The sequence below is a fragment of the Uloborus diversus genome, chromosome 6, assembly GCF_026930045.1.
Source record: "Uloborus diversus isolate 005 chromosome 6, Udiv.v.3.1, whole genome shotgun sequence".
NCBI lineage: Eukaryota > Metazoa > Arthropoda > Arachnida > Araneae > Uloboridae > Uloborus > Uloborus diversus.
Window position 1 is genome coordinate 141,594,215 of NC_072736.1, and position 288,358 is coordinate 141,882,572.

A 288,358-nucleotide genomic window follows, 5' to 3' on the forward strand; every position below is an offset into this window, starting at 1 on the left:
CGCTATCTCCCCTACTATATTGCTTCCAACTGCGGCAAAAGATAAAAATTTACGTTTAGTTTTAAAATAACATAAAAGATAAACATGTTCATGATTTTTGGATAAATACCTGGATGTGATCGGGGAAAGTAGACATCTAATTCCAGAAATAATAGCAAGATACCCAACTGTTGCTTTGAGCACTGCAAAAAATAATTGTTGATTTTACAGTAGCGTATTGTGTTTCTTCCTACAATTCAATACTGATACGTTAAATACCAGAAAAGAACTGCTTTAGGTTGCGCAAAACGATGCTCAAAAGATGTCTTTTTCTAGACGTGACGTTTTGATGATAAACTGACAATTTCAAGATGGTCGAGTGCCATGTTTTTATTTTTGTCATATTCGCGTGAGGACATCTAAGCAGCAACTGAAATTAAGGGTAAGTACATGATACATTATTCATTTTCTTTTCTTTGCAATTTAGCTTTATTTTTCATCGGCAATGAGTGTAAAACAACGATGGTTATTTTAACATCACAATTTGCTTCCCATTATTCATTGCAAGATGTTGCCTTTGCAATTTATTTTAGATACAAAGTAGCAGCGGTTGTTTTGAAACAAATTTCTATGATATGATTTTGTGAATGTGTTGCGAGTTTGAACATTTTATTGGGCATATGATTGTTTTTTTTAAATTTAAAAGGTAGTTAATTCCCTTTTAAATTTTATTTAAAGCTATTACATTATTGGAATTTTCTTACAGGTTGCATTCTGCACTTAGAGAGTCAATACTTAATTTGTAAATACTTAAGTGAATCCGTAAGTCGTCTGGAAATAGATTTTTAACGCATTTCTGTTGATTTCTTTCTTTATTTTTTGAAATTCGGTTCAGTATCAATTCATTGAAAAATTTTATCTGGTCATTTTAATGATTTATTTTACAGCAAGATTACGCGTCCGATAGCATCAACAATTTTTATATACGAAAAATGATTCGATAAATCAAAAAAGTTCATGTTGCTTTACTGATATTGCTTTCATCTCCCTCAGAGTGTTGAATAAGTTGACTTCTCCGATTGGTGGATATACAGGGAAATGGAATTCACTGAACTGTTGAGCCTTGATATTTATCTATATAAAAAAAAACAATAATACATTCCAAAATTAATAAGCTTCTAAACACATAAACGCGAAGCGTCCGTCTTTTAAAAGTTTTCCATTTGCGTAAGCAGGAAACCGAAGTTTTACTTTAGGTACAATATGCCCCAGTGCCAGTACTATTAAAATTTCTGAACAAAGAAATAATTTTAGAAGTTTCAGAGGGTTGGAATTAAAGCTTTTCGTCTGTGATCTGGCAGTGATACGTTCTTGTTAAAGTTACAGCTTTTTAATTTAGCTGAAGTAGAATTTTCATATTTATTGCGCATTGTTTGGCATATTTCATTCGCTTTAAAGGGCTTGCTCATTAAACGTAGATGCTGCATTTTTTTGTATTTCAGTAGAACTTCAATTATTCGAAACTCTGTTAACCTAACCTTGAGTTTTAATTTTTTAAACTACTGACGCGAAGAGAGTGCTAATAATTTGAATGTGTGCAGGTGTGTATCTCCCAACCACTATAGCTTCGAACCCACGGCCCTTTGCTCATATGGTGCCCGTTGTTATTGTTTGAAAATTAATTTGAACGATATTGTTTTTAGCTACTGGTACCTACCTACGGTCCACGGGTCATATGAGGCCCGCGAAGCAGATGTATGTGGCTTGTTTTCAAGTTCAATGTGGCGAATCGAAAACAAAGGGGGGAGGGAAGGGTCTTGAAATTTGTTTGATTGAAGAGGGACTTAATAGAGAATAAGGTACAGATGTGATATACCCCCCCCCCTTGGCGAGGATAGAATTTTTAGCTCATTTCGAAAATCGCCAACGTTGGCGATAAAACTTTTTCCGGTAGCTCTAGTAACCCTGCAGAATATACCTGGGAAGTACAGATGTGAAGTAATTCTTTTCGCACGTGTGTCCGTGGAGGTAGGTGCACATATGTTCCGCTCTTAGGGGGATTTTAATTTGAAGTATTTTTAAGTTGAATACTCTAAAATAAAGTTTCAATTTAAACTTTATTTTAGAGTATTCTTCTTATTGTTACTTTTTTCTGTTAATTTAGCTGTGCTTTATAATTTAAAATGAGTTCTCTTTGCAGTGTTATTGAAAAATATCAATTGAAATTTATGAATGAGTCATCTTTTAATTTTTCGTCAGGTCGTCCAACCTTTGGACGTACCGGGGGGCTAAACAGATTTTTATTTACAAATTAATTGAAAATAAGGATGTTTTTTTTAGAATTTTTGAGGGAAATTGGGTTAATTCAAAATGAAATGTTATGTTCTAGATGTAATTCCGTAATGAAAATTAAAGCAACAAAAAGATGTTCAGACACTTAAAACTGTGTCATTATTGTACACTGAACGGAAGGAGCCACCCTTGGGTGTCTCCATGAAAATATACATAACTGTGACCATACTCCGACTGTAATGTATATTAACAGTCGGAGGGATAACGGACCGAGCGGAGCGAGGTCCTGGCGAGCCAGAGGTCTCATAGTACTTTCGTAATGAGACTGAGGCAGGGCCGGCGAGCCGAAGTCTCATTACGAAAGTACTATGAGACCGAAGGCTCGTATCCCGGAGAAATGATGAAAAAAAAATTAATGCATTAATTTCGACTTGTAATTAATACAATAATTTATTTCATTGTATTTTAATATGTTTACAAAAAACCCCGGCCCTGTACATTTTTGAAGCATATATTCGTGATGTTTTTTGTTGTGCTCTTATGTTGTTTTTATATATATTGTGTTCTGAAGTGCTTTGATCATGTTTTTTTATCTGATTTTTTTCCTGTTGGCGCTAAAAAAGCATCGCTAAGAACGATGTATGACATATGTCGTCATACATCGTTTTCTTGGCGACGCTTTCTTGGCGCCAACAGGAAAAAGTCGCCAAGGGTGGGGTATATCACATCAGTTCCGAGAATAATGTTAGCCGGTTTTACATGATCTATGACCAGTGGGACATATTGTGGACTTGAAGCTGATCCATGATGCCAATTGTTATTAACTAGTGACGTAGGCGAGATTGTTTTTCGCGATTGATGTCCATCGCACAGCCCGCGAGTAATATGGGACTTGCAAAGCTGTGCCTTGTGGCCCGCTTTTACCATTACGTATTATCAAATTTTACGATTTGAAAACTATTTATCAATGATCTTGATAACTCTTTTGGTTGAAGAATGACTCGATCGAGAGCGTTGGCTGGATTTTCTTTATAAAAATTATTAACTACTGTTAAATTTATGGTTTACTGCTGTTAATTTTACTGTATAAATTGTTTATAAGGCAGTTTTTATGGTCAAATACAGTTGATTTCACAGTACATTACTGCTAAATTTTAGTTTATTATTGCTAATTTCACAGTACAATTCCTTTAAAAGCCAGTATATTACTGCTAATTTTGTAGTTTATCATTGTTAATTTTACAGGAATATTCCTTTTAAAGCCAGTATATTACTGTGATTGAAGTGAAAAAACCAACGTAAATAAAGCACAAAATTTGAAGAAAATTTGTGCTTTATTTACGTTTTTTCTTCAAAATTTGTGCTTTATTTATGTTATTTTTTTTCACTTCTATCATATTGTAGCACAAAGCTTATATGATAATTTTTCATTTTTCAGTATACTACTTCTAATCTTACAGTTTATCATTGTTAATTTTACAGGTGAATTCTATCATAATACAATATATTACTTCTAATTTTACAGTTTTAACTAGGAACATCAGCTGTCAGTAATATGCCATAAAATCAACAGAATTTTTTTTTTTTTTTTTTGGAGTGAATCTACGATATGTTAAAACAATTTGAATACATATAATACTAAAGCATCAGCTAACTTTTGCTTCCAACTACTGCAAAAGATTTGAATTTTCGCCTAGTTTTTAAAATAACACAAATTAATAATGCACATGAGTTTTGGATAGATACCTGGATTTAATTGAAGAAAGCAGCTATGAGAAAATTAGATATGAATTAGATATGGGGTGTGAAACAAGTCATGTGTGACTTTAAACTCCGCGGATTGAAGGAACGACTAAAACAAAGTCTTAATGATAGAAAAATAGTAAATAAAAAATTTTAAAAATGTATCATTATTTTATTTCAACATAACTTTACTAAGCAACTTCAAAATTATTGCATTATTGCTAATTTATTTCACTTGATTTCTAGATGGGTTTTTCTTTACAATCATAATCTTTGATTCATTTTCATTTTTTAAGTCCAGTAGTTTCCTCAACCTTGTTTAACAAAGGTTTTCGTCTCATTGTTTGTAAAAATTATAAGTATGCTTTTTTAGGTTTAAAATGTATTTTTTTGCAAAGGTTTACACCCAGTTTCGTTTACATTCAAAATTTCCTCCCTCGTTAAATGCATCAAAAGGTATGATTGAAAACGAAAAACAGGAGGGAAGGAAATACCGGTTCGGCTAAACTGCGGAGACATCGTTGCACATGGCGTTAGGAAAAACAATTTGAGGTTTATTTCAATAAAAATAACAGTATAATTTATTGATTACACTTAGTTGTTTAAAAATACTTTATTAACATTTCTATACAAGTCAGATTGAAAAGTTACGTGATAATACATATCACGTAATACATATGTATTACTAATAACACATGTGAACTGCATTCATTATATGGCATCTTGGAATTCACTTTAAAATGTAGCTATTTACAAAGTATACAATGATATTCAAATTGATAAATAAGTTCCAAACTTTTCAAGAAATATATTCTCTTTACAAAACACTTTCTGTAAAGACTCGAACATTCAATTCTACTAACCTCATTTACAATGCACTGTTATTATGTTTATAAATTGTGATCACAATATATATATATATATATATATATATATATATATATATATATATATATATATATATGCTGTAATTTTTTTAAAAATATCTAAAATAAATAGTGTTAACAATAAAAATACTTACAGTAATCTATAAGTAAGCAGTCATTTCGAAAAGGGATCATTTGAGTTTTCAGCTGTTCCTTTTCGAGAGGGAAATGTTTTTATCAGGGGAGTTCTATCGCATTCCTGGTGTTATTTTCACTTTTAAGGGGGTCTATGACACAAGAATCGTCAAATTTTGCTATTTAAAAAAAAAAAAAATTAAAACACTTCTCCATTTCTTTCTGCTCAAAAGGACGTTTGAGTCTTGTTTCTATCTTAATTAGAACGAAAGATATATAATTATTTTTGTTGCATGCATTTAACTAATATTATTCTTAACTTTAAAACTTCAAACGGTTTTTCTCCATGATGAAATTTTTCCCGAATTTTTGCATTCAAACTCTTATAAGTCAAGAACTGATAGGATTTGGAGCACATCTTTTTCAAACAGTTTACAGTAGTTTTTATTCGGCAAATTTAAAAAACCGTTTTCTGCAAAAAATGTGATTTTTTTAAAAAAAGTATCTCTAAATTTTTTCGAAATTTTTCCTCAACTATTTTCTATTTTTGTTGAATTAATATTTCTTAAGTCGCCGAATAAAAATTAAAACTTAGATATTTGTGCATACTTTAAAAAAAAAAGTTGAAAATTGACTAAGAATATTTTAAGTTTTAGTGATTTAATGCAACCGCACTTTTTTTTCACAAAACAAATTGAATTTAAATTAAAAAATATATTTATGCTATGATTTTGCTTATTAAATAGATTGTGAATCAGTGCAAAAAAATTCAAAGCTCTAAACTGTTTAATTTTTTTTTTTCGAAATGTGTCCCGGGTCCCCTTAAGACAATCTGAAAATCAGAAATCCAGGTGTGAGACTTTTTTTCTCTCCATTCCACAATATAACTACATTATCAAAAACAATCTCTCCTCCCTCCTTACAAAAAAAAAAAGGAATGACTGAAAATTTGAGATGAGTTCAAAAGGAGCTCTTTTCAAACTGACCAATTTAGATGATATTTTGAAAGTTAAAAAAAAAGGCAAAGGTAAGGACAAATAACGTGAGATTAACCGAATATTGATTTCTAAATTGAATGATGAGATGCACGTCGTTGTCACGAACTGTATAAGGCTACTTGTGGTTATGAACTGAAGCACCATAATGAATTTAACCACAATGTCAAATAGTAAATGCAATTAACACCCCAGTAGTACTTACAAAGACCATTTCTGCTGGCTTTTCTGGTATTGCTTTCCAAAACACAGTATGCATTCATCCTGGTTCTGGGTGACGCGAACAAGTTTATTAATACTTAACAGGTCAGTGAAGTCACTATCGACAACCAACATTCTAAGCCTGTTTCTGCTTTAAGAGATCAGTGAAGTCACTACCGACAACTAATACTCTTGGTCTGCTTCTGGTTTAACAGATTAGCGAAGTCACTATCGGCAACCAACATTATTGGCGCTTTTCTGGTTTAACAGATCAATTAATTCACTATCGACAGCTAATATTCTTGGCGCCTTTCTGGTTTAACCTATCAATAATTTCGCTATCGACAACTAACATTCTTGGCCTGTTTCTGGTTTAAAACATCAGTGAATCATCAGTCGTTCTTGGCATGATTCTAGTTTTAACAGATCAGTGATGAAGCCGCTATCGACAACCAGTATTCTTGGCCTGTTTCCGGTTTAATGATTTCCTACAGAGCTTGTAGATCGTCGGAAGGCGTATTCCTCCAAAATGACGAGTAATATTGAAGTTATTCAATGCTTGGCTACACATTCATCATGGTGATGTCGATGATTATATCGACGACCCAACTACAGACCATGAAAGCCTTTTTCGGAATTCATCGATATACTGCAGACGTGCATATTATCGGTAACGAAACACTTTTTAAAGAGTTAAATAAATACCTTTGTGCATAAAAAGTAAAATAAGAAATAACAACGTCAAAAATCACAAATTGCAGATTAGCATTTTGTGTCTTTTGACGTTTTTGGATATTTCAAAGATTTAATTAGGGTAAAGTTGCCCTATTTCGTCCCCCCTAAGTGTTTTGGCCTCTGATTAGCATACGTTACGACCAATTAATCAAAAAAAAAAAAAAAAAACATAGCACCACCAACTAAGCATGAACATGGCATTTAAGCTTAAATACAAAAAACGCGATTTGTTTTCTGTTGAAAAAAAAAGTTTTAAGAATTGCACTTTAACCAGATTAAAAAGTTATTGTGCTAATTTAGTCCCCCTCCCCTCCAATACAGATACTATACGAGGTAATAATAAGTAGAAACCTGGTAATAGTAATAAATACGGATTAAGAATTGTATTAAAGAAAAACATTACAAAATGAGTGGATTTTTTTTAAAACAAAATACTTAATTAACAAATGTGATATTGATTTTTAAAGCCTCCAAGCAAAGCGTCAAAGCCGATTTTCTGCCACGAGATGCATTGAAAGAAATAAGCCAATATTTATCCATGCCTGTCTTCATAATAACGTTTTTGACACATAGGATGCTCACTGCTCAGCATCTACATTTTTACTCCAATTTTGGTAGAGGACGAACATAGGGACATAATATTCGCCAATATGGCGACTTCCTGCTCTACCGAAACGAAGAAATGCGCTTCAATCGTTCAGTTTACAGCTTCCCCTAATGTTCCAAATTTAACTGAATAAACACATTTTAATAAAGCTAAAAGATCATTTACAAATAGTGTTACGTTAAATCAAGTTTTTGGTAAATCTGAAAAAGTGCTCTCAAACGATGATGCAGCGGACTAGATTCATGAAACTTTCACCAATAAGTCGTGTTCTTGACTGCAACCAGACAAAATATCACTGGCGGCGACACCTAGTGTGAGATCAGAGAAACATAAGGTGATGAAATTGGGAATGAGGACGAAATGTGGCTACTTTACACTACTCAAACCGTCAAAACGTCATTATATACGTTCGTTTCGATGATTGCTTAAAGGGACAGAAACATTTCTTTTATTATTTTTATGCCTTGCACACCGCATTCACAAGGAAAATTTCTACACAATATACCTGTCTTTCTGCCATGGGCGAATTAGCTGCAGTGTCTAAAAAAAAAAGAGTTTTTGAAATACTTGAAGAAACGTGTTTTTGAATCCCGAGAAACACTAATAAAATGCTAGAATTAGACGATCTTTTCATGCTTTATTTTCAGCGAAAAACAAATAAACAAGTTTGAAAAATAAAGCTGAAGAAAAATAGATAACAAAAAGCAGAAAAAGGAAAAGCGATTTTTTAAAACTACTGCTGTTTACTTGCCCAGGGCAGTAAGTACTCACTTATATATATTTTATTTTGCAAGTTCTTTGATTGAAATTTAAACAGTTTAGAATTTATGTATATATGGCATAACTATCGAAATATTGCATATATTTCTTCTCGCAGGCTCAAACATTTATAAATACAAACTTTTCGCAATTATGCTTAAATCCTTTTCCTGAAAATTTCTCATTCTCTCATCATCTTTTACTCTACATCACTCATTATTTTTTTTAAATTCCATTGATTTCATTAACATATTTTTCTCACACCAACTATAAATTACTTCAATGAAATTTGACCAGTTTTTCAAAGGAACATGTAAGTTTGATTTTGCAAAGTTCAGTCAAGTAAGCTGATTGACTTTGAGAGTTCGGATGGGAAATGACTATGTCTGACGTAGTTTCGAATTTCCACAAAATTCTATGTCTTCTGAGCCTGTTAGTAGATGCTGAAGTGGACTTTTGTCTATGATAACAGAATCAATACATCCAACGAATCCTTGGTAATAGTGAAATGGAAGACCTGTCGGCAAGTTGGGTGATCCTCCTAAAAAATAAAGCACGAACATTTTTAGAAAAACTTTTTTTTGGCAACAAGCTGCACAAAATCTTTAAATTTTAAATGTGAACTGGAATAGTTGAACATTATAAAGTTTGTTTTCCAAAAACACAGGTTAGTAACTATTAAAGCAATCTTAAATGTTTATAAAAATTTTCGTTTAGACGAAAAAACTTTTTTTAAGTACTATTTACATTACATACACTGTTCGGTACTGCAAATGCAACACCAAGAAGGAGTGTTCAGAGATTTATGCAAATTTTAGAGTAGACGTACATCACTGAGTTATGTAAATGATGTGAAATGCACAGCTCTCCGACGCACGTGAAGTAAGATATAAGGGAAGGAACTTGCAGAATGGGCAATATTCGTGTCGTTATTTCTGACAGGAGAATTATCGAAGAAATTTTGTTTCTGTCTTGGAGGATACGTGTAACAAGAGAGAATGCCAGACCGCCGTCAACGAAGGCACTTCCAGCAGATAGACGATTTTACGAGGGGTATGGTGATCGGACTGAGAAGGAGATGTTAGTCCGTACGTCAAATCGCAGCTGATATCCACATGGATGCGAGCACGGTGCATCAGCTGTGCCGAAGATGGTTGGAACAACGAAATGTGGCAAGATTGTTGTGCAGGGGCAGCCAGAGTGACGTCAGAACGCGTGGATCGACGCATCAAGCTGTACCGACAAGCTGTAGCAGACCCACAAGTCACTTGTTCATCGATTCTGCAGCAGGTGCAAGACACCCTGAATGTTCCCGTGTCAACCAGAACCATTTCCCGTCTTTTGGTCGCACGTGATCTGCAATCACGGCGTCCGCTAAGAAGATTGCCATTGACCCCACAACATAGACCGCAACGTTTACTTTGGTGCCGGAATAGAGCGGCGTGGATGACAGAATGGCGAAACGTCGTGTTCTCAGATGAATCTCGCTTCTGTTTATCCAGTGATAGTCGCCGCATACGTGTGTGGCGTCGACGTGGAGTCAGATCTAATCCGGCAGTGATTGTGGAACGTCCCACCGCACGACAACGTGGCACAAAGGTTTGGGACGCAATTGCGTACAATTCCATATCACCTCTAGTTCGTATTCAGGGCACTATAACGGCCCAACGATACTTGGATAATGTGCTGCGGCCGGTGGCAGTTCCTTACCTTCAAGGGCTACATAATGCAATTTTTCAGCAGGATAACGCCCGACCACACAGTGCTGGTATCTGCCAACATGCTCTCCAAGGTACACAGATGCTTCCCTGGCCACCATAGTCTCCTGACCTGTCCCCAGTTGAACATGTTTATGATGTGATTAGAAGCCGTTTGCAGACTCTGTCCCTGCCTCGTTCAGAAGACGAACTGTGGCAAATGGTTGAAAGGGAATGGAGAGCCATCCGCACCCTTATTGACTCTATGCCTAGACGTGTTTCTTCGTGTATCGCTGTCCGCTGTGGTCCCTACATCCTACTGAGCCGACGCCGTTCTCGCTCTGTATTCAGCCTATCATTTTGAAACTAAGATCATTTATTATTCTATGCTGTCTCTGTCTTTTTCTCAAATTTCATCACTTTCTGACCACTCCTTTTTGGTGTTGCATTTTCAATGTCGAGCAGTGTACATTAGAAATCAATGTTTTTTCAGCGCACACCGGAACTGTGGGGTGTTTTATTTTATGTATCATATTTGGTCACTGCACCATGATATTAAGTTGGTTTTCAAAAAAAATAATATCATACATATTTTTTCTTTCTTTTCTAATGTGTTTATTTATTTTTCAACTGAAAGTTTTATAAAGCTTTCTAAGATCAAAAGAAAAATTTAGCGACATTTGCTTCTTGTAACTGAAGAGATGTAAGGGTAGCTATGTACGCGCGTCATGTATAAATACATCATCATATTATGTAGATCATCTAAAAACATCATTTGTAACAACGGTTTGCTTTCGCTGATATTTCACTTAAAACGGAAAATGCAGAATACGGATTACGTAATGTGACACTAATTATCGTTTGAGGTTCAATTTTGATGAAAGAAAAAATGACTGTAGCTATCTTTTATTAGTTTATAATTCGAAAAAATCTACCGTTAACTAAAACACTGTAATTAAAAAAAAGCATAAATTACATAAACTCTGGCTTTTTTCATGAGAGATAAATATTTTAAACATAATGTCACCTGTAAGTACACTGCAATTACTGTAAAGTGTTTTAAATATTTCAACAAACTGCCTCAACAACTTTTTGCTAAAGAATTTTCTTTTTACTTACCTATCCATAACATCCCATCTGTGTTTAAATCTGTAGCTCCAGGTTCCGAAATGTTTGATGTGAGGAAAGATTTATCCAATCGTATTTCTCCCAGTCTTTTTTTCCTTTGAGGAAAAAGAAAACATTACAACAATTTACTTTACGTTAAAGTGATAAACTATTCCTGTAAAATATTAAAACAAGATTTTTTAGCGGCAGTTTGCATTTCAGAAAAGAGCAATAGAATGCAGGGTACAACAGAACTTCTCAGTCGTCACTCACCCACTGCAATTTCTTTAACAATATTTATTGGTACCCAGATCTTTTCCAATTGAAGTGTATTAAAAAAAAACGTATATTGATATACATTTTTCCAAATAATTATTGATGAAATTTAACTTTTATTGATTATTCATATTACCAATAAAAGTTTATAATTAAACAAAACTGATTTTCAATGATAATGAATTAAATTCTTCTATTTTTATATTTTAAAAAGATATTATGATTGAAGGGCATAACCTAAAAAAATCTATACAGAAGATAAGTAGACTTTGATCCGCTTTCTATTAACCAAATATGCTTATTTTCCCCTCAAGTGTAATAGATACGGGGAGCATGGCCGCCTAAATTTTCTATTTCGATGCATACTATTGTTTGCGACTTTTTAGATTAATATATTTTTTATACACATATAAGTGTGATGGCTCCCAGTTTTTCCAGAAACGGATTTTTCAGCTCTTCCAAATGTTCTCAAAAGAAAATGGCAACCGGAATCTTTGCCATCACTTTTGGAACTCTTATTGCTCTGATTGAAGATTTGCTTTAGAGGTCTTGCTTACGCGGCGTTTTTCTGTGCCATCGACTCCGTGCCTCTGCAGTACCTGATCCTTTTATGATTTATGTTTCCGACACTGCAGCGAATTCTGAACTATACCTCACTGCAAAAATCTCCTTTGCTGTACCATGATCCTCGAAAGCTATAATAAATAGTAAAAAAAATCAGTCCATGTCGAGTAGTTGTCAATGTCAATTACTAACTGCGTAGTTGTACATTAAGCAAATGTGCTGCTTAAAGCAATTTTATACTCTTTTGTTTTGTAATAATTGCTTCCTCTATTGTACTTCTTATTTGTCTAGTACGGATCATAATTCCACTCTTATTTTACTGTTAGCTGAAATTAAGAATATATATATATATATATATATATATATATATATATATATATATATATATATACGTAAAAATGTTCAATAATTTAAAAAAGAATAGTTTACATGATGGCAGTTTTTGTGCAGCAAAATGCAAAAAAAAAAAAAAAAAAAAAAAAAAATCTATGAATTTTACAAATTATCTTGCAATGTTTCTACTATTTCTCTCTTTTTTAAATAGAAACCGCCTAGATTTTTTTGCTTATAAGCATTTTAAAGACAAATAAATAAGGATCATTTGATACTACGTTGTAAATTTGGAGCAGTTGCTTTTAAATACTTTCGATAAAGTTGCCAAAATTCAGATGAGAAGAAAGAAGACTAGAATAAAAATGATACGAAGCAGTAGGAAAGAAAAAGGAAACTTTCCTTTTTAAGCGTTAACTACAGACATATGGATGGTTCTAGTTACTAGAAAACTTCGAATTTTTACTACAAATGTTGTTGTATTAAGCATAATGCACGTTGTAAAAGTCGTTGCGTGAAACAAGTGTACATTTATAATATTAAAAATTTAAAGATATAAGTAAGAAAAGCCTTTGGTTTTTAAAGTTGAAACTTTTCAATGTTCACTATCGTTGCAGATAAAGTTGCACATTCTTATCGTTACGAATTTGAAAGTAAAATCAAAATTTTCACTTGATTTCTGAACATAAAATTAAAATTTTACTACAATGAATACTATCTTTGTAGTAAAAGACCGTGTCCAATCATAGTACTCTTAATTGAAAGGCAAAGCAACGAATCGCCGACGGCTGCTTTTAAATTGCGATCAGAAGAACTTATGTGCTTTTGTTTAACATTTCAAGTAAGCATCTTATCTCCCATAGATCCATTTTCGTACGCAGAAGCAGAAATATTCAATCCATTTTGCAAATTAATGCTTTATTTAATTTACTAAGTAACAGCTATACTTGATTTAATTAAGTGTAGAGTAACGGCACCAGTAACAGACATGCTTAAGAAATCGCTCTTAGTGAAACTCAACTTTCTGAGCCTTTTAATATTTTATACTTTTAAAACTATTTTTCTCTCATGCAACTACATCTCATCTAACGTTTAGCTGCTTTTAGATCCTCTGAATTAGTTAAATCTATTTTTACTTGCTCGATTTCGAAAAAAAGGTCCAACCCCCCAGTAACAGATACCGGAAAGTCTGATAATACCCAGTAACAGTTAGGATGAGGAAAGAATGGGAAACGGACAAAAATTCCTTTTTTGTCTTCAAAATGGGCAAAAGTCCTTTATTTTTTTGAACTAAACCCTTATAAAATTTAAATGAACATGAAATACCAGCTGACCTCGTGGTAGCTGTTCATAACCTTCCACTACAACATTGTAAATACAAATTCACTCTCATAGCACTAGATGGTTGCACCGTATTCACGGGCCCCAACATCAGTTTTACCCGTCCAAAAGACTTATTGTTTAAATCCAAACTTATGACTATCCGTTACTGGACGCTTGTATGATACTGGTGCCGTTACCCTATGTGTTTAATGTAAAGTTGGTGCAAAATGAACAATTTTCAACAATGATTGTAAATCTCAGCAGCTGATCAACAAAAGTATATAATTTTGATGCACGAAATACAGAGTGTTTCAAAATGAATAGCGGGGTTTTAACAAGTTATAATATTTATTACACCAAACTTACAGCCACAAGTGATATATCAAATAAAAGAGAAACTCAAACAGTTTTACATAATAGCCTACAAATGTTCAATGTGAGCACCATTCGTCACTCGGCACACGCCAAGAGATATGCGAGTTCTTCCCAAACTTTGATGAGTGTCTCATTAGTAATTGCTATAACAGCTGTTTCAATCCTGTTCCTTAATTCGGGAAGGTCGGCTGGCAGTGGAGGCACATACACACGGTCCTTAATAAACCCCCAAAGATAGAAATCACACGGCGTTAGGTCGGGTGACCGTGGAGGCCATGGGAAACAAGTCCTGTCATTAGGCCCCTTACGGCCAATTCAGCGGTCGGGTACAGTTAGATTAAGCCAATCGCGTACCTCTATTCCAGTCAGGCGGTGCACCATCTTGATGAAAGATGAAGTTTTTTGTGAAACAGAAAACGCTTTCTGTTCTTTAGTCGCCATCTTCGCTACAAGCGCTTTCTAGCGGATTGCAGCAGAAACATTCCACGTGCATGCGCACTGATGCCAACAAACAAAACTGTTTGAGTTTCTCTTTCATTTGGTATATCACTTGTGGCTGTAAGTTTGATGTAATAAATGTTATAACATGTTAAACCCCCGCTATTCATTTTGAAACACCCTGTAGTTTAAAATTTGTGTTCTTTAAAATTTCTAACTCTTTATCTGTTTATCAATCGCAATTTTCCAAACATATTTCATGATTGAGCAAGGTTAAATATATTCTAATTAATGCACGTGAAATTCAACGGAACAAAAATTTAATCAAGATTCAAAGAATTATTACTCCTTACCTGTGAATGGTCATAGAGTGCCATAAGCCGTCATCGACTCTTTTGTTGCCCTTAATAACCCAGAAATCTTTCTGCTTGCCTAAGTTGTAGCTGAGTTCAGGATATCCATTCACTATAGCAACAGCAAGGTAATCGCCTTTAAGACTAGAGCCTTTATTCGTCCAGAACAATAGCCCCGTAGAATGAGTGGTACGAAATCGAACTTGGAACCTATTTGATTTCCTGCTGCGGGAGCTGAGCGGAATGAAATGGATGAAATTAGTTTCTGTATTGGAGCTGGACATGATACAACTAACTTTTACAGCCGCATTGCGTCTGAGGAATTGAAAAGTGTATTATATCAGTGAATACTCGAGACGAAAAAATAGGAAGTAATGGTAAAAATAAAAAATATTGTAATGAGCGTATTTAATGTTAGATAATTTGTTTACTTTTATCATAATATAGGGGTTTTTGGTAAAAGGGATAAAGTAAGTTTTTATATGGTCTAGAGGTAATTCAATTACTTTTTAAAGTCACTTAGCGTCTGAATTATCACCAATTTCATTATTTAGAGTCCATATGAGGCAGTGAGAAGCAAAGGGTTGCAAGTGGACTATTTTAAGTTTCGAGTAAAACACGTTTATAAATCAGATCCTAGGAAGGCTTTCATTGAATTTTTTTTTTAAGTCATACTATACAGCAGCAACTACCAGGGCTACTAGTACCATTTCGTGCCCCAAGACAGAAGAGAGGTTCACCTGCCATATGTTCTGGTTATCTCCAAATTTTTAATTTTGCCACTTGCATCCCTTTGCGTCTCACTACCTCATATGTAAATTTGGAAAAATTGAGAGCAATGAAAAAAAAACAAAAAAAACATGAAATTGTGTCACATTAGTTACTCACTCTAATCATTTTTTAAGCTTTTTATTTGTTTTGAAACTAATAAAATTAGTTTTGTTGTTATCTGGAATAAAAAAAAAGCTGCATTGCGTCTGAGGACTTGCAAATTATATCACATCAAGGCAATGTTTAAGTAGAAAACTAAGACTTCAAAACAAAAAATTTAGTGTTCGTGTTTCCAACTACATAGCGTATTAAGGCTTACAAATTACATTATTTTGATTCCTATTCTCAATTGAAAAATCAGAAAATGAACTGTTTAGTTTTTTAGCTATTTATTTCTTTTAAAATGGATAAAGTTAGTTTCGCTATTGTCTTGACTTCATATAAGTAACTTTAAAATCTGCATTGCATCTGAGGACTTGCAAAGTATATTATATGAAGCCAATGTTTGAGTGAAGAAACTAGAAAGTAATTGTAAAACTGAACATTCATTGTTTATGATCGTATTTAGTGTTTAACATAATTTTCCTATAATTTTCCTATTTTTGTTTTCTGTAATAATAATAGTTTTTATATTGTCTAGACATAAAAAATCCTATAACTGTACAATTTATATCATAACGTCTGAAGGCTCAAGTTCTACTATTTAAAGTCAGTGTTTGATTGAAAATAAAAGTAAAGAAGAGGGGGGAGGGGAAACAACTAATTTGCTGTTCATAATCGTATTTAATGTTATATAATTTCTTTGAAACTACCTTTTTTTTTCCTTTTTTTCCTTTTCTAATTGGATAAAATTAATTTTAATACAGGGTGTTCCGTTTTCACCTGCAAGTCCTTTATTTTCGCAACCGTTAGTCCTGGCTGTATACTTTCAATTGCTAAAATGTTCAAAATCTGTTGCAGAATTAAGATATTAAAAGTTTGAAGCAAAAATAAAAATGAGTCAAAAATTCAAAATTTAACTTTTTATACGTGCCCTAGGTCCTCTAACTAATATTTACAGAAATAATTTCTATTAAAAACTATTACTGACACAAAATAATTGACATTTGTGCAACCAAATCTCAAGGAGATATTCCAGTTCATTTTAAGGGACCATACAGATGATGAGATTGGAACTAATCGCCCTTTCAGAAGAATGACAGGTCGTCAAAGTAAGAAAAACAAGGTATTTTTATTTTTCATTGCTATTCAAAAATAAGTGCAAATGTTATGCCGTGATACGTTAAAACGCACCACAAAACCTCGAACAATGAAAAAACCACGCTGTATGCACACATATACATTTAAACACTTGTTAACCGCTATATTTTCCCCCAAAAGGTGTTATTGACGGCGAGTGAAAAGCGGTGTAAGTCACACAACGCTGCGTTTCATGTTTTGGCGAATATTGGTCGTACTAATTTCAAACGTTTTGTGTTGGAATTATTTTTCAATGGAGATTATTTCCCTAAACATAATTTAGGGGACCTGGGGCCCGTATAAAAATTTAAATTTAATATTTTTGGCTTATTTTTATTTTCACTTCAAATTTTTATATCTTAACTCTGCATTTGATTTTGAACATTTTTGCACCTGGAAGTATACATCTAGGACTAACGGCTGTGAAAATAAAGGTCTTGCAGGTTAAAGCGGAACACCCTGTATACTTTACATTCTAGAACGTAATTCAAATAACTTTTGCACTCGGATAACGTCTGGAAACTCAACTTAAATTTTTAGGGTTCATACTTGACTGAACGAACTGCTAAGTAGTAGTGAAGAAAAAAGCTAAAAAAATTATATTGTTCATGACTATTTATATAGTGTTACATTAGTTATATTTTAATTTTTTTACCTAATATCTTTTGAAAGATATTAAGTTAGTCTGTATTGTCTAAACTTAAAACAAGTAAATTTTTACACCTGCATTACTTGTCACCATCTGAGGAAAATTTGTTTTATCAGGTCGATATTTGATTGGAAAAATGTGAAAGTAATGAAAAATCTAAACATTTATTGTTTATGGTCGTATTTAGTGTTACATAATTATTCCGCGTTACAGCGTTTTTAAGCAATTTTGCTTCATTTGAAAGAGATGAAAATATCTTCTACATTGGCTAGACATAATACACGTAAATTTTACAGTTAAATTGTTACATAAGCGTCTGAAGACTCTTTATTGTATAAAGAAAGCCTAATTGAAAAAATTAAAAAGTTGATGAACGGAAATTATTTGTTGGTATGGAATAGCTAAAACCTTGGTGTTCCTGACTGAATTTATTGTTGCATATCATTTATTTACAATTAAAATTATTTAGCTATTTATTTTTTAAATGTATTTATTGAATCGGATGAAACTAGTTTTTGTATTGTCTAGACTAGACCAAGTAGTTTTGATCGGTGAAGAGTGTCTGAAAGCTCACTAAAATATTATACCAATCCCATTTTTAATTGAAAAAAAATTCTTTCTCATGACCGAGTTACAAAATGTATTTTTTCTGTACTTTCTAGACATAATGTAACTTTCACTGAAGATTAGCGTCTGAAGACACACAAAATATGTTATGCCTCAGAAAGTAATGATAACGCTAAAAACGTGAACGTTACTGTATTTAGTGTTACATATTTGCTACTTTGAGTATTTTACTAGCTATTTATTTTGAAATGGATAAAATTAGTTTCTGTATTGGCTGTGAAACATACAAGCAACTTTTGCAGTCGGGTAGCGTTAGAAGACGCACAATTTGTGTTATATGAAGCGAATGCTGAGTTTTAAAAAATTAAAAAGTAATGAGAAAACTAAATACTTTAAGAGTTAATGTCAGATTCTTTGATAGTTCTAGTACTTCAGAAGTCTGAAACAATTGAAATTCATACCTTCCTTTATACATTTGGACGAATAATTAAAATTTCCACAAGTTTTAAAATGAATAGCAAAGATTGTGATTTCTAACATGCAATTCAAGAGAGAATAGCTTACAGAATATCCTATACATATCGAAAACAAACTAAATGTATATTTAAAATGTAAGGTTATCTGAAAAAATTACTTTTACATTTTGTGGATTTCAAAATTCTGAATTTGGATAAGACATTGGGAATAGAAATATTGAACCGAAAAGTTTAAGTTAAACATTTATAACGTGTTTCCTTTAATAATACTTCGTATAAAGATATAAAAGTTTTGCTCTAACTGTAAAACTTCCAGCTTTAATAAATATTAGTAAAAACAAGTACTTTTAATATTTTCATAATTTACATACAGTTTAATCCCTTATAGCTTTATGATTTAATCTGATTTTTTACAAAAAAAAAAAGATTATTTTTTAGAAACTAATCTAAAGTGCTGACTTCAAGCAAGGGCAGAACACTATTCAGTAAGTTTTTCCGAAATTTAAACGAAACTGAAAAAATAGTATAGTTCTGATGCGTTATTAAAATTTTCATACTTACCCTTTTACATTCTTGTACGGAAAATTCAGATATGTTGTTCCATTGAAAGAAATAGCACGCTGAAAATCCTTTTTGCGAATTCCTGAAAAAATGAAAACTATGATGTTTATTGTTATTACATAAAATAATTTAAAATAGCACAGCAAAAATTTCAGCTCTTACCTTTTCATACACATTCTAACTGAATATTTAATTCTACACAAAGAAGAAAAAAGTCCGCTTTTGAGTTCGTTGCATTATTAAAAGTAGAAAAAATAATTAGGCTTTGAACAAAATGTCGTATATAAATGGCGCAGTCAAACTGAACTGCAAGTTTGTTTTTAAGAAAAAAGAAGAAAAAAGCTTATCATTTTCCCTGAAATTAAATTACATTTTTTGCCGTGTTTCAATTTTTTCCTAGCATAAATCAAGATTGCGTATTTGAGAGAGACTTATTAGTAAAATTAACGGTCATAAGATTTGAAGGGTTTTTTTTAAACATCACTTCGAAATTAAATTTGAAGAATTCCGATATTAAAAACACTAGCTTAATTAAACGAAATAGAATATTTCCTGTTGAAACGTAATTTGTTCATATATAAAAATAATGAATCCAATAGATGTTCTTACTAGGAATAGTCCGAAAGTTTTAGAAAAAAAGAAAACATTTTAATTATGATTCTTTTTATAATAATATTATCTTTATGACTTCCTTGAAACAAAGTTGCACAGTGTATTATTTGCATGTGCTATTATTATACATTTTTTGTGGGACTAAATTCTGTTTTCTTTTTAAAATATTTACGACAAGTATGCAGTAATACTTTTGTTTTCAATTTACCCTTGCTACATTATTTTTCACAAAACCAGTAAAAGAAGAAATAATAATTTTCGTTGTTTTATTATTTTTATTTTCAATAAAATCAATCTATTTGCTGAAACTGGTACAAAAAGGGCAAAAGAAACAAATATATTTTTGCTGAAAGGTAAAAGATAATTAAACATCGTGTAAAATGCACCAATTTGAAAGCTATTTAAGGCACGTTTTTCGGAGTTAAAAGAAACTCTTTTAAAATTTATTGTTGCATTGAAGGCGCTGGAAGCATTCTAGAAATACGTCACGCAGTTTCTCCTACAAAACGTTCGCAATTCTGTCACTCTGACTTGTGACTCGCTGTGACCTCACCCTATCTTTGCCGGGACATGACGTACTATGAGAGTATTAGATAAATTTGTGTCCACCTTATTGATGATTATACTATAAATAAAGTCCTTTTAAGGCTGTCGGTACCCTGTATATGCGTAATGTTAAATTTCTTAATTTTATGTGCCTTTTTCAACCAAAGTTTTAATCATATAAAATTACTATTTTCACAGTATTTTTTAAAAGTTATCTAAGAGTGTACTAAAGTGAAATTTTAAGACAATTATGTTTCTAATTTATTAAATTTTAACCAATAATTCCTTTTTGAGTTAAAAAAATAATCCGTGTTTGATCATAAAAACAGCTGTTTAGGAAGGAGTTGTATCCATCCAATTGATAATGCTACTATAAACAAAGTCTCATATTTAAGGGAGTTGGTACCCTGTTTACGCGTAATGTCAAATTGCTATAAACTTTAAAACTTATGTAGAAAAAGGCATATAAAGATATAAACTTACTATTTTCACACTTTTTTTAATTTTATTTATTTTTTATTTTTTTATTTATTATTTTTTTAAAGATATCTAAGAGTGTACTGAAGTGAAATTTTAAGACAATTCTGTTTCTTTCATAATTTATTAAATTTTATCCAATAATCACTTTTTAAATAAAAAAAATCCGCCTTTGATCATAAAAACAGCTGTTTAGGGCAAAATGTGAGACCTAAAGCAAAAATTTCTCTTCAGTATAATTATGAACACATTAAAATGAGATAAAGATTTCGAAGTAATGCGTAAAATACTTTTAAAAAAAAAGTTACACGAGTTTTTAAAATTGACTTTTTGGGAAAATTAATTTTGAAAGTAAATAAGAAAGTGTACGTAAATTTTAATACATACCTGCCAAATTAATATTTAACTCGAGTTACTTTTATCTGCATATAAACATGAATTTAGTGTCGCTTGAAAGCTCGAGATTTATATAGATTATAAAGCTCGAATATATATAAAAACTGAAAAATGATTTGTGTTTAATGTTTTAGAGTACCAACTCTCCTTTATAAAGGAAAGGCGATTGTCCCCCTCCCAAAATGCCCTTGACGAAATTCATTTTTCTCACTTATTACACTTTCTGTAATGTACCATTTACTGAATTGAAATTAAAGACATTCCATACAAAACTTGCAATAACTTATGATATAGACAATAACTTACTTTTCTCGCACCTTTTCCCACTATACTTCGACAAACATCTACAAGTAAAAGAGTTCAATTCAGAAATACAAATGCCTCCATGAAGACACGTTCCATTTAGACAGGGAGTTCCGTCATATTTCCTAACACGATGCGCCCGGATCGCTTTGGCAGTAAGAGGATCCCACTGCTCCCCATTCATGATTATCTTCTGTATAGCTCCATTCAATCCTTTCCTTATTCCGGAGCTTTGGTGCACACTTTTTAGGTCCGGAATCCCACCGATATATAGCGGAAGTGATAAATTGAGTTCTGTCAAAGGGGGCTGAAATATACGTCAGAAAAGATCGTTTAATCTCCGAAATTCTTACAGTTAAATGTCTTAAATATGTTTATAAATAGGAATACCTATAATGACTCCGTGTTTTATTTTCAATGTAAACTCTCGTGAAACTATACTTTAACATAAACTTGAAGGTGAAAAATGTATCAGTACTCGTAGAAGGTAAAACTATTTGTTATGAAAGATAAAATAAATCGAAAAGTACTTTTAAAGGCCTCAATTATGTTCCGATTCCCTAGAAGTGAAATCTGATATAATTATTCATCATGTAGATTTTTTTTCTTAAAAAAGCTTGGCATAATAAAAATACTCCAACTGTACTTCATATAATTAGTTTTTCAAATTTAATTACCTTTGTAATTGTTAAAATTGCCTTAATTTTCATTCGTTAGTTTTTTTTCCTCTAAAAACGTTTGCAATAATCACAATACTCTAAACGTGTTTTATCTAAAAAATTTTTGAAAATTAATTTCCCTTATAATTGCTAAAGTTTTTTTTCATCTCTAAAAACGTCTAGAAAACCACAAAAGTAAAAATATATTTTATCTAATTACTTTTTAAATATAATTACCCTTATAATACTTAAACGTTATCCTTTTTTTTCACTAACCTCCCAGGCGAACTTCTGCAGATCTCTACGTCGTTATTATAACGCGTATCTAGATATATATAGATCGCAACTGCTATGAATTTTTCTTGAAAACCAATGTGTAAACACATCTTCGTGCAATAAACTAGAACTGTTTGTGGCCTGTGGATCATCTTTCAGCATTGCATGACCATAAGTAAATATTTGATTCTTTCTTGATATCAGGTGCATGATCTACGTGTAGATTTTCGAATAATAGTTTTAACTTTTCCCTGCATAAATTAATATAGTTGGATGCACAAAATTTATGCGTCATATAAATCTTTGTTATTTGTATACTGTATGTTGAACTGAAAACCGATTCAATGAAAGAGGGACGAATTGTTTTTCTGTGAAGTGGGTGATAATTGTTTTACATCCAAAATATGATAAGAAAAAAAAAACATTAATTCATTTTTATAAATGACAAAACATGAAGAAGTTGATCTGCGTTAGAAAAGAAAAAAAAAACACACACACATTTAATTATCAATAGATTTTGACATCAAATACAAATTTTTAAAATTATGAACCGTGATGATTAAATTTCTTACCTTTGATTTTCCAATGGAAGCCGTCTCATTGTCTACTTTAAGAGTTCCTTGTCTTCTTAGACGACTGATTTTGACTGAATGCCATTTGTTTGAAGATACTTCATTTCGTGAGCTAAAATAAGAGATAAACGCACTTTAATTTTTATTTCAAAACTTAAAAAAAAGAAAAAAAAAAAAACTATCATAAACGCAGTAATTCGCGTGTGTAAAGGAACTTTTTTTTTCGTAATACGTTCATGAAATAAACTATATGCGTTATAAACACAAGACCCATGCGTGCAAAAAAAAAAAATCGTTGTTTGATCTTAGAGCAGTAAAAAAATCAACAAAATTTCAAAAAATTTCAAAGTTTGATTAATATTTGTTTAAAGTATTTATTACACTTCAAAATGCTTAATCGTATTTTTAATCGTATTTCGGTGACTCCAGTGACATTCGCCAAGTGGCTGGGTACGTCTTGGCAATTAAGAATGGAATTCCACATAAATCGCCAATATTTATAGTTCACCCGGAAAAGAGCCCATAAAAGGTTCAATTTTAAAGAATCAAAAAAACGATTTAATATTTTTACTAAATTAATCAACGACTCTGACTGGAAGGGAGGATACCTGTCAGAATCTTTCTCTCTGAATGTCTTGAAACCAACAGTGCCCCTCTAGAATCTTTGCTCCTGTGATTTTCCAAGAGTGATTTTTCCCGTGATTTTTGTTATAGCGTGGTACAGGTTTGTGTATACCTATTCGTAAAAAGTTGCCACCTGTGTAGTCAGTCAACCATGAGGACTCTTACAGGATGTTTTTGAACATCCCCCGGACTGCCGAGACCTCACTTGCAGCAATTTTTATTTGTTTCGGCATCTAAAATCGATGGTAGAACATCAATGATGAGCTCAGAGAATATGTTAACCCATGGTTATTTACACAAGCAGCAATTTATTACGAAAATTAATACACAAACATGTATCACGCTATGACAAATGCTTGAAAAATCACGTGAGCAATAACGAAAAATAGCGTAAGTGTGGTAGATTTTTGTGCATTAACTTCCTTTGCTTTATCTATACTTGTTAATTTTTTTTTATTTCAACACGGTAGTTACTTTAAACCCAACCCTCGTATATAAACAAACGTACAGGGTTATGTAAATATCTTTTGCACAAAAAGTAAAATAATAAATAACATCAAACAGCACAAATTGCAGATTATTGCAGATACGTTGTTTGGCGTTACTATGATCTCATTTTTTAATCGAAAAGAAATAAATTTGGCTTTTTTCGAATGTCTTTTCATCTATAAGCTCATTTCTTTTGCATTGAAAAATGAGTTCCTTGTAACGCCAAAACACGTTTTTTGCAGTAATCTGCAATTTGTGCTATTTGACGTTATTTCTTATTTTCCTAAACAAACGCAGGTTTTGAAAATATCGACACTACCAATGCATCATCATGTCCCAATAATGCAAATAATTTTCTCAATCATTGAGGAAAATTCTTGTTTTTAGAATATATTATTTTTAAATGCATATAAGGTTTACCTTCTATTGAGTCTAATTTTAAACATACTTATTTCACATCTCCAATAAAAAGAAATTAAATGCGAAAGAAATGGTTAATATACCCGTACAAATAAAGCATAATTTTAGCGCAATACGCTTCCGTACTTCCAACTAGAAATCATAAAACCGTTTAGCTTTGAAGTTTTTCGATTGCATTACGCCTACATGTCTGTACTTTGAAGCCAGACTAACGAAGGTCACATTATTACTACTTTTTAAGAGAGCGTAAAAAAGTTTGTCTGGTGCATACAAAGGTTGGGATTCGCGCTCTTATAAAAATGGTAAATAATTGCAGATCAATTCTTTATATCAAAGTACGTGGCTATGTCTCAATGCGGAATAAGATTCTACATGCAGTCAAGTAATAAGCTAAAAATTGTATTTTTTACTTATGTATCAATCTATTCCTGAGGAACTGTTTGAAGCTCAATAAAAACAATAAATGAAGTTGTTAAGACAAGGAATGAATAAAATGTAATTTCATTAGCGTTGTTCAAATTTTGATTTAATAATTGTTTAATAAAATGAAAATAAAACATAAATTAATATTAAAAATATTTTTAAAACATTCTACTTTAATAATTCTGATTTTCAATGGAAATGAATTCATGCATAGTCTCGAAGCATGTCACAAGTGTTACATGTAAACAAATGATATACATATTAAACTATCACTATCAAGCAACATGAACGCAAACGTCAACAAATCGAATTAGTGGTTAAATTTATTTGACATGGGAGGAATGAAACGTGATCTTATTGCCGACGATTTATGACAACTGTGAAACTGTAGACTTTTTAAGGGGTCTACGGAAATTAACATTAAAAATTTTCGACTTTCTGGAAAAAAAAAGATGTTATGCATAATTTAATACTGAACAATTTGATACCGTAATTATTAACATACGCAAAAAACTTTTTAAGTTATCGTAAAAATGCGTAAAATTTCCCTATAGGGCTTTATGTTAACAGCAGCTGTCTCTGCCTATTTTTCTCAAGTGCGGGTTTCTCGTTTTGCGTGCATAATATCTCAGAAAGTTTCATGTATATTTCCGTAACACTTTTCATGCATTTTTGTCTGGTTTATTTTTATGATATGAACCTAAATTTTAACTAAGAATGAAAGTTAATATTTAAAAAATATTTTTTTCCGCCCAAAATTTTGGAAAATTTTGAGATTAACTTATAAAATTTCAAAAAATAAATAATTTTAAAAAAATAAATAAATTTAGGTTCAGATCATTAAAAAAAACCAGACAAACATGCATTAAAAGTTTTACGGAAACATATAAGAAACTTCTTGAGATATCATGCACGCAAAACGAGAAACCTGCTAAGCCGGCACCTGAGAAAAATAGGCTTAAACTGCCGCTGTTAACATAAATCTCTACGGGGAAAGGTTACATTTTACAAAGGTTTATACATTTTTATGATAATATGAAAAGTTTTTTGCGTATGGTAATAAATAAGGTATCAAATTATTCAGATTTAATTTATGCATCACATATATTTTTTTCCAGAAAGTAGCAAATTTTGAAGGTTAAAGGCCCTTAGACCTATTAATGCATAATTTGTTAGATTTTGTAAAAAAATTTTTAGCGCTGAAAATATTTCCCTTTATTTACGGAATAAATAAATGTTTATTTACAAACTGATCATACTCACGTTATATTAGCAACCCCGCTTCCCAAGTTGTAAATGAAATTCAAATGTCCATTCTGTAGGTTTAGAGCCATGAAATCTCCTTTGCCGTTCATCATTTGGCCGTTGTACAAAATTACCCCGTTGGGAGACCGCGTCAAAAACCAAACTTCAATTGAAAAGGCATGCTTGGCATTCTGGAGAGTCGGAAGTTCTAAATACGAATTGTTGAGGAAGTCTGGTATGTATTGCAGTTTGTACTCGGTTTTTGCTGCAAAAAATATTGTCATTGTTGAGTAAACATTACAAAGATGAAAACTAGAGATAAATTGCAAGGTATACAAGAAACATTTTTTCAATAAAAATAGTATGTAATAGATTGATACAGTGAAAACCCGTTTCAACGAATACCATTAGAACGAAATATTTGTTCCAACGTAAAACTGTCTGTCCCGATTTTATCTCCATTACATTACTTGAATTTCGTTATAATAAAATTCTTGTTAAAACAAACAAAAGTTTCGATTCCTTGAAGTTCGTTGCAACGGAAAAACACTGTATAATATTAATTTAAAGAAGATTTTGAAGCAACAATTATATAAATATACAAAAATGATGAACGCATTAAATCTCAATGCATTTAAAATTATGCCATAGTTTATAGAATTGAAAACGACTTGACATATTTTATGCACATGAAAAATTTTGTTATTTCTAACATAAAAACAGTTTGGAGTTACCAAAGGAAATATTTTTAAGTCGCCAACAATAACATTTACAAACCAGATACGAAACGTTTTTATGCCATAAGTTTGAGCCCTAGGGTCAGCAGCTACCAGCTTTTTCGTCTCTTACGTTTTCGTTCTAGTTGTTTGAGAGCTATTGGTCTTCTCCCTAAACTATGTAGAAACTTCAAGGATTGTTGTTCTATTTTGTTATATTATTGATGCAAAGTTTTATGTTCACTTTAAAATATTCTGATATTCTTTAAAAATGTATATATTTCTTATTTCTGTAATAGCAATGTGTTCAATGCGATTTGTTTTAAATTCAAGATGAAATGATAGATGCATTCAAAACTATAATTTCTTAGAAGATCTAGATTCGTTACTCATGCCAAATAAGAAATGGAGTATATTTTTACTGGCTATTATATTAAGGATTTCCAATTAGAAATATGTGCAACTGTAATAGGCAAACGATGGGACACATTTGATGTACATACAAACAATATTAATGAACTAATGAAGCATGTACCAAACAACAAACTTATCACCTAACTAACTTAATCCCTGATATGGTGAAATAAAAATTTTCCAGTGCAATCGCGGGTTTGACTGGTTATCCTCTGCAGACAAAACCAATTTTATTGATAATCCCTGCGTACATTCTCTTTTGCAAAAATTTAAACAATGATAATGATTACAAAGATTATGGAACAATATCACAGTCGAGCCTTCTTTTTGTAATATATGTTAAAAGAATATCCCGCTTAGTATAATAAAATTCCAATGTACGTAACCATTGTAATTTGTCACTTTGATCCCTGATAATGGAATGTTTCGCATATTACACTTTTTCTTCGTGTCAAGCTCGCTATTACATTAAGTGGACTGAACTGTATATTGCTTGAACTTCAATCTTACCTATGTTCTTTCTTAAAATTGCCAATCATTTTATCACATGCAAAGCCACTATGGTGGTTTCTTTTAGCCACCTGCAACGAATGAACTCTCATAAAGTTTCAGCAAATGCTTTCAAAACGTCTAATACTGTAAATCGACTTCAAATCACTCCGCGATAGTGTATTTCGATTGTGGTATATAATTTTTAGGGTCAATTGGGGAAATAATGAACAAATTTTCTAAGTTTCAGATTAAACAGCCACCAGAAGTCTTTCATACATGCAGAAATTCTGGAAAGCCACCAAAAACGAATGTTTCATTGCTCTACTTCATTCTATGAGGGTTTTTTTTGTATTGCTTTGTTTGTAAGTTGCATTCAGTGATCTTAAAATGCCTTTTCATAAACCCCATATGTTCATACTTACCCCAGTGTGTATGGGGTAATTGTGAATAATGATTCGAGTCATCATCCACAGAATGATTTTTCTAAACTTCTTTACAGTACCATAAAAATGGTAACCACGAAGGGATCTCTTGCTTTTTTCCTTTTTTTTCCGCAGGAGTTCTGTTTTTTTCCTCCCCAGTGAAATGCTGAAGAGACGCTTCATAAAGTCAATATACCGATGTATACCAATCCTCTTCTGGGTTACCATTTTTCAACGATCGTAGAATCCATTAGCTACAACATACTGCTGGAAGAGGGTTTTCAATTCTTCTTTGTCACAGGGAAACCCCATTTGAGCGCTGGCAGTAAGGCATTTCACTTGAGTTTTCTCCACATCAATACGAATGTCTGTTGAGCGACATGCTCCTATTTTATCAGTCTCAGTTTTGCCTGTGACTCTGTTGTGCAACACTCCCAAATTAATACCACAGGTAGTCACTGCATCTCTGTAGGTTTTATAACTGTTCAAAATATCCTGCACTGCATTCATCAAGTGTTCTCTGTAGTAGCTAGGGGACTTTTTTTTTTTTTTTTTTTGACGTGGGTGCAAGGCAATTTGTCATTTGAACCTATAAAGGAACTCATTAGGTAATGCTTGTTCCCTCATTTTCATGATTAAAATAATCATTAAAATTTTGACCGTAAAAAAATTCATCAGAAATGCCAGAAAATTCTATGAAACAAATGTTCATAACTACCCCATATCAAGAAAAATATAGGGTAAATATGAACACTCTTCTGTGAATCAGTAAGAACATGATTTAGCAAAAATTAATCGAAATACTGATGGGGCGTTAATTACTGAAAGTGAAATGTTTGAGAACAACATCTTACCTGGATTTCTTGTGATGAGGCAGTCACAAAATTGAACACACCACAAAATGATTTTCACTTTTCGAAGATATGAACTCTTATAATTACTGGAATGGCGTAATCGGTGTTGTCAAACTGGCGGGAAACAGCTGTTAGTTATCAATAGAGTAATGAACCATCACATTTTAATACTATTTGGTTCCTGCACTGCTCAATAGGAGCGCTAACGGCGCTTGTTCGGAATTACCCCCATGTTCATATTTGCCCCAGCTGACCCTACTCTTTGGAAATGCGTTGATAATTTAAGAAACTTAGCATTCGAAGTATCTTCCATCATGTTCTACCGTCTTATGCCAATTTTCACTCTGTTTTTCAATGCCACGACGAAAGTAATACTTTATTATTGTTATTATGAGAATACTCATGCAATCTTAATTAATAATATTAATGTCATAATAGCCTTTTTGTTGCAGTCGTGTGGTTCCGAAAGTCTTTAACTTCAGCACAGTATATGATTCGACATGACTCGAATGTGTTATGGCCTTATTCGAACCTATAAAGCAAAAGCGGAATAATTTGCTTGGCTTTGCGGCTAATTGTTAACACGTCTGCTTCACTTACCTAGCATTAGAACTCAATGGAATTGTGTGATAAGCAAGCCTAAACACCGTTTTTTATATTGCAAAATTTATCACTAATCGTAGTAAAATAAATGCTGAAAAATCGAACATCAAATTCCAAACTTGAAATGCTAAGAAGGCGTATCGTATTAAATAACGCAATTTCATGAAACTTGGCGAGTATTAGATACTTTGCAATTTTTGTTGAATGGAAAATTATGTGCTTAGATAGAACGAAACAAAATATCGTTTAGTACATCCGTTTGAAGAAAAGCAAATTATTTTTCACTTAACTCGATGAAAAAAAGTTAAGGCTTTCATGTCTGACAGCATTAAAAACATAAAATGTTTTAAGGAATCATTAAAAAAAGGAAATGTGTTACTTACATTTGTCACAAAACTTTCCAGCCTTTCCTGGAGCACATTTGCAACTAAAACTTCCTTGAGGCAAAACAACGCAAGTTGAACCTTGTTTGCAGGGATTGCTTGAACATGGATTTGAGTTTAGTTCGCACTTTTCACCTGTAACAGCAATAATTGTAAACATAAATATTAGTAAGGGTTAATTAAAGCGCTTTTGTTTGAAGAAATTGCTTAGTTTCGTATGTGCAATAAATTTTATAAAGATGAAATGATAATTTGAAGCAGTATTTCTAATCCAATAATATGTTTTATAAATTGTATATATTTTCAGAGCAGAAAATAATTTGCAATTTAAATCTAGCTGAGCAAACATTGTCATTTGGCAAGTATTTCGGAATCACTTAAATTTCTATTACTATTCATTGATCTCTTCACAAGGCAATTTTAAAGGTTTAGGCTACAAGAAACTCTAATGTCAGTGCACTAAATACATCTTCTGCCTTCTAAGAGTCAAAATCTTTAACAATAAAATGTGCCAAACTTCATCATTGTTCATATATAAGAAGTAAATAGTATTTAAAATCATATAGTTAAAAAGTCCTGACGTACTTCGGAAAAATATTTTTTGTAACAAAACAGCAAGAATTTTAAGTTGTACTAAATTTTCCTTTTAAGTTTCTGCACCTTTGGGAAAGACTAAACTAAATACTGGAGAAACAAACCGATTCATGTTGAATATTTTCGGTTTTCATAAATGCAAGGTTTTCTGGAATAACTTGATGAAACGAAAAATAAATAAATAAAAAAACAAAATAATATTAGAAGAATCTAAGGAATGAAATGAAGTAGATTATTTTTATGAAATCGTACTAGTAATGCATTCATAAATATTTTCAATTTCTTTTTATAAGGACCTTTATCGGTTTGTTTTATAAAGCATGTTATTAAAATAAAAATATACCAAACAAACAGATTCTACCTGAAAAACCATCTGGGCAGATACACTGGAACGTTTTTATATGAACAGAGACACATGTTCCCCCGTTTTTACAAGGCAGTCCACTGCATGTGTTTTGGCTACATTCACCTTTAAAACATTAACAAAATACACTCTTATTATCTTTTCCTTATAAAATATTGAAAAACAGATAATATTCTCGCTAAACTTATTTTGTGGTACAATATCAAATACTATCGGGATATACTGGGAAAAAAAAACGCAATAAATTTTTGAAACCGCTGATGAATTATTTGATAATGTTTTGGTAGTTAATTTCATTGCAGAGCTCTTGCAAAAATCTCATTGCTAACTCATTACTACGTTAAAAAAAATTCTCAAGTCGACTGTGCTATTGGCTGCTTGTGCGCTAGGAAATTTCAAGCATTACAGCCTAAGGCCCCTATATATACGAGCCGACGCATCAGCTTAAGATTAGCCATTTTGGATCGGAGGGCGTGTTTGAGTGGTTGTCTTTTCTGACGAATTATTGCATTTGGAGTTTGTTCACTGTGAGCAATTATTAGCTGCACGTGAATTGTTTGTTAAATAAAATATTATTTTCGGCAAATTTGGCGAAATCCAAAATTTTGTTATGATAACCCTGGCAGTGCAACAATGAAAAATCCGATCCGAAATGGCTGAAATTAAGCTGATGCGTCGGCCTATCTATATAGCGGCTCTACAGCTTAAGGCCATTATGTATACGAGCCGGCGCATCAGCTTAAGATCAGCCATTTTGGATTTGAGCGCGTGTTTGCGTGGTTGTCTTTTCTGGCGAGTTATCGAGTTTGGTGATTATTCACTGCGAGCGATTAGAAGCTGCACGTGAATTGCTTGTTAAAAAAAATATTATTTAAGGCAAATTTGGCGAAACACGAAACTTTGCTGTGGTAACCATTGCTCCGCAACAATGAAAAATGCGATCCAAAATGGCTAAACTTAAGTTGATGCGTCGGCCTATCTATACAGCGGCTCTATTACAGCCCGGTCCCAGTTTACGTCAGCTTATAATGGCAACTGTTCTAAAGGTTGTCTGAAGTTATATTTTGCTTTGCAAAACCTTAATGACCTTAAGCCTTATTGAAATTTCTGACACTTTCCCACGAAGGTCTTATTTTCGAAGGTATGTAAATAATAAATATACTCCATCCTTATTCTTTGAGTTCATTCCATACATTTGTTCACATACCAGATTACATTATCTATTGTACTTCAAGCTATTGATTACTTTCTGTTTCCGAATTAGCATCACTGTATTGCTTTATTATATTTATCATATAACATCAATTAAAATAAATCATTCGTCAATACAAAATATTTATTTTCATATTATTTTTTGTTATACATATGAGGCAGTGAGAAGAAAAGGGATGTAAGTGGAAATTTTCAAGTTTTGAGTGAAACGCGTTTAAAGATAAGCTCCTAGTTAGGCTTTCACTGTTTTTTTTTTTTTTTCTATATCTTGCCACAAGACAAAGGAGAGGTTCACCTACCATTTGTACAAGTTATCTCCAAATGTTTAATTTTGCCTTTGATTCTCATTGCCTCATATAAGCATAGTAATGTCTAACATTATTGAGCTTCTTTTTAAAAATATATTTGGAACAAGTACTGAATTTAAAAATGTTATATTACTATTTTATATGAATTGATTTATGTGAACATGTTTTTAGGATGTGTTTAATCTTACATTCAGCATAAGTTGTGTGAACGGACGGGTTGTTTGAAGGTCATGTCATTGCTCATTGGTGTCTGTACGTTTGATATAGCTCGCATTGTTGCATTGTTAACATCTTATATTGTTTGTCTCTGATTTTGTTTTGCAATATTTTTTTTTCAAAATTTTATATTTCTGTTATCATTTTGCACTGAACATGTTCTATAGAGGTAATTGGTGTGTCTGTCTACAGGACCTGAATAGATTGATGAACCTTTAAGTGTACATGGAATCCTTGGGTAACGTTATAGCTAGGGCCGGGTCTGCATAACCGCAGACCTCGCAGTGCAGGAGGCCCCATGTCCTTAAAGGTCCCCACGGCCCAAGAAATTGAAAAAAAAATTAGTTTGAATTATAAAATTTTGAATTCAAATTATGTTTTTTGCAATCACGAGTTGCGACAGGATCCTACTCATCGGAGATATTGTATTTAGAAATGGCTCCTGTCCCACCGAGCCTGCCCCTCCCCTAAGGCGGTTACGTGCGTATAGTTGTGTATGTGTAGGCTTGTGTGTGTGCGTAAACCTGTGTGTATGCACGTTGGTGTGTGTGTAAAGGCGCGTGTAAATGTGTATGACTATGAGCGTGCGTGTGTCCAGGACACAGACGCCACCGACCCGGAGCAGCGGCTACCGGGAGGAGTCGCGTCTGCAGAGGACGATGGAGGTTGAAAAAGGCACGGGCATCAAAGACGGTCAAATGAAAACAATTAGCAATCGTGAGTGCTCGAAAGAAAACTAGCACTTAGACTTACAACGTTTTAAATATACACTGCTGGTCTCTGGGGAGGGCTCAACAGATTTTGTTTCAGAAAGGCCCAAAATTTATAGATCCTTGAATAATTGCAACTTTGACTGAAATAAATTAAATCGAAAGCATAAAAGCAATCTTACCTCAATCCACAATTAGCGCGATTAATAATAGCTTTTTATTTACTATGATTATCATTTTATTATTTATTTTGTTTAAAGTACTAATTTGTTGAAGTTGCAGCACAAAAGTAAGTTAGCATAAGAAAGAAAAATTAATTATCCAAGACTTACTTAATCCTGAACTCTTCAGTACTTCTTTAGATGTTGGGTATCTAAGGTTTACATCTCTTCTATCTATCTTTAGACGGCGAATGCATCCAATTAAACCGTTTTCAACACCAGTGTTTGCTGCCACTCTGAAAACGATTATTTGTTAAAACAATTCATATGCTGTTAAAGTCGGTGAAGCAATACAATGGTATTCAAGAGTTGAATTTCATTTATTTATTCATTTGTGTACTCGATTAAAAAGCTAATATTTCTTGGTACCCAACTTCTCTGAAGCATAAAAATCATTGTCCAAAATAATTTTTTTCGTGCAAGATATTTAAGAAGTTTGGGTAAATGAGAGATTGCATATTTTTTTTGCGCGACTGAAAGAAATTATATTTATTGTATAAATGAATCTAACATTAAAAAAAAAGTTTCTGATTGACACATGATAAAAAGGGGGGGGGGAGGAGTGGTCAAATAATAAATCGGAAGATATTTAAATATGTTTTATTTGTACTGAACCTTTTACAACTCAATATAAACTGCAATATTTTTGAAACTGAATTTTAAAATAGAGAAAAAAAAGTCTCGAATTGAAATTGTATGATTCCTAATTGTTAAAGAAATTGTTTATAGCAAACTTCTAGAGAATTATACTGATGCTAATTGATTTTCTAAATAGCCGCTGTTCGACTTATTCACACTTTTATAGTCCATTTATGATTTCTCGAAAAATGATTTCATTACCGAAACAACACAATGAATAGCTACAAAGTTTGGTAAAGCTTGATTACGGCCTTAAAATACACATATAGATTGATCTATAAACATAAAGAGTTAAATTTATTTAAAATGAGAAAAAAGGCAGCGAGACAAGAGTTGCTTTTCTATTTTTGCAAAGGTAAAAATTTTACGCGTTGTCAAGCCAAGTGACTTGCCCATGTGTGAACCATAACAGAAAAGTACCCGTACTTTTAACAAGTTCCATTTTTATACATTAAGCTATAGCAGAGCACTTATTTACTCGCAAGTTGGCTAATTTTGGCACATAATCGACTCACAGATTGTTTACAAAATCAAAAAAACTAAGCACGCCTAAACCTTTCCTATGTACATTTTCCTTACTGTCTACAACAAGCAATCCATCTTTATGATGTCTCATGCAAAGATTCGTAGGTATTGTTCAATAAAATCTTTATTCCTGCTGTTTGACTTTATGGATAGTTTCTATTTGATTCATCCAGGCCCCCTTGTTATAATTTCTTGAATTTTTTTTTAATAATAAAGCAATATATTGATTATCTCCAATCTTTTGCAAGAAATTCCTGTTTTCAAACATTTTTACTTCAGCAGGATACTTCTTTACTTACATTTTGGATAATCCTGGCAACCGACATAGAGATTGTTTACCAAATCTAAAGAACTGAGAGCACCTAAACTTATTCCTGCTATTTGACTTTTTGGATAGTTTTTATTTGATTCACCCATGCCCCTTCATTATGATTTCTTGTTTTTTTGCATTAATAAAGCAAAACAATGACTAGTCTCAGCTTTTTACTGAGACATTCCAGTCTTATGCGTTTTAACAATAGCAGGGTACATTTTTACTTACATTTTGGATAATCCTGGCACGTAACCGACATAAAGATTGTTTACCAAATCTAAAGAACTGAGCGTTCCTAAACTTTTCCCATGCACGTTTTCTTGACCATCCACAGCAAGCATGCCATCTTTAAGATATCTCTTTGCAATGACTCGTTGGTATTTTCCAAGTTGTATTCGTTCGGATGATGTAAGTACTACAGCTCCACTGCCCAAATTATACCTGAAAAATGACTCGTTATTTTTTTCAAAATGTACTAGTTGAGCATAAAAAATAAAAATGTTAAGTGTAGAAAACAAACCGTTTGAATTGGGCGAATTTGTGACAACATTGTTGAGGTTGTGCGACAACATATGAAGCAATACTATTACAAATAGGTTAGATTAAGTTACCCGAAGCAAAGTGCAGAACATTTCAAAATTTCTATTTGTTACAAAACAGCATCTCACCACTGACAGCACAAACTCACGTCATTCGGTTGTAATATAACACAGTACAAAATGAAAACATTCCCTTCGATGAGACTGCTTTCCTTGCTTTTTTTTGACTGAAAAAAACAAATCTAGATTGTTTCTTTACCATGCACTAATTTTCTAAAGGATGCGCATTTTACGGGAAGAGGGGGGGGGGGTGATGAATTTGAAGCACAGTGGCTTTAGGCCTCCAGAAAATATTTAGTTCGTAGCAGTATTCCACCTCTTACAGTTACATAGATACACCACTAGCTATTTGGCAGAAACACACCCGTGCTGTCACAAGCTTACCCCATTCGGCTGTAATAGTCAATGACACTACACAACATGAAAAATTTCTTTTTGATGCGAATCTGCTTTTCTTACTTATTTTTGGCTGAAAATATCAAATATGGATATTTTGTTTGTTTACTATGCACCATTTTTTCAAAAATGCGCGTTTTACGTTTTTTTTTTTATTTATTTATTTTTTTTTTTAAATATATTTGGAGGAAACTCCAATGACCTCAAACTTTAAGAAAAATCTTAATTCCTGACCTCAAAAACATATCACATGAAACACACGTATATCCGAATTGTGCCTTTCTTCCATTTTTGCACATTCAACATGATGAAAATATTTGCAAGAGCTCTGGACAGAAAAGGAGTAGCTTTCTTGCATTTCGGAAAAAGTCCAAATATTATAGCGATTAAAAGGTAGAAGACGCGGTTGTGTTATTGTCCCACAAGTTAAAAGTCTTAGATAATGATTAGTGTAAAAATAAAATGTTAGAAGCAGAAAAGAAGGCCTGTCTGGTCTCCAAGTCACAGTACACATCTTTCAAATGAGAAGTGATTCTATTACAAAAACGGTACGTGATTGACCGTTTTATGATTGGTATAGAAATCAAACTCTTGTTGTTTATATAGATAAGTTGAATTTCATTGTACAATGTTCTCAAAGAATGCACTTGTAATTTTTACAATTTTACGAGCAAAACATATTTTACTAAGTTGCCCAAAACAGTATTTGCAATTTATAAATGAAAAGTGATAACAATTTTTAAGTGGCAAGGACAAAATAGGAGACTTGTGCAAAAATCACTTTTTCGTTCTAAAAATAAAGAAAATGTACAATCTAGCCAAAACAAAGTTTTTAAAAGTCAAAACTACTCCTATTTTAGTGTATTGAAGGGAGAAAAGGAAAAACTAAAAAAAATAAAATTTAATAATAATAATAATAATTCGTTTTATTATTTTATGTATGCACTACAAAACAAAATTTTAAAGACGTGATCTTCTTTTACCTGAACTCGATAAAACCATCTTTTAGACTAAGTGAAACAAAATCTGCAGATTTTGACTCTGTTGGTCCATTATAAAGAAGGATTCCATCTCTGGCAAAAGATTTAAATTCCATTTCCAGAGAAAGACGAGAATATGCTTCTAGTTTATAAAGTTCCATGTAGGATGCACCAGAGAACGATGGTATTTCAATCGGAATATCTGGATCTGTAAAATAAACAATTTTTATCTTTTAATGGACTATACTAAAGCAAAAATAGTTTTATTTCATTTAACCACGTGTGTTTCCTGAAACTTTTGCTTTGAAAACCAGGAATTTAAAAAAGTTGGTTTTTGTACTAGGTCTTATACCGTGTAACAATTAATTTATAAACGATTGATACTTGAAATGATTTTATTTAAGTTTCAGAATATTAAGCGTAAAAAACGTTAATGAAAAAAGATAATAAGATGCGAAACGAAATTATATGCTAAAGAAAGGGGCAGCTGTTGACGAAATGAGGTAAATACCATTTTGTAACGCTTTAAAAGGAAAAAAAATTGATTTAGACTGATAAAAAAATGTTACTAACTCCTTTTTAAATTCACTTAGTATCATCGAGCTTAGAAACGAACAGAAGGTTTTATAAAAGTCCGACGTTAAAAAAAGTCAAAATCTGCGAAAATACGATTATGTTCGTTTATGGCGAAGTCGAAGTCACCAAAGAAAAATTTCGTTATATCCGTGATTTCGGTCGTAACTGTAATAGGATTAAGAAAAAAAAAAAAGAAAGAAAACGTTAGGAGTCTTATTTTTTTTTATTGTCACCAAGTATAAAACGATTGTAGTACCTATAAAAAATAAGTTTCTATTAAATGCATAAAATGTTCTGAGAGTAACACGTAATGTTCGTAAAATTGCAGCAAAGTATAATTTTATTTTAGATCAGTTAAGTTTTTTTTAAACTAATTTTTTGTTGTACTTGGGCAAAAAATGTTCCGTTCCTAAGAAAGGCTATGACATCATGAAAGCATGTTCTTTTTTGTATACTATTGCAAAAAAAAAAAAAATAATAATAATGCATTCACAATAACTTTCTTCAGAATATCAATATATTTTTGATAAATATTGAAAAGTATTTCTACTCTAAAGCTTCTAAATTCTTTTGAAACTACTTTCGAAGCTCCTATTTTTTTTCGATAGTAGATTATCAGCAGTTAACGTTTGAAAAGCTGAAACATTAGTTTTACAGATGTATTTATTGTTAGTTTGAGACAGAAAATGCAACTGAAACCAATAACAAAGTAATTTTAATATTGTAGAATAATGACTGTGATCCCTTTCAGAATGAAAAACAGTTTCACGCTGTGATGGTGTTAAGTTAGGGGGTAAAAAGAAGACCAGGTTCTTATACACCGTGTCATTTATTATCATGGAATCTTCATAAAGCACATCAACATGTAAATCCAATTTGCTATTTTAGAAACATAATCAAAAAGAGCTCACCCGTATGGCCATCATAGTAATCCGATGAAGCGAGAAACACCAGCAACCGCGCACTCACCTCTCACATCCCCAACTGCCGCTCGAGCTCCGGATTCAAAGTCAATAGAAAAGTACGGTAGAACTAGTTGCCCCGCTGATTTAACCACGAGATGGTTGATGCATTTGAGTGAATATAGATACAAGTTTACCCATTTGAAAGGTGTTTCAAATATTTTTGCTGACTACCTCAGCCGCATCAAAGTTAATAACAATATTACTGATCTCAACTCCGATCAGGCGGTTCTACATGACAGCGCAGCGGTACCTATCCTCGACTTATCCACTTTTAACGTGCAAAGTGATCCTGAAATTATCCCTACACAAAATTTGTTTGGTGACTCTTCGGTTCGGGGTAAAAATTCCACTCTTAATGAAGTGATTGTTGGAACTGATATAAGCGAAAATAGCGAATCCATGAGTGTCGCCTCAGAAAACGGAAGTCATATCCGCTCCGCGAACTTTCAAGAACCTTCCAGAAAGATCGCGAAGGGACACCAAGAGCCCGGAACCGGAACCGACGAGAGGGAGCGCAACAAACGCACCCCTAGCCGAACAAGGTCAAGGGGAGGACCACGGAATGCGGTTAACGGCACCCCCATGCGAGATAGGAATATGTGGCATTACCACACACGCCATTAAAAACGCCTTTTTACACAACATGACAAACGTTCATTATCATTTTTTCCACTAGTGCGCAAAATTGTGTTTGCACACATTTATGCATTTGCGTTTTTCATTGCAAAAACGCAGTGTGCAAGCTCATGTGGTGTTTAAGAGCAATCCTTTTGTGAATTCAAAAATAATATTGCACACTACGCGTAAAATATATATGCAAGATACATTCACTGTTATAACCAGAGGTTCCAGACGAGTGAATATATTCCAACTAAGGTGAAAGCATGAGGCCCAAGGGTGCAATACTAGCCAGGAAGTAGAGCAGGGGTGCGAAAACAGCAGACAATCGTAGACAGGGGTGCCAAAACAGCAAGCAATCGCAAAATGACTTGCTAGCGCATGCGCTTCCGGCATACATTCACCATTCAAGCACTTCAATATGGCGGACGAATGATAGGTTGCATCTAAGCGTGGCTTCTATGTCTTTCATTCACATTGAATGAAGTACACTATTGGATTAAATCTCAACTTTTCTAGGATAATTCTTTAAAATAACAAGTAAGTACAGCTTTTGATCACTTTGTAGCTTTTAGGGCTTTCAAACATAGTTAAAAGTACGTTTAATGCTTTTCAGTTACCGTTAGTCCGTTACGATACCGTAGTACCGTTAGTTGTTGATTTTCAGTTGACCGTTACTGTCGTGAAATTTCCATCCTTCAAAACGCTACTAAATATATCTATCATTATTTTCTTGAGTACTCGATAAGCAACATTTAATCACCAAAATAATAACCGCAATTTATGACTAATCAACAAGTGAGAACCTAAATAAAAATGATTCTTGTGCTTCGTAGATTACTACACAAGAGCGAGCGCAAAAAATAAAAAGGAAATCTCTCTCCGTCTAGCTTTTTTTTTCTTTTTCGTTCAAGTGTTTGAATCATTTCCTGTTAGCGTTTAATGTTTCGTTAGCGTTAGGAATTTCTTATTTCTTTAGGTTTTTCAACTGTCGAAAAATTTCATATGCATTTTATTTTATTGTTACTCTTGATTGAAATTTTTAACGTTCGAGAAAGGATTTTGTTTTTCCGTAACTTTAATATCCCAGAATATTTTTGGCTCTTCATGTAAATAATTCATAAGTACACCTACACTTTACTTTCGGTGCGGTTATTTCTCACAAATAATCATTAACTTAACTATGATTATTGAACTAATTACTCGTCTTTAACTTTAAATATATTTGAGACAACTCTTTGATACCAAATAAAGTCTGTAGATATTTATTGTTTTATTCATTTTTAATATTACTTTGCAAAAAAAAAAAAAAAACTTATCAGTACGCAGAGTTTTTTCACAAGTTTTTTTACCGCCCCGAGAGCTATTATAATTATTATTATTTATTTTTAAGAAAAGGATAAAAATTTCATAGGTCCGCAATGTTTTTCATTTGCTTTTACCGACCCGTTGGGTCAAAAGAGGTTGAGAAACACTGATGTAGAGAACGATCAGATGAATTAAAGCAATGAGCACTCCTTAACTATGTTGAAAACTCTGAAATATGATCAAATGCTGTAATTACAAATTTTAATTATTCCCAGTACTGAATTCATGCAATGTGAAAAGTGTGCAAAACGTAGACTATCATGAATCAAAACAAAACTATTTAAAAAAAAATAACACAATTATATTCAAAAAAAAGCACACAATACGGGGGAGGGGGGAGGAGGATCTACAGTAAGGGTGCCATTTCTCTCTCCGTAGGTTCATTCTTTTCACCCCGGCTGCCTACTTTTTGAAAGGTGCCTGTTTTTCACCCTAGTTAGAGGTGCAATTTCGGCTCCGTATTGGGTGCCGCTGGTGAACAAGCGTTTCACCCCTGAAAGGTGCCGAATGCAACCTGTAGTTTTAACAGTGTTGGTACATTAACATGCAATGTATATTACTTTTCAGTACAAAAATTAATTTAAAATCAAATAAAGTGATAAAAATATAAGAATATTGTAAAATAACTAGAAACTGACGCTTTAAACGGAAACATTTTTGAGCATTTGTCATAAGTTGTTTTTTGATTTCTACTCGTTCGAATTTCATCCACACGTAAAAAGTACACAATGCATTTTGTATAAAATCTTTCATAATTTCGCTTAAAAATGTTAATTTTAGAAGCTCATGCAGTATAAAATATTCGGAAAGGTTTAGTTCGCCCTCTAAAAAACTTTTCTGGATGAATAGATTCTCTTACCTGGAGCAAAAGCTAATATTGGCAATGCTGTTGTTGTAATATTCATGAATTGTGCTTTTGTAGTCATGTAAAGGTTTTCCGGTAGGTTCATTGTAACTTCCCTAGTCGATTTGCTGTCTGACTTTTTCACGTAACTTCTCCTCTTTGGTAATCTTGGAGACGTCGATGTAGATTTTTCTGTTTCATCTGCAAGACAATAAATAATATGTAAACAAAATCGTTTCAAGATACATGTATGCTTTTATGTACAGTAGAACCACGTTTATCCGTCCCCCGTTTATCCGAATCTTTGGTTTATCTGCGTTGAGTTCGTCGAGTTAAAAAACCATATATTCACTTAATAATAATTTTGAAGCATGATTGTAAGAACGGAGCAATACATACAGCAAATATTTGCGTTTTATTTTGATTAAATGAGGCAGTGAGAAGCAAAGGGATGTCAGTTGCAGAATTAAAGGTTTAGAGATAACCAGTACAAATAGTAGGGAACCTCTCCTCTGTCTTGGGACAAGACATAGTACTAGTAGCTTTGGTAGTGCTAGGTGCTGCTGTACAGCATGATTTGGAAATAAAATCAATGAAAGCTGACCTAGGACGTTATCTTTAAAAGTGTTTTACTCAAAACTTGGAAATGTCCATTTACATCCCTTTGCTTCTCACTCACTCAAATGTAGAGCTCATGCACAGGTAGTACAGTACACTGACTACCAATAAGTATTTGGACACCTGTGATAGAAAAGAAAAACCAACTTTATTCAAAATCAATAGTTGGTAGACCTTCCACGAGTGGCAATTACAGAGTGAACCCTCAGGGGAATACTTTCCACAAGTCTTTGTATGACAGCTAGTGGTATTTTCTTCCACTCAGCTTGGAGAAGACATAGAAGTTCCTTCACCGACTTTGCACGGGGAGTGTACCCCTGAATTCGGCGATGCAACTCGTCTCAGAGGTTCTCGATAGGGTTCAGGACTGGGTTCTGGGCAGGCCAGTCCATTCGATGAACTCCATTGGCACCATACCAAGCTTTGGTTAACGTCGAAACATGACAACTGGCATTGTCGTCCTGAAAGTAACAGGGGTCCAAACCGTAAAACTGCCACAACGTAGGAAGCACAATGTCATCAAAAATAGTGCAGTAGGCATCGGAGTTGAGCTTACCATGAATGGGGACAAAGGGTCCCAGCCCATACCAAGAGAAACACCCCCAGACCATAATTCCACCTCCGCCAAACTTGACTGTTGGCACAATGCATTCTGGCAGGAGATGTTCTCCAGGTAGACGACAGACCCAGACCCTGCCATCCGAACGGTAAAGGGCGAACCTTGATTCGTTACTCCAAAGAACCTGTTTCCACTGATCTACGGTCCAATTTCGATGTGCTTTGCACCACATTAACCGAGCAGTGAGGTTAGACTTTGTGATCAAAGGCTTATGGGCAGCAGCACGACCATGAAAACCAAGCAGATGTACTTCCTTACGGATGGTATTATATGAAACAATACTCCCGGATGCCTGTTGAAACTTCTCGCAGATGAGGGCCATCGTTTGGGTGCGGTTCTTCCGAATTTCTCAGGACAGCACTCGTCGGTCTCTATCTCCCAGTTTCGTTGGTCTGCCGACTCGGGGCACATTCCGACAATAACAGCTCACCCTCCAATTCTTAATCACTTAGGCCACTGTTGATTTAGGGTACTTCAGATCGCAAGTAATGTCCCTTAAGGATCGGCCACATTTGTGATACCCAATAGTTATATCTTTCTCGAAATCAGAGAGCTCCGAACTGCGAGGCATCTTGCATGTGACTAAAGCCGATGCTGTTTCCTACACGATATATACCGGCGGAGGCCGTGACGTACCTTAGGACCGCAGATATCGACATTTGCATAGGTGTCCAAATACTTATTGGTAGTTAGTGTATGTAACAATATGGCGAGTAACATTTTGCTCCTTAGCTCCGTGCTTAAATTAAGTTTAGTGTAGAGTTTTTGCAAAAATAGAAACATGTACGTCTCATGTTCTAATGCGAAAATTGAAAAAAAAAATCATATTGTGCGGAAAAAAATAATTCTTTTGATTGACTTAAAATGATAAGGCATGTGGAAAATCACTTTCGCCCCTAATTTTAATTAACGTGAAGTTTTAGCTAAAAAAATAACTATAAGAAAACTAACTTTATCAAGTTAATTCGAAAACTAATTTTTAATAAATCGAAGAGAGGGATAAATCCTTGGGGGTCCGAAGAAATTTCGTAACAAATTTTAAGACTGGATGCTTAGGGACACCTACTCGTGGAACTTCCACAAACAAAAATTCACACTTTCTGTAGTAAAACTTAGTTTCAATTTTTTTTAATACACTTTAAAAAAATGACGTCCCAAGAGGGAGTAATCAAAATGAAGCGATATTTTACACATTTGATGGCAATATTTATATTAGTGAGTGATTATACAATGAAAACAAAATCATCATTTATTACGGGAAAAAACCCGAAGGAATGGAGGTTAAAGTACCCTGGGGAACCACCTCTTGCACAAAACAGGGGTGCCCATCCAGGGGAGGGTTCATGGCGTAGACTGCGCCATTGAAAGTTTAGGAAGGAGGGGGGTTGCTTTGAGGGTTTTTTCTCTTTCTTAGAGGAAGCTCTTGCTCTGGGGGGGAGGTATTCGCGATTTTTAGGGAGAGTAGCGCCCTTGTTCGAGGGGGACACCCCTGCATAAATATACAGTCAAACATTGAGGCATAGCAGTTTTGTACGGTGTCCTGCGTCATCTCGTGCCAAAGTTACTGTAAACGAGTCGTTAATTCGATCTAGAGTGCCTATTTGACTGTCTCAAGTGATCCCAACTCGATTTGTGACAAATCGGAGCATCGCGCAGATCAGATAAGTTGATAATGTGGAAGAGGAAGTCTCCTGACACCCTTGCTGGGTTTGACCGAGCACTGTCCTGTTAAAAAGTGTTCCTGAGAGCCCTTGTAAGTGCCAACACATGTTACTTAAGCATGACACTAATGTACTGCTATGCTGTCATAGTGCTGCAGATCAATATTAGAGGTGCCCATGTGTTGTATACGACAGCACCACATAATTTCAATAAAGTTGTAGGTCACGTGCTCAAATAAAGCCTTTGCTTTTCAGCAACGAACAGTATAAAACCGTCATAACTTACTTAGAACCTAAATAAAATCATCCGAGACTTAGCCATCTGAGAGTAAAGCACGTAATAAAGAAAGCAGCTTTACTCTAAGCCATTGTTGATAATATGAATACGAAAAAAACAATTTATAAAGAAAATATTCTAAAAATGTAAAAAATTAAAAAAAAAAAAAAGATGAGGAATTTAATTTTCAACGAGACAACGGATTATCAGACAATACGCAATTTTCACACATTATCGACTTTACTACACAAAAATCATTGAGTTTCTTTTTACTTTTACTTTGTGCAAAATGTTCCAGGTATTTATTGGTTAACTATAGTTGTATGACAGGAGTAGCATATCCCACACAAGTGCGGCATCTAACCCTGAACATAAGGGTGACGCGCCAGAGTAAAAGGTTTTTTTTTTTTATCTTTAAAAATATTATACATTTGCTTACGTAGTTGTTTCTCGCAGTTCACATGTCGTATGATAACAATAAAATAACACAACAGGCTTCATTCTATTTCTTAAGCATCATAGGATTTTTTTTATGCTGCTTTAAAAAAAAAGCACGTGGTTTAATTATCGAATTTACAATATGTTTTCAATTTCAATATACGAGGGGTACTCTTTATTTTTATTTTGTCTTTTCAATACTCATCGCATCCCATAGCCTTTCACGAATTTATCACCCCCTTGGGGAGCTACATCATCCCTTTGAAAGAAACATTTCCATGGTTGGAAACCACTGTGCGAAACAGTCTTAACTGCAATTAGGACCTAAAAAGGCAACAATATTTGTTTAGCACAAAATCGGCTGAACCAATTTTCACAAAACTTACATATTATTTGCGACACCATGTAATAGTTTTATGTATACACTAGTGGTACCCGCACGGCTTTGCCCGTAGTAGAAATTTAAAAGATCTTTTGGTTCGCCTGTATGTACAAAAAATGTATGGTGAATTTTTCGCCAATTGACTTGTCCATGTTACGATTCCACGTTATGATAACTTGGTAATTTACTAGTCCATCTTATGATAATTTTGCTCGGGAATATGTTCTTAAAATTGGAATAGAAAAAGAACAAAATCGAATTTTCGAAAAACCGCTTCGAGGTGCACACCCCCATGCTGCAAACTAGTTTTGTGCCAAGTTTCATGAAAATCGGCCGCACGGTCTAGGCGCTATGCGCGTCACAGAGATCCAGACATCCTCCAGACAGAAAGATTTTCAGCTTTATTATTAGTAAAGAAAAATCATTTCTTTAACACCATACAGAATATGATTGTTAGAAGTTTTTAAAAATAAATAAATAAAATAGAAAAGTAAATAAAACCAAGAATATAAAGTTTTGTGAACTCACTGTTTCTTCCACAAACTCCGTAGTATCTTATGGTAATGGGCTTCTGGTTTCTGCAGCTAAAGAGTCTCATCTGGCACTCGGATCCATAGGTGTTGCCGTCATTGCCACACACAGGGTCTCTACTGTCCGCTGGGGAACATTTGAAATCGCAGCTGCACTGCGGGACGAAATCAATTTCCACGCAACGAGCTCCATGGAAGCACCGTAAATCGTCACAGGAGACGGCTGTCGCATTAGCTTGAGATTCTGGAGTTTGAGAATGAGAGAAACATATGAGAGAAAGTACGCAGTTTTACTTAACACAGCGAAAAGAAAAATAACTATTTTTTAGTTCAGTTCAATAGACTATCAACTAACATTGAATTTTCATCTCTCATGTATCTAGTTTTCATATATAATAGAATAAGATGTTTTTGTCTATGGCACGCGTCCCGAGAAGCCATATAAGCATGAAATTTGCTTTGCTGGTGTATTTTTTGCAGCCAGTGCCGCGACTGAGAGCTTAACTTTTTATAAATTAATTTATAATATTTTTTTTTTAAACTTTAAATGTGATGTACGTGATAGTTGGCACTTTTTGTCCAAATTATTCTAAACTAATTGTTCTAGTACAACATTAACAAAACTCATTTTTAGATGCTAAGTCTCGGTATCAAGTAAATCGCCCAATGAACTTAGCTTGCCCTACATTTCGCCGACAGTTAAAGTCTCCTTCTCTCCTTAAATATATCAAAAGGTAAGTTTGAAACTAAGAAACAGGAGTGAAGGAAATTTCGTGTCGGACAAAAGTAGACTCCAAGAATTCAGTTTATGTTTAAATAAAAATAAATTGTTGTGAGGTACTCTATAAAAATAGATCAATAGGTATAAATATATTGACCTGTGTTTGTAAGTGGGCGCAAAAAAAAAAAAAAAAAAAAAAAAAAAAAAAAAAAAAAAAATAAGAATGAATCGGCATAAAAATAAGCACTAATAACAAATGAGGAATTATTTTGTTTGTACTGATTATTTTTTAAATTTTCAATATTTGATTTTCATTTAACAGTTTGTTATTTATACTTTCAGTTCAACATCCCCCCCCCCCCTTATTTTCTATTTTTAAGCCGCTATTGAAGTGTGGTTATTCTAATAACCATTGTTAGATGAAAGATTTTTACTCTGATGAAAATCAATTAATAAGTTTTTTTATTTGCTACCTATAACAATTCAAATTACACGGTACTTGCCGACTTTTCGGATTAATATTGAATGATAATTAACCTCTTTTTAATTTCCCATTTTACTACATCTTCCTCTCTTTTTTGTCAATAGTAATTTTTACGTTATACATTATTTAATATATAACACTCATGAAATATCCTTAAAATATGTGTAAGTCAAGGAAAATTTCTTACCATCTAAACAACCTTCAGGACCCAACACCATACCACTAGGACATGCATCGCATTTCATGCCTTGAATTCCGTGTTTACATACGCAGCGTCCTGTTGTTTGCTCACAGTCATCACGTATGGAGCCATAGGGGTTGCAGTTACAATCTGTAGCAAACAAGAATTGTTATATTGGTATTTTCCAACGTCTAATGCACAAAAAAAATAGGAATCACTGACGGTGTAATAGCTTGCATGTTCAAGTTCAGATGTGTTTCAGTCTCTAACAGCTGAGTGGCTACAATATGACACTTATGAGTGACGTGTCACATACGTAAGTTCTCGCGTCGCGTAAGACAGTCACAAAACGTCACTGTAAAGTCATCAACAGGTTGCAGCTTCTTACGAACGTCAGTCCGGGGCGACGCACAGTGGGGCGAAAACGACAAAAACCGCTTAAAAGGGTAATTTTTTTTCTATATTCAACCAATTGCGGATTAATATATTTGCACAGGCCTATATCTTAGGCAATCAGAACTAGAATTTTAGAGCCCTTCGTCCACTACAAAGCTAAAGATAGCCTTTAGAAGGTGAAGAACCATGAATGAAGGGGATTTAAACAAATTGCTTTGAAGCAATCTATATATTTTTTTTCTTATTAATGGCGGGTATATTTAACTTCTCCCGTGTCCGACGATAGTAAAAGAACAAAAATAAAGAATAATCGAATATTCAAATAGATAGTTGGTTTTGATCAAAACCGAAAACTGGGGATTTCAAAGTTATTTTTTTTAAAACGCTCTACAAAAAAATGTCCTCTTATGTCCTCTTAGAAATTAATATTAATTAGTCACCAATGGTCTGTAGAAATACCCTGAAAAGGAATTAGCTGCGTAAACCTGCGAACTTTGGACTTTGAGCCCAAAGAAATCGAGAAAAATCCATTATAACATGCCTGAGTAAACAAATAAGCGAGAGAGGTTTAAAAACACTTTTAAGCGCTTTTTGGCGTTTTCGCCCCACTGTGCGACGTCACAAAGTAATGTTGTGGTGAAGTATTTATTTAGTCACAAAGTGACTGGTCGCCTATTAAAGGTTGTAGCGTCATTGCAGTGAAGTCACACGAAACATGTCCCAACTATGACATTTCTGTAACTTAACTGTTACAACAGGCTCTAGTTATAACCGAACTTTTGTCCATGGTCATGTCCCAAAGTAGCGTGATGGGGACATATTTATAATGTCACAAAGTTACAATTAGAAATTAAATGTTTCGGCGACGTTGCAGGGAAGTCACATGAAACATGTCCCAGTTGTGCCACATCGGGACTTCCTGTGACGTTATAGTTCCATTCTTTTGAGACTGTGACCATCAAGACTCCTCTGTAACTTTACCGTGGCATGTTGACTGTCAGGGATGTTTTAAGCGAAATAGATACTCTCCTGCCATGCAAAGCGCAAAAGTCGTATCTGCATCTGAGTTCAAAATACGAAATATTCGTTTAAAGTTGTGTGCCTCCATGTATTTGATACATGTGGCCACTTTTTTCGATTTTTTAGAAAAATATTTTCCACTCACAAATTTCCATAAAACATTGTATTTATGCAAAATATGTGACAAAGAATCACTTGGGGACCATAGCTCAATTTTGATAAAAAGTGCAGATACGACTTTTGTGCTTAGCACGGAAGTCTAACTCAGACTAATTGAACAAAATTAGCCTTTAAATGCTCCTTAACTGCAGTGTAACTATAACTACACATTTTAAAATCTTCTTTAAATTATTTCCTCCACGGTTATAAAGTACTTCGTTGTGTACATCTCGTAATTTCTAATCACGGTTTAATATAGTGCCATATTTTAGGCTTATTAATAAAAAGGGAATATAAAGAAATTTAGAATGTAGTAATCAAAATGAACTACATAAAGCAATACTACTTCAATAAACTAATATTAACTGACTTAACATACTAAAATTTAGGAAATTTATTTAGGATTCAAATGCAATCGTAAGCACTTTTTTTTTTGATAAGAGCTGTCCATGGATAAAACTTTGAACTGTTCAAAAGCTTACAAAAAATCAGTAACAAATAAAATGTTTGAGTTAATTATCTCTGTCTTCGTTTAAAACGTCTTTAGGACTACAAAGTTATAAAACTCTTTGATTCGGAATCATCAGGATGCCAGTCGAATATGTTTCTACTAAATAGCGAACGGGGCTCTTATAAGTGGCAAAATGAAAAATTTGGAGATAACCAATCCAAATAGTAAGTGAACCTCTGTCTTGGGAAAAGAGATAGTACAAGAAGCCCTGGTAGGTGTAGTTAAACAGCATGATTTAGAAAAAAAAATCATTGAAAGCCTACCTAGCAACTTAATTTTAAACTAGTTTTACTCAAAGCTTGAGAATGTCCGCTTACATCCCTTTGCTTCTCACTGCCGCAGATGTGCATTTTCAAAAAGTTTGTGTTTCAAATATGAATTATTTCAACTTTTGAAAAATTTGAGTAATATTCTTAGGTCTTTAAGTACTAAAGTTAGGCTGTCGAAAAACTTAAACACATTACTTACGAGTACATGCACTATTGCCATCCGAAATTTTATGAAGACCCCAATAACCGGGCTCGCATCTGTCACAACGTAAACCACCAACTCCAGGTTTGCAAGGACACTGTTTCGATACGGGATCACACGTAAAACTGTATGATCCAAGTTTGTTGCAGTTGCACACATCTAAGGAATAATAATAATAAAAGTTATAGTAAGAGGTGGCGTGAAAAAAGAATAACAATGGGAATTTGTATGGCAGTAGTTAAAGCTTAAGCTTAGGAATGTAGCCAAGTAATTTATTTTTACATTTGATTACATCAATTTATTTTTCAACCTTTAATATTAAGTGAACTGCATTTTTTGAAAGCAAAATTATTTATCCTTTATAATAACTGCTGCACACCAAAATTCCCTTAAATATCCGTTTTTGTCGATTTTCATGGAGAGTAATAAAACAAATATATAAACAATTTTTAAAAAACCTAACGCTTTTGAAATTTCAGAGTAATAATAAGTAGCGGACATGTTCAAAAACAAACATAATAGAGAAAAATTTGCATTAAAAATTAATGTTTTCTATAACTTATCCAACTTATATGTTCCCGATTGCGAACATCGGCATCGACGGAATTCAGTATACAAAATCATGCAGTTTTTTAAGCACTTTTATTATACTTGGCCTGATTGTCACGGATAAATCTGAGGCCTGGTTTTGCTTATATCTCTGCAACTAGACCACTTAGAGACTTCGGGATTTCACTAAATGATTTGCTTAATCTTAAGGTACAACTTAGCGTTGAAAAATTAAAACTCTAGAACAAAATTATTATTTCAGTCAGGATGGAAAACATCAAATTTCATGTAATTTCCCTATTAAATGTTTAAATATAAAGCCCATTGTTACAAATTTTGTTGCCTTGCAACAGTAAAGTTAAAAGCAATCATAATGAAAATTTTGAATCAAGGCTTCTCTGAAGCAGGCATGAAATTAGCAACCGTAAATCCTAGAGAGGAACAAGAATTAAATTTTAGTGGCAACTGCTTAAAGTTTTAGACACGTATAATAGGTTTTTTCCCTTTCAGTACCGAGCATTTATGTGAAAAAAAAGGGGACGTTTCGTGAGGGTAAAATTATTCTATTTCTGAAATACATTTACACTAAAAAGGATAAAATAACAGTTTTAAAAAAAAAATCCTATGCACTTTTCATAATGCACTCAAAAGAACCAAATAACTTTTATGGGTCAGAAAGGACAATTTAAGAATTCCTGTAGTTTTCGAAAATTCCAAGAAAAAGACCACAAACGAAGAAAAGTGCGTTTCTAGTCATTTTAAACCAAATTTTCCCAATAAGAAAAATATGCATGTTTCAACACTCAAAGTTATGATTGAAAGCTAGACAATGATAGTAAATTTTCTTCATGACTTGAGCCGCACTTTTCTTGGTTTGTGGTGTCACTTTCTTGGATTTTTCGAAAACTACAGGAATTCTTAAATTATCCTTTCTGACCTAGAAAAGTTATTTAGTTCTTTTGAGTGCATTATGAAAAATGCTTAATATTTTTTAAAAAAATTCTGTTATTTGCTACTTTCTCAGTTCAGTAATATGTGAAGTAAGAACCTCATAATTTCTATGCTGCTGTGGGCAGGTAAAGGCATTATCTGCCAATTTTTTCGTTTCTTTTCATTTTTGTCTTCTATTGTACGTTAGCTTTATTGCACACGTTTGCTTATTTGGTTTCCGATGAAAACAGGCGCGAAAAAGACGTCAAATTACAAAATTTCTCTATTGTTAGTATTGAATCCAGAAAGAGTTTCCTCAAATATCTCGAAAACTCCTTTCCGCAGATACTGCCATTTACCTGCTCACGGCAGTATAAACCACTATTGACGCATGTAAGCACAAGTCTACGACACTTTAATCTTCAACATTTTCAACTCGACCCTTTTTCTCCATTTCTACTCAAAACATACACATGGCTACAGCTAGATACAGGAAAAAAAATACCTTTCAAAAAAAAAAAGACTTCTTAAAAGGGCAGACGACTTTTTAGTTCTTATAGGAAACTGCAATACAAACATTATTCTTAACTATATTTTAACCGCAATTTTTTATCGTCAAGATCGTCTGCAATAGGGTACCAATATAATATTGGTTTCGTTTATTTTTTTTTTTTTCTGAAAGAGCATGGTCAATAACATGGGGTAAGGTTTTTTTTTTTTTTATATTTCTTTTTTTTTTATTTTTTTTATTTTGACTTATTTTCTCTCTTAGAAAAACATTCTTAAACGACATTCAGCCGTTGTTCGCTGCAGACGTCAAAAGTGAGCAAATCGCTAGGATTTCCAGAATAAAGTTTCGGGACATTGCCAAACTTCGATAAAAGAATGTTTTATTTAATTAACAATCCTCCTTCCGCTAATAAATTGCTCGCGATAAAAAAAAAAGCATTAAAAGGCGAAGTCTTGCCAGAAAAGACAATCACGCACTCCGATTCAAGATAGTTTTCATCACTTGTGACGTTACGCGAAAAAATTTTCACCAAAAAATCGGCCTTAATTTCCATTTTGCTCACCCCCAAATGAATGTTGAGTTCTTTTTTCAACCCGACCACACGTGGATATGTGCCTAGGAACTTACAGACACCCGAAATATCCATTTTGACCATCCGCGAGTTAATTACGAGTTTTCTCGTGACGTCTGTATGTACGTATGTATGTGCGTATGTATGTCGCATAACTGAAGAACGGTACGGAATTCGGTACGTAGACTCCTAGTGGGGTCTAGTTGTGCACCTTCCTTTTTGGTTGCATTCGTATGCTCCAAAGGGGGTCTTTTTCCCCTTTTGGGGGGGGGGAAATCATTGTTAATTTCGATGTAAACTCAAGTGGTGTTATAATTTGGCGGACACTTGGAGGTATATCGCCAGTCTTTTGGTCGCCAAGTTTTGTCGCCAACTTGGCGACAAATCTGGCGCTTTTTTTTTAAAATCTGGTTTCAATTTGGCTACTATTGGTGATATTTAGAGAGTAAACTATTGAATCATATTAAAACTGCCAATAATGAGAAAAATACATTAAATTGGAGTAAAAGGAAGTCATGTGATGCACACATCCGCTCTTTACTTTTTTTTATTATTTAAACTGACATTACATGTTGAAAAAAAAATGGAAAGTTCTATACTTACTAGGGCATCCACCATTATTAGGACCCAGTACAGGACTCCTGTCATCAGGGCAGCAACCAAAAGGCGTATCGGCACAATTTTTTATAAATGGTGCTGTGTGCAAAGTACATGTAAATTATTATTGTATTAAATTTACAAAAATAGGAATTCTAACGAAATGTCAACATTTCTAGCAGGATGAAGTAAGTTTTCTTACCTTCCTTGCAACATTTTGCAAAATATTTTGTAACATGGCAGACTGTATTTATTGGACATAATTTGGAGCCACGACCTTTACCACAAAAATAATCTTTCCCTGTGACAGGATCAACCACTGGTGGCTCGCCATCGCACGCAATCTCGATGTGACCTAGACATGAATAAGTTATTTAGTTGCGAATAAAAGGATTTTAATAAAAACTGAATATTTTTTCTTATGTGTATTTAAAATACTCTATAAAGTGGCACTAATTAAATAGCAAAACGTTTACCGATGTGCCAGTTTATAGGTGAAAAACGTCAACGTAACTAAAGCTGAAAGCGGAAATCTATTATGGACATGTACTTTAGAGTTACAACGAACCTTAAATATGCAATCAATGCATAATATTGAGAGTTTTGGAGGGTAGTTAACTAGTTTAAAGTATTACTTGTGATGCTTACGCCTAGAATTTCGCAATATTTTATTGATAAGGGGACTGCTAGTGATCTTGAAACATTCTGCAATTTTCTTGCGCTCTTAAAACTTACACAATAAAACTTTTACAATTAATGCTTTGCATGAAGTATAAGATATTTTCTATAAAAAAATTACTACCATAGAAGTATCAGTTTTAAATTATAATTCCCAAAGCTTGAATGATGATTTTCATAATGAGTGATAAAGATAATGGTCAAGTTTGTGGGTGTCTTGAATACTTAATGGAATCGTTTTTGCATAAATTATACAAAGTCTTATTAGATGAATATAAAATTCGCGTTGTAAGAAACAAAATTTAGTAATCTATCTTTACCATAAACTGGAAAAGGTGAATTATCATAGAGAATAGTTTAAATGCATGGTTTCAAGAAGTAACCTGATATAAAACTTTTAATAAGTAATAACTTTTCTTTTTGTAATAAATACGTAACTAAATTAAATTTTGGCACAGTAATTGAAAAACCTCTTATACATTTACTAGCTGCACTGCCCGGCTTTGCCTTGATAATAAAAATTGTGTCAAGTGACATATATTCAGCAATCAGGCATAAATAAATGAAAAAAAAAAAAAAAAAACAATGGATTCAAAAAGCGAACCGGGGAAACGAAAAAATAACAGGTTTAACAACTTGAATGATATGAGATTTTTCGAACTTGATTTTAAGCGACTTGTAACTTTTTTTCCTTTGGGGAAAGATTACTTGTAACTTTTTTTCCTTTGGGGGAAGGTCGAGATAGATCTGGAGAAAAAAATGTCATTTTTTCCAATGGTGTCAAAAAGAAAACTGTTTGACAATTCCTTCACTTTTTGTTGCTAGATTTAATGAAGAAAATAGTGCCTAAATTTCAGCTAAGCCTGAAAAAAATCGAGCTAAAAACGCGAATAACTTCCGCCATAAATAAGTTAGAGAATTGAAACAAATCGCATAGAACGCGAAAAATTCTACTCTTTCTAACGATATATAATATTAATATATGCAAGTAATTTTTCACCCACATATTCATGAATTTATGTGAAAATTGGGCCTAAATTGGAACAAAAAAGAACTATTTGACGATTTTTTCGAACTGGTCTGCAAACCTTTCCGGTGCTAAAAGAAAAATACTCTGAAAATATCAGCGAAATCGACCGGGTAGTTCTCGAGTTTTGTGCGATCACACAAACAGACCCTTTTTGAGATATCATTTTATATTATATATATGTGAATAAATTCCAATCCCATATTATATTGTTGTATTTTTTTCTGCAACTGTCGTACATTTTTCTTGTCAAGGGTGAATAAGTGCACTATGTGGGAAAGGAATTCCGCACACTTCAAACTTCCTTTTATTTTGGCTTATCGTTGCCTAATAGTTTAAGAGTGAAAAATATCAAGTATTGTTTTAAATTTTATTTAAACTAAACTAAAGAATATTCTTTCTATGAACTCAAGAGAGTAAATTAAAATGCTAGGTAACAAATTAAATTGATTTTATAAGTTTAGATAAATATCGAGAAATTATTTCGCTGTATAAAAGCGAACTTGCTTGCACTTATTCAAGTTTTATTAAATTAATAATTCTCTAATGTTAAACTAATAACACCTTATTTTTTTCTCACAGTTTTACGTTTCTCAATGATTCGACACCCTTTGCAATTTGTCTTGGTTTCAAATGACCAACAGCATTATGAAAAATATGAATTTTTCAACATGTGGAACCATTACGAAAGCATGCACACTTGTGCCCTTTTATGAATTGAAATTTGAGGGAGAACATTAAATATAGCATGCTTAGAGCATTAGATAGTTAACTAGTATTATAAAAATTAAAAAAAATTCGAGAGGCATTTTTATTCAGAAAAAATGATTAATCATGTAAATTTGTGAAATGCTGAGTTCGTTTTCATAACTTTATATGCAGTATACATTTCTTTCAAATTAGATCCGCAAATATTCCTTAATAACTAACATTAATGTATTATATGCTTTAACATTTGTCTTTAAAACTCTGCAAGAAATAGTTCTTACTAAATGTATAGAGGTATAAGTTTTAAGAAACATCGTCAATCATAAATTGCAGTTTCTAAAAGCTCTAATTATTATCTTTTATGACAAATTTTTTTCTCTTAATGACTAGCGAGACTCATGCTACATAGTATCTACTAAAATTACCCCGCATTCAAGCAATGGATCTCCATCCACGAAAATCCATATTCAGCGAATAATAAAACGCAAAAATGGTAATGGAAAATGTTTTCTTTATTCAAGTCTCTCTCCGTCAAAATAACATTTCAGAACATTTATCATTTTGATACCGTTTTATATCAAAGGGTTTCTTTTGAACGTTGAAATTAATGTTTGCTTTAATGCCGACAACGAGCTCTCGGTATCAAAACATCTTTTCTTACCAACGCAAGCTTCCCTCGGAGAAGATTCAATCCGCTTTTGTAGAAGACAGGACTCTTCACGCATCTGGCACTCATTGTCGTACATTTTTCCGTCTGAACCGCACGCGGGTTCTTTGAATGTGGGGCAATGAAACGTGCAAACACAAAAGGGTGTACCCTCCGAGTTGAAGTCGCAAATGCCGCCGTATCTGCATTGTTTGTCTTGACAACTACTGATTTTTCTTTGTCTCAAGGCGGGCTGGTCTGGAAAAGGAAGAGCATCAAAAAGAGTGGCTTCAATTCAAAGAGACATATATGTTCAATTTTTTTGTAGTTATTTGTTCTCTTTATATTTGTGTTAGTAAATTAGCTCGGTAATGAAATTAATTGTTCTTTGTTACGTTTGAGATATCCGATGCTGTTTTGTTTTAAATGTTTGGTTCACACACACACACACACATATATATATATACATAACGAATGTGTGTGTGTGTGTTTACATAATACATGTAATGAAAATTATGAAGTTATTATTGAGATTTTAGCACAGCTTTCTGTGACGTAATTTTTAACGGAACTTTTTTAATTGATAATTTAATTTATACTTTTCTCTAGACGATTCACTTTGATGCATTTCACAATCAATTGAAATCTGGATACATTTATAAACATATTAGTTACATATTTAAACGAGTTCATCCAGTTTTCAATAATTTTTGAACGGTATTTTTCTGTTACAGAGCATTTTGCAAGCATATTATTTAAAATTTTCTGTATCTTAACGTGTCCGTTTTTACTTCCTTTTACAAAAAAGGAAGTATTGTATTCGCGAAAAAATTTTCATTCAAAAATCGACCTTAATTTCTCACCCCCGAATGAATGATGAGTTTTTTTTTTTTTTCGACTCGACCACACGTGGATAAGTGCCTAAGAACGTATAGACACGCGAAATATCCATTTTGACGTTTCCCGAGTTAGTTACAACGCGTTTTCTCGTGATGTCCGTATGTACTTATGTGCGTATGTACAGGTATGACGCATAACTCAAGAACGGTATGTCCTAGAAAGTTGAAATTTGGTACGTAAACTCCTAGTGGGGTCTAGTTGTGCACCTCCCCTTTTGGTTGCATTCGAGTGTTTCTAAAGGGGTCTTTTGCACCTTTTTGGGGGGAAATCATTTTTAATTTCGATGTAAACTCAAGTGGTTTTATAATTTAGCGGACACTTGGCGATATATCGCCAGTCTTTTGGTCGCCAAGTTTTGTCACCAACTTGGCGACAAATTTGCCGATTTTTTTTTAAAAATCTGATTTCAATTTGGCCATTGTTGGTGATATTTAGAGAGTAAACTATTTAATCACATTAAAATTGCCAGTAATGGGGAAATTACATTAAATTGGGGTAAAAGGAAGTCAAATGATGCACACATCAGCTTGTTAACTTTACGAAACCGATCTTGAATGTTTGGATTTCACAGTGTTTTCCTCTATGTCAAGTTCTGCCAATAAGAAGATACTGTAAACTGTTCAGAGTTAACTGGTATATTAGCTGCGTCTGTGTACGGTACACTCTCAGTGATTCACTTAGGAAATGTTTTGCTTCGTGAGTTTTTCGAACTTTTATGCTTGGATTTCGCAATATTTTGCTCTGTCAAGTTCTGCCAATGGGAAAATATTGTAAACTGTTCTGAGTTGATTGGTTTATTGGCTGTGTCTGGATACGGTGCACTCCCAGTGATTCAGTTAAGAAATGATCTGCTTCTTGAGTTTTTCTTACCTTTTTTTTTCTTTTCATGATTCATAAGTAAACGGAAATTTTTTTAATATAAATAAGAATTTTTGTATATTTTACGTTCCTAAAAAAAAAACAAATGTCTGGAAAAAAATGATCTTGAATATTCAGGGCCATTCCACGGAAAACGGTCATTTTGTCCCGCACGTGACTCTTCATATATTTCATTAAAAACAATACTTTAAAATATCTATGAACAGTTTTTTTCTGCTTAACAAATCACAAACTTATATGTGATTTCTTTCGCACAAAATTTCAATACTAAGCTTTAAAATTATTACTTTTCAATTTAATATATAAACCGTTACGTGCGGTACAAAGGGCTGACTTTTTCGTGGAATGACCCTTCAACTTAATCAGGTTTTAAAACTGGTTAGGAAGTTAAACAACTTGTCTAAGAAAACATGAGACATAAAACAGCATTTTAAAAATTATTATCTTTTGAATTTCAAAAACGAGCAATACCATCATCAGGTTCCAAGTCTTCCGAAATCATTTCACACGTTCCATAAAATTGCACAGAAATGTCCCTTTTCTTCTGGCAGGCGATTCGTTTCATCTCACACTCATTCTTATACGTTTTCCCATCACTTGCACAAACAAATTCGCTCATCTCAGGACAGTGTGACGGACAGACGCATTTCCCGCTATCACATCTGGCGCCATATTTGCAATGCACATGTTCACATTGGTCTGTGGAAATATGATAAGAAACCTATAAGTTTTGCTACTTAAAGGAACCGTGTACAATAAAAAAATACATCTTAAATTTTTCCCACTCGTAAAGTAAGAAATATAAAACATCATATCTTTTACGATTTAAGAGGCAGTCCTCCACCCACTATTCGTCAATGGGCGAAGAAAACAAAAAGCGGTGACAAATTTCTTTTAAAATGTCATTCTTACTGAGGCAAGTCACGTAAGAAGAGAAGTGAAAAGTAATGTGATTTTTATTAGGTGTTATAAATCAGGGGGTGCCTTTTCTACTTATGCTTTTCGGTGCCCACATGTTCGATGCCACACAAACATATATAAATTCTTAGAATAAGGCTGCGGTTTCGTAAAGTTTTAAATAAAGCAGAAGTTCGGATGGTTGGAAAAGTTTTTCGTCACCTTTTGTAGTTGTCTGGCATTAATGATGATTTTACTGGAGAGATAATAGAGGTAAAGACTCCCACAAAACAGAAGCTTTTTTTTTAAATTTCAATAAGGTGAAAATACATTTTTAGCCGCCTTTTGTAAAAGTTCTCAAAAAAGCACTAAGAAAGTTTTAAAATTATTTAAACATATGACTAGTAACAAATATTACTCAACAACAAATTAAATGCTTCCACATAAATATATAATACACATACAATAAACTTCCAATTTTCGGCGGCCCGATTATCTGCAGGTATTTTCACAATTATTTATTCTTCACGGTTATTATTTTTTTTTAATTTAATGATTGTGTTATTGTTCGCTTTAAGCTTTTGTCTATATATTTTGCATTCAATGTTAGTATATGCAATGCAGCAATGTTTTTAGCTTTAATTTGAATAATGTATGAGCATTATTCAAATTTTTTAGCTATTGTATACCCTAGAGTCGTTTTTTGCCTTTTACTATTTGGATTATCTATGGTTTTCGCTTATACGCGGTTACCGTACCACCCTATTCCGCGGATAATCGAGACTTTACTGTACATACATCGAAAACGAAAAAAAAATTATAGGTAAGGTTACCTTTCCCTGCCTAATAACTTTTACGGTAAAACTCCTATGAGAATCAAATTGTTTATGTATTTCAACTTTTGACCAACACACCTCAGTATCATGTTTGTTTTTTGATGAGAAAAACTTTTCCTTAAATTTGAGCAAAAAAAAAAAAAAAAAAAACACGTCTGAGCTTCTAAGGGAATTTAAATTATATGTATAGCCTTGTTAAATAGGTGGATTTGCTTTGAACAAGCGTTGACGGATGTATCTTTTGCTGTATAAAATCTACAAAAATGAATTTTTGATTTTTTTTTTTTTTTTTGTTTTTTAATCCAAATGTTTCTTTGAAACAATAGACTGCATAAAAGAAATCCAAACCCATCCCTTCAAAAAATACGCTTAAACAGGCTGATGTCTTTTTGCTACGACACTTGATTATAACAAAAAATGAATTTTCGCATAACAAGAATATAAATTTCAAAATACTGAAATGCTATATCTTAAACAACGTGTTGTATTTACCACAATGTCCTTTCGTTGCTACTGCTACATATTGTTGCTTTTTACAGGCTTCAACTCGAAGTTCGCATTCATTAGGGTATGATACTCCATCCGATCCACAGACAGGAGCGTCAACCTGCGTGAAATATCTATTGATTTAGTCTTTCTTCCAAAAAAAAACTAAGTGATTAAGAAAATAATTATATTTATTGAAGTCTTCAAATTTTAAAATTACTTAAGATTATGGAAAATATATAGAGACATTGTCATTCACATATATTTTCATTAATTTATCCTTTTTTTTTCACAATGCTAATCTTTATCATCAGGTAATATATGGCATGATAAGGTTTACCCACTTTTTACATCATGATACAAATGTTGACAATTCATAGTTTGAATATCATGAAAACAAAGATATAATGTGCTTTGTTAAGGCACAATCATTATTCTGTTTTCGCCACATAAGACAACATACAGATAATCTAGGGATTTTACATTGCAAGCCTATGCACAATAGACCTAAGGGGATGAATAGGTGATTTATTCATGAACCTGCAAATCATGAATTTTACTAATTAATAGAAAAAGAAAAACAAAGGTTAAAACCATCCCGTTCTGCATTGCTACGTAAGAAGAATCATAAAATAATATACAGCAGAAGAAGATTGAATCGCTTTATGCATCGTGCCACAAACTTGAAAGTGAAAGATGCATAATAAAGGAAAATAATAATAATGTCATTGAAAACTGGCAGAAGTAGAGTCACTGCAACTTCGGTTCAAAAGAAAGAAAGTTTATTTCTAATGTGAGCGATCAGTGGCGAATCCGGGGGGGGGGGGGGGGGGCTGTGAGGCTGCAGCCGCACCAAGACCAGAACTAAATTCCTATTTTCTTTAGTCTTTTTAAAAATGTCTATCAATTCTTAATTTAATTTTCTCTTTTCTAGCTGTTATTATCCATTAATTTACGATTTTTCAGCTTTTCTTTTTTCCATTTCGCTTACACCAACTGAAACTGCCATGCGCATTTCACTTTTTTTTTTTTGCATCCTTATTAAAAAATGAAAATTTTGCCTTTAAATTGTTTAGCAATGGCACAATATATGTACGATTTTTTTTCTGATATACATTGATAGATAAGTTTTAAAATTTTACCTTTTTGATTACTAAATTTTGGATTATTTCAAGGGTGACCCAGAAAATTTCATTAGATAAACAAACCCCTTAGATAAACAAACGATGAAAATATAGTTTTTAAAAAACGCGTTAGTTTATATTAATGAATTTTGGTTATATCTAGGATTTTACAATTTTAACGACCTCAGCCGCCCCAGAACAAATTCCTGGATTCACCACTGTAAGCGATACATGTTTTTGTCACATATTTCGTCAAATAACTCGTATTAAAATTACACAGTTGGAGATCAGTGCCACTTGACGGGGTTTTCATCCAGAAATTTTAACTTTTAAATGCTCCTACGCAGTAGAGCTTAGTTTATTTAACAGCTTCACCAGTTGATTTTATAGACTCTATATTTGTGCAAGTAATAGATATATTTCCCGAGGAAAAGTGAACGTTGTCGGTTTGGTGAAGCTTGCACTTATTGTAGTATTAAATTTTTATTTCAAATGGGATGTTAATGTTTTGCCGTTAAAAAATGAAAATGGGTAACTAAACTGCAGTACCATTTAATTAACGAGAAGCAATTTATAGAACGAATGAACCATTGAAAATATTTGAATTTTATGAAAAACATACCATTATCTGACACATTTTAAGTGAACTGTGAATACGGACATGTGTTGAGCATTATGAAAATATAGTGAACAGCGTATTTTTCTTATCATGATACAAAAGAAACTAAAAATCACCACGCTGAACCATGAAGCAGAAAAATTACAAAGCAGTTCAGTCAGAGCAGCAAAGAAGTTCATCTTCTTCTTCATTATTTCAAAAGATAATGAAGAAGAAAGTAAGCATGTGCAATGCTGCCAAAAGTTTTCAACATTTTTATGTTTCCCTTTTTCGATGCAATTTTGGGGAAGAATAATATTATAAAAAAATTCCTTCAGACAAAGACAAAGAAAATTCAGATTTATCACTACCTTTAAAACTTATCAGTTACTGATAGATTTTGAACGTCAAAATAGTGTTCTCTATGTATAAGATGTTACTACGAATAAAAAGTAGTATTAATAGAAAAGAAAACTTGGCGTCAATGAACGTGTTACATTCCGACGCAAGGCTTCATTGCGAATAAAACAAATTGTTTCCCCAGAATCCAGGCCATAAGAACACTGCGCTAAAAGAAAAACGTCCCCTAAACCCAACAGATGCAAACGGGAGAGCGACATAAGTGCAATTAATGTTTTATGGCCCCTGCTTCAACTCACCTTAATGCACACTTCAGGGCAGACGCACCGTGTTTCTCCGCCACCGAAGCTTTCACAGACGGCATAAAAATCGCACTGCTGGGCGTGACAGGTGTCTGCAAATGCAAAAAGAAAGATTCAATAAATTTAGCTCAGGTGCGTAAACGTCGCAGAGTGCTTTAAGAGGGAGATGAAAGCCCTTGTTATCAGGGTTGATAAATGGATAAATGCAGGTTCATTTGCTGAAAAAGCAAAATAGACTGTTCCAGATTATTATTCATTGCCGTAGGTGGTTTCTTCACATTCTATATCATTTAATTTTTATCTCTCTGATGTGTGGTAATTGATTTATACATAGTTTTTTTCCCACTTATATTTTCCAGTTTGAACTCATTTATTTTACATGCTTTTCCGCTAGTACAGTGGAACTCCGATCATCCGAATTTGAGTTATCCGAAATGCCAATTATCCAAATCGCTTTCATAGTTGCGATTCGCAAAATTATGGTTCTTTCTACGCGCTACAGTTTACTTTGACAAAGATATTTAGCAATAAATGACTTTCGTTTTAAGGGCCGTGTGTACATACTGTATACAGTGCTTGTAAGTGCGCATAAGAAGTTAAACTGTTACAACTTCATTTGATCAACAAAAGGCTCTATTTCTTTAAAAACAGTGTTCGCTCCCATTTTCAACTTGCATTCAATAATTAATTAAAATAGGCGTTATTTACGGATAAAATCCAATTGTCCGAATTTTCAATTATCCGAATGGATGCAGTCCCAAGTGATTCGGATAATTGGTGTTCTGCTGTATATATGCTGATTTTTCATCTTTATAACTGTATTTGTAAAATATGCCTTCGTAATAGAACTATGCTACGGCGGATCTCGTTTTTATGTGCTGCTGGCAAGATACATCGAAATGTTTCTTCTTTTTCGAAGTGTTCTGAACGTTGGAAAAAAGTGTTGGGCGTATTTGCACAATAGTGTGAAAAGCACATAAGCAATAAAATATGCAGACTCGTGTTTTGGGACTACGAAGAACGCAGTGTTGAAAGCAAAACAATTTGCTTACACATAATTTAAAAAATGCTTTGATTTGATATCTTTTTAGACATACGATCTTTTCCCAGCATTTAAAAGGGGTTTGGTTATTCATTAATAAACCAAAACGTGATGGTAAATCTTCTTGCTAGTTGAGCTACTGTAACATTTTTCATCAGTAGAGATTTTAGAAAGCACAAAAACTTAGCGGGTGTTTCCAACTATGGGTTGCGACAAAAATGGCAGCTTTTTGTGCAAAAAATTAAGGAAATTGCTAGTTTTTTCTTCCATATTTGCTATTATAATGCTTCTAAAATAAGCAACTGATTTCACCGCAGTTTTATTCTCCTATCACGATGTTGAAGAGAATTGTTTTTCGCTAAATTAAGTAAAACTTTTCAATAAGTTACAGAAAGATTTAAATGTTCCGCCTTTTTCCTTCCCTAATTTATCGGATCTTCCGTATTATCTCGATTCCACTACTTTTAAAGTTACTACAAAACAAACGTTTGTTTTTTGTGGCGAAGCCATAGCTCCCTCAATATTTAATTAAATTAAATAAAGGACAATCATTTTGATGGTTTTTTTTCTCCTCTTTTGGCGAAAAATAAACAGTGTGACTGTTTATTTTTCGCCAAACTCATTGTGACGGTTTTTTTTAAATTAAAATAAGCATTTCTTTAATGTACAGCACCCCACGAGTGAGTTCGTACCCTCCCTGCGTTTTGTCGTTTTTTAATACCTTCCTTTCCTCGGGTTTATCTTGATTAACATTTTTGAAAATATATAATCCATTGCAGGATTCTGAACCACAGTTGCACTGTTGCACTAAAATTAGAAACGAAAATGTTTATTTTAGTATGGTAAATCACAGTATTATGAATAATAATTCGTAACATTATCATCTTGTGTTTCCTTCAAGATGCACGAAACAGCAAAATAAGGCATCATTTCATTCTATTCTTCTTCAACATCGGCGAAAAATAAACAAACAATTCACATTGTGACTGTTGTTCGAAACATTATAAAACGAATCGGACTTTTTAATGACTGCTGTTAAGTGCGAATGTTTTGCACGGATCAGCTAGTTTTTATGTAATTTGTAAAAAAAAATAACAAGTTTTTATTCACTAAAGAGTTTTTAAAGGCATAAAAGAATAAACTTTTTCTACGTACTGCAGAGCCCTTCATGCGCGACAATAACCTCAGATTTCTGCTCACAAGCTTCTCGCTTTAGTTTGCAAGGATTTGTGTATGAAATGCCATCCGTTCCACACACTGGTTCAAATTCTTCAGCACATGTTGGACAGTCACACACTGGTTGGCCATTTTTCACTACACACATTGCCCCATAAGAGCAATGATGAGTATGACAAGGACCATGGTCTCCTAAAATAAGATAAATAAAATTTTAGAACATTTGTTGAATCTCAAAACTTTCGATAAAAATATACTTTTTTTTTTTTTTCTTAAAAAAATCTAGTTATTGCACATGCGATGTAAGAAATTTGAAATTAGATCTCATTAACAGCGTTTTGTGAGTAGTAAATAAATCGTGTTATCTATTCAAGCATAAAGTCCAAGCAGACTAAAATTTTGGAAAGCCGTGGTGGCCTGTTTGGTAAAGCATCGGACTTGTGACCGGAAGCTCCCTGGTTCGATCCTAGCCGGTCGAAGATCCACCGTCTTCATTAAGGTTGATTGGGGGACGTTAAATATGCTCGTATTCACAAAGTCCTCTAAGTGAAACTATACCTCTGGGGGTGCTAGGCCAGAAGTTATTCGGTTTATGGTTTGGTTCTAAATTCTCGAACTGTCCAATTTATCTTTGGTGCTGCCATCTATTGTATTTTCTGCGCCAAATCGAACTTCCACCTAAAATTAGTCCCTCGATTAAACAAAGGCATTACGAATGCCTTAAAAACGAGTAGCATTACTACTCAGGATCTGGTTCCCGATGGGCATAAGTAACAACAACACATTTTGGTATATTAAATGATGTCCATTTTGGGACTCTTATGTAAGCTAGTGTACTGCAACTTCTTTTTTCGTAAGTGGAACAAAAAATCCAATTATATCATACAGTCTTTAGCATGAAAATTATGCAGCTAAATGTGCATCCACTTCACAATGCCATGGAGTTTATCTTAGAAACGGTCATTTTAAAGAATAACCCAAGTAGCAAAAGCTGCAGAGAAGAGCTGAGGAGAAGGGAGGTAGACTTAAGGCTGAACTGGTAAACAATTAACATGATCAAGCATTTTCATTTTCATTTTGACGGTTTTACGAATCAACCCTTCCCTCTTACGGTCAGAGTTTGAGTATTAGGTTATTAATTTCATATCTGCTTACGTGCAAGAAGAATACAAAAATATAGTTATACTCACTTTTTCATTTTCTATAAAGGAGAGGGAGAACAATCTATATTTGGGGAGAACCTAACCTGTCAGCGTCGTAATATTGTGGTTAGATTCTGCGAAGTTTTCATATTGCTGCCAGGTTAGTTTTGCCGCCACTATAGAATAATTCGTGGTATTGGAAAAATAAAGATTTTTTTCGAACTTTTGTTGTATGAATATGATTTTTGCATTTTGAATGCCATATCTCCTAGTTGAAATATTTATATTTGTCAAATAATGTTGTATGCAATGTTGTAACTTGAAATCGATTCAGGAACATAAATTACCGTGAAATTACGGCGATTTGATTAATTCAGTTTGAAAAATCTATTTTTGTCTTCGGCAGTTCATCTGGAAGAAGTAATCTTTTTTGTAAGTGTTTCAAAAAAAAAAAAAAAAAAAAAACTCACGCAAAACTAAATGTGATTATATTCCACTAACTTCTCTTCGCAATGATTTAGTGCCAGGAAAAATTTGTGCGGAAAGTAACATTTACAAAATATTATATTAGTAAATCAAATAATATATGATCGGGAGAAACAATCTTGATCTGAAAGACATTACTCGTTTAAATACATTTTTTTTAGGTGTTCCAAAAATTTAGAAGAAAAAATTGCCAAGAAAAGTGCTAAAAATGTGAAAAAATGTAGGCTAGCATATTCTCACTACTATGCGAATATTGTTAACGATGTATGAAATTTACAAATCAAACTTCTCATAATTACGGTATTTTTTTTTTTTTAACCTGAAAAATTTCCAAGTCAAAAAATAATGCTGATGTAATGCACAAATAGTACATTTGCATGTAACATCTATTGATCGCGTTAGAAATAAATTATATTTGCTGAAAAGTTCACCCGTCGTTCATTGAGTGCCCAGGTTTTTCAAAAAAAAAAAAAAAAAAGTATAGTAAATCATGAAATATTTTGGTCTTGCTTAACTTTTAAATTAAGATTCATCCAAACTCTTAATTGCGGTAAAAAGTTGGCAATGTTTCGAGAATCCTAAACTCACTAAGAGATTTAATAAAAGTATTTTATTAATGTTGCATTTAATAGTTTAAAATTCCCCTAAGTAATTATTTCCGATCCTAAATACAATTAGTTCACTATTTACTTCAAATTGGATATTTTATTAATGATAAAACTTTGTGAAGAAAGAGCATGAGGTAAGCAAGTTTTGTACCACATTCTCCTTGATGTACTGCCGTTAGCTCCGTTCTTAACAGGCAAGACTGTCTTTTCAGTTCACACTCGTTATCAAATGTGCGTCCATTGGAACCACATATCGGCTGCATTTTGGGCTCACATGAAGATGGGCATTGGCAAGAAGCTGTCCCAAAGCGGTCAATGTCGCACTCTTGTCCAGGTCCACATTTGATTAAATCGCAAGGATTCGTGCCTAAAAGTTTAAAATAAAATAAGACACAAATGTTGCTTAGCTTCTCTTTTCATGACAATATTGAAAGCATCATTTCAAACGGTTTTTTTTTTTCGTTTTTTTTTTTTTTTTGGTATTTTATTTTATTTATTATTTTTTTCTTAAATTATCCCCAATAATTTAAGGAATTGCTGAAACTTAAAATAATAATTCAAATAAAAGGTAAAGCTTACCCTATGAACAAACTGTTAGTTTTTTTGCAGTGATATGCAAAGTAATTTATAACTCCAAATTCAAATTTCATCAATGAATTATGTCATTGAAGACGCCGATTTCTGCAATGCAGTTAGTTAAGCACATGAAAATGATCAATGAATTTGACTTTTAGAATTTCGAAGTAACACGTTAAAATTTAAGAAGAAAGTCTGTTTTACTAGGAGCTCAACAATATTTTATCTTGATTTTTTTTAGTTTCATTCACATTTTCTGACATATAGTTCTCTTAGTTTCTTTTGAGCATGAATACATTAATCTTTGGCAATTATTTATTTTAATTATCGGTTTGTTGCCACTCTCAGCTTCAAGGAGAGCATCTGCCTGCTGCTCGGTTATTCACTAATCCAGACTGAAGTGTTCTAATATGAACGAAACTGAATACCGGGCAATCAGGTATATTTCATTCTGCCTTAGCCAAATGCAATGTATCAGACAGGCAATATACCGGACCCTAGCCTAGGGGCGGTAACTTACGGCAAAACCCTTTCCTTGTTTAATTAATATGTAAATATGTTTCAAATGATGTGTTAAAAGCTTAGTAGTTATTAGCTTAAAAAACCATTAGATAAATAAAGGTAGTGTAAATACATGAACGTTTTTCGTTTACTTTGAGCTAAGTAACTGATAATAAAAAATAATTTAAAAAAAAGAGCTGCTGTATGGGTTACATGACTTTCTTTTACACCAATTTAATGTTATTTCTCCATTATTAGCAATTTTGATGTGATTCAAAATATCACCAACAGTGGCCACATTAAAACCAAATTTTTAAACAAATCTCCTAATTGGCAACAAAACTTGGCGACCAAAAGACTAGTGATATATCTCCAAGTGTCTGCCAAACTATAACACCAGTGGAGTTTGTATCGAAATTAACAATGATTTCCCCCAAAAAAGGTGCAAAAACCCCTTTAGAAACACCCGAATGCAGCCAAAAGGGAAGGTGCACAACTAGACTCCACTAGGAGTCTACATACCAAATTTCAATGGACACACCGTTCTTGAGTTATGCGACATACATACGCACATAACATACGTACATACAGACGTACATACAGAAGAACAGAAGTCACGAGAAAACTCGTCGTAATTAACTCGTTAAGTGTCAAATGGATATTTCGGGCGTCTATACGTTCTTAGGTATATATGCACGTGTGGTCGGGTCGAAGAAAAACTCAACATTCATTCGGGGGTGAGAAAAATGGAAATTAAGATCGATTTTTGAGTGAAAATGTTTTCACGAATACAATACATCCTTCTTTGTAAAAGGAAGTAAAAAAAAACCACCATATACATGACAGCGAGGAAGAGGCAAATAAAAAAACAATAAAATTTTATAGAATGTTTAAAAAAAAAACGAAACAAGGAAAAGAAAATTAGTCTGAAACTGTAATGAGTTTGTTCCTACAATGAATTAAATCGGTAAAACATTTCCTCTAAGCATGTGCTAATCAGTACTGCCTCTGATTGACGTATTTGAAATAAAATCCTACCAGTTTTTCTGAGCAAGTAAAGGCTTTTAGAAGTGATTTTCAACATTCATTTTAATAAATAATCAAAAGAGATTCCCAATTTGATTAAATATATGAATTAAAAAATAAAACTTCGCTTCTAACAGCGAGAAATAAGCTTCTGCAATAAAACTCATATTTTATTCATTCGTTATACTTGTATTTACATTTGCAATTTACCTAAACCTGTTTTTTCTTCTTTAATGTAGGATTGCCATATGACACTTTTTACACATGTGTGTAGTTACGCTTATTTAAATTTACACTTAAGTAATTGAAATGCATTTTTTCCACTTGATAAACTTATTAATGTCACATTTATTATTTGACGTTCAAGCATAGCTAATCATAACAAAAATTAGGAGAAGTAAATTATGTTGGAGAAAAAAAAAGAGAAGTATTTAGATTAAATGCCTTCATTTTTAATGAATTTGTAAGAAATGTCATTTTCAATATCGTTAAAAAATATTCTTTCTTTAATTCTCAAGTGTTTAGCTTCACTTAAATGTGCAGTAAACCAACATTATATTTTATTATCTCGTAAGTGTGAAATACCGCAAAAGATAATTATAAACCATTCAAAATCTTATTTAAATCAAGTGAATACACCAAAGGAATTAATTGAAGATGTATTTAATTTGAATAGGATGTTTTCAGTATATGGTTCACTTCTTTGTTTAATAAGCGTGTCACAATCAAATAAAGAATAAAAATTTCCAAACTACAAACTAGTTTGACGGTGATGTTTGCATTTGGACAGCCAGAAATAATTATTGGAATGCACTGACTTTAAAAAAAAATGAATTTCTGGAAGAGCAAAAAAAAAAAAAAATGTAAGTATACTAATTAAAAAGTTTAAATTCCATAGACAAGGAAAAATTACCATGGTAGAAGTTTACGCATATGTTACCGTAAAAGTATGAAATCCGTTATTTTATAGAATACCTAGTTATTTCATGGAATAACTGATCGTGTCCGTTGAAGTTTAAAATTCTCTTGCATTTCATGGTTTAACTAGTTATTTCATGGAATAACTATCTGCAGCCAGTTAAAGTGTAAAATAATCTACATAATATATCTTGCACGGCAAATACATTTACCTTCTACCCTTACTGCGTTTATGAACTATTCCAGGCCATAGGTGTCAACCCAGTGTGTCAACAAAAAATGTTTTTGTTTTAGAAAAAATGTTCTTTGTGATTCCAAGTGTCGTTTTGGTAATCCTTGTTGTAACAAATGATTTTATGGTACGTTTCCATAAATACAATTTATACGCTGCATAAATTACATAAATTGCTTCTTTTTCATTTTAATTGTCTATGATTATTTTATTTATAGAATACCTAGTTATTTCATTTTAGATAAATTGTTTATTTTACACTTTAACTGTCTCTCATTAGTTAATTTATAGAATACCTAGATATTTCAAAGAATAACTAGTTAAAGTGTCAAATTAATAACATATTACACACTTTAACGGACACGATCAGTTATTTCATGGAATAACTAGGTATTCTATAAAATATCTGCATTATATACCTTAACGGTAACATATACACATTTTTGACCTCCTTCACCTTCTGCAGAAAAAATAAATGACACGCCACCATTGTTTTTGAAATACACTAGGGTGAATCATAAGTCCTGCAATAATTAATTACTTGATTCCAAAATAATACATTGTTAACTTCAGAAACCTAGCATTTGATATAGAGATTTTTTTCCTAAACTGTTATAGATAGCCATCTTGCAGAAGTGATGTTATCCACCGAGCCTCCAAATTTAGCACAGAATACATTTCAAATCGCATCGGCTGCGGTATGTTCTAACACGAACCTATAAATGAAAAGTTCTTTAACTCGATACTCATTTTAAATACATCCACTTCATGAACCTCGTATAACTACGGCATGAAATTTCAGTAATATGCAATCCTAAAGAATGCCGATTTTTTTTTTTTTTTTTTTGAGCAATCACGATTGCTTATTGCTTTCATTTGACTGTTTTGATGTGCTATCATTTTATATTCCCGCCAACACCTTCTGCGACATCACCGTTTACCGGTTCCTCACGATGCTGCTTCTATAGCGAAAACCGCTTCCAGGTTGCATACATATCCTATAACACGCGCATACATACACAACTACACACATGCACACACACAAACACATGCACACACATACACCTACACACATACACAACTACCCACACATTCATGCCTGCACAGTGCACACAGACACAAACACATATGCCTACACACACATACACATACCCCGTCCCCACGCGCACAAACACTCATACACACAACTACCAACACTCATGCCTGCACACAGACACAAACACACATGCCCCCCCTCCCTCACACAGAAACACACACGCCTACATACACACACGCTCGTGATTGCGAAAAACATAATTTGAATTCAAGATGACAAAATTCAATTTTTTTTTTTTTAATATCACCTTCAACACGCACAGGTGCTTAGGGGCCATTCATTAATTACGTAAGGATGATTTTGGCAATTTTTGACCCCGCCTCCCACCATAAAAGGAAACGTAAGATTTTTCACCCCCCCCCCCCCATTCTTACGTAAGATTCCATTTCGTTTTTCAAAATAATAAAATAATGAATCTTACATCTTTGGAATCGTTGTTGAAAAAAAAATTTTTAAACCTTTTTGTGTAACGAAATATTTACTAAAAAGTTGAAATCTAGGTTAAATGTTTTTTCGACATTTTTTTATGTTTATGATGTGATATAATCAAAAATAAAACATACCAAACTTAGTGCGATTCTTTCATTATATTTTACACCATTCTTTGTAGAACAAATAAAAACAGCTCATCCTAATACGTTTTTACCTTCCAACGCAAATAAAATATGATCCCTGCTAAACCACGTAAACGCGCGATTTCTAATATAGGATATCGACTTCGAAAATCTTATGTAAGAATTTGTTTCACCCCCCCTCAAGTAAGGATATTTAGAGATTTTTCCAACCCCCCTCTCCGTCGGGAGCCTTACGTAATTAATAAATAGCCCCTTATATGAAAATTAAGTTGTAAGAATTCACATCCTATGTCAAGTATTACAAAATGTATGACTCTGCCTAATACTCTGTGCAACTCCAGTACGCTTTGAAACTTTTATATTTCGTGAACTTTTGATTGGTACATGCTTCTTCTGTGAATTTTTATGCTAGAAAATATTTCATTTTGTACTTCAAGAATTAACTGCAATCTGCTTGCTATCGATGTGTGTTTACCTGAACTGCAATCCCCAGAATAGATGACTCGAATATTTTTCTGTAGTTTGCAAGCTTCCACTCTGAGAACGCATTCATTGTCGTACGTTTTGCCGTCTGATCCGCATACAGGCCGGTATTCTGCGGAACATACGTCATTGCATCGGCATACGGCATTGCGGTTTTCGTCAAGTTGACATACTTGGAAGGTTGGGCAAGTGACGCTTTCACAGGGATCTATGGATTAGACAAATACTTAGTAAACTTTTAAATGCTAAACTAATGCTTATGAAAAATATCATAAAGTAGTTTTCATTGTAACTAATTTAATGTTTTCTAAAATAGTACGATGAAAAATTACATTGTAGTAATTATTTGTTTTGTATATATTAAGTTAAATTTTAATTTCTTCTGAAAGTTTAACAGCCACAATATAAAATCATTAATACTATGAAACGTATCCTGCATTAAATTAATTTTCTATTTTTGTTGAAAAAAAAGAACAGTTGGTAATTGGAAAAAACTGCTTGAAATGATTAAATAACCCTAATAGCACACTGACTGAAATGAGATTTTTTAATGAAGGATCACGGAACGTCACTAAAACATCATCAACATCCTGCAGCAACTTTCTAATGGCTGTCAGCAGTCACTTCACAAAGTGTCGTGGTAGTGACGTGTCACGTGTCACATATCATACGGTTTATTTTTTTTTCGTTTGCTACAGCGACACCGTAGTAAAGTTATGAGACACGTCTCAAATGTGTCACAGCATGTCTCTTGTAAGACACCACAAATTTGTATTCTTGCAACTGACCATTTTAACTCGAAGTGGCGTCATTTAATGTATTATCAGAGAAGGTTAATGGATAAATAATATTGTCAATATTTTTAATTGTCTCTTGCAAGAAGTCGGTGTTGCCGTAGAAAAGACTTCTGCACTACTTAAGAAGAACCTATCAAAACTGCTAGGGTCAAAATTATTGTTTCCAAAATGTCTTTATTGACATGATCTCTTGTCATGTAAACAAGAAAAAGTAATGGTAATCCATATACGTACCACATTGGCCTTTGTATCGCACTTCTATCTCTCTCATTTCGAGGCATGACGTCCTCCGCATTTCACAAACATTAGCATAATCTTTCCCGTCCGTTCCACAAACTTGCCTCGATCTGCTGTCGCCAAACGTAGCACACTTTTCTGGACAAATGCATTCAGCTGACCTACCATCCAACGATGGTTCGCATTGAGCACCAAAATGGCACTCTTTTTCTTCACATGGATCTTTTATATCTGCGGGGGAAATCATAATGTTCAATTTTACAATTATTATGCTTTTAATTCGGCGACTCTCAACCTGAGGGACGCAGCCTCCTAGGAGGTAGCGAGCACACTCATAGGGGGTGCGAAAATAACCAAGAGAAAATATTATTTAAAAGAATTGATCAACTGACGGAAAGGAAAAACAGACATGCAAATAGAAAAGAAAATAAATTTCAACATATTTAATAATTATCTCATTGAAGTAAACAAATTCGGACTCAAAATTTCCGGACTTACTTAGTAAAAACATACCAAAATAAAAATAAATTTCGTATTTATTAGTGACTTCCTTGGACCTGTCTTGAAGAACAACGTTTTTCGAAGGAAGGTTTAGTATTAGAAATAGCCGCTCTCAGTTATGTTATGAGATCTATATTTTGTCTTCAAAGAAGCCACAGCAGAAAATCCAGTTTTAAAAAGGTAGAATGTTGAAAATGGTAGTAGCAAAATGGTAGTAAATGCAAAAATGCCATAGTTTTTAGCGCGGAAAAAGAATCATCTACACCTGACCAAAATTCATATAGTGATGTATTATTAAAGTGTGTTTTGGTTCCGCCACTTGTCGTAAAGTCTATAAATTTTTCTTCCTCTTCAATTTAGAGTTCTTCGGAAATCTTATGAAATGTATCTTTAAACAATTCTTAACTTGCTATCAGTTTGTCGTCAGCAAGAAAAGACTTTTTAAAATTATTTGCCAGCGTCGCTAAATAATTTTCAATGGTTACAAAAACAACTTTTACATGTTCTTCAGCTTTGAAAATTTTAGTACTGTTAAATGTTAATAATCAACCTTATGTAGATCCTAGATTGCTTCCAATGTATTTGTAATCTGTTCTTTAATTTTCTATATTCTAATATGCTGTGCTCAAAACAAAGTAATGCGTAGAAACTTCAAATTTGTTTAAGAAATTATCAATATTTTTATTTAATAACCTGCTTCAGCTATCCCAGTTAGTTTCATTTTCAAATTTGGAATCGTATTGACGGGGAAGGGGAGGTGTGCGTGAGTTCCCATCAGCGTTCAAAGGGGAGAGACTTAAAAGGTTGAGAACCCCTGTTTTAACTGCTTATTTTCCTATATTCATAAAACCTGTTCTCTATGAAAAATGTACGACGGTATTAAAGCTCTAAATTAGCAGTCTCAAGTCGGTAACGGGCGACCATTTCATTGAAAATGGCTTCCAAAGAATTTAGTTCCAATCGCCAAAAATTGACGATCCTGTGCTTCTTTTTGTTTAAAATAATCCCGACGTTCTTACATTTACTCGTATTTAAAAACGGTCCGTTTTTTAAGATCGCGATATATTTCTTTTTGTAAAGGACGTTTATGATTTTTTGTGTTTATGATAACTTTTTACTATTCCTAATCCCCTGAAAAATAATCGTGTCTGGCAACAGAAATTTTCTAACTAATAAATAAACCAAAGCCAGTATGAGTTCTCACATTCGCGTTCATTTAGTTACAAGTACCTACATTCGTATTATTTTAAAAAAAAATAGTGAAATATTTATTTTTGTTGTATGCTGATATTTTTATGTTAAAAAAATATATCCAGTAGTTTGTAATTTGTTGTTAAGAATACTAATAGCGAAAGGGTTTTCCACTAATTGCACTGCGTGCATTCTTTTAAAAGCAGGCTATCCAAAATGGTTTTGTTAGCCAGTGGCTACCATTCAGAATTCCTAATCTAGTGCTTTACAAAGTATCATGTTTCATATCCCGACAAATAGCTAAGCAACGATATTAATAGCTTCTGCGAATGTCAGGAATAAGTTTGGATCAAGTCGGCTAAAAGAGCTACAAAATTAGCTATTTTCCGACACATCTGTATTGCATGCACACTCGATTACTACGAGGATGTAGTCCACTTAGCTATAGCGTAGCGAGTACGGGAATTGTAAACCAAAGCGAGCGACAGGAGGAGTTTTCTTGTAATATAACTTGTGAAAGAATCAGCAGAAAAAAGGGAGGAGCAGATCTATTGTCCACGTCATGCAGATTGATAATCGACACGTACAATTTATGTAAATTTTGCATTTGTAATGTTTAAATACTTTGAAACAACACTGATCTCCATTCAACAATCCAAATGCTTCGATTGGTTTCGTCTCTTTACCAGGAAAGTTAATTGAAAACCATGTTTAAAATAAGAAAAAAAAATATATATCATGAAAAATAGCTTTTTGTGTATTTGTCCATACTTCGAACAAATTTTTGTATCAGATTGCAGAAAATTCGGTGGAATGAAATTTCCCCAATACGAAATGCAGAGAGACAGGCATTAACATAGATATTATTTTGGTTTTCTGTTAGTAAAAAAAAAAAAAAAAAAAAAAAACAAGATTCTGCAACGAGATTTCGTCACAAATGTATACAACATATTCAAGATTTTTGTCATTTACTGTTTTTTTTTTAGAAACTGTTTACTCAAACGTATAAATTACCATTGTATCGCAAAAAGAGTTCTTTCATTCAGGATCTGCTGTGTACAAAATGTTATTGTTAAAATGCAAATTTTGTTTTGTGACCGTATTCGTTTAAGCCTTTTCAAGTCATTATCGCCTGTTCGTGTGTTCCGGGACATTTCAAAAGGTTATTTCGTCCAAGAACGCCGTAGCTTTTTTGCTTTTGTATTGAGATGGTTTTCAGTTACTCTGATCGATAAGTTGATTTGATTCCATGCATGCTGTACCGTTACATCCGTTACCTGAACTCCTTGGTTCCCATTATGCCCTCAAAAATACTGGATTCTGTAGTTTCAAGGTCCCGTATAGCTGCTTACATTGAAATTCAAAGATAGTTTGTTAAAATTTATATTTCAAAAATGAGCTTACTTACCTTCCTTTCACATTGAAATATTTTTTTAAAAAAATATCTGCCTTTTTGAATGATTAGCAATCAGACGTTATTGATTGTGTCAGAGATTAATGAAAAAAACTTGAAAAACTTTTAAATCAGAGTTAGCCATCTTCAAAAATCTAGAAAGCCAACTAGCATTTATTGTGCACTAAAAGCAGAGCATGGTACCTTTTTACTTTCTTCTATATCCAATATATAGAAAAAAGTATTGAATTCGTACGAATTTTCGAATTTCGAATTTTGGTGGATTCGAACGTTTTGAGGTGTGCTGAGACCATTTCGATCATTTTTGGAAAATGTCTGTGTGTGTGTGTGTGTCCGTATCTGTGTGACCACTTTTCTTTTTTTGGCCGCTCTACAGCAAAAACTACCGCATGAAATCGAACGAAATTTGGTACACATATGTGCCCCGATGTGAACTTGGGCCCATTGGTTTTTGGCGCGAATTCCTCCAAGGGGTGGAGCAATGGGACGTTTTTTAATAATGCGTGCCTGCTATTCCCCAAGAAAAACTAGCGGAATCAAACAAAATTTGGTCCATATGTTGCCCCTAACAGGTACAGGTGCTGATTCAATTTTGGTGTCAATAGCTGAAATGGGGGTTGAGCTATAGAACGTTTTTTGTAGTCAATTTTGACTGCTGTATCTCAAGAAATAATGAACGGAATCAAACAAAAATTTATCGACAAGTAGCCCTTAGAGGGTGTAAGAAATGATTGTATTTCGGCGTAAACAGCTGAAAGGGGGGTGGCGCAATCGAACGATCTTTTTTTTTTTCCATTGTGAGTGCCATACCTCAAGAAGTAATGCTACGTTCTGGATGAAATTTGGATTAAATGTGATTCCATATGTAAACAGGCGTTGATTCAATTTTGGTGCCAGTCGCTCTATGGGGGGGGGGGGGGGGCTGTTTTTTTTTTTTGTCTAAATAAAAATAGCTTTATAATTGCAATAATAAGAAAGATAAATCGTAATAGACTGTCGTCTACGTATTTCGCGTGATTTTAATTGTTGAAAAATGACCAGAATATCGCGATGATTTAAACTTTTTAACTGTTGTCATCTCGTGTTTGTTAACAAATAAATGTACAGGGTTGTCCAAATTACAGTTCCCCAACTCAGAGGCCTGTGCAGGATGTTCTATGGGTCATAATGTGATGAAATTTTGGAAACAGACACTTCAGATCATGCGCTCGTGATTTATTAAAAAAAATAGTACTAAAAGTTGCCGTTAGATGGCGCTGTAACACAAGTAATTGGGAAATTTGCATATTTCAACAACGTGATTTGCAGAAATAAAGCTTCTGCGCAACGTATGCAAAAGATGAGCCCTACAAAAGTGGAAGGTGGAAGACAGGCGCTGCACATGCAGTTGTTTTCAACCTCGCTGGTACACAATGGTGACTTTGAAAGACAAAGCTCTATTGGTCAAACTTTTTTACCAGAATGACGAGAACTCATGTGCTGCTTTAAGAGCATTCCGTCGGCTGAAGAACATGCGCCGAGGACCGGTGTCACCACGCGCTTTAAGAGAGATGATGAGGAAGTTCGAAAGATCTGGACAACTGGGAATTTTGCCAGGTAGAGGACGTCATGCTGTGAATTCTGCACGCGTAGAAGACGTTGCTTTGGCGGTCGTGGATACCACTAGACAATCGCCACATGGTGTTGTCAGTGTGCCACGTGTTTCTCGTGCTGTGGATATGCCCTATACGACCGTCTGGCGTGTGATGCGTCGAATCCTACGCTATTTTCCTTACAAAATCCATAGTCTTCATCAGCTGTCGGACGGGGACCCTGTGGTTCGGGAAACATTTGCGCTGCAGTTCCTTGCCAGAATGGAAGTCGATGCTGCTTGGCCGTGGAATATCCTTTGGACGTATGAGGCTCATTTTCACCTGAATGGTCAAGTGAATGCGCACAACTGCCGCATTTGGGCAAGTGAAAACCCGCGAGCAATTCATCAAGTGCCCTTGCACCCTGCAAAGGTTACGGTATGGTGCGGTTTCATCGCAACATTCATCATTAGGCCTTATTTTTTTGAAGAGGTGACTCCAAGAGGATTCGAAAACCTGCTCTGTCACAGGAAGACGATATCAGGACATGTTGACAACGTTTGTGATTCCTGAAGTGCAACAACGTGGCCACCTCCAGGACACGATATTTATGCAGGATGGTGCACCTCCCCATATTCTTCTGGGCGTTCAACAGGTGTTACGGACAACTTTCACTGATGCACGTGTGATCAGCCGCTGTTTCCCAACAGCTTGGCCTCCTCGCCCGCCTGATCTCACTCCATGCGACTTTTGGTTATGGTGATTTTTAAAAGATCAAGTCTACCGTGAAAATTCAGCAACCTTGGCAGACCTGAAAGACTCAATTATTCAGAATGTGCGTGGTATTAATGTGCACTTATTGCGTTCCGCTGTGGAACACACTGCTTTACGGATGGAAAAAGGTGTGGAGAACCACGGCAGACATATAGAACATCTAAAGAATGTCTTGTTGATCTGAAACGCCACCTATCGGCAACTTCAGGTACTATTTTTTTTAAATAAATCACGAGCGCATGATCTGAATTGTCTGTTTCCAAAATTTCATCACATTATGACCCATAGAACATCCTGAACAGACCTCTGAGTTGGGGAACTTTAATTTGGACAACCCTGTATAGTATTATTTTAAGCAAGGCTTTTAAAATAATTTTCAATTTTCGTTCTTTGATTTAATTTGGAGATGAATCGGGAATTGTGATGGTCGTCAAGTTATGGCATGTGTAATTTTGTTTTTGTTGGGAATATTCCTGCCTCGTCAAGCATGGCGTGGGATCAGAATTATAAGAAAGATATAGAAGAAAGTTTCGTGATGGCCACAACATACTAGTTTTTCTGAAGTTAATTTTAAAACGGTAAAGACTGACAACATAATTTGAATATGAGATAAAGATAAATTTTAAGTTCATGTTTTGAAAATGTTAGTTAATTACATAATGAAAAAAAATCTGAAATTTCTGCAAACTCATTTGACACGTTGCAAAGAAAACACACACAAAAAAAAAATAATAAATAAATAAATAAATAAATAAATGAAATAAAATAAATAAATCTCACCACACGGTCCTTGATGCTTCGTAAATATTCTTCTTTGTTTCGTGCAAGAAGCCATCCTTAGTTGACAATCACTTGAGTATGTAACACCGTCACTGCCACAAACTGGGGCAAATACATCTGAACATATTTCTTGACATCTACAGTGCGCTTGCTGTGTTCTTTTATCTACTACACAAAGAGCTCCGTACGCGCAATACATTTGTTCACACTCACCTAGAGCGTTCAAGAAATATTATTACAATTTATAAAATTAAAATAAATTATTTATGAAAGCATGATAACAAAAAATCGTAATTATTTTCATTTTATTGCAATTTCAAAAGTATATTTTCTCAAAAAGAAAGAAAATCGAAAGACAAATCGCAGTTTCTTTTTTACAGTACATTGTCCTTTAATTAGAAAATTTTGCAGTTATTTTGCTGATGCCATTTACTGACACGCATGCTTCACAGAAATGAAAACTGAAAATAATGTGTAATGTGCAACGCGCAAAGTAGGCGCTTCGCATAAATATTGTTTTTAAATGAAATGCAGACTTAATACTGCTAAATTTTCACGTCACCGAAAAAAGAGAGAAATATTAGTATTATATAATCATTATAAAAGTAATAAAAAGAAAAATAATTACATCATAAATAATTGATAGCAATGATAACAGCAATAATAACTAATAATACTAGATAGTATAATAATAGTAATAATACTAATAAAATATATAGTAATAATAATAATAAAACTATATAGTAATAATAATAATACAACTGTATAGTAATAATAATAATACAACTGTATAGTAATAATAATAATAATAATAATAAAACTCTATAGTAACAATAATAATAATAATTATTATTATTAATGCACTTTTTTGAGCACAATATTTTTGGAATTTCCCTCGCAATGGCTGCAATGTAAACAATTGAAGTGAAAAACCAACGTAAATAAAGCAAATGCTGAAGAAAAGACAGCATATAACTACAGTGGCTCCCAAAAGTGTTCGTACACTTTGAATTTTTTTAGTAAAACCAAAATAACTCGAAACTGAATTCGAACATGAAGTCCAATATTTTTTCACATCATTCCTATGTCATTTTAAATACAACCCATTGGTTTTTTCAAAATATTGACGGATCTTCTTTTTGAAATGGGTCAGAAAGCGAAGAGACAGAGAAATGACACGCCACAAAAGTCATCGTACACTCAAATATTTTCGAATAAATCCATGATTAAAATTATCATATGCCGTTTTATTAATATTTTTGCATTGTGTTAACCCTTATAAGTCATTTGGCTGTAATTTTTTGTTTATTTATTCCTTAATATTGTGCTTATTACTGTAAAATGGCTGGTATTCGTAAAAAAACCGCAAACACCATTCAAAATCTGAAATTTTTTCCCACAGTAGTGGTAAATTAGTTTGAAATGCCTCTAAATTAGTAAATTTATTTGTTTGTATAGTAAAGTGCTTGATAAAATGCTTTAAAGAAAGGAATCGGACCGAAAACAAGGTAAGAAAAGGTCAACCGGCAAAGTTGACAAAACGTGATCGGAGATTTAAAGCTAAAAAAATTATGAAAAATACACATTTGAGGGCTGTGAAAGTTTCTGCAGAGTTAAATGAAACATTTTACATTTAATTTTCACCTAAAATTGTTCGCCAAGTTCTCTGATTAGCTGGATTAAATGTGACCTCTTCACGCAGAAATTTTCTTGGTCGTGCGAAAAACAGAAAGCTTACGCTTTTCGTCGCAAAATCAATGATAAATAAGCTAAAAACGTTTTAGAATCACGTCTTAATTATAGATAAAAATTAATTCAACATTTTTGGTTAAATTGTTGTATAACTGTATCAAGATAACGATAAGAAGCACACGGTTTTCACGGTTTGCGTCTAGTGCCTCGAAAATTGTTCTAAAAATTAGAAAATACCACCTCAATCTCCAGATTTTAACTTAATGTAACGTATTTAGAGATATCTGGAGGCTAGATTACGAAAATAGGGCTTTAAAACGAAAATAGGGCTAGAAACAGTAAGACTCGAAGTGTGGTTGAAAACTTACTCACAGAAATTATGCAAAAAAAAAAAAAAGAAAGAAAAAGAATGAAATTTATTCCCAGACGTTTAAAAGGTGTTATGAATACTGTATGATATTCTACTAATTAATAACTTGATCAAAAGTTTGATTACTCAATAATATATAGACATTTTATAAAGTGTACGAAAACTTTTGTGAGATAAAATTTCAGGCACTTTTTGGTTTTTGATTTATAAAAAAATAAGTTTGAATATTTTTTAAAAACTTTTCATGTAGTTTTGTTAAAAATTGATCATAGCTCTTATAATTAAATACCTATTCCGAAATATTAATTCTAACCAATGGATTAGGGCCTATTTCGTTGAAAGTCGTAGGTGTACGAAGACTTTTGGGAGCCACTGTATTTAAAGGCTACAATGGAGCCACGCGGACACTGATATTTATTCCAAATGGGTCAACCGATATGAATTCACGACAAGATGCGACAACCACGTTACTCTTCTTGTTTTCTGCTCTCTTATGACTTTCTTGTTTTGGCGTGAGATTTTTGCGTTAATGAAGAGTCTCCGTTGTAACTTTAGCTGTATGCTGTATTTTCTTGAGAATTAGTGCTTTATTTATGTTGGTTTTTCACTTTCATCAGGTCGAAGCAAAACATTTATTTGAATCATTTTCCATTTACAAAGTAAATGATTTATTTGACTCTTCATTTTGTGCAAGAGAACCGAGCGGTGTAAACTTTAATGAGAAAGAAAAAAATACGGAAATAGGGATAATGCACCTTATTCAGTAATCAGTACAAAGGTTATCAGCACCCTTAGTCAGTAAAGTTAATATGCAAATAGTTCTGAAAATAGTAGTTTTTAATGCTGCCAGTAAATTGTTACTTTAAACTAATACAAGTAATATGTTAAATACATGAATTTAAGCTTACAAAGTAAAATAAGAAACAACAACGTCAAACGGCACAAATTGGAGATTACTGCAGACTCGTGTTCCAGCGTTACAAGGAACGTCTTTTTCAATGCAAACCGGCTGATGTGGTTATCACATGACTTCCTTTTACTCCAGTTTAATGTCATTTCTCCATTGTTAGCAATTTTAATGTTACTCAATAGTTTACTCTCTAAGCATCACCAACAGTGCCCAAATTGAAACCAGATTTAAAAAAAAAAATGATTAAAAAAAATCGCCAAATTTGTCACCAAGTAGACAAAAACTTGGCGACTAAAAGACTGGCGATATATCGCCAAGTGTCCGTCAAATTATAAAACCACTTGAGTTTACATCGAAATTAACAATGATTCCCCCCCCTTAAAAAGGGGGCAAAAGACCCCTTTAGAAACTCCCGAATGCAATCAAACGGGGAGGTGTACAACTAGACCCCACTAGGAGTCTATGTACCAAATTTCAATTTTCTAGGACATACCGTTCTTAAGTTATGCGACATTCATTCGCACATACGTACATAAAGAGGTCACGAGAAAACTCATTGTAATTAAGTCGGGAATTGTCAAAATGGATATATCGCGTGTCTATACGTTCTTAGGCACTTATCCACGTGTGGTCGAGTCGAAAAAAAACTCAACATTCATTCGGGGATGAGCAAAATGGAAATTAAGGCCGATTTTTGAGTGAAATTTTTTTCGCGAATACAATACTTTCTTTTTGTAAAAGGAAGTTATAAATGAGGTTATGAATTAAAAGACATCCAACAGAAGTCGACTTCGGCTGTCTTTTCATCCACATGCTCACTTATTTTGCACTGAAAAAGAATTTCCTTGTAACGCCGAAACACGTTTCTGCAGTAATCTGCAAATCGTGCTATTTGACGTTGTCATTTCTTATTTTACAAGCTATATACTTTAACAAATAGTTAAATCGAAGTTACAAAATAGATATAAAATTGCCACATTGTCTTTAATTAAAGAACATATGTAATGTGGCAGACCTACTTTTACACTTCTTTTTTTTTTCTCATTTACGTGAGAAATACTTTTTAGCATTTAAACTATGTTGGCTGCATGCAATAAAGAAAAAGTGAAAAAAAAAAATCGTCAATAAAACATTTTATTTCTTGGTAACTTTCTTATGGCAATTTAGTCTTGCATATTTCATTCTTTCTTTTAGAGACTTTCTCTTTAGAGATGCAATTAAATTGAAAAAAAAAGTTATAAAACCTATAATTTGTATCGATTAGAACACGACATAGAAATTAATTAGCAAATAAGCAATTTGTATGTGGAAAATTAAATGCGAATACCCAAATAATATTACTCGTCAAAATGAACATTAATGATTAACACACAATGAATAAAGCAATGTTGAAATCAGGAAAAAATATATTCGAAAAAAAAAAGTTTTTTGCTTGGAACATTCGATTTTGCTGACTTTATTAAAAATGTACCCAGAAGCTTCTGCCTCTGGGCTCGTTCTGCACATATCGCACTACTCTCTCGCAACTTTATTTGCAGACGACATTAAAAAAACACGATTAATTTCTTTGTTAAACATTGGAACAGGAATGAGAAGAGCATCGCATGTGGACGAAAAAAGTTAAGAAGCGAACACACTGTAGAAATATGAACACAATTTTAGAAAGAAATGCAAAAACTCCGACAAGCAAAAAAAGTTTGAAAAAATGAATTCATGAATATTAATATTCTCTTACTTTCAACAGCTAACTTCCGTGTCTTCTGAGGTAACCCTAAAAAACAATAATGAAAAAAAATATTAGATGAAATCACTATTAACTAAAGTCAAAAAGAAGGAGAGGGAACAAAAAAACAACTTCAACTATTATTCTTGGGAAAATGGGAAGATAGGAAGCTGAAAAGCTGAACATTTTGCATAATTTAATAACATTTCCTTCATTACTTATTCGTTAGCTTGATCATAAGACAGTTTGGAAGCTATATTCGGTTGAGGGGGAACTTAGAAATCTAATAAACGATGAATATTGTCTTTTGAGAAAGAACTTTTAATAAAATGAATAATTCATTATTGGTATGAATAAAATAAGACCTATCGCAAAATGTCTGGTGGCAATATCCAAATCTATCTTGCATCTTCTATGGCAATGAAAATTAAGTCAGAAATTCATTAAAAAAATGTAAGAAAAGTTTTAATCTTGATCAAGATTCATCGAAATCTGAATATTTATCTGGTAAATTTTACCGTTGAAAAATTATGCCTAAGTGTTAATAATGAAAATAATTCACTACTAAGCACAATAGAAATAGAACACGTAATGCTAAGCATACAATACCTAAATTCCTTTCTGTTGAGCAGCACTGCTGCTCATTATGTTGACAGCAGCCTATTGCTATCAGCTATTTCTTTAATAGTAATTTCCACCTACTACTTGAATGAAAAAAAGTCTAGCATTGGATGATTCCACCACCACCAGTTGAAAGAAATTAAATATTTTCTCGCATTATTTCATGTATACAAATTCTTTCGAGCAAATAGTTCAAAATTTTTGCTGAAAGTATTTTAACTACGTGATTTGCTAAGATTTTGTAAAAAACATTTTGAAATATTTACTGTCATTGACATTTTTTAAATCAAGATTGCAGACAGAAAAATAAGAAGTTCGTCAAAAACCAAGCAAGGTCAATTTTCTCATGTACCAGCAACGAATTTGTACTAACAGTTGTATATCTGTTCAACCAATTACATAGTTGTACCTTTGAAAGGTTAAAACATCTTCTTTATACTAATAATAAAGCTGAAAGTCTCTCTGTCTGGATCTATTTGACGCGCATAGCGCCTAGACCGTTCGGCCTATTTTCAAGAAATTTGGCACAAAGTTAGTTTGTAGCATGAGGGTGTGCACCTCGAAGCGATTTTTCGAAAAATCGATTTTGTTCTTTTTCTATTCCAATTTTAAGAACATTTTCCCGAGCAAAATTATCAGATGTACGAGAAAATTACCAAGTTATCACAACGTGAAACTGTAACATAGACAAACCAATTGGCGAGAAATTCACTATACATTATTTGTAAATATACAGGCGAACCAAAACACCTTTTAATTTTCTACTACGAACAAAGCCGTGCATGTACCACACTAGTATATGAATAGAACCAGTAGCGTATCAGAGCATACGTACAATTATTAATGAATAAAAAATAGTGGAGCGAAATCGATATCGATCTTTTCGAAGTATCGATAATTTTGGTAAAATATCCATGTTTGTTGGTACAGTGGCGGATTTACTAGGGAGGCGATGGGGGCGATCACCCCTTCCGTGACCGTCATTTTCTAAAACCAATAATTAGAGTTGAAGGAATTACTAGCAATCGCTACTAATTTCAATCAAGTGCGTTCCACAAATTAGCTTTAAAGTAAGTTTAGACAGTTAGTGTAGTCGAAGATGGACAGCGTTACCTACGTTTTAATTTGAACCTAAGCTTGACCTTTCCCCCTTTTTTGAACTTTAATAATTTTTATATTTCTATATAGGTTTTCCAACCTTTTTCTTCCATGGACTACACTATACTGGAATAATAATACATTGCTATGACTTAGAACAGTGGTTTCCAACCCTGGGGGGCGATAACCCCTAAAGGGGGGATTTGGCACTTCAAAGGGCATATAAGTTAGTGAGGGGCGATTAGTATTTAAAAGACAGGATAAAGGGGGCAATTGACTCCCTGTCCCCCTACATAACGAGTTAGGGGGAAGGAATGGCTTTTACGGTTTTCAACCGCCACCCCCTTAAACAGAGTGTAAATTCGCCCCTGTGTGGGTAGATGTTTTTTCTAACATCGATGTTTTGCATTCGATGTTTTTTCGATGTCAATGTTTTATATTTGATCAAAATATATCCTTGTGTGGATAATTTTTATAGTTTACAATTAAGATGAAAGGTTTATAAGTAATAAAGTTTTCCGAGGTCTATGTCACTTCGGAAAAAGGGTTTTCTATTGTTAGTTATCTACACTGTTAAAACTACAGGTTGCGTTTGGCACTTTTCAGGGGTGAAACGCTTGTTCACCAGCGGCACCCAATACGGAGCCGAAATTGCACCCTTAGCGAGGGTGAAAAACTGGCTCCCTTCACCCAACGTGCACTGTAGGTGAAAGATGGTAGCCTGGGTGAGAAAAATAGCACCTTTATTGCTTCCTATAGAGATTCCCCCCCCCCCCGTGTTGTGGGCGTTTTTGAATACAATTGTGTTTTATTTATTTTGATTTATATATACGAAGGCATTTGATCACATTTCAACTTTCGAACATAGTTTAGAATGACTTTAATTGTCATTCATCATCAGTCAATGTTCATGACTTTAATTTGTCTGTTCGTGCACTAACTTTCTTATATTCACACTTGGATTGCTCAGTAATTAATATGTTATTGACAACTTTTACTGCATGATCCGTATTGAAAATGAACAGGGAAGGTATTTATCAATCATTTGCCGGAACAACCAGAAATATTAGGTAACATTAGATTAGAATCATGGGAAAATAAAAGCGTTTAATAAACGTTTAAAATTTTAATCGACCGTAACATATCAATACTTATTATAAGATTCGATATTTGAGTATCCTTATGCGTACAAGATAAATACTAATTTAAAAGCCCTTCTTTCCAATGTCAAGTTTTCCATCAGATTAAAAATTAAAACGAGTAGATAACTACATTCACTTCATGCAATAACGCCTTAAGAAAGATACGTTAACCAAAACACGATGTGATATAAAACTCATGAGTCACAAGTGAGAGAAATTTCTTTTCACGAGTGTTTTTTTCCCCCCGCCTTTGCTGCTCTGTTCGTTTCCTCAACGTAGTTATTTCATTGAGAAGAAATAGACATTGGTATATAGGCTGCTTACGTCGATGCATTTTTATTCCGGAATTAGCTATTCAATTATCAGCTGATTTAAACGTTTTTATTTTTAATGTTGTTGTTGTTCAAGATAGTAACTGATAGATAGTTTTAGGTAACAGTTTTGCAGGATATAAATAGCAAGATATTAAATATTTAATAAGGTAAACGGAACAATAAGCAGTTGTCAACATACTTTAAACACTTTAAATATGTTCGAAAGCTCTAAGTGCTACAATATGATCAAATGCCTTTACCTACGCGAGATTTCGAAGATTAATCCACGAAATTTTCAGTTTTGTACTTCATTCAATGTGAAAGTAAATTTCGTTGCTAGCACTTCCTTCGTTCGCCATTCAAACTGAAGTAGTCGTTGGACGATAAGTCAGAGCGCATGCGCTACGAGTCGGTCTCCTATTGAATGGTCTTTTAGCACTTTTGTTAACGTCGTTCACCCACTGACGAACCAAAAGCACCTTGACGACACTTCCTAGCCTCTGTTGCACCCTGAGGCACTGTTTCTTCACCCCAGGGTGAAACTCTTTACCCCGTAACACTTCTGGTTTTAACAGTGTAGGGAAGTAGACTCATATTATAAAAAAGTTAACTGTCATTTTATCCAGATCACTGTTTATATGAATGTTAATCGTTTCAACAGTTTTCCCCAAATATAAACATTATTATTTTTTTGTTATAGTTTTCCTTTAAGATATATGTGAACCTTTATTGTTGTTTCCAGCTCTCAAAAAGCCATTATTTTAAAAAACTAATTTTTCTTTGAACATGTATGCTTAATATGCAGGGGAATGTGAGGCAAAGTGAAATGGTTAAGATGACTGATTTTTTTCAAAATGAACAAATCGGAAATTTGTTTTGAAAATTACAGTACATAAAGAAATAACATTGTATTTTATGATAAAACTTGCGTTGAAACAGTATTTGAGCATTTAAAAAAAGAAGTGGAAAATTTTCACTTTTTTTTTTTCATGGAGCAAAGTGAAAAGTAAAATATTTTTCTAATGAAATATTTTCTATTCGATTATAAAACATACTTTTGATCAAAGAATCAGTAAATAAAAGATTGGATGAATAAATGAAAAGATAATGAAACAATAAACGAATAATTAAATGATTAAATCAATTAATATATGAAGAAAAATTAATGAGCGAGTAAAAGAACGAATAAATAAGAAAATAAGTGAATAAATGAATAAATATAAGTGAATTACTAGCTGGAGAAATACAAATGAATTCATTAATAAATGAAAACGTAAATGATTTATAGTAAATGATTCAGTGAGTAAATGAAGTAAACTATTTGACTTTGCCCCATCCATTTTGCCCCGTACAGTGGCTCCCAAAAGTGTTCGTACACCTTGAAATTTTGTAGTAAAACCAAAATAACGCAAAACTGAATTCGAATATGAAGTCCAATTTTTTTCCACACCATTCCTATGCCATTCCGAAAAAAACCTAGTAGATTTTTTCAAAATATTGCCACATTTTATTTTTGAAATTCGTCAAAAATCGAAGAGACAGACAAACGATACGCCACAAAACTCATCGTACACTGAAATATTTTCGAATAAATTCATAATTAACATTATCATATGCGGTTTTTTTATTATTTTTGCATTGTAATAATACTATAAAGTCATTTGTCTTTAATTTTTTTGTGTATTTATTCCCTAATATTCTGCTTATTATTTTAAAATGGCAGGTATGCGTAGAAAACAACAAACACGATTCGAAATTTCATTTTTTCCCTCACTGTAGCCGTAAATTGGTTTGAAATATCTCTAAATTGGTTAATTTATACTGTTCTATAGTGAAGTGCTTGATAAAATGCTTTAAAGACAAGAATCGGATCGAAGACAAGGTAAGAAAAGGTCAACTGGCAAAGTTAACAAAGCGTGAGCGGAGGTTTACAGTTAAAAAAAACATTAAAAATACACATTTCAGGACTGAAAAAGTTTCTGCAGAATTTAATGAAACATTTTATGGTTAATTTTTACCAAAAATTGTTCGCCAAGGTTTCTGAATAGCTGTATTACATGGGACCTGTTCCCGCAGAAATTTTCTTGTTCGTGCGAAAAACAGTAAGCTTGCGCTTTCCGTCGTAAAATCAATGATAAATAAGTTCAAAATGTTTTGGAACAACGTCTTACTTATAGATGAAAATAAATTCAACATTTTGGGTTAAATTTTTGTATAATTTTAAATGGAAGAAAAAAATGAGGAATTTAATCTTGAGAACTTAGTTGGATCAGTTAATCGGGACGGTGAAGGTGTTCTTGTGTGAGGGTGCATCTCAGCATGAGGACTTGGAAATTTGGAATTTTTTGGTGAAAAAATGAATTATGCTGTTCATTTAAATATTTTAAAAACTAATTTTAAACTATTATCCCAAAATTTGGTAATCGGAGACAACTTTGTTTTTTATCAAGATAACGATAAGAAGCACACGTTCGCGTTTGGTGCCTCAAAATTTGTCCTTAAGCTGAGAAATATCTCCTAAATCGCCAGATTTAAACTTAATGGAACATATTTGGAGATATCTGGTGGGTAGATTTCGAAAATACACCATTGAAACGAAAAGTGAACTAGAAACAGTAAGACTCGTAGTGGGGCTGAACACTTACTCAGAAATTGCACAAAAAATAGAAAAGAAAAAACAATGAAATCTATTCCCAGACGTTTAAAAGCTGTTGTTGTTGCTGCATGATATTCTACTAAATAATGAATTAGTAAAAAGTTTAATTATTTAGTAATTTTTTGACATTTTTTCAAAGTGTACGAAGACTTTTGTGAGATAAAATTTCCGGCACTTTTTTTTTTGATTTTTAAAAAATTAAGTTTTAATGTTTTATTAAAAAATTTCATGTAGTTTTGTTAAAAATAGATCATAGATCTTATAATAAAATGCCTATTCCGAAATATTAATTCTAACCAATGGATAGAGCCCTATTTCATTGAAAGTCGTAGGTGTACGAACACTTTTGGGAGCCACTGTATGTACTTGACTAATTGTACAATTTATTTAATAATACAAATAAACTTACTATTAACCAAATTAATACTGCATTGAATATTAGGAGACCTCAATTAATATTTAAAATGTTAATAACAAGAATTTAATCATTCTATTGTAACAAAAATAATTTTTGACTTGCAACAAAATATTACAATATGAATATCAATTTTTTAATATTGCCTGTATTACCGAAAGCTTTAATATTCGGCGGTATTTTTTTCCTTACTGGAATAGACTACATATGGTACTACATAGTTAAAATAATAGCAGATAGGTGGCGCTAAAAGCCGAGTAAATATTTCACCTTTTCACTTTGCCCCGCTATTTCACTTTGCCCCATGTTACCCTAGTTCATGTTTCTATTAGCATTTCCAATTTTAACATAATTTGAGTTTTAAACATAATTTCTACATATCTTCCATGAGATTCCGTAGGAAGCAAGTATACTTGAACAATAATTTATTATGTAAAGTAGGCCCGCATTTTACCCGGATTTGATCATACGCGTCTACGACAACACGATTTAAGATTGGAGGTATTTATCTTGTTTTACATGGGATCAGTTTTGATTTTATGTGAATGTGGCATTGCAGCATGGGAAACATATCAATTAAGTGTCCTCGTCGATATCTTTGGAACAAAAAATAAATAAATAAATAAAAAAAAAAAATAATTAATTTGAATTTTGACATCTGCAATTCAAATTATGTTTTTCGCAATCACGTGTGTGTGTATGTAGGCGTGTGTGTTCGTAGGCGTGTGTGTTTGTGCTGTGTGCAGACATGAGTGTGTGTATGTATGTATATGTGTATGTGTATTTGTGTGCGCGTTTGTGTGTGTGTGCGTGTTTGTGTCTGTGTGCAGGCATGAGTGTGTGTAGGAGTAGTGTGTGTAGGTGTGTGTGTGTGTGTAGGTGTGTGAGTTTGTAGGTGTGCGTATGTATGCGCGTGTGTGTAGGATATAGACGCAACCTGGAGACTGATTTCGCTAGAAGAGCAGCGTCGTGAGGCCGGTCGACGGTGGTGCTGCAGAGGGAGGGGAGGGGGGAATAAAATCATAGGAATTCAAAACAGTCAAATGAGAACAATAAGCAATGTGATTGATCAAAAAGAAATTGTTCGAATGTCGCATTGATCTGTTTACTCAAACGTTATTCGGGAGGAAGAGGGCAGACATACACACCAATGCACATTTTTCGCACCTCAAAACCCTAAATTCCAACCCTTTATTTTTCAATATTTCTTCCATTATTTTCTTTATTTTAAGATTTTATTATTATTATATATTATTTTTTTTAAAACTTTTGCTTTAAGATAAACTTTTTAAAGATGCATTAGGCCCCCTTTTATGCTTTCTCCTTCTTGGGCATGAGGCTAAAAAGAAATTAAATCAATATTATCTTGTCTGAATGCTTTCTGCGTATGTAATCAACATCTGTCATGAGAAAACACCTTAATTTACCCTCTTATTTAAGATCATATAAAATATTTTTTTTATCAACTGTATGTTTTGCAAAACAGCATTTCATACTGATAAAGAGTTTTCTTTATGTTGTCACGATTATGATAAAATGTTTTTGAGGTTCAAATTTGCTTCTAACAAACTAAGAAATACTGTCATAAATTTTAATCCTCTTTAATTATCCTTAAATTGAGTTAATTACAAGTTGACTCATTTTACCCATCTCACTCTACTTTTAAATCCCAAATATTTTTGCTTATTTTTCTTACTTAATACGATGCAACATTTTAATTTAAAGCAAAAAAAAAAAAAACCGTGAAAATTTGCTAGATTTTTATTGCGTATTTCCGATTTGCAATACGTGAAACACGTTTATCGAGACGTAAAGAATAAAAATAAAAATAAGATGAAGACTTTTACTAAATTAATACAATAGCGTAGTTTTTGATTGAAACTAAGTAATGAAATAATTACATTCGAAAGAAATGAGATAAATATTTTTCACTTAAAAAACCTTCAATTATAAATACCTATTTTCCTTAAAATTATTTTATTTTTCATTTTACTTCTTTCAACTCCATTTATTTGGTCCAAAAAGAAATCCTCTTAAACATGATGTAATTATTACTTGCATAAGTACATAAATTATAAACTGGAATAACTAAATGAGAAATTCGCCCTGCCGGTAGAAAAAAAAGAGATAAAAGTTGATGGAAGTTTCAATTTGACACGGGACCACCTCTTCCGAATTAAGGAAGTTAATTACTGACAGCCCCCTTCGTTAGCATCCCAATTAAGATGCTGTTGTTAGAAAAAAAATAAAGAATTAAAAATATTTCTTCGGGCAGGCGGTTAGAAGGAAGAGGCCTTGTTAAAGTAAAGTAAGAAGTAAATTCAGTTTTGGATTTTCGCCTCTTACTTGAATTTCAGTTTGAGGTTTTTTTTTCTTTTCTTTGAAAACATTCAATCGAAAACATTATTCAAAGCGAAAATCGGTAATAATCTGTCAAATCGGGGCTCTGAAAGTTCAAAAGGACTCTCAAAGCATGTGAGCAAGAAAATAAGGTATACATGCTTTTAGGTTGCTATTCATACTGGGAAAGGGAACCTAAAAACATCACCTAATTTGTCTTAAAGTATTAATTGGATGTCTCACTTGCCAAATCGATTAACTCCATAAAACAAAGAGTCGAGAAAAGTTATGAAGAAGATTGTGTTATCCATAGGAGTGAATAGGCCTTCGTGTTACATTTTCTGCCATCACGTGCTCAGAAATGAACTGAACCAAAGGTTTAATATAAATTCACATGCTAATCATTGAAAAAGCACTATCAAAGCAGAAATGAGGATTTTTTTTTTTAAAGCGGAGTTAATCGAATTGACAATTGAGGCATCCAATGGAATCGAATCGACAATTGAGGCATCCAATGGGGTCATCTCCAAAATTTTAAAAGTACTTTTTTTTTCTGAAAGAGCATGCTTAAAAACATAGGATCTGATCATTTTTTAAATAATTTATTTAAGTTTAATATTAAAAAAAATACTTAAATCGGTGCGCTTTCATTATTTACGCTTCTGTCGTGTGACATCACAAATGATGAAATGCCATTCAGTGTTGCCATTCACAGAGCAAAATATTTAATTTGCATCTTTACTCACGTGTATTGGCAACGATATGGTTGATAGCAAGCGTAGAATGCAATATTTAATTCGCTTCTTGATTATCATAACGTGGAAACGTGGTAGAAAGATGCGCCAAATTGCATTATTTGTGACGTCATCAAGACCACGCCTTGTTGTCAAAACCGGACATAAAAAATTAATTAAAAAACAACTGTTGGGAAAATGAAAGTATTTTCTGGGTCCATGTTATTATTTTACTCATTCTATCAATTTCAGTGACTAAAAGTAGTTCTTTTGACTGAAGGAAACAACCCCATTGTAGCTCTTTGAATATAATATTAACTGTAGTAGAACTACATTCACCGATCCTCGTAATAACGCAAAATCAGATGTGCCGCGCAAACCACGATATTTTAAGTGGATTTTCTTACCATTATGTTTTTGTCTTCTTTCAAAAGTTAAATTTAGCGCTTAACTTAACTGGCTAAGTGGCATAGAGGTTAGGCGTTCACATCCTCCGTCTACGACGAGAGTTCAAACCCGGCTGTTGTCTGCGAAAATTCTGGATGCAGAAAGTCTTGAGCGTTCATTTTGCATCATTATGCGTCCAGTTAAATATCTCAAAAGTGTCTATTTGACTTGCATACTCTTGTCCAAATTGAATTCCTAATATAATTTTTCATCGTGAGAACACAGGTACCTTCTTCTGATGGAAAACTGATATTAAAAATTCTCAATTGGTAAAGGCAATCCATAGATAATAGTGTCATACGATATAATGAGAGCACCGAATGAGATCATGAGAACGCACTAGGTTTGTAAGTGACCGGTGATGCTAAGATTGTTTATGACTTTTACATAGATCGAAGTAAAATATTCTTTGAGCGAAATTATTAAGATTATATTTAAATATAAAACTTTCACCTAAAGCTGAAAATTTTCGTACCAATACTCAGTGCAAAGTTCATTTACTTGTAGTGTGCTAACTATCAGCAACAATGCAATATTGCTTATTATTCAATAAAGGCTAATTAGGGAGTTAAAGGCCCATTAAATAAAGTTTAAAATCTACATATTTTTTAAGTAATTAATTTTTGCTTCTGCAGTTTTTCCATCTTAGTGTATTATAATTACAATTTTTTCTTACAAAACCGCTGCTTTAATCAATTTATTCGATCGAAAATGAAATTTCGATAATGATCTAAGTCTAACAAATTATAAAAAGTCGTACCTTTTACTCTACTTTCAGAAAAGAAGTTTATTGTGGTCGATAAACATCAAGAAACGCAGAAAAGGTTTTTACGGAAAAGATTCTTTTTGGCAGATAACACTAAGTAACTTGTTAGTCGACAAAAGGTAGTGCCGATCAGCATGTTTAAAATGCTAGGCTACTGTTTCTGCCGTCTTTGGTCACGATGAATCGAAGTTTCTAATAAAATGCCTAGTATATTTTAAGAAGATGAATTGACGCAAATGTCATTACAAAAATGGTAAATCATCCCAAATTGGCTGGTGTTGGGTTAAAGGAATTCTAAAATTAATCTTTATCAAAAGCTGACCCACAAAGACTATAATATAGTTTTGAAACAATGCCACTTGAAAAACCTATCACACTGAATTCATTCTTAAAATTAAAACAAATTAAAAACAAATCCCGTCAGGAACGAATACACCTTTTTTATTCATACTGCAGGTGTTTTCCTTTCTTGACGTAACTTAAATCGTTAAGTTCTGAATTTTACGAGAGGTTTTTCATTGCATTCAAAAAAAAAAAAAAATGTTTAGATAGAGGTGGAGTGAGGTTTAAGAAAGAGAAATATAGCGATCTGCAACATTTAATTTTGATTTTAAAGGGTGAATCCTGCTTGCTTTAAATAGAAATGTTTAGAAAAGGTGGATATAAGGTTAAGAAAGAAAGAGAAGTATATATACAATCCTTCATAAAATTTTGAGTTTTAATAGCAAGTGTTACTTGCTTTAAAAAAATGTATATAAAGAGGTGGATCAATTTTAGATCAATGTGACATACTTAAAACTTTTTTCTCTTTTCATGTTACAAAAACGCCAGTAGAATGCCATTAGGAGCTTAAAAATAATTAATTAAATAAACTATATTTAAGGAAGAGAAGAGTAAGTAAAGAAAATAGTTAAAATAAGTAAATCAAAATTAAGAAATAAAATGCCAAGATAAAAATAAGTATCAGATAGAAATGCATTTTAATGCCTTGCATTTTAAATAAACTGGGGGGTAGGGGTGATCAGTTGCATTTATACTAGACAGATGAAAGTGCTACATTTAAACCGGATTTTTTAAAAATTTATTATTATTATTATTATTTTAAACTCAAAATGCCAAACTTTGAAATTGTTTAAAATTCCTTCCCTTTTTTCTCCTGCCAAACTCCATTTCGTCCATACACATCTATATTATTATGAAATTGAACACTGTTCTATTTCATATATTTCACTCCTTCACACACACACACACACACACACACACACACACACACACAAAACGGATTTCATTCCTCTAAAATATATCAGAACGAGTACGAGAGCTGCAAAGAAAAAAAAAAAAACCTATATGCTATACAAAAAACCATGCATACATTAACAAAACCACCTTTTTAACTTCGGAACGGCAACTGCTTTTTAAACGGCGTCTGCGATTCTGAATAAACTACTGAAAAAAAGCGTCACCTGGGGAGAAACTGCGGAGTTTAAATTTCGTTCTCAAAAATGAAACGATTAAGAGAGATAAATTATTTACAAAGTAGTAGGTATGAAGGGGGTGTAGTACAAAGTAAGCGAAAAGTTCTTCATTGATTAATTACGAAAAGACGTATTGTAGACATTATTCCAAGCGCATTTTTTTGTGGTTGGGGGGGGGGGGGTGACGGCAGGAAACTCCACAAGTTAGAAAGTATTATCTTTCCGACAAAACATGGCCCTGTAATGTCAAACATAGGTATATTGTTATTACTAGATGTCTTTTTCATTTCACTGTTTTCTCACGTCACAGTGAAGGAATCATGGAAAAACAATTATGCATTTCAATCGTTTCATTCTTTACATTAATGTCCACAGTATGTCTTTTCCTTCAAACCCGATAATGCTCTACAACTTTGTAGATCACTTTTTTTTTTCCATATCACTCCACCAATTGGAGCCGTAGGTGATTTTATTCAGTAGTTCTATTTTACTATAGATACCTCTTTTTTGAACATAGCAGCGCACACTATATATACGTACTATTATACGTGCTATTACATGTTACCCACAAATTTAAAGCCAACCCCATTTCATTTAAAAAAAAAAGAAAATAAATAAATAAAATACTTTCTTTCAGATCTGCAAAAGGAGCACAAATTTCCGATTTACACAACAAAACACTTCCAATTATCCACGAAAGGAGTATCTGCGAGTCCATCAACAATAAGAAACATTTACTTCCGCTGCAAAAAACAAATACCAATGGCTGTTTTTTTTTTTTTTTTTTTTTTTCACCCGAGAAATCGTAAATTTAAATTTAGTTGTTTTTGTTTATTTGCTTATTTATTTATTTATTTACTGATCTTTCTTCATCGTACATACATTTGTTCCTTATTGATGATGTTCCATAGTGCAAAAATACAAAACCATTTTACTATACTTTATACAGTTTCACTGTTTGCAGCACTGTTATTATGCATCAATATTACCAAATTTTTGAGGAAGAACGATTGATTTTCACCTTCTTGTTCCCTCATTTTAGCCTGTTTGCGGTTTATCCGCTATTTTTTATTTTCAAGCCCAATTTCGCAGATAATCGAAAGTTAACTACACGTTAAAAAGCGCTAAATGACCAAACATGTCCGACAGGAGTATAGTTAACTTGTTTATACTTTTGAACAGTAGGCTTAACTTGTCTTGTTTCTCTTTTCCCTGTCGGACTTCTCCCCCTCGACTTATGCCCTTTCTTTCTTCTTGTAGAATGGGTACCGCCCCGCCCTTTTGGCCTGGCGTGGACACCTTTGGAGACCTCCGGGGCCACAAAAGAAACACGAACGAGGAGCGCGCAATAAGGGGTGGGGGAACCTTTCTCGTTCCCTTGAAAAGTGGGGTGAGAGTGGAGAATGTGGCAGATGTACGATGTGTTTGGGACTTGATTCTCAACCTGGTGCTCTTACAAGTGATTAACGCTCACTATTGAAAGAGAACGAAAATAAATCCGCTTCAAGATAAAATTCCGAAAGAATTATGTCCCTCTCTTTGTAATTTGGTTTGCGGAATTCGACCCGATCCATCTCCGTTTTTGTGGATTACGTTTCAAGGAAACGGCAAACAAAACCATTTCACAACAAATGATTTTACATCGAAACATCGTCGCATTTTTCTTTTTTTTTTTGTTTCAGATTTATACAAAATATTATTTTCGTAATTCCAAAGAAAAATTAAGCTTATGTTTTCATTTCTCGACAACGAAAAATATTTTTTCATTGTTGGGTTTATTCAAAGTTTTATAGATATCCCCTGTAACTTCGCAGATTCAAAATGCATTGCCCATCACCCTGTTTTACAGTTTCAATAATACGTTTTGATATATTTAGCGCGGGGGGGGGGGGGGGGGAGAGTTAACTGTCATCGAAACTGGGGATAAACAGTTTTATGCAGGGAAAAAACTGGTTCCGTTGTCAGAGCAGCATAAATACTATAAGCAGAAAATATTTTAAATAGTATATTATATTTCTCTATTGTATTTTAATATAGCAAAACAGGAACTGAACAAATAAGGTTTCAAAAAATTGACATGAAAAAGATAAATTCTAAAACAAATTACGAATAAAAAAAGGAGGTAAGGGTTGGAGACTTTTAAATTTGATGCTTATTTTAATATGAAATTGTTCCCTTTACATAATTTTATGACCTGATTTTATTATACTCGATAAACCGACACAGATCGAATGTCTCTAGCGTAAATTTTACTCAAATAAGGAGTGTTTCTTTTCTTTTCCCTCCATTGATCTACAAATCATTTAATAAAAGCTGAACATATTGTAATGTGTCTTAAATTTAAAAAAAAAATAATAATGATTTTAGAGCGATATACATGATTTTGTTTCCTGCAACTAATATTCTAGCAAAAAAAAGCTATTTATCGTCTTCCTGTAACGGTCAAAGGAGGGATGATAGTTTGCATAATTATGGTTTCAAGGTAGCCTTGTAATTGATACTTAACTCAAGAAAACCTACTTGGTTTACCATGAGCAGAATTTTAAGCAAAAAATGCATTGTATCAATTTTGACTAATCTCTCCACCTGGCAAAAAACAAGAGAAGTAAGCTGTGGCGGAATGTAAATGTTATAATTTAATACAATAAAAGTTTCAACAGCAGTAAATATTTTAAAGTTATTCAGTGTGTTCTTTATGTTTTCGTACAGGAGCTTTGTCCCAGATAATTGATTTTTCTGACAAATTACTATGCTTACGTTTGGACGGGTTGGAATAAGAGTGGTGTGAGTCAAAGAATTTTGAAATTTGAGTGCAACATAAGCGGACACTTTTTTTATTAATGAGAAGGGAAAAAATGATTCAAAAGCTTTGTATTCTGTTATGAAATAACATACCTCTTTTGGATTTGCTGCTGCTCTGAATAAAAAATCTCAGTGTTTGAAACGAAAAAAATAATTTGAAATGCATAAATGAATAGTATAAGTACTAAAGAAAATCAATAACAAAGAAATGCTATTATCTAGGAAAGTATTTGTGGAACAATGGAAATCTAAAACAAAAGCAGGAACACTAACTTTGTGAAAACAATTAAAAACAAAAACAACAAAACACACCAACTACGCCCAAGATTAATTCCTATTACCTCATGAAAGATTCATAGCATCACAGAAAAAAGCTGAAGTATCTAATTAGTTCCATGAAATTTCTTTTAGAGTAAACAAATAAGAAAATAAGAATAAATAAGTTCCCGCCAGATTATCTTACAAGCCATGCATCATATCTTTTTACCACACAATAGCAATTCCTCCGCTGAGCTAATACTCTCCCCAGAAGAACTCTCGAATGTCTCGTTACGCGAAAGCTGGGTGGTGACGATGTGGAGTGGAACATCGTGAACTCGGGGTGGGAAAGGGGGCACGACCCCTTCGATATCAGACTAGATGATCTGTCATGCTGCCAGTGGGGGCACAAGGCCTGAAGCCTCTGAGATTATTTACGATCCACTCGGCAGTGCCTCCGAAACAGTCACCATATGTCTTTTCAAGACGCATTTTGCCACTCATAGAATGATTCTTTTCCATATTTTTGCTAACTGAATATTCACTGGTGCAGGAAACTTTCCTCTGACTGGTTTATAGGTAGGATATGTCATGGGAGACGCACATAATAGGGGAAAATAGGTGCAATAGTCAGCTTGGGATCCGGGAAACACCCAGTGGATTCGAGAATTTTTGTTCCTTTTTTCTTTGTTTCAGACGCTTGGTTTCGCAATTTTTTTTATCCCCCCTCCTATAAAAAATGAGAGTCTAGGTAATTAAGTGCCCTGGAGCTTCGAACATAAAGCCGGGCTGTCGCCTTCTTTCGGTGGTCACACCGAATTAGAGCTGTGATTCTTGTCGGCTGTCACAGCAGCTGTAAATGCCTCATGGTTCCCGGTAGGTTGATAGAGGATGACATTTTTCTAATTTGGTTGCGCAAGCCGTGTGGGATGCCATGGAGCTTCTGGATTCCTCGACGTTAATCAGGCTGTTACGTCAAATGTAACCTCTAAGTCGAAGGGAGTGCTTCGTAGTATAATGATGCATCAGTAATTAAATACGTATGTAATGCAGTTAGGAGTTGGTTTAGATTTACTGAATGGTGTTTGTCATATTTTACGTTTATGGTTTATTGATTCCGTAATTTTTTGGATTATGTTAATGAATCAGTTGTTCTAATTTAAACTATAGAAGCTGAATTTGCATCAACTGTGCTAAGGATTTTCGTTTTTCAGAGCGATTATTTTTTAATTACAATGCAATTGCTTCAAAAATAAAATTAAGTTGCTGATGTAGATTTCATTTTTTTTTTAAATTCTTTAAAAGATGATGTGCTTCAATGACAGTTGATACTTTTGGAAAATTAATTAACATAAAATTCAATTTATAAAATTGTGGAATTATGCGACACATTTTCTTAGTTTGAAACAAAAATGTAACCAGCGCTTGAAACTTGGAAACAGTTGGAAAATGTTTTTTGTCATTAGTTACAATTGATGTTCCTTTAAATTATATATACAGAAATATAGCAGAAAAAACATTTAAAACATTGTCGGAGACCAAAAATGCATATATGAAAATACTATGCATGTCTAGCTCTTTATTTTGTATTTACGCTACTTTTAGAAAAGAAAAATGCTCGTTTCCTTCCTTATTTTTTAAAGTTTATTATTACTTATTTATTTCTTCATTTCATTTAATTTTATTAATTAATTTTTTATCAATTCAAAAGAGCACCAAAGTTATTTCGGCAACACACGCATGCGAAAAAAAAAAAAAAAAACAAGCTTACGTCAAATCAAAATAGTATGCTGAAATGTTAAGCAGTAAAAATAGTGCATGCAATGTTAATGCATTATAATGTAAACATGTATTCAATGTTTATCAATTATCGTACGTAAATGATTTTAGGGGAAAATATACAAAGCCTGAACTTGTGTGGCATCAGGATAATTAATGGCTGATTCAGAATAGTTAATTCGCTCATCATTCTTACTGACATCATGTGTGGTAACTAGGTGGGCCATCAGTGACTAAGGTGGATATGAGAGAAATATAGTTGTGAAACCCAGTGCATTATTTCCTTTTTGAGTTTAAAAACAGTCAGATTTTATCTTTTCTTGCAGCTGTATTTTTCCAGATGGAATTCCAGCTCTTTTGCTTCGAGAAATTTCCTTCAGTGTTCATTTTAAACTTTATAGCACTTCGATCCAATCTCATGAAACTTGCGGTGGGTCGAACTATTATCGTCTTTGTAGTTCGCTATAAAACAAGTTTAATATATTTGTGCTCATATGCGATGTTTTTATGACAATTTATGGCAACAGTATCGGTTTCAAAAGAACGGGCGTATCCATTCCGCACAATTCCATGTTCTCATGGGTGTGGAAGCTATGTAAGTGGCAATACAGCACATGAGTTACGGTAAGATGTATGATTTTGGACATTATGGTTTTTTTTTTTTTTTCATGTAGTTTGTTCTTAAATAACTTTGTTTCAGGATCACTAAGAAAAAAAACGGCGCTTAAAATCAGCATCGAGACTTCGTGAGTTTATTTTATTAAATTGAATTTGGTAGTTAGAAAAATAGTTACAACTTCATTTGGTTAATTTATGTTTACCGAGTTTTTTGTTAGTACTTCGGGATTATTTTTTTTTTTGGTAAAGTAAGATTTCACAAGATAAATCATAATTATTTAAGCAATTTTGAACAAAGGCGGATCGTTTTGGAGAAGCAAGGGAGCAACTGCCCCTCATTTTTAGCCTTCTCTTTCTGGTCCCCTCATTTCATTCAATTAATTATTGATTGAAAAATAATTATTTCCAGTTTGGATAGATTTATTTCACAAAAATAAAAACTAAAAATTACAAATAAGCTACTTTTTCTCATAATATTTAAAAATAATTTTTGAATTAGAAGGGGGGAGTTTAGTGTGGCCATCCGTCCCAATTTTTCAGGCCATATTCCATATTTTAGAGATCTTTTAATTAGTATTCACCAACCGCCTTTGATTTTGGCTGATTTATGTTTAAAAGTGTGACGTCAATACTAAGGATTTAAGTATATTAAAATTAGTAATGTTTTTACATTCCTGAGCATATAGAGTTTCAAATTGTTTTGGATTTAACTTGGGAATTCTACTTGAATACGAAGTTCTAAGGTTCTTTTTTTTTTCTTAGACACCACTTTACAATGGGCATTTCTATATACTTTTTGTTTTTTAGAGAAAAAGTGTGGTTGAACCAGTGTTGTATAAACATTTTGCTTGTTACACAAAAAGGATGGTTGAACCAATCTAATCTACCAATACTGTATGGTCTACCAATACTCACTCATTAGTCCTCTAAAAACACTGCATACAATTTATGTTAAGGTTACCAGTATTAAAGGTTGTAACGCTTCCCGAGTTCTGGAGTGTGTAGTAACATTGTTTTAAAAACTCACATTGTTGGAGGAACCTTGCACTATAGTTCCAGCTTGCAGTCAGTAGAATTCAAAGCTCATGCGTAAAGATCAGCATTGGCGCAGAGCTGGTAAACTCTTATTAGCGAAGCAAAAGCAGATATTTGTGGCCGAGAGGTAAAAACTCTTGCTTTGAGACCGGTCTATGGGACTCGCGTTGTGGGTTCGGTCACCTCTTAGGTGTCCTGGGAGTTATCTCTCTCTTAGTACAAAAAAAAGGTCTTGTTTGTGTAATAAAATAAATAAATCATTGGCGTATATTGGTTGGTAAAAAAGCATAAACTTTATCAATATTTTTTTATATTGTTACAACGGAATTTCAGGTAGCGTAACCTACTAATTCATTTTTGTACTTTCAATTTAAAACGTCTATGAAGAAATTATTACTTGATCACTTAATACATCCGTATAATTACAACCATCGAACAGTTAACTTGAAGTACACTGTTAAAACTACAGGTTGCGTTTGGCACCTGTCAGGGGTGAAACGCTTGTTCACCAGCGACACCCGATAGAGAGCCGAAATTGCACCCTTAGCAAGGGTGAAAAACTGACTCCCTTCACCCAACGTGCACCGTAGGTGAAAAGATGGTATCCTAGGTGAGAAAAATGGCACCTTTATTGCTTCCTATAGGGATTCCCCCCCCCCCCCCCCGTGTTGTGTGCGTTTTTGAATGCAATTGTGTTTTATTTATTTTGATTTATATATACGAAGGCATTTGATCACATTTCAACTTTCGAACATAGTTTACAAGTGTTCATGACTTTAATTTGTCTGTTCGTGCACTAACTTTCTTATATTTACACTTGAATTGTAACGGTATTTGTCAGTAATTAATATGTTGTTGACAATTTTTACTATAATCCGTACCGAAAATGAACAGGGAAGGTATTTATCAATCCTTTGCCGGAACAACCAGAAATATTAGGTTACATTAGATTAGAATCATAGGAAAATAAAAGCGTTTCATAAACGTTTAAAATTTTAATCGAGCGTAACTTTTCAATACTTATTATAAGATTCGGTATTTGAGTATCCTTATGCGTACAAGATAAATACTAATTTAAAAGCCCTTCTTTCCAATGTCAAGTTTTCCGTCAGATTAAAAATAAAAACGAGCAGATAACTACGTTAGCTTCATGCAATAACGCATGAGAAAGATACGTTAACCAAAACACGATGTGAAACTCATGAGTCAAACGCTAAGGGAGAGATTTCTTTTCACGCAGTTTTTTTTTTTTTTTTCCTCCGCCTTTGCTGCTCTGTTCGTTTCCACTACGTAATTTCATTGAGAAGAAATAGACATTGGTGTATAGGCTGTTTACGTCGATGCATTTTTATTCCGGAATTAGCAATTCAATTATCAGCTGATTTAAACGTTTTTATTTTTAATGTTGTTGTTCAAGATAGTACTGATAGATAGTTTTAGGTAACAGTTTTGCAGGATATAAATAACAAGACATTAAATGTTTAATAAGGTAAACGGAACAATAAGAGTTGTCAGCATACTTTAAACACTTTAAATATGTTCGAAAGTTCTGAGAGCTACAATATGATCAAATGCCTTTACTTACGCGAGATTTCGAAGATTAATCCACGAAATTTTCAGTTTTGTACTTCATTCAATGTGACAGTAAATTTCGTTGCAACTTCCTTCGTTCGCCATTTAAACTGGAGTTGTCGTTGGACGATAAGTCAGAGCGCATGCGCAAGGAGTCGCTCTCCTATTGAATGGTCTTTTATCACTTTTGTTGACGTCGTTCACCCACTGAGGAACCAAAAGCACCTTAACGACACTTCCTAGCCTCTGTTTCACCCAGAGGCACCGTTTTTTCACCCTAGGGTGAAATTCTTTACCCCTGTGGAACTCCTGGTTTTAACAGTGTACAGGTCTTACTTACAATTAAAAATAAATTCCCGTTCAAGAAAGTCAAATGAAAGCTTACTTTTTGCCAATGCGTTACCTTTCAAGCAATTTATCTGTAAGTATACAGAAAATTCAGTGTGACCTTACGCAGAGACTAGTAAGATGTTACGCTATAGTTACATTGTCATGGTGTAACCTTCCCCAATCAATGTGTAATTTTACACCAGTTATATTAGTTAAGTTACTCCAGAGCAGTGGAGGCCAGCTATGCTGCCGCCGATTTTTTGGAGTAAGGTTACACAACACTTTTTAGTGTAATCATACAAAAACTTTTGCAAATATTGTGGCAAAAAATATAATTACGAGTTCGAGTTGAATGATAAATTTCATCTCTTATCGCATACATTTAGGTTGTTACCTGAATACTTTCTAACAAAAACCGGACTAAATACTAAGTGTATTCAGGACGACAAAGTATAAATAATTTAAACACACATCTATTATGTGAATCCAAAACTGTAACAAGTACTTCGAGGCATCTGTAGGGTCATTTTATTTGCTTTGCAATTCCCCATCATTTACCTTGAAAGCTACTGCATATTCAGACCACTTGAAGTAGTAAGTGTTTTAAAGTATGCGTAAGTAAACATTAGAATAAAATCGTTTCGAAGGTTGCAGAATCGAATTACAGCTTTTGAAGGATAAAAAAGGTATAAAGGTATTCGAAGAATTTATTCTGAAGGAACTGAAAGAATATTTTAGGCTTTAAATGTTTTGCCAGGATTTTTCTGTAAAAACAGCAATGCCTTTGGACTTGTAAAGTGTGAATTAATGTATATTTACACGTTTATGATACTAGTTTCTTTTCTTCAAAAAATGTTCTGCTTTGTCGCAATTTCAAATTAATTTATGGTGCTTAACCATATTTTTCTGCATAAGATATAAATAAATGCATAATGTATAAAAATATGCGCTAGAAAAAAAGTGCGACGGATGGCAAAACTATGATTGTTAAATTTATTTTTGTTTACCTTTTGGGGTCAAAAAGAACGACAGTATGTTAAATCGTAGCATTCAAACCAAACTTTTATCAATGAAATACGAATGTAAACCATTTTTTAGAATCTTCAGTGATACCTTTAGGAATATGTACTTAAGCTAAATTTCATTTTTAAAAAAATGCTACATTGCATATCAAGCATTACAAATGGCTTTGCACTCTAATTTAAAGTACGGTTTTATACTGTTAATATAAAACTAGGCAGGTTTAATGCTCACGAAAAGCCGGATGCTTTTCAGAAAATAGCACCAGTTTTATTTATTTATTCGTTTTAGGGGGAATGTCTTTGAAATTCTATAGAAAGGATTAAAAGGAATCCATTCACAACAGCTGTAACTCTTTCGTACGGTTATGTAACCTTTTAGGAGATGTAAAATGGAATTGAATAGAAGCAACTACATTACAAAATAATTACTTGACTTTTTTAGAAACGTGATACATAATTTAAAGTGATATATTTACTTCCTTAACCTGGAAATACCAACAGGTGAACTTTTCGCAAGGAGGTGGACTTTGAAGTGCTGTACTTACTTTCTTAATGGCAATATCAAGAGATGGATTTATTATTTTAGCAAGCCGTTCGTGCACATTTAAGGGAATAAAATAATATTATTTATATTTTCTTTTCCCTGAACTGTTTCTTCTAAAAATCATTGAATAGTTGAGCAGCGTTTAAACAAGCCGGATGTAACTGTCAATTAAAGGAATAAAAATACCCAATTTTTTTCTTTCGTGCGAATTGTTGCCTCTAAAAAAACCCGAGTTTAGCCATCTTTTAGACAAAACATATTATTAACAGTCTTAACTGTTCTAATTCGTGACATTGATTTAGCGTAATTTTTAACAGCGCTTTTGAAGAGTACACTGTTAAAACCAGGGGTTCCAGACGAGAGAATATATTCCCCCTAAGGTGAAGGCATGGTACCGAAGGATGCCATACTAGCCAGGAAACGCAGCAGGGGTGCGAAAACAGCAGGCAATCGCAGAATGAATCGTTACGCATGCGCGTTGACTTCGACATTCATTCAACCACTTCAATATGGCGGACACAGGATCAGTAGCTCGATCTTACGTTCACATTGAATTAAGTAAAATATTGGATTAAAACTCTTCTAGGATTAAAACTTTCGAGGATTCAACTCCAAAATAACAAGTAAGTACAGCTTTTGATCACTTTGTAGCTTTCAGGGCTTTCAAACATAGTTAAAAGTGTTTTTAAAAGTACGTTTACTGCTTTTTATTGTTTAACGGTTACTGTATTGCTATTTCCAACATTCAAACCGATACTAAAAATATCTATCATTATTTTCTTGAGTACTCGATAAGCAACGTTTAACCACCACATTATTGACCAGCAGTAAGATAATAATCAAGAAGTGAGATGAAATAATGAAAAAAAAAGATTCTTGTGCTTCGTAGATTATAAAACAGAATAGCAAGTGGGGAAAAATGAACTAAAAAATAAAACTCGTTCCGTCTTGGTTTTTTTTTTTTTTTTTCCATTCAAGTGTTTGAATCATTTCCTGTTAGCGGTTATCTAATTGGTGTTATTTTGTGAAGCCGATAATATAGCGTTAGAACTTTTGGTTTTTAAGTGGCGAAAAACTTCTAGTCTTTAAATTTAAATATGTTTGTGACAACTCTTTGATACCAAGTAAAGGGGGTAGATATTTATTGTTTTATTTATTTTCAATATTACTGAAAAAAAAACATCAATACGCACAATTTTTTGACACGTTTTTAACGGCCCCAGAGTTGTTATTTTCATTATTATTATTTATTTTATTAATTTAAAGAAAAGGATAAAAATTTCACTGGTCCGTAATTCCTTTCAATTGCTTTTACCTGTCGTGAGTCAAAAGAGGATGAGAAACACTGAGTTAGAGCACGATCAGATGAATTAAAGCAACGCTTCTTAACTATGTTAAAAACTCTGAAATATGATCAAATGCTGTAATTACAAGTTTTAATCTTTTCCAGTGCTTAATTCAATGTGAAAAATGTCCAAAACGTAGAATATCATGAATCAAAACTAGATATGTGTAAAAAAATGAACAACTACACAACTGTATTCAAAAACACACACAATACGGAAGAGGGGGGAGTAGGATCTACAGTAGAAATCAGTAAGGGTGCCATTTTTCTCTCAGAAGGTTCTTTCTTGTCACCCCAGCTGCCTATCTTTTAGAAGGTGCCTGTTTTTCACCCAAATAAGAGGTGCCAAACGCAACCTGTAGTTTTAACAGTGTAAAGCATGTATCAAGAAAGTAATTCATTAACTTTTTTAAGGCTGAAGTATTTCCTAGTATATAAAGTTAGAAGTTTCCGGTCTCTAAGAATGTAGGAATGATCACCATAGTTTTTAAGTGATGTATTCTCCTTCTCTCTCTCTCTCTCTCTCTGTGTCTCTGTGAGCGATGTGTCACTCTAACATTGTTACGAAAAAAAAATGATTTATATATTTTTCTTATATTATGAGTCAACTTTTACCAAAAATTACTTTACTAATAACCTTTTTAAATGTAATATTAACAGACTTATAACTGTCATTCTACATTTATCATGAGTTTACTAAAATAATGTCTCACTGTTTTACGATTAAAACTCGAACTAACTCTATCTGCTGGTCCAATCAGTGACATGCATGGAAACAGATTTACATCTCTATTACTCTCACTTGAACAGTAATACAGGTTAGTAAATTAATTTTGTGTAATCCGAGGACCAATATATTTTAGTATCGTTTGTGCTATTGGTGCACGAAGAGATGAACTAAAGATGAACCCCAATCCATCATTATCTTGAATTGTAAAATTTTTGATTACACCACTGGCCATTATTTAACCAGACTGTACGCACAAAATGTATGATGTAATTCAAAACTAACCATTGTTCACTGGGAGTAAGATTTTCTTTCTTTCAACGAAAGTACCTTTGAATTAACAGTAAAATAACCCTAAAGAAATATGCTCTCATTACGTCTTAAACCCTCCCAAATAAAAAATAAGTACTTGAAATAAATCTGCACCATTTTACTAATTACCTATCTGAAAGTTATGATTTCGATGTAAGTACTTCGGGTAGCATCAGCAAAACCTTTATGAAACCAAGATAAAACAATCACTCTCTGAATAACAAAAGGACAGCGAAAATCCAAAAGAAAATCAAACACAAAAGCGACACTGACTGATATAAGAGGAAAACAAAAATCTGGAAGAAATGGAACATAAAAGTTGCCCTAGGTAATAAGTTTCAACTTTTTTGCCTGTAATTATCTTTCCGAAATCGTCTTTACTTAAATATAGCACTTATCTGCCCAAAAAAGCTGCGCAAAATTTCATTTTTTAAGTTCTCCTTACACTTTTCCCGGGACACAACCACAAACAGCTTATTTTATCATACATATAGCATGATACGAATCGATAGCAATACACTGTTATAACCAGAGGTTCCAGACGAGTGAATATATTCCCCCTAAGGTGAAAGCATGAGGCCCAAGGGTGCAATACTAGCCAGGAAGTAGAGCAGGGGTGCGAAAACAGCAGACAATCGTAGACAGGGGTGCCAAAACAGCAAGCAATCGCAAAATGACTTGCTAGCGCATGCGCTTCCGGCATATATTCACCATTCAACCACTTCAATATGGCGGACGAATGATAGGTTGCATCTAAGCGTGGCTTCTATGTCTTTCACATTGAATGAAGTACACTATTGGATTAAATCTCAACTTTTCTAGGATAATTCTTTAAAATAACAAGTAAGTACAGCTTTTGATCACTTCATAGCTTTTAGGGCTTTCAAACATAGTTAAAAGTACGTTTAATGCTTTTTAGTTACCGTTAGTCCGTTACGATATCGTAGTACCGTTAGTTGTTGATTTTCAGTTGACCGTTACTGTCGTGAAATTTCCATCATTAAAAACGCTACTAAATATATCTATCATTATTTTCTTGAGTACTCGATAAGCAACATTTAATCACCAAAATAATAACCGCAATTTATCACTAATCCACAAGTGAGAACCTAAATAAAATGATTCTTGTGCTTCGTAGATTACTACACAACAGCGAGTGCAAAAAATAAAAAGGAAATCTCTCTCCGTCTAGCTTTTTTTTTCTTTTTCGTTCAAGTGTTTGAATCATTTCCTGTTAGCGTATAATGTTTCGTTAGCGTTAGGAATTTCTTATTTCTTTAGGTTTTTCAACTGTCGAAAAATTTCATATGCATTTTATTTTATTGTTACTCTTGATTGAAATTTTTAACGTTCGAGAAAGGATTTTGTTTTTCCGTGACTTTAATATCCCAGAATATTTTTGGCTCTTCATGTAAATAATTCCATAAGTACATCTACACTTTACTTTCGGTGCGGTTATTTCTCACAAATAATCATTAACTTAACTATGATTATTGAAATAATTACTGGTCTTTAACTTTAAAGATATTTGTGACAATTCTTGGATACCAAATAAAGTCTGTAGATATTTATTGTTTTATTCATTTTTAATATTACTTTGCAAAAAAAAAAAAAAAAACTTATCAGTACACAGAGTTTTTTCACAAGTTTTTTTACCGCCCCGAGAGCTATTATAATTATTATTATTTATTTTTTAGAAAAGGATAAAAATTTCACAGGTCCGCAATGTTTTTCATTTGCTTTTACCGACCCGTGGGTCAAAAGAGGTTGAGAAACACTGATGTAGAGAACGATCAGATGAATTAAAGCAATGAGCACTCCTTAACTATGTTGAAAACTCTAAAATATGATCAAATGCTGTAATTACAAGTTTTAATCATTTCCAGTACTGAATTCATGCAATGTGAAAAGTGTGCAAAACGTAGACTATCATGAATCAAAACAAAACTATTAAAAAAAAACACAATTATATTCAAAAAAAGCACACAATACGGGGGAGGGGGGGAGGGGGATCTACAGTAAGGGTGCCATTTCTCTCTCCGTAGGTTCATTCTTTTCACCCCGGCTGCCTACTTTTTGAAAGGTGCCTGTTTTTCACCCTAGTTAGAGGTGCAATTTCGGCTCCGTATTGGGTGCCGCTGGTGAACAAGCGTTTCACCCCTGAAAGGTGCCGAATGCAACCTGTAGTTTTAACAGTGTAGCCGTTCTTTTTGAGTAACATTTATTTCATTAAATAACCTTCCAACTAATAGTAAAATAACCGTGAGGCAATTGCTGTCATTACGCCTTAAATCCTCCCAAATGATAATCAAGTACTTGAACGAATCAACCCTCGTCATTTTGTTAATCACTTGTCTGAAAGTTATGATCTTGATGTAAATGCTTCTGGTAGCATCAGCAATAACTTCATCAAACTCCACTGTTAAAGCAATCACTCTCACAAAAAAATAAATAAATAAATAAATAAATAAAATAAATAAATAAATAAAAAAGAAATGGAAAACGAAAAATCTAAAAGAAATCGAACATAAAAGTGGCACCAGATAATCACAGCCTGAACTATTGTTATCTACAATTCATCTTCCTGAAATCGTCTTTCCTCTAAACGTAACGCTTATCTGCTCAAAAAAGCTGCACAAAGTTTCATGTTTGCAGGTTATGTCTGGTCTTTACACTTTTCCTGGGAGGCGAGGTAGGTACATACAAACCAACAGACAAATATCTTATTTTATAATACACATAGCATATTACGCCTCGGTACCAATAACCGTTCTCTTTGCTCAATTTTTTCTTTCATTAAACTAAAAAAAATCCTTTCAACTAATAGTAAAATAACCATGAGACAAAAGCTGTCATTACGCCTTAAATCCTCCCAAATGATAATCAAGTACTTGAACGAATCAACTCTCGTCATTTTGTTAATCACTTGTCTGAAAGTTATGATCTTGATGTAAATGCTTCTGGTAGCATCAGCAATAACTTCATCAAACCCAACTCCACTGTTAAAGCAATCACCATCTCAAAAAAAAAAAAAAAAAAAAAGAACTCGAACAATAAAAGTGGCACTAGATAATCACAGCTTCAACTATTATTATCTGCAACTTATCCTTTCGAAATCTTTTTTTTTTTCATAAATATAACACTTATCTGCCCGGAAAAGCTGCACCAAATTTCATGTTTGCAGGTTCTGTTTTCTCCTTGCAGTTGTCCCTTGACGTGAGGTAGAAAGAAACAAAACGGAAACATCTTATTTTATTATACATATAGCACTATATGACTCGATACCAATAGCCGCACCCTGGGAGAAAAATTTCTTTCATTAAATATAAAAAAAACCTTTGGACTAATAGTAAAATAACCGTGAGACAAAAGCTGTCATTACACCTTAAATCCTCCCAAATGATAATCAAGTACTTGAACGAATCAACCCTCGTCATTTTGTTAATCACTTGTCTGAAAGTTATGATTTTGATGTAAATGCTTCTGGTAGCATCAGCAATAACTTCATCAAACCAAACTCCACTGTTAAAGCAATCACTCTCAGAAAAACAAAAAAAGGAAAACGAAAAATCCAAAAGAAATCGAACATAAAAGTGGCACTAGATAATCACAGCTTCATCTATTATTGTCTGCAATTCATCTTTCCGAAATCGTCTCACTTCTGAAAATAGCAGTTATCTGTTGGAAATCTTCTTGTGTCCTGGGGGCAGCGGAGTTCAAATCGCGATAAGTGATAATAGGCCCGTCATCTTTATCTTCCCCAGCTCTCCCTCATTCATATTCATAACCTCGGCTGAGCGGGATAAAGATGAGAAAAATGGCGAGGAAATAAATAACGCTTCTTGTGAAGTATTTCGGAACTTTATAAGAAGATTTGCCCCCTAAGGGAGGAAGCGTATATTTTGTAGTATCAGATAAAAAGGAACAAAATGGGTGTTGAATAGAAGACACAGGAATGAGTTCGAATGACAAAATGGGATTTGAATTTATGCTGTAAAGTTTTTGCGTGGTTCGTTAGATCTTTTCTCGAGGGCGGTGTGATTTTTCTCACTTCGGTTGTGTTACGTAGAAATGTTTTTGTGATATTGTTCTTTTTATTTTACTTAAGAAGTATTGACTGTGAGCTTTAGATATTTTTTTAAATAAGTTATTTTACTTACTAAACATTTTGAAAGTTTACCGATGATAATTAACAATTAACTATAATAACTATTTTGCCATTTTAGGGAAAAAAAGATTGTAGGAGAACAACATATTTTGCGAGATAAATGGAAGATTGCTTTGTTGGCAATAAATAGTTTGTTTATATTTCTTAAATTTAGTTAATTGCCTCTATGACTCAAATGCTATTATTATATGAAGACCCTTTACTTTTAATTTGAACCAGTAAAAATAATTATAATTATATATGTATGTAATTTAACCTACAAGTAAGAATTAAACAGTAGTTTTGACCCACTTAATTTATTAACTTTTAAAATCTTCGACAGGATACTTATAAATGGCAAATAGGGGATGGGGGTTGGATAAGAACAATCTCTTTTCCTTGCACATTCTTTTTTTAACATCTGAACGAGCTTATTATGAGATGGAGCATATATATATATATATATATATATATATATATATATATGAATATTAAATACATAATATTTTGATTTAATTTTCCTTATTTTGTGAATTTAAAGATAATGAAAGCATTAGTGCAGAATACTGTAAAAAATTAAAAATAAATAAAAACTTAAAATTAGTGATTACATGCATCTTATTTATAAAAAAAGGGAGGGGGTTTGGAAGTTAATTACAATAATTTTAATTATAAGATTGAAAACTATTCAAAATAATAATAAAAACACAGAAATTTATATTTATCTTAAATTTAGCATTTATTAAGTCTCTACCTTTGGCAGGTATAGAGCAGTAACTTCAAAATTTTCATTGCTCATTTTTTGGATGCTTACCATTTATTGCGCATTAGCTTGATTGTACAAGCTTGCTTATTTGGTTTTCGCTAAAAAAAAAAAAAAAAAGAATTTTGTCATCTTGAATTCAAATTATGTTTTTCGCAATCACGAGTGTGTGTTTGTGTGTGGGGGGTATGTGTGCTTGTGTGTAGGGGGTATGTGTATGTATATGATGGCATGTGTGTTTGTGTCTGTGTGCAGGCATGAGTGTGTGGGTAGTTGTGTGTATGAGTGTTTGTGTGCGTGGGGACGGGGTATGTATATGTGTGTGTAGGCATATGTGTTTGTGTCTGTGTGCAGGCAAGAATGTGTGGGTAGTTGTGTGTATGTGTTTGTGTATGTGTTTGTGTGTGTGTGTGCATGTGTGTGTGTGTGGTTGCGTATGTATGCGCGTGTGTGTAGGATATGGATGCAACCTGGAAACGGTTTTCGCTATAGGAGCAGCATCGTGAGAAGCCGGTCGACGGTGGTGCTGCAGAGGGTGGCGGGGTGAAAATAAAATCATAGGACATCAACACAGTCAAATAAATAAGCAGTCGTGATTGGATTTTTTTTTTTTTTTTTTTTTTTGAGCAATCTCAACATGTTCCTATTGTTAGTGCCAAATCCAGTACGCGTTTCTTCAAATTTCTCGAAAATTCTCTTTTGCAGATACTGCCGCTTACCTGCCTACTACAATACAGGTTTCAGTACTTTCTCTTTATGCCGAGGAGGATTGCCAAAGAGAAAAAAGCTGCTCATCTTCTGCTCCCTCCCTCCCCTCCCACCTGAGACTATCCATCAACGTTTAGATACGAAGCTCATACTGACGTGATTCATAAAAGTTTCAAAACATTTTATCAAAAAATTGTAAATATTTCACGCTTTCATTCAAAGACTTACGATAAGACCCCTAAGAACGTCGCTTGAGTAGCTAACATTCCCGCATTCCTTCTGTTTACTCTTCTAAAAAGCAGCAGAAGAAGAAGAAAAAAGAAGAAAGTAGAAATATGTCAAAATTCAGCTTCTTGTGCAAAGATTTTCAGGAATTTCGAAGCGACAGAGTTGCCAGACAACGTTTGAGAGTTGAAAGAGATAAAAACCGTCAGCCATAAGGCGAAGTAACAATCAATCTAACCTTGGCGCCTGGCCTAAGACATGGGCGAGCCATTCCTGACAAGCTACGTGAGCTCCACATACTGTAAAATGAAAAGAAAATAAAGAAGTTTTTTTTTCTCTCTCTAAATATGAAACCTCCTGTTGGAGTGATTGAACGGTGGGCTTAAATTTCGAAAATGGGAACACCAGTCAAAGTTGATCAAATATCGTGTAAATACAGTTTGTTTTGAATATTTTCGTTAAGATATGCACTACAGCAGCGTTTCAGAATCTACTAGCATTTTTGACCCAGATTTTAGTGATAATTTCCATCGCCCAGATTCCCTCTCTTAAGATGATAGCAGTATTGTCAGGGGTGCCCACCCTCTTAGAGCAAAGCACACCCATCCCCAAAAAATCGCAAAGACCCCATAAAAGCACCCCCCCCCCAAAAACAAAGAGGGAAAATACCCCTTAAAACAGCCCCCTAAAAAGTTTAATGGCACAGTCTGCGCCATGACCCTCTCCCCCTCCACCCTGAGAAATAAAAATTCATTTGACCCTAAAATCCACTAAAAAAAACTTACGTAATATTTTTTTTTTGACTAAACAGGCATTAATTGTCACCTTCAATGGGTTTTTAAACCGAACAAATAGAAACAAGCTGCTTACCAATCCCCCTCCTCCCTAAAAAAATACAGAAACTGAAGTTTACGGGAGTATAATTATCAAGTTATTCAGTGGTACAAGTGTTCAGTGATACAGAAGAATGGGTGGTCAGAACAAGTTTTCAGTAGTACACTTGCTCAGAGTACTCTACAAATCTCTGTTTCAGATCTTGTTATGTCAGAACAGAAATTTTTATGCTTTTCTTACAGTAAGTTAACAAATGTTTAAACATTAGGTTTTTCGTTTTGCTTAGGTTAACATTGATCCTAAATTTCTCTATTTTCCCCATTCATAGTGTAAAAGAATAACGAGGTCTGTTAGAAAAAAATGTGATGAAAAACGCTTAAAGCATTGTAAATAAGATAATTGAGAAATAATAATTAGAAAACTTATTTACAATGAATAATTTTCCTGATTTTACCTTTACTTCAGCTACCGTTGATCTCCGAGGGAAATGTAATGTAAAGCAAGTTATTTCATTTAACGTAGTGTAACTTTAAACCAGAAAAGTAACAATTCCAAATTAAATTTTTACGAAAAAACAAATAAATAAATAAATAAAATAAAAATACCGCCTTTATTTTATAGCAACAGAATTTTCTATAATGTATTACATTGCCTAGAATATTACAATGTACACAAAGCCCGACTAACTAAAAGTGAGGCCCAAGGCCCACAATAATTTTGAGGCCCCCCTGAAGGCTATTATTTTAAAAATGTGCGTATTTTTTGTATAGTTGTAATGCTATCCATAATTCTTTAAGTAATTTGGGGCCCCTAAGGAAGAGAGGGCCCCAGGCCCTGGCCTAGTAGGCCTGTGCGGTAATCAGGCCCTGAATGTACAATATTACAATTTTACAGCATTACGAGATTTCTATAAATTAATACATCGCATACAATATTACAATTTAAGTATTTGACAGATTTCAACTACTTCAAATCAACGTTCCAGTCTATCAGCCTGACAATTTCTGAATTATTGTATTGTATACCGAGCTTCGGAGTCGGAGGGAAAATGACGGACTCCGGCTGTGACTCCGACTCCAGGAATTTTTGAAATTCAATTGCGACTCCTTTGCCCCAAAAGCATTTTAATTCTGACTCCGCAAACACTGGCTGAGTTGTGGACTTTAAGGAAAAATAACCGACTCCGGCTCTTGGTATTTTGGTGTTTTAAACCTTCGACTCCTGACGCCCACTTTTTTAACCTCAAATCAGTCCAACTCTGACTTCCTGACTCTGATTCCGACTCCGCAGTCCTGATTATACAATGCGCCAAGCTACTTTAAAAAAGTGTATACCGCTCAATTATTTGCTTATCAATTTCTTCAATAATGCATACAAGTTAATATTTGTAAAAAGCAAAGGCAATATGTTTTCTCAATATTTCTGCAGAAATATAGGAAATTTAGAGAAACACAGTAGTGTGGATGCCCTATCGTCATTCTGTTCAACAGGTTCAAACAGTTTGTGATGTCTAAAAAGAGTATTTTTACGGAGGCATACAATGTCTCTACTTATAAAATGATGAAGAACCAGGAAGAAACAACTTGTCAAGTGACTTAAAAGACTTTTTATCTCTATGCTAGCTACTTATCAATCATGGAACCCACACACTAAACTTCACTAGAGGAACAACCGCTAACGTGTCCCACTAAACACTTGTTTATGAAAAAAAATCTGTTAAAGAAAATAACAAATTAATGTTAATTAACCATTGTTAATGTGCTGGGTCTTAATTTTAATACTATACTTATGCTTATTGCCAGTATATTTCGGCATTTATTTATGCACGTTTAATTCATGTTCTAGAAATCTACCAGGAAGGAAAAAAACTCTAGCATTTTTCAGAATTTTGGCACCACAAGGTAGGGAAGCGTTGAAATATTTGATAAATACTCACAGAAAACACACAACACGATTTTGTTTTGAATCTGTTGCCGAAAGCAGGTCTAAGTAGAAATAGGCCAATCATCTCTGCATAGAAAATTAAACTAAGGGTCCCTAAAAATCCAAATTTTCAAAAATATGGTGACTTTTAAAACTTGAATTATATTTTGTTGGCATAAACACGTAACTTTATATTTCTGTATTAAGCTTTTTTCATTGTTACAATTGACTTCATGAATAAGATTATTACACGGATAATCTTCATCTGGTTTGTGACCTTGAAGTACATAGAAGATATAAAATGTAAGATAAATAAAAAAACAGATTCATTAAAAATGAGTTTCACTCTTTTTGACATCATTCTTATGTATACTTGATTTTTAATAAAAGAAAATTATTGAACTCAGATCAGTTACGCTCTAAAAACCTGCTTTTTCCGGGAAAAAAAGCAAAGGAGAAAAAAAAAGAAGCAGATTTGAATGTACAAGAATGCAGTCGAAAACATGAAATTTTATTTTGATTAAATTAAGGGTTATAAACATTCTTAAAGAAACGTGTGCCTTTTTCAAACTCTCTTTAAAAAAACGTCTGATTTTTTACGAAAAGCATAACATTGATTTTATAAACGCATTATATTGGATATTTTCTTAATGTTTTCGCAATGACTTGACCCAATAACGATGATTACTTGAAACCTCAGCACAACGTGAACTTTAAAAAATGCGAAGTGTTTTTATTTCACAAGCCAGCCAATGAACACTCTCCAAAAAAAGTGTTAGTCTCAGCCTCGAGACACAAAATTCCATCCGTCTTTGTGACGTCATTGGCTATCCCATGGCCTGGCACGTGTTAAATCAATTTTACTCTCCGAATACCCATTAACGGTACTTTTGTCACATATGACGACGTTCTTTAAACGTTGACGGAGCGACATGTGGTGAGTATGATGGGATTTAGTGGTCGTAAGGGATCTAGTGAGCGAATGTGCGAACAGATGTTGACAACTCGAAAGGAAAAGGGAAGAGAAAAATAAGAGGCACTGACACAACAGCACTACCGGAGAGGAAGAGGTCCGGGTCAAGCCAGAGGCAAACACAAGGTTATATGCGCGGTGCAGAGAAGATGTGCTCGGCCAGTGGGAAAAATTGCTTCTCAAGTTGAGGCGTGAGACTAATTTAGAGCACACGACTCAGAAATTCGACTCTTGTTGCAAAAAAATAAACGGGAGCAGTGGCACTGCGAGAATTTTTTTACTGAAGGAGTTTTATTTTGTTTTACACACGAATCTGTGTCTATCTTTCTGTTTATCTACATCACTATCTACTTAAAGCTAGACAGATATATGGATCGAGATATAGACATATAGATATAAATAAAGATAGATAGATATAGATGTGTGGATACATAGGTACAAATATTTATATCTTTATATAGGTAGATAGATATACAGGTATAAAGGTATATTTTTATATTTATATAGATAGATAGATAGACACAAATACATAGAGATATTAAGATATATAAATCTATAGAATGATTGACTGACAAGTAGATAATGACATCGAGATATTGTTATATTGACAGGTAGAGATATAGATATGTACAGAAATCGGTAGTGTAAAAATATAAATGGATAGAGCGATATACATATAGATATAGAGAGATATACATATAGATAAAAAGAGATATGGAGATAGATAGATAGATATGTTGAAATAATGAAATAAATAGGTATAGTCCAAAATTGGTAGATCGATAGGTAGAGAAGAATTCATTGATTTCGATAATGATAGATATATAAAAGACGTATATAAGGTAGATGTAGATAAGACCATTCGATACATAGACTGAGGAAGGTAGATATTTATATATATATATATATATATATATATATATATATATATATATATATATATATATATATATATATATATATATATATATATATATATATATATAGATAGATAGATAGATAAATTGAGAGATAAATAAATTGGTGTAGATATATACGGGCGATTATTCCAACACGTTGACTCTTGCTGATGACAAGTAAAAATATTACATCGTATTATTATTTGATAGTGTTACATGTAATATAAAAACAAGACATTTAAGTGCACAAATCACGTTCAGCGACGAAAAAAACCCATAAAAATTTAAATTTCATGGCTGTTTTAATTTTAAACTACATGGGAAAATGTTAATATTGTCCCCTCACTTAAATACTTCAAAAACTCATGAAGATGTTTTTTTTTTTTTTTTTTTTTGAGCAATCACGATTGCTTATTGTTCTCATTTGACAGTTCTTGACATTGTGGTTCTTTTTTCAACTTGGACCAGCAGCACCACCGTCAACCGGCGCCGGCACGGCTGCTCTGGTCCTGAGCACTGTTCCCCGGAATCCACTTCTGCTGGGTGGTGGCGTCCATGTCCCACACACGCATGCTCATACACCCTCGCCTACGCGCGCACGCGCCTTTGCACACATACACAGCACAGGCTTACGTGCACACACGTAAGCCTGCACACACACAACTATACACACGTAACCATGCAGGAGGAGGGACATGCTTGGGGGGGGGGGAGGAGCCATTTCTAGAAACAAAAACTCTAATGAGTACGGTCTTGTCGCAACTCGTGATTGCGAAAAACATTATTTGAATTCAAAGTTTCAGAATTCCAACTAGAGTTGATTGGAGGAAGAGGGTCACAGTTTTTTTTAAAACTTTTATTTAATTTATCAATAATGAAAAATAAAACTAAGTACATCACTTAAACTGTTATTTCATAAAAAAATGTATCAACACTTAAAAAAAATAAAATTTAAAGACATATTTCTATTTTTCGTAAAAAATCTTAATTTTTTACACTACAGGAATATTTATGTATCACTTATTTTTTTATATTACCTCAAGTAGGACCGTCGTTCTTAAAATAAACACATGATTATTACACAAGCATATTTTTTAAATTTAAAATACAATTTTTGTACACCGAAAATATTTAAATTTTCTTTTCCTGTGTTTAAAACCATTTTTTTTACATACATTACACATCACCTTGACATTTTTATTTTTTTTATTTTATCCAAATTCTCTATTGTATGGTAACGGGAAGAACTTGATTTAGATGGCATATTTATAAAAAACACAATTTCGTTTTCAGAAAAGTTTTTTATATTTTTATTGATGACTTAACAATGTTACCTTTTTTTTTGACGATTTGTACATTGACAAAATATTTTTAAAAACATAAGATAAATCAAGTGGCTGTTTATTAGAAGTATGGTTGAGCTGGTATTGAAATATGACCTTTTTTGCAGCAGTTTTCGACCTGATTGAGAGATATTATTTTCCAGTCACTTTATAGCATGATAGTATATTGACAAAGAAATTTCAGGTTATAAATAAATAATATTAAAAAAAAAAAATCCTGTATTGAACTAGTATTAATTTCACCGTTTCATATGCTTTGGTAAATATGAGAATTTTTGTTACTTTTCTATCAGTGTTATCAATTAATTTTCCATAACTTAGTGGCATTTATGTATCCTCTTAGCAAACATGAAATGCATAGTGGTTGATGTTACAAAACGAATTTAAAACACATAATAAGTACATGTAAAATTAGACAAAAATGACGTTGGTTAACCCTTCCACGGACAAATCATTAATTATTTTAAAAATATAATGGAAAAAAATATGAGTGCGTTTACTTGACCATCTAGACTAGGTATCCCCATCTGTTCACACTTCCTACTTCGGAAAGGAAAATATAAAAAAAAACCTTTTTTTATGCGAGCAAAAATGAAATTTTATTTTTTTTAAATAATATTATTGAGTACCTCAGAGAATATGAAGAAAAATAGTCGAATTTTTTAGCACTAAAAAAAAAAAAAAAAAAAAACAAAGAAAAAAAACCCCTCCTACTTTTGAGGTCAAAACTTGGAATGATTTGTACAATGATTTGAGCCAAAGGAAAATTATACTTCCGTTGTACTACTATCTAATGTTGCTCATTTAAGTTAAAAGAAAAGGACTCAAATAATTTTGCGTGAAAAAATTGAAAAAAAAAAAAGAGAAAAAAATCTGTTGAAAACACCTTTAAACTATGTACCATACGTGTAAAATAATTTTCATATGTAAGCTTTTAAAGTATTGATAAGTTGAATATTGACCTTGATAATGCAAGCTTTTGTTCTGAAGTTCAGTGAAAAAGTGACAAGCTATTGGCACTGATTGAAATGGAATACTTTCAAGAAAGTACTAACCCTATTCAACTCAAAGCCAAAAACCCCTTTTTACTACCTGAAAAAGAATTCAAAAATGTCGAGATCAAGCTTCAACTTAACAGAACCCCACTACATCAGTTCAATTTGTTTTCTTCCGTACTTGAATTATTTTACTTTTGAAAATTTTAAAAGAAATTTTTGGAAGTTTGTGTGGAAAGATGAAGATAAAAAAAGTTTCATGTTTGCACCTGAGAATAATTACCTTTTTTTTTTCAAAAACAAATATTAAATGCCTAAAGCATTGTTTTTATAATAAACTCCACACACAAATACTGATCACTTTTCGTCTTAGCAGTTCTTACCTTTCAAAAGCAAAAATCCTCAACATTTATTCGCTTTCTGTTTTTTATTTTCCAGTTCAACCTGTCACGACTCGTTTGCAGCTAAAAATTTACGACCAAGGCAAGAATCTAAAACTATTCTGGAAAACTTGAAAAGATAAGCGCTTAATTACAGCAACAATAAATGTCCAATGCAGCTGATCTTACGCTCTAAAGATTATTGCGATATAAATTGCCTTAATCAAGATGCATGGCTTGATTTCTTAATCGACATTTATCCGTAAATACCATTTGTCCTAATAGATATACTTCAGGTATGCAAATGAGAATATGTCTTTAAAAACCTCGTAATTCAGGATTGCATCTTGCATGTTCTTGTTACTTTCTATTAAATTTTCTTCATGGTTTTGATTTACCATAGCTGATTCATGAAGGAAAAAGTTACGTTTTTAGTAATTAAATTCAATATGTAACTGTTTTTTTTTCTCTTGTATTTTCCGACAGGATTTTTTCTCAAATATGCTTGTGATTGCTAAAACTCTTTGCTATAAAAACTATGCAGGCATTTTAGAGAAACTTAAAAGCATTTCGCAAAAAAAAAAAAAAAAATAAAAAAAAAATAATGAGCAAAGTAAGTATTCATTATTTTATTCATGTTTTTTTTTTTTTTTTAACATGGGTTTTCTTTATTGTTTCTGCAAAATTTTGTACGATTTTAAGGTTTTGTACTGAAGAAAAGTTTTTAGCCCAATAAAAAAACACCGTTCCTTTATTTCATTTTACTTTAGTTTAAAGGCCCAAAACTTTGGAATCATTACTTCCATTCCATTTTAAAAATAAACTTTCAAATTAATCCATGAAAAAGTAATACAAGTAAAAATTATAACAAAAGAATATTTTTATTTTTTACAATCCGTAATTTTCTAAACTATTTGTGCTGATTTTTTGCGTAATTGGTTTTTCAGATAAAAAGTTTGTATGTCGTCTGCAAAGACCGATAATGAAAGTGCGTATCTTTCTAAAAATAACCTTATAATAACAAATTAGCATCGTCAAGGACTCTTAACAATAAAGTTTATTTGAAAAATCCGTCTTATAATTCACAACCATTTTTCTACTTCGAAAGACTCGTAGTATTTTCCCTTGTAGAGCTTTATGTTATTATTATTATTATTTTGTGTGTGCTGTTTTGTTTCGGTTTTGCTTCAAAATTGGAAAATGTAATTAATAAATACCAAAGGAGTAAATAAAAAGGGTTTCTACCAAAACACTTCAGTGAAAGTCTTTCTACCGAAGGAGTAAATAAATACCGAAGGAGTGAAGAGTCATAACATTCCACAGCAACAATGGGTGACAGAAGAAAAAAAAAACATTGATGCCATACTCCTTCAAAACATTCTAATTCTTCTACCTAATTGCTTTTAGGGTGAACACTCAAAAAAAAAAAAAAAAAAAAGATAAGAAAAAAATAAGAAATACGCAGATTATATTTAACTTAAACAGTTCGAAAAAAATATAGATCATCGCCCAATTCGTGGATCTAGAGCTTGAATACGCCACCTTGCGGTGGTTTAAGAAATTAGCCAAAGAGGTAAAACATTTCATTTTTGAGCGTACAAGGCAGATGTCTTATTCAACAGGTCATTTCCTATACGTAAGTGGTTGCGTCTTGTTTTTATCTCATTCAGGCCACCATTAGTTAGAGACTGCAGCAACTTCTATAGTGTACTTGATTTACTAATCAATAAATGGTAAAAGTAAAGCACAACAGACGATAATTTAAAAAATTGTAGCTACAATCAGTTTGGCACATAAACGATTTTTTCATATTAAAAAAAAAAAAAAAATTCCTTAGAATCAGATTATACCTTTAGTTATTATTATTAGGAAAGGGGAGGTGGCGGACAATCACACTGCCGAAACACAAATTCTTCGCCTCAAAGCTACAGTAAAATTTCTTGCTGTTATTCCTTTGCTTAGATGTCTAACTGTTGCTTTGAGGCGACGATATACTATTATGCCATAAAACTACGCTCAAGTTTTCATTAAGAATTCGTCGAATGAACCTATTTTATTTCCCTAACTCAATGTCGATTAAATTTAATTGAAAAAGCATACTTTTAATATACAATTTAGTTTGTTTAAAACTGTTGTTTCAACGTCCTCTAATATTGAAGCAGCGGCAAATTGAAAAGTGTTGCAAAAATAATAAATTCTTTTCTCACCCAAGAGGGGCCCCTCTAATGGCCCACATTTGCATCTCAACAACTTAATTACGAGTACGGCTAAGCTATTTTCCAACTGCGCGGAAAACGGCGTAGGTAGGGAAGATGTGGTGGGTGTACAAGAGGGTGTTGTTACTACTTAGATGTGCGTGAGTATCGCGCTTGGAGGTGAGATCTTTTGTTTGAGTTTTTTTTTTTTTTGCAAGATAGCACATGTATTGAGACATACTTAATTGGAGAACCTACATGGAAAAAAAAAAGTATTATCCACATCTATAAATCATTAAAGTAAAAAAAGTCATGCGTGCGTGTAGAAGACTGAAAAAAATATAAACACTTTTAATTTAGAAAAAATATGGAAGGAATTAAAAAAAGATTTAGCAGATGTTCTTTAAAGGTTGATCATATAAAAAGGCGGCGTCTTATACTTATTAAACGAATCTTATTTACGATGTTAGGACTGACCCTGCAGAATGATTACGTTGTGGTCAGTCCTCAAGTCATTCTGCACATTTGAATATCATATTTTAAAAATTTTATTTTGCTGTATTCAATAGATGTTTGTGTGAGTTTATATTAAATACTAATATTTCTTTGAAAAACTCACATATTTTTCATAATTTTTTTAGTTATATTTTCTAAAGTTTTTTGTTTAAATGTGCGAAACTTTCAAGAATAACTTTTCTGTAAAATTAAAATCTCATGCGAAATTTGAAAGAAAATGTTGAACAAAATAGATTTGATGGATCGTCTAAGAGGCGTAACTTAACGTTTAATACAGAACGTTCTCTTTTTATAAAATTAATTCTTAAGTTTCAGAAGTAAAAATCAAGTTGTTTTGTAGGTACATCACTTATTTTGCAGTAAGTTACCACCTTAGCCCTGGCTTAGGGTGGTAACTTACTGCAAAATACCTAGCTTTGCCTTCAATCTTTGAGTTGAACCGTTAAATTGCCGCGTTCACTCGTCTGGTTTGCTAATTCTACATTAGGTGTCAGTTTGTTTGGCTCTATTGGCTCCTTTAAGAGATTGTCCGTCTCAGCTCCTGATGAGTGCTAAAAAGCACGAGTGCAGTCCTCGGAGGGAATAACTGAGCCGGCGGTGTATTTTATGTTCATCACTTATGGTTTAAAAAAAAAAGGTTTCTCACTTTCAATTTTTTGAAACGTCCTGATAAGTTGTTGTGTTATTACATCGCCCCTATTTTGTTGTCGTAAAAAACGTAATGCATCGAAAAAACAGATGACTAAATCTGATTATCTTAAAAATCAGATAATCTTAAATAGCATATATATAAGCTCATTTTAAACTAATATGTTGTGGCCATCACGAAACTTTCATCTATATCTTTCTTATAATTCTAATCCCTCCCCATGCTTGACGAGGAAGCAATATTCCCAACAAAAACAAAATTACACACGCCAAAACTTGACGACCATCCCAATTCCCGATTTATCTCAAAAGCAAAGCAAAGAATGAAAATTAAAAATTATTTTAAAAACCTTGTTTAAAATAATTACAAACATTTATTTGTTAAAAAATACAAGATGGCAACAGTTAAAAAGTTTAAATCATCGCGAATTTCTGGTCATTTTCCAGCAATTAAAATCACGCGAAATACGCAGACGACAGTCTATTACTGTTTGACCACAGATCGTATGGAATTGGCAAACATCCAGTTGAGGCGACTCCATCTGAATGAGGGGAAAAATAAAAATTTTAAGCGCGTATTCCGCTCATTTGAATGAAACTCTGTTTAATTTAGAGGCTAACATACATCTGCATAAGCCGACATCCCTGAAAACTAATAGATGCTTCCGTTTCCGCCTGTAAACCGGATGTTTGCCTTTCCATACAATCCGTGGTTAGACAGTACGATTTATCTTTCTTATTCATAGACTAATAATAAGAATAGACCGAGCTATGGCAAAGCTTTTGCTGCTCATAAACCAAACCATGTGACTGGTGGATATCCTAGCAACAGCGGGCGTTGATCGTAGCAGACGACCAACGCCCGAGAGAAATAAAATAAATATAATTGATGGAACACGGAAGAATGATCTTTTATGGAGTCCGATTTGTAAATTTGTTATTCTAAGTTGTAAATATTTTGTTAATATAGTGAGTTTTTCGTTTAGATAGTACTGTGCATTTTCTTTATTCAATTTCAATAACTTTCTAAGCAATTAAAGGTGCAAGCGCCCAAAAAGAATCGGCAAACGGTAAGATTTTTACCTACAATTTCAATTTAAGATACCGATTAGTTCATTTTTGAATTAACGCAAAACGTTTATGCCATTTCGTTTACGCCAACGCTGATGTAGCAGTTCCGAATGAAATAAAAGTTACTGAAACCTGTGATCAAAAACTAATTACTAATGTCAAAATAATGCATAACTAAAAGAAAAACAGTTCAATCTCTGCACCAGGAAAAAAAATTATAATAAAAACACATTACGTCTTAAAACACATCTCGAGTGCCAAACTATAGATAATCCTGCCATCTAGCAACCATGCTGCCAAAGTTTTTACCAAGCCTCCCACCAGTCACATGATGCATCCATGAAGCATTTTTTTTTATCAGCAAGTCTGGGAAAGCTCGATCTACTCTTATTAATAGTCCATGTTCTTATTGTTGCAATTATAAAGCTATTTTTATTCACAAAAAAAAAAAGCCCCACATGGAGCGATTGGCGCCAAAATTGAACCAACGCGTGTTTACATATGGATTCACATTTTATCCAAAATTCATCCAGAACGTAGTATTACTTCTTGAGATTTGGCACTCACAATGAAAAAAATAAAAGGATCGATTGCGCCACCCCTTTTTCAGCTGTTGACACCAAAATAGAATCAGCTTTTATACCCTCGAATGGTTACTTGTCGATAAATTTTTGTTTCAATCCGTTCACTATTTCCTCAGATACAGCCGTCACAATTGACGAAAAAAAACGTTTTCAACAGCAATAGCTCATCCCTCGTTTGAGTTATTGACACCAAAATTGAATCAGCACCTGATCTGTTAGGGGCAACATATAGACCAAATTTTGTTTGATTCCGCCAGTTACTTCTTGGGGAATAGCAGGCATGCATAACTCAAGAAACGTCTCTTTGCTCCACCCCCTTGGAGGAATTCGCGCCAAAAATCAATGGACACAAGTTCACATAGGGGCACATATGTGTACCAAATTTCGTTCGGTTTCATGTGGTATTTTTTCTGTAGAGCGGCCCAAAAAAACTGGTCACACACATACACAGGCATTTTCCAAAATTGGTCGAAATGGACTCAGCACACTTCAAAACGTTCGAATCCATCGAAATTCGAAATTTTGCACGAATCCAATACTTTCTTCTATATATTAAATATAAAAGAAAGTAAAAACAAAGGTGAACTAAAAAGTAAAAAATAATCGGTCATACATACGATTTCCTACCCAGACGTATAAATCAAATTTATTTTAGAATTCCAGTACAAAAATCAATTAAACTAAACATCCAATTATAAAATAAACACTGATTTTAATTACTATACGATGAATTATTTTTTAATATCTAACTAATTATATACGATCTCTTAATTTTTAATAACCATTTGAAGTCGAGGCCTCTTATAAACTACTACCTAACGTAACTGAGTAGGTTTAGTTTTAAAGACTCTCGGGTTTTGTTAAATTAGTGTTTAACTCCGGATTTGGTGGGTAGTCAGTTACGTTAGGTAGTAGATTATAGGAGACTCCGACTTCAAATGGTTATTAAGAATTAAGAGATCGTAAATAATTAGTTAGGTATTAAAATAATTCATCGTATCAATTTATATAAAAAAATATCATTGAACATTTTAATTTTTCTCAGGACAAAAAGGAAATCCCGTATCCCATGTGAAAAAGAATTTAACTCCTCAACAGAAAAACAACACAATTAAAAAACACAGTACATCTAGGACAAAAAGGAGGTCCATTTCCCCGTTTGAAAAGTTTAACTATTGAAAAGCTATCGTTTGAGAAAAGAAAAAAATCTTAAGAATAATAATAAGAAAAAAAAAAAAATCTCCCCCCCCCCATCTGATGTCAAATAACCAGTAATAATATATTTTAACTAAAATGCGTGAACACCCTTTAAAAACGAAAATGCAATTTTTTGCAATCTAAAATATTTTGGGAAATAATAAAAAAATACGCAAATCCATTGTTTATCGCCAAATTTACCAAGCGACTTTCAAATTAAAAAGAAAATCAATTAACATTTGCACAATGAGCACAAATATGACAAAGGAGCAATAAACAAATCAAGAATTTTTCCCCCCTACCGAGAAAAATGTGTCACTTTGAATTTTAAAATTATAAAACAAAAAAACTATTGCATGTTTTTGAAAAAAAAAAAAAAAAAATCCCGAAGAAGGTGAATTGTCTTGTCTACTACATACTAAATTTTCAGAAAGAAAGCTCTCATACATTTTGTATGATGGGTTTAGAAACAATTAAACCCGGGAAAAAACAAAAAATAAAGGCGTCTTCAAAATGTCATTTTTTTTAAAGCTATCGCGTATATTTGATTCTTTTGTCTGAAGAGGGAGACATAATTTGACAACTACATACTAAATTTTCAGAAAGAAATATGTAATACTCTTTGGGGGATGTGTTTAGAAAAAAGTTAAACCTGGAAAAAAAAATAAATAAAAAAAATAAATAAATGGATTTTCAAAAATTCGATCAATTTTCAAAATTTTTTCGGTCGTCATATATGAAATAAATTCCCCACACTATGGTACAAAAAAAAAAAAAAGAAAGAAAGAAAAAAAAAAATCCTGGCACGATTGGTTGGGATTCTGTGACGAATTGAACACAAAAAGGACCAAAAGTCACATAAAACATTTAATTTAGAAAACACTAATTTGAAATTAAGAATTTCGGGTTCGAGGTGCACGCCCCAGGGGTACGTTCGATTTTTATGCCAAGTTTCAGAGCTGTAGGTGCTATGGGGGCTTCTGAGCATAGGATACAAACAAACACCGTCGCCCATATATAATATATATAGATTACTCCATGTTTCTAAAAGGTTCAATTTTGCATAAATTTGAGCTTATTATTTTAAATCTTTTATTTTTACCAAATACGATTTGAAAAGGACACTATTGACTTGTAATTATTTCAAAATTAAAACACAAGAAAGCACAACAAAAATAATTTATCTATGCATAAAAGTGGACAACTGTAATTTAAAAAAAAACATAGTGTTAAAAATTGTAATATTAAAAGAAATTATGTTTTTTTTTTTTTTTTTTTAAGTAAAGAAAAATAAAAGAGAAAACACATTGTCAGTGAATTCATTATTCATTGAAATTTCTCTGGTATAAAAATTCCAAGTTTGATATGATTTGAAGAATAATCATTCATAGTTACTGTATCTACGAGTTTAAAGCTAAAAAATAATCGAAAATATGCAAAAATAATACCAAGTTCAAATAATTTCCGATTGTTTATATAATATCCCAAAAGTAACATAAAACAAATAAAATTAAATGAAGTAAATGCTAAATTAACAATATTTTTGCCTGCGAAAAACACTAACAGTAATATTTATTACCAGAGCTTCAATATATTTCCACAATCATTTACACTTCATGAGTTCCCATCATCACGACTGATAAAAATGAATTGATCTAATGATTATTTACGAATCACAACGCGATTAAATGGAGCTAACGGCATCATTAGTAAAATGAAGTAAAATACGCAATTTTAATTGTTCAATAACAACTAAAATTAAATATTTAAATCTTACCTCTGACAGCTGAGACAGTTCGTTCCAAGTTAGACACAGTCACCCTCACAACACTTGAGTTCAATCGCAAATGACCATTCTTTGAAATGCTCACAAGAAAAATTCGTGTATCTCTCTCTCTGACATCACTGTTGCAAAGGTTTTCATTACCAAATCCTTCCACTATTACAGTATTGTCCGCGAAACTCGCATCACCTTTAAAAACCCTCTTTACTTTAACAATACCCCTGTATAGTTCCGCTCTAGAGCGATAAATTCTTTCAACTGTTCCTGTAAACACTAAATCTGAGTTGTAGTCCATCTTTTCTCTGCAGTTCTGAGATCTTCGCCGTCTTGCTTGCGATATGTTCATCATAATAAAGAAGAGTACAAAATAAATTAAGACCTTCATTTTTGAAAGTCCTTGAAATTTTCGTATGATTTAAATAATTTAGCTAACACGAATTTAGCATTTACGTTTCATTAACTGCACCTAATTTCTAAATAGTTTTTGTGTTTTTTTTTTTTACATTACACAAAATAGCTTTATTTTATACATGCAATAAGAACGTGATTGATGTATTCTATCCAGTAGCTTCAAAGGACGACTTCACACTTAAAGTACACTACTTCATTTTGCGCAAGTAAATAATAACGTGATGGAACTATTATATCCAGTAGCTTCAATTGACGATTTCAAAATCTAAAAATACAGTACCTCATATCCAGTAACTTTAAATGATTGTCCAAGCACTTCAAATACAGTACTATATTTTACACACGTGACTTGTAATTTGACGAATAAATTCTACCCTGTAGCTTCAATCACTTAAAATGAAGTACTTTAAATGTAGAAACTTCAAGCCCTTAGTATTTGATTGCACGAGTAGCCTGTAATGTGATGGATGTATTCTATCCAGTAGCTTCAAATGACGACTTTAAACACTTCAAATATAGTACTTCATTTTACACACATAGTACGCAATGTGATAGATGTATTCTGCAGATTAGCTTCAAATGACAACTTCAAACACTTTAAATACAGTTCTTCATTTTATATACGTAATGTGATGGATGTATTCAACCAAGTAGCTTCAAATGATGACGTCAAACACTTAAAATATGGCGTATAAGTCGGCATGACTGATAAAAACATCACAGTTGGCAAATTGACATCCTTTGTCACTTGGACATGTCACTTCTTAATGCACACAATCAAAGGCAACGAAACACCTCAATGATTTTGTTGACGTTCTGACTGCTTGACTTCGATGTTGGGGAGTCAATATCCCGCGGCGTCAGAGTCAATTTGAATCTCCCAACCAACTTGACAGATCATCAAATCAACAGATGTCGGTTTGTTTTCCTCGAAGACATCCTCAGACCGAAAACATGAGGAGTTGCTCTGAGCGCGCGGAAGAGAAAGTCGTGTTTGATTCCGGCCGCCCACGACCTTGACTGGAAGCGGGCCCGCAGATTGGACAAAATGTGGGACACACCTCCTTCAGGTGCTTCTCTGTGTTTCTTCATTTTTTTTTTAAAACTTTTTTTTGGGAGTCTGTTCTTTTGCCGGCTGATTATAAAAGGCTTTAAACTTCCTTTGAGGAAACCTGAAATTAAAAAATTGTTTCAAACCGCAATTATTTATTCTTGCTCATGGATGTTAAAGTTCGGACGGGCGCCAGACAGTTTGACTATAAGGTAAAACAAGGCTGCCCAAGGATAGGTCAAAACGCCTTTTTTTTACCTGTTAAGCGCCAAGACACCCACTTCGAACATTTTTGATTAGGGTTTTCTAGAAAATAGAAATGCATATTTCTATAAATAAATATGGAAAGATTTGTTGCCTTCTGGAAAACCCTATCTTCATAACTTTATATGTAATATCCGTTCATATACAATGTAGATTATTAAACATTATCAAGAATTATTTCGTATTTTACTGACTATAGTTAATAATTAGTAAAACTGTAATTGTCTGAGACAGTAGATACATTTAGTTCTAACTTTTTGTCTACCATTGGAGTCATGAAAGTTGGTGGCAAACATCTCTAAAAGCGATTTAAAACAATTGAGATTTTATTTGCTCAATCAAGCTTTTATTTCATTTTTGCACTAATATGTCACAGCAATGTCCTATTTTGTAGTCGAAAGAATGATGACAAGCTTTCAGTTTTACATCAATCGAACCAAACATAAAAATTTTAAATTATAAAAATTAACATCCTGCATTTTTGTCTAAAACCAGATTGAAACGCAAAGAGAAAATTAGATATAATTTCAAAGACTGGTTGAATTTCGACCACAAGCGATATTAATATTGATTGACACGTGAGCAAATACATATGCTTCCAAATTTTCTGAGTAAGACCAGTACTCAACATTTCTGATAATTTACTCAAGTTTCTTAAGTAAATCTTTAAATTAATACAACACTTCCTTAAAACTATTTATTCCTCACAAAAAAAAAAAAAACCTTTTTCTTAGTATCATACCATGTCCTTTAACTTATTTTCACCATTTCAGTTAATTGAGGACTAGATAAGACGCCAATTTGCTACAGGTACTTTAAATAGATTTAGCACTCTCTTATCACACTAAATAAGTACACTGCTGAAGAATATTGCAAGCAGTATTTTGTGTCAGGGAAATTGAAGTCGTTTAGGTCATTTAGCTATCTCTCAATTTAAGTGGAGTGTTTTTCAACGTTAAGTATGTCATTAAAGATAAAAAAATGCAATAGTCATTATTTTCTTTCTAATGATTCAAATGATTGTCGTTCCCCAAGAAGAAGCATCTGAAGTGGCTTTACAAAGCCTTTTGTTTAAAGTTTTAAGACTTTCTGAACTCAAACTTGCCGATGCAAGTTCAAAATATAAATTTATTCATCATTCACTCTGAATAGCATCTTTTCAGCTGATAAAGCAATGGACACAAGTTTTTGAATGATTTTTTACTTTAAATAAATAAATAAATAACAAAAATAAGATAACCTGTAATGAAAGTGCTGCCCTCGAAGTCTGAAAGTTTTTTAGGGTATTTTTAGCATGCTAAAATTAAATTTGAATCCAGAATTTAATGTCTCATTCCGTTTAGTTTTAGAGAAGGGCGTAAAACTAATTCTGTATATAAAATGATGTTTTTGGCTTTTTTTTAAGGCAGTTAATATTTGTTTCTATTATTGTTACATAACAAAATATTATATAAAGAATATTCTGTGAAAATGTCAGCGGTTTTTATGAATAAATGAGGCGTTGACGACGACTGTCCGTTGACGCCTTAAAGAAAAAAAAAGCTTAATTGCACTGTCCCTCATAACTAGTCAACGGATGATCTCTAATTTAAAAAAAAAACCTTAAATGATTTTATTATGAAACTAGCAGTACCCGCACGGCGATGCCCGTGCTACAAAATTCAAGTCCGTTGGACAAAAAAAAAAAAAAAAAAAAAAAAAAATCCACGCCCTCCGCCTTTCTTCTAATGTGAAATAATCATTTTTCTTCAACTATAATACGTACACACCTTTTCAAAAAAACCTATTAAATTCTCTTTGGAATTCAAAACTATTCGCCAAAACACATAAAAATATTAACAGTAGCTTTAAAACTCAAAATGATCCTTCAACTACATAGTTCATCGCTTAACGAGCCAAGCAACCACGCTACCGTAACACGCTTTAGCGAGTGAAGCGGTTTTTTCCTCTACAATTTGAAATGTTACGCCAAATAAACAATGCTATAGCAAAAACGTTATAAAGAACAATTACAATTGAATAATACGCAAATCATATTATTTACTCAGATAAGTAACAATCTTCAACTATAAGAACATAAACGAACGTTGAAGAAATAAGAAAAACGAAACTCAATAAAAAAATTCTACAAAATCAAATTTTGTACCTGAACATCGAAAAAAAAAAAAAAAAACAAAAAAAACCTGCATTCAAAAATCTGTTTGATGATCACAACAGCGTAGCATGGGCATGGTTCCTATCAGCCATTGACACTGTCGGCCAGCGTCTTCTCGAAGAGTTAACTTACCCCGCCTTCTATTAGGAATTCATAGAACTGAACTTATCCCGCCATCAATTAGGAATTCTTAGAACTAAACAATTAATTTAAACATTTAACTTGCAATTACAAATATTTCGGTCAGTCTGACTTAAAAAATAGCCTATAGCCTTCCTCAACAAATGGACTATTCAACACAAAAAGAATTTTTCAATTCCATCCTGACTCCTGAGATTAGAGCTTTCAAACAAACAAACTCTTCAGCTTTATAATATTAGTATATATATATAATTTTTTTCATAATATTTTTTTATTGCTGCTGCACCCTTATTAGTCATAGCGTAATGTTATATAGCCTATAGATTTCCTGAATGAATGGACTATTCAACACAAAAAGAATTTTTCAATTTGAACCATTAGTTCCTGATATTAGCGCGGTCAAACAAACACACTCTTCAGCTTTATATTATTAGTTAATTAATTAATAAGAAAATGAGACAATGATACGTATATAATCTTTTTTACAAATAATGTTTAGGATTTTCTTTGAAAACAGCCCTCGAGATTTGCCTCATGGCTGACTCGAATCTACGTCCACTGGATCGCGAAGCCCGCACTTTCAGGTCGAGCCGCCGTGGCTACGCGTATTCTGCGTTCCAAGCATTTAATATTATAATGTAAGTTTTCCCGTTTTCATTACATTTTTTATTGCTGCTCCACTCCTATTAGTCATAGGGTATTGTTATATAGCCATATTTATATATGGACCATTGTTATATATGGACTATTCAACACAAAAAAAAATTTTCAATTCAAACCAGCAGCTCCAGAGATTAGCGCGTTCAAACAAACAAACTCTTCAGCTTTATATTATTAGTACAGATAAAGAAATACCTTTGTTCAGAAAAGTAAGAGAAAATATTACAATGTTAAATCGCAAGAATTACAGATAACTGCATAAACGTATTTCGCGGTTGCAAGAAAACCACTTTTCAATCCAAAAGAGGTGATGTTATCGTTGGAAACATTTTTCTGCAAGGTAACAACGTCGAGTTAGTTTTAAAACCGAATCTATGCATAATTGCAATAATAAACATTATCACGAAAACGAAACATTATTATGGCGGATTTGAGAAAATAAATCGATGTACTTAAATGGATGTAGTGGAACGTGGGGTAAAGTGAAATAGCTAAGACAACTTATCTTTTTCTAATTCATCAAATGTTTTAAAATTTACAGCATCTAAAGACATTATTTTTGAATTTTTATTAGTAAATTTGTAACTTGAAAAATTAGGGGAAACGTTTTTCCATGGTGTAAAGTGAAAAGTAAAATATATTTTTTAAGGAAACATTTTTTTTTAAAATTAAGAATCGGCGAGTATTTTACATCTAATGAATAAGTAAATAGAAGAATGAATCAATTAAAATATATATCATGCAGCAATAAGTGAATAAAGAAATTAGTTATTATATCAGAAAACAATGAATAACGGAACGAAATATTGAATGCATAAGAAAACAAGTAAATGGAATGAGTAAATAAGTAAATAATTAAATGAAGGATTGTAATTCAGGTAATTAATAAATGATTGAAAAAGTAAACGAATGAACTATTTTACCCAGCCCCATACACTTAGTCCCGCACGAACCGAATATTAGTCTTTTTCAATTAATATTTTAAGTGTTAATAACAAGAACTTTGTCATTTTCTAATACCAAAAATACTTTTTTACTTACAACAAAATATTACAATCTTTACTAATAATAAAGCTGAAAGTCTCTCTGTCCGGATCTTTGTCTGTCAGGATCTCTGTGACGAGCATAGCGCCTGCCGATTTTCATGAAATTGGCACAAAGTTAGTTTGTAGCAAGGGGGTGTGCATCTCGAAACGATTTTTCGAAAATTAGATGTAGTTCCTTTTCTATTCCAATTTTAAGAACAAAATTATCATAAAATGGACGAGTAAATTACGAAATTATCATAACGTGGAACCGTAACATGGGTACAAGCCAATTCCCGAGAAAATTCAACGTACATTATTTGTAAATATACAGGCGAACCAAAAGACCTTTTAATTTTTCTACTACAGGCAAAGCCGTGCGGATACCACTAGTACGAGTATAAATGTTTGAAAATCTCTTGCATTATGATATGCTTTGATCTTCGGATATAACGTTTTCCCAACTGGAACAGACTACATGTGTGAAAAATCAAAATATGACCAGATAGGTGGCACTAGAAACGTAGTAAATATTTCAGTATGTCATTTGGCTCGATAGTTCACTTTGCCCCACATTCCCTTACTTTATAATTATGACGATTATAACCAAACCTTAAATAATTAAATTACAAATTATACATGGGTTCTGTGAAAATTAAAACGCTTTAGGTAGTTTTGTCCAGAGAAAAAAAAGATAAATCCAAAAATGTCATTTGAGAATTTGTGTAACAGTTAGCACCTTTTTGATGAAGTTTGAGTGATTTGTCAGATCAGTAATTTTTTTTTCAGTCACGATTCACGCAAAATCAAACCTACATGAAATAAGCATCTTTACTGCGGAGGGACAATGGGGGCTAATAAGCAATTACGTCACGATTTAAAGCCAATTCGTGCTTACGTATACAGTACAAATTAGAAACTTGGTGGCCGAAATGCTAAGCACAAAATTGAACAAAAGTGATATCTATTCGTAGTTATCTTTATAGCTGAAATCACAAGGTGCGGAACGTAAATTAGGATATTAATACTGATAAAATGTCGGATAATTGCTTTTCCCTCTTAGTTTAGGTATAGCTTCTGAGGTATTTCTGTTTCAGGTGCGTAGTTGATGATGTAGCTTTTTCGGGAAGGTATCCGAGATGAAGCTTATATTTAAAATGTCTGAACTGTTGAAAGAACGCCTTTAAAAATCAAGAAGTTTCTTTCTTTGTAAAGGCTTTGCTTCAAAAGTAATGACTTTTTGAAGCGAATACACTTGTTGGAAGTTGGATTAGTGCTTAAAAAAGGGCTTACTTTTCGCTGTTGAGACTAATGTTAAGTTTTTTATGTAAACCTATCAATCTCTACAGCTCTCATAATTTTAAAAACGGAAAAAGACCAATGGCACTGACTGGAAATCTTTACTAATAATAAAGCTCAAAGTCTCTTCGTCTGGAGGATGTCTGGATCTCTGGGACGCGCATAACACCTAGACCGTTCGGACGATTTTCATGAAATTTGGTACAAAGTTAGTTTGTAGCATGGGGTTGTGCACCTCAAAGCGATTTTTTGAAAATTCGATGTGGTTCTTTTCATTTAAAGGGTCTTCTATTTCAATTTAAAGAACATTTTCGAGAGGAAAATTATCATAAGATTTATGAGTAAATTACGAAATTATCATGACGTGTAGTTGGAATGCGAATGAACATATCCAATTGGCGAGAAATTCGTCATCCATTATTTGTAAATATACAGGCGAAAGGAATGACCTTTTAGTTTTCAACTACGGGCAAAGCCGTGCGGGTACCCACTAGTAAAACAATAAAACAAAAGAATCACCATATTTCTGCAGTTCAGGAATCGTTTTTAATTGAAAATACGGGTCGAAATTTTAGTCAAGTATAACTTCACGCTTTGTACTTCAAACAAAAATTTGGCTTCATTGTAAATTGGCGGCGAGATAGTTGGAATTTTCAAAATATTACCTATGAATGTCCGGTTATGTTTTTTTAAAAATAAATTGTCAAACATTTTAAATGTAGACAATTAAAGTAGCAATAATCTCTTATATTTCCTTTATTTCATCCTTATTATTTTTTTAGTGTCGTTATTATTATTATTATTATTGGTATTGTTATTATTATTATTATTATTAAATTATTGTTATTTTTATTAAATTATTGTTATTTTTATTCGTATTTTTATGAGAATGATTATTACTATCATCATCATTATTTTTTAAATGATCTTTTTTGTATTATGGTCTTCACAATTTCGTATATTTCTCTCCTCTGACAACGTGAAGAAGTTTTTCCATGCCTTGAAATAAATCCCCATAGTTTTGTGTCCCAATATGTTATCTCCCAAAGAAACAAACAGTTTTCATTTTGAAACATTCTTAAGTTTAAATTTTGTCTTTTAATTTCTATAAAATCAAATCATTAATGTTTGATTCATTGGTTTAAACGTCTCAACTCATGGAATCAAACTGTAAAAAATAATGCTTCGTAAATTACACCGGATGCTTTATTGCGCAAGCAGTTAAGTATACTGCAAAAAAACACCAACTTATGGACATCCTTCTGTCAACCCAGCAGTAATATCATCTATCCACCAACACATTCTTAGGACTTGTGATAAAGCCACTCAACATTGGCACCTTCCCACGACGTAAATCTTTCCGAAAATTTACCATCGACAAAATGTTATCGCAACGTAAAACGAAGACAACGTAACGTAAAAGTCATCGTAAGTACGTCACAAAAAAGCCAAATCCTCATACAAGGCGGAATAAAAGAGGTTAGAAAGAAAAGCCAATTGATTGTCTGAAAGGTGAGATTGAATTTTTAAAGCAGTAGCCGAGGGACTTTATCAGGCAGCTTGTTTTAAGTGTTTTTTCGTGGGCGATGCAGGAACAGTGATAAAAAAAAGAAAATCCCAAAAGTGGAGATTTAGAGACACATGTTTTATGTCCGTGTAATAGTGGAGATGTAGTTTTCCAAGCCTTCTTTTCCGCTTCCGTTAATGTTGTTCGCTGCAGTTAAATCTTTCTCGGAATCGAGTTGCGGACTTTCCGGTTTGAGAACATTTTTTTTTTTTTTAACGCAGATGCTCGAAAAACATACTTCAATTTCCCGACAACACTTGTTTTTAAATGACTTATTTTAGAAACATCTTGATTTATATTGTATTGTTGATTCTTGTATTGTATTTAATTAATTGTTGAATAATGTGAATGTATAATAAAAAAATCTGAAATCAATATAGCTCAATACTGGTGATATATTACTTTCTTGTTTCGTTGGCGAGATTTTATCGAACAGATTGGCTGCGAACGTGTCATCTGATTCACATTTCTCGCTTTCAAATTGGTAAAGTGAGTCACGTTGACATTTTGGATGTGGCAGATTATTTTTTTAAGCACATCTAACTAAAGACAAATTGTGTCAAATATATTTGAATGAATTCATATAGAATGTGTTTTCATTTTATTTTATTATTTAAATATTTATTTTCTTGAAGTATATCCGTTTCTTTAACGTTACAGCTTTCCCTAACAGTTCATGTACAGTTGGATTTTGCGGGGGAAGAAAGAGAGATTATAAATTTTAATTTTATTTATAAAATCTGAAATTATTGTTATCTTTGCTTGGAAGTATTTTACGTGCTACATAAATAGGTTTAGAGTCAATCAAAAAAACTCAAGGGCGACGGAAGGATCCGGGAAACCTGGTCACTCCATTTATGTGCGCCACTGATTGCGCACATTTTTTACTGCTTAGATAATTTACTTTTGAATGATCGCTTCATGTAGGGGAATGATGGGCAAATTTAAATGGTAAAACATTTTCACGATTTGCAACGAAACCTTTCTAAAAATATTTTAAGTAATTTCTCTTATAAGTAGAATCCATGACAATTGAACAAGAGGTGTAACATGATGGTCTTGGATTCTTTTGAATTTAACATATGTTAAAATTCATCAAAAATTAAAAAATACGTTTTTTTTTGCCCACAAAAATTCGTAGGCCGAGATGCAGGCCGTTAAAGATGGCGGTCCTGTCATGATTTCTCACTTGGGATTATCGTCAAAACTTTTAAAGTCCATTATCTCAGGAACGGTTGAACATACTTTGTTGCGGTTTGTTTTATTTAAAAGAATGAATTTTTTTTGTTTAAAAACATATGCAACATTTTGAAATATGTGCTGTAATTTTTTTCCACATTCTTTTGAAAAAAAATTTAATTTTTTTTTTTTTGATTTTTCTCAAAAATGCCGATTTAAAAAAAAATCCTTTTTCTACAGTTTATTAATACCACTGAGCACTACGTTCCCTGAAAAGGAGAGCTTCCACTTTTTCGTTTAACAGATTTTAGAGACATTTGAAAAAATGAGGGTTTTTAAGAAACTCTTTGCATAATGGCAGACCTGAAAATTAAAAAAAAAAAAATCACAAAAAGTGGCCAGAGAACGCTTTTAATTAAGTTATATAGCGAAATTTTCAATTTGAGTCTCCACTTTACCCAGAAGTTTTATTTTTTTATGAAAACAAGAACGCGGCCTTAAGCCGATTCGCTTCTTGCCACACGCAAACTTTCAGCGCAGCGACGAAAGAATCGTTAAGTGCAATGTGCCATCTTGTTCTCTCTAAATTCAATATCCTGGATAAAATGGCGACTCAAAATGAAAGTTTTGCTATATAACTTAATTAAAAGTGTTCTCTGACCACTTGTTGCGATTTTTTTTTTTTTTTTTTTTGAATGTTCAGGTCTGTCATTACGTAAAGAGTTCCTTAAAAACCCTCGTTTTTTCAAATACCTCTAAAATGTGTTAAACAAAAAAGTGGAAGCTCTCCTCTTCAGGGAACGTAGTTCTCAGTAGTACTAATAAACTTAAAAAAAATCAAAATTTTTAAAATTAGCATTTTTGAGAAAAATCAAAAAAATTATTTTAAACTTTTTTTAAAAAAGACTGTAGAAAAAACTGAAGCATATATTTCAAAATGTTGCTTATGTTTTTAAACAAGAAAAAACATTCTTTTAAATAAAACAAACTGCAATAAAATATGTTCTACCGTTCCGGAGATAATGGATTTTTTAAATTTTGACGAAAATCCCAAGTGAGAAATCATGACAGGACCGCCAACTTTGGCGACCTGCATCTCGGCCCAGGATTTTTTTGGGGGGAAAACAAACAAACAACAACAAAAAAAATTTTTTTTGATGAGTTTTAACACATGTTAAGTTCAAAAAAATCCGAGACCATCATGTTACACTCCTTGTTGAATTGATATGGATTTTACGTATAGTTTATTCCAGTTGAAAGAATAAATAGCTCTTAAGATCAAGGAAAATAAAAAATAGTCATTTTCAAAATTTGATACACATATTTTGAAAGTATGTGCTCAAAAATATATTTTGTTATTTGAAAGTGGTATTTTTTGTAATTAACATTCTAATTATTAACTGAGATCGACTGATGTAGAATACATTACATAATTAGTTAACATTATACGTGTTAAGATTAAAATGTTTAATTAAATTGGTCAAATACACGTGGGGCAAATTGAAATAGCTCAGTTTGAGTTTTTTGTTTAATCATTTACTAAATAACTTATGCATTTATTCATTAAATAAGTAGTTTGCATTCCTTCATTTGCTCACTTATTTACTCACTCATTCACTTGTTTACTTACTCAGTCACTATTTTATAACTCACTTTCTATTGATTTATTCTTTCCATCAATTAATTCATTTATTTATTCATTCGATTAATCATTGATTATTTACTTAGTTATTCATTTATTCATTTGATAAAAGATATTTTGATTAAACATTTCATCCAGAAAAGTATTTTATTTTTCCCTTTGCCTCATGAAGAGAAAAAGTTTTTTTTTTTTAAGTACAAATTTACTGCCAAAAATAAAAGATATTATTTCAATGCACATTTTATAGTAAAATACATTATGTTTTCCTTATTCACTGTATTTTTCAAAACTAGTTCTTAATTTGTTTATTTTGAAAAAGGTAAGTTATCGTAATCAATTTACTTCGCCCCATATTCGTCTACTACAGTACAATGTTTAAAATATTACAATTTTTAAGTGCTTTGTTCTTTTTTTGGTATGAGATTTAGTATGAATAAAAATACTAAGAAGAAAGCCTTAAATTTATGCAGAATATTATTTCTCCAGAGCACCGAAGTTCGATAAAAATAATTTCTAGAAAGAAAAAAAAAAGATGTTAAAAACTGGCCGCAATGCTTTGTTACGAGTGGTTTACTTTGTCAAAACAAATGAAATGCCTACATTTTTTTTAAATTTCATTTTCGAACTTAGTTCTGCACATGTTATCGTCAACAACTTAGCTCAAAATTATTCAGATATCTTGAGGAGGTAAAAGCACCCAATTTTGTTCATCGCAGGCAAAATAAAATAAATTCATCACAATTTTTCTCTTACCACTTACTCATGACACTTCTGCGAACCCCACTGTTCTGATTCACACCCTAATAAGCAGTGAAGCTTCTTTCACTTATTCTTAGAAATAGTCCGAAACATTCCTCGGTCAGGTGTTCTTAATGAAAGACTTGCTCTGCATGAAAATGTGAATGATGATGAAAATGAATTCAGCTGATAACGAAATTTCTGTGAAATAAGGTATTTATCCCCAATGCAAAGTGAAACCCAGACGGGGCGTTTTCTTGAAATACGACCTTTGTAATCAGAGGTCTTGTGTAACGTAGTCGCTCCACCTATTTTTATAGCTCTTACGATTTTTACCGAATGCACTCCCTTTCCGACCTTAGTTCACAAATGTGCTTTTTCGCTCAAAGAGTCTAAGATGTTATGGGGTTTTTGGTGGTAAAATATTTCCTTGATACTTTCACGGTTCTGGATAAATGTTATTTAATAAAAGTCCAAAACTGAAAATCATAACTTTTATCAACTATTTTATTCCTTCTTTTGATGCTTTTTTAAAAAAACTTTTTATTAATTTAAAACGAAAGTATAAACTTTTCCTTCGATTTTCATAAGCTTTTCTAAGACGAATTTACTCTGTTGTGGCTGGGAGGGACAAGTTCATAACCGAAAGCAAAAGTAAATGCTACAGTGGAAAGGTAACGCCCAGTATCTGCATAAATCGATCGTTGATATCGAGTTTCGGATTCTATACTAACAAATAGGGAAATGCTGGAATTGGTCATTGTTTTCGACATTATTTTTAGCAGTAACCAAATGCGCAAACTTGTTCTAAATAGTCAAAGATAACGAAAAATAAGAAATAAAAGAATATCAGATACTGCTCTTTACCTTTGCATGGCAGAGCCGTAATACTGATATAATTAACACAGTGAGTTTTAGATTTTTGAAACTTTTCAAATACTACAGATTTTTGAGGTTACCATGACTCAGTTCAGCAGTTTAAAATAATCATTTAAAAATTTTTTTATCACCATATGCTTGTTCATAGAATACTAAGTGAGCAGTTTCAGTTATCGCGACAGTAGTCTTTAGAAAATAATGATATGTGCATTAATTTCTTTCTTGAATATTATCTGTAATGAATTTTGAAACTTTTTTTGCCTTTTCGCGTGATACAAGAAAACTTCCAAAATATTTTCGCAAGCTAAATAATGTTCTGTACGGTGTAAGAAAAACTCTGAGAACACATTTTTTTTTAAACTCACAATCAATAATTGCAGAAATTTCAAACCATGTCTGTCGTTCTAAATAATATCCTTAACACTTTCATAACTATTTCTAAACTTTAATGACTTTGCTTAATATCAATATTTCTACTTTCAACTTAATTGTAAGCAGCATGATCGCAAGTCCTAAATTTCAGGTAGTTAACATTTTTCTTGATTATTTAATTTTTACTCTTTTCCGAAATCTTATTCGTTAAACGCATTTCTGGTATTAAAGAGGACAATTTAGGAACAGTTTACATTTCCCCAGTGCTATAAAAAATGATTTCAAAATAATAATAATCCAATAATCCAATAGTGCATGATCTCTTGTAATGGTTTATACTGGTTTGGGCAGGTAAACAGCAGTATGTACATATTTTTCGTGTAATATTTTTTTCTCCATTTTTGCCATCTATCTTATTTTAGTTCTACTGCAAAAGCGTACTTGTTTTGTTTCAAAGGAAAATGTATTAAAATCTAAACATATCTATGCATTAATGTGTGATGATTTTTATAGGCTGTTGGACGGACAATGTGTATGACATTGCAGATGTGTATGACGTTTATGATGGTCACCCACAATGTCCCCAAAGTCGATGACTTTTAAAAAATTTTCGCCAAAATAGGCTTAAAATATAAGTCACCAAAAATAGTGCCAACTTTGTGATACGTCTTCAATTTATCACCCGTATGTAGATGATGCAGTCATCAATATGTGAAGCACCGTGGTTGCCCCAACAGGCCACTATGGGGGAAAAAACGTGAAAAGAACTTTAATTTCAATCTTTTACTGGTATTAGTGGGAAGTCCAAAACGCGTTTTTCCCAATAACCCTACATTTTCTTAGATACTACTCTTGACCTGTCCACGCCTGAGTATATGAACGAGTTTGTACTTATCTTTAAACGAGTAATATTTATCTTTGAGAAAACGTCTCCAACTCCGAAATAAGGATTAACTTCACTACCTTTAGATCCACAAAAGCTTCTTCAAAGTTTAGATATGCAAGCACTGTGTTTTATTTTTTTTAAATATATTTTTTAAAAATAATTACGTTGGATAAACACAATTCAACTGTATTATAAGTTTCGGAATTCCAAACCGCAGGTAATAAATCTATTCTAACCATCCTAGATTATAAATCCTACTCATTTCAATAAAATGGGGAGTTTGATAGCAGAAACTAGTTTTCAAAACAAGTTCCACTTCCATTTAAATGCTTTTAGCAATGAAGTTTTAAGTAATTAGGCGAATATTGCAGTAACTAAGTTTCCCGAAGAAGCTGTAATTTTATATGGGTGAGAGTTTGGAGGCAACATCACTTTATTTCCATCCAGACATTTGTTAGCACACTTTATACATCTGATGACACTTACTTTCAACACATTTCTACTCTAATCTATGAGCACAAATAGAAGGTGTCATTTATATATCTTCTGTTATCTTCTTTCACAATGAGTCTTTTGACGAAGCGTGCAATATAATTCAGTGAAACTTAAGCGTTAGCAATTATTAATTGCGAATGGCTTTATGCTTTTAATTCGTGACATTTTATCAAAGCACTTTCTAAGATCGGTCGTTGTATTAATCTAAATTGTACTTGGAGATGAATTTTCGAGAAGGGTTTTCAAGAAATGAGTACGATGTAGGATAGAGTATCCTGCTCTATTTTTAACCTTCGAAATGAAAGCAAATAAATTTTGCTAATTTGAAAGAGATAATTTTTTGCAAACACCGTTTTTATACTCACAATTATTCGCATAAACATGTATTTCGTTTTTATATCTATAATAAAAGATTTTTTTTCTTCTTATAATGGAATGACGTATTGATTCCTTACAGTTTTCCTAATCCTAGTGCATCACCCAAAATCTTACGTACATTCTTTCATGTTGCACCTTTATCAGCAGATAGCCATTACTTGAGAATTGAAGTGCCTAACTTCCCCACCAGATGGAAGCACCTGGACCATTTTTGATGCGAAATTCCGCTAGGGATTTAGTTTTACCAAGAGTATTTAAAGCAAAATGAATGCTCAAGGAATCTTATACACGTCGCGTAACCAGACGACATGGTTACTGACGATTTTCTGCATCTTCGAATCTGCGTTTTTGAGCATAAAAAGCCGATTCAATGACCAAACACTAGTACAATCTTCTGGATTTATTTTGACTGTAGGAATATATTAATGGATTTTGGTTCTAGTGAATACCCTCACATAAGAACATTATTTCATTTTTTAAAAATTCCTAGTTAAGAACTACACCTTATTTATGTCGTTTAAAATATATTTGATTTTTTTTAATTTAATTTAATTTTATGGGGTCTAAGGACCTTTAACAATCAAAATTTTTAACTTTCTGGAAAAACAAAATGTTACGCATAATTTAATTCTGAACAATTTGATGCGTTATTTATTACCGTAAGCAAACAACTTTTCAAGTTATCGTAAAAATGAGTAAACTTTCCCCATAGAGATTTATGTTAACAGTAGCTGTTTAAGCCTCTTTTTCTCAGGTGTCGGTTTATTGTTTTGCGTGCGTGATATCTCAGAAAGTTTCTTATATATTTCCGTATAACTTTGCATGTATGTTTGTCTGTTTTTTTTTAAAATCTGAACCTAAACTTTAACTAAATCGAAAGCTAATATTTAAGAAAAAAAATCTATTTTCGCCCAAAATTTTGTAAAATTTTGATATTAACTTATAAAATTTCAAAAAATAAATAAATAAATAAATAAAAATAAATAAATTTAGGTTCATATCGTAAAAATAAACTAGACAAACATGCATTAAAAGTTTTACGGAAATATATAAGAAACTTTTTGAAATATCACGCACGCAAAACGAGAAACCGGCACCTGAGAAAAAGCGGCTTAAATTGCTGCTGTTAACATAAATCTCTATAGGGGAAAGGTTACACACTCTTACGATAACTTGAAAAGTGTTTTGCGTATGATTATAAATAAGATATCAAATTGTTCAGAATTAAATTATGCATAACATATATTTTTGTAGAAAGTCGAAAATTTTGAAGGTTAAAGGTTCTTAGACCCCTTAATGGATTAACTATGAGAGGCTTGAGTGTTGCGAAAAATGACCATAAAATGTAATAAGAAAAAGGAGGAATTTAAAATTTATTTTGTTCTTGTTTGAAAATTTTTGTTGAGAGGTATTAAAATAAAAAACAAAATGAAAAAAGAAGTTGCTTAAAGTGCTAAATACAGAACCATGATTTTCTTTTGAGTTTTTAAAATTTGGCTGAAATTAGGCCATACAAATCAAACAAGTTTTGATCAATTATTATAGGTAAAATGTAAAGGCTATTTCAATTTAATGAAACTCAATATGGATAACAATGATTAAAACTAATAAGTTGCTCTAAAATTGAAGTTATAGGGCAATAATGATTAAGGGAAATTTAGTTCGTATACAGCTTTTATTTGGTTGTCACATAATCATTTAATTTTAAGAAAGCGTCATTTTAAAAAGAGAAGTTTTAAATGCTGCAATTCTGTAAGCTAAAATTAATACTTTAGTTTCAAGAAAATTGGTGATATTCTTGGCGATTTTTCAAAAAAAAATCTTTTTTTTAACCGTCTTATGTAAAGCAGCTGTATATTTTAAATGGACGAGAATAAAGGAAAATAAAGAAAAACATATTTATTTAAGACACACACACACACACATATGTATATTTGTTTGTCAACTAAAGTTGTATTTTGTAAAAACGTGGAGTGTGAGGTTTTGTTTTCTTTTTTTCTTGTACATCAATAAGCTTATCGTTTATATTGGAACTTATGACATCCACAACGGAACACATTATTAAATCAAAAACATACATTTTACGCATATTTCGCTTAAACGTTGAAAAAAGTGCAAATCTGATGAAATTACAGATTGATACTTATTAAAAAGTACTTAAAAATGGAATGCATAGTAAATTTTATTAAGATTCAGAGATAGAAGCACCCCGAACTAAAATCTTTGAGAGGATGAAAATTCTGAGTTTTGAATTCCAAATTTTGCTGAATGATAAAATGCGGATCTGCTCACATCTGTATGCCTAATGAAAATAAACGTTTTAGCATCTTAAAATTGCAATATTGCAATTATACCCCCAAATTTGCCAAATCGGCAGACAACATATGCGGAATAAGGATACTTTTTGGGATGCTATAACCTCTCATCGGGGCTCCTCTGTTTGGAGAAGATATTTACTGTAATTGAAAACCAAAATCTGTCAAAAATATTTACAGCATTTGAAACATGGTAGACGAAAAATTTCATCCAGGAAATAAATGTCAGCATTTACAGCTTATTAAAATTGAAAATAAAAAGAAAAAGATTTTGAACGAGTGAGTTTTTTACGCTATGAATATTATAAATATCATTTTTTCCGGAAAATCATAACATCAGGAAATATTACCTGTTTAAATACTTCTATCTAACAGATTTACATGCTCAACTCATTATGTAACTGATCTTGATAAAATGTGAAGCTTTTGAACGAATTTACGCTAAAATAAGCATTTTAGGAATCGGCTAACAATGCAATATTTTACCTTTATCTCTTTGATAAATAACTGTTTAGTACATAAATTATTGATACTTACGTCAGCAAAATAAGTAAATGCATATTCAGTTCGATTATCGGTTAATTTTGATTTTACATGCTTCGTCATTCATACGTTTATTTGAGATTTAGCCATGTGTGAGAAGTTCCTTATTCACACTTTGAACGATTTTATACTCCAATAAGCTGACAGGAAGCATTAATGTTTATCAAAGTTAATTTATAGTATATAATGCGCTTTGAGGAATTGTTAGTTTTGGCAAGAATTTGTGTTAGATAGACGATTGTATGTGTATATACGTTAGAGGATTTTTTTTTGTTATTGATGCAGCTATTTATTAGGTAAATAAAAATATTTAATACAATCACTTAACACATTATAAAATTTCGTTATTAGTTTTGAATACCATTTATATTTAAATAATGTGTAATATTTATTTTTTAAAATTTTTGTTACTATATATATGTAAGCAATTTTTTTTTTGAGAAAATAGTTTAGGATTTGCTTGTATTAGATACCTGGGCTAATTGTTACAAAGTTTTATAATAACTTTTCTACGTAGAACTATTGCAAGTACTTTTTAAAAACACACCAAAATTTACACTAACTATAGTACACCAGTGAGCAGTGGGGCGCAGCCAGAAGCATTTTTAGATGGGCCTGTCAAAATTGAAAATTGTTGCTTATTTTCTCATTCATTTATAATGCAAAAATATTCAATATATTTAATCAAAGAGTTCCTATAAAATAGTAATTATTCCTTTGTAATACTCGCTTAAGAATTCTTAATAATTCGCATTGGTATTGATGCTCCTATGATTTTAAAACAAAGAATGTGAGAAAAAGTGCATTATAATTATTATTCTCATTACCTGAATCTTATATTCATTTTTGGTGGGTTTTTCGGCTTTATCATTTAAGGGCTCTTGTTCAAATGCATCAATGTCTTTACGAATGCATAATGTGAGCTATTAACGGTTTCGTTCCTTCGACGAGAAATGAGAAGGAGCTTTAGAAAATCCCGTGATGAAAGTTTCCTTGAAAATGCTTTGTACAGTGCTGGAAGTGCTGAGTGATGTTGTGCTTTATCTTTCTTATATATGTAGGGATGCAAGCTTTTGTCAGATGTTGTTTCATCCATAAGCTCATTTTCCAACCATTGAAAAAGGCGTTACTTGTAACGCCGATACATGTGTCTGAAATTCGTGCTATTTGACGTTGTTATTTCTCGTGTTACTTTTTATGCACAAAGGTTTAATTTAACATTAAATTGGTTTTCAAATTATCCAAAAATCGTGGAAGAAACATTATTATTATTATTTTCATAAAATTTAAAACTTTGAATTAAAAAAAAAATCAGTTAGTTCCTTTAAAATGTTTTGCAAAATAAAAAAGAAGACTTTTGAGGCATTTTAATGAATCAGAGTGAGGTTCTAAAGGATCTGCTAAATTGCACTAAAAAATTCAAGCAAAAATTGCAAAATAGTATCAAACGTTATTTGCTATAACTTCTAATCCCTTTACGGTCTTACTCTGTTTTTTTTCTTTTTTTTTAAATGTATTTATTAAAAAACATCAACATTCATGCATGTTTTTCGAAATTTTCAAAGAACACTATCTCAGTTTTTCTTTTAATTTTCGTAGTATGTGAAACAAATATCTCGAAAGCATTCCAGTTACACATAAGGTTAAATTACATGCAATTATCTTTTAAATGAGATATTATAAAACTCTAGCTCTCATAAAACTAGTGTAACAATCGTAAAGCAAAGTTTAGCAAAAATCGCAAACGTTGTTTTACATTACTTGCTGTAACTGCTGATTCCATCATGATCCCGCTCTAAAACGTTTTGATTCATTCATTAAAATGCTGTTATAATCATATAAACAAATTTTTCTCAAGAATTAATGATTTTTACTACACTGTAAAATTTTTTAGCGTATGTCAACACCAAACATGGTGGCAACTACTTTACACCAAGTGTCGTGTAGTGAAACACCACAGATAATTCTTGGTGTTTGCTAATACCAAGAATAATCTGTGGTGTTTCACTACACGACACTTGGTGTAAAGTAGTTGCCACCATTTTTGGTGTTGAGATACACTAAATTTTTTTTTACAGTGAACATATTATACAAGTTTTAATTTCCCAATTGATTATTAACAACACAAATACATATAACTATTTTGTATATGAAGATTCTCACTTTTTTATTTTTAATATGAGGAATGGACATTTATGCCTATGAGTTGTTTAAAACTAACTTTCAAAAAAACTTAAGGAAACTAAAATTATCTGTATATTAGAACAATGAAATTAACACTTTTCAAAAAACAGCATAAAAATGGAACAGTTTAAGATTTCAATCAAATTTATTCCAGAAGATTTCTTAATCAGTCTTAAAAGTCTGGTATACATAAAAACGAATTACAAAAACCAGCAGAATGTCAAACTTTCAAAAATCACGATACAATAACGATAAAGTTTCTCGCTCCTCAAAAAAAGTTATATTACAAAAAAAAAAAAGTGTTTACTAGACCTTACCGTTTTCCCGGAAAGCGCGCCACACACATACACACACAAACATGTTATTTTATTATGAATTGATATACCGTAAACCCAGCCGTAAAGCAGCCATGTTGAAAATGGCTGCTAAAGTTGTAACGATCATTCATAAAAGAATATATTCGTTAGTTTATCTTTCGGATGGATTAAAGACTTTTCTAACAATGGTGCAAAGTAGCTTTGGTTTACGGAAATTGACATTTCATTACAAATAAAATTTAACATACCTTTTGAAAACTTCAATCCTGTGCACACGATGATTGTGTGTTGACGACGTTGCAACGTTCTTGAGACTGATTAATGTTTGGTTGCTACCGGCTGTTTTCTAATCTTATACCTAAGTTGGTGTCAACGGATCCTCAAATGGTGTTTGCGCATATGACGTAAGTGTAAGAAATCACCAATGTCGGTGTTTGATTTCAGTTACACCACTTTTGGTGAATGGGAAAGCTAGATATGGTGTTGACTTTAAATAAAACGTTGATTTGCACAATTTTTGGAGTTGCTTAACACCAAACTCGGAGTATTATTACACCTCAGTTTTTACAGTGCACGTACGTGCAGACGTCACGAGAAATCCCGTTGTAATTAACTCGGGAATCGTCAAAATGGATATTTCGGGCGTCTACGCGTTCTTAGGTATAAATGCACGTGTGGTCGGGTCGAAAAAAAAAAAAAAAAGAAAAAAAACTCAACATTCATTCGGGGGTGAGCAAAATGGAAATTAGGGCTGATTTTTGAGTGAAAATTTTTTCGCGAATACAATACTTCCTTTTTTTGTAAAAGGAAGTAAAAAGTTTAGCCTAATTTTAACACCCATACGTACATAAATACGTTCTTTTTTGTCTTCAATGTACTGTCCACGAAATTGGTTTTTCCTCTAAACCATTTGATTATGTTTTAGGTATTTTGGATGATTAACTTGCCTAAATTAAAGTGATCTTCACATTCACTTTGCAAAAGGTATTTTCTCGAGAAGTCTTTAACTTAAAAATGCAAGTTATAGCAATCAATATTTTTTGATTTTGAAGGTGTTATTAAAGCTGAGTCGAATTGTCTAACCAATTGCCATGTTAAATAAGTGAATCTTCCCATTAGTGCGTTCTCAAATTGGCAAAAATTATGCATTAGAAAAAGGCTATTTTATCAGCGAAAATTAGTTCACAAGTTCTCGAAATGATAATAATTTGAAACACTAAAATTGACTCACGAATAAAATTAAGCTATCAAAAATAGTTTTGTACATAACAATGTCACTGTTGCTTTGCTTATTATTTACTGTTGCTTTAACTGTTAAACTTATTAATTTTAATACCAACAAATATTTGGCTTCATTGTAATCATTGACTGCTGAATTTCAGATTAAAGTGTTCAAAACTTCGTGTGTACTTGACTACTTATAGAGTGTTGAATAATGTCCCGTTTTAATTTTGAATCAAAAATAATTTCTTCATTATATGTTTCATACGTATTCATTTCTTATTCTTTTCATTCTTTAAATGATTTCATCTAATTGTTTCATTCCTGTATTAAACCTAATCTTGAGTAAAATTGGTCTTTACTTGGACTTTTTTTCTTTTTAATTTCTGAATTTAAAATACGCAATTAAATTTTTTCACATAATACATAAATAATTGAACCTTTAATAAATTTTCTTCGCTATAATTATTAAAGTTTATCTTCTTTCTTTGCTTAATAACCTCTGAAACTATGCAATTAAAGGACAAGCTCACTGGAACTGTACTTCCCTTAAGCGAAAGATATTTTTCAGAGCTATACTGCAAAATTTTAAGGATTTCAATGGGTAAAAGAAAAAAAAAAAAAAAACCAAAGGAAAAATAATAATAAAAAAGTAATAATGATAATACGATAATGATGAGAATAATAATAAGCAAATAAAGACTAATCAATAGTATTTTTTCAAACAAATTATCATATATATTTCCATAATAATAATAATAAGAAGAAGAAGAAGAACAATAATAACAATGAGAATACGATGATCTTGATGGTGGACGACGATGATAGCAATAATTATCATAATAATAGTGTAATAATCATGATGAGAATAGTAATAACAAAAGTAAGAATAAGAAGCAAATAAATTTTAATAAATGTGACTCCATATTTTTTTTTCCAACAATTTAATTGTTTTCCTTTAAAAATAATGTGCTCTCTATCAATTCTCTAAAAAAAGAAAACACATCTTTGCCAACAAATGCTCTTTCAGGTACTTTGGAAATTTGATCTGGTTTCAAGAAACAATGATGCAATAAAAACATAAACGACTTCTCGGCGTCATTAACAAGGAAAGAAAAAACAAGCAAACAAAACGTCTGGTAGACATTTTCAACTACACGATACGTCGATGTTTTTGTTCGTTTAACATTGATGTGACATTTATTTCATTTTTTCCTGTGTAAGCAGCATTAAAAGAAAGTAGAATCACATATGTCATGGATAAAGTTTGAAGCAAAGAAGTAATCTCATGGATTCAGTTTTTAAAAATGATACTTTGTTAGAGGAAAAAGTCAAGATTTTTTTCCACGAAAGACAAAATTGAATATATTTTTTAGAAAACAAATTGAGAGTATTTCTATAATGCGTTAATGGTTTGTAAATGGCACATTTTTGAAAAATATACTTTTAAATTTTATCGCATACTATTTTCCGCAGAATTAACTAAAAGCAAAATAATTGCAACAATATATAAGGGACGCAATTACAACAATATATAGTTTTACTCAGAATTTAATATTATAATATTAAAAACGCATTAATAATAGCACTGTTAAACAAAAATTGACTTGTTTCTTCTTGAATGTAAAGCTAATTGTTTGGTTAAATTCACTCATGCTTGAATAAAAATAATGATTAAAACTTTTATTTGTTATGAGTATGTTTTTATGAACTATTACAGTATCAGTTCTAGGGATTATACACTAAAATTTTTAATTTATCTGCAGGGTATTGCGATACATTTTACGCAGTTGGTTGCATTTTGAGTGTATTAAATCAAGTACATTATTACCAGTTTTTATTTATGTTTTCATTCGGGAAGTTCTCTGTTAATGAACAACTAGTAGTCCTCAGTCATTGTTTCCCAGACGAATATAAAATACTTTAATGTAAAATCCTTTTTGCTTATTTTAGCACAAGTATTCCCAATTGAAAACGACATACTTCAACGCGAATCATAGTTACTTCAAGGTATCATACGTTTGATTTTTCCAAGCGCGAATCCAGAGGGCGCCCAGGGGGGCCATGATCCTCCCTCCCTTAATCGACCAAAAGTAGCCTAAAACTGCATTTTTGGGATTTTTGTTCAGTAATTTGACATTTTTTTTAGGTTATGATTTTTTTTGCAAATCAATTAATTTTCAAGTTTGCTGACTTAACGACAAAATTTCAGAATTAACCCATCTAAATGACACCTAGTACTTACTTTCATGACCATTTTTCTGCAAAAAAAATCTTAAAATATTTTAAAAGCCAAAAACTATTTTCTTTATCTCTATATTGAAAACCGACGTCTCCATTTTATGAATAGTTTTTTAATTCCTATATACAAGGTTATTCAACTTTCTTAAAAGTTCCCAGGAAAAAATATAGTTCACCAGGCTAATAAATAATATTAAATGCTCAGAATTTTATAAAACAACCCCTTACGAAATAGATTTTAAACATAAACTGTAATTCATATCTGAATGTGTATTGAAAAGTGATGACTTAATATATTCATCTCTTTCAAAATGAGATATGCTGTTCTTTTGTTGGCATTCATCAAAAGAAAAAAAAATCTTGCAAATAAAAATTTCAGCGTTTAGATTTGCATGATAACATCCATTTTGGAACTCCGTAATTAACATCTGAAAAAAGTGATAACATAAAATTAATTAAAGGGACTCAAAAAAATGTTTCAAGAGCGTGTAAATGAACTTTTTTCCTTGTTTGAAGGAGCACTTTTTCATGAAAATTACTCGAAACTTTTCAATTTAGATCCTTTTAGTTTATGTACCACCATTAGTTGAATGAGGGGGAAAAACATTCTAAGATTTAAAAGAAATTTTGAGTTTAGTGACATTAGTTTTTCCGATTAATGTCATTTCTTATTTCTTATTTAGAGTGTTTCAAAAAAAAAAAAAAAAAACAGTGGAGAATTATGTTTTTTCTTCTTTTATTTGGAAACTAACGAAGCATTGTAATAGGGAAGCTGATTATAAATTTATTACACGTATTTACAAGTTTTACAAAACAATAATGTAAAACTTTTTCGAATGATTATGTTATTCTTTTCTTCCAAGTTGAAAGTTTAAAATTGTCTCCAAATGTTATAAATTGATATGAATCGATTTTCACACATTCGACAGAAGTATTAATGCGGTATTATTCGACGTGTTTTTGCATAGAAAAATCATCAGAGAAAAATTTCTCTCCCTCTGATCTTTTAAATGTATTTTGGAACAAGAATCTTATTTTCTAGGAAATATAGCACCAGATGAAAAAGGAAAAAACATCCGTAGCAGTATGCAGTACAGCGTTAAAAACTACAAACTAGCAATTGATAGCAGACACATCTTTCGAGGTTTCGAGGAATCCATTCTTTTAATGAATAAACTGTGTCCTCGGAGTGTGAACTCATTCAAGAAAAGCAACAAGGTGTAACAAAATGCAGTATATGTAGTAAAATTTGGAAATAACCAAACAACCAAGAACACTTAATCATTGATCCTAAACTTATTACATAGTTTCCATCAAGAAAAAAACGTTAAGCTAAAATTTATTAAATTATCTTATGTGCGAAAAATTTGCCCTTGTAAATGAGTTTTGTCCAAATTCTTATGTACTTACTCACAGTTCATACGGCTTCTAAATGTCTTGCTGAAATTGCAAGGCTTGAACAGATCTAACAGTTATTCAAAAGTACCCTTCGGGAATGAATTGAAAATGAAAGTGAAAAGTGTAATCTTTCACAACTTTGTCCGGGCTTTTGTTAGTTTTCGAGGTTCATACCATAGACTAATAATAAGAGTAGACCGAGCTTTAACAGACTTGCTGATGAAAAAATTGGTTCATGGATACATCATGTGACTGGTGGAAGGCTTGGCGAAAACTTTGGCAGCATGGTTGCTAGATGGCAACATTATCTATAGTTTGGCACTCGACATGCATTTTAAGACGTAATGTGTTTTCATTATAATTTTTTTCCAGGTGCAGAGATTGAACTTTTTTTTTTTAGTTATGCATTATTTTGACATTAGTAATTACTTTTTGATCACAGTTTTACGTAACTTTTATTTCATTCGGAACTGCTACGTCAGCGTTGGCGTGAACGTAATGGCGTAAACGTTTTGCGTTAACGCAAAAATGTACTAATCGGTATCTTAAATTGAAATCGTAGGTAAAAAGCTTACCGTTTGCCGATTCTTTTTGGGCCCTTGCATCTTTAATTGCTTAGAGAGTTATTGAAATTGACTAATGAAAATGCACAATACTATCTAAACGAAAAACTTACTATATTAACAAAATATTTGCAACTTAGAATAACACATTTACAAATCGGACTCCATAAAAGATCATTCTTCCGTGTTCCATCAATTCTATTTTATTTCTCACGGGCTCTGATCGTCTGCTACGATCAACGCCCGCAGTTGCTAGGATATCCACCAGTCACATGGTTTGGTTTATGAGCAGCAAAAGGGTTGCCATAGCTAGGTCTATTCTTATTATTAGTCTATGGTTCTTACAAAAGTTAATATTGTTTTTACAAAATCTTGGTCCTTTCAAATTTATGCCATAAAACTTGAGCAATCATAATTTCGAAAGAGATTATGTGTTACAATGCAGGGGGGGGGGGTACAAATACAAGCTACTTGGTGAAAATGGGTAGTGTACAGACACAAAAATGGTAACGAATGGTAAAACAGGACTGGACAAAATGTTGGTGAGCAAATGGTCTTGGCTGTTAAACCATATGCTTTAGTGATAACTGTTTTGTTAGGGAAACCAACTTTTAAGGAAATGCAAACTTTTCAAGGCATGTGAAACTGAAATTCTCGTTTTGAAGTTCTGCAGTAAAGTTTGTGTCTTCTATCTCACTACAAAGTAGATGGCATGAGATTCTTATAAGTCACTTGTTTGAAACTACTTGTTTGTTTAGTAATGGCTTCCGACACCATCAACTTGAAGTACTGTATAGTCCAAAAACGGACTACAACAGGCTTGCCGATTTCTTTCTTTTTTTTTTGGATAAACAGTGTTAGTCCGTTTTTGGACAGGCATTTATTGGTTCTTGCTAATTATGAATTAACGCTAATGCTTCATAAGGTTTAAGTAAGGCATTTAAAGTAATGGGGAAATGGTTGATACTTTCTCTTTCAATCCGCTTTTAGGATGTCCTGAATTAAAGACAATCGCAAAAAAGAAAAAAAAAAGGTTAAGATCAGTCCTAAAGAAACATTTAGAAATTATTCAAGTTGGTTTGCGAAAGCAACATGAGAACTTCGAAGACAAGTAAATCTTTCCATGTTCTTTGATCTACTCTCCAAACGTTTCGACGTTGATGAAACATGATTTTCAATAGTCCAGAATAAATATCTTTCAATCGTTTCATGGAAAGGAAGAAAAAAAAGTGTTGCTGCTTTAAAACATCTCCACACCATCACAGCTATAGCTTGCATGAATGCTTCCGAGCATATAAGTTTACCCTTATGTGATTTTTTCAAGGGTGAACATGGTCTTCACGCTCATGAATTGCAGATAAAATATCCAATAAAGTTTTTGATCAAACATTTCATGTTTTTTATTCATTTACTAGCGTTTTTTTCGAACTGGTCTATAAACATTCCCAGTACCAAAAATAACAAACGGTGAAAGTTTCAGCGAAATCTGCCGGGTAGTTTTTGAGTTCATGGATGATATACAGACAAACATTCATTTTTATATATATAGATTACGAGATAAATTGCATTTTATGCAAGTAACCTGTATTTAGACCACCTCTTGAAAAATCGTGTTTATTTTTTAATTTTTATTTTACTTTATTTATTTTTATTTTATTTATTTATTTATTTTTTTTTTTTTTGGAGATCATCTAGTTTTAGCCAACTAACTCTTTTTTTTCTTTTTTATATCCGTATATGTCGTTAAGAATGTTTTTAAGTGTTACTGTTATTAAAATTATCCATTTTGAGTGAACATGTAAATCAATAGGTAAGAAAATTAACGTAGTAGCCCGTTTTTGAACTACTTTCTCTAGGTTCAGGATTCACGCAAAGCATAGAACTACAGGATACTTAGGAGTTTCTAGTATGTCAAGACGTAGAAGTGAGGACGCAAACTGTCACAATCCGAGAAAAGAAGGAGCTGGGCCGAAATGCAGTATGAAGTATAACTACCACCTTGTGGTGCACCCCGGACAACAGCTGCTAGCGGCATAGTCGCCCACAGTTTTTGATAGTTTTTTAAGATAGAAGCATAGAGGAGAATATAAATTCAGAAGGTAATTACTCAGAAGTTAGCTGTTTTTTTCACATATAATTGTATATCTTCGATTGATTACTCTTTGGGGATCTTTTGTACATGCTCTTGGGGTTTTCTTTTTTTCAGAACTTAACTTAGTTTTATTAGATTCCAAATGTAATATCTAAATTGAAATTTCTTGAACGACTTTCACCAATAAGGAAGTAATTTCAAAGATATCAAGCATGATTAAATGTGAAAAGAACTCATTGTAAAGACAAATAAAATATTTACCAGAGTCATTAAAAATCTATCAATATGTATGATATTCTCTTCAAAATCATCAAACGTATAACAGGCATCTTAATTAACTTTTTAGCTAAGAAGAAAAATGACTGCAAAAACAAATTAGTTTTCCAATCCTTCATTTCAACAAAATAAAGTTACAATTAGTCTTTCTATCTTGTTTTTTTTTTCAATTTGCATAAATGTTTAAGAAAGACAAGAAAATAGAAAACATAAGAACATAAGTTATCCTTACGAATAATTTGAAGCTCTGGATTTTCGGAGAAAAATGTGACGTTTGAAAATACATGCTATCACAAACGTTTTAAGCCACGTTGTAAGGAACGCTCTTTTTTTTTACGCAGCGTTTGAAGGAGCTTTTAACCTTTTTGGTTGCGTCCAATTATATATATATATATATATATATATATATATATATATCCTACGTCTGCATTTTTACTGTCTTCTATATTGCGAACTAAATGAAGTGGAATTGTTTTAAATACATAAAAATACATAAAATAATATTTATCTCAAAAAAAAAAAAAAAATAATAATAATAAAAATAACAACAGTTAAGCTTGCATATTTAAAAGAACATGCTTCATACTGAACTTTAAAAAAATAAATAACTAAAAAGGAATAACACTTTAATGTAGATTCATTTGTTTCACATTTTACAAGATTTCTTCAAAATGAAAAATTTTATATTAACAATATACGACATTTCTTTGACATTTTACTGAATATAATCAAAATCAGAAACATCTCGAATAGCTTTTAATTCAGTTTCCTAGTTTAAACATTAATAACTATAAACGCCACCAGTTAATTTATTTAAAGAAAAAAACGAGAGATAAAAGCAACAGTATTCTATTTTCGTTTTTAAAAAGTAAAACTGTAGAGAGAGTTGTAATGCTAATTAACCGATTGTTGTTTAGATTAATGCAGACTCACATTTTTCTACCCAAAGATTTTCTTGTGTTTTCCCAAAACAACCTTTTGTTTAATCATTAATTTAATTTAATGCATTGTAAACTTCGTTGTTCTTTTTGTTTGATTAAAAAATATTTGTTTAAAATTGTATCAGAATAGAATATTTCATATTTTGTTGTCAATTTCTTTTATGAAAAATGAAATTTTGCTTTAACTGAGCAATTTTAACAATGCGATTTCTAAAAAAAGTTTTTCAATCGAAAAAAATGTAATATGTTATCTTAGTAGGCTTTAAAAATCTAACTGTCAAAGGTATAAGTTTATATAAACTGTAAGCAGGCTATGGGTAAATTGTACCTCTGAAGTATTTTGGGTTTGAGCCCAGGGCCGTATCCAGAGGGGGGGCCTGACGGGCCCGGGCCCCCCCCGAAACCCGAAATGTTTTGCAGCGTAAAACAGAAGTTTTTTTTTTAAATTCCTAATGTCAGAAAAGGAAAATAACAATGTTTATTTTTTTTAATTCTTAATTTTGCTACCATTCAAAATTTATAATATTTTGAAGAAATACAGAAAAAGCAGTTCTAGTTCTCATTAGCAGCTCTTAGTGACACTTGAAATTTAGACCCTTAATTAGGATTTCCTGCTCTCTTTCCCAATTCAATTCAGGGCAGTCCAGGGTTAAGGCAGGCCCTTTGTCAGTTCGGTAGATTTTTCAAGTCTACCAAACTGAGTTCTGTGCACTTCCTCCTCCAGGGGTGTGTACAGAAATTTTGGGGCTGTCACAAATGTTTTTTTTTTTTTTTTTGGACCCCCTCCATATTGCTTACCCATATTTTTAACCCTAGGTTTAAAAATATTGGGCCCCATTTAAGCTCGAGCCCGGGCCAACAGGTGTCCCTTCTCCCCTCTGTGCACGACCCTGCCCTCCTCCCCCTAAAACTCTTATAAAACTTACACTGTACTGATTTCGAGCCGGGGACTCCCCAAAGGCTGGGCCCCTAGTTTCTGATTAGGCGAGTATCTTGTTACCAAGATATGACAAATTCAGCTCCTTGATACATCATGAGTAAAAAATGCAAAAATCACGATTCTCGCGTTTTTGCAGCACAACTTTCAAGATCATTTTTGTGACTGATGTGTTTCTTGTCTTGCATTTATTTAATGCCGAATTCAGTATCATGGAAGTTTTTTTGTTATTGCTTGTTTTTTTTTAAATTTTTTTTCTTACTTCTACTGCATACTGTTATTATCTTTAGTATGAGAAAAAAAATAACACTTACTCTACTCTCTTTCATTTTCTGCACTACTTGTGATTGAAAAAAAAAGTTTGTTTCGAGAAATGTTTCGTTGCATTTATTTCTAACTTAAAACGGGTGTGTCTTACAAAGTTATAATAATTTTGTAAGACTGGGCAATCAACTTCTGAAAAGTGTAAATAAAGAGCTTCAAATAATTTCAACTGTTCGAAAGTCTTTGAAAATTATTTAAGTTTTTGAAATTCCTTGAAAAGTTCTTCAATTTTGTATCTTATTAAGAAAATAAAGTATGAATTGTCCAAATGGCCAGAATATTACTCTTCCGTTCTTATTTTCTGAATGTCTACATCATTTCTTTTAAACTATTTTGTACAATTTTCATACTGTAGGGCATTTAATGAAAAAAAGAATGGGGTAGGGGGAGTGATCAAAAACAAACTTCACTAAAAGCCGATATGAGCAGATGACGAAGTGCTTCTCTTTTCTCCTCTCTCGTTTTTCCTCTCTGTCCATTAAGTTCCATGATTTGTTGAGCAAGCAATTTTTATTTTGTTTGATCTTGATTTGCAAAAGAATGTATAACTTTTAAAAGACTTTGTTTGCCTGTTTTTTTTTCATATTTTTGTAGTCACAATTACCTAATATAAGGCCACAAAATACAGCTTTTTTTCGAAAATTTCTCGGGGGAAAACCCCCAACCCCCTGAAATTATAGATGTTCTACATCCGACTTAAAGGGACACTATCTTGTTATCCTTACCACTACAAGGTGAATAAAAAAAATAATAAGAAATTAAAGTAACAACAGTCCAAACAGTGGAATCATTAAAAATCGAGACAAAGTCTTCTATGTTTACATTTTTATGCGTTTGGTGTGTCTATATATAGACACACCAAATACACACCTATATGTGTGTGTGTGTTAAGGCAATGTGCTAATCCGGGCCCCTCCCGAAAAAAAATTCTGGATACGGCCTTGTTTGAGCCTTGTACCAAAAGAACCCCCCGAGTACTGCCGTGGGCAGATAAACGGCAGTATCTGCATAAAAGAGATTTTGAAACATTAGAAGAAATGTGTGTTAGATTCAGTACTAACAATAGGGAAATTTTGGAGTTACGGTCGACTCCCGCTACAACGCGATTCGACATACGCAAAATGGCAATAACGCGGTTTCTTCACCAATAAATAATTTTAGACCTAACGCGAATTCGTCGCTCGCAACACGAAAATTTTCAGAAAGGGATTGCGGCGTGAAAGGATCGGCTTTGTTACTGGATACTAAAAAAAAATTGTTTTTCGTGAATGGACCATCATCCCTTTAGCATCACTGGCTGTGGGAATACGAGTAGGGTCAAGTTTGATTTAATGGAAAGAGGACCCAAACATTATTTGTGAAAGCTTTTATTACGTACATCACAAGAATGACGGCACACACAAGAACAGTAGAACACAGCAAGATGGATGACTAAAAGTTGAAGTAGAAGTATATTCTTCACGAGCGCTAATAGCGCCACCTGTTACGAAAAAGGGGATATGCAACACTGGCAGCGAAAGTTCCCACACCGCACTAGGCTGAACATAGCTTTGTTTGTGTATACAAATAACTTCTCCGCATTTATCGTACTTTTTTCATTCTAAATGCGAAAGTTGGTCAAAAATATAATGACACCTGAGAGCATCTAAAGTTTGTCAAGACAGAAAGAAAAATGGAAAGTTTCGGACAACTATAGAAAAACTCAAGGTTCTCGATATGCTTGAACAACTAAAAATGCGTCTTAGGTAGCACGACAATATTAGGTGTGTTTAAATCTTCCTTATGTACAATTCAAAGTCAAGATAAGGAAATCTGTAAAATTTTGACGAGTAGTGTCTATGCAAAATGCAAAAAATATGAAAATGGAAGCTCCTCTTTGAGAATTAAAGAAACCAAGAAGAGGGGTAATGCCATAGATGGAAACGTTATAAAAGAACTAGTAAAGCAACTATATTTACAAATGCATTCGAATAACGATCTGATCAAGCAGCATAAATCATCAACATCTTCATTAATTAAAGTTACAAATATAGTAAAACTTGTAAAGCTGACTACAATTGTAAATTGACCACCTGTCTATGTTGACCGCTATTTTCTGACACAGAAATAGATCTATGTCATGTAATGCAACTTCTATAAATTGACCACCTGTTTAAGTTGGCCACTAAAATAGTGCACCTCAAGTGGTCAACTTACACTGGTTTCACTGCATCATTACCGAATTTACTGCGCAGTATTATTATAGAACATCACTTTATTATTACTACATATTGCACGCATCGTACTTTTTTATTTTATGTCTCTCTTTTCCGTTGATCACCGATTTTGTGCATCGTAACAGCATTTTATGTTGCTTAAGACAACTTTTTAAAAAATAGAAATGAAAATTAAGTTATTTATGTAAGAAATTGTGCTGTACAATTAAGGAATCGTTTGAAACAGCTTGAGGTGGTGTTAACAAGTGTCTACAATAATTAGGTATGTTTATAAAAAAAATACACATTCCCTTTTCTACAACGCGAAACTTCGACTTACGTGGGGTGTCTTGGAACGCATACCTCGCGTAAGTCGGTATTCGACTGTAGATGATTTTTTTCAGCGGAAACCAAATAAGCAAGCTTGTACACTAAAGATAAATTACAATAGATGACAAAAATGAAAAAAAAAAATAAATAAAATAAAGTATTGCAGTTACTGCCTTTTGCCTGCCCACGGCAGAGTACATGTTCGATACGTGCTGAATAAATCCCTTTGGGCCCAAAAGTCTTGTGACCGGTTAGTTTTCTAAAGGGCTACGAAGTCGGAGGGAGAATGACCGACTCCGGCTCCGATTCCAACTCCGGGAGTATTTGAGCCTCTAACTTCGACTCCAACAGCATTTCCCGAAAATCAGTCCAACCCCGACTCCGCAGGTACTGGCAAAGTTGCGAACTTTGAGGGAAAATACCCAACTCCGGCTCTTGAAATGTTAACCCTTCGACTCCCGACTCCGAGTTCTTAACCCTGATATTAGTCCAACTCCGGCTCTGCTGACCTGGTTTCAAGGGTATTGCAGCAGGGTTGAAGTGGACCTAAAATTGGGTAATAAATAACTCTGAAGATGTGTTCAAAAAAAAAAAAAAAACACCCAAAAATTTATCAAGTGAGTGCTACAATTAGATATCTAAAATCAGCTGTTTCAAGAAAAATTAGGAAAAAAAAATAATATTTTTTTAGAAAAGTATTTGAATAATATATCATTTTAAAGAGCATGTATATTTTTTTGCAATACACTTTGAATCAACTCTGTAGCACATTTATAACTTCAGTTATAGCAATTTTAAAAAAAATTTCTTAAAAAATTTTCCTGTAAACAATAAATGAATAGTTAAAATCATCCTATATACAAAATTATTTAAGCATGTGTTTCAAATATATATATATATATATATATATATATATTTCCTATTTTATTCATTGCTCAAAAAATAAATAAAGAAATAAAAATTAATAAAAATAAATGAATAAGCAAAAAAAAAAAAATAATAATTTGAATTTTGACATCTTGAATTCAAATTATGTTTTTCGCAATCACGAGTGTGTGTATGCAGGCGTGTGTGTTTGTTTGTGGGGGGTATGTGTGTTTGTGTGTAGGGGGTATGTGTATGTGTGTGTAGGCATGTGTGTTTGTGTCTGTGTGCTGGCATAAGTGTGTGGGTAGTTGTGTATATGAATGTGTGTGGGGGGAGGGGGTATGTGTATGTGTGTGTAGGCCTATGTGTTTGTGTATGTGTGCAGGCATGAATGTGTGGGTAGTTGTGTGTATGTGTTTGTGTGTGTGTGTGTGCTGTGTGAGTGCGTGTGTGTGTAGTTGTGTATGTATGCGCGTGTGTGTAGGACATGGATGCAACCTGGAGACGGCTTTCGCTATAGGAGCAGCATCGTGACCCGGTCGACGGTGATGCTGCGGAGGGTGGCGGTGGGAAAATAAAATGATAGGACATCAAAACAGTCAAGTGAGAACAATAAGCAATCGTGATTGCTCAATAATAATTCATCATAAAAATGAAGGGCTGATTTTTAAAATTTTTTTTTTTTTTTTTGATGAGGCGTGGAATGACCCAGCAACAAAAATGGTCATTTATTTCAATTAATTTTCATAAATGCAAAGCTTCAGCAAAGTAAAAGTCGAAGCGGAATATACATTGTATCAAGATCAAATCTAAATTGACGAATTGAGGAATTATTTATTTTGTAATTTGTTAAACTTACGACTTCTTTATATCTTCGTTTTAATTAAGCAGACACAGAGAAAGGGACACATTGGATATTAATACACTAATTAAATGTGTACAGCAGCTTTTAGATACATACATGATACTTTCATCAGTATTTGTATTGAAACCTAAGTTATTAATATTGATTTCCTCAAAGAAAAATATTGGAATCATTAAACATAAATTAGAATGGTTGCATGAAACGTTTTGCAAATTGTGTGCTTTGTTTTCAGGTTTTATATTTTAAATCGAAGGAATAGATTTTCTTTCTTAATGGGGGTTGATAATCAAGTTTATTCAGCGTTTAATGATATAATCTTGAAATCAATACATAGCAAGCGGTCGTCCGCAAACGTTATCACTTTTTGAGGAGGAAATTGGATTTGAGAAATTGAAACAGTTTGGGGCAAGGGAAGAGAGGTGAATTACAAGAAATACGGTATAACCCATTTTTATAATCCCAATATTCTTAAAAAAACAGATGCGACAAGAGGAAGGTGTGACAGGGACATTTTGTGACACAGTGAAGGGGTATTAAATTTTTTGAAAAAAAAAATGTTATTTATGGGCTATTTTTTTAATTTAAATGTATCAAAACAATGATTATTTAATGATAATAGCAAGAAAAATGGCAATAAAGAAATGGCAAATGAAAATTCTTAATCCTTGGAAAACGAACATTAAAGAAATTGTTTCGTTATGTTTTTACGATGTACTTAAACATATAAATATTAACAGTATAAACAATATTAACAGTATGAATTTTAAAATTCCTAAACATCTGCTTTAAAAACTAACGAAAATGCTCATATATTTCTGAAATGTCACTTAGAGGCAGTTGAAAGCAAGCATTAACTTCGAAATGCATTACATAAAGTAGGATTTTATGCGCAATTTTCAAAACAAAAAAGAAAAAAAGAACTTTAATTAATGATGTTCAAACAGCACACCCGAATGTTGTCTAAAAGGGAAAAAAAATGCTTTTACAGGGAAAAAGTTAAAAATCTTTTAGCACAAGTCAATTCATTATGAAACCACGAAAAACCGCTAATTAATTTTGTGCTGACATTTTTTCGTTGTACAACATAAAATGCTGAAGTGACAGTTATCTGACAAAGTAGGGGAGGGTAAAAATGTTAATCCTTTACGTATTTAAAGTCATTTTGTCAGTACTGAAAAAGATGTTTCTACTTGCCAACTAATCATACGACGTTTTAAAGTGATTAATTAAAGAAGGATGTTTTTATTATCTGAAAATAACTTTCGCCTTCTTACTCTAAGGACGATAATTTTATTTCTATAATTTTCCTTATTTAAACATATAAGCGGCTAAATGTAGTGCACAGTGCTTTGGGAACTTTAAAACACGCACACACATGTCAAATATTTAAGAATGTATTCTATCAAAACCATCATTTTTAGTTTAGTGGGGCTAAATATTTTGTTTAATCATGCTGTGTAAATTACAGAGTTTTTTAATGTGATTAATAGATTTATAAATCTGTTTTGCTGACAGAGTGCTGTAAAGGTTAGGGGTTGGTTTCTTACGCCCAAAGGCGCAGATTTGAACCTGGCAGTCGGTGGATTTTTAAGATGCAGAAAATTTACAGCGTCGATATCGTATGATTATGAGGCTAGTAGAAGAAGCGGCAAAAAAAAAAAAAAAAAAAAAAAATAGTCGGGCACCACTGTCCTAAAGCAATGTTGATTAAAAAAGTAAACTGTCTGAAATCCCGGCAAAGGACAACTAGAAAAAAAATGACCTTAAAAAATCAAATTTGAATTTTTGCGTTCATCTTTCAGAGTTAAAACCAATCGTTAATGAATAACAAATGTTTGGGATGTTTTCTCATTGATTTGAACTTTCACCCACTACTTGTTGAGCACTTTATTACCCACACATTATCTAAAACCAGTATGGCTCCAGCCATTTGATGAACGTGACAAGTTTAAAGGATCAGTCGCTGTAAAACGCATGGTTGAGGTAATAAATTTAGCATTTTGCCTTGAAGTCAAAGCAAGCAGTGAATAGCAATATAAATTGCTTAGGTTTCTAATATGTTCTTCAAAGAGGATCTTAATGTGTTGACATGTTTAAAAAAGCTTTTTAAAATGTTTTATTTTATACCGGGAACAACCATTTGTAAAAACATTTTGGTTAAGCAAAAAATGCTTTTTTCCTACATTTTGAGCAGTTAGCGAGAACTGAATTTCCGTTACTTGAGTTTACCCTTGCCTTAAAATGAATATATGTCAAGCGAACGTTTTTTAAAACATAGTCTGGCTCGCTCTATTTAAAATTTTTGCACTTAACGGTGGAATACACATGGTGGGGGAAAGTTATGTACCTCACGGCCAGACTAGCGTATGTAACAAAATTATGATTTTCAGTTTACGTAGTGCACTACATGCAGAATCCTAATGAGCCATTTGTACGTACATCTAAAAAAAAAAAATCCCTTTTAATAATTAACCAGTGTTAAAATAACGGCAAGTCCATTCCTTTCTAGGCGCTACGGAAGCGTTTTCTCTCAAAGCAGCGATTACGTGACTTACGTTAGTTTGGTTCTGAAGGACAGAGTTGTGTTTTATTATTATTTTTTTTACATTAATAAAACAAGAACATTCTCGAAGAGGCTACCGCCATTTCGCATTTAAATGCAGTCCATTACCCAATTTATCACACTCTACAGATAAACAAATTAAATTACAAAACAGTAAAAAATATGTGAATATACTTTAAGCTTCTTTAAACAATGCATATGCTTGCGGGCTGAAAAAGTCACTCAACATTGATTCGGGGGTGAGTAAAATGGAAATTTAGACCAATGCTTGAGTGAAAAAACTTTCCCGACTACAATACTTACATTACTATGTAAAAGGTTAGTAAAAAGAAGGTCTTCGTGTAGTCACTTCTTTTTTTACTATATACGAAAAATAAATATGGGACAATTCCCGTCCTTATTCCTCCGTTTTGCACTTATCCAAAGTGAAATACCACGTGTAAACTTTATGAATTTTTCAGTGGCGTACCTAGCGTGGGTGACATCCGGGGCGGTAATTTTTGGTCCCCCCCCCCTAGAGACGAAAAAGAAAAAAAAATATTCAAGCAGGAAAACATAAAGTTCATGCCATTCAGAAACATCATCTACATTTGTGTCATAACGAAATTTTACGTCGGCTAATGTACAAAAAACAGATGAAAATGGAGGGTCCGGGGGTTAACTTCTGGAAATTTTTCAAATGTGTAGTCTTAAAAATGCATTTTAGTTTAAACTTTTTCAAAAACTTTCAGTTCCACTTAGGGTGCCACCCCCAGACGGGTAACACCCGGGGCGGAGCCCCCCCTCCCCCGGAATGACGCCACTGTTTTTTTCTCTCTCTCGTCTTTTATTATTTGTTTCTTTACGTTCAAAATGAGTTTTCAAATATTTATAAATATAATTACATAAATAAAAAACTGAGAATCCGTTTTCTCTTTTTAAATTTTTTCTTTGACATTATTTTCTTTAAAGCAATTCGATCGCTTAATATGTTTTTGCCTTATTTATTGTTTCTTTACCGCAATTAAATTTTCAAGCAAAGTTTTGCTTGTCCTAAAGTTGTACAGCCGAATTTATTACTGCTTTCCGCCTTAAGTTTTCAATGCGAATGATTGCACATAATTGTCTTAAAATATTATTAGCTTTATTTTTTTTTAGCAAGGCAATACTAGATTTCGCTTGCTTAATCCCTTTTTCTAAGAAAGAAAATGATCGAATTCCTAATAAAGGTCTTATAAAACCCAGTGCGTAACCAGTTAAGATAATGCACAACTTGTTTTTCGGCTCCAGGATTCAACTTGTATTTCGAGTAGGTAAAATCAGAATTACTCTAAGAGAAATTAAGACGCCGACATCTCGTCGCCAGTACTAAAAGTTATTTTCTTACCAAGAGATTAAATCAAAAAAGCGAAACGTGCTACAGCTTTTTGTTGATAAAAAATCCTACACGTTGCATGAGCTAGGAAGGAAAAAAATAGCAAAACATTTTGCTCTTAAGATATGTTAACATATGGTTGTAAACCAGCCGAATGTTATGATATGAAATATGATTTATATACAGCAGTGTTCTTTTTTTCTCATAACATTGATGTTGGTTTTGTTTATTTACTTATTTTCGTAGTTTAATTTCCAGGAATCGTTTACCTTTTATCATTCCAAAGTGAAAGAGTATCTTTTAAAAGATTAACTTCATTAACCGGACACTGTATACTGTTAGTGAATCCAGCGGAGTACTGCATATTAAAAAGTCAATGTGCAGTATAGAGTTAAATATGCACTTAAACCTGTGATTGTACGGTCTTCTTTCGTACGACTTTCTTTTGTTTTTTTACGGTCAATAAAAACTTCAATCGAATTGATGACATAATTGACGAAGTTATTTATAAAACAAGTGTGATGTACTTCAACTGACGAAAGGGATTTTAGAATCAGTTTACGACACGAAAGTTCACGTGTTGTCAGAGTACGAAGGATAATAGTTATACTTTTTAAATATTTTTTTTTTTTTTTGTAAATAAGAACACATGTAAGTAGAATTTCGAAAAACGTTTGCATGTGTATTTTTAAATTAGATTATGAAAGGCTTGCAGCGTTTCAAAGTAGTTGCAGTGTTTTGAATTCGTTTAAAACAGGAATTCTTAGTTATATCGTACGGCATTGAGTTCTTTTTCTATGTGAGACTTTTTTATGCGGTCCCTATCTACAGTATAAAAATTAAACATTATTTTTTGTTATTTGAGTGTACAGGCTAAATGTAAATGCATAAAATATGATGCTCATATTGAATAATATAAAAAACTCAAAATTTGCAGAAATTCTACATGATTTTCAGTTTTATTTTGAAATCTTATAGTATTTTTCGCGCATGAAAAAATGTAGATACAATTTTGTGGATAAGCCGAGCTGTATTTCCTATTACATGAAGTATCTTTATCTCTAAAGATTTCTTCTTTTTTTTGTTTCAAGTAAAACAGATAAATCTTCATACTCTGTCTTTTGAAGCGGAAAAATCAATTTAATTAGCAATAATTAACTTAAATATAAACATAGCTGAGTCATTATGATAATTTTCGTTTTTTAAGGTTTTTAAGTGTATGAAAATTTAAAATTGTATCAATCGTAAATCTTCGGAATTTTTGAAGTCTCATTTTGCAGTGTCTTTTTTACAAAATATCCACGATAATGGTAAACGCGCAGCATTTAATTAAATTAAGGACTGACTATTATAATTGGAAATGAATTTAAACAACTAGACGTTTCTCAAAAAAATCTTATTCAATATTTGAGGCATTTTCATTGCAGCTTATTCTAGAAATATTACAGGAAATATACTTCATTTGTTACGAATGGATGACTTTTATAAAAGAAGTAGTACTTCAAAATATTTCTACAACAAATGTGAAGAAATTATTTTTGCTCTTTCAAACACTTTAATGTAAACCAATTTGACTGTAAACTTGAAAACTTTTTCTTAATTGTAACCTGTATTAAATTGTAAGAGTGTTATTATAAGAGTAAAATTATAGTATACTATGGTGACAATAAACTCAGAACTAAACACAAGTAATAAAGTTTTTTTTTTTTGCTTTAGCAAACGTGTTTATTGAAGCAGATAGTAAGTTATATTACATAAAAATGAAGAATATTTTAAATAAAAGAGGAGCTGAAAACGTTTCTTGTTAATTGTAAAAATATGTGCAGCGCTTGTTGTATGGGTTATAGGAGATAAAGAAAAAAATAAATATACCATGTGGAAAAATAAATTTAAAGAGATAAAGTTCAATAACCTTTAACAAACGGTTTCGCTTTTGAAGTTGCAACTAACGAGGGGACGGTATAAACTTGTTTTCAGGGGGGAGGGGGAAGAGAAAATGTTTGAAAAGTTTTAATATGTATCGAGAGCGCTGAATCTGGTGATAAGGATCTAATTTTTTGCAACTTTCCTATTTTCGAGTTTCATGCGATTAATATTCATTAATTGTCTCTTACAAAAGCATTCGTCTTGCTTGTTAGCTATGCAACCCTTATAAGACTTTCTTCTGCCAATAGTCATTGATTTAAGCAGCGTATACGTTTTTAACTCTTGCATTAAACTAGGTGTATATGTATGCATTAGTCCTAATCTAAAGCTAATATCTAAAAGGTAGGGGAATGTGGGGCAAACTGAAATGATGAAATATTTATTCAGCTTTTAAGCGCCACTCACCTAGTAATAGTTTAACTATAAAGTAAGGCTATTCCAATCAGGAAAAATTGCCTTTGAAAATGAAACCATATGATAATGAAAGCAATTCTTAATAAGGGATACGGGTCATTCCATAGAAATGTCAACCTAAACCTCAGAATTTTTTTTTCCACAAAGCCTTATTGTAACCTATCATTTCATTCAACATACTTTCTAGTACATAAATCCAGTAACAGTTTGCAAAAATTTCATTCGGTGTTTTTCTTATGGCTCTAAACGTGCGAGGTTGTAGAAAAGGCTTAGCATTTGCAAAAAACAAGCGTCTACGTTTTCTTGTGTAATGTAAAATTTTTTGCAAATTTTTAAAAGAACTATGTTTATTCTAAATGATTAGAGGTTGGCCCAATAAAGTTGACTGTTCTTTTTGCATACATTATAAGATAAGTATGTTAATTAGTTTGGTTATTTCACATAAAATATTTAAGTTACGTTAGTCACGAAAATGTGATATTTTCTGCTTAAAAACTAAACCAGAGGATTGAACCAAACAGCACTTTTTATTTTCTTACATCTGTGTCATATCTACTTAAAAAGTGCAAAATATTTATTTTAGTATCAGTAGATATAAAATAATTAGTGTGACTAACGTAACATTTGAGATGTGACTAACGTAACAGTTTGCATGTGACTAACGTAACATTTTAGAAATGACTGCTAATATTTAAAACTTATTTAATTTAATGTACATTTTCATGAACAATTTTAAATATGTAAGCATTCTATATTGATTAAAACTATAAAGGGTGAAAAAACTGTAATATTACATTGTAGACCTTCTGTTTTTACTTAGAAAAATACTTTTTTAAAGGTTTTTATAAAGATAGTTCCAATTTAAAGAATTATTAAAAAGGAAAAAAGGTGAGTAAAGCAAAATAAGTACTCTGCTGAATGTTCAACACAAGAATCCAAGCTTAAGAATTAAGATGATAGAAATACAATCTTAACAAAGGAGAACGTCTCTATTTTTAGAAAATATATCTCCACCTATTATTAAAATAAAGTAATGGCTGCTCGTTGGAAAACATTTGAAGATGTTACATGATACAGTGACAATAAGCGCTGCTGCCATACATTTCAGAAAATGCAAGAATGATCATTTAGGAATTCAAACATTTGCGGTGATATCTGGAATTAAAATGCATTCTGCAAAAACGTTCGAATATTTTTTTTTTTCAATATTACATTTTAATTCAAAAGGATGCACAACACTATTCGTTCGATGAATCGGTAAACCTTAAAAAATAATATGCCATTGAAAAGTACTACGGAGTTTCTTATGAGGATAACTAGTATATCTGCAGAATACTAGAATTCGGTGAAACTATCAACTTGCATAAAGTTAATTTTTAAAAGTGAGATATTTAGGATTTAATTAGCCCAAGAATGATGTAGAAGCCCAAGAAATTGTAAAAGCAGTTTTTTTTATTTGTTTATTTTTTTTGCACATTCAAATTGAGTTAATTGAACTGAATCCTTCTATTCAATTTCTTACACTAATATAGAAAAAAAGTAAAGAAAGAACAACAATGCAACACAAAGAAGGTTCCTAAAAAGTGTAAAAGTAATATAAGAGCAAGAAATTAATTATAAAAGGTTTTTTAAATGCATTCATTGCATGTTATTCGATGGTTACGTTAGTCACGTTACGTTAGTCACACACAGTTTTTCGTAAAAGTACCATTAAGGGTCAAAAAAGATTCATCCGTAACAAAACTGTAGTACATTTTTGAAAATAGATTGTTTACCTCTTACAAATGTATCGGCCAATTTTGAATGCCTGCGTAAGTTTCAGAAAAATTTGCCTCGTAACATAAGCATTGTTTCTCAGGGTTGCAAAAATGTTACGTTAGTCACGATGCCTTTTTTGGTGCAAAAACACCTGCCAGTGCTTATTTTGCTTCAAATTCTTGGTAGAAATGAAAAATAGTCACTTTGTACATTTTAAATCTGCATATTAAACAAAAACACATTAATGTTTACTCCCGGTGTAAGTGAAAAGAGTTTGAAAATCAACTGCGAATGTTACGTTAGTCACTATGGAATGACCCATAGTCAAATTGTAAAATTTTATTGTAAGTCGAAAATCATTTTGATATCATCAGATGATAAAGATCTTCCTCTTAACGCTTTAAACTTTAATTGGTACTTTCTATTAGTAGACGCAGTATTTATTAATTAATATTTTGTATTTTTAATATTTTTTCATTAGTCAAGTGCATGATTCTGTAACAGTGAAATAAGTTTCATTTCGTTTATTCAATCGATCATTTACTAATCACTTAAACGTATTGATTTATTAACTAATTTATTCAATTCTTTCTTTATAACTCACTTATAAATAAATTCATTCACTCATTTTTTTATACATTCACAATTATACTCAGTTATTTTTTCTCTAACTTATTAATGACAGTCGAAAATAGTGGCGTAGCGAGAAAAAATCCTTGGGGGGGGGGGGGTAATTTTTTCTGAAGTTTAAAGTAAAGCCATGCCCTCAAGTTTATACACTTATACTGTATATATATAAATATATATATATATATATATATATATATATATATATATATATATATATATATATATATATATATATATATATATATATGTATATATATATATATATATTAGAGTGGTCCTTATTTATGTGGGAATTTTTTTTTTCGGAATTCAACAAGTGACGCCCCCTAGTTTTGTGACACTATAATAAAAAGTAACGTGTGCAAAATTTGAACTCGATCGGTCAATAATAACACGTGCCCCTAGGCCGTTGAACTTTAACACTTTTGATAATTCTCCCACAAATCTTCGAGTTTTTACTTCAGACCCAGAACATCGTTTCTCCCTGGGTTTGCAAAATATTTTTACAGTGCGGTAGCACTAAAATTAATCTTTTTAATTACTTTACATCATCTAAAGGTTTTATGTTGAATAAGAATGTAATAATGCTTTAGAAACGTTCCTTAATCGTACGCTTTTCTCAATGTATCTCGATAGTGTGTATTTCTTTCCGATAGTCTTGGTCGGTCTGTAAAATCAATTGTTTTTGTGACTCATATTTGGTAAATTAGTTGTCAAATTCTTCGATTAATATTATGCTCCTCTTTCAATTGTATCATTCATAATTTTCAGTATTTTAACAATCTCTCTTCCCTTTAAATAGCTTCCTTCATTTTGCCGTGAATCAGGATCAAATAGGAAAAAGTCTTTTAGTATTCGTAACTTATCAAACAGTTTCATTGACTCGTGATTGATTCTATAAAGAGAAAGATCTTTACTAAAAAAGTATTCCAAATCATCTATTGTTATCTGAAATTTGTTAAACAGTCATCAGACACGTCTTCCTTATCACAAGCATTTTATGGACTAATCATTTCCTATCTTCAAAGTTAATCCCTGCATCTATTACCAACAAAGCTACTTGTTTATCCCCTAAATACCATAAGTGATTTATTAATTTTCAATCACTGCTTCGGCTGCATGTTTGTCATCATTTTGTACGCTGCTAGTTTTTCAGACGCATTATATTATTCAAAGGCGCTTCGATTGGGTTGCTGCGAAAAACCATATCTTCATACAGCATTTAATTGTAAAACAGCTTTGTAAAACATTTTCATGTAAGGTCAATTTAAATTGTTTCCTAAATATAAAAAAAATCAAACAAAAATTCCTTTTGCCACCCATGTGGCTCATTGATAAGCTCCAAGTTTCCGAAAACATATCACTGTAGGGGGAAATTCACCAGGAAATATTATTGCAAGTTACGAGAATTCTTTGTAATCTTTCTCAATTCCGCTTTTTTACGAACAATAATATGTCATCAACTTCGTCTTTTAGAATTTAAGTGGTATGTGTACTTGATTGAAATGTTATAAGTTCTGAATGACGGAGATCTTTCCACAAATTTTGAAGCGCTTAAATAGTTGAACATCTGATCTAGAACTAAGAAAGGCAAGAACTTCTTTAAGGACACACTCTGCAATACGATTTCAAGTGCATGATGATGGCAATCCAAATGTAATATATCACCGTTTAGTTTTTGCTCTAAAAAATTGCATGCACAATTTATACGGTTGGTATTGCAAGTCGTTGTATCAAACACTACAGCTAGAGCAGTTAGCAATAAAGAACTATCATCTAAGATATCATATACAACTGAAGAAATATCTAAAGAATTCCGAGTAGCTGTTCAATATTAGGACCTGAAGCTATCACGGTGTTCCTGTCGGCGTTCTTTTTCCAGTTACATCTGGAAGTAGCTTTGTATCTCAGTGAATAACTACAAAATCTAAATTTAAATTCATGAAATTTAATTTTACATCTCGAAGATTTTCTCTTGCTCTCTTAAGGAATGTACGATAGATCACTAGGTCATTTGGATTTAAATTTAATGCATCTACATAGTCTGTAAATAAATAAACAACATCTTTATCCCTAATATGGCATTTGTCTAACAGTGATGAAAGGCGAGATGATATCAATAGTTTGCAAGCTTTTTTGCATTATGGTAGATCAGCTGTAGAAAACAAAAGTTCAATAGGTTAGGATAGATACCCATTTCGATTTCTAAATCTTGTGAATCGCAAGCATTTGATGATAATAAAGGACTGTGTACTGAAATAGAAGAAAATTAATTTATAGATTTCTACATTGTTCCGATCTGGATTTTTTTTTTTATTTAAATTTTAGCTGTGTAAAATACAGTATATTTTTATGTTAGGAGTAATTGAGGATTTTTCGAAATTTATATTTTAAAAATTAAAAATTGCATAAGCATTTAGGCATGTTTATAACTAAAGAACAGCGAATTAAAATATAATTCCTATTACTTATATTTATAGCATTGAAACTTTGCGACTCTATTTGCCACACCTATTACATACACAGGGAATTTTGTAAATCAACAGCCCCAAAGCCTGGAGGAGGCAATTTGTTGTTGTCAAAGATCATTCATTAATGGCCTAGGCCATTCATTAATGGCCTATAGAATCCCTTGTGTCCATCTTGGTGGGAGGAAACGTTCCCCTGCCGCTTGGTTGGAACAAGCGGAGAAAAGCGGTACGCTTGAACCAGGGCCATTGGTGTACATGTACCCTCTGGAACATGTTAAATTTTACAGAATGAAAGTGAGAGAATGGTCAGTCTGGAAGTAGCAGCACCTATTGAGGTTCAAAATTACTTTAAATGTAAAATGTTCCAAATTTTTACATAAAAATGAGAAAATCCGCATTTTTTTTCTTCGAAACTCAAAGAAGGGGGCCCTAGGGGCACGTGTTAATATTCATGGATTGACTTAAAATTTTGCAAGGATCATTTATTTGTATAATGGAACAAATTGAGGGGGCGTCGCGTACAATATCTGCAACTTCAAAAATAAGGACCACCCTAATATATATATATATATATATATATATATATATATATATATATATATATATATATATATATATATATATATATATATATATATATATAATTACAGGGGCGGATTGGCTGAATTTGGTTCAGTCGGTAAAAGAATATTTTGGCCCGCCTCTGTATATTAAAAAAGTTAAATTAAACAGTACCGGATCTTGATTCTTTCGAATCGAGCAAAGACATTAAACTACCGTTAGTTCTTATTTTCCTTTAAATTTCTAAAGTTTTAAAGTTCTAAAAAAGAAAATTATGAAATGTAAAATAAAGCTAACACTGACACATTTTTAAATTGCCTTGAGGAAGGATACTAATGGTTATAAGTAGGCTTGCAAATTTCTGAAATGTTCAACCGGGACACCAGAATGTACCCCCCCCCTCCCTCCCACACACAGTGTCGCTGGTCTTCAAAAGGGTACGCACACTTTGGCCAGTTTTTAGAGTGCTTTTTAGAGGGTAGTTCATTCTCATTGCTATGAATAATGGTTACTAATTATGAACCAAAGCCAGGAAACATTTTATTTCTTACACATTAATATTTACAGATTACTTTAGTTAGAAGAAAGATTTTAAATGAGGGATGAAAAATTGAATGATGTTTACATTATCTAGAATTTTTTCGGTTACGATCTTGTTGTAAAGATCTTTACAAAAGCTAGTCCAATATTAGTTTTGAATGTTAATGTTACAAAGGATAAAGAGTAATTTCCCAAAAGAATCCTCTACCGTTAATTATTTAAAAACTTTTTTGGACATCTTTTCTCCGATTTATTTTCTTCCGAGACACCGGCATTTTCTCTGAAAACCGGGACTGTCCCGGTGGAACTGGAGCGTCTGGCAAGCCTAGTTATAAGTCTGAAAAGGCACACCTTTAGTCTTCTATACTGACAACATAGGAAGGACACGAGGAAAGGGAAGAATCAGGTAAATCAACCCGGAAAATTTTCAAAATTGGTTGAAAGTTATAGAGAGACCTAAGGAGAAAAGAATCGGGAGAAGAGGTTCTAGTTCCCTTCCAAGCGATATTTTCAAAGTAGATGTCAAAACCGCAATTTTACAATTTTCGGTAACGGTAGAGAACAGGAAAAAAGAAGGGGTTCCCCCACGATTTTGTTTTTTTAACTTTTTTTTTTTCAAAATTAAAGTCTATTTTAGTCTTTTTGTTTACAATAGAATGTCGGGGGCTCTTCCCAGAAATTCTCCGAAACGGGGAGTTTTAGAAATGCAATTTTAGGCTACCCTTAGTAAAAGTAATGGAACCGTGAAGCATCGGGAGCTGTACGAAAACGTTTCGACTTTTAACTATTAAAAAACGCAAAACTATCTTTGGTTACGTTTGAGAGAGTAGGAGGCTCAGTGATCTCATTTGGAAGCATTTAAAAACTCCAAATTTATGATATTAGTTACTACATTTAGTTATACAGGGAATCCGGCGAGTTTCTTTGAAATTTTTCGAGATTGAAAATTCAAAAACATAATCTTATAATATGTTTGGAAACATTAAAAGGAAATGCGACATTTTTCGCGAGTGTTTCACCCAAGATTTTTTAGGAGGGTGCCGTGCCCTTTCGCTTTTAAGCTAACCTTTGACCCTAAACTGAATCAACTCTCTTTGCCAGTTAAAAGTTTAAACAAAACGTCACGGAAGCGAATTTTTTAACAAAAAGTAAAGATTCACACAAGCCTGCCCTTGAATCGTCACTCCCTCGTTTCAATCACTTATCCACAAGAATGTGATTAGAATATATCTGAATTTTTTTTGCATTACCTTTAAAACTAAGCATCAAAAAACTTTTTAATATTTTAAAAATAATTACTATCGAAAACACTTGAACTTTGTATGTACCTATACCAAAAAGTAAAAGAAGCACCTTTTTTATTTGACAAAACTTCTCTTAAAAAGTACCCTTTTATCAGAAAGCGCACTGCCCCTTTTTTGGTCGGAGGGAAACACTAGTTCTCTCTGGGCATTTTTTTCTGAAACTGAAATCAATTTTAGGCTATAGTGTAGGTAAAAGGATTTCGGAGATCTCCCATGGAAATTTCTATAAGTGAAATTTCAAGCTATCTTTAGTGACTTTAAGTGAATAGCGAAGAGTCGAAGACTTTTTCTGGCAATTTTTCGGTATTTAAGTATGAAAAACAGAAATTAGGGCCTTGATGCAGGAACCAAGAACCAGGTAAGTCCAGACTCACTCATTTTTGGTAAGACCAACAAATAACATCGGTGTCCGAAAGAAAGGGTAACATTTTTTTGTACATTATTTACTAAATAGCAGGGGCCAGATCTTACATTTGTGTCTCGTTGTTGATGCACCAATCGGAACATCTATATTCTCCCCACGCAAAATGAATTTTTTTTTAAAAAAAGGGAAAGGTTCGGACGTAACTGGTTCTTGCATCAAAGTCCTCAATGAGTTTGTTTCCTTCAGTCAAAAGTACTACTTTTAGTCACTAAAATTGATAGAATAAGGGGAAAAAACATGGAGAGAGAAAACTTTCATTTTTCCAACACTTAATTCTTAATTAATTTTTTTTAAATGTCCGATTTTGAAAAAAAGGAGTGGTCTGCTCATGACGTCACGAGTGACGTCACAAGTGATGCACTTTGGCGCATCTCCACCAGCAATGCGTACGCTTGCTGTCTACCGCGTTTCCAGGTTATGATAATTCGGAAGCGAATTAAATATTGCTCTCTGCGCTAATGGCATTAGTGAATGTTATTTCATCACTTGTGATGTCATGTGCAGAAGCGTAACAAATGAAATTGCACAATTTAAAATAATTGATAAAAATATTAAACTTTGCCAAATAATTTAAATAATGATTAATAATTCCTATGTTTTTAAGCATGCTCTTTCAGGAAAAAAAATTGCTTTTAAAATTTCGGAAACAACCCCATTGTAGGCTTAGAACTATCGTTGGTGCCTTTAGGACTACAAAGGAACCTCATAGCGGAAATACCTTAGGGACTTTGTTGAGTCTTAATCTGGCTCTGATTGCAACTAATGTAGCTTTAAAAAAAAATCCTTGCCCCCCCCCCCCTCGAACGCAATCCCAAAACCGCTTATGTTCAGGAACTCTCCCATCTAAGTCGAAATTTTGTCGTGTTTCAGATTAAGTTTATCGTAGTCCAGACTTGCTTTCCCGTATGCGATTCTGAGATGAAAATACTCGTATAGTGATAATTTACAATAGACCAATGAAATATCTTGCTAACTGACTGCATTTAGCTGAATCTATTACAACCAGTGAATACCAGTGGCATGTACAGAAATTTTGGGGCCCCCCTCCATCTTGTTTACCACAACGCCCCTCGTTCAAAACATTTCTCCCCTCGTTTAAAGCATTTGGGGGCCCCTTTAGATTCGAAACCGGGCCAACAAATGTCCCTTCTCCCCCAATCTTGTGCATGCCTCTGCACATTTTTACCAACCCCGAAAAGCATGACCTCGCCATTTATGGCAGGTTTGGGGACGCTTTATGGTGCAGGCCCCTTCAATTTTTGTTAATAGATGTACAAATACAAGTTTTTAACCCTATTTTTCGTCCCGGAACTTCCTATTCCCCCTATTTTTAGCCCTTTTTCAGCCCTAGTCTATTATATGTTTCGCCTATTTTTAGCTCTTTTTCAGGCCGCATCGGGCTTAAATTTCTCTGCCCTCCCCCCCGTTTCTTCAATGCGGGAGCCATGGCCCCCAGAGCTCTAAAAACTAGAGAGAAAGTTGATAAGAGAGGTAAGCATTCGCACGTGTGGACTTCGGCTATTTTCTTTGGTCTCTGCTTAGGATGGAAAAAGAATAAACCTGTTTCCAAACGCTTTTTTCACATAGAGAAAACAACTTACATGATTTTATTTTATTATGACACTTTAAAAATGTTAGGTGTGAATTTAAATGTATTAAGTTTAATAAAAAAAATTGCTGGATTGGCCCACTCGGGGATCCCCGACTAGCCGACCTGGCCAGTCCGCCCCTATATATATATATATATATATATATATATATATATATATTGTTTTGGGGCTCATGGGGGTTTCTGACCCCCCTATCCCTCCCCCGTGGCTGCGCCACTGGTCGAAAAGGCAATTTCGATTGTTCTAATAATCGGGATATTCCATTATCCGGAATAAAAATAACACATATCAATGGTGTAGTATGTTGGGGTTTTATTACATTAAGCGGGATATTCTATTATCCGATATTCCATTAACCGGGCTCGACTGTAATTAATTTATTTATTTATTAGTTCATTGTTTCATTATATTTTCATTTATTCAATTATCCTTTACTTAGCTCATTAATTTGTTCAAAATTATTTTTAACAATCGATTATAAATTCTTACATTGAAAAATATTTCATTTTTCACTTTACCTCATGCAAGAAAAAAGTGAAAATTTTCACCTTTTTTTTGGAAGTACCATTTAATTGCCAAAAATAAAAAAAAATGTTTAAATGCAAGTTTTAATACAATATACGGTGTTCTTTCTTTATGTACTGTACAAAATTTCATTTTGTTCATTTTGAAAAAGCTCAGTCATCTTAACTAATATTTCACTTTGCCCCATATTCCCTTACATAAGAAATTTCTGGACACGGACCGATACCATGAGATTTATGGAACTGAAATGTACCATTAGATGCAACTGCTTATATCTTAAAAAATTGGACAGTTGCAAAAAAACTCGAACCTCTCCATCGAGCGTAGTGTATATAAGAACCATGTTCGAATGCTTATCTGGAAAAATAAGTTCATACTGTCCCCTCGTAAATAGCCAAATGCTTATATCGACGTTGTTAGTAATATTTGTGTTGTAAAGGATTTGATGGGTATAATTCAACCGCTCTGCATTTAATTATGGTTAAATTTATCGTATTCGATACATTGCCAACCTGCTTTGTATACAACATTAGAACATTCTTCTGCAGTAATTTTAAGAAATTTGAGATTTTATTTTATTTTATTGCACTGTAGAACCTCATTTATCCATATTTCTGGTTAATCAGAATCAAAATTGTGAAGTTAAGAGACGTTTTATATTTACACGATTATCCAAACTTATGAATGAACTGCGGATTGTGTGAAACACAATGTTACAAGCTTTTTTCTGTAATAAAAGGTACACTCTTGCTTATTTAAGAATTTAATTTGCTTATTATCTATATTATCTGGATGTTCTTTTATACGAATTACCTTTGAGATCCTATTTATTCCAGAGAAACGTGGATGTTTAGTTTAGTAAAAATGGGCTTGAAATTACAACATTTATTTTACATATTCGATGTACAATTTGCAAATAAAATGTAGTTGAACGACGTAGGTCCAAAGTAAAAACATAAATAAATAAATAATTTAATGATAGCAGTCATCGAAATACGACGGTACAATTCATTTGTTCAATCAACAAACGTTTTTGACGCATATCCAAAAATAATAAACTCATCCATAAGCAGTTTTTTTTCCAACCAATTTCGGATTACTCGACGAAAAAATACTCTAGAACAAAACGTGTACCAGCTTACAGTACGAATCTTATTTTATTTTATTAAAATACAGGGCGTTTATTCTTAATTGATGAAAAAAAGTGGATTTTAAAAGAAACTATTTAAGTTTTAAACGTAATTCATTTTTTTATCCTTATATCATCAAAGTCTTTTTTCTTAAATCCCTATTGGTGTAATATTACCTAAAGTGATGTAGGTGGCGCAGCCACTAAAACTGAAAATGGCGTCTATGAAAGAAAAAAACTTAGTACAATCTTCTGCCTGTATGGTTTGCTCAACATCTCAACAACAACGTGATTGTTTATTGGCTCTAAATCTTTACACATTGAATCATATAATGATAGATTGCAACAAATATGCTTGATAATATCTAGTTGCAGGGGATTATCAGGGTCAACGCTCAAATCCCTTGCTTTTTTTCACATATTGCCAATGCTAATATGACTGTTTATATCCACGTAAAGACTGTTTTTACGAAATCTTCCCACCCGAAACAGTTTAGTTTTGGATGTAGGGGACTGTGGGGCAAAGTGAAATAGCGGGAAAAGTGAAATGGTGAAGTTTTTATTCTGCTTTTTGTGCCACATACCTAGTAATATTTTAATTATGAAGTAGCACAAGTAGCCTATTCCAGTCAGGAAAAAAAAAAAATACCGCCGAAGATTAAAGCGTATGATATTACGTACAACTTTCAAAAACTGGTACTCTTAGTATAGTATTTGTTGTAAGTCAAATATTATTTTTGGTATTATAAAAGGCAAATCTCTTGTTGCTAATATTTTAAATAAAAATGTAGACTTTCTAATATTGGGTGCAGTATTCCTTTTGTTAATATTACGCTTATTTGTACTTTAAATATATTGTACATTTTGTCAAATACATGCGGAGCAACTTGAAATAGTTTCTTTCGTTTACTCACTCAATCATTTACTAAATTACTTATGCATTCCTTCATTAATTCATTCATTTAAATTTCTTTATTTTTCTTTTTTTAGTAATTCACTCATATTCATTCATTTATTCATTTATTTTCTTATTAGTTCACTCTTTTACTCACTCATGAATTTATTCGTTTATCGCTTCATTATTGTCTTCTCATTTATTCATTCAACCTTTTATTTACTCATCAATTTGATAAAAATTATTTTTCATAAACAAACAAAAAAATATTTCATTAGAAAAACATTTTATTTTTCACCTGGTCCCAATAAAAAATAAAAGTGAAAAATTTCAGCTTTTCTTTTTTTTTAAGCAAATTTACTGCCAAGAATTAATACCACCGTATTACCTAATTATTACCACCCTAAGCCAGGGCTAAGGCAGAAATACTTAAAATACACCGCCAGCTCAGTTTCATCCGAGGACTGCAGTTTCGTGCTTTTTAGCACTCATCAGCCCGGAATAGGAATCACTTGAGCTGGAGGCGAAAAACCTCTTAAGGGAGCCAAGAGAGCCAAACAAATTGGTAGCTAATGTAGAATTAGCACACCAGATGAGGGACCGCAGCAATGGTGCGGTTCAACTCAAAGATTGATGGCAATGCAGCCTCCAGCTCAAGTGATTCTTATTCCGAGCTGATAAGTGCTAAAAAGCACGAAACTGCAGTCCTCGGATGGAATAACTGAGCTGGCGGTGCATTTTAAGTAATTGAAAGTAATGTTTCAATGCACGTTTTATAATAAAATACAATGTTCTTTCTTTATGTACTGTAATTTTCCAAATAATAATAATAATAATAAATAAATAAATAAATCTATTTTTTTCATCAGAAAAAGCCTCTGTCATCTTAATTATTTCACTTTTCCCACACATTCATCTACTAGTGCCTCGTTCAAAGTTGACAAAAAAAAAAAAAAAAAAACTTCTCAGAACTTCGAAAGGTGCACTCGTTGCACATTAACGTAGCGGGAAAAACAAACTTTTTTGCAACAATTATTACATAATATTAATAATATTAATTTTATTCTTATAGGAAGGATTTTTTAAAATGATTATTGTAAGCAGTGGAAGACTTTATAAGCACCTTTTAATGTTATCAACTATGTCATCATTTTATTCATTTGCAAGTCAGATTCATAGCCAATGTGGTTTTGAATTAGTTTTATAGACATATTTCATCACAGCACTACACATCGTAAAAATTCAACTAAACGTTAAATACTTATTTAATGAAAATGTACGTCAGTATGTAAAATGCTTCTAATTATATTCATTGATGGTTTTAGCTTAAGTCATTTACATTTAATTCTTAACATTAACTTAACTGCGTAAGATAACGAAAGAAGCTTTTTATAGTTTCGTTATCTTCGTAAAGATATAAAAACGTTTTTATCTGATTTTGTTCGTTAATCTTTAATGCCCGATATTAACTAAATTAGACGCTTTGTTCCTTCAACGTATTGGGTCCAATTGCACATTATAGTTCTGACACTTAGTCTAATTCAATTATTAATGACACATCAACCATAAAAGCTTTATAATGTAATATTTTCTAATTTGTCCAACGCTTTCTTATCTTAAATGAGATAAGAAATTTTACCTGTGATCTGTAGCTGTGATTCAGAAATGAATTATTAATTTTTCATGTAGCTTAACTCATACTGCCAAGGGTATTGAAAGTGTAAAACAAAAAATATTATCTAAAATTAAGATAAAATAGTTGAAAAACCCTATTTATTTTTATAATTATCGGCACTAATATTCTTTTATAGGACTTCATAAAGTAAAACAACCACTTTACTATTAATAGGTAGAATTAAGATCGAATATTCTGTTCCAGTTACTATTTTGCTTTAATGGGTAAATTCATCACGCTGCGCTTTAGCTATCTCTCTCTTCTCCCCCCCCCAAAAAAAAATTACATTATTGCTTCAACTTTATCTTCCGAAATACATTGTTTTTGAAAATGTTAATCTAGTTTGAAAGATTATTCAAGTCCATGAAAATTAAATGGAATTAATTTGACATTTTGCTCGAAATATATTGTTCAGTATTGATCACTTCTTTACTTATTTATTTATTTTTTGCTAAGACATCATACTTTTTTTTTCTTTTTTTTTCCAAGAAGACAAATGTAGCGGTAGGTTCCATAAGGCTATGTTATGTTGAATATAATAACGTTTTACACTTCACTACAAAGAAGAATCTCACTTGCTTTTCAAATACAATTATAATGGGAGGAATCTTTCTTGAGAGGTTTTTTTCATTAAAATGATTTAAATGGACAAACTTCAATGTTCTGGACTGCGTTATAAAGAAGATAGCCATCGGATTTTGCAGCTATCCTGGTTATCCGAAATCCAGATGTAACCACAATTTTGATTACATTTAAAGGAGCGTATGTATTTCTAAGTATATATCTGCACAATATGTAGAAGAACATTATTGTTTCAGACACTTGACACTGTAACCTCGTGTTTCCATACGAAAAAAAGAAGAATAAAGCATAACCATACATTATTCCAGATTTTAAATTAATCAATGTAAATTAAATACATCTTAAATTTGAAATAACCACTGAAATATATATATTCAATGAGCTAAATGTTTGAAAATAGCATGCAGCATTAGGCATTTATTTCATTCTATTTTTAAAGTCATAGGCATAGCAATAATAATAACTTAATTATTTCGCCTTTAACTTCTTGCTGAATCATGTAACTTTAAAGAGTTCAAACTCGTGGAAAATTGCTACTTCTGTATGCTATTCTCTATTTCAAACAAAGTATAGAGTGTTTTGTGTTAGCGCTTTATGTGCATATATGCATCTTAGAGCTAATTTAAAATTTTAAAAAGGCATTCAAAGTTTGGGGGGGGGGGTGTATTTTACTTTAAACTGGATCATACGCTACTTTCATTTTCAATAGATCTTTCAACATCATGTTAGAGGAATTTTTATTTAAAAAAAATAATATACCAGGACACATAAAATACATAAGTCAAGCCACAATAATAAAAACTGTTTTCCTAAGGTACTGCAAGATAGCACAGAGTTTGAAAACAGCTGCAGATATTATTGAACTAAAACTAAATTTTGAACTCATAGAGGCATTCAAATGTATATCCTGAAAATCTAACACTAAGTGAGAACGTGTACTACATAAACCTTTCATAAATCTAATAATTGCATTGGAACGAATTATAATTAGAAAAAATGAATAGATCATGTATTGATATTATATAAGCGAATAAACACAATAATAAAAATCGTGTTTCTTACTGCAAGATAGCATATTTTTGAAATATCTACAACTAAAACTAAACTGAAACTAATAACAAAGCACATAAAGGCATTCAAAAGTGTGTTGCAATATTTTTTTTTAATGCAAACGTGCACTACTTTAATATCTAAAAATTCGATTAATTTTACATTAATTGTTTCTGATCACGACACAAAATGTAGCGTGTCAATAAAAGACAAGCCAATAAACACCATCATAAAACAACGTTTTTCCAACGCATTATAAAACAGCTCCGTGTACGACAATAGCTGCAACTGAAACTAATCTAAAACCACACTACAAAACTGTGTTAGTTCCCAAATTCTTCTATTGATGACTATCTTTCACTTAAAAGACATAACGTCCTTTATCGTACAATTTCAGTTGATTCTTCGATGAAATCCCTCAGCTATTTTGAACGTATTTATTGAACATATTTCCCTTAACAGAAAACATAATGAATGAGAAGAAGAAAAAAAAAACGATCAAGTCGGCAACAAGCGATGAAAAAACGCGTAATGGACTCTCTGGAATGAATAATGACTTTCATTGGAAACTTTGCGTGTTTTTGCCGTAAAATATGAAACTCGACAAATAAAATAATCAATTTTTAAAGCCCCGTAATACTTTATTTTATTAAAGAATTCCTGCTCAATGCACATTTACGCCCCTTTTTTTTGATCACCTTGCATTATAAAAGCTCGAAAGCAAAAGACCTTAACACAATAATTGATCCAAAACATCAATAATGAACTGTGTTCGTTGAAATGATCCAAGTTTTTGCCAGTGTTTCTCAACTACAGTGTTTTGATTGATGAAATTCTTAATAACCTATTTTTTCGTCACGTTATTAAAGCTATCACGGAAACTTGTGAGAAATTTCATTATTTTTAATTAAGGAGGACAGCTCATCTTGGGTCTTTATCATTCTTTATTCAAGTAAATAACATGCATAATAGATATTTTTCTAAGGAAAAGGGAGTTCGATTGTAATGTAAAATAGAGTTATCGTTCTTCCACACGTGCTTAGTAATATCAATAAACTAAACTCATAACTCAAGCCAACATTTTTTAGAAAATAAAGGGGTTAAATATTCTCTAATTGGCTGATTCTGCTCTGAAACGAAAATTTATTTGTCTCTATTTTATCGTTATTGGTGTTACAAAAGGAAGAAAAGTTGTGTTTTCTCTCCATGTTTCTGAATTTCTCAGAATACTTTTGATGCACTTTGCAGTATCATCATTATAATTTAAAAGAGAAAAAAACTTACAAGATAATATGTTATAGCAAAATTATGATTTGATGTTTTCTTCTTACAATTTTTACATTTTACCTTATTCTTAATTGATCTTGAGTCCCTAGTGTTTCTTTGTTAATGTATTTTTTTCTTTACGAGTGTGAACTACTGGTGGGTTCACCTTGAATGTTTCCAAACTGTCTGCTGAAAATGCAGTAGCTTTCTATCGAAACTTGTATTCGAATTATTTTGCCTTTATTCACGTATCCTGAATGTGACATTAGGACAGTTCCATTGTAACAGACATCATGCAGTTGCAGCACAAAACGGCTTACAAAGACTAAGCATGTTACATCATAGTTTCATCTTGTTAATCTGGCCTCCGTTTATCAGGATATCCTGTTGCTCCGATCAGATTTTTATTTAAAAATCATATTTACTTAAAAAAAATTTTAAATTGTAATAGCAAGAGTGGAACAATAAGTATGTTAAATATTATATTTTTATTTTGATCAAACACACAACTCCTTTATAGAACGCACAACAAAATATTGTACTAATCTAACAAACAACATGCACTTGCAGCGCAACCCGACATCACTGCTGAACTATAACTAATGAAGAGTTTACTAGAAATGATATTAAGTAATTTTGTTACAAATCCTTGTTTTTTGCTGTCGTAAAGGATAAGATTGTTTTTTTAGGAATGCATTTTGCTTAGAATATTTATTATTCCTATTTTCTCCTATACAGATTGCTTTTCATCCCAGTTAGTCCAGGTGAACAAAGTTGTACTATAATGCAGTTAAATATTAAGGGTTTTAAGAATCAATAATCGAATGATATTTTTAGGTTCACTAACGACCGAACCTCATTAGATACATGCATTATTGAGTTAGAAAGCATTAATCTTTGCATTGTGTTTTGTTCAACAATTATTGCGTCTGTCAGGGGCGGCTCGAGCCTTGAAAAAGTGAGTGGGACAGATCATGGATGCACTCGCTCCCCCTCACCCGGTTTTTGAAAAAAAATATATATATTTTTTTAATGTTTAAACTTTCTTAAAATAATTATTTGCGTTAAATAAATAGAATTAAATTCATTTCAAACATAGGACAGCTACAAAATGCTTAAACTACTAACTAAATCACGAAAGATATTAATATCATGTTCATGTCTACGATTGGCGGCAGGGTGGTGCACTTTCACCCCTCCCCCTTTCCCTGACTTTCAAAAATAAAATTTACTTAATCAGATACGAAAGAACTACAAAATACATCACACAAAATTTTCAAATAAAGTTTATATCCAGTACGCTTTCCGGCGCTGCAGTACGTCTCCCCTGCAGCACCTGTAAGAAAACAGAATTTCACAAAACTGTTTAATTGAAATACCAATTATGTATTGAAAAATAGCGTTTTTTTTCCTGCAAAAAATAGTACAATTATAGCAACCTCAACAGTAATCAGAAGTAATCTAAGCTCTACTTATGGGAACTTCACTTTTTTTTTTTTTTTTTTTTGAAGTCTACTTTCTGGCTTGACCTCAATTGAAAACATTTACTCGCTTCAGTAGAAACTATTATTGACAGAGATATAATAACACATTCCAGCACAGCACTTGCTGGAAAATTAAGTGAAGAACTTCAGCGATAACAGAGCCAGAGAGTTAATAGTTTCTGATAAACGAACAGGCGTGGTCCAAACCAAGATGGTACGTTTTCTATTTCCTTCTCAATCTAAGAAAGAACAAAAAAAAAGTATGAAACAAGCAGCAGTAAAGAAAAATAAAGAAAGAAGGTTCAGAACTTCACCGCGAAGAAGTAAAGGGTGAAGTTAAAAAGAGGAGAAAAAAGAAGTTTGAGAACTAATGTTTTGGACGATATATTACCAAAATGTCGTTGTAAATCCTAATCACGTGAAGATGATTTCGACCTGTTGCTTTCTAGGTGGGGGACATACTACAGACCCTTTCGGTTGTCTTAGATCTGCTTCGTGGTTGAAGTTTTATAGCCTCAGGTGGTTTTGGCGGCGACTACTCTGATAGAATAAAATAGCAGGCAAAATGGTATGAGTCAATTCTGATACTCTGATAGAATGAAATAGCATGGAAAATGGTTTAAGAGCTCCAGATGTGGATAAATCATGAGAAATTTAATCGTTATTAATTCGTAATGCGGCGCGTCTTGTTGTATTTGTCTGTAGACGGCAAAAATGCAACTAGTACAAAAGGAAATGCTAAAGTAATGTTGTTTTGTTCTACAATTAACCCATTTACTTTCAAGAAATTTGTGAAAGCCTGCAATGTAATCTAGGATGTGCAAAGTTTGAAATTCAAGAAAAACGAGGGTTGGAAGAAAATTTTTGAGAAGGGCCCACCCAAGGCTATTGTGCCTGTGAAGAAGAAAAACTTTTTTATTAAAAAGCGTGTGGATCTTTCGAATTTTTTTCTTTTTCTTTTTCTTTTTCTCTTTTTTTTACTTATTTTTTCTATGGTTGGGTGATGGAAGGAAGGATTTACGTAAAATTGTTTTACATTTTAGTACGATCATGTAGATGGCGCGATTTTTTGAAAACGTAATATTGTTGTTTGTTACTATAAAAACCATAAATACTAACTATTCAGGCGAATATCTGTGTCCTTGGTAGACGTAGTTTAGCGTAAGTACGGAGTAGTTATGTAAAGGAGGTGCTGTACTTAAATATTTAGTCAGTCACACTTCAAGCATATTGTTAAAAAATAAATTTATTTTTGCTGCTTCGTACACGGTATCTTATTTATTGTTAAATGGCTCTGCTGTATTTTATATATGTTTGTTAACAATTATGTTTTCATGTTAAAAATGAAAGATCCCTCAATGTTGTGTTATTATGTGCATAACTCATTGCGTAAAAATTGACACTTTTTTTTTAAAACCCTGTTTTAACGGATAAATTACTTGCATCTGTTAGAAATATAAATAATAGTTTGTCGTAATTGAAATTTTTCTTATTTCTTCACTGAAAAAAAAAGAAAGAAAAATGTTGACTGCTAAGATTTTATTGACCTAAATTAAAAAAAACCTTAAATTACAGCTCATTAACTCTTTGATCTCTCATGTTTTTACACAAGAAATACTTTAAAAGGCTGCTTGATTTAGCCAAAAAAAAAAAAAAAAAAAATAGAAAATCCAAAATACAGTCGAGCCCGCTTAATGGAATATCGGATAATAGAATATCCCGCTAAATGTAATAAAATTCCAATGTACTACACCGTTGATGTGTGTTATTTTTATCCCATATAATGGAATATCCCGCTTATTAGAATAATTGTTCCTGGCAAATTGCCTATTCCATTAAGCGGGCTCGACTGTAAAGAAAATAGTTTCACCGGGGAGAAAATAATAGGACTGCATGAGAGTAATAGGAATACCATTCATCGAGTTGCTTTTAAACGTTTAGTTTGCAATAATTGCAATAACTGCAGCTATATTATTTAACTAATGTTACGTTAAGATTTTTCTAGTGCTCTCTTTGTAATCGAAATTAATAGATAGAAAAAAATAATGCGTGTCCAGAATATTTTCCTAGTTAAAAAGAGAAAGAAAAAACTAACACTATTTGTTTTAAAATTTTTGCATGCTCGTTTTATTTAAGAGTTAGTATACATGTCTTAGTTTTAAAGCAACAACAATCAATGTCAACAATATCAGTTTTGCAAAAAGTGGTCGCGACGTTCCTTTTTTTTTCCAAAAGTTTCCAACTTTCCCGCTTAGGCCAAGCAAAAATTTGTTCACTTCAAGATATTTTTATCTCATGTTACAATAAAAATGCGCATTTAATTTTAAGTTATTTGAATGTACTTGAATTACAAGGGGCATTGCTTGTTTTAGCTTTAAAAAATACTAGCAATTGAAAATACATAAATTATATAGAGTATAGAAAATGTGAGTACTGTGATTAAATACTAGTACGCTGTATCAGATCGGATTTTATAACGCGAAAGTGTTTTTGTTACTTCGTGGACATTTATATCTGTCATAAATTAAATTTTGCGAAATTCTGACATTGGGAATTCTTACTCCAAAGTACAAGATATAACAATATTGTAACTTGACAAGACTGCAAGAAATGAATAATGTTGACTCCTAAAACGCAAGAATTCTGAGCAAGGTATTTATTCTCCTTTTTACAAATTAGAACGTATACCATTTTCCTTCTCACTGTAATCTGTAAGTCGTCGTCTTCAGAAATTATGTATGCGAATTAAGATAACAAACTTGTCACCTTGGCGCCAAATAGGCTTCTGTTTTTTCGTTATTTTTCTTAAGGTGAAATTTTCTGCTTCTGCTATCGGGAACTAACGATACCAGATTAAAATGACACGAGATTAGGAACACGTACTGATTGCATTCTTTATTATCTGTTGAAAATATTTTAGAAATTATTTAAATTAAGATTCTAAACATGCTCTTAATTAAAATTTTTGCTTACCTTTAACATTCTTCAACATCAGTTTTTAATCTTCGGTCTATTTGTAACTTGTTTGCGTAAGAAAAGCAAAGTTTTTCCCCAAAAGAATGGGTTTGTATTTAAGCATTTGGTACATGTGGTATTTTTTGAAACATAGTATTATAAAAGTTATTAAAGTCCACCGAAGAAATCTACGTAAATTGGATTTACTATAAATGTATTCACTTAAAACTGATTATGGCTCAATAAAAAAGGGTGCAATAATGTTGAACTATTTATGAAAACTATTTCAAAAACAGAGATATTAAAAAAACAATAATTGTTAAAAAAAAGATTAAAAAGCGAACAAAACTATTGTTACGTAACACAACTGAAAGTTTTTCAGGCAAATACAACATACGTAGAACAATATTTTGTAACTTTTCCAAGTTTCAGTAAATAACAGAAATTTTCTTAAATAACGAAAATTGCTTAATTTTCCATCAACGGCACTGTCAAGGCATTTTTTTTTGTAACTGTTTTTACTTCAGAGTACAATCTACGGGTTACCGCAATTACATTATAAAACTAATTTTTTAAATATGCAAGCGAGTTGATTGATATATTTTTAAACAAACTATACGTAGAACAATATTTTGTGACTTTTTCAAGTTTCAGTAAATACCAGTACTTTTCCTAAATAATAATAGTTGTTAAATTTCCCCTTTAAACACCTTCAAAGCATATTCTTTGTACCTATGTGTTATTTCAGAGTGTGGTTCATGGGAAACCGTACTTGATTACGTCATAAAATTAATTTTATGCATATGCATGCAATTGATCGATATGTGCGGTTAATGCAGTAGAACTCGCAGATAGCGACTGCGAAGGGACTGTGATATTTGCTCGTTATAACCGAGTGCTCGTAAAAAACGAGTTTGTGTAAAAAATCATAAAAATTCACACATACTTATATTTTTTGATTTACAGTACCAAGGAAGATGGCTAATTTGCATTGAACTGTCTTATTGTCTCTATCTTGTCAGTTTTTATTTCTTGAGTAATACTTATGAATCGAAAAAGATGGCACCGTGGCTTCGAAAACAGTTTGACATTTTTCCGCGCGCCAAAAGTTATTGCTTTGAGAATTGTCCAGCTTCGAATTCTTCGCACTCATACTAACAGCTTTCTTCTTTTTTTTTTTTTTTTTTTTTTGAGCATTTGCTTGAATTTGAGTTCCAATACAGTCGGAAGCATACTTCAGAAGTGATAATATACACGTGAACAAATATTTAAACGTCAAATAGTTCTCTACTAACACTAATTAAAAAAGAAGACCGTCATCACTTGTTCTCACGATTTGTGACTTATCATTAACTTTCGGTTGGCTCCAGAATGTTGAAAGAAATTTTCTAAGAAAGGCAAAGCTGAGGTAGAAAGCAATAGAAATTTTATTAAATTATAAAACATTGACCGCTTTAATTGTGTTTTGATCGTTAAAGGCGAGTTTTGCTCTCGTAGTCATAACATTGTAACAACCAAATCTTTATGATTTCCTCGCTAAATCCGGGTTCTCGTTAAATAAACGGCGTCGATTCGGAGGCTTATACTATTTCATTAAAAATATCAATCATTTTCTTATGCTTACTCATTCTCTAAAAGCTCATCTTCCCGCACTTTAATTTTCACCCTCATATAGTTATTCAGTATGTGACTCATAAATTAATAAATTTTGAAATTAAATTTTCAGATAGTCCTGTAAAAGTAAAAACATTTTTAAAACTCTATCCTAGAATCTTATTTTCACACCGTATATTCATTTATTGACCTGCAATAATTCATCTAACAAGCCTAAATTGCGAAAATACAGCACATTGAACAAATGTGACAACCTCTGAAACTGCGCTCTATCTACTCTACGGTTAAAACAATAGAACATATTTTCAAAGTCCACTAAAATGCAATAATCGCCTCACCATAATTGATCCCATCGTGGATATCTCAGAAGTGCAGTTATTTATTTATAAATCACTCTATCTCCCATCGTTATTGCCAAATGTACTGAAATAACTGTTTACGCTTGAAGCCACTCGACGTTAGATGGGTCTGTTGACCATCCATCATACTACCTGCTGCAGGGCTGGAAATACACTTTCATACTGACTGAGATTTTGGCAGCGATAAGGAAACAGTGACAAGTGCGTCAAGGATATTTATCAAATCGCTGAGAAGTCTGAAAAATTATAGTGATGAGATAGGAAATGCTTATTAATCTTTTTACATTCAATATTTCTGCTGCTGATTCAGGGGGAAAACATTGGAGCTTTAATGAAGTTTCACTAAGCTCATTTTCAATAACTCAAATTTTGTTTCGCTATAATATTTAAAGCAGTTCAATAAATCAAATCATTTTTGATTTAAATAGATTCATTAAGATTGTGAAGAGTGTAAATGCATGTTAAAGTTTAATTCAAACAAATGCATCATTTTTCAAAATTATATTTTAAGAGAGACACAGTTATAAAAACTGAGAGAGAAAGAGAGAGAGAGATTGAAAAAAGAAAATAAAATAAAGACACACCCTTTTGTGGTTAAAGATTTTTTTTTTCTTCTTTTGAGACCAAGACTTTCGCCTGAAATTTTATAGAAAGATAGAACAAACTGCTAAATCTTTAAAAGCTCATTCTGGACCAAATAAATGACGAATTTTTGTTTAATTCTTTACACGTTTAATGGACACATCACGGCAGACTTCTTGACTGAACAAGTCTTAACCTAATCAGTCGATCACTAATGCAGACTCCAATTACGCTTCTCGTTGCTTACGTCTGTTATGTTTTTCCTTCGTAAATACGAATTTTTAAGTTAAAAAATAACTAACTCATTTTTAGAAGTTTTACACATATACGGTAAAGTCCAGTTGCAACAAATACCAACACAACGAAATATCTGTTTCAATGAAACACACTTTCAGTCCCGTTTTACTTGCTATTTTGTTAATTGAATTCCATTACCGCAAAGTTCATGTGACAACGAACTAAATTTTTTGTTTCATTGAATTTCGTTGTAACGAGATTTCACTGTAGTTTAAGATGGAAGTTTGAAGCTACGCATTTTAACTGATCCTTTTAGTGACAGTGGAAATGGGTATATTTTCTAACATGTAAATAATATTTCTAATGAATTTTATTTTATTTCAGCAGACTTCTAGACATCGAAGAGCACCGAAGAGAAAGCATAAGATAAGCCTTTGTCCTATAACTTATGTATAAGGTGGGTGTGCCAAATAAGGACATGCGCACCAATAAGGCCACCCCATCCCCAATTTTGCTATGTAAGATAGCAAAACTTTGCAAGGTCGTGATTTTATAATCTTTAGAAAGAGAGACGGATGGTAAAACCAATTGTTAAAAAGTGCAGCAATTGTAGTTGCAAAAAAGTTTTGTCAGAAATGTTTGATCTATTTTTAGAGTAAATTTCATTTCTTCATGGTTCACGGAGGATTATAAGTACATTAAAAAAATGTTTATTCTTCTTGAAGTTTAATCTTTGTAGTTAACGAATTCAAAGATAAAAATATCGTTTTGTACCGGAGTTTTTTTACTGTAATTTGATACCATAGAAAAGTGAATTGTAGACGAATAAGGCCATGGGTTGCCTTATTAGACCTCTGGTGCCCTAATAATGTTCCTAGATACTGGAGTAGTATAGGTAGGATATGATCCTGTGCTGCATATATGCTGCACATATGTGCAGAAACTATGCAGGGAAGTGATCAAAATAATAATAATAAATAAAGACTCATCATTGCTCGGAATGTGTCGATAGAATTTTTCGATTTTTTTTTTTTTTGAGCTTATGAAATTAGGTTTTATATGTTTTAAATTGACATTTAAGGAATTTTCCAGGATTTTTTTTTTATTTGTTTGATAGTGATTTTTTTTTTTTTTGACGTTTTCTTCAGAGTTTGTTTTACATGATTTCAATTTTCCCAATAAATGTAATTCGCTTTTTTGGTGACAAACACAATTTTAATTTAAATCTTCCCATGGAAAGATTTGTTTCTCATGTTTTATGAGTCATTTGATAAACGTACAAATTTGAAGTCAAATTAATTACAAATGAGCGAGATTGTCGGTCCTGAAACTTAGGTTGGCCATACTTAGACTACTTACCTTACGTATAACTTTCAATAAGCACTTAGCAAAAAACCTTTTAAAGTTATTTGCTGAACATTTTACTCTATAGCCAGAGGTGAATTTTTGCCGGAATGCGCCAGAACACTGTTCCGGTAGTCTTTTTTGAAAAAACCAAATTCCCTATTTACAAAAATTGGCCACAATTTGGGATTCAACTTTTTCTACTTAGCATTCCAGTGTTGGAAAATTTATAAATTCACCCCTGATAAATACCACATTAATTAAAAAGAAACTAAGCAAAAAAATTCACTCTTTTGAGTTACTAAAAATGTTTTAGCAAATGGTGTTACTTAAATTTTCTAAATATTTCATGAGAGAGAAAATTTTGGTTTGTTTTATGTGATTGAATTTTCATTTATTTAGTTCAGCTTTTCTAAAAAAACAAAACAGTAGTAAATTCATGCCTCTAAATGTGTTCATCTATAATTGAAAATAATAATGTTGATGATGTCATTGCTTAAAATAGCAGGTATTGAGATTGAAATAGTGAATAATAATATTTTCTGTTAAAAATTTTGTATAGTAAATTCGTTAAAATGTACAGAATAAAACTCAGTTTTAAACTAAAACGATTAAAGTTGATTTATTTTGGAATAAAATGAATGATTCAATCGAAAAAGAAAGAATTAAGTACATTATTCAGAAGTTAAGCCATTTAAGTTGTTTTCTATGCAGATCATTCTTTGTTTTTTGCTCTAATGTTCTATCCACATTTGCATTGATTGTAAATTCCGATTGATAAACGAGCATCGACTCTTAAGCTCTATCAAACTTTTGATATTGATTATTTTTGATTCGTTATTCAATAGTAAATTCGTTATTCAAATTCAGATCAAAATGTTGGGTACGATGGAAAATAAATGCATGAACGGAATAACTTATCTTTGATTTTATAGTTTGCATAATAGAGAATAGATTTTTGGAAAAAATGTGAAAGCATAAGTAAGAGTTGTGTTAAAAAGATATTAATAAACTCAAAATTTGTTAAATAACAATTCGAACTGTTTATAATATTGCAACTTCGGGATGAACTTTACTGATAGTAAATAATGTTAATTACTTTTGTAAAGTAACGCAAATATTGTTAGAAATTTAATACATCTGTATGGTGAATGAAATGAACAAGTTTTGTGCATGTTTATTAATACAGTGCGGCGCAAAAGTTTAAGCTTAACGCAAATTTTTGAATTCAAAAAAAAAAAAAAAAAAAAAACTAGTCAATAGAATACTTTCAAATTTCTACTGTAGATGGCTAATATGATCCTAAATATGTGTCAGAAATTTTGAAAAACGAAAAGTAACGAAAATCAGAAAATAAAATCGACATTTTTTTGGCAGTTGCAAAAGTTTATGCACAAATCAGATTTTATGCAAATATCTCTTGAAAGGTGATGCGTGAAGGTGTGGTTCGTTTCAACGAATTTTAAAGCGTAGCAATGGCTTAACGTGTTATCAAGGTGCCCAAGTCTCTGCAGTTTTCGTCTGAAGAAGTTGCGAAACTCTGGAAGCTGAAAGCTGAAGGTAAATACGTTATGGAAATTTCAGTTATTTTACATCATTCTAAACGTATTATTTATAACGTTCTGAAATGCGGAAAACAATTCAAACCTGCGCATCGCTCATGAAGGTCGGAAAAACTAGCTTTCTTTTAGTCAGATACAAATTCGACTCGGATCAAAAATATCACTTGAAACCATACGCAGAAGAACAACCGAATCAGAATTTTTTCAAAAAAGAAAAGTCAGCTCGTGAACCTTTTCTGGAACAGTGTCACAAACAAGCAAGACTGCAGTGGGCAGAACACAACATGCATTATTACTGACGAATGGATTTTTTTACATTAAAAATATAACAATAAAAAAATTATATATATATATATATATATATATATATATATATATATATATATATATATATATATATATATATATATATATATATATATATATATATATATATATATATAATTAAAAAAAATAATTAAACGGTCCAGATGGGTTCTTATACTATTGGTGTGACTTGAAGAAAGATCAGAAGTGCATATTCAGTAGTCAGAAAGGTGGTGGCTTGCTCATTGTATGGGGCGCTTTTCGCTTCAACGAACAAACTTCTCCTTAGTTCTAGGTAGATGTCCAATCAGACATCTGCATTTTCCTCGTCCAATTGCAATGTTTTTCCTATCCGGCTCATTTCTTAAATCAACTTACGGTGGCATATTTAAGTTCTAGATTCGCGGACAGCAGAGTGAAAACACATCGTCTGTTAACAAAAGCCAATGCATTGAAAGGCACAAATAAAGCACGGTAATAACAAAATCAATTTATTTTTAATCCAGATATGTAATTATCATATGCTTACATTTAATGTGATGATATTTTCTCAGCATGTTTTGGAAACTAAAATTTGCTGTCTAGCCCACTTATTGCCATCGATTAAAAGAATATCCCGCTGAATATACTATTTTCTCAATGTACCAAACTATTGTTATTTTTCATTTTGATCCCGTCTAATGGAACATTTCGTTTATTATAATAAGTTACCGTGAATTTTTTTTTACTTCCATTGAGCAGGGTCTAAGCATTGTATTTCGAAATATAAAGTAATAGAGAATACTTTTTTAAGGTGATATATTGAATCATTTTCGTGAACTTTTTTGTGTGTTGTTCCAATAAATTTGCTGCTTTTTTTAAATTCAGAACTTTTTTTATGAGAATGATTACAACATTTTTTACAGAGTTCTTGATTAATCTTCGAGGATAAAATATATCAAGCAGTATAATAATAAACAAAAACACAGTCATTAGCATATCAACGTTTTTAATACTGCTTAATTTTAAATTCTGGATACGTGCAAAAAAGTTTAAAAACATACATTTTTCTTCTGAATCTGGAGTAGCAGATGCTTTTCCACATTCATTCAGCGCCTTTCATTATTTTTAATCATAAGTTCCTCAGTCAGCTTTCTTCTCATGAGTTGTTTATTGTGGCAAACTTCGCCTACTCAGCGGGAGTTCTTAAGAACAGTAGTCTACAACAATGCTAAGCGAGCATCTAAATTCATTTATTGATGTTAGAAACTTCCGTTTACGTTATTTCTTGTAGAAATATTAAACAGCTTTGATCTCAGAGACACTCCTTTGTTTCAGATTTATCTTGTCTTGCATTTTCTCATTTAACGAAATATTCTCTAATCTTTTTTTCGTGCCTACTCTTGAAGCCTTACCAAATCTGTAAGTAATCATCGTAAAAAGAGTAACGTAGGCGTATTTCAAAGACAATGTGAGATAGTGTCTGCTGTTGAACGAAAGACTTATTTATTATTGTTAGTTTAAAAAAAAAATAATCCAGTCCTCTCTCTACATAAAAGCATTGTTTTATATGTAAGGACTTTCCTCATATTTAAGAATAAACTAATAACTAAAATCATTTATGCGAAATGTTTATCTCTATAATGATGTCATCAAGGTGGTTTTTCAGAAATTTTCGTTTTTGCAAATTTGTTTTGGAAATTGGCTATCTGTTTCAAATTAAAGTACTAGTTGTATAGCTTTCTTTTGTTTTGTGCATAAAACATTCTTATTGTTCTTAAAAACATTATTTCCTGCGAAAAAGTAATTTTTAATGAATCCTTTCGGCTATAGATATAGATTGTAAAATCACCGTTGCTATTATTCTAAATGCAGGCATAAAGTTTGCAAAAAAGAAGTGTTTACTGAAATCAGGTTTAAAACCTTTGAAAAAAAAATCTATATGGGTTTGAATGACTTTTTACCATAGCGAACAAAATGGGAAATGTAGGTTTCATAAAAATCATTATGCTAAAGATAAGGTCAAAAAATATTTAAAATAAACTATTGCGAGGACATATTGAAATGAAATACCAACCACAGTTCGTAACTTAAAATATCTGCATTGAAAGATGACATTCTGTAAAAAAACAGTGCAGGAACGCATGTTGCTTGAAATGTTATTCTAGACTCTAACATTGTAGGAATTAAGACAATGTTGCTCTTGGAGGCTGCTGCTGAAAATACGATAAAAAATTGGAATCACTTTACAAAAACTATTAGCAAAATTATTTTCAAAGTACAATTTAAACGGATTGCATACCACGAGCGTTGACTTTTAAAAACTAAGGGCAAAATATAGTATTTTTTAAAAAACTAATAATAATAATAAAAGTGCACAAGAACGTGACATTTTTTACCAACATCTAATGCAACATGATTTTAAGCATAAATTGTAGGTATAATTACAGCCAACATCGCTCACACTCGGAAACAAGCAACGAACAAATTTTTGCATTTCATTTCTCTAAGAAGGAGATAACTGATTTTAGTTACTACAAAAAGTAGTAACTGATATGAAAATCTGTTTTGAAGGCAACTGCATTAACAATGTACAAATACTTAATTTGTTTAAAAAATAACGCAACCAATATTTTTTTAATACATTTTGAGAGAGAAGTTTTTGTTTTAGAGTTTTTATTAGAAAACATAAGTCATTTTACGCAACATCAAACGCTTCGATGTAGTTTGAAGACTGATAAACTGCTAACTGCTGTAATCAAAATATTTACTTAACATGCTTAAAAAAATGCCTTTGGTTCAAATGTAATAAGCAGGCATCAAATAGTTATTTTTCTTTAATTTTTTATCACGTAGAAACAAGAAACAGAAGCAGCATTAGTGACGAAACTTGCTATACACTGACAGGCACGCCTGGAAGGGGGGTCACGGGAGGTCATCTGACCTTCCAAAACTGTCCTTATTCGGGAAGTGTTGCCTGAAGATTGATTAAAATCACCATCATTTAGCAAAAACTGGAGTTATATTCGGGAAAAATCCCCATTCGGCAAAATTTGAGTTCCATGCTGCAAATTGAGATTTTCTGCCCTCCTAAAAGCTTAGGTTCGGGGTGCCTCTGCACACTTACGCACACGTATGGGGGAAATATATTTTTAATGCTATTTATTGAAACTAGAAAGAGATTTAAACAAAAACTGCACTAGAAAAATAATGTAAGCTATGTCTGCGTTCGAATGTTATGCATTCGAACGCAGAATATGGAATTCGTTGCGTTTCCATATTTAATGAATAAGTTTTTTTTTATCGTTTTGAAACGAGTATTTTCTTAATATCTTTAAAACTATCTATGTTATTCATTACCTTCAATGTGAGTTAAATAAAATCGGATTTATAAAAGATAAAAACGCAATGTAACGTAACTTAAATGTGACGTAAATTGCAGTACACTTATGCATAGGTATGAGTAAATGTATTTTCAATGCCATTTAATGAAACTAGAAAAGAGTTTTAAAAACTCTACACTAGAAATAGATAGTAATCTAAGTGCTCGTTTGAATTTTATGTGTTTTTTTTTTTTTTTTTACATTTCCTATTTAAGGTATAAAAGTTATTGTTATTTTGAAAAGAGTACTACTCTTTTAAAAACGTTAAAATTCTTTTTTTTCTCGTTTACTTTCAAAGTGAGTTCAAAAAAATCGGATTTATAAAAGAAAAAATATTAACTTTATTGCGAATGAAGCTTACTTTTAAAAATAACTATGTTTCTCCAAACATTTAAAATATGATGCATAATATATTTATTACTTCAAGAGTATTACATTAATGATTCCTAACCAGAAAAGTATAAGATGATTAAAAAACAAACAACGTAACAAACATTTTTTGAGGTATTAGTTCATTCTAAATTCATCACACAGAGCTCTGGAAAAAGGAAAGAAAAAAAAAGACAAACAACTCATTTCAAAGGTAATCATCTTTTTGAGGGAACGAAGAATCCTTTCTCTAACTTTTCATTTACTCACAAAATAACATTTTGCGTTGAAACTAATCTTCTTTTTCTGAAACAAAACCAGGAAAAGGTTCTATGTCAAAGATTAGCTAAAATCTAATGATAGTACTGTACTTTCTTTTACGCGCTGTGTGAGATAGGAAATGAACTTGGCGAGGGTTTTCAATTTCAGGTCTTTCCGATCACTGGTTAGTTTCTTTATTCTTAGAGGGCATTACATAAAAGGAGAAGAAAAACCCTGAAATTTACCTCAGTTTATTTTGTCTTTGTATATTTTCGGATTAACTCTTACTATTCAATTGGTCTTCTTTTCTGCCTTCTGTCTATTTACTTTTCGAAGTAATCATAAGGGAAGAGAAAAATACAACCCTCATTACTACATCATAAGGATCTGAGAAGGCTTTTAGAAAACTTTTCCGCGATTCCGACAACATTTTGGGCCTTGAGGTTAATTATTTTCTTCAAGGCGAATATAAACAAAAGAAGTGTTTGAAGTAGTTTTATTTAATGTTTTTTTAAACAATTGTTAAACCCTCTGAAATATATTATACAAAACTATTATGGTTTAATGCAGAATTTTATTGATTTAACATGATACAAAGAAATTGTATCTTATTTCGGCACAGATGCTATTTTTACTGCTCTTCTCTGGAATTATGTAATAATACGAGACGTTTAATTCTAGTAGAAGTCAAGCTTAGGTTTTATCTGAAGGAAAAAAAAATCCATAAAGTATTTCAATTGATTAAAAGGAACTACCAATTTACTATGAATATATTACAGTCAATCTGCTTTATTTAATTCTGCATGAGCATCAACTGTTTCTTTAATTTTCCTAAATGACGGGTTTGTTTTCGGATAAAGCGTGTTTTAAAATTAAATTTTTGAAAGAAGTCATGTTTTCATGAATCATACCTAGATGACCATAAGTCCCATTTTGAACTATGGTCCTTTAGGTGTGAAGTATGAAAATATGTTCCGTTTTCAGAAAACCTGTCCCGTTGTCCCCGAAAATTGCGTCGGCACACACAGATCACCTATTTTCTGAAATTCACAACAAACTCTCACGAATTAAAAAAAAAAAGTGTCAGTAACCTGAACAAAAATTAATGAAATATAAAGTGGTCATCAAGTTAGTCACTGATGAATAATGATAGACTGACGAAGTGAAAAAATAACAGTAACAAATTGAGCAAAGTAAGCATAACTAAACAATCAGTAGATGAGTGTGTGAAAATGGTTACCATCATAATCGGCAAATATTGGCCAATGTTACTTTATTTTATAAATCACAGTTGGCAAATTAAAAGAATATCAGTGTAGCTATTATTATGTCACCTTAAAAATTTGAGGGTCACAAAAGTGGCGATTGTGTTTTAAATGCAATTGATTGTGTTCAATGATAGTTCAAATTGAATATACAATTGAAGCTTTTATAATTTTTTGAAATGTCTTGCAGTTCTCACACGTGTCAGCTAGATTTCATTTCTGTTGTTTGTATAAAGCAAAAACCGTTCAAAAATGTCTTTAAAATAATATATTACCTATACTGTGGCGCGTAAAATTCAAAAGCGTCCGGTTTTGAGGGCTAATTTACAAGAGTCACCACTGTTAAACAGGTAGTGCCATCTAGTGGGGGAGCTGAGAGACTGATATGAACGGGGTGGGTTCCTCGGGAAAATACAAATATCAAATATAGTTGATAAAATAATTGATTACACGCATAAACATAGGGGGAGAAACATAGTTCGTGATCTTTTGAATATTTGAAGATAACTGAATAAACAAATCATAAAAAAAAATGACTAAAATACGAAACTTGCATGAAAAATTGAAGGGCACATTATTTCTTTCAAGCAAAGTTTAATGCTAAAAATCATTTGCGGCAAGCGATGCAACAGTAACTGAGCATGAATATCCATCTTTAAAGAGCTTTACAGTCCACAGAACTGGAACTACGACACTTATTTTTTTAGATTTTGTTTCCCTGTAACTCTTTTTTTAGGAGCTCTCATTCTGGTACTCCGCAGCATTTGAGGGGGGGGGGGAGTAAGCTTTCGCTCTTGGGAGATGAGAAATTCAGGAATAGGAAAATTAGCTTGTTACTGTGAAGATTACAAGCAAACAGTGAAGTGAAGAACATGATGAACGATTCCTGAACATAAATTGTTGGGACTCACCGTTCTATCCAACTCTCTCGAAAAGGGGGGGGGGAGAAGTATGAACGAATGCTTAATGATGGCTACAACACACAAGTTTTATAATGTTTTTGAGTTTATCAGATTGGTTTAATATATTTATAGATTTTAAATAAATAAATTTAAAATTTTTAAGCCTGTTGGTTCTTTTTGGCGTTTTTTCAGAGTTGTCTTCACTCGGAATACCTGTTAGTAATAAGGCCAATTCGCTATTTTTTTTTAAACTACTCTCAAATCAAATGTAAACTTAAATATTCACATTGAATATGTTTTTTTTTTCATTGAAGACATTCAATGAATGCACAAAAAATGAAGCCAATTGAATCATAAAGGAGCGAGATATTTACCATGAACCTTACGTTGGCCGCCTACCTTTTTTGATTTATATATGGATGCCTCAGTTGCCAAATCGATTAACTCCACTTTTTAAAAAAATCCTCATTTCTGCTTTAATATTGCTTTATCAATGCTTAGAATGTGAATGTACATCAAACTTTTGGTTCAGTACATTTCTGATCCTGCGAGGGCAGAAAATGTAACACGAGGGACCACTCACTCCTATGGATAACACTATCTTCTTCATCACTTTTCTCGACTTTTTGTTTTATGAAGTTAACCGATTAAGAATGCCACAATACGAATAAATGAAACTTTACAGGAGAAGCGTTTGAAGTTGAGCATTTGCATTACGAAAAGTAAGTTCGCCGTGCTCTCCAGTGTTTAATATTGAAACAAAAAAATCTGTCATTATTTTCCGAAGAAGGTAACGTCATTCGAAGCTCTTTAAGCGAAAAAAAAAAAAAGAAAATTAAAAGTTTCGTACTGTCGCACTCTTTTTCCAAACAAGCGATGTATCTTTTTTTTTTTTTTTGAAAACCGAATAATATTTGATTGAAATAAATTGAGATTCGAATAGATATCCATTATGGCATTTATACACAAATATGCAAAACTTTCAAAGATCTTAATAATATTTGTCCTATTAAAAACTTAAAAAACACTTCTAACATGCTTTTGCATAAATTTAAGTGCTTAATTAATAATATAATTTTGTGGTAAACAATAGTAGGATAATAACAGAACGAATTGTAAGTTTCAGATTTTTTCTTTTAACTTTTCTTTATTTTCTAGTCACAACTCGTTTTATTACGCTCATATTACTCCTTTCCACTTTTACACTATTGATTATGACTGAGATTATAAATAAAAGATCTAGGAAATCTACATTTCAAATCAAAACATAGTACGCAATTTAATACTAAATTTTCATTTAGCTACACATAGCATAACTAACATAGTTACATTGTGTCTTAATAAGGGGTTATTTCATGTATTGGAAATTTTAAAGACAATGATGAACAGAATGTCTGAAAATTCTCTATTTAGCGCTTTGGATGAAAATATTGAATTAATCTTTCGCAGCACAACCAAGCCTTTTCTGCTCAATTTTGTTGAGAGCAATACATTTCAGAATGGAATTAATGTCATTTATTTTCAATAGCTTGAAGGATTAAAACAAATGTCCTGGAACACATGAAAAGGATTTTGATCGAAAGACGTTTAATTAATTTTCCTTTGGATAAGGAACTGTTAGTGCAATATAGTTGTACACCTAAAAATGCAAGCCAGTTCGTTTTTAAAATAGATAAATTAGTTAACAAGTGTTGTATCCTACAAAAAGAAGTTTCCTTTAAAAAGCGAGAAATTAAACTTAGTTAAAAAAATAATCTCTCTTAATATATATGCATATATAGGGTGTTCCGTTTTAACCTGCAAGACCTTTATTTTCGCAACCGTTGGTCCTAGATGCATACTTCCAACTGCAAAAATGTTCAAAATCAGATCCGGACTTCAGACATTGAAACTTTGAAGCAAAAATAAAAATGAGTCAGAAAATTAAAAAAAAATAACTTTTAATACGGGCCCTAGGTCCCCTTACTCATATTAAGGAAAATATTCTCAATTGAAAAATAAGTAACAAAAATACACAAAAGTAATATACAAAAAGTATGAAATTAGTACGATCAATATTCACCGAGATATGAGACTTACACCACTTTTCACTCGCCGTCAATAACGCATTTGGGGGAAAATATAGCAGTTAACAATTGTTTAAAATTATTTGTGTGCATAGAGTGTTGTTTTTAAAATTTTTCGAGGTTTTCAGCGTGTTTTTGCGTATCACGGCATAGCATTTGCGTTTATTGTTGAATAGCAATGAAAATTATAAATACTTTGTGTTTTTTACTTAGACAGCCTGACATTCTTCTGAAAGAACGTACGTTCCAATCTCATCTTCTGTATGGTCACTTAAAACTTTAAACCGGAATATCTCCTTGAATTTTGGATTGCAATTTTACAAAGGAAATGCGTTATGTCAGTTAGAAACAGAAGTAAAGAAATCCGATAATACACGTTGACATTGCAATCTGCAACTAACTAGTACCACGACTGGGTGTAACTGAACTAACCCACTTTCTCCCTGACAAGGAGTAGCTGAATATTTCTACCTCAAATGACATATTTTTTCTTCTTACCTCCAATTAGCCACATTTACGATAAATGTAATCGGGCTGTAAATCAACAGAGGACTAGTGAAACTCGCGCCATATCATGATAATTTGATAATAATTTTTGTAACGTTTGACGTGCAGGGAAATGCTTTCATTTAAAAAGGCTGAACTGGATCCGTTATTTTGACTGTTTCACTGGCAAGACTGTCATTTTAGGAGAATGAGGAAACGAAAAAGTGGTCAGTATTTAACGCTATCTCCTGGAGTTTAGGGTTCATCCACTGGAGTTAGGGTTAAGATTCCAACTATAGAAATATTACCTAACAGGCAATTACTTCGTTTAAATGTAGAAGCAATTTTCACCCGTCATACCTTGACAAACTGTTTTTTAGACCGTGGAGGTTTTCCTTTCTTTTACTAAAAAAAGGGAGGATTTAATTTTGTGTTGAAATAACTTTTCCCTATTACAGTTGCTCTATTTAGAGAGAGCATTAAACGCTAGTAGGGGAGAGTTGAAATTAATGGGATAGCTGCCTTTGTGCCGAAATAAAATGAGAAAAACTATTTTTAGCTTGTGCCTATTAAATCTAGCAAACTAGATTAGAGCAAAAGTGTAAAACCCCTCCATTTATACACTGTAACAAATTTCGGAAACGTTTCTGGGTATATCGGAAACGTTTCCGAAATAATAAGAATCCTTCATCCAATAGCGAACTCCTCATTATTCAGAAAGCTTTCTGTTATTTCAAAAAATCTAGAAGCGGAAGTGAGGCGCAATGCTTCGAAACGTATTTATCCTTCCAACATTGGCGCCAGTGAGTCGGAAATAACGAGAGCTTATTTTTTTCCTTATCTATGGTTGCTGCAGTCAGCAACTGTTTAGCATTGGATTACTTGTTATTTCATGTCTAGAGAGTAGCAAATTGTGTCGAAACTAATTTTACGCTTTTGCATTTTCGGCTGCCCTTTATTTTTTAGACGATGTACGCAGCTTTTAAGTTAGTTAATAACAATTTGCTTCTTTACAATTTTCGGTGCGACCATGATTTCATATATATTGTGTGTTCAAGCGTGAATAGTTTCAACAGCCGTTTTTATACTTAATGAAACGAAACCCTTTGGATTACTTATCCAGTTGTAATGGAGGTACTTAGATTTTCTTCATCTCATGTTCACTTGTAAGTATTAATGAATATTTTAAAGCATGTTGCTATATACATTTATATTTTTGTTGATTTGCATTTGATGAGGCTCCAATTGTAACTGTTTTTGGGTTTATCGAATTAATTTTAAGTTTTTCTACATACCTATGTGCGCAGTGTACTATTTGTTGTAACCAATTGAAACTGATTAATTACGCAAAAGAAATAAGATTTATATTTGAAAAGCAATCACAGAAAAGTTATTTCGAAATACTTCGATATACATACATTGGTTCAAAAAAAAAAAATCAATTGTTTAATTCATTAAAAATATGGTAATGCAAATGTTTTCTAGTATTGTAATATGCTTCACAAAAAATGTGCCAGTATTATTTATCTTTTTTTATTATAATTTATTTATTTATTTAAAAATATTTATACCATTAGAAAATGGCCCAGTTATCTATTAGTAAGCAACATAGTTATGCAATTAATTCATGTGCTTATTCATTTTGTTAAATGTGGTTGACAATAAAAAATTCCTTGACATTAGTTGTTCGCTAAGTAACATTTCCTTCGTGGATATACTAGTTTAATATAGGATAGTCAGGAGGAATGAGTCAGTGGCAAAAATGGAACAGTTGCATTTACAAGCCGAAATAAAAAGAAATATTATTTCATGTCATTGTTTTAAAAGTGATCATTTTTTAAATACTATGTTATTAATATACAAAGTACATATGGGGAGAAGACGAGGGGCGTTCACCACGCAGACTGCCATTGACATTTTCAGGGATTGCTTTTTTTAAAAAGGGGGGCGCTTTATAGCATTTTATGGGTTCACCATCACTCTTATGGTGTGGGGGGGGGGAATCTCGTATATATGAAATGGAGTAATCATGCAATAGAATTCAATGTTTTAATAAATAAAATATATAATGCATTTTGCGCAATTTGTAAAAATAAAATCAGTAGCCTATTTTGATTAAGTATTTATATTTGTAATGAACTGGAAAAGGGCAAGAACAGAAGAATCAACCCGAATGGTTCCAAGAGGAGGACTTGGTGTCATATTTAAATTCACCAATTTCTCTGTTGCACTTTTCGGTTCACTTTGTTCGTCAGAGAAATAGACTTGACGCGAAGGGAAGGTAAGTTCTGTCAAATATTATAAGAAAATAAAAGCTATCAAGTTTGATACAAGATATGTTTCTAAGTTCTGCATTAAAAATACAATATGTTGATAATTTTGTCTTGAAAATATTGAGAGAAAAACTGAAGTTTAAGATTGTTTAACAAACAATCCCACTTTTGAGAAAGTACCCCCCCCCCCCCTACCCTCCCCTGACGATTTTGTGATTACGAATGAAACTACTATATTATTTCATAAATTTTCAAAAATTTATAAATGTGCATATGTTATGCTGTTAACCATGCTATTTGTCATTAGAAATTCGAAAAAAAAAAAAAAAATTCACGAATTATTCTAAAATTGCTTGTTTCATTGCTGTTAGATATGAAAGAACTGAAACTGATATGGTATGCAATACTATAGTAAAGAATTATATTTTAGAAAAAATCACGGAAAAAGGATTCTGAAATTCTCGGAAACGTTTTTGAAAATTGTTTGGAGAGTTCTGAAATACTCGGAAACGTTTTCGAAACTTTCATGAACCACAGCTGCACAGAATACTCTGAAACATTTCTGGAAATTACGGAAAGAGGATTCCGAAATACTCAGAAACGTTTCTGAAAATTACAGAAAGAGTATTCCAAAATACTCAGAAACATTGAAAGAGGATTCCGAAATACTCAGACACGTTTCTGCACATTGCAGAAAGATAATTCCGAAATACTCAGAAACGTTTTTGAAAATTTCATGAACCGCAACTGCACGATATACTCAGAAACGTTTCCGAATTTTTTTTTACAGTGTAGGACTGCTGGGACTAACAATAAATGTAACAGTATTCATGCCCTTTTTTTAAACGCAATATGTGTTCAACTCGATAAATTTTTTAAACATTTTTACTGAAACATTGCTTCCAAATTCATCTTCTAAGCGACAGGCGCAAGATTTTCTTAAAAAAGAATAAAATATATTATTTGGTTGCTCATAAATTTTACTCAACCCAAGTGCACTTGATAACCAATCACAATCACTTGAAAACGATTTCTTAAAATTTTAATTAATTATTTAGGGTAAATAGTTTCACATTTCTCTACGGAGCCAAGAAAAATTACTTTCTAATGAGGGCCATTAATATTCTAACAGATGGTGATTATGAGCATATTTAAGGAACAGTTAACTTTAAAGGTTCTTTCCTCTGTCGATAGATTGAGTGAAAAATAAGATCAAAGGGACACAGTTGCACGATTGATTTCCAGCAATTGTCATTCGTACAGTTCAAGGTATTTTTTAATTGGGAAAAGTTAAACATACATTCTGAAGAGTGTTGTTCCATATCAATTTTAAATCAAATAAAGAGCATTTTATGCATTTACGATATAAATTAAAATAGACAATAATGTTTTTAGATTTAATGTTGACTTAATGTTAAACTTCACATTGATACGGAATAAAATGTTATACATTTCGTAAATAGTTCTATTTTTATGTGCCTCATTTGCTGTTTTCTTTGAATACATTTGGCGTTCATTCCATTATCTTTCTCTCAAAATTACCTTAGTTTTCTAAGCATTTATTTCTTTTCTTGTTGTTTTCGCTGCTTTGTTTCAGTTGCTTTGTTTAGTTTTAATGTTAAGAAATTGAGGATGTATCGCTGTTGTTAATATTTTGCGCAACTATTTTTCGCCTTCAAATTTAGCAAGAAACCGCCAAGTCTCGTCAGTTTTGGTAACATTTGGCGACATTTTGAACCTATTAGGTAATCCTAGAATAAACCGGAACCTTGCTCGTATTTCTACCGGGATTATAAATAGCAGCTGCCCCGATGCTAGTCAATTCTGTCAATTAGTTTTAGTAGTTTTTAACCAGCGGGTGTGTTCAGTTATTGAGCTCTATGCTGCTTCAGCTGTGATTTTTGCCGCAGTTTGTATATCATAGTGGAAAGTTTGCACGAGTATGCCAATGTAATTACTTTGCTTATTGACAATTGATGGATATCTTAGAAACAGTAAATAACTCTTTGTAGGGGAGACCGGGGTTAGTTGTTACAATTTTTTCAATATTTTTTTACGCTAAACTATTTAAATTATTTACACGCTTGAAACTTTAAAATGCATTGAGATTGATTGCAAATAGATTGTTTAACATTCATAACATATTTTTTTTAAAAAAATGATTAGAAGCCACTACTCCAAAATATTTCAAGGTTTTTGAACAGATGTAGATTGTAACAACTTACCCCACCACGGGTTACAGTATATGGGGTTAGTTGTAACATGAGATATATTTCAGTGATGAAATGAATTTTACACATTTCCTGGTTTATTCTGTTAAATTTAAAAAATTCTCAACCACGTTAAAAATAAAAAATTTTTGGCTTTGCAAATTTACTTTATTAATGAATTATTCTAATAAACTATCATCATCATTATCACTGTCCGCGAATTACAATTTTCACAAGCATATAATTTATCAAACTTAGCACATCGGTCATGGGCCCATTTGCCAAAATTACGACATCGAAGCCATTTAGTTGGTTTTTTGGATTCTGAATACGGTTTAGGACACTCTATGCAGAACCAGTCTTCATCATCTTTATCCGAAGGAAGCACTGTTTGGACGCACCTTTTTGCATTTTTTTTTTTTTTTTTACCTTTGTGTCTGTTGATTTCTTTTCTGTTAGACACAATTTCCTTTTCACAGCTTTTGTTTCCCAGATTCGGTTTGCAAAACATTTTTAACTGGCGCTGTTAACTGGCTACGGTTTCCGCTTGCGAACCGTCTTCACTTCTGCTCTCTTCCTGCAACGTTAGACCTACATTCGAATAATACATTATTTATTATTATTATCATTGTTGTAATTATTATTTATTCAACAATACATATTAACAATAAATTAATCATAGAATGAAAGAGATCGGAATTATTACTATTATTACTATCGTCATCCAACTACAGTACTTTATATGAATTAAATCGTGCAATAAAACAGATCAGAAATAAGACTTACTACCAGTAGCATTTTTTCATTTCGCTGCAGAATCTCTCTAGTGTCATAAAATTCATCGGCTGCCTTTCGTAATGAACTACCTGCAATTACATCTTTAGCCACATTCAGGTATGTTTCTTTAGGTGTTTTGTCCCTGCCCGTCTTGTTTTTATAGTCCCCCGCCATATTACATTTAAAAAGAAAACATAATATTAAATTAAAACTTGCATGAGGCAAGTTGTTACTTGTAACAACTAACCCCAACAAAACTCTAACAACTTGTCCTATACGACGCCACTTTAGCTCTTGGCACATATTACTGGTACTATATCTTTGTACAAAACTTTTAAATATGTTAGCACTTACCTAAAAATGTAGGTTTTCTCGTGGTACAGAAATAAATTCGTTATATGCAACGGCTTCGTCACAAATAGAACAATAACAGCGAAAAGAAAAAATATTTTCAGACTCAAAAAACCGTTTTCCTTGAGCACTCTCCATGCTACTGACTGCAAGCCCTTCAAAAATTGTCAGGGAATGCAGATGGGTGAGTGCTATCATCTACTGCAAGGAAAGTCATTTTTTCTTGGCGGTTATTTTTAAATTCGAATGTAACAACTTACCCCGTGTAACAACTAACCCCGGTCTACCCTACATAAATATTGTAAATAAATCAATTGACGTTTTTAAAAGAATTTAATCGTCATTTGCGAAGAGCATCTGAAGTTAAGCCGAACTCGTAAGAGTACCAAATTTAATTTCCCCAGCAAAACTCTCGCTAAATATATGTTTTAATCATTAAAATCTAACTTTTAGGTATATTTTAAGTTCTGTATTTTTCTAAGAATGAGACACATTTAAAAATGATGAGTTTTTTTTCCGCGGAAAAAAATCTCCCATCTCCATAGCCATTTTGCTTCTTAAACGTTGTAAAATGGTTGACAACGTTTCAAAAATAATTTTAAAATATTAATCAAACGTTCAATGGTTGCTCGTGCTACCTGGAATGTATAAAAAGAAACATTTACCGAACTGGAGATTAAGAAAGAAATGTTTGTCCATGTTAGTTTGTATATTTTTATGTTGGAAAGAGTTTTGTCTTTTTATTGTTTCCTATTTAGGTAAATCATATTTATAAAATGAAAAATTCTGTCTTGAGCGAAGTCGAAATACCATTATAAATAGCTCAACAAATGGTTTTGCTAACTAACTAACACTTTTTTTTTTATTATTGTTACTTTTATAAACTTTTCAAATGCAACGGTATTGAAACGCATGTAAATCTTCTTTTGTGTTTGATATTGAAGACATTCTTCTAGGGGAAAAAAACTAAAATATGGAGAATGTGAGATTGAACTGAAAGAAAAATATATCATATTTTGTTACCTTTTTTCAATTCCGCTAAAAATTGTGTGATGGTATTCTGTACCGTATTTATAGGTTTACTCTCGTATAGAAAAAATATTAAAATAAAAAATGTAATACGAAACGGTGTAACAACAGGTAAGACATATCTTCTTTCCTTTGTTGTTACTTACCTCAACAAAGCAACACCCACATTGCGTGAGCTGTTTTGTTCGAATGAGAACCTGGAAACCCATACAATCTAAATCTAAAAACTAAGTATTTGTTACGAGATTTTTTCCAAGTCAAAGAGACATTTTCCATTTCATAATACGAAATTCTAAACTGAATATTTTCTTGAAATATATTCAGTTGTCAGAACTCCAGTATTTCTCTTTTTGGTTTTTACTAATTCATTGAATATATTGTCAAGCTTTGAGTCAATAATTACCATAAAACTATTTCTAACTCGAAAAATTTTCTTAAGTTATTAATGTTTTTGAAAAGTGAAAGACTGATAATCAAATTGTTTGTAAATTGTAAAGTAACATAACGCTCGCAAGATGTTCACAAAACTAAAGCTAAAACATTAGTTAAAACGTTTAATCGCTTCGAATGTATGTAATTATTCATAAGTTGTCTTAAGTCAGTAAACACTTTTAGCTTGTTTTTCTTTCTTATTTTTTTTTTTTTTTTAGCTGAGCAAAAATCTTGCTGAGTTCCATAGACTTTGTGTTCCTTCAAATTTAATTAAAATGAAGAAAAATACTGAATCAACATAAAAGATTAATTATTTATATATATATATATAAGAATTCATATTTTTAGTTTCACATTAAAAATGTATTTGTTCGCAAACTGTTTTCATGTGGTGCTACGAAAAATGAAGGAAATGAACATTAAAAAAAATATATCACACAATTGCAAATATATTTATATGATGCTTGAGTCGATTTCTTTTGAAAATATAACAAACATATTGTCTAGTATTTTCTTTGTCTACACTGGATTTAAAAGATGATTAAAAATGGCATTAATTATGCTGACGTATTTTAACATACGAACTAGAAATTACTACAATAAGCATTTCTTAGGATCTTTCTTAAAATTTTAATAATAGATGTTATAGAATTAAACTGTCTGGGGACTAAACAATTGTTCATATTCTAGACAAATATTTCTTAACATTTTTTTAAGAAATATTAATATCTGTTTTTATTAAACCTACGCTTATATCTTTGCATCCCATTTGAGGTTACCGTTTTTCTTATAGAACTTGTGGAAATTTTCTGGAAAACTAATAATTAATGAATAGTAATTTATGATTATCGTTTGAAAACCTTTATGAAAACACACAGTTAATTGATTAAGAATGACATGGATCTAGTTAGAACTGCATGATTTTTTTGTGTCAGTGTTTATTTAACATTTTTGTGAATTTGGGTTTGTATTATAACCAGTAAGAAACTATTGTTCTAGGCAATTTCTTTTTATTGAAAATATCCATTTGAGGTTTCAAGCTGTTGCCAAAAAAAAAAACTGGTTGTTATTTTAGTCATTGTTCAGTCATTGTTAAAGGCCGTGTCAAAACATTAATTTGAAGATAAGAGTACATAATTATATAACTCTGGAAACGCAAGATATTTTCATGTAGTTGTGTTGACCTCCTTCGGATGTATTATTGATTTCCTTATTTCTCTTAGAAAACAAGCTGCAAAATATAATTTAGGAATTATTTTACTGATATGAGTAGATTCGGAAATAGAAATAGTTTTCTCTGAAAGAAATAAGAAGCTTCATATAAGTGAAGCTTATTTTGTCAAGCTTTCATATAAATGAATTGCTTGTTAGTATTTTTACGAGTTTTATGATGAGAACTAGTTTTTTCATACATTGATTTTCACAAAAGACATTGACACACAACGATTTTGTCGGATATCTTTTCATCCGTAAGCTCATTTATTTTGCATTAAAAAAGGCGTTCTTTGTAACGCCGAAACACGTGTCTGCATTAATCTGTAATCTGTCCTTTTTTGACGTTGTTATTTCTTAGTTTACTTGAAAATCAGGTTCCATTATTTACCAGTGTTTAAAGGCAAGATAAAAATATCTTCTAAACTATTTTTCAATAAGCGTACAATGTTTAAAGGAGAAAAGTAAAAATGTGAGTTTATTTCAGTACAGTCATTTTTTTTTCCTTTTGAAAGAACCATTTCAGTAAAATTTTAGTTAGCTATCATGGAAAATTAATGAATCAAAGCGATATCATTTAAAAACTAATATTTGTTTCGCAGATAATAATTGTTCCTGTATTCACATTATAAACTTTCTAAAATAAGCTACACCAAATGAAATAGATAAGATAGCACTTGGAAGCTTTAATCTAACGAAGTTACTGAAAATGTGGGAATAGGCTTTGTTTTTGTTTTGTAAAGTGTTACACTTCCATTTTTCATGAAAGTTGTATAACCTTAAAAAACATTTTCAAATCCCTCATTGTTTTTTTGTGAAATAGAAAGAATGTTTCGTGCAGATGGCAAGGAAATTCTTTGTGAAACAGATTCATTATCACAACAAAGTTAAGAAAAAAACAAACATGCCTCTAAACTCTCTTTGTATCACATTCGCAATTTTCTTTTATCTATATCATTTTGTTTGAAACCCATTGAAAGAGATTGAGAATAAGTATGAGAATTTGTTTGTGAAGACATAAAAACGCATTTAGAAAAATATTTACTCTGCTGACAGTTAAAAAACAACTTTCAGATTTCTCGCGTGGCTTTTATGTTTTAATCTGGACACATTGTTTTTTGGAAAGAAGAGTAATTAATTTGAAAATGAAATATTTAGACTTTCTAAACTAAACTTCGTTTTTGATTAAGTATTTTTCTTTTTTTTTAAGTAAAAATTAAACCGAACTTCTTATTGTAATGGAAAAAAAAACCCTTTAATTACTTTTCGTATTTCTATTTTTGTTTAAGGGGTCACAATACCTTTCAAACATTTTTTAAATTGAAGTACATTCCATTTTGTGTTGCAACCATAACATGCTTACTTATTTTTTTATCATTTTTTTATTTTAAAAATTTTAAACTATTGCCTACTTTTTTAAAAATTCAAAAAAAAAAAAATTAGAAAAATTTTATTTTTGTAAAATTTTCTAAGGCTTTTTTTGTTTTTAAACTAACATAAAAAAATCTTTTTACTAAATGATCACAATCATCATGGCTAAAAATCTGTACAATCATTTGCTTTTGTGCTTATTAGAAGATTTTCTGTGATTAATTATGTAAAAAATCGTAATTTTGTTCAAAAAATTTGCTCTTTAAAGCTATTACGTGCTCTAACCATTGTAGTAACTTATAAAATGCTTTTTCAAATCCACAGTTTTGTCAAATATATTATCCTAATTTAAAAAAGTATTATTTTAAAGCTGTAAATCCTTAGGGATTCTTATGACGTGAAAAAAAAAATCATCGAGAAAAATCAATTTAAAGTTTTTCTTTTGCATAAGAACACATAGCGAGCATGACCTACAACCAAGCATAACTTTTTAAATATTTGAAATAAAGCAATGAAATTTTTTCCCTGCGTTTGGACTAGTGTTTAGTTTTGAAATAAGCAATGCATTTTTTTTTTTTTTGATCGTTTGATCATTATTGAGGTACTGTAAGCCCTTAAGTGATAAAATAAACAAGAAGTTCCGTCAAAAAATAAACGAGCCTACTTTCCCGTATACCCATATCAACTTTCTGGTGTCTGATCAATATTCTCAAAAACAGCTAAAATTGTAAATTGTTTCAAACATATTTTTGAAATATTTTAAACTTATTTCTAGGAATAAAATTACAAGATCTGTAACATAATAAATACATTTGTGCTTGAAAATTAAATGAATGAATTAACAACGTTTTGATGCACAAAACATGCAAATTACTGCAGGATTTGCAATTTTTTTTTTTTTTTGGCAATTCATTCACATAACACCTGTGTTTGAAAAAAAAAACAACCCAAATCTATATAAATAAAATAAAGAATATATATGCGTATATCATGCGTGCGTGCGAATCATTCAAATTTTAAATTTTAGAACCCGAAAATGGCGTTTATCTATAATGTTAATGCGAAAAAATACTTGCAAAAATTAAAATGAAACTTCCATAGAAGCCCTTGTTTATTCCTTATTAGATAAAATTTGTTTCAATGTTTCAAAAAAATTAGAACGTGAATTATAACTGTTTTAAACTAATTTCATTCTAAAATGTAAGTAAGCTTTTACTTAGAAATTAGTTGTTGATTGTGGTCATTGTTGAACGATGCTTTTATAAAAATTTGTAGCAGGTGGTGAATTGAGAAGAACGATCTGTTAACATTTTTTTCTCGAATATGAACAAATAAAATTCCCGCTTTTGATTTGAGGCTTTTCCTGTTATCGGGTTTTTTTTTTTAAATTTCCTTTTTGTTAATTTTCCCGCAATCTGTCGGGAAAATATGCATTTTTTTTGTTCAAGCCTGATTGTTAGTCACTTGACATAACTTTTTTCGAGGTAGACCGTGCGACATATGTAGGGTATTCATAAAAGCGAAATAGCTTTAAACATTAAACAAAATAAGTCGTCTTGATAATTTATAAGTTATGACGAAAATACGTCATCAATCATTGCGCTATCCATGCCACACAGTAAGATCTTTAATTGTAATCATTGATAAAACATTTCATATTCCTTTAAACTTCATGGAAGCTTGATGACAAGTTGTCTAGTGTATTCCTTAGAGTTCAACTTAGATAATGAACCCATTTAGAGTTAATATAGACGGAACAAATTAGCCTCCTTTTCAGCCAAGTTTGCTATTGATAATAAAGCATCTAGGTAGAAGCAGAATGGATGATTAGGTGAGAGTTAATGATGCACAGAAATCATTAGTAATTCTGATGATTGAGCACAGTTTAAGCATTCATGTATAAACATCAAACGCCAAGACGGACAGGAAGAGGAATTTAAATGTTGTGCGTTGTTTTCATGGAGTTTTATAAAATTAATTCAAACAATTTAAAAATTTTTACTGTCCTTGAAAATTGTATTTAAAGGATTGTATAATTTCGATTCTTTTAATCGCTTAATTGCAAACAATCAAAAAAAAAAAAAAAAAGAAGAAGAAAACTCATTTCTTGAAGATTATCTTTAACTACTTTAGTGAGTAAAATATGAATAAACAGTATTTTATGAGTAAGTTCACAAGCATAAATATTTAAAAAGCAAGTAATATATATATATATATATATATACAGGGGCGGACTGACCAGGTCGGCTAGTCGGGGATCCATGACTGGGCCAACCGCCGAGTGGGCCACTTTCAGCAATTTTTTTTTATTGAACTTAATACATTTAAATTTACACCTAACATTTTTTTTAAATGTCATAAGAAAAGAAAATATTAATAGTAAAAGATTTAATTTGTTTTCTCTATGTGAAAAAAGCGTTTGAAAACAGGTTTATTCTTTTTCCATCCTTAGTAGGGACCAAAGTAAATAGCCCCCAGGTCTACACGTCCGAATGCTTTTCTCTCTTCAACTTTCTCTCTAGTTTTTAGAGCTTAAGGGGCCTAGGCTCCCATTTTGAGGAAACGGGAGGGGGTCAGAGAAATTGGGGTCCAACGTGGCCTGAAAAAGGGCCCGGGACGGAAAAAGAGGGTTAAAAACTTATATTTGTACATCTATTAACAAAAATTGAATGGGCCTGCACCATTAGACAAAGCGGCTCCGGTCCTGCCATAAATGCGTAGGTCATGTTTGGGCTGTTTATACAAATGAATAGGGGCATGCACAAGGGGGGGGGGGTAGGGACACCTGTCGGCCCGGTTCCGAGCCTGAAGGAGGCCCGAGATTTTTTGTAATGAGGGGTGAAATCTATGTAGGGAGAAACAAGATGGAGGGGCGCCCGTAAGTCATTTGTGACGGGCCCCAAAATTTATGTGCACGCCCCTGGTATTCACTGGTTGTAACCGATTCAACCAAATACTGTCAGTTGGCAAGATATTTCATTGGTGTATTGTAAATTATCTCTATACGAGTGTTTTCATCTCAGAATCGCATACGGGAAAGCAAGCCAGAACTAATATTGATCTAAAATATTGATCTGATAAATTGAATCTGAAACAGGACAAAATTTCGACAAAAAGGGGGGGGGGGGGCAAGTTTTTTTTTTTTTTTTTTTTTTTTTAGAGCAACATTAGTTGTAATCAGGGTCAGATTGAGACTTAACGGGGTCCCTAAGGTATTTCAGGTATGATGTCTCCTTGTAGTCTTAAAGTCACCAACGATAGTCTAAAGTCTACAATGGGGTTGCTCTCTTTCGAAACTTTAAAAACATTTTTCTTTGAAAGAACATACTTAGAAACATAGGATTTTACCATTATTTAAATAATTTGGCAAAGTTTAATATATTTTAACAATAATTTTAAATGGTGCAATTTCATTTTTTACGCTTCTGCGCATGACATCACAAGTGATGAAATGCCATTAGCGCAGATCGCAATGTTTAATTCGCTTCTTTACTCACATGTACTGGCAACGATATGGTTGAAAGCTAGTGTAGAGTGGAATATTTATTTCGCTTCTGAATTATCATAACCTGGAAACGCGGTAGAGAGCAAGCGTAGGCACTCAGGGCGCCAGTGGAGATGCGCAAGTTTATCACCTGTGACGTCATAAAGACCAAGAATCATTTTCAAAATCAGAGATTTTAAAAATTAAGGGTTGAGAAAAGGAAAGTTTTTTTGTCGCTCCATGTTTATTTATTTATTTTTTTTTTGCTTATTCTATCAATTTTAGTGGTTAAAAGTAATACTTTTGACTGAAGGAAACAACCCCACTGAGGACCTTGATACAAGACCCAGTTACGTCCCAACTTTTCCCTTTTTTTAAAATTCAATTTTTACGTGGAGAGAATATTAATGTTACCCGATTGGTGCAAAAACGAGACACAAATATAGGATCATACCTGTGCTTTGTGCTTTGTAGTAAATAATGTGGTATAGATATTAGTCTTTCTATCGGACACTGATGTTATTTGTTGGACTTACCGAAAATGAGTGAGTTTGGACTTACCTGGTTCTTGGATCAAGTCCCCTTAGTTGAGTTTTTCAGATTTAGCTATCGAAAAATTGCCCAGACAAAGTCTTAAAAACTTCGACAGTCCCTTATAATTACTAAATATAGCTTAAAATTTCACTGATAGAAATTTCCATAGGAGAACTCGGAACTCCGTAACCCTTTTATCTGCACTTTAACCTAAAATTGATTTCAGTTTCAGAAAAAAATACCCAGAGGGAACTAGTGTTTTCCTCAGACTAAAAAAAGGGCAGTGCGCGTTCTGATAAAAGAGTAGTTTTTAAGCGAAATTTTATCAAATAAAAAAAGTGCTTCTTTTACTTTTTGGTATAGGTGCTACAAAGTTCAAGTGTTTTCGATAGTAATTATTTTTAAAATATTAAAAAGCTTTTTGATGTTTAATTTTAAAGGTAATGCAAAAAACATTCAGATATATTCGAATCATTTTCTTATGGATAAGTGATTGAAACGAGGGAGTGATGTTTCAAGGACTGGCTTGTGTGAATCTTTACCTTTTGGAACGAAATTCGCTTTTGTGAAGTTTTGTTTAAACTTTTAAGGGGCAAGGAGGGTTGATTAAGTTTAGAGTCAAAGGTTAGCTTAAAAGAGGAAAGGCACGGCACCCTCCAAAAAAATCTTAGGGGAAACACTCGGGAAAACTGTCCCTTTTCCTTTTAATATTCCCAAGCATATTATAAGATTATTTAAAATTTTCAATGTCGGCAGAGTCGCCGGATTCCCTGTGGTAACTGAATTGTAGTTTAAAATTAGGTCAAGTATACTTCAGTTTTAAATGCTTCCAAATGAGATCACTCAGTTTTCTACTCTCTCAAACGTGATCTCCAAAAGATATTTTTGCATTTTTTAATAGCTCAAAACCGAAACGTTTTCGTAGAGAGCTCCCGATGCTTCCCTGTTCCATTAACTTTACCAATTGTAGCCTAAAATTTCATTTCTAAAACTTCCCATTTCGGAGAAATTCTGGGAAGAGCCTCTGACATTTTATTGTAAACAAAGATAGACTTAAATAGATTTCAATTTTAGAAAAAAAAGGAGAAGACAAAATCGTGGAGAAACCCCTTCTTTTTCCTCTCCTCTAACGTTACCGAAAATTGTAAAATTGGGGTTTTTGACATCAACTTTGAAAATATCGCTTGGAAGAGAACTATAGAACCCCTTCTCCTGATTCTTTTCTCCTTAGGCCTATATAGAACAACCAATTTCAAAAACTTTTCGAGGTAATTAACCTGATTTCCCCCTTTCCTCGTGTCCTTCCGATGTTGTAAGTAAAGAAGAATAAATATGTGCCTTTTCAGACTTATGACCATTAGCAGGGCCCGATTAAAATAGCAGGGCCCCATGGTCAAATGGTTTTTCGGGGCCCCTTTGTAGTTAATCCTCACAAAGTGATAGGAACAGGGGGCCCTGGGGGGGTTATGTTATGCAGTCAATCCTTACAATTTTAACCATTGGCTAAAAGAGTTTAGGTCATTTGGGGACCCTTAAAAATCGGGGGCTATATGCCACGGCCTAGTTGGCCTATTCAACAATCAGGCCCTGCCCATTAGTATCTTTCTTTCAAGGTACATAAAAAATGCGTCAGTAGTAGCTTTATTTTACGTTTTACAATTTTCCTTTTTTAGAACTTTAAAATTTGATTTAGAAACTTAAAAGAAACTAAGAACTAGCGGTAGTTTAATGTCTTAGCTCGACTCGGAAGAATCGAGATCCGGTACTGTGTGATTTAACTTTTTTAATTTACTGAGGTGGGCCAAAATATTCTTTTGCCGACTGGGCCAAAGTCAGCCAATCCGCCCCTGTGTGTGTGTGTGTATATATATATATATATATATAATATATATTATATATATATATATATATATATATAATATATATATATATATATATATATATATATATATATATATATATATATATATATATATATATATATATATATATATATATATATTTATATATCGATTTTACATTGAAACACGCCCATTATCAATCTCATATGTTTTAAAATCGGCTGTACTATTTTAAGCTCTATAAAAAATATTCATTTGATTCTATCAAAATATTGAGCAAAAGATTTTTTTAATACAACTACTTCGCCACAGCAACGCGAGCTTGTATATATATATATATATATATATATATATGTATATGTATATTTATATATATATATATAAATATATATATATATATATATATATATATATATATATATATATATATATATATATATATATATATATATATATATATATATATATATATATATGAAACATTTATAGAATATAACTGCAAGTATCTCTAACGTTCCTGCTTAAGATATAAATAAATATTTTTCTCAAATGTTTGAGAAATAAGAGATATATGTAATGCAATTAAATAACATCGTTTTTTTTTTCATCGTATAATATACTTTTCTTACTGCCTTCTTTTTTATGAGGAAATAATCATTGTTTGCTTTTCTGTTATTTTTTTTCCAGGGAGAACATTATTTGTTTGATGATAAGAAAAACAATGTTAATAATAACAGGGTTTTTTTGATTATATAAATTCCTGCACAAGAGTAGAAAATTAATTTTATTTAGTTAAATACTTGTTTTTGGCAAGAAGTTCTTCATTTTGTTTTTTTCAACATCCAGTGCACATTTCGATTGATTCGCTGTTCATTTAAATTATTACCTTTAATAGAAACAAAATGAATAAATTTAATGAATGGCATATATAATAAAAACAGCTTTCATCATTATAACCTTGTATTTATCAATGAATTAGGGCTTTTTTTTGTTTCGATGATATACAAAGGTGTTTAAGAGGAATTAGTTTTATTTCGGATCCAGAAGAGAATTTTTAGAAAAAATTCATAAATTTGAACGACAAAGAAATATTATTGAATACTGCTAAAGATTTTTTAGATACATGCTTAAAAAAAAATAACGTGTTTCCTTTACGAAGCATTAAACAAGCATTTTCTCACCAGGAAGCCGCTTTAAAGTGGACTTACTTTATCTAAAATTTTCCCACAAAGAGAGAGACGAGCCCATCCCTTTTCCTTGTTAAGGCATGCAAATATCAAATAAATTACATCATTCTTCTTCATATTTATTCAATACATTTTTTAGATGTCAGATTAAATTATTTAATTACCGTTAATTTAATTCCAATTTTCACCAACATCTCAAATTTTTATTGCTTCATCAAATGCCATGAATTTAAAGAAACAAAAATCTAATTTAAGCTAGCATAAACTATTTATTTTGTAATTGACTTTTGTTATACATGGTTACATGTTATACAAGTGTATTAAAGTGAAATATTTTTGCACCCGCCTTAAAAAAAAAAAAAAATTGTAGCAAGTATGAACTTTTGGTCATGGTATGATATTTATTATATGATTTAATTTATACGAGCAAAATTATTTTTACGTATTTACTTTTATACTCAATACAAATTATGCTGATGGGTAGGTTGTTCGAAATATAAGTCAACGTAAGTTAATTGCTGATTTTTTGTATAATTCTTATGCTGATGGTACTCTACTTTGTTCAGCTGAATTTTTTCATCTGTATTTGCATATATTTTTTCTGTATGTATTTGTTTATCTGTTTTTTATGTGGATTTCAATAGTGGAACTGTCCTCAGGACTTTATTAAATTGGTAAAGCATTAAGTGGTAGATACGAGAAACTTTGGGGTAACATTGTAACATTGTATTTCATATAACTTAGAAAAGGAAACATGTCATGGATTTTTATTGTCCATTCTTATTTCTACTCATTTGTTTCACATGCTACTGACATTGAAAGTAGCATATATTTTTAGCAAAATGTAAATAGTTTGTTTATTACATAAAATCAGCTGTTTTCCGACGAGAGTTGACACAGCCGTATATGGAATGTTTCACAAATGACAATATTAGAAAACATCGAAGAGGTAATGGATGCTCATCTGTCGCAAGTGTACTTCATATTACTCTAATAGCATATTAGACAAATGCTCCGAAGCAGCATTTAACATTCTGCAATCATTTGCAGTGACGATGGAATTGGTGTTTTTAGTGCCTAAAATTCTGTTACAGATGTGTGTGCTGCTGCCCATTCATGCACAAGCCACGAAACGTTTTATAAGTTCTAGAATAAAAAAACTGAACTAATCTAATGATGCTCAAAAATACCATGTCAATAAAAGTCAATGGGAATAATTTTCAAACTGATCCCGAGATCGTTCATGTATAGATGTTGATTGTTAAATGGGGCCGAATACTTTACCTTACTTCAGGCTTTATGGTTTGAGGTAATGCAATAGACAGATATGTATCTCAACAGCTAAACTTTGTGAATTGATAAAGTAATACTGCCACCTTTTGTGAGAACAATATGAAAGTGGGCGCAATAGTTTAAGGAACAAGTGTTATTTTCAAAAGCTGTATTTTTTCAAGTTTCATTTAAAAAGAAAACAGCGACACATTTGCAATTCAAATTCAAGTATAACTTAAAGTTTTTTCCAACGGAATTTTATGTGCAAAAATAACACAAAAGAAAATGTTGTTTTCTACTTACAGCTGGATGATTATTAACTAAGTTAAATAACACAGCAATGAGATTAAAAGAAATAGTGATGTTTCTTCAGATTTGGTTAGTCTCCTGAATATGAAAAGTTCCAATCATTCTGAGTTACTCCATAATTTTTTCATCTCTCAAGTATTTTAGTACTTTTTCAAAGAAAACTACAACTATTTTTTATCTTTAAACAACTGTATTAGCAAATTTTGTTCAACTAACTGTATGATACTCTTCTTAATCGTCAAATGAATTTTCAGGTAGCTGTAATTAAAATATTCTAGATTCAGTAAACCTTATTGGAATCTATCTACAAGTACAGGTTAATTCCCAAAAGTTCAACTCTGATAATGAACATGTATAGAGTTAATGTGGATGGAACAAATTAGTCTCCTTTTCAGTATAATTTGACATCAGTAAAATGGCATGTAAGTTAGAAACACAACTGATGACAACGACAGAATTAATAATTCAGTAAAATGATTAGTAATTCTGATGATTGAGTTTAGTTTAATCATTTATGCTTAAGCATCCATTTCAGAATGGCAAAAGGAATTTTAATTTTACGAATAGATTTTCTAGCAGTGAAAGAGAATTTCGTAAATAGTTCCTATACTTTCAGGAGAAGAGTTGAATGATTGGGTTTAAGATAATTATTTTTTGTTGTGACATTTTCATTATGCTAAGGTTGTTTCAAATCAAGAAACATAGGTAAAGTTCCAATGTTGATTGCTACTTTCCTTTTTAATGTAAATACAGAATCTCATTTTAAAATATTTATTTGTTTAAGTCGCATATCATTTTAAAATTAGATTTTCTTTTTAAGCATAAGGACCTGTGTTTTTTGTTCATCGTTTTCGCTAGAGTGGAAAAATGCAAGATTATGTAATTACATAATTAGAAGTTTATTTTGGTAACTATTAAAAATAAATCGTATTCAATAATTGCAAAATTGAAACAAACATCTTTGAAACCCAAATTATGGCAAGAAAGCAGTTTTCCATACCATTAATTTCGCGTCTTCATTCCTTTTTTATTAGTTAATTCACCGAAATAAACTGCTAATACTTTGTTTAAAATATTATTATTTTTTTAAAATTAAGTGAAAGGTAAGCCACATGTGGCTATAGTTAAACTTTCATGAATTTTCATGACTTTGTGGTCAGGTATGTTTGTCTGAAAATTTTTATGTAACTCTTAAATTTATATGTAACACTTATATAGTAAAAGCTTCTTTCAAAATAAAAATTAAATTTTTTTGAAACGCAGTTTCAAAGTTCATTTTGATTGCTTACTTTAATTTTTTCTCCCCTTTGATTCTTCGAGTTTCAAATGTTCTTTTTGATTGTTTCTTCTGCTCTTTTTTCTTTTGAACTTTCAAATTCAGAGCTTTTTTTAAATTTTTAATCTTAGTATATTTTTCTTCGATTATAATACTTGACGATTATGTCTGCAGGAATATTGAGACGTCTTGAATAGTTCGAATTATAAAATCCTTATTAGCAGAGCTAAAATAATGAGCTCAATGAATATTATCCTTTATATATTCACTGTTTTAAGTATAAATACAAATATACATCAGGCGTTAAACTTTACATAATCTTTTCCAGTATAAACAACTTAAAATTATTGTTTAATGAAGACCATTTTTTTGTTTGTCTTCCTTGACAGAAAAGATTTTGATGCCCTGGAGGCAAAACAAAAGTTGAATTTAAGACTATTCTTGATCGCTCATCAAGTAGATTTTCTTCTTTAGAATTACTTAATTAGTTGCCTCATTTCCATAGAGCAGTAGTTGTTGACAGCAATTATCCGTCTATATGTCGAGAGAATAAAAGTTCATGCCACCTGGGGTAGAAAAGTCTTTATCAGCAAGATCTGAGGAATTAAACTTCTTTTTTTATTTATTTATACAAAACAGATGATATGGTAATTTTAAATTAAAAATTCAGTTTTGAATAAATCATTTCAGATTTTCTGTTGTGCTTGGTTTATAGAGAATAATTTTCTAAGGTATAGTAATAAAAATGTATTTGTGCGTCAAACGTTTGTATTAACGTCATTGTTGTAACGCAAATACACGCAAGTTAATTTTGAACTAACTCTGTGCTTTTGGTGTTTTAACCTTGTTAATACGATACGTATTAATCAGAAAATTCTACCGAATTAAACTGCATATTATTTTTATTTATACAAAGCATATGACGTGGTAAGTTCATACTAAAAATTCAGTTTTGAATTAATCGTTTCTAATTTTCTGATGTGCTTAGTTTTAAGAGAACAATGCTCTAAAGGACAGGACCAAGATGCTTATGTTTGTGCGGAAAATTATATTTTGATCTAATTTAATTTAGTTTACAACTAAATCTGCAGTATCTGCTTAAAATCCTTGTCAGAAATATTCGTTTTAATCAACAAATTCTTGAGAATTGAACTACTTTTTCATTTCCTTATACAAAATATATGACGTAGCAAAAAAAAAAAAAAAAAAAAAAACTGAAAATTCAGTTTTGAATGAATTGTTTTAGAGTTTCTGTTGTGCTTGGTTTAGATTAATGTTTTAGGGTGCAGCAATAAAATGAGTCTACTATTTGTATTGCAAACGTTTATATTGACGTCAATGTTGTAGCACACAAACATGCAAATTAGTCTACAAACCATTTTTCCTTTTTTGGCGCGTTAGAACCTTATTAATGTTTAAAATATTTAAAGGTATTTTCTGTGATGCATACATGTTAATATATACCTGAACCATAGCATATCTCATCAATGAATAAATTAAATTTGCTTTTCCTTATGTAATTCAACAGTGAAAAAGTTAAAAGTTTGACTGTATTCATGAATCAGAGTTTTCCTTAAGGCCAACATCATTTCTCGTACAAGTTCCGTACGAAACTAGTTTGAGATCACCAACTTTCAGCGAGTTTTTGGAGCTCAGATTAGGTCTATTTTATTTCAATGTTCAGCTCCTTAATCGTATAAATGCACTTGTATAAAGATAAAGAAAAAATTCAGTGTTTAGATTTTTATACCCTTTAAAGGGCGTAAAAAGTTTTAAAAGATGAAATATTTTGGTACGTCATTCTCGTAGAACACTTCTGTTTCATAACATGTTCATTTTAGCAGTTAAAAGTGGATATATTTCTTATAATGATTCTTAAAACATTTTCAACAATGCAATACGTAAAAGTAGTCAAACTCCTATAATTACATCGGTACCTCCCCTTCAATACAAACCTTAATTTTGTAGCTATTTAAAAAAAATCAATTTGGTTGTCCGTAGAGAGAAAAATTAGCGATTACCACCAGTCACATGGTGACCAAGTAAATAAAATGGCAATTAAACAACATTATGCCTTCCAATTGCCTAATAAGGATCAAATTTACGCATTTAACGATAATGCATATCCCTTACAAAAAGTGTTTTATAGTTATTCGAAAACACGTACTTTCTTGGCTTAGTAGTGATATATTAGCCACTGCCCTCTCCTTTTTTGTTATTTCTTTTTCCTTTTATAACGTTTTGAATTATTTTTGCTGAATTCATCAGGAATAAATTTCGTCGTATAAATCGTTTAGCATTTTTACTTCAAAAGAAAAAAAAATTTGACCATCTCAAAAAGAGGTCACTAATGAAACTTGCTGCTACAGGCCCCTGGAAACTAAAAATTTTTCCTAACTTTGCTTTTTAGGATTAATCCCCGGAAATGCAGCCATTTTTTTTCCACACGTAACAGATTACATAAACGTGATAACTATAAAATTCAGTTTAAAAATTGCTTTTCTTAAGACATGTAATTGCATATCTTTGCGTTTTCGTAAGCAATAAAACTTAAATAATTATTTTTTTTTAATATTGGATATTATATTATCTGCAACATGATGGATAAGATGTCAATGTAAGATAAAATTTATTTTAAGGTGCACATATTTTTACTTACTATTGCCTTGTTTTGTATAAATTTTTAAAACCAAGAAAGAAATAAGGAGGAAAAATCATAAAATATTCAGTAGGAATATAGATCGAATGCTACTGGCATCGATATGTTAGCCTTAGGTGACTCAGACTTGTCGCAGGCGTATGTTAGATTATTACTGTAAATTCGTAGTTTGAATAAGTATTTAAAACCCAGACAAAACAAAAACAAAACTAAAAGAAGAAGATAAAAAAAAAAAAACACTTGAAAGTATTCTACCTGATTCTAAATCCAATTATATTGCCATTGAATAACGAACCTTATGCATATTCTCCTTATCTTCCCCATGAATATTATAAATTCTGATCATAAATTCTTGTTATGAATAAAGACTTAAAAACCACGAAGAAATATTGAGAAAAAACTCGTGAAATATTCTGTATGATTCTAGATCGAATGCTACTGTATCGATAAGCGAACCTTAAATGGTTCAGACTTGTTGCGTCAGGAATATCTTAAACTCTAAACCTAAATTCTTGTTTCGAATAAATACTCAAAACCCATTAAAAAAAACTAGAAAAAAAAATCTACATGATTCTAGATCCGATTGTATCGCCATTAATAAGCGAACCTAATGCACCTTTTACTTATCTTCCTCATGAAGATGCTAAATTATACTTACATATTCTTGTTTTGAATAAAAACTTTAAAAAGACAAAGAAATATTGAGAAAAACTTGTAAAATATTCTGTATGATTCTGGAACGAATGCTACTGTTATCGATAGTCGAGCCTTATGTGACTTAAACTTGTCGTCCCTTGAATATTCTGAAATGAAATACAGAAACAGTGTACATTTCCCTGGTTATTTAATCAACATCAGTAAGGAATTCATTGTGTAATTAAAGTCTGAGTCTCTAGGGTAATTCCGTGTGGCTAATGCTTCAGCTCGGAGTAAGCAAATCAATGAATATTGAAATTACCTTATGAGTTCTCCTTCTAATAATTTTGTCACATCTGAATGAACTTCAATCTTCTAATCATGAGATACATAGAGATATTTATGCATTTATAAATGTTTATTCAAAGTGTTTACGTACGGGCGATTGAACAAGAGTGGGCTAGATAAGTTCATTCCAATTAATCTAGCCAAAGTCAATAAATAAAGAATTACATACATTTATGAAAAATAAAAATGAGGTTCGAATGCTGATACTAGTAGTTGCATCAGAGACTATAAACATTAATTGATTAAATTTGACATCATTGAGTTCACATAGCTGATTGTTTGAAACTAAATTTATATTTTTAAAATAACTAAAACAAAAAAATGCTTTGATATTAACTAAAACCATATAGATATATACATTAAATAATTATTTTTTATTAAATATATTTATATAAAAAATACGAATGAAGCAACAGAAGCAAGCATTAGATGTTTAATGAGAGGCTCTTTGTACACTAGAATTGATTTAATTTTATTTAATTAAATTCTAAGTATTGATTTAAAAAAAATTAAACTTTTGAAAATTAAGGTGAACATAAAAACTTCGTAAAACATGATTTCCTGATATTTAAAAATAAATACAATTTTACAAAACAAAATAGAACTATGTAAACTGATATTAGATGCTAGATAGGTTATTTTGATCATTAGAATTATTATCCTAAGCAGATGAAATTTGACTTATTACTTTGCGTGATTCATTTTTTTGAATTAAATAATTAAAAGTAAAGGCACGGTCGAAATTGAAAGATAGTAGTACATGATTTTTGATATAACCTTCTTGAAATAAATAAGCATACGAGAAATTTGTTATAAATAAAATTCATTTATTTCCAAATGCTCCTCCGCTTTAATCTTTGAAGAGTTCCGTGGCAGAGGTTTTGAGTTTGTCACCACATTCTTTTCAATTTTCTTTCGTAAGAGAAACACGAATTAAATATTTTGCTTTCTTCGAAGAAAAATGTACGCTATTCCAGTTTATTTTTTCTTTTTTTACAATTTTTTTAACGCTTTTTTTTAAATCTTCCAAAGAACAAACAATGCAAATCTTAAAGCATGGTAGGTAAGAACAACAAAAAGGAAAATAATGAGAAAATGAAAATCGAAATATCACTGCGTTTTCATTTTGCTGATCTTACAACGAGATCTTTAAAATGGAATTTTTCTTGAAAACTACTGAAAAATATAATAAAAGTGATTAAAAACAGTTTGACAGTAAAATACAAACATGTATTGACATCAATAAAAACAAAAAACAAAAAAAGGGAAGGGGGAGAAATTATTTAGTTTGCAACCAATGTGACTTATAGAATCACAGTTATTCGTTTCTTGATAAATTATTTCCCCTAGCCTAGTAGAACCTCAATTAACTAAAGGACCATTCCACGGAAAACGGTAGTTTTGTCTCGCTCGTGACGCTTCATATATTTCATAAAAAATGATAACTTAAAAGGATAATGAACAAAATTTTGTGGCAGAAGAAATTACAAGCGCTTGTGTGACTTCTTAAGCAAAAGATTTCTTTAAAATTTATTTCTTTCTTGTGAAATACAGGATACGTCACGTGCGGGACAAAATGACCTTTTTCAATGGAATAGGCATTAGCGTATTTTTTTTCAATGGTTTAATAATTATTTCTAAACTAATGAAATATGTTTCTTTACATTGGAACCAAAGCTTTCAAAATCTACAATTTGTTGCGTCATTGCTGTATTAACAGAGCAGAAATATTAGCTTATTCATAAGCGAGTTACCAGAGGTTGACTGTGGATGTCCTGCACGTGAGGCATGTAAATATTTTATTTTAAATAACAAAATTGTTTAATAAAAATATAATTGTGTCAGGAGTATCTTTGTATCAAACGTAAAGATCAAAAAAATCGTTTACCCCTGCTTCATTAAAATATTAAGAGATATGACGAAATGTTAATGAAATGTAACCGTATTTTTGTCCCGCACGTGACAGTGAAATGGCCCAGAAGCGATTGGGATTCGACCTCTTTTCGGTAAATTGAAAATTCTGGATAATAGAGAAGGGGAAAAAAACAATATAAAAAACCTGCCGATGGTCTCTGAGCTAAAACAAAAATGAGAGTGAACTGCATATGTTAAATCTAATCTGCTAATATATTACAATCTCCTGCCACGGTGTAAGTTATTGAAGTCCTCCGAAACGAATCGACCGATTTTTATGAAATTTTTTATGTGTATTCGTTAGGTATGATAATAGGACAAAATATATTTCATATCGCTAGGTAATTAGGAATTCCCATTTTAGATTTTTTTTCGCGACGCTCCGCAAAATATCGGAACATGGCCCCACTAGATGGCGCTTCGGAAACTCACAATGATTTAAAATTTTATTTATTGCCATTTATTTATTCTATTTTTTTTAATATTACTAATAACAAAGCTGAAAGTCTGTCTGAATATCTGGATCTTTGTCTGTCTGTCTGGATCTCTGTGATGCGCATAGCGCCTAGATCGTTAGGCCGATTTTCATGAAATTTGGCACACAGTTAGTTTGTAGCATAGGGGTGTGAATCTCGAAGCGATTTTTCGAAAATTCGATTTTTTTTTCTATTCCAATTTTATGAAAATTTTACCAAGCAAATTATCACAACGTGAAAGAGTAAATTACGAAATTATCATGACGTGGAACTGTAGCATTGGCGAGCAAATGAACATAGCAAGTTGACGAGAAATTCGTCATCCATTATTTGTAAATATACAGGCAAACCAAATAAAGTATGTACAAACAACTTCTAAATGCGACATTTTCCTTTTGTTACATTAATAAAGCAATAAATTTGTTCAATACATTTCAAACAAGTCAAAAAATTCAGTATAAATTTAAAACTTTGCTGTGTAATTAATAATGCAGTTACATTCGTTTTTTTTTTCTTTTTAATTATAAACCGAAATACAAGTGAAAAATAATCATTTTAAAAAGGTAATACATTAAATGCAACTTCAATCAAAGGTTTACTGTTAAGTGTGAAATTGAAAGAAAAAAATGATTGAAAAACAAGGGATTGAAAAAACAAGTGATTGAAAAACAAATAAGTTTGACAAATAAGTTACAAGTCTTTGAAAAGACAAGTGTTTGGAATGCACTGATGATTCTGGTCCTGCAGTAGTTATGGCTATCCCGGATTCTCTTGAAGTAATTTTGTTTGCTCACAAAAAAAAAAAAAAAAAAAAAAAAAAATCAATAAGTAAAATAAAGTTGAAAGAAACCGTCGTTGGATTAAACGAAGTTTAGTATAAAAGCGTTTTCGTATAACTGAGTTTTTATAATAACTTCTTCTACGTCTAATACAAACGCTAGAATTTTATTTTTAGCTGCACCAAAGTGCTGTAATGATAAACAATACAAAGAAAATATTTAAACTTGGATGTGAAAGACAAATGTATACTTAAAATTAGATTAATGCTGGTAGTCAACCATCTAAAGCGATTCCAGATTTGTATGATGAATGAATTTGATTTTTCACCCCCCCCCCCCCCCGCCCAACCATAAAATAAACGTAATGTAGCCAAAAAATAATTGAAAAAATTGTTAACAAATACAGTTATTACTTCTTCTTATTTAATTGTGTGTTATTTTTGAATTATTTTTTTCTTATTTTTTTCTTGTTACTGCATTTGATATATTCTTTAAGTACACCATACGCGATTTTTCTTCTGCAATAAGAAGCAACAGGGAAATTATTACTGTTGCCACATGTAATAACCATTATTTCAAAACCGGAAAACACAAGAAGCATCAATAAAAATATCCTCAAACTACATCTTAACTATTTGTAGAATTAAAACTTAGATAACTCATATTTAGTTAAAAAGCAATTAATTAACAAACTTGTATGGTTTTAAAACATTATGCGCAGAATTTCGTTCTCCAACGAAGAGCAAAAATAACAAAATTGAAATAAATCCGAAAGATTTATTAACCAGATAGTTATAATGAAGCGAATATACATTCGATTTATTGCTTCGTGATGAAATAATTAAGCACAGTCGGGAGGAGTTTCGATAAAAATAGAACATTAACTCCAATGGGAAATTCCCTATTGTTAATATTCATGCCTGCAAAGAGAAGAGGGTAAAATCGATACGTTTCACGAACTGCACGTCGAATGTTTCAACAGAAAGAAAACTTCTGTTCAGAGAATGACGTGTAATCAAATTTTCAACTTTAGTAATTAACTTGCCTTTGTTGCACGTTACTTGGGATAATATTGCAAGTAATGAAAACGTTGGAGGAGTCAGACTGTTAATGAACTAGTTTGGATATAGTGCTTTCAAAATTAATTGGTGCAGCCTTTTTGGAATAAGATGGAAATGAAGAAGACAGCGGGGATGATTTCTGTAATAACTGTGCATTCTCTGGAGGTTTAAGGATAAACAATTGTCTCGCAGTGCTGCAAGTGTTTTGCGATGTATTAGCTCTTTTTTTATGAACCGGTGAAAGCTTTTGCATAAAAATGGGATAAAATTATTTTCAAAAACATTTTTGAATAATGTTTTTACTCTATTCCAATTTCAAATACAGCTGTATAGTATTTATATCATTATCATTTTTAATTGTATTACAAAAATTAATTTAATGTGTGTTATGAATTAGTTTAAAATATGTTAATATGTTTATAAATGTCTGTGAAAAAATATTGTTCATAACTTGGTGGTGTAGGTGGTTTTTATCCTACCTGATCTACCGATACTAGGATAGGTCCAAGTGCCCAAAACTATTCAAGAAGTTCAGAAAAAAATATGAATTGTTAAAAGTACTAACCATGAGGAATCCAGTGGCTTGTTGGGGTAACAAATCGCAACCAGAGCACTTAGGATACACGGGATATCGCTATGTGCCATATTCGGTTCAAAGCCATCTCAAGTATCCAATCACAAAGCGCACAAAAAAAAGAATAATAATAATAAAGGAAATCTGTTTGTCTCCCACAAACTGAAAGACACCACCTATTTTTTTTTTTTTTTTTGAATTACCAAGAACGTGGAGGAGACCCTTTTCACATTTGGTTAACCTTTTTTTTTTGAGCATGCACTGTAAAAAAATACCGAAACGTCTCAGATTATTTCCAAGCTAAGTTCCTTCTTTCACGGTTTTCCACTTGTTTAAAGTAAAAATCTTTAAGTAAACGTTTCGTGAATACCTCTAAGTTGCATGGTTTCTCACTGATGTGAAGCTATTGTTTTAGCTACCAATAGGAAGATATAAACAGGGTCCTTATTGAAAAGATTTGGCTTTAGGTAACTTTAAACAACTCACTGCTTGCATTCAAGCAGTGAGCAAGAGCCTATTAATGCGGGGAATTACGAATGCGGGGGGCATGGTTCCCAAACCTGCATTTAGGATATTTATTAAATGATCAAGCATAAATAACACACAGAGAGCCAAAGCCTAACATAATGTTTGTTTGTTTTTCATTTATTTATTTTATTACTATTATGTTTTTGAAAATGAATTGGTTTTCCTGAATTGTATGGTTCTGTGTGGTGTTAAAGTTATATGATTAATTGTTTTAGATACACGGGCATTGTCTTCTACACGTTAACTCATTTGAGCACAGCATAGATTAATTCTCTCGCAACTACTTGCTCCCTCAAATCATCCGCTTACTTCTCTCTCATGATTCAACAAATTGTCTAGTTTATCCTTGGTCGTCCAGGTTTCTCTGCGTTTCAAAAATCAAATTTATTCGATTGAACAATTGATCAATCTTTTGCAAAACACGTTCCTATACATAGGGAGTCAATGGCAAGAGTCATTTTTTGTTTGAAGTTTGACCTAAAATGATTAAAAGTGATTTATTAAATCAAACTCACTCTCTGGATATTTGGTAGTTTCTGAAAGGTGTTTCTCGAAAAATATAGTTTTTACATCCAATTCTTGGATGAAAATATTTGTATTATGTCATAAAATGATTATTTAGTAATTTCTTTAAACTTTCTAGAAGTTTCTAAGAAAAAAGAAGAACATGTGCAAAACCAGTGGAAAATGTGAAAATGTATACCAGTAAGTTTCAACTCGCTTAAAGAGCGGTAAGGGCAAAAAAGGGTAAATTTTCTTTAACAACCATTTTAAGAAAACCCCAAACTTATATTTGGTGGTCGGACGAAAACCCGGAGTCCCCCGGAACACAAACAAAAAGTCTTTGATTTGAATTTTTTCCCGAAAATCCGATCACTGATTTATAGTTGTTTAAAACAATACAAAAAAGATATTTCCTCAACTAAAAGGCATAAAACATGTATTTCTGAGTAAAGTGCATAACTTCATCTTCCGTCTGGGAAGAAAATATTCTTTACTTCCAAGAAAAACGACTGACACAGCGGATAGAATAAGTAGAACAAATGCAGTCTTCAAAAACACAGCAGTGCAGATTCTACAACGACTAAGTTTGGAGTTCCGGTATGACCCTCAATGAAGGTTGAAAAACTTCATAAGAAGGAATATGATGTAGGAACTATTCAGGTGCTAGAAAACCGATACTTCAGTAAGATTGACCGTACTATTCATTTTCGACTTTTGGACAGGTTTTTGGTATAAACACTCCTCTGTGCGGCGGTTCAAAAACTGGAGACATGAAAAAAGCTGAGGTATGATTGGTACTACTCTAAAAGGCCATGTTCTGCCTGAGCTCTTGCCTCCTTGTAAATCTACATTGAGCCTCCATGTCAAGAGAGTCATCTACAAGGCTGCAATACGGAGAAAATCTCTTGGTCAATATCAGTTTGTTCCAACACCATACAAACATGGTTGTAATGCTGAAAATGATAAAATTGTTGTAACTTGGCTCTGGAGTCAACCCTCGCCCGAGGAAGTCATTGAAAGGATATCGTGCAACAAATGCAAAGTATTCCAACAAGGGCATGTCCATGCTCGGATGTCAACCTGCCATGAAATGACATCTGCAACTGCTTATGTGACAAACAAGAACTTGATGCAGATAGTCACGACTTTATAAATACTGGATATTGTGAGGAGGTTGGGAATGACGACGACAGCAATTTTTAAGCCAAGTAAAGTAAGAGAATCTTAAATAATCTTCTTCTTTAACATTGCATCTTTTTAAATTTCAACAAAAGTATAGTTCGGGCAAACCTAACCTGGCAGTGTCATAATGTTGAGATTAGGATCAGCGTAGATTTTACAATGCTACCAGATTAGGTTTGCCCCAAGTATAGTTAAAAACTCATACATCATACTTTTCTGAATAAATTTTTAGTTGAGTTTTACTCTTTTTTATTTATTAACTGCACCAATCGGTTTTTTCTCTCTTGAAATTAAACATACGCTGCAGGCGGCATTGAACCACAGTAGGTGTCGAACGGGGGTTAGCGAGCGAATCGAGCAGAGGGCGGACCCCCCAGTATGTAACTAATTGCTGACTAACTTGTTACATTTATTAAATACAACAAGTCAGTTTTTTTTCCCCGCCAGAAATTGCCACCCGCTGCAGGCGGCATTGAGCCACCGCCGATGTCGGCGAAAGGGGGTTAGCGAGTGAATCAAGCAGAAGGCGGAGCCCCCAGCATATGCTTAAAGACTGACTTCATTTGGATTTTTTTCAGGTAAAAGTCACTCCAATTGACAAAAAAGCCAAAACCAAATATTGATGATTTTGATGTTTTTTTTTTTTTTGGCAATTACTGTACAAAAGCGACCGATTTCGATTTCCGCCGTAGCATTTTCATAATCTACGCAAAAACCGAAGAAAATGACACCTCACCCAGCTTTATCGCAAAAATGACCCTATTTTTTGGTCTAGCTGATAGACTAACACTTGTAAAACCATCAACAGTACTACACGAAAAAGAAAAAAAAAATGACTTTAAATATTTAAAAAAAATGTTGTAATAACCATAATACGACGAAAAAGATAAAAAAATAAAAAGATGAAAATAAAAGGAAACTTTAAAAAATGACTTATTTCTTTTGATTTGCGCTTTTTTGTTTTAACTTAATACGAAAGCTTAATATTTGCTACATCGGCTACAAAAATCCAGGTTTTCGTCATTTCGTTTCTTTTCATTTTTTTTTCTTTTACAAAGAGAAACTGCCTTAAAACTTTGACGCATCTGTGAAGAGAGAAACAGAAGTTCTGCCTTTTTGTTCTCAAAACCATGCTCATGTATATTTTCTATTTTCTCATTTTGAGATTTCAGAAACATGGAACAAAAGAACTTTGAAAAGCTGTTTCATTGAACGAAAAAGAAGAATAGGTAATGAAAATAGAATGAAAAATTTTACGCCACGACTTATTCATTTTCTTCAGTGCATACAATGTTTTCTTTCAAGTTTGGTTTGAAACCCCAGAATGAAAAAGTAGATAAAAAGTAAAAACAATCATATTAAAAACTAAGATTGCGGAGAGACATTTTAGACTCAAAAATATTTAGAACTCTACAGCAAAAATAAATAAATAAATAAATAAATAAATAAAAATAAAAATTAGGAAAAAAAAATATCTACTCGAAATTGGAGATCAATAAAATATTTTTCATAAACTTTTTTTCATTTTTATCAAACTTTAATGTATGGAGAGTCAAAAAATTTTATAATAAAAATATTTTAAGTTTATACACTCGTCCGTTGATATATCAACAGCGGTTTAGGGAAAATGAAATGTTTGGCAACAAACATAATATTTTAGAATAAAAATATTTTAAATAATGTTTAAGGCTTTCACGACCGGCGTCAATATGGGGAAATAACATTTCCGGGCTTATTGGCCGTGGTCTAATTGGAGTAGAAATTCCAGACGTTTCGGCTTGCTTTGCTGCAGCCATCATCAGTGGTTTGAGTTTGGTGAGACTGATGGCTGCAGCAAAGCAAACCGAAACGTCTGGAATTTCTACTCCAATTAGACCACGGCCAATAAGCCCGGAAATGTTATTTCCCCATAAAAATATTTTAATTTTATACACTCGTCCATTGATATATCAACAGCGGTTTAGGGAAAATGAAATGTTTGGCAACAAACACAATATTTTAGAAGTACTTGATTAAATGTGAGAAACCTATTTGTAAAAATTAATTTGCATTCGTGAAATACATTTTTACCGTAATTTAACACCTAGTTTGAGAAAATTCAGTTTCCTAGGATTTTTATTTTGAAATCATACAAAAGTACAGTAATATCTTACATAATATTGAACATGAGTAAGCAGAATTTTTTTTCTTTTTTTTTTCCTTTTTAATTTTTTACAATGTCATAAAACATCTCGAACATGTGATGTATTATAGTGCAAACGGAAAATTAATACGACAATTAGTTTATTTTCTATGATCTATTAAAGTGTGACAAGGACTTTTCGGACACGCTGTATTATATACCTGAGTTTAAAATAGATAAATTATGTTAGAGAGGAGAATTGTGAGCTCAATTTTCATAAACAATGAAACACATTATAGTTACACATAAAAACGTATTTGTGCAAAGAAAGTTATAGTCATTGGAGTATGCAAGTGTTAGATTAATAAATAATTTTGGATGTAGATAGAATTGCGCAGCGCAAAACCAATTTAATCATTTTCCTATGTTTTTTTGACTGAAATTGCTTAAAGGATGTTTTTTTTTTTAAACTCAATTGCATCAAATGCAAAATTTAACCTCTATTTGCTTACAATCCCATAAAAATTATCAAAAGCTCACTTTAAAACTAAACGGGTATATTATGCTGTATACTTACATCTACTTTCTAGCTGGGTTAAAAAAAAAGCTTTTTTTATAACAAAGAACATTTTAAGATACTTTGCAATAACTACCACCTATTCATTGAATGTTTTAAAGGTCCCCCATTGAATCGAGTATCAATTTTTTGTACGTTAGTAATTTACATAGAGTTAAAAATGCTTTGCTTTGCAACAAGAAACAGAATATAACGTGTCCCAACTTTAAATCATTAGGAATTCAAATGCAATTTAAAATCATGTTGGAACGCATTGACAGTATAAATTAACAGATATATTTTTATCTTTTTTATGAAAATAAAGTTACAATTTAAGAAAAAAAAAACCTTGAAGATTTTTTTTTTAAATTGATGTCTCATTCTTTTCGCTGTTTCGCACTGTTACAACCACTGCAAGAATATTACAAACAATTAAATCAACTTTTTAAAGAACACTTATCAGGGAACCACACGAATGGTGTAATAACGAAAAACGTTTGAATAGGTAGCAATCGAAAAAATATTTTGTGACTTTTTTTGTCAAAAATATTATTTCCACTTGTCTGCCCGTTATCGAGATCTGCTGAAATTTTAAGAAACGTACCAAATTTAAAGTCTTGGTGTTAAATTGATCACGCAATTTCAGCATCTGCATTCCTCTACAAATCGATCCCGAAGTTGTTGTACCACACTGCCAGACGTATTGAGACTTAAAGTAGCATCAGATTCTTTGACTACCCCATTTCCAACCATTCGACTGCAGCATATTTAACGAATCGGCCAAACAACTTCTCCTTGACACTAAACATTGTTAGATTTTACTGACTTTTTTCTATGAGACTGAAAGTCAGTAACATTTTCACAAGAGTTTACGAAAGCTTTATACTCACAAATCTTTCTCTTATTCGTAATCAGTTCTTTGTGGAAAAATGAGTGAAACCTTTTTTTATATAGTCAATATATAATGTGTTTAGTCTTTTCATGTTTATATATATATATATAATATAGGATTTAAAAATTGTGATAACTTGTAGGTATGCAAACGACAAATGAACAACATTATTAAAAAATGAACAAAAACAACTTGTTTTTGTTCATTTTTTAATAATGTTGTTCATTTGTCGTTTGCATACCTACAAGTTATCACAATTTTTAAATCCTAAATATTTGATATAGTCTTAAGTGCTGCAGTTTTGCGCCTCGTCTATATTAATTTTTCGTTTGTTTAAAATCTCTCTCTCTCTCTCTCTCTCTCTCTCTCTCTCTCTCTCTCTCTCTCTCTATATATATATATATATATATATATATATATATATATATATATATATATATATATATATATATATATATATATATATATATATATATATATATATATATCGTCTGCGCTTTCTGTCAGTGCTTTTGTGGAAAACAATTCTCTGTCTGTTGTGAGGTATTTCACTTCAGTATCAAAACAAAAGTATTGTATAAGGAAATGTAAACTTTTATTTTTCTGTTTTCGAAGAACTAAGCAACTTTTCTCATCAAAACTCACTTCGCCTGAAGCTGACAAATAGTACATGTGATTAAACATATGAAAAGAAAACAAAACCAGATGAATTTCTTTTCGAAATATTTTATCCTGGTGAAGTAATAATTACATTATTTTTTTTATATAAGAGGCAACTTTTTATAGTATTCCTTATTCTGGCGTTCTTTATCTAGCAAGAAATAGTAAATATGAAGTAGTAGTGGGCCACAAGATTTCATATTTTCTCTGTTATCAGACTATAGGTTAGTGCTTAGATAAATATTCTCCCAGAACCAAGGTTAAGCAGGTATTATAATGTTATTCCTGAGGATCACTTCTTCGTATAGTAACGAAGAATGGGGTGATACACCCACGAAAAGCAGTGTAATACTCATTTCAAGCTCAATTAAATCAATTTAAATCTTACATTTGTGAGTGTAACTTGATCAAATATAAATAATGTTTTTCCAGCGTGAGAAAGTTTTCAGGCTATGGGTTTATAAGAAAGCTCAGAGCTGCGGAAACGATGAGAAAGAAACGGAATTCACCTATTACTCCGACTCCGGGAATTTGAGAGCATTCGACTCCGAATCCTTTACCCAAAAATCTGACCCACTCCAACTACTTTACCCCAAAATCCGTCCAGCTTACAAGGAGAAGGACCGACTCTGACTTTTAGCATTTTTAACCTTCGACTCTCGATTACGACTCCTACTCTGTCTCCACAGCCTTTGGAATGAGGCTCATACTTCAGTTTTGCTCCGAAAATGAGGGGGGGGGGAGAGTGAAAAAAATGTAGAAACAACTAAAAATTATCGTTTTTGATGAATTTACAGTGTTTTAAAGGAGAACAGCTCCACGAGTCTCCTTGATACAAATACTCCTGCTTTTGAAATTTCACCTCTAGGGCCCCCTCAGAAGAATGTTAAGGGTTAATATAATGCTCTCTTCCCTTCCAAATAAAAAAATGGCTTTAAAACCGTTGAAAGCTATACATAATAATAATAATAATAATAATAATAATTAATAATATAAAATGGGGATCTCTATCTGCGAAGCCTTGTGTGCGAAGGTGAGGCTCTTATTTGGTTTCAGAGGGTCATTTTCCCAGCAAGAGTGTCGTCAGGAGCATTTTCAAAGTTATTTATTTATTTATTTTTTTTTTTTGTTTTTCTTTTGGCGACGCAAAAGTGCAAAAGTACAAAAAGTTCGAAATTAAAATTTAGTAATGATCTTGGGACGGAGAGAGTGTATTAGATTAGAATTTCCCCTTCAAAAAATTAGTACCAGTTATTGTGTCTTAAATCAGAAGTAGTTCTGTGAGTATCTCTTCTACGAAAAATGCAAATAGAAAAAAAGGGGGGGGGGATGCAGAAAAAAAATGTTTTTTTTTTTTTTTTGTGGAAACTTAAACATTTTAATCATTTTGAGAACAATAGTTCTTTTGAAAAAAAAATTTATCTCAAGAAAGCTTAATTGCATACTTTGCAAGTTTTATCCTCCTTTGCCGTAAAAACCGAAAACAAATATGCAGAGCCTTTCTTCGAAAGTACTTTGCTGGTATGACTGAACAAAGCGTTTTAGAGTATTTCACAGATGGGGTACCATTAGAAATTTCCTAGGATTTATGTTTCAAAAGAACTAGTTTCAAGAAAAGAAATCTCCTTTTTCGAAAAGGTAGTCTGTATCTTTTAGTAAATACTTTGATCTTACTTCCTACAGAACTTCTTTAAAACATTGTCATTTACAAGAGAAAATTTTAGAACTATAAAAAGGAAAGTGCTCAAAATATAAATCAAATATGACAAATTCTTTTAAGTTCAATGCCGTAAAAATAATAAGTTCATGGGTTAGATATGTGTTTGTTTTTTCAAACCAGCATAAAAAATAGTTTTATTTTTTTTAATTCTTATGTAGTAAAATATAATAACTTTAAAACGGAAAATTCTATTACACCAGGGAAAATACGGCAAAATAAATGTTTTTTAATGAAAAATCTCCGCAAATGTAGCATTGAAAAAAAATTATACATCTAAAATTTCATAAAATAATAAATCGTTTAACTTTTTGATCGTTGAACATACTTTTGACATTTTCAATTGATCATTCTGTCATAAAAAAAAATTGCAATTTTCAAAACGGAAATGCAGCTCCCGTTTATTTAAGTTTCTAAATATGGATGTATGAGGATGACTAACTAAATAAAAGTCCTAAAAACGAGTTAAAAAGAGAAGAAAAAAAACCTGTAAAGTTACGGTAAATTCGGATTTAACGAATATTTCTATACAGCTAAAATAAAGTATGTAGCATTGCATTACTTCATAGGGTACATATTTTAAAAGTACGTTTTTCATTCAAGTTCCTACTTTTAAAGTTGACTATTAAACTATTAAAAATATGCATCTATTGGTTTAATATAATTAAGACTGAGACAACATTAAATACTTATAATAGTCAGAACTTTGAGCTTACTTGTGCTCAAATTTTGAACATTGAAATGTTAACATTGCTTTCTTGGAAAAATTGAACATTTAAGAGTTACGTTGAGTGTTTTGAACCTATTCATAGAGAGAGATGAAAAAACATGCATTATAAAGGATTGAACTTATTAAACTAAGTATGGAAGAAAATTAGGTTGTTTCCTTCAGTCAAAAGTACCACTATTAGTCACTGAAATTGATAGAATAAGCAAAAAAATAATAATAATGACATGGACCCAGAAAATACTTTCATTAAAAAAAGTAATTAAAAATTTATTTTTAATTAATTTTTTAAAATGACCGATTTTTTAAACAAGGCGTTGTCTTTATGACGTCACAAATGATGAACTTTGCCGCATTTGTTTACCGTGATTCCAAGTTATGATACTCAAGAAGCGAATGAAATATTGCACTCTACGATTGCTATCAACCATATCGTTGCCAGTACACGTGAGTAAAGAAGCAAACTAAATATTAAGTTCTGCGAATGACAACAGTGAATGGCATTTCATCATTTGTGATGTCATCGGCAGAAGTGTAAAACAATTAAAGTGCACCGATGAAAGTAATGTTTTAAAAATATTAAACTTAATCGAATTATTTAAAAAAAATGATCTGATCCTATGTTTTTAAGCATGCTCTTCCAGAAAAAAATACTTTTAAAATTTTGGAAACGACCCCATTTGGAGGAATGGCACAACGCTGTATTTGTAATGGGAAATTTTTTTTCTAGGTAATCCAGTAGAAAAAGTTGCTTTGGAGTGTTAACATCTACTGGGGAAGTTAGATTTTTTTTGTCGCATTTTGTCTCACATAACTACACTGCTGTACTATTTCTCCAGAATCTACCATGTGTCATATACTGCTGTGAAGTACAAAATAAGTGTTAACTAACCTAAAAAACATTTCTGGTAATGTAGCTTGTGTTCTTCTATCTTAAAAACGGTTTGATGCAGTGGAGAAGATTTTCCTACAATGCCACTGCGATCTTCGACATTGCGTCGTAATCGATCAAATTCGCCGCGGATATCTTCAACCGCGATCGTTTAGCAAAAAACTTCACTCTCATAAAATAAAAGAGGTAGTATTTGTCATAGAAGAAAAAACGTTTGACAGCAGTAATCTAATTTTGAAAATGAACGTGAAGTGGTATTAAAGTATTTACGGCTTCCGTGACAGTCATCTATTCATTTAATAAAAGTTCACTAGGATATTCAAAAATTGTGATATAAAATAAATCTCTTGTTTGTGAAGTATTCATAGCACAAAAAGTGTATCCGGATAAAAAAAAAAGTTGTTTCCGAAGTAATTTGCCGTGCTGAACACGAAACCTACCATAAATAGCTCTTGTTTTCAAGATACAGAGCCAACTGGGATTGTGAAATCTCACTATTGCTATGTTTTTATCGAACAGGCAGAAATACATCCCATGGGACTGACTGTCTTTTAAACTTCGAACCCTGGTTGCGATACAACATCTCTATTCATAAAACACAAATGGACTTCAAGAAAATCAAATTCCGCAGTGAGAAATATCAAAAATGAGCCCCTAGTAGAACCACCTGTTTCTGTTTCCACCATGCTGATTCTGCTATGCTTGATGAAGAACTTTGCGAAAGCTATTTACAAAGATGTTTTTCCAATATTTTAGGAAATAATTTCCAAGATATATTGAAGCAAATGTTTAGGGAAATTTTTTAACGGCCCTTCAGTAACGTACACTTAGATACAGTGATGGTAAAAAAAAATGCATCACCCGCGCCGCAAAGTAGAGGAATATCATCCCGACTGCATTCAACACACAGTCAAGCATCCCGTATCAAAGATGATTTGAGGATGTATATCTGATCAATGAGTTGGTGAGCTTCACTTTGTGCAAGGAACAGGTGTGCAAGGAACAGCTCAGGTGTATATTGGCATTTTGGAGGAGAAATTGCTTCCTACTATCCGGGATCACTTTACTTCAGTTCCAAACGTCATTTTCCAAGATTATTCTGCTCCGTACCATAGGGCAAAACTGGTAAGTAACAATTTAAAGAACTTTATCTTGCCATTAGACTTAAATTGATATGGGGTTAAGTAATTTTTTTTTTCTCTAAAACTCACACGCAGGTTCAGAAATGGAAAAATGAGCATGGGATCAGCAGTGATCCTTGGCCCGGAAACAGCCCCGACCTACGCAAACAATTATCGGATTCCTGTTGTTAAATGTTTATTTCATAAGTTTTGTAGAATTTCACATACATTCATCGTTAATCGATCGACCAAAACTTCTCATATAATCCCATTGTTGTGAAAATGCGAGGATGATGCAATTTTTTTTTAACCAGCACTGTAGATCACTGGTTTTGATTAAATTTTTGGAGGGAAACAGAACACACCTTGGAAACGTTTAAGGGTGTGTAACAAGTATTTCTAAGCAGCAAAGAGGATGAGAACTAAATATAGTGAGTTAAGAAAAACTTACAGAAGTTATGTGGCTATTAATGCAATGTATGTCTCTGAAACTCCATATCCACCCAGCCTTCCAGGATATTTTACCTAAAAACTGTAGCTGTGAGGGGTTAGCATGGGGAAAGGTTTCACCAATATATATCTGTATTGCAGCCAATGTAAGAGCCATTGAGCTAAGGTTGATGCGCGCCACATTCTGCCAGAATAATGCAAGAGATGATTGTTCTTAGACGTACAAGAAGCAACCGAAACTGAAACGTTTACAGCAACAGGCTAAAGCAACCGTTGCTTTCTGAAAAAAAAAGTTCTTACTGAAACTGGGTCAATTTAATTCCATTAACACTGCACAGGTGTTTCTTCCTTTAAATTTACCTTCAAAACAATGGGTCGTGTCTGTGCCTCTTTCTCCAGTTGACTTTTATGTATTTTGAAAACCACAGCTAATATAAAAAAAAACATTTACATATTCGGTTTTTTTCAACCCTAAATTAGTAATAATTGACCAATTAAGACCAGGATGCAAACAAAATTTTGTTTTCTTTTCCTAGAGTTATAAAAATGTATCACCTAATAAACCACATTTAGAATGCACATCATTTAAATAAATCGTCTACCTCAGCGATTTCTATTTCTTAAATTTTGTAGATTGTCGATTTTCCATATTGTCGATTTTTCATACGGCCAAACCAAGTTAATAAGAAAACTTTTGCCTTATGAGTTACAATTAGGGTGTAATACAGCCTATTCAACACTCAACATGTACTCCGCTAAATGTAAGGACTTGGGTGACCATATCACTGCAAAAATGAGGTTATAATAACATTAACATTAATTCATATAATACTAATGATTATCATCATGGTAATTGTAACGAAATATTATAATTGCCTTCATATCAAAGAACTGGCCGAAAGAAACTGAAAAAACTTATAACTCACCCTAGTTTAATATCGGAATATATGTATGACGTACTCACCATAATTAAAGTTAAATTGTCTTAAAGAGTGTTAGCGAATATTTGGTTGTTGCCCCTCCAGCGCACGAGAAAAAAAAATCCAGTTTATTTCAATTTGAAATTTATCCCCGGTGGTCTGGTTGCGGCTGGGTATTTCGAAAAACAGAATTTAACTATATACATTTTTTCTAGCCGCATGCCTTTATTTAATTCACTAATGCAATACGTCTTTATATTTAGTATGCAAATATTTAGTGTGACGCAACTCGTAACCTGATATAAACTGAAATGAAGGAGGCTCAGGCGGAGGTTTTTACTGTTTTGCCCGTTTGAGATGGCTGTTCGCGGTTGTGTTCCGCGTGGACCGAGAAATGTGTCTCCAGTCAACCATGTTGCTACATTGAAGGATAGTTACTATGCAAGTAATTGAAGGATATTTCCTGGGTCCCGGGGGCCTTAATGAAAATATTACTAATGAAAAGAATTTTGTGCAACTGGACTTAAGATATTCAATTAGTGCTGACATGAACGTCTTCAAGTTTATAAGTATTTGTTTTTGCTTCTATTTTTCTATTCAAGGATGCAGCAGTTTGTAATTTACAAATGCTTACGAGTTTTATGTATGTAACAATAAACTCTAATATTTGTTGAATGTCAGTATTTTACTCGACTCTCAAAATCAAATTAAGTTTTGCATGCATTTAACGCAGAAAAGAGATCCATTCCTCGTTAGCTATTTGCCAACAAAGAGCTATATTTTATAATGAACTAAATAGTATTGAATTCTTTAGCTTGATTAAAAATTTAGATGCGCTAGGTTATTGTCATAGATATTCTTTCAATCTAAAGAAAGGAAGAAATTTTTTTTTAGAAAAAAGGTGTGAAAGATAAAAAAAAATCCATTACAAATGTTACACAATCTATAATGTTGTTTAGTGTACTTCTCAAAAATGATGCTATTTTCATTTAAGGATGTTATTGATGAACGAATCTTGCTTTTATAGAGCCATCCTTTATAGCAAAAATCTATATTTTTCGAAAAAAGACATTGAATGTGTTTTGATTTTTTTTTCTTCTGATTTCATGAATATTTCCATTAGATCAGTAACAATAAAAGTTTTGCCCGAGGGAACAAAAGCTCAATCGCATTTTAATGTAAGCGTTTCTTTTTAACCATATTGGAACTCCCTACTACTTTTTCTTTTCCTTAAAATTCTCAAAGGAAAAAGCAACTTTTCATTTCGATAGATGACTAAAGACTGCTCTTGTGTGGCGTTAAGGCTCAGAGTTAGATGAATTTCTGGTATAAGGCAGAAATTGTTCTGTACGTGATGAGAGTTTCTTAAATGGCCAGGCATATACTGAAACAGAAATAGAAACAAAACTTAAATAAAATGCTGTAACATAGTTTTTTCCTCGGAAATTAGTTCACACAGTTCTTTTTTCAAGCTTTTCAAATGCAAATTATACTGATGTACATACTTATATACTCGTAGAAACTTAAATGCCCGAAATATGTTAAAAATATTTCCAAAAATGTGTGATTTAACTTTCTGCACATTTTGAAGCGCAACATAGATAATCATTTTGAGAGGTAATAATATATATCAAGATATTTATCGTAGCGCAAATCTTCAAACCGTTGTCTGAGAGAAGAATTTAACAGTAGAGATTAAGAAATTATATTGTTTTCCAAAATTTTAATATTTATAGATCCTACATAAAGTATTTCAGATTAAAAGACAGTGTTTATGAGTCTTTGATAATATTGACAGCAGTGGTGCTTCCATTGGGTATACTCTATATACGTTATATACTCTCAAACATTTTTTAGACATATAGCGTATACCCTCAAGCTTCATAAATGTTCGTATGACATACTATGTATATGATCACATACACAAATTTTGCGTAATGGATTACTGGGGGTATGCCCTCAGAAAAATTGAAGGAAAAATCATTGGATAGCAGTGGGACAATGATTTTGAGCTTTTGATAATCTAATTATGAAACGATTATTTCACTATCGCCCCTCCCCCTACCCTTTACAATTCTGACTAAAATTCTGCCGTGGGAAGGTACAGCGCAGTATCTGCGAATTATTATTATTATTATTATTATTATTATTTATTTATTTATTTTTTACTTTCATCATTTATTGTGCTTTGCTTTATTGTGCAAATTTACTTGTTTGGTTTCCGCTGAAAATAAACCAATAATATCTCAAAATTTTCTTTTAACAGATACCGCGCTTGATCTTCCCATGGTAGCATTAACTTCATAACTTGTTTTAAGATGTTATACGGTACTTAAAAAAAAGTTTAGACTGTGTACTAGTACATTAGGGTTCATTAGTAACGAGGTCAATGAAGTCATATGCATACATATTTTATTTTAAACCAATTATTTTATTTAGGCCAATAAACTAAAATTATTATGTGCAGTAAACTCTTCTCGTACTCCTTAGTTTATATATAGAGGTAAAAACAATGTTTGTTATGGTTACATATCTGTTTCTCTATTTATTAAAAAAAGTAACGTCAAAGAAATTGTGAAAGGAAGTCTGTGTTCCGGAGAACCCAAACAGACCCCTACAGCCTTGAAATTTGGCACACAATTACTTCAAGCCCCGGGGGTTTGCACCTGGGAATTTTTATTTTTAATTTCAAACTAGGTTTTTAAAAATTAATTTTTTAAGCTAAAATTTCACAAAAACTGTTTATTAAAGGGATGGAAACTTTTCCACACCCCTTAACATTCTATGTCGTTCGAAAGATATTTTTTTTCTGCATCAAATAAAGTTTGTTCCAACTTTCTCAATTAATTAGAACAGCATATATGAGGGTTTCTATTTCAACGGAAAATCCATAGGATCTACCTAATACAAGTCAAGAGCAAAATATGATACAAGAGACACTGATTTGAAAGCTAATTTTCAAACGTACAAAACTACCGTTTTGCAATACTTAGAAGCCTCTTATCACCTTTATATCTATTTTTTTCAAGTTAGTATCAGTTAGTTTAAAACCCAGGAAAGGAGTGTTTTTTGTTCCGCGCGGAACTCATAACGCATTTTCAATCTAATTGACAATTTAAATCCTTGCAAAGCAATCTTCGGGGGTTGATGAGCATCAGCGAGCAGATACTAAAGCCTTCTAGTTTTGAAAAAAAAGAAAAGAACAGGATGTATGACGAAATGACACCCAAGCTTTGAAGGGGGGACATTTATAGATAGTTCTACCAGATGAATTCTTCAGCATATTTTCTCGTAAATTTGAATGAGAAAACTTATACATAGTTATTTTATTCTTGAGTTTTTGGCAACATTTGAAAAATTACCATTCTGGCAATTATTATCTAGGGCTGGAATGCAAAACTTTAAGTTTCATTACCAAGCTAAAATATACTAATACACTACTAAATACAGTGAATTAATATATTTACTTTCCTTATACAAAAGTATCATTTTTTAAATATAAGCTAGGATCTTTCTAACCATCAAGTCAGACAAAACGCTGCGATTTGTTTTTCAAAAGTTGTTTTAAGATAAACTAAGTGAATTATATACCATTAATACAGTTTCAACAGCTTTTTATGGCCGTTAGTTTGTTCATTGATATTATTTTCATTAGATAGTTGCATGTATTACGCAAAACGAGTGGAGTCGGCATGACTCACCTAAACGGATTGGCCCTACTTTCCACTTTTGAGACCTAAACGCAAAGGTTTATAAGAAATGAATTCCTTTGGGAAACGTGTCCCTTGTGCACACCTTAGAGTATAACCGCAAGAAACAATGTAGTTAAGGCGTAAGTACTTATACATACTTGAAATCACGAATACTGAGTAAAATGCAAATTTTTGAAAACAAATATTTTTTAAAATGTTATCCAATCTGTTAGATTTCAATTAATAATAAAATATTCTCAATATTTAGAATATGTTTCGAGTCACAAGATTTTTTTCTGAGGTGCTGCTATCGCTGACAACACGTTTACAAAACTCAATTTCTAAAGAATCACCCCCTTTTTTAGCCCCATGTAGCTTTCTTCCGAAACTAATTATTTTATGGAATGTATCATTATTATTTGAATGCGATTATAGTTGGTATAGTTATCTGGAAGCTAATATATAAAACAAATATTTTTTAAAATGTTATCCAATCTGTTAGATTTCAATTAATAATAAAATATTCTCAATATTTAGAATATGTTTCGAGTCACAAGATTTTTTTCTGAGGTGCTGCTATCGCTGACAACACGTTTACAAAACTCAATTTCTAAAGAATCACCCCCTTTTTTAGCCCCATGTAGCTTTCTTCCGAAACTAATTATTTTATGGAATGTATCATTATTATTTGAATGCGATTATAGTTGGTATAGTTATCTGGAAGCTATCTGTCTCAATCAGAGCTATTAGTTCAAAAGGAAATTTTTAGTGGATTTTTAAACGGCAAAATTCTGGGGAATACCTTGATTTTTTGTACATCTGCGGTTAAAGGAAAATACTATTAGAAAAACAATATTATCTAGCAACTTTATTGAGGCAGACAACATGAAGAACATTATTAGAAATGTTTTTTGATAAAAATGCTGAGTCTGGACAAATTAAATTTAAAGATATCTTGTTTCGAAAAATGTGCTAATTAGCTCACGAAATCTTAATAATTTAATTGCTAACAATATAGGCTTTTATTTGTTTGATGAAAATGTAATGAACATACACCAAGTACTTACTGCTAAAAAATAGGATTTTTAGAGTGCTACAAAAACGAATCAAGAGTGTAGCCAACACACACCTTAATTCGCAGACATTACAAGATTTCAAGGAACCCCTTTCTCTATGCAGAAATGTTTAGTTCTGGGTGAAACTGGTGATTTGCTTAGTTTAGTAACAGTTGTAACTAAAGTGTTTTTTTTTTACTCTTAGTACTTTACGAATTGAGTTTTAAATTTTTGAACTTATAACTTTTACGTCTTATTACATTTTAGTTTTTTTGAAATGGGAACAGCGATACAGGACATATTTTTCTAGCATTATCATCCTTCAACATGATTTCTAATTCAAAGACTTTTACTTAAAATTTCAAGACTATTTTCATTGATAAAACCTGTATTATTAATTTAAATGGTCTCAAAGATCTGATTACTTTCACTGAAGCAACATCAAATCACCACCTTTAGTTTTATTATAAAAAGTTAAAAATCTTTTCCCCCTAAAATCGATCTTTCTTTTGTTATTAAGGTTAACCTTCCAAATTGAATCATTTTAATTCAAATAAAAGAAAAATAACACTTTTTGTTGTTATTATTAGGTAGATATATCACTAATTGAAAATTTCGCTTTCTCAAAAAATAGTGAGGTTTCAAAAGTTTTTACTTAGGTTAGTCGGCAGTAGTAATTCTCTTTTATTCACTGTATTTGTGCACTTTTTCCTTCATTTCAGTGCCCCAAAAGTCCTTGACGCAGAGCCGTATACTATCAAACCTTTTTTGTTTTCGGTGGATAGGGAACGCATAAAAAATTGCATTAGCGTTTAAATCTTCACGAGTAACTAAAACTAGCTATTGAAGCAAAAATTACAGCTAAACCAAAAAAAAAAAAAGTATAAGAAAAAAATAGTTAAAAAAATTAAAAAAAAAAACACAAGGGGAAAAAGAGCACAAAAAAACCCGCATGAAAACATGCTTAAGTGTAAGATTTCTTTTTTTTTATGTAAAACATTTAAATGCATTTTAAATATAAACTTTTTTACTATATTGTGCGAATGCTAGTTATTTTTAAAAAAAAAATTCATTAGCTGTTTATTAAATGTTCATTCACTAGAGACGATCTGCATCTATTACTTTGAGCATACTTTACCAAGTGTATTACGGAGGTGGTAACTAAAAATGTTCCCGTTACGTTAAACTTAAATGTCTTCAAACAACAACAGCTAAACTTAATGTAAAGTTTAACTTAAAATAAATTTTTCCCTTTAGAATTCGGCAGCAAATGGCATGTATAACATCTGGGAAAAGTTTCACTCCTCTATTAGCCTGATTACATTTTATTCTTTATGACTAACCACTAACATTCTGTGAAAGATTTCAAAACTTCTGCTTTCTTGAATGGCAACCAATTAGAATTTGAACTGATAATTTCAATTTTAATCTCTATTTTCTAACTTTAAAGACATTAACTTCTCTATTCTGCACCAGCTTGCATATATATATATATATATATATATATATATAAAGTTAAACTCAAAACCCCTTTTTTGATGGAAGATATTCTTGTTAACTCCAGAAAGAACTTTATAGTGTGCTTGATAATTTTGTGTAATTTATCAGCATCATTCAATAAGTCTATTAAAGAAATATTGTAATGTTTTTTTTTTTTTTCAGTGCATGATTTCACAAAGCAACCCAAACAATTCTATGTATTTAGTCGTAGCATTATCAATATAGTTTTGACCACATTTTGGTAGTCGGCCGTATGTCTCTTACTGTTTTTTTACGTACTCTAAGAGTACAACGGTTGTGAACCATTATTCTAAGCAACATGATCTGACAGATGTAGAGCTGTTTATTACCACTTCTTTTTTCATAATGCGTAATAGTAAACCATCTTTATCAGTTGTTGTGTTTTGAAGGTTATTTATTACTTAAAAACAATTTTTTGACAGCTAGTAAGGGGATGTAGGGAAAAATAAAGTAGCGGATCAAGAAGAAATGGTAAAATATTTTCACAGTTTACAGCACAGCCTATCCAGCAATCATGTTTTTAAACCTTTAATTGATTCCCGTAAAGAAAATAGCTCTAACGTTTAAAGTATATATTAATACAAGGCATTTTCAAAATTTGATATATATATCGTAAGATCTTGTAGGTTAACAAAAATAGTTTTTTTTGGTGAAATGATTTGTAATTAAAATTATGTATTATTTGAGATCTGCTGACGTTCAGTCCGGTACTTGTTGAAAAGTGTAACACTTTTTTTTTTTAATTAGGCGCAGCAAAGTGGATTAGGCAAAGTGAAATTGATCATTTTGTTTATTTATTGATTCATTTTTAAATCACATATGCATTCAATCAATAATTAATTCATTTACATTTCGTCATTGTTAACTTACATATATATTTATTCATTCACTTATTGGTATTCTCCACTCATATTTTCTCATACATTTATTAATTAATTTATGTATTTATTCGTTTATTGTTACAATATTTACCCATTTCTTCATTGTTTCTTTTATTTGCTCACTCATTTGATGAAAAATATTTTCAATAATGAAACGGAAAATATTTCGTTTTAAAATTATTTTGTTTTTCACTTTACCTCATGGGAAAAAAAAGTGAAACTGTTTCCCTTTCGTTTTTTGAACGGGCAAAACTACAGCCAAAAATAAAAATTTTTATTTCAATGCAAGTTTTGTTATAAATACCTTGTTCTTTCTTTATGTACTGTAACTTTGAAATCAACATTTTAAGTTTCTCATTTTAAAAAAAAGTTACTATTTCACTGTACCGCACATTGCCCTGCAAATGTTTTACAAGTTTATAAAATGTTTACAGCACTTAACAAGTTAAGACCTCCAAAACCATTAAAAAAAACGTTTATTCCTGAGTACACCATTATTTATGACTAAGAAAATTCTTTAAAACTTGGGAACTATTTATTTTTGTTCAGTAAGTATTCAGTAAGTTACCGCCCTATAACCAGGGCTAAGGCAGAAATACATGAAATACACCGCCAGCTAAGTCAATTCCAGCCGAGGACTGCAGTTTTGTGCTTATTAGCACTCATCAGCCCGGCATAGAAGTGATTGAGCTGGAGGTGGAAAACCTCTTAAGGAAGCCAAGAGTGCCAAACAAACTGGTAGCTAATACAGAATTACTGAGTGCTAATAAGCACGAAACTGCAGTCCTCGGATGGAATTGACTGAGCTTGCGGTGTATGTCATGTATTTCTGCCTTAGCCCTGGCTATAGGGCGGTAACTTACTGAATATGCCTGCCTTGCGCTCAATATTCGAGTTGAACTGAACCATTGCTTCGGTCACTCGTCTAGTCAGTGCTAATTCTGTATTAGGTACCAGTTTGTTTGACACTCTTGGCCTCCTTTAGAGGTTTTACACCTCCAGCTCAGTCACTCCTATGCCGGGCTGACGAGTGCTAAAAGGTACGAAACTGCAGTCCTTGGCTGGAATTGACTAAGCTGGCGTTGTATTTCATTTATTTATTTTTGTGTTGCTATAAATCGACGAAAAACACATTTTTCTTTCCCCAAAGTAAGCAAGGGTAACTTTGAATCCTTTAAATTAACTTTACACCGTTTGATTTTTTTTTAATGTATTATATTTTAAGTGAACTATAGAGGTCTAATGCTAAACTGCTGTAAAGATTATAACATCAAATCTGTAAATTTTAATTAACAAAATAAGTTGATATTTCTATACACATCAAATTTTAAAGGCCCGTAATTCCAAAGTTATTAAACAGTAAGTTACCTCTCCAAAGTATTTCTAATGTTAATTTGAAAGATACTTCTGAATGCTGATTTTTTTTTTTTAAATATATCTTCCTAAGTTGTAATATCCAATGAAAAATAATAAATGACAGAAATCTTGTGATGAAATAAAATCTAGGCAATATAAAAGTTTAAATTTCTGGTTCAATGTTCCAAATAATTGGTTTATATTACGTATCTTTGTTTAAATGAGTTCTAAGTTGAAGGAAAACTTTAACTAGATTAATATTTTATTTTAATGGTTTTATAATAATCATTTCTTAAATTTAGATTATTTTACAAGACTTTCAGAAAATTTCTTCAATGTTATGTTAATAGAATTAATACATTATTAAAATATATGTGCATTTTTAGATGGAAAAATGATTGATAATTTTCCTTAAATGTTTAAATGTTTTCCATTCACATAGTTAATTTGTAATCTCTAATTATACTTTGATGATACATATATCTCTTCATTAGTTAAATACCATGTGTGATCGTCTATTTAATCTACATTACCGCTTTACTAAACAGATACGTACTTTATGCATTTTATAGTTTGGTATTTTGATGTTAAAGTGCAATTTTTTTTTGATGCTAAATATATTTCCATTATTATAAAATTATGATCTATTTGATATACATTGTGTACGTACTATCAGATGCTGCTTTTTATACATCTTTCTAACCTTTAACGTGTTTGAATTTTTTGTTTGACCTTTTGATTTTATTTTGTAACACAATTATACATGAATTCTTAATATATTTTCTTTACTTGGAATTTATAATTTATCTAAGATACATCGCGTACGTATTTAGGCACACTAATTTTTTTTTTTAAATATATTGATGACTTTGTGCATTTTATTGTTTGACATTTTTACTTTAACATGTAATATTATCACTATGCACATATGCTAAATACATTACAATTATTTTTAAATTATGATTTACTTAATATACATTACAAGCGTATGAACACACATAGATAAAAAGATTTATTATGTTTTTGTATTTTAACGTTGGACATTTTTGACTCGAATCTGTAACCTTATAATTATACCTAGGCGATAACTATGTTTTCAATATTTTAATCATGATTTTCTATTTAATATACACTGCACGCCCATAAACAGACACGGTCTTCAATATATCTCGACAACTTTTTTACGTTTCTGCATTTTATCGTTTGACATTTTGACTCTCCTACCGACAGCAAATCAGCTTTCGTTTTCTTTTGCTTATTGTGTTTTGTTTGTTGAAAATATTGGAAAATTTTTATCACGTATTCGATATCGTTTCTCGTGGAATATCTGCAAAGTACACCCACTAGTGATCGCAATACACACACTTCTAGCGAGCAGGGGACGCATCTCTGATCCATTGATAGAAAGGGATATGGAATAAATCCAATTGAAGTTTCGATCGTGCGGTGGAGGGAATTGAGCGGGTGTTAGTATTCCCTCGGAAGGAGCAAGAATATTTCTTGCTAAAAAACGATGCTTACGTTTCTTGAAAGAAGGGAAATCAAGGAAGCTAGGTAGGATACGGTTTTTGTTCTGGTTTTTGGTTCTTGGGCTATTCATTTTTACATGTTGATGAACTTATGATAAACAATACCATCGTTGTATGCAATGTTGTCTGCAACATTGTTTATGCATCGTTGTTGCAATGTTGTATGCAACGTTGTTCATGCATCGTTGTTGCAATGTTGTATGCAACATTGTTCATGCATCGTTGTTGCAATGTTGTATGCAACATTGTTCATGCATCGTTGTTGCAATGTTGTATGTAACATTATTTATGCATCGTTGTTGCAATGTTGTATGCAACATTGTTCATGCATCGTTGTTGCAATGTTGTATGCAACATTGTTCATGCATCGTTGTTGCAATGTTGTATGCAACAACAACGTTGTATGCAAACATGTCACAATACCATCGTTCAGAGAAGTTTTCTTTAATTTTATTTTACTCTCATAACATTCGATTTTTTTCGAATTTCTTAGCAAGAAAAATTGGAAATGAAGAGTACAATCGTTTGGGGGAACTTTAACCCACGTCGGTAACTTCTGTACCAATATAAGTATTTAAATATATTTTTCTAAAAAACTTGAAAATCTTGCGCTGAAAGAAAAAAAATCATTGCAAAAGAAAAAAAAATCCCACACATCTTTAGAAAAAGAAATGAAGAAAGTTTTGTTTTGACATGTGACTCTTAGGACATTTGTTTTCCTAACAGAATTTCATAATAAAATTGGCGGTTAAGGGAACATTTTGACCCTTATCTGAAAGAACACTATCGAAATAAAAGAAAAATATATTAAAAGTTCTTTCTAACAGTACCAACAGAAGGTAAATTGCTAACTGTGAATTTGGGATGCAGCGCTTTGAAAACATGCTATTTTTTAGCGTAAAGGATTTTGATACCAACTTTGGTTGGCACTATCTTTTAGAGAATTAATATTCATGCAATGCAACTGTAATCCAGCAAAAACAGCTATTTTTTCAATAGAATTATAAGGTCTGAGCTTTTAAACGAAATATTTTCATAACATAAAAAACCTTAAAATCCAGAAAAAAAAAAATTCAAACCGAGTTTTGTCAAGAACATACAAACATGCTGTACAAAAGCTAATAAGCCCAAACTCACAAAAATGCTAAGATGTATTAACAACAAAAATTGCTTTAAGTTCCAAAAGTTTAAGGTCTCCAGTGTTATAAAATGTTCTACAAGTTTAGCCTACACATGGCAATTTGTTTCAGTCATTTATTTGAGAAATCTTAGGTCCTCAAGAATTGAATCTTGTAAACTGAAAAATTTCACAATTTCAAGTCATGCTTTAAACTCGATAAAATTTCATCAAAATCAAAGGCGGTTGGGTGATAACCAATGGGCCACTTGACAAGGAACGACTTAGTAATAATGACATTATTGCCGTTTCGTTTAGTTAACAAACTAATTGCCCAGTAATTTTAATCAGGTAAATGAAGCATATTTCAATACTTCTAAATTTTAATTTAAAAAAAAAGTTTAGATCTATCAGCTAACCTTTATTTTACGCTTAATTTTATTTACTTAAATCAATCATAATTTGAAAAGTTTTTTACTGCGTTTTGACAACAACTCTTGCAATAGAAATTTCAAAATCTGAGAAAATCACTGAGCACAAAATTGAGATAAAAACCGGACTGAAGTTAAATTCTTTGGTCGCTGTCAAAAAGTAAAATAAAGAAACTTTGTTGATGTCTTATCATTAGTGCGATTTATCGAAAGTATCCCTTTTCCCTTACCTGTCATTTCATTTGTAATTCATTTTTGATTGAGTAATCCAGTTGTTTTTTAACATTACAAAAAATGCCTCAGATCTCGTTTTTATCTTTATTGTAAATTTATTTATTTATTTATTTATTTATTTATTGGCAGAAATGCTTAATATGACAAAAAAGAAAAAAACCCTCAATGGTAGGAAATTCTGTTAAAAATATTTGAAAGAATGTATTTCGGAGAAGATGTACGTATTTAAGTTTGCATTAACTTTAAATCAGATTTGCGATTATGATTCAACTCCGAAAAAAACATGAAATATTTTTCTAAAGTCTTCCTTTAAACCAGCTCTGAACAACTTTATTTTTTTTGCGTTTTACGTCAGCATAATTCATTTGTGTATCAACTTGACCTACGTTAAGCATAGTTATTACATTTAAAATAAAATGTTCAAATATTTTAATATTAAATAAATAATTTTAAAAAAGCGTTAAAATCTTTATTTGATTTGAAAATAGTAATAGTGATGCATGAAATTTAATTTTGGTCCGTAACATAGATCGAAAAATATCTATCACAACTGTACCATGTCCCCGCCAAATGTAGAAACATAATTAGATAACCTTAAATTTTCGAAACAAAACAGTTAATTAATGTGTCACTTAATAAAGGTTTGAGAAGATAACGAAGTAATAACTACTCGCCTAACAAACAATGCGTTTAAAATTTTATAAAAAAAAGAACATCTTTCAAACAGAAAAGTTTAGTAAATTCAAAAATAAGTAAGTCGATAAATTTTATTTTAAATTTAATTATTGAATTAAATAATTTCATTGCAAAAAACCTAAAAATTGGTGTTGGACACATGTTACTACACAATTCTTCTCATTTTAAATTGCAGCAATACGTTTTAAAAATGCTTTTATTTTGATCTCAGCAACGTATCACAAAAAAGGGTGCGAAATATAGACAACATTTCTCTTTCATTACATATTTTATTAAATGTATAAGCTACTGAACAAAAAAAAATACTTTTTAAAAAAAATATTGTTTTGTAAAATCCTCAAAACTAAATTCAATTAGATAAAAGCAGGTGTTGGAAGTTGCGCGCTACAAGTAGCGACGCTACTGTAGTAGCTACATTTTTTAGTAGTTTTTTGTGTAGCGCACTACTTTTTAAAAAAATAGAGTAGCGAGTAGTTCGATACAAAAAAAAAGTAGTTTGTAGCGATTTCTGAAAAATACTTTTGAATAAGGTTAAAAATAAAAAAAAGAGTATGCAAATGAATCTGACTGGTGCGAGTCTTAAGTAAGTAAAACTTTCATCAATCAGATTAGTAAGACTGAAAAATATGAGCTGACCTCCGACATATTATTTTGACGCCATACGTTCTATCTGTTTGAAGCCATTAGCTTGTTTTGGCAATAAAACTTTCCATTTTCCAAATATTCGCCATGAATAGAGCATGGCTTAGAAAATAAAGAATATGCGATAACTGCGAATCTAATACCACGTTTGTGTTTTCTGGCAGCAGAGAATGTCCCGTGTATGAGCACTTTAGGTGTCAATGAGATTATTGTGCCAATATCCACCTAATATGGAAGCTACTGCAAATTTTATAGAAAAGGATGTTATTGAACTGCCCTGGCCGGCTAACAATAAATATTACAGTGTTATAGACACGTACAGGGCATGATATGATTTTAAAGCCACCTGGTGCGAAACTTATTTGATACCCTTTTCCCTCCTCCGCTTATTCTATATCGCGAAGCAGTCAAATATTTTGATACTTGCGTATTAACACAGCCATGCTTAATTTGGCTGTACCTTATATTGCAAAGGATATAAATTAGGAAAAGTAGAAGTGATACGGTATATGTACTACTATATACTTATTTTGTATGCTTATAAATATTTATGCTTATTGCATGCACTTATTATGTATTATACATTATAAGATGTCGTCAAAGAAGCTTTCCTGTTGCAGTAAGCCGTAAATATCACAATTATCTATGATGTAACTTTTAATAGTGTAAATATAGACTAAACCAAGTTGTTAGTTTTATAAATATAGTTTTGCGATTTTCGAAAAAGATTAAATTTATAAAGTTTTTTTTAAATTATTTATTTATTATTATTTTTTTAGATTTAATATTTACATTTTGCTGTAGAGCGATATAGAATAAGTCCAAAATCAAAACCTACAGATTTGGTGCCCCCCCATACGTTGGTGCCCTGAGCCCTTGCCCCATGTGCTCATGCCTTAATCAGGCCCTGGACACTAGGGTGTCCCGAAAAAAAAAAATCCGTTTTTCTTAATGCAAGACCTCTCAAAATTTGCGAAATCGATCGTAAATTACAAAAATAATTTAAAAAATAGAATAAAACTATATCTTCAGGGCTCTACCGATCGTCAAAGTTTTGAAAAATTGTCATTTTTATGGCAACTGAAAAAGAAGTACTGTGAATAAAGTTATAAATTTACTGTGAAATAAAAGCTCGACAGCTGAAATAAAAAGATCGTGATTCGTAATATCAACACGAACAGAAAAAAAAAACAACATATGGTGATTACTACTGTAAATGCCTATATGGGAATAACCCCCATTACCGCAGTAGAATCGTCCACGAAGCTTGGCGCCACGTCTCGATTTGCATGCAACAATATGTTACTGACGACTTCGACTTTGTTTGGTTTCAACTTGCTAATTCCTTTTACTTGTTTCGAGGGCTTTCTTGGCTTGACTCACGGGTGTTTTCTTCGTAGCCAAAGTAGTTTTAATGCTATAAAAGTACAGTTGAATTGTTAGTGTTATATGCCGATTCTGTTAGTTTTAAGTAATGAGTTCGAGACGTAGTGAGACTACTTGTGCTATACTGGGACCCTACAAGGAACTTGATGATCGGCAGCTACCTACTGTAAAAGACGTCATAAAATTTATTTTATTTGTCAGGAGCGAACAGAAATGTATGCATAATGGAAAGGACCCTTCCAGTTCAGATATATATACAATTGTTTCTGAAAAAATCAACAGTATTTGGACAAAAGCTTCAATTCCAATCGTAACTAAGGAACGAGTAATTCAATTATTAAAATTCTATTTCGAAAAGTACGTCAAGTTGAAACGATACCCCAGAAGCAAACGAAGTGATAGTTTTGAAAATAAACTGAAGTGCTTTTTAGAGTCATCTGAGAAGCTCTCCGACGTTGCGCGGCTTGTAAGTGCCCTGTATTTGAGTCTTGTTCGTGTTTAAAACCTAAAAAAGTTCCCATCAATGAGAGAAGTTTCTTGTTGGATCAAAGAAATGACAGGAAAATGGTGATAAGAGGTGTCGATAAGAAAGAAACAGCTAGATTAATGAAACAACAGCAGAGAAAACTTGAAAGGGCAGCAAAAAAGTCTTCTACTGAAAATAACGATTCTGTCTCAGCAAATTTTGATGACGATTCGATGCGTGAACTTTCTCCAGAAACGTATCCCATAACAGAGACGAATACGCCCTCTACAGGGACACCATCAACTTCAACGACAAATAGGAATACACTGATCTTGCCAACTGTTGCTAAGGTCTGTGATAGATACGGTTTGTCGACGCGATCTGCTGCTGCTGTTGCTTCTGCAGTTTTAGCTGATGTCGGCTTGGTTTCAAAAGAAGATTTAACTCTAGTTGTTGATAAAAACAAAATCCACAGAGCTGTAGCTAAAGCTCGGAAAGAAGCTTCCAAAGATATTGGAAGTATTGTTATAAAAAGCATTTACTTTGATGGACGTAAAGACAAGACTCTGATAAATGAGAAAATAGGAGCTCGTTACCATCGCAAAGAAATTTTAGAAGAGCACATCTCAATTTTAGCAGAACCCGGATCAATTTATTCGGGACACACAACGTCAAGTCGTGGCACTGCAAAGGCAATTCTAACTTCGATTACAGCTCTATTAGAAGGTCAATGCTTGAATTTAGAAGACGTGATTTGCGTTGGATGTGACGGAACTGCAATAAACACCGGTTGGAAGGGTGGCGTGATTCAATATTTAGAGGAGTATTTGGAAAGACCATTGCAATGGTGTGTGTGTATGCCTCATGCCAACGAATAACCCCTTCGTCATTTATTCTTGACCTTAGATGGTTGCACTTTGGGTCCTAAAGAATATTCCGGACCTATTGGAAAACAGTTAGCTGGTTGTGAAAATAAAATGACATTGTCTTTTTGCGCGGTGGATGGTAATTTGCCTAATTTGCCGAAAAATGTGGTTGATGAACTAAGCACGGATCAAAAATATCTTTATGAGATTTGTCAAGCTGTATCAACTGGTTTCTGTAGTCCTGAGCTGGCAAATCGCCAACCTGGAAAAATGGCGCACTCGAGATGGCTTACTTCTGCTAATCGTATACTCAGACTTTATGTAAGTACTCTTAATCCAACAGAAAATTTGCGATTACTTGTTAACTACGTGGTTAAAGTGTACGCTCCAGTTTGGTTTTTAATCAAGCAAAAGTCATCTTTTAAGGAAGCAGCCAATCATCTTTTTCAAATGATTGTGTACTCTCGATTTTTACCCGAAAACTTGAAATCTGTTGTGTATTCTGTTATCGAAAGAAATGCTTTTTTTTTGCGTACCCAGAAAACCTGCTGGTCAGTATGTTGTTTGATGATAGGGAGCACATTCGGGAGTTAGCATTACGAAGATTAAAAAAAGCTAGAGAGGCTGAAAGTAGCACTAAACGCAGAATATTTAAAACACCAAAAATTAACTTCTCTGCTAAAGATTATACGGAAATAATTGTCTGGCAAGAGTGTCAGGCTACAGCACCACCGGTTCTTCGACATATTTCTAACGAGATTCTTCAAATTATGGCAAAAGATAATAGCTTGGAAATCGTTGACTTTCCTTGCCACTCACAATCTGTGGAAAGATGTGTTAAACTAATAACACAGGCTTCACAAAGTGTTACTAACGCTACTTCTAGAGATGGCTTCGTTAGAACCAGGTTGCAATCTCGCGCAGAAATGCCAAATTTTGGACACAAAAATAAGTTTAAATTCTAAATTTTTGTCATTATTTATAAACTGTAGTTTGTTTATTTTGTTTTCTTGTGCTTTCTTTCATTAGTTTCTTAAATAAAATGCTTTCTAAACTTTATTTTTGTATTTTTTAAATCATATCGTTTAGGTCTGTCAAAAATGTAAAATATGCAAAACTTCAAAGAGCGGTAGAGCCCTCAAGATGACACGCAATTCCATTTTTTTTTACCTTTTTCGTGATCTGTGAAAAATTTCGCAAATTTTGACACCTCTTGTGATATTGTAGCTCAATTTTTTTTCCCTCATATATGGACGGGACACCCTACTGGACACGTATGACAACGGAAATTTTTCCGTTTCATGCAAACTTTGCCCGTTAAGCAAAAAGCTTTCGGTATCAATGCCGTCCGCACATGCAGTCGAATCTCAACTTACGCAAGGGAGGCTTTCCAAGACCCTTCGCGTTGTTTGATATTTCACGTTGTGGAAAAGGGTATTTTTACGATTTTTATGAACATTTTAGATACTTAAAAACACTCCTCAAACTGTTTTATTCCATTTCTTAACTTCACATTACCGAATTTAAACATAGTGAACTGAAATTTTAATGTACTTAAAAAAAGCTGTGTTATTGAATAAAAATACTGTTATAGAATGCACAAAAGCAATCGGAAAGAATGGCATAGAGTGAAACAGTTTGTGCGGTACGTATAGTATGTAGCAATAATAAAGTGTAACACTAAAATAGTATTGTACTTTACAGTAGATGCAGTAATTATATTTGACGCACCTTTTAGTTCAAGCTCATTGAAAATTGAGTACATTTCTTTATTTGTCAGAATCTTTCTGATTTTCCTTAAAATTTCAAATTTTAGATAAGCAGCCCGCTTATGGGAAATTATGTTTCATCAATTTCATATTTAGACTGAAAAAGATGCGGAGTAGCGATTTGTACAATAACAGTCCAATATTTCGACTAGTACAGTAAGGGGAACTTCCGCTTTCAGTGATGCTAAAGGGAAAGTTCATTCACGAAACTAATATTTAGTACCCAAGAAAGAAATTGATACCTAAGCCCAGTGCTTCCGCTCCGATAATTTTCGTGTTGTGGGTGAGAAATTCGCGTCAGCTGCAAAACTCGTTACTCGAGAAAAATTCTCTATACAGTCATTTCGCGTAACTCGAATCACGTTGTAGCCCACTGTTAAAAATTGCACATTGAAGTGAAGTAAGTGGTTTTAGTTATATTTCATATTTCGGATAATTATTAATATTTCATTGTTAATAGTAGCACTGTTTGGGCTATTTTTTCCGATTTCTTTATTTTTTCTTTTTTACTGATTGAGTTTTGATATATTAACATAATAAAAGTTCATTAGTAAATGTTGTAAGTTTTTGAATTTCTTCCGTAAAATCGAAAAATGCTTTTATTTCATTTTAACTGAGGCATAAGAAAAGAGATGCAGGTCCAAACCCCTAGCTTGAAGCTCAAAATCAATTAATTAATTCCTGCAAAATATAAGTTCTCATAAATAAACTACTATAATGATAATTCAAGTTTTTCTCTCTTGTTTAAAAGATGCTTTTCATCCTCTCAATATTTTTTTTTAATGTATGTCTGTGTAAAATGTAAATCAAATTATGACTAGATCTATTTACATTTTCAAGTAACCGAGTTGCACTTCTTGAAGTAAATATTTATTGTTAGGAAAGGATTAAAAATTTGAAGGTTGAATTCGTTCCACTTTGAAATCCTTTCTTGCGGGGAATATTCGTAAAAATCGTAAAAAATGTTTGGATTGACGAATCGGTTCAGTAAAGGAAAGAAAGAATAAGTAATTTTTACTAATATTCCATGTTCAAATGAGTCAATATAATTATTTAAACCATTTTTTGAATTTTTGCATTCAATCCTCAAACGGTGTGTACGTGTATGCTTTTTATTTATTTATTTTTCAAAAAATAGCAAAGTAGCACCTACATATCAAAAATAGTTTGTAGTTCTACATTTTGAAAAAAAGTAGTTCGATACAAAATAAAAATGTAGTTTTCCCAACCACTGGATGGAAGTAGTTCTTAGTTCATGGAATAATAAAGCAATGTTCTATGACATATCCTGTCTTTGTAGGTTATATGTAACAATTGATATGTCTAATAAAATTGAATTTTCTAAAAGCCAGACTCTCCTACACTATAAGTTTTTGACGTCACAATGATTTATGGACTTATACTAGGGATTGCAATACCGGACCAAATATTCAATACCGGTATTCGGTATTTTTAAAACGCGATACCGGAATGCCGGTATTATTACCGGTATCAGAAATTTCTCAAAAAAAGATGGAAAACATATTGTTTCGTTGCCATGTTTCATAATTTTGTGCAAAAATGGGAGCGTATTGTGACCAAATATAAAATAAAGGAACAAAATAGATAATAGTAAGAAACATAATGCATTTCTTGAATTGTCTGTAAGCATAAAACTCACTTTAATGCACAAATTTCCAAAAAAAAAAAAAAAAAAAGTGCAGTTGAAAATACACTTTCTGATTGCACTCAGATCGGTGGTAATGGTAACAATGCGAGATACACCTCCTCTAATTGCCTCGAAGTCTTCAAATAATTTGATCTCTTGCACGGTATTTTTGAATGGATCTTTTTTTTTTTTTTTTTTTTTTTGTGTTAAGGTGTTTTTTTTTTTTTTGTACTGTGTATTTTTTTTTCTTTTGAAATTGCAGCTATTTGTAACTTCTCTTTGAGAGACGAACCTTTTCCGATTTGAACATCATCTACAATGATTTCCTCTTGATTACGATATTTTTGTGTTTGTTTTTTATTATTCCATTGGTTTGGAATTTAAGATGAACTTCATTAAATTTGATCTTCTTACTTCCTTTTTTTTTCTTTTATGCATTTTTGTTTTCTACTTAAAACTTTTTTACAATTATAATTATGCAAATAGCTGAAAACATATTACGGCTGCTATGACGCCTTATCTCTGTGCGAATTTTCAAGGCACTACATAATTTCAAAATATTATCTTGCCAAGTATAAAATCAAATAGTGGGACAGGACAACAAACCAATACCGATGACAACTAATTAGCACTTGTAACACCAAGAAAATGTTTTTGTCAAAATTAAGTACAATTGAGACAAATATTAAAAAATGAAAATCATAAAATGTTACTGCAATTGATGGTTGTAATAAATTATTCATTTGACAAATACATTTAAAATTACACTTGAAATTACATTTTACAAAAATGAACGAAAGTGAGAGATTAGGAAGTGGAAAAAAAGAAAACATAATGCATATGAGCTCACAAAAATGCGATTCGTCTCACCATCTAATAATGAAAATATGATATGTAATCTTTCCGCTGCTTTTATTTAATTACATTTTATTAGTTAGTGCTTTTAAAGCCAAATTGTTATATCAATAGATTTCTTTTGGTACCGTATCATGGACAAGGAAATGTACAATTAAAATAGAAGTAGATTGTGTATTAATTTAATCTGAAAGCTCTTATATAAAAACTATTTATTGTTTTCAACTAATACTAAAAATACCGGTATTTACCTCAGTAAACACCGGTATTATGAAATTGCAAAATAACTCGAAATACCGGTATTCAATATACCGGTATTGCAATCACTAGACTATACATTACATACATGTTTCCAATGCAAGTTGAAGTTACACTATATCCTGTAAAACTAAATAAAAAAAAATACAGCAATGGATAAAGGATATTTTTGAGTTTTTGCTGTCGTAAACATGCACCTCAATATTCGCATAAATTCTAAGAAGCTGTAGTTTTTTTTTTTTTTTCTTTCGGAACGTCAAATATTGAACTACGTTCTGTCGAAAATATTTGTCTCCGGACAGAATTCTTTTCTTCAATACAATTGATGTCCTTCACACAGCCTTACCTCCGATCAAATTTGCTGCAGCTTTCTTTAACCACGAAGTTTGCCGAAGAAGTCTACTTTCTCAAAATAAAAGAAAGGGTATTTGACATGAGAGACAGTACGTTTGGTAACAGTAATCAAATTCTCAAAGCGAAGATAAAATGTTAGTGGAGGATTTAAAACTTCTGTGACAGATATTTTATTCCAGACGTCTAAAGGTAAAGCATTTTTTTTGCTGGTCGAAAACAAAATAATATCTTATAGGAAATCTTCTAACAGCACTATAGCATGTTAGGTGAACAATATCTGAAAACAAAATCTTATCAAAAAAGATAAATATCATATTGTAGTTATGGTATTTTATTTGTAGAAAACAAGGTATTTAATTCAGCTTACATTAAGGTGTTATATATGTCCATACATATTTCCATTTTCCTCTTTAAAAAAAAATCGTAATATTAAATATCAGAAAATATAATTTTTGTGGACAGTTAAACTTAAATTAAATGAATGCGGGGGCAAAGGAAAAAGGTGAAAGATTTACTCTGATTTTTGCGCCATCTATTTTGTAATATTTTAGCCATGTAGTCTATTCCAGTCAGGAAAATAAAATACCGCCGAAGAGGTGATTAAAGCATATGATGATGCAGACAATTTTCAAAAATTGGTTCTCATCTTGTAATATTTTGATATAAGTAAGAAATTATTTTTGTTATTATAAAATGTTAAAGTTATTGTTATTACCATTTTAAATATTAGATACTTGAGACCTTCTAATATTCGTTTCAGTATTTATTTAGTTAATATTAAGCTTAATTGTATTCCAAATATTTTGTGCAACCTGTCAAGTACATGCGGGGCAAAGTGGATGGGGAAAAGTACAACAATTTATTTCTTTTACTCATTTAATCGTTTACTAAATCACTTTGTATTCATTTATTAATTGATTCATTTGCATTCCTACATTTAGCAACTTATTTATTCATTCATTCACTTATTTTCTTATTCTCTCATCCTTTTACGCACTCGATTTTTTGAAGAATTATACATTTACATGCATAAAAAATAAGAGTTTCTTTAAAGACCTGTGCTTTTTCATACCCTCCCCATCATTATTATTTGTTTTTATTAACCCTATTAAAGGTTAAATCGTTACAAATCGAGAATTCAATAAGTGTTAAGGACATCGCTAATAGGGTTTCCAATCCCGCGTCAACCGCAGTCCCGTGGGGTTTCGGGATTCTAAGGAAACAATCATGCGGGATCCTGCGAGATTGACTTAATTCTTCAAAAAGTTAAATTTTTATGTCAAAAGAAAAGGTTGTGCATTTTCGGGCGGACTGCTTTTGTTACATGGATTAATCTTTATTTCGAATTCCGTACACCGTAAGGTACAAGAAAGTGACATTTCAATTAACGACTATGTTGCTCGATTGACAAAAGTGTACTTTAAAATAGTCTAATACGTTAAACATGACTCGCATGGCATGGGAAATGATTTTTGCTCAAAAAATAATGGGCTTGATGAAAAAGCAAGAGATGTGGCTCCACTGCAATTAAATTTACTGAGATAAAATAATTGTGGACATTTAGCAAAAGGTCCCCATACACTTCGCCACCTTCTAAAATAGATTTTTTTTTCTTATGGGGGTCATGACTGACAAGAGTTTTTGCTTCTGAACTTCAAATTTCGGACAAAAAAGATGTATGTATGTTTGCTTTGTGTATTACTCTATCAAATTTGCTTTGCCTTGTTGCTTTATTAACATTGGTTATTGCATGAGTGAATTTGATTTGCTACAACAGGATGTGAATGCTGACTGGGTCGCAGTCTCAATAAAAGTTTTTGAATAATTCTGCAAAGAGACTATCAAAAACTTGAGAAGCTTAACTTACTGTACGGTCATGCGAGTCATCTAGTGTTTTGTCCAAGTTTCTCTCACCTCTTTTACAGTCGTGCCGAATATTGAAGATTGCACAGCTAATTCATCCAGCATAACTTTCAAGGTACCATCCACACTTATATTATTAGCTACACAGTGACAAAGACATCGACAGGCCCTTCCAACAGGTTAGAGAGCGAAAATAAAAAATTTCAGTGTTTTTATTGCTTTCTTCTTAGGAAAAAAAAAAGTTTGTGCACTTTTAGTAAGTTAAAGGTTTCGAAGCGTCATAAACACTGAAACCTCGAATGCGAATACCAATTAATTGTCAGAAAATATGCTCTATTTTTGTTTTTTTCTTGAATGGTAAACATAATGTTCATTATGTGAGGGATAAAGTTTTTTTTTGCTCTTCTTGAGGATAGACAGGTAGATGATTGAAGTTTCAGATAAAACTTGTAAAAATATTCGTTTTATGGACGACAAAAGTTGTTAAACGTTTCCATGCAAAGTCTTTCCTGGATCGAAAATCTCGCGGGATTTTGCTCTCAATCCTATGGGATTAATCCCGATAAAAATCATGCGTGATCCGGCGGGATTTGAGGTCGCTATGAAGTGAAATCTCGTTGCAACGAATACCACTACAGCGAAATAAATAGTCAGTCCCGATTTCATTGCCACTACATTGTTTGAATTCCGTGACAACGAAATTCCAGTGGCAAAAAACAAAGTATACGGTCCTTTGAAGTTCGTTGTAACGGGATTTCACTGTATATATAAATAAAGCTGTTCCAAATGCTTTACTTGTGTTTAAAATTGCAACAGCAAAACAAGTTTCTAGCCAAGAAACGAAGTTGAAAAACATATTTAATTGCTTTTTTTTAATGTTCCAAAGTCAAAACAGTTCCGATTCGACCCATTTTACGGTAATTAAAATATTTTTAAAAGAAAATTAAGTAACTAACCATTTGTTTCTTCAATATATATATATATATATATATATATATATATATATATATATATATATATATATATCCGAGGTTATTTCTGAGATGATGAATTAGCAAAAATAACGCCCAGACTAACCAAAGAGTGTTAATGATTAGATTACTACAGTGTAATGAAATGTAATGAAAGAGTAAACATTCATCAAAAATGTTTGCTTAAAAAAACAGAATGTCATTTCTCTGGTAAATAAAAACACGCACTTTAGAATTTTTAAACATTTCGTACGTCACTCATACGTCGTATTTTACCTTGACTGTTCAATTTAAAATGTTTTTTCTACGGCTTTGACTGTAGTAAGCGTCAAAAGTCCGGACATTTTTGACATCAAACACATTACTCAGGGAGAAAAAGATAGGCTGATTGGGTTTTAAAATTAAAATATATAAATAATTTCATTTTTTGTTACCGTATTTCAGTTTTATTTGGCAAAACTACAAGTATCATAGTAAAAATTACAGAAGTGAATTTTATAAGTTTTATAAAAACTATATGTAAGTTGAAATTACACTTTTCACGACGATCTATCGGAATTCAAAGCACTAACTTGTGCTTAAAAATTAAAAATCCTTATTATGTGATACTAAAGAGCAAAAGTGCTTGTATTGAGTTTTGTTTTGAAACTGTAAGTTCCGTGATACAATACGTTTTACATAGGATTAACATTGGGGATAAATGTAAGGCAAACCCATACCGTATTATTCCGCATTAGCCGTCGTGCCAGAAAAAGTCGAGGCTGACCAGCACGCCTGGAAATTCGAATTTTCCGGCATGCCGGATAGTTTGATGTTTATTTTGCAGCAAAACAAATCTCCAAATTCAGTTCCAATCAGAAAGCAAACCTCTAAAAGGAAAACAATTAATAAATCCCTAAAATATTCTTTCAAAACAAATTGTGTATTGCATTATGTAGGGGAGGGTGTCCCAAAGCGGGTAGGCCTTCGTATGCCCCCCCCCTCATGGTGTGTAAGTGGCGATGCATACGTGTGCCGTGTTTACATGAACACCCCCGAGTTTTAATCTGTTCCAGCGAAGCGGCATGGCGCAACCAGGATTAAAATTTAAAAAATAAGAATAAAAATGACTCATTTCTTTAAAAAATTAAGTTTTGTAATTTGTGAATAGTCGCAGACCAGCTTAGTTTTTTTTTTTTTTTTGTCAATAATATTGCGTTATTCTGACACCATTTAGCTGCAAACTACGATAGTCATTTTGTTTGTTTCTTTTTTAAAGTTAAGGTTATAATTATTGAAATAAAAAACGTGGCTTTGGGCAAAGCGGGTATAGGATTTAATCATTTATTTATTTATAATTTCTTAAATCGTGTGCTGAATTAGTTTTTATAATTCAATAGGATAAGTATAACGTGAAAAGGTTTTTTTAAGGATGGCAATTAATGAATCTATTAATTTAATCAATTACTTCTTTATGTTTTATAAACAAATGTGCTGATTTAAATTGTTTATATATTTTTTTAAATAATGACAGGTAGGTAGTCAGCTATTTTAATCATTTATAACTTCATATTCGATTGGCAAAAGTACCAAACCACAATTAATTAAGCTTACCCGCTTTGGCCTCCCGGCAAAGCGGGTTTTTCAAATGTTTGCAAAGTGTGATAAAAAATAAATATTGGGTTTGAAATAATACAAAAATCACCTTTTATTTTGAAACACAAGAGAACCCTGCTAGAAAAAAAAACCGAAATTGTTGCGATAAAAATCCAAAAACTTCAATTTTCAAGCGTACTTCGAAAACCTACCCACTTTGGGCCACTCTCCCCTACTTGTTATTTATGGCAGGTCATTATTAACGGATTTAATTATATGTCAATAGATCAATCAATTTAGAAGCAATCATTGTTACTGCGATTTGTTCATCATTTTTTAAATGAATTATTTTAGGTTTCTTTTTGGGAGGTAAGTTTAATTTTTACTTATTGAATAGCTATGATAAATACTTTTGCACTGGTCGAGTTGTGGTAACTTATTACATAAATGCTTGCTTAGTTTTATTTTACTTTTTATAAAACTCTTCGTTATTAAGAAATATTTTTCTTGTTAAAATAACAAATGACATTGTTAGTAAATATATTTACAAAATTAAATCGTTTATTTATATTAATAAGATATACACAGAACTAATATTCATTTTTAAGCTGAACATGTATGTTTGTAAACATTTTTTTTCGCATGCCTCGATTTTGCCGGCATGCCGGAAAGGACCAGGCAAGTGTTATTGAAAATCTGGTATCCACCGAACTTTGCGACATGCCGGCTAATGCGGGTTAAAACGGTAGGAGACAACTTCAAAATAGCCTTCAAAGCAGATTATATCGCCATTTCGCACTCTCACTGCGATGTTAAGGCCTCGGAAAAAACCTTTATCTACAACTTTAACCAAATCCAGAACTGGGTCAACAGCCTTAAGTTATAATCAACCTTGAAAAGTCAAATTTCTGCTTTTTTACAACTGATCGAAAAAACAAACCGAACTACCACCCTTCCTTAAACAATCTGTAGCTCTATCACTAAACAAGACACGTACTCTAAATACTGCAGCGTCATTCTGGATGCGGAGCTCTTATTTCCCCAGCATATCATCTCAACATGACTATCCTTTGCACGTAAACTATGATCATAAGACAGATGATGAAATAAGTCGCACCCATTTGCATTGTTGAAAATTTTCCGGAAAATTTACGGTAATTGTTATCGGCATCCATGTTGCCAGTAACTATTACCGTAAAAATCAAATGTTACTGTAAAATTTTACTGTTTCCTTGGTAGGTCACAGCAACCAATTGGAGCTGGGATCGCTTATTTCTCCGGTATAAATTTCCTTAAAAATCAGCGATGCTGTAAGTCCGCCATTTTACAGTAACAATTACCAGAAAATCTTCCTGAATTTTTAACAGTGTGGGCTCTGTCATTGTCTTCATCACTGGATAAAGTTGATACAGTACATATCCGAACTTCCAAAATCAATATTGGTGCCGTATCATTGACCAACAACTCAAAAGCCGAGATTAAATGTGATCTTATTCCCCTAAAAAGTGAAAGAAAACCTGCCACAGTGAAATTCACAAATAAAATAACGTGCAATAAGAATGAGCACATCTGTATTTTTACCTACATGAATTGCATGGCGAAGAACAGACTACACAGATCGTCCACCCTACAATTTGACAAAAACATCAGAGGAGAAATCTACCTGGAGTATACATGCCTCGCTTTCATTAAAGAAACTGAGTTCCCGATCAGACCCCCGCTGATTATTTATACCCCCAAGAACAGAAGATTTCTAAAAAGTATCCAATCACTGCTAGCAACATTTTTTGATTAACAAATCTTTATGTCGCATGTCTCTTAGCCTTGTAAGAAGAATTGCATTTCTTTCTAACATTTCTTTCTAGTATAGAACACGGAGTTTAATAAGATTTCCTTGTCATTTGAATATGCTTATAACTTTGTATCATTACGTACATTGCTTACTGTGTTGAATTACAATTAAAGAAAATATGGCCACTATATTTGTCATGAAAAAATACGGCCATTGTTGTTTTAAAATTAAGGTCTTTTAAACCGTTAAAATCTTTTCTATATCAATTTTTATTTTTTTATTTGTACGTTGCATTTAGATTCTGAATAGTGGCGACTTCAGTTTTTACTATACATTATTAAAAAAATATAGGAATACTTATTACACTGATAAAACCTACATGTACATCACAATTTATTTTTAAATGTAATTTCACTCAAATGATTCGAAACGCGCACTTATAGCCATGGCAGTATAACACAAATTTATTGCTCCTGCTCCCTTAAAGTCAATCGTATGCCAGATTTTCATCCGTCTTTTATCAATAAATGTGACATTAATAACATATTTGATATCGATGGTGACAGGGTCGTTAAATTTGCAGATGAAAGAGACTTTCGTCTTTGTATTCATGACGATATCCTTTTAAAAAAGGAAATAAAAATGTAGAAAACTTACGTATTTTGTTTTCTTTTTTTCTTAAATAAAAGTATCGAAAAAATATCCGGAGGAAATGAAAATAAATAAATATATAATTTTAAATTTAGTCATGGTTTTAATATTTTTTTAATTTAATAATTTTTCTTGAGATTCATGATACACGGATGCAGGGAACTTTTTTCTTAATGTGTACTTTTCGTAATAATTATACAAAAAACCAAGATTTCTAAAAATTGCTTAACATTTCCTCATTCTAAAAAGAAAATAATTGAGTTCTTTTGGAAGAGGAGTTTACCGCATTTACGTATTTATCCAATAACATTACGTAAATAGAGCACGAGCTCTTTTGCTCGTGAGAACCATATTTTACGAAAAGCAAGAAACGACCGTAAATTTACATTTAATAAAATATTACTTTGGTTTTAAATAAGTGGATTCATTTAAAAATTAGAGAAAATTTATTTGAACTTGAATGTGTTAAAATATAAAACGTTAGTACTTCTTTTTAGCTATTATATATTCGTAGATGGTTTTAAATGAAAATATATTATAGAGATGATCAGTGGTGGAGGTGGACGGCAGTTGCTCCGTCAGAGACGCAACATTAAGAAAGGAAAATTGACCAAGCTTATTTCGAAAGTGTAATGATTTTTAACCGACTTCAAAAAGGAGGCGGTTATCAATTCATACCGTATGTATGTTTTTTTTTTTGTTTGTCCACTCATAGCGTCTCACCTAGTGAACCGATTTTGATGATTCTTTTTTTGATGGATAGGGGATGGCTCAACTTAGGTCCCATTACTTTGTTTGACCATATTTGTTCTTTAGAAAAAAAGTTATGGGCAAAAAACAGTAAATTTTATGCAATTTCCCTATTAAATCATTTTGTAGCGAAGTTCGCACTTCGCATCAGTGGATAACGGTGGCTCAGTGGTAGAATTCTCGCCTCCCACACGAGCGACCCGGGGTTCAAATCCCGACTAGGACAAAGTGAATTTTACTAAAATTTCGTTTCTACTGTTTCCCGTATTTTCTCGAATCTTCTATTAATTTCTGTATCTTTCCAAGTCTGGAAAGTTCCAGCACTTTCTCAAGTTGTATATAAAGAGATGTAGCGTTCATTCGTGGTTCTGAATAAAGATCTTGAGTTGAGACTAACGAGTATTCGCTTCATTTGGCTTTCACATTGTCTTCGCTATCTTCATCTACGCGACAATAGGAAACTCATTGTTATAAAAGTTTGGTGCCATATAACAGTAACATTAATAGTAATTGTAATGATAATTTTGAATGAAGGCTTCTCTGAAGCAAGCATCAAATTTCTTCAAGGGATATTTCGATAATGGGGAATCTGGAGCTGTCGTCTCATTTTTGGCGTAAATAATTTTATTTTAGTAACCCTGCTGATTTATAGTAACCCTATGTGAATTATCAAAATCTTCCTTTCTTCAGTGCTATTGCTCCATAGTAGGGGTAAACCTAACCTGGAAGCGAGGTGATGCAGTGATTAGGATCTGCTTAGCCTTCACAATGCTACCATTAGGTTTGACTCAACTACTCTGTAGTATTTTTATCGTTATCATCTATGCCGATAACAGATGATCGGGGCTAAGTAAGAAAATACAGGATTGCATCATGAGCAACTTAGATGCTGTGTAATGTAAATTAGTTAGGAAAAACGTAATACTTAAATGGTTATAATTAAATTAACTACGCATGATTTCCAGAGAGGAACAAAGATAAGTTTTTAGTGCCAATCGCTTAAAGTTTAACGCGTGTCAATAGTTTTTTTTTTTTTTTTAGTATGGAGCATTTTTAAGAAAAAAATGTGAAGTTTCGTGATGGTAACTTCTTATTATTTCTGAAATACCTACATTTACACTAAAAAGAATGAAATAAAAAAAAAATTAAAAAAAAAAATAGAACCGACTTCAAAATTGCTCTAAAAAGTGAAAAATAATTTTATTCTTTAAACACCATCGATAATGCTTTTAAACATAATTTTTGAAGTTGGCGCAAAAACGATAGATAAAATCATTCACAGCCATAACTCAAATACAACTATAAATTTAACCAGGACCAGTTTCTTCACTATCACATACAATATGCATTGATGACAGCATATTTGAATAGCGATATAAATGATTCGTTCGTAACTTTGGATGCTTTTTCTGAAAAAAAAATATGAACGAAGCATGGTTACACTGGATTTTACATTTTGCTTTTGCGCCAACTTCAAAAATTATGTTTAAAAGCATTATCGATGGTGTTTAAAGAATAAAATTATTTTTCACTTTTTAGAGCAATTTTGAAGTCGGTTCTATTTTTTTTTTCAAAATTTTTTTTTCAGTATGATTTTTTTTTCTTTTTTTGGAGGAAAATTGCTACGTACAAAGTTAGAAGGAAAAATAGAAAAATCCATGATGCTCAGACAGAAAGAGAAATTTTGCATGCCGTAATCCCTGGGTCACTTGAGTACTTTTACATACCAATGGACTATCATAACATTTTTCCTTTCCAATAAGATGAATATGTACAATATATGAGATATTGATTTAAACAGAGAAAAAGGTATCCCCAATAGCGTGATCAATGATCGTTTTGAATTTTGGTTTCATTATCCAAATCGATTCAACGAGGAAACCCCGAAAACTCCCCCCTCCCCGTAACATCATCATAGATAGGCTGAAATTAAGTTTTTGGAGCTTCAATTACGGAAACTAACCGGTTTCGTAACATTACCAACTATAACCTAAATTTACATTTTTACAACTTCAACCTCGAAATTTCAAAACATTTTCCGGGGCGGTCTCAAATCTCGTCTCCCCCTTCAATCCCCCAATAATTTCGAAACATTTACAGTGAAAAATCCCCAAACAGGAGTTTCAATCTTAAAACATTGCTATCAGAGGGCCTGCGAACGTCTCCTTGACACTTAATATACTACCAAAAACCTTCAAAACCCGCTTTTTTAGAACAGAACGAAAAAGTCGATAATTTTAACGCGTTGTTGTGTACTGTATAGTTCCATTATAAATGCTGATTAATTCAATTGAACCTGCAAAAAGAAAAAAAACAGGTAATAAAAAGGTAATTTGTGTTTTACACTACTAGTTATGATTTGGCCCACTCTGTATTATCAAAGCACGCATTAAAGCTTGAATAGTTTAAATAGCACTAAACTATTGAGAAAGTAAGTATTGAGAAAGATTTTAGATTCATTACATTTAGAGGATATTTATAAAATCATGCCAGTGACACATTGTTATATTGGGAAAAGAAACATGAAAAAGAGAGCAGAGTATCGTCCATCCATTAATTTTCTTGCGTATATTTTTGTCTAGTTTCCCCTATGTTTGCCAGTTTTTTTATATATTTTTTTATTCACTCTAAGACTTTCTGATTCCAAGCAAACTGTATTCTGCTATTGTTTCTTTATATTAAGAAACGGGGAACCTAATTCACTTACTATACTTTGTTATTCAGTTTTTAATTTACTTGTGCGCCTGTCTTTTTTTTTTACAGCAAAACACAACTTAAAGACTTTAACATTTTCTTTTATCAAAGGTCTTACTTTCGGAATATTTGCATGTGTATTGCGTGTGTAGACATTTTCATCAGAGCTTTGAAGAAACAACGTTATAATTATCAAAGCATGAAACTCTTTTATTTCAGTTTTATGTATCGATTGCGTGTAATTTACCACTAATACTACTATACTACTTTTACTCTACTATACGTGTATTATTTTACAAAGAAATTTTCTGATTTTTTTATCCTGCGCGTTCGCCAGTATCAAACTAGCTTTAACTTTTTTCTGAAGTTTTCTTTTGCCGGAAGATGCAACATAAGCTTACATTAAAGGGGCTCGAAAAAACATACCTTTATTTTCATCTCTGACGATTTTCTCCCCATCCCGAATGCATTGAGTGAATTTGATTTAATATATGTCATTATGTCTTCAGACGTTGAATCTTTCTGTCGGTCTCTTGAAATTGCAGTGATTTTCTGTCAGCGAATTCTACCATGGGAAATTGTATCTTTTTGCTTTAGCAGTGACAGTTAAGTAAAAAGGAAAAAGAAAGAAACGAATTGATTTTTTTTTCTCGCTGCTTTTCTTCCTAGAAATACTCTAAATCATGACCCTGATAAAGAAGGAATATTTATAGTAGGAGGGTCCTTTAGCGAAAGTGAGGTATGGTACAAAGTGTACCTTTGAAATACTACAAGTTTTTGTTCGATTTTTTTTTTAAATTAAGATTTAATCTATAGCGCTGTGTGTTTTCTTGGAATAAGAAGGTATCTCTCCCCCCCCATTAAAACAAAGAAAAGATAAATAATTTGATAATGTAGCTCTACAGATAGGCTAAACATAAAAAACATATTATAAAATTTCAAATATGCTGTCTTTTTCGTAAAGATTCATTTTGCGGAAGATATTAAACTGGACAAAACCGTGGTACAGTGAAAATAACAACAGCACTTGCCACTAAGTTCTACTTGACATCTAATTTAAACCAACTGTCACTGAATGTAGTCTTAAAGTATGAGATTTAAAAATTAAACTTCACAGTTGTTTTCATTCGTGTGTATTTTGAGAATTATGAAACTTAATATTTTTAAAGAATCCTACCAGTGATTTCATTATCTTTTTTAATGCAGATTTTAAGATGTCACTGCAATTACAACTTTACATATAATTTGCCTCAATAAAACGAATTACTTATGCAATAAAAATAACCAAATTGTAAAGAAGTTTTATCCAAAATGTATTTCGAATGGCTCTGTCAAACACCTCGAAGGCAAAAATCTGTAAGTAGTCGATTCTTAGGAGTGGCTTCGAAATTATTTTTCGCAAATATCAAATGTTTTAGATACGGCATTCAGAAACTGCAGTTTCAGAGACAATTGGTCTGGAGTAGCTTGAAGTATCGAGATGCTCATAAAAAAATGAGATCACCTTCACACTGAAAACGAAAGTTTTTTAACACACTAGCCAGAACTCTGGAAACCTCGACGACGACTAATACGACGGCAAATAAATAAGTCTTTGCGCCTACTTTTTATTCTCTAGAAACAGATACATACAGGTATTTACAAATATATACAGCACACTACGTACCTTACAATATTTCTCCACATAGTCACCACACCGGTTCAGACATTTGTCCCATCGCAGCACTAAATTAGAGATCCCCCTGTGGTAAATTCTTCCAGCTACCAACTGAGCGTTCTTGGCTTCTTCGTCGCATGTAAATATCTGTCCTGCCAGAAACTTCTTCAGGAGAACGAAATCGTAAAAATCACTAAGGGCAATTTCTGGACTGCAGGTGCATTTCCCTGTGAATTTCTATGGGCTCCCTTGTTCCATAGAAAACAAATAACACATTGCTATGGACGTCTGAAGAACAACCGTCATCCCTAATGACAGATAGCAGCTCCGTTCTTCCGAGCAAAAAGCAAATACGGCTAGTACGGTTCAAGGAATGTTTGCTTTGTATTCACAGCCGTATTTTGGCTAAAACAAAATAGGCGCAAAAACTTTTTGATCCGTCCTCGTAATTAATAAAAGAGCAATGCGACATGAAACTAGTGAAAGAGAAAGCATAATGAATTACGATTTTGTAAATTAACACATTTATTACTCTATCATCACGTTAGTCAATTTACAGACGCAGTACAGTGCATGCATCCATTAATTATCAGATTATTAATCTCATCCAATATAAGTGATCATGAATAGTCAGGGGAAGAATTAATACACGTGTTTTGGGGGTGCTTGTAACCAAAACACGTGTCTTTAGCAATGTGCGATTTGTGTAGTTTATTTTTTACTTTTTAATATGGTCTTTAGAAATGTTGCTTTGCAAAGTTTTAAGTAGAAAAACTTATACTCATATTATCCGACCTGAAACTATTAAGCTTTAAAAACTTGTACAGTTTAAAGTTTATCTATGTTTCCAAAAAAAAATAATACAGTTGTCTCTCTGTTTAAAGACTCTCTATTTAACAATTCTCTCTATTTAATGACGATTTTTCACAATCTCGGATGGTTCACTGTAGTTTTAAAAGCATTTAATTTAAAGATTCATTCTACTCAAGGACGATTTTTTGTGGTCCCTGTAAAGTCGTTAAGCAGAGAGTCAACTGTAATAATTTACATTTTACCATTTTAATTACATCCTGTTCAGTTTCTGCTTAATTTGTAATTTTTGAACGAAAGTATAAAAAATCCAATGTAGATTCGCTAAAAAATAGAGAGTTATCAGGACGAAATTTCCTCTGATATTGACTGATGCCATTGAATACAAGCAGACGCAGGCTTTAACTTGATTGATGAGTTGAGGACTGAAGTCCAATTTGTCGAAAGAGGGAACAGTTCCGCCTTTTTCTTTCGATGTTGCCATGTTACTTGGGAGAGAGAACAAATTGATCTCAAATCCAGCTTTCAAAAATAAGCAGAAAAATACAAAAGCTGAACGGAAATAAATGAAAATGGTCCATTTTATGGGATGATATAAAAAAGATTTTATTTTACTGCTGATTTAGAAAAGAAAGTTAGAGAAGTCTCTTAGTGAAGTGAATATCACGTCATATAGTTAGAGAATTACACTCGAAATTAGTCATCGAAAACCGCCCAGTTTCTAGAAATGCCTCCAGGAATTGTAAGTAAAACAATAGTGCCTTATATAAAGCTTTTCGTGCTTGATTTGATCTTATTTTTGTTTAATCTGCTAAAATAAGTATTATACAGTATTAGCATAAAAGAAAATCCCGGTTTTAAAAATTTATATTTCATAAACTATTACACTTAACAGCATAAATAATACATAAAACTAAAGATAAACCGTGAAAGATTCTTATTTAAACGTGCGTAACTACTTAAATATGCACGTTCCGCACCGACGCAGCCAGAAATTCCTTCTGGGAGGGGTTTTTCTGGTCACAAAAGTCCTTACACGTGTACTGTACACCTTTGGCAAGTTGAACTCCGCTGTCCGACCGATTCAACGATTCCATTACTTGAAATAGGAGTGAAAAACGCCTTATGAACTTGCGGATTTATTTGGCAGTGTATTGCCATTTGGCGAACAATATTACTATACTTAACTATTAGCAAGCGGTACAGGATTTTCTCGCCAACAAAAGGGTTGCAATGGTAGCCCAACCATGCCTAACGATGCCTCTTCTTACTGATTGCTCTCCCTTGAAAGAAATGGACTTGTTCAAGACCATAGCTCAACTTGTCGGAGCTGAGCAGTATTAACTACTGTATTAGGATTGAAAACAATGTTGAAACCAATGCCAGTGATTGCTCAATTTCTGGTCTGGATCAAAAAATCAGAGTTGATCTAGGGTAACATCCAACTGAAAGTCAAAACAAACAACGTAAGTAGAAGCACAAATTTGTAAATTACAGCAGACACGTGTTTCGGCGTTACAGGGAACGCCTTTTTCAATGCAAAAAATAATGAGCTTATGGATGAAACGACTTTCTATTCAGCACAAAGGTATTTATTTATCTTATAACATCCAACTGGTTAAACCCAAAACACTGGTAGGTACAGGGTCCCTGGAGTTTATCTACGTAGTACTTCGGTGATAGGCACAAAGACCCTCGGAGAGTGAAATCATTATCTATGAATAAAACTTTAAAAAAATATTTTAAAATTGAATTACTAACTATATAAATTAGAAAAAAAAGTTTATTTACAAGTTTAAAACTAAGTTTTCGAAAAAAATTTTTAGCAAGAAAAAAGGCAGTTGCTTTAAAATTTTAAATACAAAAAATATTATAAAACTGAGGCATTCAGTGTTTCTTAAACCGACATTAAGCTTCAGTACAAAGATCTTTTGACAGATGATGAGCTTCTCAGATTGTTTAATAGAAAGGAAGATTATATGGCAGGTATCTTTTAATCCTCTTGTTGTTATGAATATTACAGGATGATTTCAGCATCATTAATCATCTATGACATGTCAGTTGTCTGCAATCTAGGGTTTCCTACTTCAAAGCAGCAACTTGATTCCATTTGTTTAATGGAAATACTTGGAACTAGAACAATGAAATCAGTTATCTGCTGCAGTCATTTAGTCTAAAAATATACGTATTGTTCTAGAGTAATTTATTTGATGTTACAACGGGCTATCAATGAATTTCGTATAATATTTTTTTATGTTCATTTAGGTCACATTTTTAGGACAGTTCAGGCAACTGATCTTTTAGGTGTTTTTAAAAACGCTAACTTTTTTTCCCCTATTGAGTTTTCAGAATTTAAATTTTATTTGCTTATTGCATTAGAAAGTATAACTGTATTATTTTAACTATTATTACTAATTTTTTACCAAAGCGTCTTTTTGGTAATCTCGTTGCTTGCTAGTATTTGAAATATTGAATGATGCCATTAGTTAAAAAATATTTAGTTTATAGATCTGCAAAAGATATAAAATTAATAAAACACTATTTACCGTAATTACCAATACCAAAACTTGATGTTTCCAAAAATAAATATAGATCGACTGAACATAGTGGAAGACTGGGGATCAATCGAAAGCTGAAATTATGTAAATACACAAAAAAAAATAGAAAAATAGCGAAGCGAGCATTACAAGGCAATATAGCAAAACAAATTCTAGTACACTGCTTGACAATTGCTAAGAACTATTACGTTTTTTGGAATAGTTAAAAATAGTCAATGACTAAAGAAACAGAACTAAGTACATAGTAAGGAGGATGTGCCATTACTGTACGTACAAAATAGTATAGATATTACAGCATGGATGAAGTAAAAACTTAAAAAAAAAAAATCCTACTTAGATGATTTTCAAACAACCACAAAAAATTGATTTAGATCAGAATAATGGAGACATGAGTTATTTAGTATGTTGTGTGATACCAAGATCACTAATTCAGATTTTGCATTTGTGTTCTATACTTCCCATTAAACTATTGGGTAGTGTTTAGTGGACATTTTCCCACTCCTCTCTCAAGGCAGATTTGAGTTCTTGTAGTGTCCTGGAAGGGACAGCATCCCAGGCATGTTCAATTGAATTTAAGTCTGGAGAGTAAGCAGACCACTGCATACGGGGAATGTTTTCACTTTGCAGTGTGTCTATACTTCAATACTCCTGTGTGGCTGTGCATTGTCATCCATAAAGAAAAAGTCTGGACCTTCAGTCCCCCTAAAAAGATGAACATGATCCAATGTAACTTCTCTGAAATAACTTTGTGACGCAACGCTTCCTTGTTCAAAAATGTGAAGTGGTGTTCTGCCATTGTGCATGATGCCTGCCCACACCATTACGCCTGGGCCGTACCGATCACGTTCACAGACAAATTTTAGTGCGTAACGTGTTCCACGCTCTCTCCACAGTATTTAGTCACCAGAAATACTTGTCACAATAAAACAAGATTCGTCGGAAAACATCACTCCAGACCAATTTTGACGATCCCAATCAACACGCTCCTTACACCAGCGTTATCTCTCTCGACGATGCGTGGTTGAAGTGGGAGGCAACGTACCGTCTTTCGTGCATAAAAACCAACATTATTTAATCGCCGCGAGATGGTTCTTGCAGAAACATGCGTGCCGATAGCGGTTGCAAGATTTGCAGCTATCTTTCCAGGAGTGTAATTTCTGCCCCTTTTTGCCACGAGGGCTATATAGGGAGTCTCTGAAGGTGTGATGCGAAAGCATGCCGGGGCTACCACTAGCCCCGGCATGCTTTCTCAAAGCATTTCGACCTTCAGCGGCCTTCTTTGATTGCGAGTTGACACTTTTTGATACACCCATTGCAGCAGCAACAGGGGTGACACTTTAACCTGCTTCCAGTCCTCCAACCGCATGTCCGCGATTGTAGGTGCTCAAATAATTTCTTGCTGGCCTTTTACTTTTAAATATTTCAAAAACTATACAGAATTTCAGAGAAAAAACTTTTTCACCGTCCATCTGTAATATTAAGGATAAAACGAAGTTATGAGTTTAGGGATAAAACAGCCATAACAGAAATCCGATATCCTGTTGATTTTCAGGCCAAGCATTCAGGCAACCTCAACAAGTAGGCTGTATACTGCGATTTTTAAAACTCTTTTTCTCTCATGCAACTACATCTCATCTAACGTTTGGCCGCTTCTGGATCCTCTGAATTAGTTAGTTCCATTTTTATTTGTTCAATTTCAAAAAAAAAAAAAAAAAAGGTCCGATTCCCCCCCCCCCCAAAAAAAAGACACCACTATTCTGATACTACTCTGTAACATATAAGGTGAGGAAAAGATGAATAATGGACATAATAATTCTCTTTTTTTCAAAATGTGCAATTTTTTTTTTAATTTTTAGATCTAAAATCTTATTAAATTCAAATGAACATGCAACACCGGTAGACCTTGTGGTGGCTGTTCGTAACCATACACCACTGCCTTGTTAATACTAACTGGATCATAAAATTCACTCTGATAACACTAGATGGTTGCACCGTATTCCTGGGTCGCAACAACATCAGTTTCACCCACCTAAAATTCCTACTACTTAAATCCAAACTTACGACTGTCTGTTACTGGTGCCGTTACCGTATATATATATATATATATATATATATATATATATATATATATATATATATATATATATATATATATATATATATATATATATATATATATATGTATGTGTGTGTGTGTGTGTATATAACTATATTGCATTTACTTTGATATTTATATATTTCTTCTTTTTTTGAGAATTGTCATGTCCAATAGTGCGTTTCTCCAAAGTTCTAACCTATTGCAAAATTAAGACATTGTTTTGACTTATTTTTCTATAGTTTACTGATAACGTCTCTTTTTTTAAAGATATTTGTTCCGAAGTTGCTTTTATCGACAAGAAATCATTTCAACAATCACGATAAATTTTTGTTTCCGTTACAAATTGATGTTTTTTTTTCGTAATTTACTCACCAAATGTGTTATTTCTTTTTATTATCAAAAATAAAAAGTAGAAGGATAAAGAAAAGAGAGAGAAAAAACTAGCAGCAAAATTATATCCGAGCTGTTAGCTATTGATGCGAAAAATACAATTTCCATTATAAAATAATTCCCACAAAAAATTGCAGAAAATTAGCGAAGTGTCAGAATTCTTTACGCTTGCACGAATACAACGACATAAAACTGTAAGGATATTTTTTTTCAAAAAGAAGACGAGTACACTATGAAATAAAATCAAATGCATAAGAAACGCTATCGAAAAAATATTATGTTTGATAATGTTTCAATGCAATTTCCCTTTTTCTCTATACTTTAAAGTTTTTTATAATAAGCACCTTTTCTCTCGCATAATTTTAACACTAGAATTACGGCGGTCTACGTCTACCTTAAAATACGGCAAGGGTCATTTTGACCCTCTGAGAAGACGTATGCAAAATATGATCGATCCTGAATCCTGATAATGCAAGACCACACTGATCAGGCCTTAAAAATCTAATGAGCGGTGGTGGGCTGCTTCACTCACCATACTCATCGGACATTGCACCATCTGATTTCCTTTTATTCGATCTATGTGTGAGAAGAAAAAAAACCCCTTGAAATATTGTCCGATAGCCAAAATGTCATCCGCCTACGTTCTGCTCGAGAGCCGATTAATTTCTCCCTATCCGCAACCCACCAGTTCATTTATTTTATAACTTTGAGCAGAGTAGTCATGCTTTACCATGTTTCAGGATCACTTCTTTTTCTGCTGACTAGAGATGCAAAAAAAATGCTCCAAATCGTACCATCTGATTCCCTTTTCTTCGATCGTAAAAACACTTTCTATGAGTCAAATACTTGAAAATTTGACTTATATCCAAAATATTATTTTTTTTTGATATTTATCTCGAAAACCAGTTAATTTTTATCTATCCAGGATTGAAAATTTGCGCACTACCATACAAAAGGATGTTAGTGACAAAGATGAATGATTATATCATTTAAAAAAATTATATAAATTTAAAACTTTAATATTTGTTTGAAAAAAAACAAATTACTATTCCGATCCCTCTAATGCATATTGTTCTCTCGCAAAAGCACAAAAATAAATAAATAAATAAATAAACAATAAATAAAATAAATAATTAAAGGGTTTTTTTCTAATTTCAAGTTATATATATTTTTTTTTTACTCTCATACGGTATTTAGGTCTCCAGGATCATTTGGTAATAGTTAGTCTATATAAACGTGGTTATATAGTAGTCATAAATTCAAATCAAAATTTAAAAAAAATCTTATCTTACTGCTTTTTTTTTACTTTTTTATCACAGTTTTTCTTAAATATTTCATATAATTGTGCCAAATGATACCGAAAGTTACCCTAAGTACAAGAGTTGAAGTATTCTTTCAAAGCCTTTGTTAGGCTGCCAAAGCCACCAAAGAAACCTTTTGTTTCTCGTTGACTGATCTGGCACCCAATCAGAATTTTTTACACTATCACAGCTTTAACAGAAAAAAGTAGCAAACAAGAAGATAAATAAATATGGGTTTTGCTTTGAATACTTTTTTCGCAACTAGATCATTCTGAGTAAAGGCTTGGACATATGGTGCAGACATTTTTCTTCTGTTACTTTCAGCAGTGAGAATGAACCTATAAATGAATATTCTTTGTGTTTAAAACTAAAAGGAGCAGTAAAAAGCATTCAATGATATTTTTTATTTATTAATTAATTAATTTATTTATTTATTTTGTAATTGAATAAGTGTGTAACCATTGCAAGTTGTAACATGCAAATGTGTATTAAGTAAGGTCGTTATAAGCAGCATACTGAGTGATAACTTGGGGACTGTTTCTCAACTGAAAAATGAGAAAATAAAATATTACCATCATCAGTTAGTATACAAGAGCCTCCAAAGAATACAGAAAACTCAAAAATATTTCCATCTAATCAACAAAAAAAGACACTGAGGTGTAAAAAAAATTAAACATTTATTCTTTTTTTTTTAACAAACATCATAAGCATATACATTTTTTTTTATTTACAACACAGTTGTATTTTCCAAATTTTTAAAAAAATAAAAAGTTAGAACTAAATATAAAATTTCGATGTTCTAAAATTTATTTCATCTTGTTTACTTATTTATTTAGTTTTTTGTTCGCCTTGCTTTCAGAAATTCGTGTGCGTAAGGAAAAAATACATGCGAAGTGCTCAGGCTGAACAGACACCGACTAAAAGTTCTTGAAAAGCGAGAAAGAATATTTCTTCTTAGCTGAGAGTACGATAAGTGTAGGGTAGATCGGGGCACATTTACGCAGTGCCTTTTTTTTTCCAAAACGGATTATAACAGTCATAACAGACACCAACAGTCATAACAGACTGATACTGCTCCCTAAGCAAATATTCTTACAAGTTTTTCAGCATCAGTCAAAATTTAGTCTAGCATGCAAAAAGAATAATCTGTTTTCGACCGAGCCGAGTAAGTTTTAAGATGAACGTTTTGAAGCTTATTTGAAGCTTATTGTGAATAAATAATACTTTATTAAGAAAGAACAAATATATAAATGTTAGCATAATTTTATCCTTTTTTGAGAGTTGTATTTGTATGAACTGAAATGTTATTAAATTGTTTTTACACGTTAGAAATTAATCCAAATTTGGCGACGGGGCAAGTTTACGCCTTGACATCTGAGCACCTTTACACACGTTCTTACTGTGCTTTACTTCTAAACGTGCCTTGACGCTTTTTTTGCTCCGAACTGTCTCAAAACTTTTTAATATTTTCAGGATATTTGGTTTTGAAAATCACCATTAATTTTTAATTGAGTTACAAATTCGTACCCCATAGCTCATAACATAGTGCTGTCTTCATGCCCGTTCAGCTTTTACTTTATACACTATTCGGCCTGTAATAAATTTGTTTTATTTTAATGATAGTGAGACATTATGTTCAAAACACTAGCAGAACCCCATAAAGGGTCAAAATAAGTATGCGTAACCGTGCCCCGTGTCCGGGGCAAGTTTACACTCGCGACTTGGTAGTGAAAATATATTTTTTTAAAGGTTAAAAACGCAAACTCAGCAACAACTGAATGTACCGATTTTGACTCCG

At 32.1% G+C, this 288,358-nt stretch overlaps 1 protein-coding gene across 1 annotated transcript; it reads right to left on the reverse strand.

Moving 5' to 3' along the window:
• Positions 1–8,618: 8,618 nt before the first annotated feature.
• LOC129225013 (agrin-like) lies at positions 8,619–130,221 on the reverse strand. Its single transcript, XM_054859560.1, has 30 exons — positions 129,831–130,221; positions 84,313–84,348; positions 79,606–79,818; positions 73,372–73,605; positions 72,333–72,548; positions 67,085–67,300; positions 64,677–64,889; positions 62,477–62,571; positions 60,102–60,216; positions 58,348–58,575; positions 56,889–56,891; positions 56,113–56,355; positions 53,241–53,393; positions 53,045–53,137; positions 49,878–50,039; positions 47,330–47,473; positions 45,936–46,181; positions 41,428–41,613; positions 37,045–37,249; positions 35,295–35,507; positions 33,701–33,825; positions 30,920–31,027; positions 29,965–30,099; positions 26,099–26,345; positions 22,880–22,991; positions 21,376–21,679; positions 19,039–19,120; positions 14,776–15,009; positions 11,129–11,232; positions 8,619–8,853 (listed from the first exon to the last, which is right to left on the reverse strand). Exons 1-30 carry the CDS (start codon positions 130,219–130,221, stop codon positions 8,693–8,695), a joined length of 5,217 nt encoding a protein of 1,738 aa, XP_054715535.1. The 3' UTR covers positions 8,619–8,692.
• Positions 130,222–288,358: the final 158,137 nt, after the last annotated feature.

Coding starts and splice junctions, on each gene's coding strand:
- LOC129225013 (XM_054859560.1), bottom strand. CDS start 130,221: ATGAAGGTCTTAATTTATTTTGTACTCTTCTTTATTATGATGAACATA. Junction 84,349..129,830: donor AACTGTCTCAGCTGTCAGAG/GTAAGATTTAAA, acceptor ATTGTTTTTTAG/GGTTACCTCAGAAGACACGG. Junction 60,217..62,476: donor GCCCTGAAGTGTGCATTAAG/GTGAGTTGAAGC, acceptor TATTTCACGCAG/GTTGACGCTCCTGTCTGTGG.